The sequence below is a fragment of the Telmatherina bonti genome, assembly GCF_933228915.1.
Source record: "Telmatherina bonti genome assembly, chromosome: 5".
Taxonomy (NCBI): Eukaryota; Metazoa; Chordata; class Actinopteri; order Atheriniformes; family Telmatherinidae; genus Telmatherina; species Telmatherina bonti.
Genome location: NC_136623.1, coordinates 16,746,333 through 16,993,403, shown reverse-complemented (window position 1 = coordinate 16,993,403; position 247,071 = coordinate 16,746,333). Strand labels below are relative to the sequence as shown.

At 39.5% G+C, this 247,071-nt stretch overlaps 7 protein-coding genes across 13 annotated transcripts; 2 read left to right on the top strand and 5 right to left on the bottom strand.

Moving 5' to 3' along the window:
- Window positions 1-6,464: 6,464 nt before the first annotated feature.
- rps19 (ribosomal protein S19) lies at window positions 6,465-11,153 on the bottom strand. The gene is made up of 6 exons (XM_079240138.1): window positions 11,117-11,153; window positions 10,379-10,449; window positions 10,112-10,212; window positions 9,345-9,528; window positions 8,074-8,128; window positions 6,465-6,520 (listed from the first exon to the last, which is right to left on the bottom strand). Exons 2-6 carry the CDS (start codon window positions 10,447-10,449, stop codon window positions 6,491-6,493), a joined length of 441 nt encoding a protein of 146 aa, XP_079096264.1. The 5' UTR covers window positions 11,117-11,153; the 3' UTR covers window positions 6,465-6,490.
- Window positions 11,154-15,577: 4,424 nt separating this feature from the next.
- Window positions 15,578-18,332, top strand: LOC306756109 (adenosine receptor A1; the record flags this gene model as incomplete). Its single annotated transcript, XM_079240771.1, has 2 exons — window positions 15,578-15,945; window positions 17,483-18,332. The coding sequence occupies 2 exons, from the start codon at window positions 15,578-15,580 to the stop codon at window positions 18,330-18,332; spliced, it is 1,218 nt and encodes a 405-aa protein (XP_079096897.1).
- A 2,543-nt stretch (window positions 18,333-20,875) lies between these two features.
- cadm4 (cell adhesion molecule 4) lies at window positions 20,876-183,195 on the bottom strand (the record flags this gene model as incomplete). Of its 3 annotated transcripts, none has more annotated exons than XM_079240802.1 (9): window positions 183,042-183,195; window positions 55,880-56,026; window positions 49,287-49,574; window positions 45,618-45,779; window positions 41,972-42,062; window positions 34,833-35,005; window positions 24,061-24,189; window positions 22,999-23,077; window positions 20,876-22,836 (listed from the first exon to the last, which is right to left on the bottom strand). In XM_079240802.1, the coding sequence occupies exons 1-8, from the start codon at window positions 183,112-183,114 to the stop codon at window positions 23,037-23,039; spliced, it is 1,104 nt and encodes a 367-aa protein (XP_079096928.1). In that variant the 5' UTR covers window positions 183,115-183,195. The 3 variants fall into 3 exon arrangements, with proteins under 3 accessions (XP_079096928.1, XP_079096927.1, XP_079096929.1); XM_079240801.1 differs by lacking the exon at window positions 183,042-183,195 and adding an exon at window positions 63,221-63,488; XM_079240803.1 differs by lacking the exons at window positions 20,876-22,836; window positions 22,999-23,077; window positions 24,061-24,189; window positions 183,042-183,195 and adding an exon at window positions 63,221-63,488 and having other exon boundaries at window positions 34,825-35,005.
- A 3,145-nt stretch (window positions 183,196-186,340) lies between these two features.
- LOC306756022 (uncharacterized protein) lies at window positions 186,341-195,800 on the bottom strand. Its single transcript, XM_079240641.1, has 7 exons — window positions 195,696-195,800; window positions 195,114-195,235; window positions 194,534-194,753; window positions 193,284-193,429; window positions 191,033-191,177; window positions 189,357-189,501; window positions 186,341-187,017 (listed from the first exon to the last, which is right to left on the bottom strand). The coding sequence occupies exons 1-7, from the start codon at window positions 195,745-195,747 to the stop codon at window positions 186,930-186,932; spliced, it is 918 nt and encodes a 305-aa protein (XP_079096767.1). The 5' UTR covers window positions 195,748-195,800; the 3' UTR covers window positions 186,341-186,929.
- Window positions 195,801-199,373: 3,573 nt separating this feature from the next.
- taf12 (TAF12 RNA polymerase II, TATA box binding protein (TBP)-associated factor) lies at window positions 199,374-210,747 on the top strand. 3 transcript variants are annotated; one of them, XM_079241393.1, is made up of 7 exons: window positions 199,374-199,513; window positions 200,318-200,475; window positions 200,674-200,751; window positions 201,025-201,139; window positions 201,589-201,677; window positions 201,853-201,912; window positions 210,642-210,747. In XM_079241393.1, the coding sequence occupies exons 2-6, from the start codon at window positions 200,398-200,400 to the stop codon at window positions 201,886-201,888; spliced, it is 396 nt and encodes a 131-aa protein (XP_079097519.1). In that variant the 5' UTR covers window positions 199,374-199,513; window positions 200,318-200,397; the 3' UTR covers window positions 201,889-201,912; window positions 210,642-210,747. The 3 variants fall into 3 exon arrangements, with proteins under 3 accessions (XP_079097519.1, XP_079097521.1, XP_079097520.1); XM_079241395.1 differs by lacking the exon at window positions 210,642-210,747 and having other exon boundaries at window positions 201,853-202,613; XM_079241394.1 differs by lacking the exon at window positions 210,642-210,747 and having other exon boundaries at window positions 199,386-199,513; window positions 200,289-200,475; window positions 201,853-202,613.
- rab42b (RAB42, member RAS oncogene family) lies at window positions 204,074-205,555 on the bottom strand (the record flags this gene model as incomplete). Its single annotated transcript, XM_079241036.1, has 2 exons — window positions 205,294-205,555; window positions 204,074-204,524 (listed from the first exon to the last, which is right to left on the bottom strand). Exons 1-2 carry the CDS (start codon window positions 205,509-205,511, stop codon window positions 204,074-204,076), a joined length of 669 nt encoding a protein of 222 aa, XP_079097162.1. The 5' UTR covers window positions 205,512-205,555.
- On the bottom strand, window positions 206,360-217,624 carry LOC306756598 (CTP synthase 1-like). 3 transcript variants are annotated; one of them, XM_079241390.1, is made up of 18 exons: window positions 217,498-217,624; window positions 216,442-216,619; window positions 216,152-216,322; window positions 215,843-215,943; window positions 215,025-215,141; window positions 214,798-214,881; window positions 213,962-214,042; window positions 213,079-213,230; window positions 212,780-212,912; window positions 212,537-212,625; window positions 210,726-210,820; window positions 210,237-210,299; window positions 210,055-210,098; window positions 209,875-209,971; window positions 209,726-209,781; window positions 209,492-209,588; window positions 209,240-209,384; window positions 206,360-207,687 (listed from the first exon to the last, which is right to left on the bottom strand). In XM_079241390.1, the coding sequence occupies exons 2-18, from the start codon at window positions 216,605-216,607 to the stop codon at window positions 207,612-207,614; spliced, it is 1,767 nt and encodes a 588-aa protein (XP_079097516.1). In that variant the 5' UTR covers window positions 216,608-216,619; window positions 217,498-217,624; the 3' UTR covers window positions 206,360-207,611. The 3 variants fall into 3 exon arrangements, with proteins under 3 accessions (XP_079097516.1, XP_079097517.1, XP_079097518.1); XM_079241391.1 differs by having other exon boundaries at window positions 217,522-217,621; XM_079241392.1 differs by lacking the exon at window positions 217,498-217,624 and adding an exon at window positions 217,404-217,483.
- Window positions 217,625-247,071: the final 29,447 nt, after the last annotated feature.

Here is a 247,071-nt window from a genome sequence, read left to right as displayed (position 1 = left end):
GGGATAGGCTCCAGCTTTCCCGCGACCCTTAATTGGACGAAGCAGTTAGGATAATGAATAAATGAATGAATGAATGAATGAATGAATGAAACTGGGAGCACCATTTTTCCATCAGGACTCAATGAGGTTAACCTCAGGTTTAGATGCTGCCCAGTTTGCTAAAATCCCAAATTGGGTTCACAATGCAAATGCAGCTTTTAATGTCAGATGCTTCTGCTTTCCAAACAGCAACAAGTTTAAACTCACATCCAAAAGACTGAGTCTAGAACGGCGATGTAAAATTGACATAGCGAGCATCTGCAGCTTGTTTCTTAAGTAAATCTAGAGTAAAGTTTTCCCAGGAAAAGTTAACAAGAACTGAAAGCTTTGAAAGCCAGTCAGCGGCTAACCAGATTTCCACTAATACAATCTCACCTGTCAGTCACACTGCGTCTGCACGCACAGATTTACCCAAGCAATGCCGTTAACTTCCTGTTTGTGTTGTTTTTCCCAAGTTATCAGAAGAAAGAGAGTTGAATATTTAATTAAAGTATATATGTTGTTTAAATATTCATGTGCTTAGAATGTAGTGGAAAAGCTTAAAGATAGAAATCCAGAAACAGATGTGTGTAAGGGAGTAAGCGTGAGAAAAAAGATGCCAGGGAAGATATGATGTTACAGAAGGTAGACTGGTAGTGTTTAATGGGAAACAAAGATACAGAAGAACAAGAAGAAGAAGAAGAGGAAAAAGGGGGAAGAGGAAAAGAGGAGCATTAGGATGAGAACTGGGAAAATATGGGTATGATGGAATATGTTCAGGGTGGAGACAACATCACGCTAAAACAAGGCCACAGTGTGAATGAAACGCATGCAGCAACACAGGAAGCCTGACATCAGTTCTCTAACCTCTACAACCCTAGCTTTATAGCTCGCTTACAGGTACGCACATAAAACCAGCACACCTGGACTGGATGTCATGAATCACTGTTCACCAACACTTAACGGTTATACAGCCAGCCTTGAACATTATGGTGCCGTGTTGCAGGAGATATGCAGTTGTGATCGTGATTTGGGTTGTTAAATTGACTTGGGAAACATCTTAGGAAGTCACAAGACGATCGGTTTTAAGCTGCACGTGCAAGAGCAACATGTAGACTCCGAGTTGCAGCTGTTTGTCCCATGCCCAGATTAGACATTTGGTTTATTCAGCTACATAAAGAAAAAGTTTTGTCTGCAGTAAATGCGCATGAACGATATTTCTGAATTACTAACAAAATGTAGCACATTTTATTAGTAACACACTACTCAGTTATTACAGTGTTGCTGCTACAGCCAAAAATGGGGGGGGGGGGGGGGGGGGGGGGGCAAGGGCCGGCCCCAAGCCCGGACAAATTCAAAGTGTTACGTCAGGAAGGGCATCTGGCATGAAATGTGCCAAAAACTGAGATGATTCGCTGAGAATTGTCCTTCAGAGGGACAAGCCGAAAGGACAAACAGCAGCAACAATTCAATTATTACAGTGCATTCAGTCATTTCTTCCACAGCATGTCAAAATAAGAACCGTTGGGTCATTTAAATAAACCACTTGATGTTCAGTCCAAAAATGCATTAATATGACTTGTAAAACGAACTAAATGATCCTTTGAAGCACTTTCAAAACATGAAGATGTTTGTTGGTAAAGTCTTTCCAGTATTACTGCCCAGCTAAATCTACATATTTGCCAGTAAGTCTTACAAGATCAAACTGGCTGAATGTCACAAAACCTTATTGTTCGAAGCATGCATGGGGAAAACAGCTTACTTAATGCTGCTACTTTTTCAACCACTTTCCTTTAAATTGTCAAATGGTGGCTTGGTGACAATGGCTCTTCATGCTCCTCCCATTAAACATGTATCAACCCACTCTGAATGCACACTACATACATTCTAACTATATGAATACTTTATTTCTTAGTTTTCCAGAAATGAATGTTAAGGCACTCATGAAAACAATTTTCCTCACATGTAAAGCAGAATTAGCTAAAATGCTTTGATCATAAACCTTTTCTAAAAGGTACCGTACCCTCTGAGCACAACAACACTTCCAAGTTACCACAACTCAGTGGCAATGTCATAGCTTTCAGCTGTAATAAAGATATAGCTAGAGAAATATATTAAGGTATTTATGGTGAAAGAAAAGATAAAAGTGACAGAGGATGAAGTGGGACATCGACATCAACACCAAAGCCTGAAAAATGAAGACGTCTAAAACAGTAAATTGAAAGTGAAGGACTCTTTGATAAGAAGAAAATGGCAAAGGAGGATGAAAAACAGCTTAAATAAATTCAAGTGTTCTTCGATGAGATGCTTTCTCCTGTAAGTTTTATTTCCTTTACTTGCTGAACAGTCCACAACTGGATAATGTTTTATTTAGATCATCATCACATTCGGGATATGCCTTTGTAAGGATTCTGTTTCCAATTAGTCACAGAAAATAACCCGTAAAATCTCATAAGTCAGTAATTCAGGTTTATCGCATTTTGACACGATGTGCAGCTGAGCAAAAGACCGTTAAGTGCAAGGTCAGCTCAACAAATCACTGAGGGAAGCAGCCTAAAGAGGACCTCAACCAACTTAAGAATCTGCTAAATCTAAAAAAAAAAAAAATGTTTCTACAGCTAAACGACTTGTCAGGGTTGTGTGTGAGACGTGGGTTTTATTTTAATAATGTGCTTGATAAGGTGTTTGTAATGGTTGTGTTGGCTGAGTTCTTAGAGTTTAGCTGCTTTCTGACACTAGCCTGGCATTTCTTTGGAGATTTGCCATCCGGCTCACAGACACACAGAAAGATAGTGAGAGATAGGGAAATGATTAAGTACAGGGTTACAAACACACACATACACATGACATACTTCCTCCTATCTGAGTCTGTCACTGTGTCAAGCCACTCGGTGTCACACTGTGGTGTCTGGCAGTCTCCCTGTCACTCTTTTGTTCTGTGTTGAAGAAAGCGAGGAGCCCGAGCATCAAAGTATGACTGACTTGAAAGCTCTGATCTGAATGAGCGCATGGGCACATCACAGGAATAATGTGGGCTTTACACATACACACATGCACAAAAGGACACACTGTGTAATTCAGACAGTTCGGCTGGCTTTGTAGACAGCATCTGTTCTACACCCCGTCATCTTCCCTTTGCACCCCGCCCTCTGTGACAGGTGGAGGGGATTCAGACTCGCAAGCTAAGGAGCCAAAGTCACTGACACATGGTTAGTGTTTCGCCTTCACACAAACTCATATACACACACCTGCTGTGGGGCCATGCTACGGTGCCCTGTGGTGCCAGGCAGGCTGAGTTGCATGTTTACACCACCTGCTCTCAGGCCAAACACTGGATGAGGGATTAGAGCTGACAGGACACAGATGAACAGCAACACGTACAGTAGACAGATGTACAGAAAACCTTCAAACTATCCAGTCTTTCTTCTACACACACAATGAAACACCAAACACATCCACCAATCAGTGCTCACGGTGACAAGAGTGTAAAAAGGGTGTAATAGACATTTCTTGCATACGTGCGTTTTCTTAATCCAGACATGTAATACACAGGACAGCAGCTTTCTTCTTTACTTAAACAAGTCTGACCTTCTGGCCTCAGACTAATTTCTATAAACACACCCTTGCAGACAAGAGCTGACCCTCATCGCTCACGATAAAACAGCCCTGCATGAGGCCTCGTGAGTACGTCAGCTGTGGTGTGTCCTTATAATCAATAATACAGCATTAAGGCTCGCTGGCTTAATGGAGAGGGACACACATGGACAGATCAAATCCTGGAAAGCAGAAAAGACATGACTTTCAACATTTAGACAAATGAATAAGGTTTAGATGTTTGTTTTCCATTTATTTTACAAAAACTAAGCTGAAACATGAGATTGTACTTTTGACAAGACAACAATGCCGTTTATAAGAAAAGCATTGTGAATCACAGCAGGAAGTCCCGATTTTATCTTGCCTGAGCCAGTGCCATGCGGGTCAGTTTCCCAAAACTCACTGACATTCCTGGAAAACGTCTGGGGAATGTTATGTCTTTTGGGGGAAACATGCCACAAGGTATGAAGCTGTGGGTTGACAATGTATGTCGACTCTCCTGATAGGGATTCTATTTGGAGACTTTGTTCAGAAGTGGAGACATTTCTTAGCTATCTGTGCTTTCCAGCCCCAAGGAGGTGAGAGGCAGGGCTGCATCCATTTTCAGCGTGATCATGCCAAGCTGCCAAAGAACCAGCAGGCTGAGAAGGTGCTGCCACCCCCACACCCACGAAAGACACAACAAACAGCTTGGATATGCATTTATTAAGGGTGGTAGTTTTTGAACAGTTATTGGCAGTGCTGATAATTAAACTGTACACAATATCACATCTGTGCACAAACAACTTTAGTGTGTCAAGCAAGAATTACTTGGGAAGGACAAAATATGGTGTTACCACTGAATATGCACATTCAGAACAAGCACATACATGCAAACGAAAGGAAATTTTTAGATACCAGACTAGTGGATTCCACACATTGCTCTTTCCCACTCAAAACATGTTGATTCATCTCCCTTTAAATTACAGAGTAGAAGAAAAAGCAGGATCATAAGGGGAGCATGTGGGGGGTGGGATGGTGCAGGAGCAATGATAGGTTCAGGTGTTCAGGAACAGCTGTTCTTCAAATAACAGCAGCAGGGAGTGGGTGGATGGAAGACGGAGATGGGGAGATGGAGGGAATGACAGAGAAGGGGGGGGGAGGGTGTGTTTGTGCATAAAAAAAAACAAAGAAAACGAATAGAGCCTTGCATGATAGATGTGCAAAATAATTAATGGAGACTGTTATGATTGACATGAAAAATAAACAAAAAAACAGACAGCTGCACACCTTCCAACAGGGCAGCACACAATGCATTGTATGCACTGTACACACAGAGCACTTTAGAAACTGGGAAACAGTTCAAGCTCACCGTCGACAGCTATATGACACGCTATCTCACAAACACAGGACTGAGAATAAGCTCTAGCACACAGGCAGCATGGCAGCCTGTGAACAAGAGCTCACATCTGTCAGCAGGCAGTGGCTTATGGCTCCAGTCCCTCCAAAACACATCAACCGAGTTGACAAAAGATTAATTGGTACCATTACTAAGGGGATATAAATGTATACAGCATTAATAGAACCATGCTACTACCTACAAGGTGAGCCATATTGATATTTAAAAAGTCAATGAAAGTAGGGACTATGTTTCACACTGACACCTCTAGTGCTCTGTAGAAAGCTAAAGCTGTCACAGTGAAGTATATTTTAGGTGTATTTCTGTATCAACAACCCAATTTGAAAAAAACAAAAAAAAAAAAAACAAAACCTCATACCGCAGTTTTCATGAAGAAAAAGGTCCCTGTAAAACACCAAAGCCAGCTGTTTTAACACCTCATGAAAACTTGATACTTTTATAACTCCTTTTAACACCTCCCAATGATGTCACCTCAAGCTACACATAGACATGCTTCATATTGTATAGGCTTTGGCACCCTCTGCAGGATTTTAGATGCACAACCAAATCTAGTCTGGCACACTGCCATGTTTACCATCATCCATAACAATGTCCAAATGGTCCACCTACACAGTAACAGACATGACAAAAAGGAATGTTTTTCTCTTAAAAGTTTTTTTTTTTTTTTTTTAAATTAAAAAAACAAGCTTAACATCTTTCACTTAAACCAATCTGACCCCCGCCACTAGCACTCAGTTTAAAATCATTTAAAATTCATGTATAACATCTTCCCAGTTATGTTGTCTCCATGAGGTTACCGTGCATGTCCCGTTTAGTTGCACAGAAATAATCAAATCTAAGAACATTTTGCTTCACACTCTAGGTGGCACTGTGGTCCTGAGCCAATCTGATAAAATTATGACATCACCCATTTTGAAATTTACATAGCTGCTTATAGAAATAGTGGCCAACAACATTTACCTTTTATGGCATCACATTAACACCACCATAGACCTCACCTATGACCAAAGTACCAGGAATGAGAGATTGGGGGAAGGGGAAGGGGGAGGTGTGGTGGGTAACTTTGACAGGACAAAGTTACAAGCCCATCCACCACAGAAGAGCCCCCAGGACACATTTTCTACATGCTGATAAACACTTGATAGTATTTTGCTGAGATTTTGTTGAAAAACTTGACTGTATTATGACAATTTTTACATTACAGGAGACCAGCCAGTATCTCCAATACCTACTAAATGTTTGCTTCATTAAGTTCATACATGGGCAGGGAAACAGCTCAGCAGGTCAATTTTAGTATTTCATACCAAGCTACACAGGCTTAGAAAGTGTGACTTAAACCGGAACAAAGACTTGAACATTTTCTTGCAAACCCCTAATATATTTCGAGATACTGATAGTACTTTCATGATAGTTCATGGGTTTAATTTACTTTTTCACACAAAGACACATGGCATTTGACTTTCTCAAAAATTTTATTTATTAAACAGACTTCTTGTTGGCAGCTGCAACCTGTGAAGAAAAAAAAAAAGTATAATCAAAACAGATCTCCAAACGTCAAGTTATACGCCAATATTTCAAATGAAAATCTGATTTCCCCCACCCGTCGGGGTGATTGTGTATGCCATTATGGCTGCTACAAATGTTCAAAATTTGTAATCTCACTCAAGTGCAATCAAATGAAATTCCATCTGCTACATTTTGTCCTTTTTACATTTTCTTAAAACTTCCTCTTTTACAGTGTTCCAAAAGGGAGTCAGAAGCTCAGGGGAATAATGTCTATCAAAACATAATTTCACAGGGACTTCAGGGTAACACTTCACAAGACAAAGTCATTGGCTACAGATCTGGCCAAGACCATCATGAACACACCGATAATACATGTCAGACCTCCCTTGGGGAGGAAAAGCGAACAGAAACACACAAAGAATTGAGGATGTGGGAGTTGAGCTACACGAACATACATTCTGCCAGTTTTGTGCAGCAGGCGGGGCCCTGCCCAGGTCTGCTCATCTGCATACTGCTCATTAGTATGGGTAAACAAGGAGAAAACTGGTGCCATACGGCAGATTTGCCAAGCATGAAATTCCCTTCTCATGTTTACCCCTTTTACCCTTGGATTATCACAACACTGCTGCATCTCCTGATTTATGACAGGGCCCAACTGTGATTCCTTTTGGGTTTTTTGTTGTTTATTTCCCACCAAGACAACATTTCCAGTTGTGTGCCACATGACGTGTAATTCACTTGGCTGGCAGAAGCGAATTTGCCCTGGGACAAATGCCAAATAGAAAGCTGTGCATGTCAAAGTATCACAGGGGCTGTGTACAGACAAGGTGTCGCTTCAAAGCAAGGGATGACATTTCTGTGGAGATCACAAAAGCTTAATACACCATCCCGAGTTTGTCAGAATGTCACATAAAATAGCGTGTAAAAAACTCACTCAGAGAAAACCTTTGGTTAGTAAGTTTGAGGTTGCTATGACATTGAACAGCTGGGAAGCACGATACCAGAGCTTTTAGTTATAATGACTACAAACTAAACCACAGTGTGCATGTGCAGTTACAAGTACAGATGGCTAGACTTTAATAAGCCTGCTTGTTATTGAACAGTAGAATCAATATCAACCAATACTATCCATATAAGAAATATTTTGTTCAACAAATATTTTTAAATAGGTAGAAACAGTTACTTCCAATTCCTTTACTGATTCTCTCCTCATCCCATTTCAATTTTGTAATTCACCACTCGAGTAACAAACATCCTGAAGTTAACCTCTTCAGACCATACTACATGACAATGCATAAGTGGAAATGTGATTGAGGTTTTTGTGCTATAAAACAAATGTCTATTAAAAAAAAAAAAAAAAAAAAAAAAAAAAAGTACTTTAGTGGATGAGCAATCAATGTACCAACACAATAGTAAAAATCACTTATGGCTTTGAATGGAGGGGGGGAAAAAGCATGCAACAAGTGCATTGTAATAAAACCACTACATAATTTAGATATCTGCTAATTTACAACTTTTCCTATTATCAGTCAGCACAGGATAAATGAATTACTCACCTGGCCAGCAATTCTGTCCAGGTCTCTTGTTCCCTGGGAAGTTAGTCTGCGGCCACTGAAATAAAAAAAGAGTAGTTGTATTTATTTTTATATTTGAAATTTTGATTCACAAATTAGCAGTAAGTGGATGTCACTGATCAATTTTCCATTCATAAATGGAAAAAACACTCAGACATCCCTGTAAAAAGGACACTATGCCCTACTACGTTTCCCTCCAAATAATAAAATTTAATATAAAACATGGACCATAAATTTACTTCAAGTATGAATTAAAGATTTTTATAAAGCATGCAGTTAATGGATGGTTCATATCATGGATCTGGTAAACGGAAGAAAATTAATATACATGGGAAACAAAAAAATAGAATTAAAAATAAAAAATAAAAATAAAAAGGCAGGAGTTGTTACATGTAGGAGTGACTACGACCCCACAATAGGTTACAGCAAACCTACACACAGAAGATCTGTCACATAGAAATTTCAGACAGCCTAAACTCATGAAACAAACATTATGCCATAAACAAAAAAGTGTGCTGGGTTAATATTAAGGTTATTACTTCAAATTAGTAAGCACAAATATAAAAGCCTGGTTTACAATTAGATTTTACACCTGACTTTCCGATTGGAAACAAGTCAAACAGGTCACAGCCAAATTGACAAGATCTGTTGCAAATTGGCTGTCAGATTGTGCTTTGAGATGCTCAAACTTCTGACTTCATAAATCATGTTTGATCATTTGGAACAATCTACAGACAAGAACAACAGTAACTTATGAGCTGCAGTCTATTTACATACAAAAAGCCAAATGAAGCAAACACAGGGAAAGGCTGGATGAAGAATTTACAGGCTGCAAAACAAACTCAGAATTTGGCCAAACCTTGGCAAGAGAAGTCATGCCTCAAATCTTTGCTGTGTGATAATAGAAAACTATGGAAACAAACTATTAAATCACTAGGAACCGGTTTTGTCGTAAACAGTAAAATGTTAATGACCTGCACGCATAACAGTGACTACTGCTGAAGGTCAATCCAAAAAGTTAATATACTTGTACAATTTGTATCCTCCAAAACTTGTAAACTCACAACTGCAACAATTTAGATCAAGCAACAACACAAAAGCTCCAGGTCATTAAATGTATATTTAATGCTGATGTAATGTTTCACTTAATCCATAGAGAACCTCTTTAGTACAATAGTTTAATTTTCAAAATCAATTTCTTACGATACATGAAAAATCTTATCCCAAAAAATAACTGGATAAAAGACACTCACCCATTGGGATCTTTCTCAATCATTTTGAGGAGCTCAAGGGCCTGCAGCACCTTGCGTGCCACATTTTTTGATCCTACACTGTAGTGAGAAGGACACACGCCGTTCCTGTTGCGGCCACCATAGATCTTGGTCATGGAACCAACACCAGCACCACCTCTAAGATACAGGTGGCGGACTGTAGATGCTGTGGGAGCATAGATGGCGTTATGTAGAAATGTCAATCACAAGATGGATCATAATAACATATCAATTCAGTGTGCAAAGAGTGTGTTTGCCAATATCACAAACTGCCAGGTTATGATTTCAAATCATTTCAAGTACCAGTGATCACCAAGACAATACCACAAGCAGTTTCAACACAATTACTTCCATTCCTCCATTAAAATCAGAAAAGGCTGCAGAAATAAAAAAATCAATTTTAATCATTTGCAGAAATGTTCCCATATAATCTGTTGGTTTCTCTTTGCTATGCTATTTATTATGAATTGGTTTGAACTGATGTGTCTGCAAAGTGCTTCAAGATGAGATTGGTGTGAAGTGACGCTGTACAAATTGAACGGAGTTGCTATGAAATGTACATTTTTAACTCATGTATAGAACCTTTAAATACTGCAACATAAAACTGGAAGAGTAGAATATAACCCCAAAACACATACAATCTTTTTTCCTTAAATACAGCACATGACGTGTTTGTGACACACACACACACACACACACACACACACACACACAGAGTAAGAACTTAGAAACACAAATTGTTAATTTACCTGCTCTGATGTAGAACCAGTTCTCATCACTGGGAGCCAGCTCTTTGTGCTTACCCAGCTTTACAAGGTCCACCCAGTCTGGTACCTTCAGCTTTCCCGACCTGGATGCAAGTAAAGCGCATCCGCATCACATATACCACACAGAGACCCCATACATCTGGGTGCAGTGTGCACTACTATATTTTGTAACAAGTATTCGTATAAATTGAAAATATGGGTAATGGAAACTACAAATTTGACAATTTATTAAAAACGGTGAATACTGACTTTTTCAGGAAGGCCGCCAGGGCACGGACAAACTCCTGCTGGTTGACGTCTTTCACTGTGACACCAGGCATCTAAAGCACATAAGACATATCAATCAATCAAATCAAAGATACTTTATTCATCCCCATGGTGAAATTCAAAATATCAGACAGAGACAGGCACAGATCTCGTGTGATTCAACTTCAACTTATGCAAGAATTGAGTGTGAAGACTATTCAAATTAAATCTACTTTAAGTGTATTTAATAAAACAGTGCCTAACTACTATTATTTTAAGAACAAACCTCTGTTTCAACTATACGTGACGAGCTCTCAGTTGGATGTCGCCGGCAAGTTAGCTTAGCATTTGCTTACTTGACAACAAAAGCTCCCAGTAAGCCCTATTTTAACGCTAACTTAGTAATAGCACAATGGGAAAACTTAATCAAACCACAATAACCAGTTGTATGTTGTATCACTTAATGGGATATGCTCTTAAACTATTCTAATGCAGCTCGTCTTCAGCCAGTAGGCCATAACGAGGCTGCATGGGGGCAGCCATTGCTAACTGCTACTCCTTGATAGCAATAAACCGATACATCACTTATATAAATATCTGTCAAAGAATTTCTTACGTCAAGCTTTGCCACATTATCATCCCGTATGTTTTAGTTAATTTTGGTTTCAACTTAGGAGAAAATTTACAAGATATAAGGTAATGTGTTGTTAAAATAACGCGTAGCAGGGAATCGTGCTTTACCTTGCTTCTGGACAGCGAAGAGAAGAGGGTGGGACGGGGTTTCCAACCCGTGTTAAAACGGGCAGTTCTCGTTCCTTCTCACAAAACTAACGCGATATTTTGTTTTCCCCTACCATTGCTGTTATGTTATACACAGGACAGTTTTTCTCTGTCGCTTTGGCACATTTCTCTCAAGAGAATTAGCATTTGCACAGCAGTTTGTGCGTTTTTGAAAACAATTAGTTTACATTGAAGAACCTAGTGGATATACTGCAAAAATGTGTCCCTTGAGTAGTTCATTCCTCAATAAAATGTAAGTTATCCAAATGAATATTTCTGTCACCATGGAGTATTAACAAGGAGCTCAAATGACTAAGTCATGTTTTCATCGTGACAGTCTGATCTGTAGTGATTTTTAATACAAAAAACACGTACAGATTGTTTTAATTTGATTGCTTTTATTTCTTTTTAAAATTGTTTTTAGATGTCTGTAATTTTTTTTTAAGTTGTCCTAATTCATGTTATTTATTCCGTTTTTTTTAACCCTCCACAATGTGGCACTTTGGTCAACATTGTTGTTTTTAAAGTGCCTTATAAATGAAGTTGTATTGTATAAAAAGTCAAATCTCGGAGACACTGAAAATAAAAACCTAAAAAAAACAGCACTACATGTTTGTTTGTTTGAAGGATATTAGAACATGGATGGAGCTAAACTTCCTCTGCATAAATGAGAACAAAAGTGAAGTTTTAATTTTTGGGAAAACGGACCTGCTGGCAGGATGCAGTAGTGCTGTAGGCTCCCAGGACTCTTTTAATCCCCCTTTAAAAAATAAATAAATAAATAAAGAAATCTTGGGGTTTTCTTTGATTTTAATTTTAAATTTGATAAGCAGGTCAGTGCAGTGGTCCAGTCTAGTTTTTATCATTTAAGGCTCATCAGTAAAGTGAAGCCTTATCTTCCGCATGATGTCCTGGAAAGTGTCATTCATGTTTTTATTTTCTCAAGACTGGACTACTGCAACTTACTTTGTTGACAGTTGGTCCAGAACTCAGGTGCCCGCTTGTTAACGGAAAAAGAAGGTGTGAGCACATGACACCTGTACTACATTCTCTTCACTGGCTGCCTGTCTCATTTAGAATAGTTTTTAAAGTTTTAGTTTTGGTTTTTAAATGTCTACATTTTCTGGCTCCTTTTTACCTTTTGGAGCTTCTGCACCATCATCGTCCTGTCAGAGCTCTGGGATCCAAAGACCATGATGTTCTTAGTGGTCCCTATCTCCACTCGTGACTCGTGGAGACAAAGCCCTTTCTATAGCAGGCCCCAAATATGCAATGATCTCCCTCTTTCTGTGAAGTCTGCTACGACTTTAAGTTGTTTTAAGTGTCTTCTAAAATCTCATGTTTTTAAATTGGCTTTTAACTCTGGAGAGCAGGACTCCTAGCCCCCCCCCCCCCCCCCCCCCCTTTTTTTTTTTGTCATATATTGTCTATTTAACTGCTTTTATTCAAGATTTTAATGTTGATTTATTTTATTAACCTGTACCACACTTTGGATACATTGTAGTTTATGAAGGTGCTCTACAAATAAAGTTTTAATTGATTGATTGATTGACTTGCAGCCATTTAAAACAATGGTAAAATTACACATTACTGTTTTTAGTAGTTAGCTAAATACATGACACAGAATACATTTCATTCACATTTTACATCATTCACTCTTTGCCATATTTTTCACGGTGCCTGGCATGATGACTAAAAAAATCTTGATTCTTGATCTTATAATAATTTCTTTAGCTTTATGATATGAAAAAACAAAACTTAAGTTACTTGTATAGAACAAACAAAGTATCAAGTAGAGTTGTGCAAAAAAAAAAAAACATATATATATATATATATATATATATATATATATATATACATATTTGCACACATTTTGAAGTTGATGTACGCTAATTAACTCAGAATGTCAATTTTTTTTATCATGTATCCATGATCCAAGATTCAATTTATTTATATAGATATTACGACTGTAACATCACTATATGTAAGCATTTTACATACTCTATCTATCTATCTATCCATCCAGACAGATGGATTACTCTGTCTGTCTGTCTGAAATATAAACATTTATTCACGTATTGTTTTTATTTCCTTTGTTGAAGCTCAGAAAATAAACTGTATTGTTATTCTTGTGATTCATCATCACTCCAGCATAATTATCACTCATCTCTTCTCAGTTTTAATTTCCACCTACAACCAAACATATTGTGGTCGAACTGTAGCAGGATAAAGTTTCTTTGCTAAATTATTTACTTTAATTCAACAGTGGGTCTCTTTTTTTTGTGGAATGCAGCCCTGTCGATTAAGCTCAGTGTGCCCCTGCCTGGAGCATGGTGCATTTGGCAGACAGTGGAGAATAATTTGTACAAACATATGCTTGGATGACTTTTTTAAGGGATATAGGCTCAGCCCTGCAGTTCAATGAAGCTCATTTGCATGTAAAATAATAAGCTTCCTGTGCACAGAGAACTCAGTTTATAACAAAGTGCTGCAGCTTCAGGCTTTCTGTTTTGGATGCCGTAAAAGCTTGATGTATCAAGCTTTTTTTAATTGTACATACATAAATGAATGAGTAGTTTCAAATCAAAGGAAGAACTTGTATAATGAATGAAAAAAAACTTAAAAAATGGTAACAAAAGTCTTCATACACAGCTTTTATTCTTTAATATTATAACACCACAAGGCTATATACATATGTGCTTTGTACATCACAGAACATTGTTAGACATATGTGTTAATCAGTTACCTTCAGCTTAGACAGTCTCCATCGAAAAGCACAGTAGCTGAAGAAGTGCAGCTTTTTTACTTTTTCTGTCTCATACGACAAACCTGGCAAAATCACAGGATATGTGAGAGAATAAGATTTTTGCTCCTGTATTTGCATAGTTTCCAGCATGGCAGTGGTGGTGTTGCCCTTTGCACATCTCAGATGGAAAGGGCAGCCATGCTCCAACATTGACACAATTGATATGTTTGCAGAGACAAGGAGAGAGGTAGAAAGCAGGGTTGATAAGCAGAGGTTTATGAATCAGGTTTACTCTGTCAGCAGGACCAGACAGTTTGAGTGAAAGGTGAGAAGGAGAGATAGAGATCCAGGAGGGAAATAAAAAAAAGAGACAACCAAGTCATCCAGAAGGTAGATCAGAGCTTTGCATAATCTATCTGTCTCATCACTGAGTCTCACAACAGGTAACCTTCTTTCTTGTCCTCTTTCTTCCTATTTAACTTTAGCATAATATTAATATTGAGGCAGCCACATAGGCCTAACGCTCTAACTGAATGTGAAAAAGTTGAACAGTTTGAACCTATAATTCCAAAGAGATTGATTGATTAATTAATACAATTAATTACACTTGAAAAATCACACAAGGTGGATTAAATTCCATTAATTGCTTCAGTAAATCAATTTTGCGGAGACCTTTCAAGTAATAAGGCAGGAGACAACAGTGTAGAGTGATTATGAAGTGGCATATGGAGGTTATTTCAGCCAGTCATGATTATGTTTTAAGTGACGACTAACACCAAATGTTTCAAAAAGGTCAAACTAATCATGTGGAATGGACAGGTGCCATATTGAGGCTGAAAATCTGCAATTTCAGTGTTCATTCACTCTGCTTAACATGAGACTATTGTTTAAAAATGTACATAAATTAGCTGCCAGTCACTTTTGAATGCATTTGGTTAAAATTACTCATCAGGGAGTGTCAACTGGTGAGATTGAGTGTCGGTGAATTTATACATAAATCTCTAGGCCTATTTGTGTCAGAGTGAGTAAGTGGATGATGCATGATGGGCCTCAGTGAGAGGAGAGGAAAAAACAAAACTAAGAAAAACAGGGAGGAAAACCATGGTGTTAACAGTATGTTGCCACCTGGCTTGGTGCTTGTTGTTCTGTCTTAGCATGGTGCTCACATCCTCATTGGAAAAGTTCTGTCAAGTCTGGTCTGGCTTGACCTTGTCACTCTCCAGGCACGTTTCCAGTTCTCCAATACCTATCAAAATATCTACTCGCCCCTTGCCCGTTTCACTGCCCCCAGCACAAACTTGCATCAGATTCTCGGTCCCTCCTCAGTCGCAGCTTCTCCCACTCATTCTAAATGTTTTCAGAATTCTGACACGCACCCCTTTGCTTATCCTCCAAGTTTCTTTGCCACCAGTTTCTAATTTCTATTCCCTCTGCTCCTTTTCCTATCTTTGTTTGGCCATTCATTTGACAAAGTAAGTGCTGTGGGGCAGTTTTTCTGGGAACAAGGTACCAAAGGCATGTAAAGTGGGGATGAATGAAGCTGTATTTGCATAATTGATATTCTTTTTTTTTTACCCTTGATATTTGCTCCTTCTCCTCATTGTAAGTAATGAATCTTTTGAACTGGATACATATGTGTGAATTATTCTGTTTCTTTTTTTTATGTCCTCTCAGATATGGAGTTCATGTGGCTGTATTCTCTGTGCCAGTGCATTCTATCTGCATCTGTGATTGCAACCAGCGTGAGGATGTGCATTGCTGTCAGACGGGGCAGAGCCGTGGCTGATGCCCAAGAAGGGTCTCAGGGTCCTGTGCTCCAGCCTAGGAGTGTGACGTGCTGTCTTAGGCTGTGTCTGGGCTGGGTGGGTGCTGTTGGAGGGGCAGCTGGAGTCCCTGTAAATGTGTTACTAAACCTGCGAACACCCCAGTGTTTATACACTTGCATAACACTTGTATGTTGCCCCCTGCTGATCAGGCAGTTTACCATGTTCCTGTTAATGTTACTCACACTGGATGCCCATCTACAACATCATTTGGCAGAAAGGTGAGTTTAAAAGAGGCGTTCAGTCAGTTTAAGTGGAGAGTATAATATGAAAGGTAATTTTAAAAAAAAAATTTTTTTATTTGAAACATTATTAATCATTCAAATAGTGACAGATCAGATGTTTCACATGGAAAATCTTTTTCAAAATGATAAACATCAAAAAAGTTCATTTTTGCACCATCTTTAATACTTTTACTGTGTGCAAAAGGGTGATAATGTGGGCAGTGAGAGTCAACCAGTGCTCCCAGACATGCTTTCAGGAACAAACAAGGAAGATCAATATAAAAAGAAAATCATAGCATGTCAAGATGCACCGCTTTATGGAATACTGCTACATCAGAAGAGTGTGTGGTTAGTGCGCCTGTTTTTATGACATGCTGATAATATCTGTTAGATTGTAAGCTAATGCACCTAATACAACACAGTCTTATGGCAATTTGTAACACTGTCACAAATACAGTCGTGACAGTGTTAGAAATGTGCTCCTTGCCTCCCACATGATTTATTCAGCTTTTGTTTGTTTCCATCTTTGCAAAACATGTGCCTAAAATATAATGATCGAAAAATGAAAATGCAGGACTGATTCAGAAACAAGTTCAATAAGTTTAGGGATATAAAATGTAGGCAGTTCACACTGAAAGAATGAACGAATGTTTTGGCTTTTTCAAGCAAGCAGTTAACATAGTTAATCAGATATAACATAAAGACAAAAGAGAAAACAGAATGAAAGGATTATAACATGGCCCTGTGATGGACTGGCGACCTGTCCAGCGGGTACCCTGCCTCTTGCCCAGTGACTGCTGGGATAAGCTCCAGCTTCCCCACAATCCTTACTTGGACCAAGTAGTTAGGAAAATGGATGGATGGAAGGATAACATCACAAAGCCATAAAAGCAATACTAGTTTTAAAAGGAGAAGGAAGAATAAAAAGAAAGTCCTACCCCTTTTCTAAGGTTCTTTGTAATCTATTCAAAATAGACTAAAAGGTAAATAAACTATGATTATAAGTATAACGTATGAGAGGCTATAAAATATGAACTATACATAGTTATCCATATACAAACATATAAGGTTTGTGTAAAATATATCAAGAAATTTATATTTCAAATTTGAAAACCACAAGCATTATCCATATTTAGGTTTACTATGAGAAGTAAGAGTTAGGACAAGAAAAAAAAAAACCATGGCTTGGATTGCTTTAATGAGATCCCTTTAGAGTTGTTGTTCAATATATAAGCTGTCTCAGTCTTCTGGTTTACCAGGCAGATGAGTCTACCCAGCTGAAAATAACACAAAAATGGTGCTGGTATAAATACTATACTTTGCTTGTTAATACAAAAAAAAAAAAAAAAAGATCCTTGATGCTTAAGACAAATACTAGCAAGAAACTGATTTTTCCTGGGCCATTTTTATGACTTTTGGTAGTGATAGATGTATGTGAAATCAGATAGTACAACCACTGAAGTGTTCATTTATCAGCCTCATAGAACCAAAGTGCAGTTAAATATAACAACACAAATGTGTCTTTTCATGGCAGGTACTCATCAGTAGTGACCTGTCAGCGAGCCCTGTGTGTAGTCCTGCTGTGTTGGGTGGGCTCCGTCCTGTGCTCCTTCGCCCAGTTCATAGGCCCAGATGTCCTCAACACATGGAGAAGAAGCGGGACTGCTTCGGACACAACAAATCTTGAAGCAGATGGCAACTGGACAACTTCTTTCCCTCATCTCGTCCCTACTCTACCACCAAAGTACCACTATGACCGCAAGGAGATTGGGGAGTACCTTCCATACGGAGGTTTCTTGTCAAAGTTCTATGTGGAGGACATGCACAACTTCACCTACGCTGAGATCCACAGCAGCCATTGGGGTGTGTGTGCCGCTGACACTATTCTCACTCCTCAGTTCCTAGTTTACGTTCATGGGGTAACAGTATTCATCCTTCCCTTGATTTTGTTACTTGCCATTTACTTTGAGCTGCTATGCATAAAACCAAAAAAGACTTCTTTTAGTCATGGAGACCCTCAAAAACACGACTCCTGTAGGATCCGTACCCTTGGTCTCTCTCTCTCACTTTTAGTTCTGCTTTGCCTACCCCTTTACATTATCCATGCTCTCCTGCTTTTCAACCCTGGTACCCATCTTCCTGGATGGGCCCATGCATTAGCCTTGTTTCTCTTCCAGCTGTATGATCTTGTACCGCAGATTCTTTTCACTCCTCCTCGTAAACAGTTGGGGCACGAACGAACATCCTTCCCTCTTGCTATTCCCAACCTCCAGTCTCATTCCAGAGGAAAATCTGTCCGCATGGCATTACGTGAAGCAGTTCAAGCAGCTCCTTGGTCTTCTGCCAAACATTCCCTGAAAGCCAAAGTGTGCCCAGAGGTCTGAATCTTTTGCAATGTTGTTGGTTTCAATGTAAACATTTGTTCACAAGAGATAGAACAGCTAATCCCAGGACAAAGTTATGCAAATATCTAAACCAAACAACTTGTGGACTGAGTAAAGCCAGAATTATTTTTGTTTATTTATGGCTTTTTAACTAATCAGCAGCATCATGTGCACACCCGATATGAATTAATCGTAAATGAAAAGGCCAGTTAATTATCAGGTCCCACACCAAATGTCAGTGAGACAATTAAGTCTCCAGATGATAACTTCTACCCTGATCACAGATGTCTGTTTTCTTTGACTGCTCTTCCTGTGGGTCCTATTCTAAGCTTGTTCTGAATCTCTGCTAAGCCAACCACCAGTAATGTAGATATATGTGTGACAGCATTTAATTAAACATTCACTAATAACATAGTGGTCCACAGAGAATCTGATATTGTAGGGAAAACATAATCAACCTGGTTATGACACAATATTCATGGTTGTTTTGATTTTACTTGTAACACAATGCTCTCGTGTAATAAAAAGTGTCTTGCTCACATTAATTGGATTGTTCATCTTGTTCCATGTTGGTGTTAAGAAATCACTGATGGAGAAAAAAGGATAAATTCATCTCCTGCACCGAACATCGACATGAAAGTCAACATAACTTTCCTCTTTTCTTTCGAGTTCTTCTCTAGCCAATACATTTTCAGCTCTGTGCACTCTTTGTGTCCATTAATAAATAATTTTCTATACTTTTTTTTAAAACTGAAAAGCACACAGACTAGGCTGGTTTTTTTTCAGTCCCCCTAAACCGTCCGGACTGGAACACATTATTGATAGAGTAATCTGGTAAAGAGAAAGAGGAAGAGCGAGAAGACTTTCCATGCCTTACTGGTGCAGTTACACATTCGATTGTTCTGTCTGACTGCGAGCTCTCCGCTTCCTGATTATGCTGGACTGAGACACAGTCAGTCACTTCAATCAATGCCTCATGCTACACCAACACACCTTTTTGCTACGCTAGGGTGACAGTGCCAAGGCCAAAGGACAGATGCTGCATCCAGGTCGCCTTTACGGATGAATCAAAATGGTCTAATCCACCATGCTGCAACCAGGAAGATGAGGAGTTTTGGATTGGATGGGATATGGTATTTACTGCAACTCATAGAAATGAAATAGAGCATCATAAATGGGTCATAACTGGGAAATTCTCTGATGAGAATCCGTTCCAGGGCATTAATCGGTGAAACTGGCATCAGAAAGATGCAATTCATAGACTTCTTATGGTACATTTACAGTATGTCATAAAGCCTGAGAGGAATATAACCAACAGTTTTCTGGCTTGTTCCAGTTTAATTTGTTTTTCCTTTTCTTTTTTTTTCTTGTGTTTATTGATTTGACAATCAGTCTTTTTGATCACAGAAATGGTTTAATTGTTATCAGGACTAGAACGGAGTTGTATCATTAGTATGCTCAGACTGGCATACCAGAGACAGCAGTCATATTTTCAAACATTTATTGGACAGAATCACTGGGGAGAGACAAGAATTGGGTAAGATGACCTACAAACAAGTCAGCCAGGGTGGAAATCAAACTGGGATGTTTGTTCTGAGGAAGCTGCCCGGCCCCTCTAGTCATTTGAATTTTAATATTACCACAATTCTTCAATTTAGACTAAATAAAAAACAAGAAAGAAAATGAACTTTCTTTTTTTGTTTGTTTTGGGGGTAGAGGCACAAATAAATGATCAAACATGATATACTTTGTGTTTTCAATCCCACAGCAAAGCGAACCAATGAAACGTTTGTTTGTAAGACACTTCAGCTTTGAAGACATTGAAAGGAACAATATTCTCAGTTTTATTACGCATCGACCCCGGTGTGTCTGCTAGCAGGAACTACCAGTGCTACCTTTGCATCATCATAAACTGAAGATACGCCTCGTGTCGACTGAATTGTTTGCTGTCCGGAGTGTCAACTCATGCTAGAAGCGCCTGGCAAGTCCATTACTTTGATTGCTGTTTGACAATCTGTCTTTATGACAGGCGACCATGGAGCTTCACCATCGATGGGACAGAAACACATTGATCCATCACCCTGTGACCTCCAGCAGCTTTCAAATCTAGCCTTGCACACAGATGGACATGTTGAGTGCTCCTCGACAGAATCGGGTATTGATTGCGTGGAAGTTAATGGCAGGCTCATATTTTCTCTGTGCATCTGACTCAACCCTCCTGTCACCCTTTCTTCCCTGCTATCTGTTTTTGTGATTCATTAGCTCAGGCACAGATACCTCCGTTTTGTTTATCCTGAATGAGCTGCCAGTTATAGTCAACTCCGCAGCTTTTATCCTCCCACCTATAATTCCACTATTCCCAACTGATCTAATCATATACTCCCAACTCCTGTTTTCTATTCACAAGATTTGGGGTAAAAAAAACCAAAAAAAAAAAAAACCCACTAACTAATTACACAGCAAACACATCCAAAAACGAGTCAGATACCCAGGCTTATTTTTGGATTCTTTTTTATTTTGTCGTGCTTTTAATCTTTCCCCTATAAAGAAATAGTTAGCTATATATCAACAGTGACACATGGACTCTAAAATAAACAAGAGTGAAAGACAGGAGAAGAGACGACTAGGCACAGGAGACAAAGAGAGAGAAATACTGGGATAGAGAGGAAAGGGAAGAAGAAAAGAGTGACAAAATGACAGCAACTTCTCTACAGTAGAACCAAAACAAACCATGGGAAGTATACATTTCTTTAACATTTACAATTGTAATAATAACAACGGCAATAATAATAATAACAGTAACAACAATCATAATTGTTCAAATAATAATAATTTTTAAAAAAAAAAAATCAATAAGACTGGTTTCTCATAAAGACAAATTAATTTTTTTTTTCTTTTCATAAATTTTTTTTTTTAAAGACCACTGGACAGTAGTTTGTTCGGCTTTGCACCTCTACAGGCTAATATTCTGTGTTAGTATAGTTGTTTCATAATGCGTTTCAATAGTAAACAGTTTTCTTAAAAGTTTAATTTAATTTATGTCACTGTTCTTTTTTTTTTATACAAAGAATTCAGAGATATGTATACTTGTTCTGTCAACGTGTTTAATGTTCATATGAGTGTGTGCATGTAGCTGCATATGTGTGGTAGCATTCAGAAAAAATATCCACCCATTTTGTTCTTCCGCTCACTCCTTTTCCTATCACTCCATTTGCCCTTTACATTAGGACTTTTAAACCTTTTTATCCTCTTAATGACATTCTAAAATAATTAAGCTTCTCTTTAATGCCTCAGCAAGTCATATTCCTTTTTTCTTTCTTCAAGAACGCAGCTCAGCATTAATCCTTTCATTATAAGGAGCCAACAAAGGAGGAGCAATAGAAGGGTTGGGGGGCAGAGAGAGAATAAGAGAGATATAAAATGGGAGAGAAGAGGATGTTAACAGGTGTACAGAGAAGCAAATAATGTGTAGAGAGCAGGTAAGAAGAGGAGGGAAATATCATTCTTTAATGTAGCAGAAAGAGAGTAAGAAGAATCACTTGGAGCTTGTTTTCCTTTCCTGCTAATTGGCAGACCACCCAGCACGGGATGGAAAATAAAGGACGGTTAGCTTCTTCATGAAGTATGGATAGTTCTTGGGACTACAGTTTTACTCAGTGCAGAGTTGCTAGGATATTATATACGAGTTGTGCTCTGGAAAATACTTTGGAAAATTGAAAAAAGAAAAAAGAAAAAAAAAAAAATCAAATTTTAGTTTCAAGCACTCAATAGTTCTTGGACAACTTTCCTTCTGTCTTTTGTTCCCCCTTTCTCCTCTCATCGCGCTGATACTGTCTACTTCAGTTAAAGATTGAGCTTTGTGAAATGGATTCTTCTATTCTTCGGGCAGGGAATTATAGCAGTCATCTGCCTCTAATTCCCCTTTCACTTTAGCGGCTGCACAGGCGGAGTGCCGCTTTTCATTGTGTTGCCCTATTCCCTCTCGATCAAAATAATTATGGCATCATTTAATTTTTTGTCTACATTCACTTCGGCCTGTATCCATTCTCTCACGCTCCCCTCCTCCTTCCCCAGTGTCTTCGACTTACAGTATATGGCACAGTCGTTAATGTCTGGCGTGTCTTAGAAGCTCCGCGTCTCTCAGTCTGTCTCGAGGGTTATGCGAGTGTACATAGAGGGTATGGAGTGGAATGGAGTGGGATGGATTGGCTATGTGCAGTATCTGTATACAGTCGCTTTCAGAAGGCCGCCTGTTATGGCGCATTGTATAGAAGTGTTTGTGTGTGTGTGAGGGTTGTGTGTGTGTGTGTGTGGATACTGTATATAAGTTGGGAGACAGGGAGAGGAAAGGGTAAGGGTACGAGGTCAGATGAGGGATTAGGGAAAGAGAAGGGCTACAGTAGGTACTCCTTCTTGCCCTGGCTGGCTTCATTCCCATTGAGGAAGGCCTCCTGCACCTCGCCATGTTCATCCAACCCGCTGGCCTCATGGGTAAGATAGGAACCTGAATAAAAATAGCCAGAAACAGAGAGAGGAAGGAGAGAGAGAGAGAGAGACAACAAGAGGAAGATTGTAGGGGGAAGGTTAGGTGGCAAAGCGTCATGATCATTGCAGTGGCATGCAGCATTGTCAACTCAATCAGTGCTAATATTATTTTGTTCAATACCTGTGACTGATTAATCCATTAGTTAACTGATTGTTAGGTCAATACCAGGCAAGAATAGGCTCCCTTGTTCGGTAAGAGCCTACCAGCAGAAATTAGATATGGCGGATGGATGCATGAATAGAAGAGTCATAAAAGGAGGTAATAGAAGAGGGAGAATTGCAGATAATAGAGAATAAAAGACGGGGAGGGAAGAGAAATTGGCAGAAAAGGGTGGAGGTAATATTAGGTACGAGAGAACAATGCTGTGTTTGCATCATCTAGAAATCCCAACAAAATCCTTTTAACTGCCCCGGGGGTTCGTATGATTAATGAGGCTGAGTATAGTGCAGGTTACAGAGCGCAAGAACTGCTTAAGTCATCTTCCTGCCTTCAATCCATAGGTGAGTGACATACTCATTCTCCTTACCACAGAGGTGAACTGGCATGCTGACAGTCATGACAGACCAAAGACAAAGCCCTAATGGCCTTGTCTCAACATTGATTGGTTGTTATGGTCCTGTCTCCGTGCTTATTGGCGGTCCAACTATGCTGAATATTGACAGACGGCTTGTCTAGCCATAGGTCGAGTTAACCTGGTTGCAGCTTGCTACAGTATTCCAAGATCAGTTATTGGCAGCTGTAGTGCCTCGTGTGAGCCTGCCAATAAGGGGGCACTTAAAAAGATAAGGGAACGAAGGAGGGCTGCTTTGGAGCCTTTGATACACTAACACATAGTCATAAAACACAGGGACCACACCTCCATTTCCCACCCACCCTTTTTTCTTTGACTCCGCTGGCCAAGATCGTTTATCATGGACAGCGCTGTGCCAGAGAGGAGCATCCTATCTTGTCAGCTTTCTGCTGACAATTTTACACCTTGGTTTAAAAGATTATTTACAAAGAATCTTGGTTGTAACTAGCCTTCAATGAGTTTCTCAGTGCAAATTACATCAGAAAGCGTAGAAATGAGAAACTACGCCTGTGGCAGCCATGGAAAAATGCACTGATTGATTATCTCCTGCTTTTGAAAAAAACATTGTGCGCTATTTGGAATGTGCATTCAAGAGTGTGAATGTGTATTACCTTTCTGCCGGACGGAGCACCAGATGGTGACAATGAGGACACAGATGACAGTGAAAACCAGCAGGGCCAGGACGCCGCCTATCACTGCATAAGGAACTGCACTGTGAGTCTCTACAACTGCACCGGGATCTGTGAAAGACCGAGCCAGACAAATAGGGAAAGTCAGTAGAGTGTGGGGCATATAAAGGGAAATATAGAGATAAAAGAAAAGAGCGGTCCAGACAAAGAAATTGAGACAAAGAAATAGATAGATCAAAAATGAAAGCAGGAGAGATAAAGTGGAGACAAAGAAACCACATTAAGACACCAGCATGGGAGAAGGGACAGGGAGCGAGAAGCGAGAAAAGAGAATTCGATATCTTCCACCCAACTTGCATTATCACCTTTCATCACCCCCCACTGAGGAGATTGCCAGACAGTCTGAATGGGTGAGAAAAAAAAGGTGGAGAAATGAGGAGAGTGAATAAAGAAATAAGGATGTCAGCTTCTGCAAAGACACTCCATCCAAGCACCTGTCAAGAGCACAATGCATTTGGAATGAGGGAAACTTTGAGTGTATTTACACCCTGTGTAGTACATCCTTTGGAAACACTTCAGCTCGAAAACAAGTGTGGAGAGATAAAAAGCCTGAAAAGAGTGAATCAAATTCTCTGACAATTTGTGAATGTAATCGCAGTGACAGTAAAGAGTCAATAAGCCCAACTTATAACAACTATACACATTGCTTTGAAGGAAAACCACAGCCAAAATATCGGAAAGCACTACACTGAAATGTTTTCAACCCATTGTAGACTTCATCACTTGTAATCCCGTGTAGAAAGCAACTCAGGTGGTAGAGCAAGTCATCCAATGACCAGAAGGTTGTTAGTTTAAATCCTAGTCATCTGTCGTGTCCTTGGGCAAAACACTTCACCCTCCTCGCGGGCATCACTAGTGTATGAATGAGCATTAATGTTTCGGTGATGGTTGGATATGCTGTAGGTTAACATCGGTTCCCACGTTTCCATCAGCCTGCCCCCAGGCAGCTGTAGCTACGCATGTAGCTCACCATCACCAAGTATGAATGCAAAGTGGATGAATAATGGAAATGTTAGCGCTTTGGGTGCTGTCTGCAATAAAGCGCAATATAAATCTAATCCGTTATTATTATTCTGTACCTTCTGGGTAGTTATAAGGCATTATCAGTAATATTTATTTCAACATATGTATTTTTATCTGTATCTGCCCATTGTATTGCCTCCATTAGTCTGACAATTTGATTTTCTGTCACTGTTTACAAGGTTTAGGCAACAAAATAGCTTCTCTTATAGGATTATTCCTTCACCCAGAAGACTATCTAACACTCTGGGATTTTCTCTTAACTTAAGTTTAACTTTACTTTTGATGTGTGGTAAGGTTGACGTGTCTTTTTTCACACATCCACTGGAGACTGCCAGCATTATTTGTGTTGCTTTTCAATTATAACCTGATCAGAATAGATGATGACAGCTGAAAAAGCCTCCTTGAAGGTGGAGGGAATCTCTTAGCAATATATAAATGGAAGTGATAACAGTTTACAACATGCATTTAATGGGCTATAAAATTCAGCTGAACGCCAGAAGAAAACTGCACAGTTTGAACTCTGAAATACAGCCTCCTTCATGAATGATCATTTAAACAACAATGCTTGCACGCAAGTACATTTATTGCATGTGTACAATATCAGCAAGTACTGGCTGGCATTATGTCTAAAGACAAATGAAAAAGAAATAGCTTTTTAGGGATGAATGATGGTAACTTGGGCTAAAATATACATGTGCTTTGAGTGAGTATAGCGTCTGAGTTGCTGACAATAACAAAAGCCTTCTGATGAGGCGTTATCGTGCAAAAGCTTGTAAGCCCAATTGCTGGCAAGGACATAAAGTTATTGATGCAGCTCTTGGACCTTGATGGGACAGAATTAAAACATGAATCATTAATACACTGCTTACACAAAGACACAAGTGGAAAAAGCAAGACTGATGGTGGAGGAAGAAGAGCTGGGATTCACAGCTGAAGAAAAGACTGCTCATTCTTTGATATGCGTCTCTTGGAAAATTACCAAACATTGTGACAAACTGATTAAGTGTATTGTTGTGTATTGACAAATGTGTGTATTATCACAATGAATGCATCTACAGTTGCATGGCACATGGGAATCATATGCATTAAGATAAGTTGCTGCAGCAATATTTCACGAGAGAAGAAAAAGTCAGCACTGAAGTGCTTTACCTTTCTCTCACGCCAACCTGTTCTTAATCTTTTGCAGCCTGGAGCTCCACGGGAAATGACTGACAGTATTAAAGATTGTGTTGTTTCTCTGAGGAGCCCCACGGATCATGCATCAACATCGACTAAACATCCACCAAAGTGTTCACACTCCAGCTTGTCTTTCGACTCTTTATGGCACCTCCTCACATGCCCAGCAGGTGAACAACCTCTACTTGCCAGAGATGATGGCAGAGGCAGCATAGGAACAAGAAGGATGCTCCTACTCCCTTTGCCTCATCGCTCCTTTTGAATAACTGAAAAGATAAAGATGCTCAAGGTGTGAAAGGAAAGAGGAGATGACAGTTAGCTCATCTTTGTGTGAGTGCAGGTATGAAAGAAATAAATTCTGCAGATGCAACGAGAGAAAAAACTAACGAGATAGAGAACATGTTAGAAACAAACTTGCATTCACAGGAGTGGAGAAGTACTGAGAACTTTTCTCATACCTGCAGTGTAGCAATCTTCTGGGAAAATGAACAGACAACCACCTGGATCCCTGATCTTTCATTCCGTCTCCCTCTCTTTCTGTATATGTTTGTGTTTATGAGTGTGCATGTGTAGATAAAAATGGTTCTGCAGAATCATCTGAGCCCCCCCAGAGGCCATTGTCAGTCCCTAAGCTCTTCACACAGACTCATTAACAGTACCCACCAAGAACCAAGAAACCCAGCCTAGACCACACACGCACACACACACACACACATACACACACACACACATACACACACACACACAATACATGCTCACCGCTGACTGGGCAATGTGTTAGGTGGGGAGCATCAAACAGCCAGCCAGTGATAAGAAACGATAGAGGTTGTTGCACTCGGTGCATACCCAAGTGTCTGCAGGCACAAATACTCATGGAGATGCAAGGCAAAGAGAGGCTGCAGAGGAGGAAAAAAGGTGTGTGTTTACAAGTGTAAGTGGAGGAGAGGAGTACCTGAGAGCCATTAAAATAAGTCAGGGAGATGAGGACACTAAAGGAGAGCAGGAGAGGATGAGGATGGAGATGGAGGTTAGGGAGGTGATGACCTGCAAGAGCTGAGGCCAAAGCACAGACAGTATAGTGCAGCTTCCTTTCCTTTTTTTTTTTTTTTTTTTTCCTTTTCCTTCCAAACTATTCCATTAATCCAGCCTCAATTATATATTAATCGAACAACATAACATTTTTAATTATCAAGCATTTTTTCCCCCTTAATGGATGCTTTAAAACAGGGATGTCAAACTCCAGTTCTGCATTTCTACATTTTCCTATCTGGAAGCATTAGCATCTGTCTTTGCACATGAGTTATTAAATCTGATGGCACAGGAAGTACACTCTGCTTTCAGTTAATTAAATTTCGGTTTGTTTCTAAATGTGTCGATAATAATAATAAGGTGTTATAATAATAAAAGAAATAAAAGAAATAATTTAATGAAGTTTTTAACCAGTTCTAATCCTGCTTCCACAAAAAAGTGAGATGCTGTGTAAATGTAAGTTCAACTATTCCCATTTATTTAAATGGGGAAAAACTAGAGTGTAAATTTCTAAAATCACCAACTTAATTATGAATTTAAATCAGGGAATGAAAGCAAGGATATCTCACATATGATCCTCTTCTTGCAGGCCATAGCCAAACACTCTCCCGTGAAGCGCAGCAGAGGCAGAATGAAAAAGTGTGTGTGTGTTACCTTTTGGGTCCGGGGCGAAGCTGGGTGACAGGAAGGTTGGAGAGGCATTATGGGAGGTGATTGGTTGGGTGGTAGTAGGAGTGGGAGCGACCATGGTAGTGACTGACACATTATCTACAGACAGACAGGGGGATTGGATGACACACACTGACATAGATGCTATTATCTACAGCATGCAGGGAGATTTAAACACGGACATTGCAGGGTTCATAGTAAAGTTGACACTGCGTATAAAACATGACACACGCTTTATTGGCGATTAACATTAATTGAGTTAATGGATGCTCTTCTGTCACAGCACGGGTGCCCTGAAAGGCAAATCAATTCAGTTGAGTTTTGAGATGTAGCCAAAGATGCAGGCCATGCAAGCTGGGTTAAAAACTGGTGTTTTTTTTTTTTTTTTTTTTTTTTTTTTTAATGTTATCAGCAATTAAGACTTATGCTATTCCACCATTTAATACACATACCTCCAATTACTTCCCTAAGTTGACTGGATTGACTTTCACCCTTTTCAAGCAATAAAGACATATTCTTTTCTTTTTTTTTTTTGGCAGATTGTTCTACCAGTTGAGTGAGCTGAAGAAGAAGTTTACAATAGAAAAAGAAGCTGTAAAGAAGGAACTAATGAGAATTAACGTGGCAGACTGACATTACAATATATAGCAATCGGGATAAATTGGGACTTGTTCTATATCTCTGAGAAATTTTTTTTGTTACGGCTTCAGGAGAGACCCTCTGTGACAGATGCATTTCCCGGTGGAACAGTACCATTCAGGGATTGTCTCATTCAGTGCTCAACAATAGCTTGGATCTTGACATTTTCCCCAAATCAATGGCAAAAACACAATGGCATGTTGAGAGGTGGAAAGATCCAGGTTCATATTGCTGTTAAAGACAAAAATAATGGCTGACAAGAACTAAGAAGGAGATGGAGACGTGGGCATGAATGTGTGTGTATTTGCGGGCGCACATCAGCACTTTCACAGTGAAAAATGCCACTTCATCAAGCAATCTCCAAGAAGCTGCAGCATGCGAGGTAGACTATGTTTTCAAAGTGAGAGGCCACAACACACACACACAATCACCCAGCTCATTTTGAAATACAGGCAAATATAATCTTTTGCGCACATAGACCTCTTCTGAATACACGGTCTTACATGGAAACGCATAATTACCAACACGCACACACACATATGCACACATACGCTGCCCTTTCTGCTCAGGAGTAATTTATTGGTAAGTATTCCTCTGTCTCTCTCCCTTTCTCCCACTGGCCCTGAGATCATCAATCTCTTTTTGCGCTCTTCTTATGTCAGCACTATACTTTCCCCTCCTGCTTTTTTCTTTCTTCAAGGCCAGACTCTGTCTTCTTCTCTCCGAGAGAAATGTACATGATGCATTTTGTGAGAAAGACAAAGGACGAAGAAGAGTGAAAGGCAGAACGGAACAAATAAAGATAATTGGATATGAACAAAAATTACCCAACTGGGCGAATCCTTTATGAGTTCATATTCTAAATGGTGCATGTTTGTGTGTGCATGTGTCATCTGGTCTGAAGATTAATAGCTGAGGTCGCTGCTCTAATTAACTGGATAATGATTCATTTCCAACCCTAAAACTGTTTGTTGTCACTTTTTTCCAACTTTTTCATATCTCTTTTCCACCATCTCCTCCCCTTACTTTTTGCTCCTTCTTCACCAGCCAGACACAAGTCTCTCATTTGCACCCCATGCCTTCACTAGCCATCATTTGGCTGCCTCAGCTGGCTCTCTAGTTTCTTTCCTCTGTGACGATGTTCCCTTGCTGCCTCTCTTCAGCTTAATTAAGAGGAATGCCATACAGCTGTCGCTCTGTTGGCCGATAGCGTCCTTTTTTCCACATCATATTGTTATTCATTAACACTATACGTCTGCCAATCAGGCACGCAGCCCATGTTATTTGTAGGGATGGATGAGGCGGCACTTGCGATAATGACGTTTCTGCTTGTATCTCATTCTTGCAGTAGTGTGCCTGAGGTTACTGCCATCACCATTTTGGATTCTTTCATGTTCAACTGTCCTTATTATATAGGCCTTACCCAAAGCCGTGGTTGTCTCTCCAGTTGTCTATCAGTGTGCTGAATGTTCAGCAGTAGTAGAAGGTCCACTGCTGAGGGCATGAACGCCAAATCTTTTCAACTGAGGAGTCATTCAAAATTTATGTGGACATCAAATTGTCATGTGTGGAACAAAAGAGCTCTGAAAACTGACTGAGTTAGCTCAGACTAGCTTTTTCTACCGGAAGACTCCCACCCTTTTTACATTTTTGCTCCCATTCTAAGTTCTTTGTAAAGCTTTGTTAAAAAGGAGGTCTGTGTTTTTCTTTCATATCATTCTGATGGCAAGGAGACAGACTAATCCTTGGGTCACCTACTGTCCCTCTCTATCTCACTATCCTTTCATCACTCTGTCACTCCCCTTTGTTTCCAACAATTCTATGAGTGAAATGATTAGTCTCTCTGTTCTTCATCCTGGAGTTTTGCAGAAATCCACTCTCATACATTCATGTACTTTGCCATACTATATGTAAAAACGAAAATGATTTTCTTTCTATCTTAGGCTCTCTCCTCAAGTGCTTCTCTCTCCGTCTCCATTTTGCATTTCAATCCTAATGGATTTTATTGGCTTGGTGATTCATCTGAGTGCAGCAGCTTTGTTCAATTACATCAGGGAGCCCTCTGGGTTTCAACCAGACAATCAGCAACATTCTCGCCCCCAGTCACATGCGTGCACATTTGTGTACACACATAGAAAGAAAAAAAAAAATCCAATTTCTACTTGACAATGGTGGCAAAGAGATGAAACCACATCTCTTTTGCATTCGCAGATACTTGTGCAGTGTGTGTGTGTGTGTGTGTGTGTGTGTGTGTGTGTGTGTGTGTGTGTGTGTGTGAATGTGATTCATTCAAAATTATTTCTCACTTTTACATCATAAACACTTTCCAAATTTCGCAGAAAGTTGATTTCTTTGTAATTATTTTTCATGCAATTACATGCTGTTGGATAAGAAGGATCACGCTCTAAATGATAAAAACACGTGCACACACACACCAATTGCGTGGCCAAGTACATAAAACTGAGCTACGGTCTTTGCCGAGGCTCCCATGGGAGTCTTCCACCCCTCTGTTCTCCTTCACTAACATTAGGTTTGTCTCCCTTTACAAAGTCGAAATGCCTTGGGCACCTGCAACAAATCTGCAGCAAGTTTTACCCGAGTTTTTTGCTCCATGTGGAAAAAACCCTGATCGAGAACAGCTCTCTCGCAGAGGGAAGGTTGAGACAAAATGAGAGGGATACATGAGGTTGTTTCTTGAACCTGCGAAAAAATGATTTCTTTTCTGCTGACTCATCCCGCATCTTGCAGCATCCCCTTTCTGCCCGCACTTCCTCCCCCAGTGCACTCTGGGATTCCCTGTGGGAGGGCTGGGAGGCAACCCAACTGACATTTCGTTTATCTGACAAGCTGTAGTACTGAATTTTAACCTGCATTCGACCTCTATCGTCCTCCCTCTCATCCCTTCATCGCACCTTCCCTCCAACCCTTCATGCCTTCCTCTTTCCCTCCCCCTACCCACCCTTCCTCAACTGCTCACTCCTACACGCTTATTCGTTTCTACCCATTTATAGGCCTTCTTCAAGTAAAGATCCCGGCGTGCAGATGGGCTTAGAATAGAGGGCAATGGAAGGCAAGGTGAGAAACACTGTTGGTATTTGAAAATCAAGGAGAAGAAGAGGATGTGGACAGGAGGTGAAAAAGAGGTGAGAACGGTGGGCAGAGCATGAGGGCAGGTAGGATATTGAGGAAAAACATATATAGAGCACAAGTGGAAGGAAAGGCAGAGAGAAAAGCAGAACAGAAGAGGAATGGAATAGTAAAAGAGAACAAGCTCACACAGTGGGAATAAAGAGATGAGGAGAAGCAGAAAAAGACTTCATTGTTTTTCTGTCACAACAGTCATTAGACATAAGCGAATATCCTTGTCAAAAGATGACATATTTGCTATTTTCAAAGAAAGAAATAAGAACATGACACTTAACAATGTGGGTGTTGAAATGAAAAAAAAAAAAAAAAAAAAAAAAAAAAAAAAACCAAAACAAGGAAGCCCACTCGGGGTAAGTGTTGGAGTTATGAATCATGTTAACATATTTTACAGCATGGGATAATATTTGTTTTCCATCCTGACTTACGAGCTGCATTTAATTCTTAGGAGCATGTCACTAACATCTTATTAAATCATCTACGGTGGATTATTTGCACTGGCAGGGATTTTTAGCATAAACTGTATAACATAGTCGTGTAACATTTGCAAAGACAAACGTATGAGCCAGAATGTAAGAAATTCCTCTGACATCTCTCAAGAAAGAATCGTCTTGCCTGATTATCATTCGCCGTGCTCGTGGAATGGGAGTGAGAGACCGTAGCTTTTATTTCTCCCACTTAAAATTACAGCTGCATCAACAACACTGATGTCTTTGGGATTGGGGTGAACTGAAATAATCTGTCCACTAGGTGAGTACATACTTTCTGAAGTACAGCAAAGCACCACTGATACGATGCTCCAGCAGAAGGATTTAGAAGGCTGTTTGCCAGAAATGGGTGGTGCAAAACGGAGGAGCTCGGTTTATATAGATTATGTGGATTTCTGGTCCTTCACTTTAAATGTGGCGTTTCTTTTTTATTTTTCTTTTATTAAAAAATAAATATAACATATAAGTTATTGATAATCAGAGTAACAGAATGGAATAAATAAGAAAAACAACAAAACAAGAGGAAAAAGGGCACAGACATAATGAGGAATGATGACTGTTAAAGAAAAAGGTGAAGGGGAAAGCTGCGGAGGAGGAGGGATGAAAAGGCAGAACATTTTTCCACAGAGGTGGCAACACACATCAAAGCTTGACATGTTTAACCTTCTGGGATGGAGAGAAAAAGAAAGAGAAAGAGGGAGAGAGTGTAAAAGGGGAAGAAAAGAGGGAGATGGTGGGTGAGGATGTCAGCTTTCATCTTGCCACTGTTGCCACCCTTGGTGGCCGTGGAAAACTGTCATTATGAGTGTCACCAGAAGCCTGAACAAAAATGTGCAGCGTGTCAGTGTGGGGATGAAAGGTAATGTGAGTGTGATAGATAGATGAGGGGGGGTGCTAACTAAACGCAGAAGAAATTGTTACGTAACATCTCATATCTCTATTCCGTTCTCCCTTCTCCTTCTGATCTCAAATTCAGGTGCTAAATGCAATGACATGAAGCTGCCACCAGGGGGTGGAGATCAAAAGGGCAAACCTGCTGAGTGACAGTGTTGACATGAAATTAAGCCTTAACACATTGAAATGTGACTCCAGGCTTTAATGATGATCTTGCCTTGCATTTTTAGCCTCACTGTTGCCCTCACCTCAAAAATCCTGTTCACTCTTGTTCGACTGCAAGTTTACTCAGTTGTTCCATGAGGGGATTACACAACATTACTACACATCAAAACCTCGTTTTCAGATGTAACTCCAGCTCAGACAGAAAGTTGGCCAATTTGCCACAGTTCCGGAGAAAAAAAGTGATGTTTTCGTGCAATGTTGAAAGCTTCACTGTCATCCTCTTTGAGCCATGGTGTGCAACCTATCTGGGTCAACCCTCATTAAGAATAGAGCCACCAGCAGTGAATCTAGGTGCAACATCTTGGAAAGCTAGACAACAAAAGCCCTTTATCCATGTCTTCCTCTCCTCTGGTACTTCTGCTCAAACAACAAACAAAGTGTATTCACCTGAATTTTAAATGCAACATATGTTCAACAGCTTTATTGTTGTTATAATTTATTTATTACCAAGAGTTACAATGTAAAAGTTCCAACAGATTCTGCAATAGGAAAGGATTTCTGTCAACGTCTCCTATCTTTGTTTCCTACATGTCCATGTTAACATCTTTTCATCTTTTGAATATGGGGGACTGGAGCCTCTCCTAAAGTCAGTTTGGACAGGTCACCACTTCATCACAGAACTAATGCAAAAACACAACCATGCAAATTCATTAACACCACTTAATCTCAATGTGTTATTCTTATTGTGTCCTGCCTCTCAGGCACACAATAAATTTGCAAAAATTCCCTCTAAGAAGCTCAATTTAACCCTCTTGTTCGAACCCGAAACCTTCCTGCAGTATTAATGGTCATAATCATTCAGTTGCCAAAACATATTTATTGCACTCTAAAATCTAGGTTGTTCTGGATCCCTTACGGAGAGGATTGGGCCCCAGCAGAGATGATAAACTGTATTTCTGTTTCCTTTTCTTTTTATCCTCCATCATAGTTTTATTTATTTATTTTTTGTAAAGGAAGATAAGGCTGGAAAAATAACTAGTATCTGAGGATTATAATTAGTGTATTCTGGCTGTGTGGCAGTCTAATCTTCATTTTGAATCTATATTGCTATTAAATTCATTTAGACAGGAGGATCAGTAAACATGACGTGTTGTGTCTGAATTAGGATAAAAAATAAAGCTATAAATTGAAAAAGAAGAAGAAAAAAAACAAACATAAAAGGTGCATCAGGGTTTAATGGGTCTTCTGCTTGGTGCCAGCGTGGCTCCAAAAAAAACACTGGGGAGATGAAACCATCAATAAAATTTAACAGAGCTCTCAAAATATGTCATCAAACAACAAAATTGATTAAGGTAACAAGTCCAGCAGTGAACACAGAATTCTTCAGGAACGGTTAACAATTGGGTACAAAGTAATAATTGTGGAGAGAAAGAAGCAACGTAGGAAAGTTTTTGCTGGTTTACTCACCATACACCAACAGAGTGTAATGATCGGCAGCTCGTCCAAAGTTGTTCTGGGCTTGGCACAAGTACGTCCCGTTGTGTGATTGGCTGAGACGGGAAATCTGAAAAGTGGGCCCAGAAATCTCTGCCCTCTCAGGTAAGGTGTCATTTATCTTGGACCACTGAATATTTCTGGGCCTGTGAAAGAAAGATAGAGGGAGAATATTATTTGATTATGCTCAAATGAACCCATCAAATCATCTTTGGTTTGTTCAAAACTAATATTTCTTCATCAGTTTCTGACAATAATCTGATGTCAAAATGAGTTTTAGGAGGGAAAATACTGATGCGCTCTGTGCATGAAATCTTTTTTACATACTTGATTCACTTGATCTATCAGATAGTGACACAAATATGGATTAGGATCAAATTTAAAATGCATGAAACTTGAATATACTTCTGATGAATGTAACAAGTTCCTAATGACCTTATTTGGCAGCAATTGAATTTACAGATTGCCTAACAGTTACTGATCCAAGTGATGCTCCAAATCAAACTTGACTTGATTTTTTGCCATTGTCATAGAAAGTTCTGGAGGAGAGTTCATGATTTTTTACAGTCTGCCATGCCTTGGAGTAGTGTTGTGAAGAAAGCGTCCACTCATATGAGGAGAAACCTTATGCATCCAATTACCCAGATATTGGAAAGCGCAGTTTCAGTAACCTTTTGTTTATTGTTCAAGATTGTTTGGAGAGGGCAATAAACTCTCAGTTTTACTGTGAGAACAGTATTAAAGAACTGAGGGCAACGATTTTAAATATTTGTTTTAATATTTAATTTATTATTTATATTTATTTAACTATAATCAATTAAATTATCGAAGACTTATTGTTTTCTTTTTCCCCTTCATTAAACGAGAACATGGCCTGTGTGGATGTTTGCAATATAAAGTGGTTGTTTTCTTAGGGCACTGTCTACAACATTATCTCTTTCAGTTTAATAAAAGAGAGGAAAAATATTTTGATAACAAATATGTTTTAGATGTTAGAAAATTTATGTTTAAATATTCATGCTGTAACGGATTCCCCTTGAAGACAAGTCATGTGAACCCCCCGCTATGTTAAACCTTGGCCTACACATCTGACACCATGTCACGGCTTTAACGCTGAGTTGAGACATCAAGTACTTTTTGAATATGTGGTGTAATGTGTATGTAAGTGCATCAGTATGGAAGTTGGCGACAACTATAAATGCTTTTGTCAGCTTGCATCTCTAACTTCACATGTAAATGCAATTTTTTCACACTTAAATGGAACATTTTGGAAAAAATCTTCCACAGCAATGATTATAAGTGTGGTAAAACAAAACAAAAATGTTCATTTGGAATTAACAGCTAATACTGAGTGTACAATACCTCTAAAAAAGAGCTTCCTGTCAGAGAATACTGACAGAAGATTGACACCTGTCTGATGAGCTAAATAATTTTGAACATGCAAAAGTGACAAAGAATGTTTTGAAGCAAAGTAATGATGTAAAAATAGGCAAGAAAAGGAAGGTAAAGAAGCTCACAAGGGGTAGCTGACATGTGGAGACAGAATAAAAGGGGCTAGGAGAAGGCGCCAATGGCAACGGGGGTCTCAATTCTGCAAAATAATGAGGCGATGGACGGTCAGAGAGCAGCGATGGTGTGAAAGAGTTGGCAGGGGGTAAAGAAGGGCAGATGAGAGAGAAATAGGGTGTCAGGTGTGCAGGGTGGGGAGAAAAAAGACAAAAGCAAGAGGAAAGAGTGTCAGAATATAGAGAGGAAAAAAAGGAAGAGGAGGACATGGTGTGGTGGGAGATGAGGGAAGGAGCAGGCGAACAAAATGAATTGGTCATGAAAGATGGGTAGGCAGAGCAGAGGAGGTGTGAGGATTACAGAGACATCCTGCTGAAGAAATCCGAGTGTGAGCGTGTGTGTGTGTGTTTCTGGCTGGGTGTCATGGCTCATGTCATTCTGGCCAGATTACAATCCTGACTCATCTGGGTTCTAATCCCTTAGGAAGTCTAATTAAACCGCTTTCTTGCATAGTCACTCATATACACACACTCACACCTCTCCAACACACACTAGACATGCGTAACAAAATCTCCTCTTCCTCTCTAGCCAAGTCATACACACACATTACACACTAGTTCCCCACGCTGCAATCCCTTGTAGAGCTAACACACAAAAAGGCAGATAATCAAGCAAAAGGACAAGGCATCGTCCTCGTCTAAAGTCCTAATAACAGCCAGATGAGTGTACTCCTTCACCAAAAAGGAAGTGGCATATAATTGGTCATTAATGCTTAACAAGCGGTTAACAGGGCCATGGAGTGAACGTGAGGGTGACGAGGGTGCTGTGATTTGTGTGTGAGTGTGTGCGGTCCAGCATGAGATGAGGGTCAGAGTCCAACACTGCCTAAAGTCCATCCCTCTCTGTCACCCAAACACACACTCACACACAGCCATACATACACATGGAGTCCCCAGTCAACCATTACAAAGCCTCAGAGAGGGTACAGCCAATACGCTTCTCAGCCAGTTCTAGCAGTGGGGATTTCACTAAAGTCATCACACATATACACACACACACACACACACTCACATGCACACTCTTTGGCTGCCTGAAGCTTGACTGAAGAGCTTCAGTGGACGTGATGCCCACAGACAGACGGACCATCTAGAGGAGGGTTTAAGAGCTTAAGACCCAATACCCTCCTGGAAAGTGCACAAAGGGCTTGCAAATACTGTTGTAAACAATATAAATAAGTAAAATCTATATTTCATAGATAGCTTTTAAACTTGTTTACTACTGCGTGGTGATAGTATCCCACATAGAAAGTCTTTAACACAACCATATATATATACATATATATATTCATTGTCTATTATCTTCTCACACACTTCAAGTAACCGAAGTCCTAAGCTGTTTTCATCTTTGTCTTTCATACAATAAAATATGGATCAGGTGGTTTTCACCCATCTGTCAAACATGAAATGTCAGGTGACAGCACAGCTGCTACCAATCCTTGCTTTTTGATCAAACTTTGAGTCACAGCTTCATTGGCATGTACCACCATATGTCTCCTAGATGATTGCTTGAAGCTTTGCTTGACCTTTTTCTTCTGTCTAGCTTTTAATTCACCAAAGCTTTACCATCTTAACTTGTCTGTCTGAAGAAATATCTACAACAGACATGATAGTGGAAAGATAAAGTTTTTACAGGTATTGACACATTGCAGCTGACCTCACAGACGCGCTTCGTCACTCTCAAACTCTAGTCAGTATATTGATTACCTGTAATAGTATCGTGCTTAAGCGACTTACTCAGGTTGTCGGAGAAGCCCTCCATATGTTGTGCAGTTGAGTGTGACAACAAGCGAGGAAACCCAGGTATTTCTTTCGATCGCTTACCATAAGAAGAATAACGTTGCCAGCGATAGCTCTCAGTGATCCGGAGGGCTAATTGGACGCCGACTGCAAGTAGCTGTCAATTTGTGCAGTGTACATTTCATGTAAAGGAAGGTTTAAATGCAAGTCAGAAGAGTAAGCCTTAGCTCCTGTTAACTGGGTTTGATGTCTTGTACAAATATTTAATAAAATTGAGATTAGAGTGAGAACTGATTCAACACCTTGTATAACAGATGCATTTGATCAGCGTTCAATATGAAGAGCTTTGAGGAATGTATGAAGAGGTCGCAGTTGTTAGCTTAGCTTAGATATTACTCTGCTGCAACAAAGGTATCTTGTTCTTGAGATGCCATATATTTAGGTTACCAAGCCAGCAGCGAAATAGCGATAAGCATCTTTGCTTTTTAAAATGTTGAGGCCTTCTCCTGTGTATGAGAATGAGTTATGCATCAGGTAGATTTAATGTTGGGATAAAAAAAACCCGGTAACTTGTGAGTTGATGTTAGTTGTTGGAAAGCTTCTGCTTGGACTCCTTATGGATTACATTCAAAAACAGCTATTTTTTTTCAGTTTTTGTGGATAAAAATGAGAATTATCTATGAGCCTTACATTACATTAGCCTCACTGAAGCTTGCATTAAGGACACACTCTTGTCAGAGAGGATCAATGTTCGCTATTCACAATGGTGGTAGTCAAGTAGATAGTGTAATGGTGCCACGTTCTTGTGAGGCATCAGTATGAAATCTTTTGTATTTTCCCATATTTCTCATTGAATCAACATTCCACCTATACAGTTTGCTGCAGCTGTACTAAATTAAAGGATGAAGAAATTTAGGTAACAATCTGTTAACCCTTTAAGGTCCTGACGGAGATGCCCTCTACAATTTGATGGAGGTATATTTGCTGTGACTGTGATGAATTTCTTAAAATAATTGTGGACATGAACCTGCCAGAGTCATCTCTACCAATTGGTTTGGGTATTTAAAACCCAAAATAAGTATTTGTTATAACATCACTGCTTCAAATTTCAACCAACTGTTGTAAAATTATTATTATCTTTTAAAATCTCTTTAATCTGTTTGTTCCTGTCCAAAACAAACAAAAAAAAACACAGAGAAACATATTTATCTGGTCTTTTTGTCTGTGTGAACGTTAAGGGGTAAACATAAATATTTCTGTTAGAATAGGTATAATTTTGAGGAAGAGGCTCAGACAGCTCTTCCTCAACTCATACTGAAATCTATGCACCAACTGCAACACTTTGCATTAGTTATAAATCATTTGCAGTTTGGAAAGATCATATTAGAGATGAATACATACAGATAGCAGCAGTGCAACACAAACCTGATCCTTAAGTCTGACCTCTAAAGTTTAACATCTGTAACAGCAACTGCATCATACCAATAACACTGCAATCCATACCACAGCAAAAGTGACCAGCATATCGCCACCCACTGGTTTGAGGACCATTGTCTTGTGGCCTTGTGTTTGTCATTTGGTTCCTGTCATCTTGAGTTTTTGGAGGCAGAATTGATGTGAAAAGATTGGATCTGACATGTTCTGCCTTTAAATGGAATCAGTGATTGGTGTTAAATTAATCCAGCTTTGCTGTCTGAGCTACCCTTACACCAGCTACATATGTTGTGTGCAAAACAGCATGACTTCAATTTTGGCTTCTTGCTAATAACTTAGAGCATGTACATTAGCTTTGAGATGTGTATCTCAGTAGCTGAAGTATAAAATGCCCCACATCTGATGCAGTAACTGCTTACAAATGGACCCTGCTGTTTCAATTTTTTTAATCATATTGACTATAGATTACATACAACTGTAATGATGGGCATTATCAAAATAAAAACAACATGCAGGCAAACACTGAACTGCAACAGAAAGGTTTGCTGTGAGAATACACAGCACAAGCATAGTGTTAAATCAGCCCTACCCTAACAAACCAATCACAGCAGCCCATTTCTAAAAGGTACCAAGTCTAATAACTTAGCAAGCTAATGAGTGGTTCATTTCATTTAGGAAAAGCAGCAGCATAAAGAATATATATATATATATATATATATATATATATATATATATATATATATATATATATATATATATATATATATATATATATATATATATATACACACACACATCATTAATATATATCCATAATTTTTAATACTTGCATAATAAACAGTGTAGTTACACTACAAACTTAATAGTTGCTGAATTATCAATCCCATTGGATGCTTTAAACTTTGTGAAAATGTACATTCTCAGCAAAAACGTGACTGCCTTTAGCACATCTATGGGGTACATGCATGAATCATATTCTGCAACAACACATTCCCTCTGCCTTTGATGCTTCACATTTAGTTGTAAATGTGATGTCATATGAATATACTAGTTTAATGACCAAATGCTTGCAAGTCTCAGCTCTGGACATCGAGGCCAGAGAGGTCTCTAGGAACTACACAGGGGACCCAGCCTGGCAGTGTGCTAACAACCATTTTTATCAACCACTGCTGCATAAATTATTGTAAAAAGAGACAGATGAGGTGGTCTCTCAATGATGCATTTAGAGTACTTTGATTTTGTTGTTTGACTCCATTAATTTTTAATGGAAACTTTGCAGCTCATGTTGAGGTAGGTCAGATAAGTAGGTGCTCCTTGTGGCCCAGAATGGATTTGTGTCTACAACAGATCCTGCATGTGCCCCAGTCTTCCCATGTTCTAGGTGCATTCACAGCCATATTTAGAGCTTTCCGTTACTAGATTCGATCTGGAAAACTACATGCTAATACCGCTAAGTTCTTTTGCGAATATTTTACTGGAACCAGGCTAGACAGTAGACGGCGAGAAAGTTTACCAGAAAGATTAAAGCCATGTAGATCTGTGCACCCACAAGTTGGTTGTTGATTTTGGAATTTAAACTTAATTCTCAGTTTCAGTGTGAGAATTTGCACTTGTGGAACTGTGAATTTGTAAGAGTTACGTCTGAACTTGACAACCTCCCTCCTACATAAAACACCTTTATGCAAACACATTCATCACAACCCATTTTAAGATAATTTTGTCTGGAATCTTTGACAAAATTAGACAAAATGTTCAACTGCATTCAGTTTCATATGTAGAATTCTGCACCAGATGGTGAATGTAATCATTTCAGGTTTTAATGTAAAATACGATAAATTAATAATGAACTAATGAGTTTTGTTCACACAGATTATTTTCTTCAGTTATAGCTCGAACATTTAGATTAAGTGTGATATGTGTACCAATCGCCCTGCGATGGACTGGCGAGCTGTCCAGAGTGTACCCTGCCTTTCGCCCAAAGACTGCTCGGATAGGCTCCAGTTTCCCCGCGACCCTGAATTAGATTAGGCGGTTTGGAAAATGAATGAATGAATGAATGAATGAATGAACATGTACCAATCTCATCTTTCAATAAAAAATGTAATGGAAGCAGTCCGGGATTATTGCTTTATCCACAAATTTAATTGTGGATATTTGCACTATTTTTATGCCTTTTTTAAAAAAAACTGGTTTAAACTGGTAAGATAATGTATTGCTTCATGTTTATGAATATCTTTTGTCGCTTCCTCGTTTTGTCTTTGTTTTTCTTGTGCAGCGTCTTGCCAGGTCGACATTGTAAATGACCATCTGTTATCAACTGACTTATTTGGCTGCTTTTACTGCTTATGTATAAGGCAAGGCATGTTACAGACTTACAGAGGATTCCCAGTGACGGAGCAGGTCAGGCTGAGTGAGTCGCCTTCACGCAAAATGCCTGAAGGAGGAACGATTCGGACTGTGGGAGCAACTGGAGAGAAACAGAGAGAAAGGTGTAGTAAGTGAGACTGTCCATGAGACAACAAGAAAATCCAAAGTTAAAGCAATTATATTCAGAACAGGAAACAATTAAAAATATAGAATATCAAAAACAGAAAAAGCAACAGACAGAAAACAATAATAAAGGCTAAGAGCCAGGGAACAAAAAAGGAGGAGCAGGGGAAAAGTATGAAGGTGGCAGAGGGAAATATATTTAACATGTTTCCAAGGCAACTAGCTGACAATTGCACGGTAGAGACACCTGTTATCATAAGCAGCCGACTGCTCCAGCAGCTGCTGTACTGTAGTTACTTCAGTTAGGGAGCAATGAGAAGCCAAATTTACTCTGAAGGTTGGTCATTATTTCCACTTCTCTGACTGGACCGACCAGCAGAATGCAGATTGTCTGAACTTAAGAATCTTAAACCTTTTTCATATATTAACAAATATTTATATTTGTGCTTATTTTGATCTCCATTAGCTGTTGGCTCACAGATATTCCTCCTGAAATCAATCCAACATGCTTCTCTTAAGGCACATTTTCACACCAGCTTTTCACAACACCTAAATAATGATTAAAAATAACACAAAAACACCCACCCCCACCTGCAACCTGCAGTTTACACTCAATTAACAAGAATGGGCATTAGATCCAGAAAATTAGTTTGTGAGAAGATGCCTTCAAAAGGACTTTAAACCAGCACTTACTGTTTGCTTTAATGATGTCATTTGGCAAAGAGTTTCAGATAACATTGCTCTGTATACTATGGTACTTTCTCCACACTGTGTTTTCACTTCGGGTAGTCTAAATCTGCTGTCTGTGTCATGTCTAGTTTCATAATGATGTTAATCAAAACTAAAGCTTAGCTCTTGGTGAAGCACATTTGGCTATTAGGTTGTTGTTTCTGGTCAAATTAAGCAATGACGCTTTCAATCTTTTACTTTTAGCCAGGACAATACATTATGAATCCAGGTCACACTAGTTCTGAGTGGGCATAGAAGTACACAACAAGCTGCTCTGTTTTGCACAATTTTTATTGCCTTTATACGAGTTGCAGCAACAGCATGGGATCAATTCTCAGAATGGTAATCTAACTGTGACAGTACAAGTGTACATCTGCTGTTATGTTAAAAGGTAACATGTGGGGACATTTTTCAAACCATTGAGAGACCTTTAACAGTCTTGCACACTACTGTGCTAATTTGTTGTTATAGTGAAATCAAAGTTGTTTTGTATTTTGTACTTATTCAACACATATCTTTGACAACCATTCTCAATTTGTGGTTATTTAACCGCATGTGGTTTATATAGACAACAACTATTTTAGTATTGCCAAGATTTAAGATTAATTTGTTATTTGTGACCAACTCAAATACAGACATTCATTTTTCCATTAAAACAATTTTTATGTCTTCCACTGTACTTTGTGATAAACAGTTCAGTCATCTGCACACATTGAGAGTTTTGCCTATTGGCTAATTGTTTGTGTATATAAAAAAACAGGTGTGGTCCTTGGCACCTCCTGTGTGGGAGCATGTGTGGCAATCGTTTTTTCATTGCGGAAGTTTCCACTAAAAAAGACAATTTGTCTCCTGTTTCCAAGATAACTAAAAGGAAAAGTAACTGAAGCTATATCAAAGTATTTTCTTAACAGTAGTTTAAGATCAAAATTTTAGATAAAATCTAATAAAACAGCTGCAACAAAATTGTTATCTAATGTTGTCAACCAGCAATGTTAGGGTAGTTACTAAAAAAAAAACAACAAAAAAACTAATCAGTTACTCATTACTTCTGTATATTGGAATGAGATTACTTTACTAGTTACTGCCTTTGAAAGTTAACATTACTTTACTTTCCCATTTCTGAATTTACCGTGTAGATACATGGAGCATACACCTTACAGACATGTGCTGTCTGCAGGAGGGAATATGCCTCGCTGTAAAATCCACAATCAATAAAGGATAAAAGAAGCAATGATGAGGTTATGCTGCGCTGATACATGCTACTAGAACTCCCTGAGCTAAAATTTTCGTAAGGCTGATGTCCTTGCGGCTCATCAGCTACATGCTCTTGTGTAAATTAGATTTATTAACGCTTTCCTGGAAGAACGCCACCCTCCCTTTCAGATCTAACTCCCAGCTCAGGTCATATTGCAGGTTTTTACTGAGTGCACTGAAGGAAATCATATTTGTTAAGAATTGTCATCTTGTACGTCAGCATTTTCAGATCTCTGATAGCAGAATGATTTCACACAGCAGCTGGTTGATCAGACCGATCAGTGGATATAACGGTTTTCATTTCACTGATTTGTAAAGTCAAATAAAAGAATTTCAGTAGAATAAAAATGCCAATGTGTTATAAACTGTCTTGTTTTATTCTACGAAATCTAGAAGTGGACACACGAGCAGCTGAATTTGTTCAAAAACAATCCTGTTCAAAATTTTGCTCAGAGCAAGTCCAGAGACTAATTGGTCTAGTTTTGGGGCCGCAGAATGCAAATGAACTTCTCAAAGAGAGACACAGAAGCACTTACTAAAGATGAATCAGCACTGACAGTAAATATTTATTTATGCACTTGGAATGTTTGACGATGTAGAATTATGGACATATTGTGGTGTAAGAATCACATTGGCTGCCAAAATATGAGAAGAGAACAAACAGAAACTGGATTTTGGTTTGGCAGTCGCATCGCAGCAACACTGGTGATGAAATATTTCAGAATTGTAAATGCAGCATGAAATGTATCAACAATTCATATCCAGTGCAGACCCTTGGAAGACGTGCCACCATATTGCTTAAGCGATATGGTGGAGGAAATGTCCAGTTGTGTTCCTCATTACATAAAACAAAAAGGCAGAAATATCTGATATGTAATTGATGCAAATTTGATTACTAAGATTTTCAGAGATATTCAAAGACTGAATGTATTTCAAACTTTTCTTTATCAAGGATGTCTGACATAAACTTTGACAGATTTGCGCAAACACTAAGAATTTGGCTTAAAACAGAAATAATGCAAAATGACTTTAAAATGTTTTTTATTCTTATTTTATTGTTGATTAACTCGTTCTTCCCTAAACAGACATATTTACCTAGAACAAACAACCTGGCATGGATTGATCTATCCATAAGATGTATTTGGATTATTGTACAAGTGAATTTTACCAAAGTTTATTGAATTATTTACTTATATATTAAGATAATGTTGCTAATCTCCTTAAATCCTTGCTAAGGGCCAGGGCCCTTCCCTGCTTACAGGCCTATTTATGTCAGCATGCAAGGTTTTGTATTCAATAGGATTTACTGTGAGGCGGTAGTGACATTAGGAAAAGTCTTGAAGCTTTTGTCTACAATGAAACATTATATGAAAAACAAACTGACCCGCTCCCAAACAAAATTACTGTTGGCATAAAAGGAAAACAAAGTAACAAACAGTTTTGAGGTGATGAACTAAGTGACAATAACACAAATGGAATAATGGCTGCTTTAAAAATATTTGGACGTGAATGTGATGCTTATTCCTTTTTAAATTGGGCCGGGACTTACAATACACATCCAGGCGATAATGCCGAATCCTCTTCTGCCCACTGAGCGTGGGGTGGAGCGCCTCACAGTTCAATGCCGCCCCATTGTCTTTCCTTTCTACTGGGATACGGATGGTGCTGGACACACTGTGCGTTTTCCCATTGTCCTGATTGGATACGACACCTGGAGAAAGTTGGAGGGAGTAAACAGAACATGTGAGGTTTGCAGCCAAAATTTAAGACCATTCTTTTTTTTTTGTTTTCTTCTTCCTCCCCCAGCTGAGATTTTACAGCATGGAGACAGAAAGTAAGGCAGCAGGAAAGAAGCTTTTAGCCAGAAGCACAAACGGGAACAGAAAAAGAGTGCTGACAGAGAGGCAGAAGTTAGTGACAGATGAATGAGCTTTTTAGAGCTTCAGACACCTGTGGAGGGAAAGATGAGGAGTGGAGAACAGACAAAAAGAGGGCAAGAGAAGGGAAAGTAATTTGCTTCTACATTTCAGGGCAATTATAAGCAGCAGCATAGTTTGTTTTCAGATAGCAAATCAACTGAGTGTCGTGTGTGTGCAAGAGAAACGCAGAGATGAGGGAGAGTGACGGATAAAAGCGAAAATATGCATAAACCAATTGAGATTTTAACTGGGCCAGACAGGGAGGAGAGTGGGACATCACAGTAAAGGGGTGAGAGAAGAAAAGAAAAGGAGAGAGGGACCCAGAGACAGAGCAAAGGAGGCAGTACGAGTGTGATTGATGTGTATGTGCGTGTGCGTCTATGAAGGGAAGCAGACATGAAAGGGGATGATAACAGTGTCAAGCAAGATGAGAGAGGAAGAACGATGCAAGAAGAAGGGAGGAGGAGAGAAAGAAGGAGGTGGGTGGGAGGTAGAGCTGGGCCAAGTTAACGGAACCTGATGCGGTCGTGTTTTCAGAGTTTGTGCTTGTTTGGGCAGAAATCAGTATTATAGCACACTGACTTTTCAATTATAACCTGCAGGCAAATGAAAGTCGGTGGAATGGAAGCTGGAGAGAGGACGGCAGTGTGTTCTGATGAGCAAGAATAAGGAAACGGTTGGAAGATAGTGTCTTAATTAAAGAGTGCTCCCCATATCTGGCGGGATCTGCTTCTAACCTTTAGTGTCACAGTTCATTTAACTCAGAGACAAAATAGATGGGAGGAGGAGAAAGAAAAGGAGGAAGGAGTGAAGAGATGAGAAGAGAGGCATGAAGGAAAAGATAAGAGAAGACAGGCAAATGTACAACCCATATCCTGCTTTTTTTATGCCTTTTTTTTTTTCTTTTTTACTTTTGAAGCCCTTTGTATCCTGTAACTGTGCTGATGAACATCTCATCTTTATCTGCAGTGAGAATTAAAGGAAAAATAAAAACAAGAAAAAAGGTAAGATGAAAGGTTTAGGAAGGAGGAAAAGGTGAGGACATATAGGAATGACAAAATGATGAGACAGGTATATTCTGATAGTGAAGAAGCGACTAGATAAGATGAAGGAAATACTGAAGGTCAAACAAAAAGAGAAAGTTAATAAATCGAAAAGAAAAAGTTCTTTAACGGTCCTAAAAACCATGCGCTGATGGCAGCCTATCCGACATTATGACGTAATTAATAACAACGCATCTGACAACGAATGTGTTCCGTTGTACTATGGTGTCTACATTCTTCAAAATCTAAAACTGGAAATACAGCAGAATAAAAAAGAAATAACCACAAGCCTCAGTGGGACATGCTTTGAGCAACTTGTCTCTGAAAGTTTTTTTTTTCTTGCTCAATCAACCATAACAAGAATATTGAGGAATTCAGCTAAAAAGAAGCAGCATACATAAGTGGTGATATAACAGAGAGAGAGCAAACATAATTTCTTTGGATCAAACATACTGAGAGCTACAGAAAGACATTTTTTTTTTTTTTTTTTTTTTTTTTTTTTTTTTTTTAGATCAGAGGTGCCCAAGTTCAGTCATCAAGAGCTACTGTCCTGCAACATTTCGATACATTCCTTCTCGAAAACATCTGAGCTAAATGAATGATTCTTCTCCTTTGCAGAGCTGAATGACATGCAGATGAGGGAAATCAGTCATTTGATTCAGGTGTGCAGGAGAAGGGCTGCATCTTAAAGTTGCAGGATAGTAGCTCTCGTGGACTGGACTTTAGCAAGCATCGTGGAGTGGAGTGCCCCTTTAACACTGAGAAACCGAGCCAGATAGGATCTTATAAAAGAGGTCAGATCAAGGTAAAAGAGTAGCGGATGGATCATTGAGTTATCAGAAACACTGAGATGGACAACATAGAATGGAAATAGTGAATCTTTAAGAGTCTGATTCAGCATCAGAGAAAGAAAAGCAGAAAACCTTGAGGGTCTTTAACACCTGAGTTATGGTGGATTATGTTCACTGAAGATGCACTTAGAGCTGAATTTTGAATTCTGAAGTGATAAATATAAAGACAGGGGCGCACTGTAGATATTTGGATCATTACAACAGTTTTTGTTATCTGAACACCTCACAAAGCCTACACTTTAAAGGCAGCTATAAAACTCCAGCTCTTTGCATTTATATTGGAGGAAAACTTACAGGAAGATTAGCAACTTATTTATTAAACAGACAGAAAAATGTGTTCTGGTCTGATATCTGGTCAGACCTGATATCAGCAATAATCCACCTTTCAGCAGAGAGCAGAAAAACATGTTCTGCTCTCCAGGTACTGGGAATCCCACTGTTTAAATCCAGTTATCCAGGCAGCTGCTGCACCATCACAAACGTCTTTGTTTTCTAACATTAGTTTGACAGTTCAGACAGTTAATAAAGTTATGAAGTTCACAAAAATATGCTGCCTCCTCCTGTTCAGGCAAATGCAACAAAAATGATTAGTTGGCACCACATTTAAAAAAAAGTAGAGAAATTCGGATACGGTCAATCTCTAATGAAGTCCCAAGCTGATGGAGCTGCAGTTGGCTTGCTGAGAAGCTGAAAGATGTGTAAAAGACAGCTGCAGTGTAGGCCTGGTAAACCACCACCAAGGAAAAAAAAAACAACAACTATCTATGGTAATGTTCATGAGCTCCACACTCCTTTCAAACACTCAAAAAGGATTCCCAACAAAGTATTAAAGGAGTTCTACTTCTGCAAACCTTCGCTGGGTGTACTTTGGTAACCGGCTCAAACACAAACTGTGGAACTTTACAAATGTTTCTAAACCTGTCAGTGTGTCTGTCTGAGGAACACAACTCGCTGGTGGGCAAACTCTGGAAAAACTTTTTTTTCTGTTCAAACATTTATGCTAGTTGCTGTTCACCTGTCTTCTTGCACCTTTCTTGAAGGACTGTGACCTCAAAAAGTGTTGCTGAATACACTCTACCTGATATGATTCTGTCCATTTACTGCAAAGATCATTGGATCAGAATGGAGTAGGCAGAAGGGACTAATACTGCCCAGATACTACTTTCTCGACCTATCGCCATCCATCCAACCATAATCAGCTGCATTCTTCCACTGATCCACATGCCATCCACCCTGTCAACCCATCAATCAGCAATCCATTTATTCTTTTTTTATGCAGCACTCTGTTCGTGGTATCGCCCCACCATTCCGCTTCACCCGCTTTTATCATCTTATTAACCTCCTCACTTATGTCTCACAACCATCTATCCATCTATCAGTCCATCTGTCAGCCATGTCCTTGTACCTGGTATCTCACGGCCATTACGCATCCAGCGCAGGGTGGCAGCCGGCTTGCTGCGCAGTGACACGCAGGTGAGCTCTGCCTCGCCGCCCTCCACGGCCTCCTGCTTCACCTCCACTGTAGGTGTCTCTGGTGGCACCAAAACGGAGAGCGTAGCCACCTGGTGATGTGTAGAGTCCGTGTAGAGTTGGCAGAAGTAGCCGCCCTCATCCGACACGCTAACATTGGTCAGTGTGATGCGCACGAGCCGTGGCGTGAAGAGCACCATCTGGAAGCGCTCGTCCTTCAGGGCTGGAGTTGAAGAAGACATGTAAACAGGAAGCAAGGGTGATGAAATATGGATGTAGAGTGAATAAAATAGTGTGAAAAGAAAACACAACACAAAGATAAACTACAATTTAAACATCAGACCATAAAAGCTTGTTTAAAGGTTTCACTGACTCGCTTTCATGCATTATATTGCAATTTGTGTTAAGATGACAAGCATGTAGGGGAGCAGGTTGCAAACTCACTTATTCAGCAGGATGCAAATTCTCCACAACAAGGAACTGTTTGATTATTGGCAAAACAGTTCCTTCTGTGCAAACTTGGTTAGATAGACTCTCTTGGTTTTTGTTTGTTTTCATATCATTGCTCAGCCTCACATTTTACCCATGTAAACCAATTTCCATCTCCAAAAGACTGTTTTTTGTAATTGCTTTATTCAATCAGCAATACAAAAGCAACTGTTCTTCCTCTGTATTTTAGGTTGACACATTAAGAAGAGGAAATTGCAAAAGAGTTAAAGTCAGTGTGTCAACCTGCAACAGCCTTCACGTCTGTGATGATGTCATAGCTTTATTACTGGCTTGGATGCCTCAGTCATTAACTAATCATGAACAAAAATGTTTTTAAAAAAAAGTATTAATATATCATTATTATTATTTATTAACTTTTTAGCCACAGACACTAAAGTCTCTTCTGCACTTCAGAGGTCTGGAAACATACTCACATGTTCTATAGTGACTGAAAATCACGACTAAAATTTGGTATGTTTTCGCACCCCTAGTTACAAAGAGATTCTTGCATCATGTCTCTTCTCCGTATGCAAGCTGTGAAGCAATAGAATGTCATGCAATGTTCTGGGCTGAAAAACAAACCTGTGTTTTTGTCCAAAAAATTTAAGGTAGGAAACTACGACTGCTTTAATGTCATGGCAGCAAATGCCCACACATGAAGGGACCCTGATACTTCCATTTACAGTGCAAATTATAAGGACTGAAGCTGCTGTTGGCACTTTCTAACATACCTGTGAGCAGTATAGTTTGGAATTGTAAGTCAGAGTTGTCGGTCTGAATGTTACACTTTGGCTCTGCTGATGCACAAGAACAGCCCAGTCTAGCAAGAGTTTTTTTTTAAATAGCATTGTGCAGTCTTGTTAATTAATTCCTTTTCATATATAGCTCTGAAAATACATAAAGTCCCTGAAAATATTCATAACTTTCTCCAGTCAGTGTTCGGCGAGTACATCAAAAAGCTCAAGAGAAGCATAGGCTGTTTTAATTGAGTGGTGTGACATTTTAAGCTTTGGAATCAGTTATTCCTTGGCCTCGAGACAGCAGGCTCTGTATTAGCGAACGGTTTCTATCTCCCAGTCTGGAACCATAGCAGAGTTTTTACCATCTAATTTGTGGTGTCATTCTCATGAATAGCTTTACTGAAGAAATTGCAAAACATGGGAGAAATAGGGCCTGTGAGCAGCCCAGATGACACGCTACCATTGAATTGATAGAGCTGCTAAATCTAAAGCTTCGTTTGATATAAAAAGTTCACAGCGAGTTTGCAAAGTCTGTCTCAGTGGAGCAGCTCCAGGCTGTACATTGATACAACATAACAGATGTCTTGCTCTCTCATTTCTAGATTGGAGGGACGTTCATTTTCCCGAGCACTGATTAGAGTATCCTAAAGTATCCTAAACTGTGCAAGCAAGCGATGTATTTAAAATTTGCCTGAGTCGGTGAAAGGCGGGCTAAATACAACAACTGACCTCTACTGTTCAATCAAATGCAACATTTCCACCCAATCTTGACCTCAGATCTGCGCACTAAATTGAATAAAGGAAAAAAAAAACGTAACTTTGTCGGGGAGTACACAGCTTTTTTCATTCGGTTACTAAAGAAAGAGTCGAGTTAACAGACAAAAAATAAATTAAAACTCTGATAACAAATAGTAGTGGTAACACTCTGCAGCTGACAGTAGCTTAATGTCCATAGATTCCCATAAATACCTCTGAGGCTCACTCTGTATCGACTTGGCCGTGAAATCTCCGGGACTCTCAAGCTCTGTTGTGTTCTGTCCTTCTCTTGTTTCCTTTGTGGTAGATTTGGCTCGCAGAGAAAAAAGCAAACACTCTCCTCATGTGACACGCAGTCACCTTCCAGCACAACACATATCATAGCAGAGGCACTTTATGGTATAGATATTGTTATTATTGGTGTATGTGCGCCATCCGTACTGATGGGAGTGAATAAAAGAACACACTGATATAACTACATAATATTGTATAATGCATACATAAAAAATATCCACCAGAGAGTGGCCTGAAGGGATGGAGATAGTCCACTCCTGAAACTACACCACCATAATCTCCCATCCTCAACCCCCAAATTTCCCTCCACTTTGCATAGCAGGGAGACCATTGTTAGAGAGCTATTCCCCACAGATATGTTGGGCTTTTTCGTCCCTCTATGCACAAAATGGCAACTAAATGTCAGACTTCTGTTCTAGTCCAAGTTCACCTTTATTGTCCTGTCTCATTTGCATGTTGATGAGAGCTGGCAATATGAGGAGAAATAGTGATATGGACCACTGAGGAGAAAGGATCCATTCGGTTAATTCCACTGCTTTGTTATAGCTGACTGTCCCCCACAGTCTCATAAAACACAAGCCTCGCTGGTTCCTTGCTTGCAAAACATACAGTCGTATTCACTGCACTTGCTGCAACGGCCCCTTTCTGAGCAACTTGAGCAAAATGGGTCGGCAAAGAAAGTTCTTAGTTTGTAGTCTGGATGGCAGATGGGCAATGGGCAAGTGATGGAACAAACAAGAGTGTGGAGAGAGACTGAGAGAGATGTAATTTACACTCCAAGCAAGCGTCTCCAATGAGGCTTTTTGGTGCTTTCAGGAGCCAAATTAGTTAAGGGTAGCCATCTATACTTTATACCATAATAGCCCTAAAATTTGGATAATTTCCTATTGCCGTCTTTCTCTACTGCTTGATCGTTCCTGTCCTTATTCTCTCTGTTGCCGTGTCTCTTGTAACCTTCTGCTCTGTTTCTCATCCAACTCCACTTATATTGTTTGTCATTTTCTCTTCTCTTCCACTCCTGGCTTCATATCCCCCTCTCCCTCTGTGTTCTGATTAGTCTCCTCCGTGCCTTCAGAAGGGTGCAAGTCAATGTCTTGTGGGAGAGCAGACAAGGCAGCTCTGTTTAAATACTTATTGGAACTTACAAAGGCTGATCTGATAGAATTAGGTGGAGAGTTGAAAGTGAGATTTCCAGTCCAAAGCAGCAACCTCAATATTCCCAGTTGGATCCACCTCTTGATAGAGGTGACAGACAAGTGAGGGGAGAAAAGTGTGCAGAACAAAAGCACTAAAGTGCAGGGAAATTACATGTATGGAACGATCATAAGTATTGTATTTTTGTATTATGTTGTAATCTTGACATTCTCTCTATACAAGAATGTAGTAATGTTAGATGAAAGTGTTTCCAGCAGGAGTGAAAGCATGTTATTTGTCATTTCTTGTTTTACCTGTTTGTCTGCAGGGTTTAGAAAAAATTTCAGGGTCAAATATCATCTTCCTTGAGAGCTTGAGCACAAAGACCAAACATCCAGATCACTTTCATTAAAACTGGCCTTGATGGAGAGTGACGCCCTCCCTCGCGAATCTCCTCAGTTCTGTTTAACTCCTGTTCATAAAAGCAAAGGATTTTCACATTCTTCGATTTTGTTTTAGCACAGTCTACTTACAAGCTTGGGATGTAAAAACATTTCAAGAATTCTCCTTGTAGTTTGTTTTCATCATGTTCAGGTTGAACAAAAAAGGCAGCTAGACTGTCAGCAATTTTCAAGTCCTTTCTTGAATCACATGATGTATTTGAGAATATTTGCCTAAAGCAACACACTAGTAAATAAATGTATTTGCTATTTGACATAATAAAAAGGTTTAATGATGTTTTAAACAGTTAGATCAGGTGCTTAACCATAACCCAACTAAAAAGACTAATGCATTTGGTAATATTCAGCTTATCTTGTAGCTACCTGGTGCACCATTAAGTTAAGGTCAATTAAACTGAATTCAAGGGTGCTTGACTGACAAGTAAAAATGTTGCCTGAGAAATTGTAGCCAACTGAAACTGAAATAATAATGCTTGTGATACTTTGGGGGTCAGTAACATTCTGTTATGGCAGTTTGAGTGAAATTAGCTTAGGAAAAATATTTCTCTTCCTAATTTGAGCTTGGAAAATAATCAGCCAATTAAAATGTCAGGAAAAAAAAGCCCCTGCAAACAACTGGCAATCAAACTTTTGAAAGGAAACGAAAGTGAACTTTTTGACCTTTAAAGAAAGAAAGGAATCATTTCTGTGCAAACATGTCCTATTAAAAACCAAAAAGAAAAGGAACCAATGCTAAGGAGTTTTCATACACAGGCAAGCAATTAAATGCAAGAATGAAATGCCACAGTTTATTTACAATATCCAGATAAAGTGCTTCACTGGATTTTAGGTCAGTTTACATTTAGATCATTAGTTTTCCAGCTTTGTATTTCTAGGTAAAGATTTGCATTTGCATTTATTATGAGGTCCATTACAATTTAACATGCTCTAATGTAAAAACAAACAAACAAAAGCAACACCATAATTCTTCTCCCGGTCTCATCAGAAGACCGATGCTTTGATACAAAACGGTTTCATTATCTGTAGTTGTAAAGTGTGAGCGGTAATGCAGCTCTAGGTTGTTGTTTTCTGATGGGGAAAGCTGACATGACATCAGGGAATAGCAGTGCATAATGTCCTGAGAATATGTAACCTGTAATTGTGTAGATCTTCATAACTGTGCAACCATTAATTTTGCAGCATGTAGACTTAACCATTAACACTGATTATGTTTTTAACCATGTGCTTTGTTCTTGCATTAAACCCTCACAGAGAATGCCCGTCCCTTCTGGCTTTCCTTCCTTTAATGCCTCTGTGGCCATGAAAAATGGTATAGAAAGCTGACAACACCATGTAGTAACCCGCAGGAATACACTGGATAAAGACATGCTGACAAGCCCAAACTTAAGTTCTATTTGTAGCAGACTGCAACAAACTGTAACAGGGTTTTCTTGCAATGTTGAGCAGTGTAGCCATGCCATATTCTGTCATGACATGAACTTATAATTCTCCTGTAAATTGCTGGAGCATTCTGAGGTTTTGTGTTCTTTTGCCTGCTACTAAAAGTATGTAGTTCTGGTTAGTCAAAAATGGCTGCTTGCAAGGTAACTGTTGATTTTTTTGTTAATAACTTTGTAATTCCACAGACCTTTAACCTAGACAAAAGATAACACCCCAAACTTAAAGCAAGGTGAAAACCACACAAGGAAAAGAAAAGAAAAGAAAAGAAAGATTAAACAATCTCTTCAATCTCAAATCAAACCTACTGAATCCAAAGTTTATATAAGATGTGAATACTACTTAAGTTTTATTTTTCTTTGCATACTTGTTTATGTATCAATTGCACAAGGAAAAGGATGACCCCATTCAGTCAAGTACATACATACCATACAACAGCTTAAAACCTTCATCTAACAAATTCATTAAGCCGCCATCTTCCTCTGAACCCCAATAGCCTTTGACATCATAGCCTGAAGCCTAAACTAATTTCTTATCGCACAGATGATGAAGTTTATAAATATGTGTTTAACACACAAATGGACATAACGTTATTTTTGCTTCTCAGTCAAGCAGCTACACACTCTTTTTAAAAGCAATGCTTAATGTCCTTGATCACAATTCTTCTGCTCAAAGGTTTCCCAGCAGCATTTACAGAGAATCTACTAAAGGTAGCAACTTGTCCTTGTCTTTAATTAGCAAAAAAACAATATTAATGCCTACCCAAGGTCTAAATAAAATTTGATTTCATTATAATATTGGTTACAATGATCATTTTACATAAACCTTCCCTAAAAAAAAAAAAAAAAAAAAAAACAAGGTTATGCTCTAATGAAGACTGTAATAAGCTCTGATCTCATCAGGGAGGTTAACAGTGGATTATGCAGAGTGCTTCGAACTATGCTTTTAAACCAGTTAGAGCAGTCACACTGTTACAGCAGAGAGTAAACCCATCTCCTGAATTAACCTGGTGTTATCTGGCTTTTTAATGTGAAATCACTTTAAAGGCAAAGCGCTCCTCACTTTTGCCTTGTAACAAGAATAATGTATAATGTGGGTGTTGGCGAGGCATTACTAATGAATCTAAAAATCTCACTTTAAATATCACTGAGGGCAAACGCACCAACACAGATAGATTAAGTTTGCCTGTGGAGACAAACGTGCATGCAGACACACACCTCGCGTGCCGTTGAAAAACAGAGTCTGTCGGCGGGGATTCTGGATGACCACGATTGAGCCATCGTAGTTCTCCAGGCGACAAGAGATCTGAGCCGTGCCTCCCTCCAGGACTGTCACATTCTCTGCCTGCACCGCCTGACAACGGGCTGAAGGAGAGAGAGAAGTGGACGTTAACACAGTGATGCAGAAGTTGGATGATGGAGAGGGAATAAAAAAAAAAAAAAGAGGGAGAGAAGAGGAGAGGAAACAGAGGCATAACACAATAAGATCAATTCACGGCTCTCTAGAGATGTAATCTTTTAAAATAAGGTACTTAAGACATCCTTCATTTACTTGCTATTCATCATATGGACGCAACAAAGAAAGCAAAGAAGAGGACGAAAAGAGAGGAGGAGACAGAGGGATAGAGATAAAAGATTGAAAACCAGAAAGATGACACTGAAGGATTCAACAAGTAAAAGAGGGTCCTTATGAGCGATGCGTTCTTCTAATTATAATAGGGATGATTATAATTACTGCCATTCATCTCTTACCGTGCAGAAACACTCACGTACTATAACAGCCATATTGCCTCTGGCTAGCCCAACAGAACGCATCAACACATGTTTGAATGCATAATGCCTTATTAAATCTTTAAAAGGCTACCGCTCTGTTGTAATTTAGACACACACACATACACATACATATGAACTGAGACAATCACACCTGGACAGATCATGGAGCTGCAACCGCTGACACTACCTAGGTCTGTGTTAATGATTAAAATGCTGCTTTATTGCACGAGTCTGTGACATTTGGAGGTCTGAAACCAAGGTGGAGGCCTTGAATGCACATCACACATTCATAAAGCCATTCATCATCCAGGTGCAAGCTAAAGAAATTGATTACACTCCATTATTCGAATGTAATGGCTCTTATTAGAAAGGCAGGATAATGCATCGGCTTCAGCACTTGCGAGTGAATACACTAACACACAGTCATATTTATGAACACAAGCAAACATATAAGTAGTCACCTGGAAATGAGGACAGAGACAGAATCAGATGTTCCCACTGAGTGACAATTTCAGTTCCAGAAAGTTTCTCACAAACATCTGTTAAACTAACTCGCCCCGGTCCCTAAACACAACATTTTTAGACGAGGGGGCTGAAACATAGCAGGGGGCTTCTTTGATGTTGCTGAAAGCTCAAGAGTCAGTAATGAGGAGACTGATTATGCTCTGATTGTTGCACCCTCCGTGTTTGTGGGTCGGGCTGTTGACATGACTCGGCTGAGTTTCCCCTCCCGCTGTGCGAAACGGACACAGAGGGTCGCCGCTTGAATTCAAATGATTTGGAGAGCAATTAGACACATGGCTCCAGCCAGTGGTGGAATGTGATTGCCTTCAAGAAGATATCAGCTTGCTGGCTTTCCCAAACTAGTATTTACCCATTTGCATCACCCATTTGCATCCTCTCCCTCCCTGGCAAAGTGTTGGCCGCAGGGAGGGTTTAGAGAAAGAACAACATCGATACTGAAGTGCAATGATGAAGCACGCAATGAGAAGAGCCAATAAAGGCGACAGGACTATATATATTTTGCTGCTGAGTCTAACAGTGTCTCTGAGCTCTGTAAAACACCTTCAGAAGGAGGGAAAGGCTATGAAACAAACAGATGGTGGCTGCTAAGGAAGGAGTTGCTGACGTGACTGCTTTGGTCCAAAATGCAAAATGTCTATATCTGCAACTGAGCATGTCCTGACTTTGTGTGTGTGTGTGTTTGTGTGTGCAATAGGTTGGCATATGTGGTGGGTGTGTAAATCCAAAGGTTGGCATATTGCAATTAAGCTACTTTGACATAATCTGATCCTTCCAAGTTCATCCAAATCCAATTCTCTTCTTGATTTTAATCTCTTTTAATTAAATACTCAAAGCTTACGTATTCATCACATCACAGGGAAACAAGGAGACATGGTGGATATTGAACTGAGGACAGAAAGAAACCAAGAGGGAATAAAGACAAAGGAGACTCTAATACTCTGTAGAACTGAGAAAAAAAAAAAGTGACAATTACCACTAATTGAAGTCATTAATGCTCCTATTCTCTGCATCAATATTGTGATTCATATCAAGGGCCATCAGGGTCTGCCACCACCATCCCAATTATTTTTCTAATGACTGTTATTACTCAACACCATAGCAACAAGCCAGAGTGTGCTTTCATTGTTTAAACCTGTGCTAAGTGTAATAGTGCAGCTTTGCATCCAGATGCAGTCAGTGTGAAAAGATCAGTGACCCGTTGGAACTTACAAGACTTCTAGTGGGAGAGCAACTTGTGAAGAGAGAGAAAAAAAAAGAGAGTAAGTTGGTGTCTGGGATGAAGCCGTAAAATACAACTTAGCTGTCCGTTTATACTCCCGCTTCTCCTGACAGCTGTCACCCCTTCAAAGGAAATTAGCTGCTGTGGCATAGCTGTAAAGCTCAAAGAAAAGTGCTGCAGAAAAAAAAAAAAGAAAAGAAAAGCATCAACGGCCGCGTCAGCTGGGGCGACTGACATCCGCCGCCGCCTGCTGAGAGATGCCACCCAGGAACACCTGCTGACTGCTGCCGGGTGATCGGCATGGGTGAAGAGAACAGAGGGATGGAGAGATGTGAGTGAGCGAGGTTTTTCTAACCAGGAAATCATTGCAGGGAGTTAGGAAATGATGGTTGCTAGATATAATAATGCAGCTGGTGGGGGGCCGGACAAAATATACGAGAGATGACGCATATTCCTCCACTTCTGCACATAACGCAGCTGGGTGAAGCACTTAAGTTTGACTGTAGGTTTTATAGGCTGCCATTCACATCAAGGCCATGAGCCTGTGCCTCTGAACACCAGCATATAATCCACAGATAGAATGGGAGGGAGGGAGGGAGCGAATCAACCTCTGTGACAGAGGTATTAATCTCAACCCCATTAAAATCTTTGCCCATAATAAAATACTCCACAAGCGCAGACTCGTATTAAGAGAGAATGCTTCAAGCGATCGATACCACGGTAGTGCACTGACGTCTATGATCAACGGATAAATAAACTCGAGGGGTAGCACAAACAATTACTTCTCTCTCCAACCAAGCGGGGGCAGTATTTCATAGCAGTGAACTGGTGCTTCTCATCATCTATAAGCCCCCCCCTAAAAAAAAGGAGTCTTTATTTATCACAACAATAAACGTTTCAGAGAGGTCATCATGTCAAAATACATAAACAAATAACTAAACAACAGGCGCTCAAATTCATAAGACAAGGCTGCTCACAGGCCTATCCTAATGGTCCCACAAGGGGTTTGAGTTATAAGCCAAAGGTGGCAGGGGAAAGAAGAAGCGAGAGGGGGGGGGGGGGGGGGGGGTGAAGGGAGTTATACTGAGTTAAAAGACGGGGATTTGGGAGGCAGCCAGGTGGACTGCTGGCTCACCCTTAGTCGCGGTAAATTCCAGAAACTGCCTCACTGGTGCAGGGTTAGTAGGCTGAATTACCACCTTGCTGTGCACTTATGGCTCTCTGCTCAAGAGAGGAGAAAAAGTGAGGATTGTACAAAAAACACAAGCCACATAAGAGATGAACTGTCTCCATTTGGCCCAAACAAGCCCTCTTGTATCCTTGAATCAGTGCAGTCACCGTCACCCTATTCATTATCTGTCATTATCTTTCAATTGGAAGGGGGCCAAGAGCTTGTGTTTTCTTTGCATGCCGGCCATGGATTTATAAGGGAATCAATGCCGGAGACTACAATGTCTAACCCCTTATGTTGCTGCTGCTTTAATTAAAACAATAAGATTGGCTCGTAGCTCCAACTCATGTGGGGTCATTTACTGGCAACTTCTCCATCTCTTCACATCTGGATGTACATTTTTATTTTTTCAGCTATCCCAGGGGTGCGCGAGGCGAGCCTTGTTTCTGCAGTATCTATGCAAATGACGTTCGCTATGTTTATGTGTGTGCGTGAGCGTGTACGCGAACACTTGCTCTAGGTTAATCACAGAGTTTGCAGTGCACTGACTCCATGAAATAGCTGACTTTGAGGTTCTTCTTCTCCATAACACCCGGCACACATCTTTCTCCTCAACTCCTCTCCCTTCTTTCTCTTCTCGGTCTAAAATTATCCCTCCATCTCTCTCAGGGAGCCAGAAGTCTGTCAATCAAAGAAAAAATGCAAAGAAAAAATATCTCCCTCTATAAATAATGCATAATCCTTAACAAATCTTGCCGTCATCTCTCTCATTACATTGGTCCGTTTGCTTTCTCCTGTCCTCCTTTTATTTGGCTCTCCTACTCTTAGCACTTCTTTGAGTTTTCCATTTATTTATTTATTTATTTATTTTTTTTTGTGTATCCCTCCCATCAAGCCTCAACACTCTCCTCTCCCACTGCCTTTGTGTCTAATCTCATCCTCACATCTGCCTCTTTCTCTGTTTATTTAAACCCGTGGTCTCTCCATCCATCTCCTCCCTACCTTCTGCCTGATCTAATCCTTGATTTCTCCCACCTTCATCCTCCTCCCATCAAGTTCCTCCTCATCTCCCTTATCTTTTTATTACATCGTTCATCATGCATCTCCCTCATTAGACCCATCCTAGAGGTCTTCTTTCTCCTCTTTTTCTCCTCGGGCCTCGAGAGAATCGTTGCAACTTTTCCCTCTCTCCCTTGCTATACGGCGTCTTCTCACCGCTGTCCCTCGCTCCTTTTTCCTCTCCCGATGTAGTTTTTCCAGCTCTTGCAATCGTTTTCTTTTCAGACCGCAACGTGCTTTCATTCCCCCTCGCCATCGCTCATATTCTTTTGGCTTTTTTTTTTTTTGACTCAGTGGGAATCTTTTCCTGCCTTTCTGCTGGTTCTATCCGCACACTCTCCTTCGCTAAAGTGATTTGTTCTGCAGCTCAAGTCTGCAGCATAATCGTGCTGTTTTATGGTGTGCTGGGAGAGCGGAAGAGAGGAAGCAAGGGAATGATTTGAGGGGGGGGGGGGGGGGGGGGGGGAGTGAATAGGACAAGAAGACAAAACAAATGATTTTGACTAAGAAACTGAATTCTGCCCTTTTTTTCCCCCTCCACCTTCTTTCATCTTCCTCTACTTTGGCTTCGTTTAATTGCCTGTCATACAGCTCAAACTTCTCAGCACTTTCTATCCTTCCTTTGTTTCTTCAGTGAAACCTCCAAACATTTCTTCCACAACCCACCGGCTCGTAGCTAATAAGCCAAATCTGCGTAAAACTGTCCCTTTGCTTCTTTAGAGCTCTCACTAAAAATGCTTACCTTTATTTATTTTATTTTTTTTTTTTAAGATTTAAATTTTGCTTCCCAGTCAAGCAGCCCTCCCATCCTTCCCATTGACATCTGTTGTCTTCTTTTTTTTTTCATCACATACATCTTTTATGTCTTCCACCCTTACCCCTCCTTTGCACACATCTCTCATTTTGACCTTCTCATCTCTCCAGCCCTTCAGCGTATTTCAATCACCTTGTCCCTCTCTCGCTTCATCCTTTCTTCTTCAATCCCCGCTGCACTGTCTCTGCCTGAGCGCTCTCCTCTCTTTTTTCCACCCATCCTTTTACTCGCTGTTACTCTTCACCTCTTTCTCTCGCTTTTTCTTACTCATCTCTTTCACTCCATATCCCCCCCCCCCCCCCCCCCCCCCCCCACACACACACACATTTGCTCACAGCTGGTTAGCTACTGTGTGGTGCTTTATTGCGCGGGTCTGTCATGGCCCCAACAACCCTGCGACAATGGCCACGGCACACACCCCAACAGAGGCTTAAAGGAAATTTACAGGGCTATTACACAACAGCAACCACGCTGGAGATTCACCACAGCCAAAAGCACTGGTCTCAACATCCTTTCAAAATCCACCTCATGGCTGCCTTCCATTTTGCTGTGCACATGACGTGCTTAATGATGATGGGTTTGTGCGTGAAAGAGAAAATGCACGGATGCGTGCAGGCATTTAAAACCAAGAGTGTGTGAACGTGTGCGAGCCTGCATGAAACAGTTTCAAGAGCGTATGAGAAAGAACATAAGTGTGAATATTCAAGGCCAAACAAAACTGCCCTACTGGCATGAATTACATAACCAAGCTGACTGCCAAGCAGCAACTCATTCTATCTCCTTCACTCCCCATTGTCACCCCCATCCAGCATCCCCCTCAACGTCGACACAAAAAAAAAAAAGCAGTGAATTGAGGTTTTGGCACAGAGGAAAAGACACAGCAGTACTGTGCCTGTTTACCAATATGCAGCAAGAAAACAAAAGAGTGAAGAAGAAGAAGAAGAAGAAGAAAAAAAACATCTTTCTGGATTCAATAAAGGCGGGAGGTATTAATAGTAATATGATTCTACTTCTGTCTGCTTTGTGTTCAATCAATCTTATGACTCTTGGTTTCATATCTCAGCCTATACAACTCCCTCTGAGGCCTTGTCACTTGTTTTATCTTTGTACCAATCCCCTCCATCTCTGTCTATTTTTTCAAACACACACACAGAATGCACTGTTCTCCATCTCTGTCTCAGTTTTCTCTCTTTTTTTCTGTCTCAGCTGCTCCCTCCCTCACACACACTCACACATACACACAGAGCAACTGGCCAAACCCTTCCTTCCTTCTGTCAGTCTGTCTCGCTCTCTTAATATATACTGATCTCTTTAACTTCACTTTTCCACCCCGTTCCCTCTCTATTTTACAATCTCCCCATTTGATTCACTATATCTCCTTTTTCTCAAGAGTCTGAATTTCTGTTCATTAGATTCTTGTGAGAATAGCTGAGAAAATCTCAGCGATTCTTTCTTCATTGGTCGGTTTTCACTTGTTGACATTTCCCTTTGAGCCCTACAGTCCATCTAGACATCCCAGCCTTTATGTCCTGAATACAAACATACAAAACCTCCTTGAACACTAAATACTACGGTTTCCATCTCTTCTCCTATTCCTAATTAGCAATCCTGGGTTGATTTGAACTGTTTTAAAATGAAACTCTAGTATCATCATTAGCTATCCCCCCTTTGGTCACTGCAGACAGTCAAGATTCCATATCACTGTTACACAAATTTGCGCTTGCATTTTAGATAAAAGAAACATTACATTTGCAGCATTTAGATGTATATCTGCAGGGGGTTCAATTTAAAAGAACAAAGAGCTTACACTTACTCTAAATCCTGACAATAATTTGAAATAAGTGCACACTGCGTGCTTGTTCCCCTGACTTATTTGGCTTGTAATGGCACCTGACTTTCCCTGCTAGAATCAATACTACACATCTCGTCTAATCAGCGTGTGTGTGTGTGTGTGTGTGTGTATGCACATGTTTGTGACTGCATGTGTGCACGACTTACAAGTGATGCAGAGCAGGACGAGAACCAGGCTGCGCAGGACCAAAGAGAAGGGGGCAGGAAGGAGGCGACAGAGGACAGAGCTTTGGACAGGCCTCATTGTGTACTGAAAAGTTGTGTGTGTGTGTGTAGGCTTGTATGAGTGTGTGCCCGTGCACATTTGATCAATGGCTCTTCTGTGACCCTGGCTCCTCTGCCACAGACAAACTAGTGAACACACACTTGCACTCCTGGTTTGTTCTCAACTGCAATGCTGCAGACACGTGCAGACTTCTCAGCTTAACTACGGCGCTGTCAGACAGAAGTTGTTGTGTAAGGGCAACACTTAAAGAAAGAACTCTTATGTTGTGCACTGTATCACTGGAACTGTTTTTGCTGCAAAGTCACATAAGACTGACTTGTAGCAGGCAATACACAAGTTTGGTCAGAGCTCTGGGTGATAACAGAACAAGTAATTTAGACACTAAATCACAAGGCACACAGTACCTCTGTTGGCAACAGCAGCTTGTGCCACCTTGAAAAAAGTGCTGTATATTGTGGTAAATCCATATAATGTGGGAGCTTTGATGCTATAAAGCTATACAGGAGCTCAGTCCTATTTAATCAAAACAAAAAGATAAGGAGGTTTTTTTTTTTTCACCACACTGATCTGTGCCTTTAAAAAACAAACTTATCATATCCAGACCTGCAATACAGCAGTCTGTACCAATAATGGCTGTTACGCAAGTAACCGAAGGAGAGGCAACTTAATTATCCTCTCACCAACTGTACTCTCAGAGCTAAACCAGTTCTAGGCTGAAGTCCTAACAAAGAGCCACACACTTAGCCATGACAACAAATAGGCTACTTGTCTCTTACAGGTCAAACAACACTGATCCCAGACATGGAAAGCGTGAATGAATCTGTGCTTCAGTCAGAAACTGAGAAAAAAAAAAAAAAAGAAAAAAAAAAAAGAAAGAAATCTTCCAAAGCAAATTCTAGTCTATCTGAAAATGTTTTAACTGTATGACTACTTTCAGAATTGAGCTACATTCACTGCTATGTCCTCAAGGACAGAGGATTCTGGAGCAACAGCCTTTGTCCTCAACATTTTTTTTTTTTTTTATTGAGTAAGTTAAACAAGTCTTTCAACACTTTTACCCAAGAAATCAGACGGCAGAAGTCAATGCTTTCAAACTGAATAGACCTCTGGAAAGACTGAGACTGTATCTTTCTGCAACTCATGTAGAGATAGCTGAGGTCAAATAAAATCTATGAAGCTTGATTGCCTCTCTGTAACGACAGTAAGAGAAAGCGATTGCCTTGTGTAAAATAGCCGGCTTGTAATAGGGTGAGCAAACTGCAGTCAGACACTATAGTTTCAGATATTACATATTTTGTTCTGTCATTTTACCCCACAGGTATCTGCTATTTTTCGCTTGAATGGTAGAACTTTGTCAATACTCCATCATGTAGACTCTGTAGCGTGAATGGACAGTGATTTTTACATGGTAATTATAGACTCCTCAGAATAATCACAGGTTATCACGCAGTATAATCGCACAGAATCTACCTGCCTAACTCTTCCTGTCCAACATGCTCCACTGGGTATAAGCAGCACAAGGGTGCACTCCAGATTAAACACATTCGCACATGCACTGATCTAAAAACCCGCTGTGTTCGAGGTCCAGACAAAGTTCCGTTGATTATCAGGACCCGACGTGTTGTTGGCCTGCTGGAGTGTGTATGTGCATGTGCAGGTGTGTTTGGAGCGTAGAAACAAAGCAAGACGAGCACCACCGCACACCTGACTGAGCACTATCTGATGGAATAAAGTGCAGATGGTGTTTTTATATTACTACACACCGCCTGCTCTCTCGGAGTCCACCCCAGCGAACACAATGAGCTCTAACGGCAATGGGTCTGACACTGCTGGCAAAGCTGAAAGCGGATCATCTCGAGTCTTTTCCACAGCGCTTACTTCATCAGTCAACTGGCTGAAGTTGAGAAAATGACTCTGTGTCGGTGTACACCAGTCTGGCTGGTGTGAGGCCTGGCAGCAGACAGTCTGAGGCGAAAAATTCATTCACTACTTTAAAATGATCTCCTCAATTTGCGTTTCGCTCATCCGTCCTGGCCCCCTCTCTTTGTCCTCTTCTTTCAATCCTCCAGTCCGTAGCAGATTGTTAGTTCCCACATGTTTATCCCTGTTCGGTTTCACTTCATTCCTGTTGATCTACAACAACTCCTATAATCCCGAAGCGTGAACGCTGCCGATCACATCCATCTGTCTGGTTTCTGTCCTCCACTTGTTTATATGAGCCAAGCCTCCCTCCCCTTTACTTAAAAAGTGTGCGCCTGTCAGTGTGGGATCAGTGTCTGCATATTTTGCATCCTATTTTGTGAAGGTTAGAGATGTGTTTCTGTGGATGGATACAGTGACAATAGTTGTCTTTCAGGTCGACAAACAGTGGCAGTGTGTGTGCAAGTGAATGTGCTTGACTGTTCAGTGTTGACTGAAGCAGAGTGTACATTTGGCTGAATGTTTGCCCCTTTCACTATCTACTACCCATTAATTTATCCATGCAGACACACAAAGAGGCATCATAGTGCCTCTTTATGTTAAATGAACAGTTTTATGGCCGTGGGGATGCACACAGCTCTGTACATGTCTGCGTGCTTTGTACTTCAAAGTGATTGTGCATAAAGCAGAAATGAACATGACTGTGACTTTGCTATGAGTTATGCTGATGCGAACCTGGCCCATTAAAAGGTATCTGCTCCATATTTTCATAGCGATGAAACAGAAATCATCGCTAACAGCTAGACAGACCTGTCAGCATATTTTGCATCAACACATCGTACCTAATGCAATTCCTTTGTTCAAGCTCATTTCCATATGTCCTATCATTACTGCTACTGGCAATAAAACTGGCAATACTGGCAATTCAAAGCCAAACGTGGAAGCTAACTACACCAGGCCCTACGTCTATGACTTTCATTATCCTGTAAAATGTGAAAGGCAACACAGTTTTGCTTTTATAATATCACCTCCGCTTGTTCCTAATCTGCTGATCATAAACTATCTGCTCTAATTTGCCACAGGCTGTATTTACAAACATCTTTATCAATCTGAAACATTCTCTTCTCTATCATCAAGTCAAATAAAGTCAAATTAATTTATCAAGTGCTTTTAACAAAATAGGGTCATCACAAAGTGCTTTAATGAGCAACAAAACGCATAATTACAGACGGAAAGAAGAACACATTGCACAACTGGAAAGTGTGTGTGTATTTGTATATCTGCGAAGTCCCTGTGTGAGCAACCCCCCTGATGGGTGTATTTGTTTTTGTCGCAGTGTGCGCGGAAGGAAAGGAAGTAATGGCAAATTGTGTCCCCTATCCCCCTTCCTCTTTTTTACTCTCTCCCTCTCTTTCTCATCCAAATCAAATTTTTAATGGGCTTCATTGGTGCCACCGTGGAATAAGTGTTGCCAAAGCACTTAAGGGGCTTAAGTCAGCGGCGTGCTGAAAATATTAAGCACTCAAACAGCCTTACAAGGATCCCTGCCTGCTTAAGTATGCCGAGGAGGTCGTGCCAGCGTTTAATACCAGTGGTATTAAAGCGCTCAAACAAGAGGGAGAAACAGAAATATAGATACATGCAATGTGTATCACAACTGGGAGTAGATGGAGAGATGAAGGCTGACTGGAAGAATGGGAAGAGTTCGCGAAGGTGGACAAAGGACTGTTAAAGGATGCAGGGTGGAGGGAAATACTTTAAAAGGGAGAGCATGTGAAAGTGACAAGAAGTGGTGAAACAGTTGAAGAGAAAGGAAGGAAATAAAAGAAATAGAAACTAGCAGTATAGGAGAAAAGAGATATGAGGGAATTGGGCCAAGGTGTGGGAGGTAAGGGTTGATGGGATAGCAGTGAACTAGCAGCAGAGGGCTAATGCAGAGATTCTATCGGGAGGCTTATCCAAGATTAAATTTCTCTTTGTCCTTTAGGCGCTTCTTGGGTTAGCGGAAGTGTCGAATTTATTTCTTATGTGTCCCTTGAGGTTGTTGCGGGCAAGTGGGTTCGGAAAATGTGTGTGGATGTGTGTGTGTGTGTGTGTGTTACTATTGTGGCGGTGGGGGGTGTGTTCATGTGTGTCTGTGTAGGCGAGAATCTTAGCGGGTTATTAGCTGGCAAAGTGTGAAGGAGGGCATGTGTTCCTGAAAGGTAATGATAAATCAAATTAACATCTCCCCAAGGCTGTTTCAGCATCAGCGAACATTCAAACATTAGCATGGGTACATTCAGAAAACCATGGAAAAACAGGCGTATATAGATTTTCTGGTGAATTTTTATTCGCAGGGCATTTAATATGGCTTTAAAAATCTTTTTTAAAACCAGAATTTCTGAGGCATCCTTTGAAATTGATCCATCCATCCACCAGCTGCAAAATTACTTGTCTTTAGGGACAGCTGATCACCGATAAGCAAGAAAAATGACCAAAAGAGGACAGAGTGAGAGTGTGTGAAGTAGAAAAATTCTTTAGGTTTAGGTACCAGTACTTTGTTAGGTTAAGGAAAGGGGTGTCCAGCTCTAGTCCTCGAGAGCCATAATCCTACAGGTTTCCCATGTATCCCTGTTCCAACACACCTAACCCAACTTAATCAGTCATTGTGCAGAACCTCATAGGTTGTTGGGTGCATTTAATTTGAAGATTTGTAGGAACAGGGATACATGAAAAACTTGCAGGACAGCGTTCCCCCTAGGACTGACTATGGACACTCCTGGCTTAGGACAAGATTATTGTCTGGCTTTTAGCGCATGCTTATATTGCTTGCTGTATTAAAGACAGTCAGGCCCTGTTCACATCTCTAGGGCTCTCATTAGTTCAGACAAAACACAAAAAAGAAATCTGAAACTGCTTTTTATGACAGCACAAGAGGAATATCAATATTTTTTAAATATATAAATCTACTAATTTGAGCCAGTTCTGAGCAAAAATCCTTCAAGGGATTAGAAGACTCCTTCAACCTGGCACGGACGCTCGGCTCTCCAATTTTTTCTGACTTTGTGTTTGTCTAGTCGACTTGGTATTATTAGTAGGCCTTGAGCCATGCACAGGCTAATCAAACTCAGTTCTGAACTCTAATTAGAAAAGCCACAGCTCCTCAATCTATGGATGCCGCCAGTGACTGCATTTTCTGGATGCACCACTCGGGCTCACCTCATGCTCCTGGGCAGAGGAATCGATGCAGTCCGATCATTCAGGTAGCTTTCAAGTGACACAACCCTTCTGACTTTACACAATTTAGGATTAAAAAGTTTGATTTCCCTTTTCTGCACTGTTTGTTGACAGAGGAGCCTGGCAAACAAATAAAAATCAATATCACTATCTACGCTACAAGCTAATAATAATACAAAACAGATATTAGGAGTGGAATCTTTCATTTACAACTTTGCTTCACCTTTTGCTTTTGTGTATCCTTAGTGAGTTGTAAATTTAAGACCACTTTCTGGCAAATAGCAGACTTGGCAGCATCTTTTATCTGGTTTTATAGTGGAAGAAAAGATCGAAAGGCACTTTGGGAGACAATGTAGCTCTTCACCCCATTATACATTTAGCATACATCTATTGTGCATTAAAAGGAAAGAGTTCAGCTTTTTTTTTTTTCCTCCAGAAGGCAAAAATACTGAGCAAGTATTTTAGCACAAAAAACTCAAGTGATTCTGAAAGTGTGGAACAATATTGATGGCAGTGCTGGTATATTTGACAAAGCCAACTGAAGCTAATTGCTCTAGAAAAAAAAAATGTTCTGCCTTGATTTAATTCATGGCATACAATTATTTTAACCATGCAGGTAAAGGTCATTTCCAAAGCACCATCCATATAACAGGACAAAGAAGAGTCACCTCTTGCTGTAATTCAAAGACTTAATATAGCTAAAGACAACAAATTATTAGTCTTTCATAGTGTTTAACTTTGCATTTTGTATGGTTTTGCAGTGTAATAATTAGTGAAATTACCCAATAGTTTCTGACAGCACTTTGCTGATTGATCAATAACTAATATTAAATATAAAAACAGCATTTTTGTGAAAGTAAGAATGAATAGATTTTAAACAAATCACAATGTCATGCCAGTTTTTCAGTCATAATAAATAAAATGTCCCCAACAGCAACTCCTGGTGAGTTTAAAAAAAAAATAATAATAAAACACAATTCAAAAGGTTACATTTGAATTTTTAATAAAAAGCTTATCAGGGTATTCTAACTGTATTGTGTAGTTATGCACTTGTTAATATAATACCATACTGCTGATCTAGTTTTTGTAACAAATAAATAATAAAGGAAACCGCTATCTTTAACAGACCCTCCACTAAAAATGAAAAACTGCTCACACACTGAATATATGTATGCTCTTGTTTTATAAATCAGTTTCTATATGAAAACAGAAGATTGCATGCTACTTTGTGGTTGTGTGTAAAAGCAGGAAGTCCTTGGGTAAGGTCAGTGTAAGATTGAGGTCAGCAAAGTTCTTGCTCAAGATGGGATGCATTAACACCTCCCCTCCCCATATTTTCCCAAGGATTTTCAGAACTTAAATTGTTTTATATACTAAAAAGAAACAAACACAATAGCTTGCAGCACACAAAATGGGATCTCTAGTGCCCCTGTGTACATTGGATGCTGAATACCAAACCTCCTCCAACTGTGCTATAAAGGAAGTCAGACTTCATTGGCTTTTGCTTTAAAACATAACTGGCAAAATAAACTTGCAGGTATTATAAGGGGAAAGAACATTGTAAATCTGACCAGGGCTTGGAGCATGCCAAGAAATATCCTGTGTCACAACACCATGTTGCCTGGAAACTTCACACACTAATAAAAAAAAGCAATAGAAATAAAGTGAAATGAAACATTGAATAACCAAAGTACACTTGTAAGAAGTTAACAAAGCATTTGCACAGGTTATTGTATGTGAGAAAAAGGTCTCAGAGGAAGTGACAGGTCTTGCGAGTGAGAAAAATATCTGAAGAAAGATACAGCAGGACTCCAGGAATCCGCAGGCTTTCTCATTTGCTCAGATAAAGAGAACTGCTGGATGTAAGGTGTTAGACTTTACAGGCCATCATGGCTGGAAGGTCTTTAACATAGACATGACACTTGCTGCTCTGACCGCTTGCTGTTTTCACAACAGCGCCGATATTAAAAAAAAAAAAAAAAAAAAAAAATCTGCCATTTAAAAAGCAGAATGCATTACAGGCATATTTTATGCATCGCCATGCAAGTCCTCTCTCCGCTGGAATGCAACAGAATGCAAAACTCAGTCATCCCTTCCTTAGTAAGATAAATGCAAACAATGTAACATGCCAAGTCGAGAACGTACTGTCGGAGCTTCCTAACGAGGGTGTCTGCGTGCGCTGTTAGTCACATGCTACACAGCTACCTGCTGGGAGTAACACTCATTATCCATTCGGCATCACACCTCCCAGTGACAGGCTACCACTCTGCTCAGTGTTTTCTCTGCTGCTGTGCACGTGTCAGTCTTTCTTTGTGCTCCTGGTGCATGTGCTAACATTTGTGTGTTACCTTACTGTAATTCTCTTCTGTTCCCTGATGTGCGCACATCTGACAAATAGTTGTCACTGCGCCTGAACATGTATGCTCTGGCTCTTTTCTTCCTCTTTACTTTTCAGTTATGGACATGTGACACGTTACTGATGTTCACATCCGCCTGCCAAGGCCAAAGCTTATGATGTTTCATTTTTGTGCGCTCTGCAGGGGGTGCTAAGTATACTATGGTGTGTGTGTACGTGTAGCTGGAAGCAGGTTGCTGCCGAGGCATAAGGTGAGCGATTAGAACAGAGCAGCTATGGGCCACCTTGCTGGGCGGGGGGGGGAGCTCTGCCAACTGCCTTGCCCATTTCCACAAGTTCCCAAATGCCTAACAATGGGATAATTTCGCCCTTGCATGACATAATAATTCCTTTCACCCAATGCCTCAATGGCACCCTTTATGGCTTTTTATCGCCTCTGTCTTTCCCCCCCTTCATCTCTTTCTGTCTTCCACACTTGGCCGTTTTCTTTCCCGACCCCTCCCTGCTCTTTGTGGTTCTCCCATCAAGCTCTCTCTGCCTCTGTTGCATTTTCTCCAAACCTTTTTTCTCACTTTCCTCTTCTATCACTCTGACCTTACAGTGGCTCTTTCCACCAGAGTCACCCCCGTTACTCTTTCTCCCTTTGTCTCCTTCCCTTCCTCTCTCTGGAGGAAAATCACACACTCATCAGTTTGCCGGCTCTGTTCCTGACGAGCAGGCTCGCAAGGAGAATATTAACGAAGCTCCTCAGCCAATTAACACCTAAAGCACATAACAACCTTTTATGCCAGCAGACGTACTACCGTGCAGGCGAGCCCACACTGACCCAAGTACGGGCTCGCTGCATGGACAAAAGACACACTTCTGCATGAAAACACTTGAAGAGAAATACACAAATTGGTGTTTACACACAATTTAGCATGATTTGAAACGAGCAAGGATCCTAATGGTAACACAAACCCCATACTGGTCTCAAATAGTAGACGGGCTATTGCGTACATGCACACTGTTCGCTGGTGGGTGAGCTGATGACTGTGGATAAAGGAGGAAGACATAGGTCAGACCAAGAGGAAGGTGATGCAAAGAATGTGATGAGCAGCAGTGAGGAGAAAAATAAAAGGAGAAAAAGGAACAAAGGAAATATTGCAAGCATGAACAGATTTATGAACTGTGATGAGAGACATGAAGAAAAGGAAGAGAGGATGAAGACAGAAGGTTAGCGTAGCTTTGCTGCACCTGACATGGCTCAATCTAACTGAACTTGCTCAGTAGTGCACAGATGTACACATATACAAACACTGGACACTGACATATTCATTTGTCTTTCTTTGGACAATACAATGCATAAAACATCATTTTAGAAGGGGGCATTAGCGGTGAACTTTTACACATGCATGCACACACACACACACACACACATTTCTGGACACAAGTAGGGCAGTATCCTCGTATGCATAAAACATGGTGAGAGACAGCAAGAGCAGGGGGCGTGAGAGAGATAGGAAGAACAAGTGCGAATGGACAAAAAGCATATGGTAATGACTCGGATAACGAAAGCCGGCCGCAAGGGGGGGGGGAGTCAGAGCCGGAGTGAGAGTGGGGTGAGGGTGAATGTGATAAAGTCATGGCAAGGAGGGAGAGAGGGGAAACTTTCCTCACGGCCTGCTGCTTTTGGATCAAACAGCGTGCAAATGAAAAATGGAGATGAAATAATTAGACAGGCTGACTAGAAGCGCTCATCTAAATATGTAAATGCACTTAATTTTGCTTTGATTTGCTCCACTGCATCCCTATCACCCCCCCCCCCCCCCCCCTTTCCTCTTTCCATTCTTTCCTTCTCAAGCATTTCCATTCTGCTCTGTTCAGATTTTTCATTTCACTCTCTACCACTAACTTCTACCACTTTGTCTTTCTTGCATCTGTTGTGTCTCAGTATGTTAAAGCTACAGTATGTTAATACACTAAAGGTTTGTGCACTCAATTATTTGCTGCTTTATGGACTTGCAGCAGTGTGAGTAAGAGAACTTGTTTAATTAGCTCATTCACGCTTGTCTGCCTCTGTGATGGAAAGTGCATATTGCTCTCGTCGGCAACATGCATGAATGTTGTGCACAATGTTTGTGGCAAAGCACAAGCTAGGCCTTAAAGCAATGTCTCATACCTTAAAGGTTGCTGTAGACTAGAAATCTAATGTGAGCTTCAAGTCAAATCATAGCAGCTTGGGTTAAAATTACAAGTGAAACACAATGCGCAGCCTTTCAAATGACTCATTATTCTTCATTGTGAATGATGATTATTTTGGACATTGACTTCTTCTAATTGGGGGGAGGGGGGTCTCTTTAGAATGGGCATTATTCAGTGAGTAAAAAAAAAAAAAACTGGAATATGTTTGCAGCCTGGTAAATACAAACTAAGTGAAAAATATGAGGAGCACAGAGGAAGAGGTTGTTTTCTCAGGTAAGAAAATTGTCTCAACATTTTCACTTATGGTAGCAAGTAATTGGTTGTTGCTCCAAATAAATGTGTTTGTTTTTTTTTACAGCTATTGTACATATACGGTTATGTGCATTGCTGATGGTAAAACTAAATCACATTTCTGTTACGAGTCTGACTTTCAGATCTGAAACAATGAGAATTAAAGCATTTGCATTGCATTCAAGCTGCATTCTGTCTTGCAGTGATTGCTTCATTTTGTGTTACACTGCAAAGCATGCTCCTGGCCCTTCCACTGACAAGTGAAAGTTAAAACCTTTTTCTTTTTAAAATACATTTTACTTTAAAGATCAATATATGCATGACGTTTCAAAAGCCAGTGAGTAATGACCATATTGACCAGGATTTAGGCTATAATTTAGCTGGAGTGCTGGTAATAATTCAGAGTAGTACCAAGTAAGAGAATACGATAATAGGCACAGAATGTCAAAATATATGCTGTTTAAATTACAGCAGTCTGGATATAGCACATTGAGAATGGCAGATGAAATAAAGACATAATGATCACTGTTTCTGAGCATAAGCACTGCATAGATTTGGACACATCTGCCGTATTGACAAAAGAGTGTAAGCCAATAAACAGGCAAGCAGGGAAGAGGATGAGAATGAAGCTGCAAACTTTAACAGTGCCTGTTGGAAGCGGCTGGACAATTACCTGCTCTATTCACAGATGGGCTCATTAGGTATCTATCAAGACTTGTTCTATGGTGCTGGCTGTGTGAATTCCACACAACATTGGTCCAAACGATTTAACCCTCTGCAACAACCGCCATGCCATGTCTCCACAGAGTTTAACCTTCATTTTATAAGGAAAGTGCATGTGAAATACAGAGCCGATGCAGAGCCACACATAGTCCATGATGCACAGTGGCATGCAGAGAAAGCACATTTAAATGTTCACTGTTAATGAACTATATTTCTCTGCTGTTAGCCATCTCTGATTCTGGGTGGATGACGACTGGTCATGTTGTGACAGGAAAAGTGGTGCATCTGTTGGAAATCACCATAAGTACGTTCTTAATAATAACGTATCTGAAACAGCACATGTGGGAGATGACAACTCTGAGGCTTCACTTCTTTCAAGGTGAGGAAGCAGAACGTCAATATTTTGGAGAGTTTCTGGATGCGGTCAAAGCCGCAGGGGTTGTAAACGTAGCACTGAAACATCTATGGGAGCGCTATACAGTAAATATCAATGATGACATGTGGGGTTTCTTTTAAAAATGAAGAAGAGCATCTAACATGGATTAAACAGTTTGATGAGATGACTGGGTATTTTTGAAACTACGATATGATAAATACTAAAAACCCACTGATTACATGATGTCATATGAGCTCATATGTGACAAAAAGGTTAAATCTGTGTTTAAATAAACAAGCTCCCACATATAATACGCAGTTCAACTTAAATTCAAGTTCCATCTACATACTTTTTACTTTGACACCACTGTGAAGATGAGGAATGTTTACAAGAGATTAAATCCTTCAGCTCAAAACCCTGTAAGGATGAGCTTCATGTTCACTTAATGTCTGTATTACAGGAGAAAACCTGACACCCAAGTTGAGATTTAATCTGTGCAGCAGACACATCACATTACATTGTATTAGTTCACACATCTATTCTGTTTTAAAGTCAAATAGTCATGGCAACAGCTCACAAATCCTAATTAAATATATAGTGAATGAATTCTTAAAATGACTGGTTTAAGCAACTTGTAAACAAGACTGCCAGCAAAACACTGTGAAATTAAAATCTACCTTCCTCTCATTTCCTCCAAGAATTTTAATAACTCTTTTTTGCAATGCACGTTGGCTGAGCTTGTTATTAAATTACATTTTAGATGGCACAGATAACATTCACTCGTACATATTCGCTGAGGTTCTTATGAAAGGAAGATCTCAGCTTAAACGTGACAAAAATGCACCGAGGGAGCAAGGAAAAATGACAATTTATGTGAGTTTGGGTGTGAATGTGTTCATTTCAGCTTATGAGTCAACACGGATGAAGACAGCTGTCTCTCTTAAAGTCAATCTGTCAGAGTGCCGATGCCAGTGCTCCACCTCTTACATCATGTTGCCGCATCGTCTGTTTCTTCAGCTGAGTTCTCTTTGGTCCAGTTTGTACTAAACACCCTTCACAGGGACGCTCGCTCACTGCTCCTACAAGGTGACCCTGACAGCAGTGCCTCTGATCTCTTTGTTGCTTTTCTCAATCTCCTTTTGGTCCACAATTGTCTTTTTCCTAAAATGTGAATACCATTTCTGGTCCATTATTCCATGAATGCTAGCAATTGAAAAGATAATGATAGTGCTTTGAGGATTTATTTGTATGTCTTAGCTTCTTAATTTGCATTGAGACTTTTGATCCATGAACGTCTTAATAACCTGTTGATTCAAGGGGGGAATTACATTGTCTTGGAAAAAGGGACTGAAGATTTATTTTCCACAATACAAAAGCATAATGTTAGAAAATCTTTCTTATATTGCTGGCTGACTGAATGTTGACTGAAAGTCTCTGTGGATTGTGGGGATTTTGGTGTTTGTATGTGTATTCTGTGGGTTTTAATAATTTTCCACTGCTTCATGTGTCTGCACAGCACTGTGAATTGCTGTAAAGATATTGCATCCACCCACTTAGAAGCCCTTTCAGTGAAGCGATTGCATCAGACAAACAATGATCAATGCAGAAAAATTAGGATCTCATGTGATGATCAAACCAATGGTGGTTTGAGTGTAAGTGGTTGATAAATTGACCACAAAAATAACTGCTGATAGAGGAGGAAAGTGTGTTTTATTAGACCACAAGCCACTTGAGTTGAGGAATATGGAGTTTTTAATGAGCTTTGATTTGATTTGATTTGAGTTCCTGTTGTGCTTTTAGCCGTTGTTTCCCCCCCTATTTCCATGATTCTTGTTTTTTCTGAGAAAAAACTAAGAGTGATTCTCTTTTTGTGCTTAAAGTTTGCTTCCTTTGCCCATCTCAGATAGCTAAAGATGTAAAATATAGCCTTTTTTTTTTTCTTTATCTCCTTCACTGATACTCCGCACACTGCCCACATGCATCTGTCTTCTGCTAAACAGGCAGATGGATTGTTTAAAAGCACCTATCACTCTGCCTCCACACAGCTGACCCTGCTGGCACTGCTTACATTCATCAGGTCTTCTTCTTCGCATGCTCTCTCGCTCCAACTATCCTGGGGGCCCGATTAGTCATTTATAACTGGCCACCAGTGTTTTTACCTACATTAAAAGCTTTAGAATTCCGTAGCACAAGGCTGAGAAAGGAACGGCGGAAAACATAAATACAGATAAAGACACGTCAATGTCACTGTGTGGGAATGATTAACTGGTGCGTCTGTAGTTTAATAAGCAATTTAATAAGTAAGAGGTCTGCCCACGCACAACAACTGACTTTAAAACATGTTTTCCAATCAGCAAATTGTTCCTCAACTGCTTGTCCACTTTGGTTGAAAAAAAAGGAACACTAACGTCGTTCACCTTCTGATTTACAAAAGCTGTCATTCAGGCCTCAACACCACAGAGCTGGAGCCAAAAGGAGCCAAACAGAACGCTATGCAGCCTCTATGTCTCTTGTGCGAGGATAAAAAAAGAAAGAAGATCAATTCATGTAGCTGTTCATTTCCCTCGCTCATTGTGCAGTGGGCTTTTGGACGCTGTTTGCCTTAACAAGCAAATTCTTGTTCAAACCATTTTAATGAGCCGGTGGTACCTTTCAGAACACAGTGAATCCATCTCACCATCACAGACTGGTATGCACATTCCATTATTTACTCATAGACGACTGAAGGTGGAGGGAATGTGCTGCTGATCCTGAGCGGAGGGATCCATCAGCGTATCAATTAATGAGTCTGAATCTTATATACCCCTTGTTTCCTCTGAAAAATCCCAGATCTCACATGTAATTCGGCTTGATGGAAAACGTGACTGGAGGTGACCTGGGGAATTTCAGATTGTTTCAGGAAGAATCGTGAGAAGAATTACATCTCAACTTGTCATGCTAACACTTGTAGCACTGCCGCTATCAGCCGGTGTTTTATCAGTGTGGTCCCAGTGCACCTGTTGATAATTCTAATGAAGAGAATAACACCCCCAGCAGGGGACTAAATTAAACTGCAGGAGTCACAAACAGGTCTAATAAGGCACTTTGTGGGTCCTTCACTTCATTGCATGGATTGTAAGCTGTGTTTGAGATACAGATATAGATGAGAGCCTTCCAGTTTTATTACAAGACCCCAGGAAACCCCCACTGACTTAAAGCATAATGGTGTTAACTCTTCCATATATGCTCGTATGCCAACACACACTACAAACACACAAACTCGCACTACATTTTATGACTGTGTAGCAGCTCCTTTAATTTCCTTTTAGTCTTAAATGAGGACTTTAGCCCATGATTTGGTAATGATAGTAATTGCTGCTGCCTTGCTCTGCCTGCAAGAGGCTATCACACACACAAACACACATCATTTAATTGATACATGTGCAATTGTGTAGTTCAATCAAGGATTTACTGTGAAAGGAGCCACAAGGGTATGTGATGTACTCATGCATGGAAAAACACACACACACACACACACACACACATATATATAAAAAGAGAAAAAAACCTTCAGAACTACACACACACAGACATAGTTACACACTGTCATCCTTTGCAGCTGGTCCTTTCTATTCACCCAGCTGCTCATACTGACATCCATTGCCTAGCAACCACCTATCAGAGAAAATGTTCACCTCCGGACCCAAACAGCCTTCCCCTGAAAGGCAACCAATCAGGTGAGCTGCTCCCCTGGGACAAACTAGTGTGATCAAGAGAAGGGGTCTGGGGTTAGTCAATAAGGCTTCAATGTGCCCAAAACCTTTTTTTTTTTTTGTTTTTGTTTTTTTTTTGTTTTTCTCTGTCAAGCTGTTTTTATGTTCTTTTGACACAGTTATTGGTGTCAAAGCACTCAAACCTCATTCTCTTCAGCTCTCTCACCCTCTCTGTGGGTAGGAGGCACTCCACGCCTCTAAAGCCTAAACCTGTTTTGCACATACAGCACTGGATTTGTTTTATTACTATAGACTCCCCGCATTTGTAATATTTTTTCTTTTAATTAGTATTTTAATAGAGCTAGAATAAAGAACAAATGAAACACAGTTCAACAATGAAAGCTAATGTGATTTCACAGCTTGAAGACATTTATGTTCAGACTCAAATGTATGTTTTGCGAAACAGCTCTTAATGTACTTTCAAACTGAATCTAAAATAGATGCCTTGCATAAGAAGACATCATTGTGAAGATATTTAAGATAATCCCAGTTATTGTAATGCAACATCTTTGGAGGGGGATTATATCCCACCAGAGTATTTCATTTCTTCTAGTCGCTGTCAGGAGATTGACAGTAAGCAGAGTACAATGCAACACAGTGATATGAAGGCACTCAACCTGGGGACTCACAGGCTCAGTGAGATAATAATATAGCAAAACTCTAACAGGACCAAATCAAAGTTTCATTTTAGCTGTGATGGATTTTCTGTCTCTGGTCATTTTCAGTCCGGGCAATGTGTTTTTCATGTGGAACAAAAATGGCTTTCTCTGATGGTGGAAGATGAGTTATTGTGCTTTCAGTTCTTTTGAAACACCACAAGAGGATTCACGGAAGAGGCATGCAAATTTAAACAGTGATATATTTATGTATACAGAAACCCAAAACACATTGAAATTACAAGAAAAAAATCAGACTCCACATGTTCTGTCTCATAAAAACATTGAAACTACACTGGGTTTCCTCTGATCTGCTTTTGGGGAAGAGCTTCAGATCACCTTGAGGTACGGGATTTTATTAGGATCTTTGAAGATGTTGAGCTTATGATTTTTATGGAATATTATTAAAGTAGTGCAACTCAATCTGCAAGTTCACATTGTTGGAATCTTAAAAACCCCTCAGTCTCAAAACCAGATACATCTAAGCTGACCACTGCTTCCAATCAAGCTTTTGATCCAACGGTACAGGTGGGCAAATCTGCTGCAAATCAGCCTAATAATCCTCTGGCAAAGCACCAGTCCTACTCTGCCTGTGCCTAACTCCTTTTTCTGGATCGCTCCCACTCCACACAGCATCTGCTTTGTTCCCGTACTTCCGTGTCTTGCAGGTACTTAGTTTTGTTTTTGTGCTTGTCGTTCCTTGGCCTGGTCAATATTTAGAGGAATTGCAGTTAGAACATGTAGAGAGATTAGATGGGCACAAAAACAAATCCACAAACATGCATGTGGGACTTTTGTCAACATTTTGCTTTCAAGGATGAGAAAGAGGAAATTATTCAAAATTTGACAAAATATGAAAAGAATTATACATGAAGACAGTCATTTAGTATCCAAAAGTGATATGATATTACAGCAATACATTGCATTCATTACCTTAAATGAAATTGGGGATTTGGATTATGGCAAATAAAAAAAGTTAAGATACATTTGACCACTAAGGCGCAAGTTTAACTCACAGCTCAAATAGCGTTTTGTCTTTGGTGCAGACTTGATTTATGACCACAGCTGGCTTTTGTCTTCATTGTGTGGTGGCTCAGCTTAACCTGATGAGTCGGCTGGCTTGTTACACAACCATCTGGGATGATATTATTGCAATGTGTTGGGAAAGGAGAATCGCTTTCAAACTTTGGAGATCATTGAATGAACCATCTGTCTCTCCAGATGAGATAGTTCATCTAGTCAGATCAACACAGAGTTAACCGATATGAATAAAACTCCAGTGCTTTCTTCTGCACTAATTTTTGCAGGAGCCACCATTGTTGACAGTAGCATCCTATATCATCTGTGTTTGCCACTGTACTTGATGTGCCACGGCCACTAACACATAGCTTCGAACCTGATAAGATACTTTTTTTTGTGATCATGGTTTAGTGGACATTTCAAGAATTAGGAAAGTGAAAGTAGGAGGACAAAATAAAGGAGAAAATCACATTTTCTAAACACAAAAGTAAATAATTTAATGCAAGACAGCATAAGTATAGTAACTTTGAATTGACTCATAGCATGTAGAGATGGTAAAAGCATATGTTGGCTCCATTATTACTAAAGGCGTACATGCTAATTGATGTGAAAATGTGAGGATGAATCAGCCAGGCATTAGGCTGTTATGCTGCATTGTCATGTGATGTGTGCCTTTCTGGTGACAGGAAACGCTGAAAACCTCCTGCTTTGTGTCTTTTTCTATCCCTCGCTCTGCCTTTCTCTATCAGTCTATCTGTCCGTGTGCCTCAGCTGCAATCCTTCCATCATTTCTAACGCTCCCTGGTGTGCTGTGCTTTTTCGCCTCATCGCTTCAACAGCACCCCTTCCTCTCTGGCCCCCACTTTCTCAATCCTTCCCTCCGTTGCTCTTGCTGACTTGTGCCCCCACCCCCCCCATGCTCCTGTTCCTCTGCGTGCTACCTCACCCTGACTCCAACCTTTTTCCTTCCCCCTCTTCCTCTCCCCTGTGGCTCTTCGTGTCACCATGCATCATGCTAATTCTTATCAGTTTGTCATGTTCTGTGTCTTGCTGGGTATTTGTAATATGTACACTATCTGTATAGCTTTCTTTCTTTGTGCCGTGTGATTCATCTCCTTCATGTGATGCATTTATCTGGCTCTTATAGCAGGCCACATCTGTCTCTCCATCTCATATGTGCTTATGGATCCGTGGGTATTTAGACTTAATGTACCTGCAAATACATGGATATATCATAGTAATACTTCACTTCTAGCAGGGTTACTTATAAAATTAGGAGTGATTTCAAGAATTCAACAAAACTGTACAATAAAACAAGTGCTGCATAATGATGTTGTGCTGTTGTATCACAACGAGAAGCTTCCTTGTTTTAATTCTACCTCTAGCTTTCTCCCACAGTCCAAAACAGTAAAAGATTATGCATGTTAGACTTATTGGTGATTCTAAACTGACTACAGGGGTGGGTGTTAGCAGACATTGTTTGTATCTGTGTCTCTGTCCCTGTTTTGAATAGGAGCCAGCTTCCTGAAGTGTGTATGGAAAATGACTGAATGGGCTATGAAATCATCATTTGCAACATTTTCCATTTTGTTTTTGGTTTGTTTGGTACTTCAGCAGAGCCAAATGCTGCATAATCAGCTGATATTTTCCTTTCTTTAAATCCTCTGTCCATTTACAGAGAAGGATATTCTGAGTGGGGAACCTGGGCTTCCACAGAGCTGTGGAGAACAGATTCCCCTGGCAGCAAGAAAAACAGCAACTTTCTGGTGCGTGGGAGCGTAAAATTCAACAGAAAAATCTATTTCAATTTATAAGGTGTGTCTCAAAGAGTAAAACTCCAGGGTTTTTCTTTTTCTTTGTTTTTTTTTTTTTTTTTTTGTGGTGTGAAGGGTGTGTAGACTTGCGTGTATTTCCATAACTTGACTGGTGTGGTCCTAATGTCCAGAATGTAATGCAGTGAACGCTGGCGCAGAGTTCAAAGAGAGGACAGGAGAGGGGAGGAGCTACACACACACACACACACACACACACACACCCCAACTCATAGAGGAACCACAACTCAAGGTAATGGCTCTCAGACAATACTGGACAGAAGGCACATACACAGAAAAATTATAGCCACGCAGATGATTTGTAACAGAGTGCTTGGTGCCAATCTACAGTAAAATAAAGCATAAGAGCATACAGTCAAGCACATACAGGAGAAGTTAAATACAAGTAATAAAAAGTTTGTTTTAAAAAAAAGTCAAGATTCTGTGGAGTTTTTGGAGATAACACTCACACACCTACACAAACACACAACCTCGCTGCATAGAGTAGAGAGCAGTTTGATAATGCCACAGTCCTTAGGACAAAATCGTTCCTAAAGGATCAACTCCCGCCTGCTTAAAGTCAGCATATTACAATTTGTGTGTGTGCGTGTGAATGCGTGCGCGTGCACGTCCTCCTTTAAGGCCGTCCATAAAAGCTGCCTACGGTGACGCGACAAGCATCGCTATGACACCAAAACACACCCTGGAGGACTGCAGACACCCCACTGCTGATAGAAGAATGAAAGAGGAATAGCGGGAAGAATGATGAGGGGGGGAAAAAGAAACAAAAAACAGTGAAGGGAGACCAATGAGAGAGACTTCCAGAAAGAGTGCAGCGTTGAGAGGGAGAGACTGAGAGGAGAGGTAATTTGTGATGACAGAATGAGAAAAGAAAAATGAAGAGGCAGATGAGCAGAGAGATAGAGGGAAAGAGAAGGAAGAAAGCAGCGCAGATATGCAACGTGGAAGATAAAAACACAGAAACAACAATAGATGAAAGGTGTCACACAGAGAGATGATAGAGGGAATCTTCATGGGGGGGGGGGGGGATGTACATGAGGTATCAGAGAAGCTGAAGAGAAACTGCCTTTTGAAAGCTATTTGGTCCTGAGTCCTCATTCATTCAGCCCGTATTTAGCTCTGCCCCCCCTCTCTCTGTAAAGTGCTTCTGTAACAATGGATTCATCAAGCAGCCCGTGCTATTTGAATTTAACCCTGGTAGGAGAGATGGGGCTGAAAAAAGGGGTTTGGAAGGGGAAAAAAACGGAGCGCAGGAACAGAAACAGAGACGGAGAGGTGAGACTGTGTGGTGTCAGTTCATTGTGCTGAGAGCCATGCATCATGAATAGATGCTCATGGGAAGGGTGGGATGTCAACTTTCATAGTCACAAAGATGAGTTATTGTTTATTCACAAGGAGAGACAAAGGGAGCCAGAGAGGATAGGGGCGCCTTTGTATGAGTGCGAGCTGGCAATTTTTTGACACTGTAAGCGTTTCATAACAGTTTACGTATGCAGGGGACATAAATACACGGAGAATCGGAATAATTACTTGTGATTTATTAGTATTAAAAATCCTGTTTATATGTCACTCCAGCATGCATATTTATGTTCACCGTGTGTTGACGATTTAAATGCATTTTTCGAGGGCCACACATTTTTAACATACCCAATTCATTCCATAATTGACTGTCTACTCCTCCTCTCTCCTCCCCATCCTTTCCATTATTCCCTACCCTCCCTTCCCTCACTTGTGTCCCTCTGCTGGGATTATTTACCATTTACAGTACTCTGTGGCATCATCTGTCACTTCTGTCGGCGGCTCATCTATCTCAGCCTCTCTCTGATCGTGCTTGTCAAACACTGAGGTCATTGTGAACTGTAAAATAGCAGCAGACAAAAGAATTCTTATCTTTTCCTCCTTCCATTGTTTCCCTCTTCTACTTTTACAGCCTGCATACTCAATCACTAAATTTGAAACTTGGCGCTTAGCAATGAAGCCTGAAACCACTTTTTTTTCCCCCCCTTTCTGCAGCTGAACCCCGCAGGCTAAGATAATAAAACTCAACTAATACGGTGACCAATAAACAATACAGTAAACACTGTGGAGGTGCTGGCCCATATTTACACCCAGAGCCTCTATAAAGTCCAATGTTTTATCCCCCCCTGTGGTCCCATCATTTTATACACTTATGAGAAAGCCAGCATTGTTCCCCGCCTTTTGTTTTGACTTTTCACCGAAGCAATATGCAAATTTATTAAAAAGAACTCGGCTTACATTGAATTTAATCCACATTTTATGCCTCTGCTCATTCACAAAAGTTGCTTCGCATCTGACCATTGTTGTTTACTGTAAATGAGGTCCTTTTGTAAAGAGGTGGCACAAAAAAAAAAAAATGCTCCAGTAATAAAATTTGACAAGACAAATGGGGATAAAATGCAAATGAACTGCTGATTTATGTAGCGGAGTCCCTCTGAGTTGTGGGATATCATAAGATGATAGTGCCCTGGGCATGTTTGCGTGAAAGCCCTTCTTTCCCGACTGGTGGTCAAAGTGTTGTGTATGTGTAAACTTTTTGAATTTCTTTCTGCAATGTCAAAGTACCCTGAGTGTTCTGACATAGCTTCAGAGCAAAAGACACAACCAACACACAGAAAAACCAGAAAAGGAACAAATGCAGACTGGCTCTTTGAAGGCTCACAATGGTTTCTTTCTGCTGAAATCTTCAAAGAGGATGTTTTCCATAATGTCTGAACACCCTGTCATTTAATTTTGTAATATTAAATCTTCATGTCGCTTTATACGACGGCTCTGTTATTTGCTTGTTATTGGCCTATAACCAGCAGCCAACCCAATAAAGCCATTTCATTTCTATGGAGAGTTAAAAGAACAATTAAAAAAATGAGCCAAATTTGGTATTTTTATTTAGTCAAACCTATTACATATGTCAGCAAAAAGAAAAAGAAGGAGATGAATAGAAGAAAACAAAACAACTTTTGGATGAAGGTAAAGCAGAAATACTAAAAACAATAGCATATTATAATATATATATATATATATATATATATATATATATATATATGTATGTGTGTGTGTGTGTGTGTGTGTGTGTGTGTGTGTGTGTGTGTAATCATTTCGCTCAGTATTTCACAGTATATTATGTGATGTGTTGTTGTTCACCTAAAGTCATATTTGCCAAATAATAAGACCATAATACCATGATTATGTCATCACATTACAACGATTATAAAACTAAGAATGTAAAGAAATCTTCTGCTGAATGTAAATGTTCTTACATGTACTACTACAAGGCAACAACTAACTTTAACAACATTACTTGAGTTGTGGTCCATTAATTTGCCAGTCACACCAACATTGGGCCTTGTTACGTCAGCCTGTCATCAGTCTTTGTTGACCCTTGCACACACAGACACTGCATGGCTCTGTGGCACAAACAGAATTCAGAAAACCCCAGAGACAGTCAGTGCATGAAAAGGCTTTCCTGCAAATGGTTCATGTATTCAGTGTGGTTCCCCAGTGGATCTGCCCTATATTGACAGAGCAGAATGGTGAAGGTCCTTGTCAAAGTATGAGACAGAACAGCATGACACAGTTCTCACAGTACCTGAATGACACACTGAACAAAACATCATCACACCCCCACTTTAAGGTGCAATTTCACCCAGCTGTGAAAATAATCCCACTGCAATGCAAAGCTGTAGTAAAAAACTTTCTTAAAGGGAATAAAAAGGATGTATTCTGAAAGACTAAAGAAGCATCTTTCATTTTGATGGTTTGAAAATGAATTTTTATTCATCAACCTTGAAGGTCACATTTTCTGCATGTTTAGCATAAAAGTTTGAAAAGTTTATATTTATTATACAGTCACAAGTGCAACTACGGCTTGAATGACTACAGAATCCATCTTACAAGGATACAAAAGATGATAAACATGGGAGTTATCACCTCCTCGTTAAATACTGATTTAAAAATGAAATCCAACATCTGTCTTAACTCATGGTGTTATTGGATTATAACTGCCCAAAAGGGGCCCATTTTTTAAATTATGTTTTCAGTACCTTTCTTTGCTTTTTTTTGCTGAGGGCCACAATGAATTAAAAATGGGAAGAGAAACCTGTGAAATGGGAGTTTGAAAAGACAGCAGTCGCAAAAGAAAGGTGATGCTGCGCTGATGGGATTTTTATGATGTCCTGCGTTGCTGAAGCGTGGAGCTGTAAGCACAGGGATGAGGGGCCAAGAGAGAGGAGTGTCAGCAAGACCTCTGGAAGGATATGCTCCAGAGTAAGCGCCTGGTGGGTTTGAAGAGCTTAACAGAATGGGGTAAAGGCTGAGTATCTCAAACTGTGCATCAGTGTGTTTCTTCCTCTGCACTACGCTCTTGTTCACACAAAGAGATGTGCTCGGTGAAAAGCTCTCCCCACAATTTTTTCAAAGGCTCCATTTTGGTTTTGATTTCTGATAAGGAAAACCATAGTCTGTGTATGTGCAAAGTTCTGGTAAAAACAAAAGAGAAAAGCGTTTTGATAAGTGATTCACTGTAATCCTGCGCCAACAGATGTTAAGGCTCAATGTATTTTGAGACAGACAAGAGAACAGGTGACTGAACCACTTTTACATGAAAAACAGACTTTTTACAGATTAGAATGAGTTTATTTAAACAGTCTTTTTTTCTGTGTATTTGGAATGAATGTCATGATGCTCCAATAAGCTGACAAAATACAACTATTACTGTCATATCTAGCTTAGCATTAAAACCTTAAGGGCAAAGGATTGATTAATAAGGAGGCTCTGATTAACCAATCTCACCCTCTTGAACTACTTTTGTCATTTCAACCATGGAGAAAAAAAAAGAAAAAAAAACATAAAGTGCAAATTAAAATGTGTGCAAATGAGTCACTCAAATCAAGATAATTTTTCATTTATGAACATTTTTACAGTGATGAATAACTACCCACAATTTCATTCATTGCAGGCTTTCATTTAATGTATTATTACTTTATTTGAAAGAGACTGTACGTTAATGAATGTCTATAGAAACAGGTGTAAACAAGCTGGATCATTAAAACTATCTAGTTTTTTCCCCACAAAGAAAAGCATCCAGGTACAAAATACAAGAAGAGAAACCTGAATACAAGATATTTTAATTTCATGTGTTAAATGATGGAGGCAGCAGTTAGATAAAAGGTAAGAGCGAGTATCGATATGGCATTTTTCTCTGCTTGAATTACACTGGCAGGGAGCTGAAGAGCACTTCTTCTCAGCGTCTCATTTAAAAAAAAAAAAACTAAAAAAAAAAGTGCTCCCCCACACGCAAATGTTAATCACACAGCTGTCAACAAGCCTGCAACTTCTATAGTGACAAAAGCCAAACAGCATCCAGTGTCAGGATGGTCTGCTCACACAAATGGGCTTTCTTAAGAAACAGAGCTAGGGTGAGAATTTTTCTATTTTTATTTAATCTCGGTTCAAGTTACGAGTTTTATTCGGTGTCTGAAAAGGAAGCAACAGTTGGAACATCAGCATGCAGCTGGGTGTCCCTGTGAATGCAGCTTCCGATCTGCCTGTTAGAGCTCATATATCATTTTGGGTTGAGGTTAGAGCTGCGGTTTGGGTTAAGATAAAAAAAAAACAAAAAACAAAAAAAAAAAAAACCTCTTACAAAAGCAGTATTTACTGGCAAGCTAAAGCGCCACATCTTTCCATGTAATTTCAAATTTATCTTACTGTTAATGAGGTTAAGAGTCAGAGCGAGAAAGGAAATGCCTCTCAGTCAAAGCTGCCTGGTGTGTGAAAGCTGACAAACGGTTCGTTTCAGGGTCAGTAAGCAGGGTTAATCAATGAAAGGTTGGGAGGAGTTCAAAGATACAAAGATGACTGTCCTACTCCAATTTCCCATTAAGTCATGTCTCGTGTATCTGCGATATTCTACCTGTATCTGTCTGATCGTGCTCCAGTGTGTGCACTCATCCATGTGTGCATGATGCAGTGTTTGGAGGTGGCTGAGTACACCTCTCGCTGTGTGCAATCTGCGGCGGGTCTACAGTTGTTGTATCACCCCTCCGTTGGCTCATCTCAAATGGCAATTTGTAAAACATGGCCCTCTGTTATCCCTCTACCTCTCTTCACAGCCATTCCCTGCAAGACTGCTCCTCTCCCTCATCTGTCCTCTTCCTCTCCTCTTCGCATCACTCGTTTTACTTCCTTCCCTCACCTTCCCCTCGCTCCCACCCTCTCCTCTCATTTCCATACCTCCTGTGCACTCTGCATCTTCCCTCTCTGCCTGTTTATCTCCCTCTGCTGTTCTGTTTCCCTCCATCTCTCTCATTTGCCTTTCTAGTTCATGTGGATTTTCTTCTCATTCATTACCTCTTTCTGTTTTCTCTTTGTCCAGTGTAGCTGTTGCTGTTTTTTTTTAAAGGGTCCTATTCAGCTTCCAACAATTAATCTATTGGAGAGTTTGTTGCTCTGCATTGGGTGCCATGTTAATATCCAACATGCAGTCACTGTTGAATCTGCACCTTAAACTGAATACTTGATGTCTGTCTGCGCATTCTGGTTCCGCTCCCTAGAGGAAGTGGATGGGAACATTAAAACTTTGTGCTGTTTTGCTGTCACTCAAACTCTGAAACAGATCTGCACACTGGTTGGTTTAGCTGTTGCATGCAATGGCCTTATTAAACGTGCAAGCTCCTTAACTTTGGCCCTGGTCCTTGATTGCATCGCTCTTGTTTGTGAATCAACTGCAGTCCCCCCCATCTTATTTCTGATGTACCTTCCCTAACCTCTTATTTTAAACCCCATGCACTATACTTTCAATACTGCACTCTCTACCATGCACATGCTTGCTTGATTAATATAAACTGTCACAGCACAATGATGTACTGCTGTAAGAAATTTCCAGCCTCATGCATTAAACCTGAGTTGATGAACTATACAGTCATGTGCAAATGTATTGTACTTATATCCCGGTTCTCTCCGCCATTGTCTTTGGTATATGTTTGAATAAAGTCATGAGGACATTAACATATGAGTGACCCCTGTCTGAGTTACTGAACCCCTTTGCTTTGGCAGAGAGATGAAACTATTAACGTTGGATTTTCTCTCACACTGCCATCTCTCACATGTCTAAAAGGGGCTTTACTTTTCCTGTCTGGCTTAATAGCATTTCAACAGTCAGGCGCAAAGATAGGGCATCAAACCTGGGAAGGCAGTGAGCTGAGGGATATGTGTAGAAAGAAAACAATAGCGTTTAATAACATGCATAAATGCAGGAGAGAAAATAAAACCTGAAGGACAAAGAGGAGGAGAGTGATGAACAGATGACACAGAGGGACTTTCTCCTCATTTGTCTGGTCTCATTCTCCACCAATAACCTCAATTGTTTACCTTTGCCTATTATTCACTAAACCTCTATTAAATTTGTCCCAAGATTCTCGAGTATTTTGTTTTACTGGCCAGGTGCAGCTGACCGTCCTCTCCTCCGCTCTGTCCTCAACTCTGAGGTAAACAGTCTCTCTTTCATCTCCATTAACCACCCATCCGCCCCCTTTTTTTTCCACTCTTTCATCCTTTGACCGATCCATCCAGCCACATGCCAGCACACTTTTGTGCGTGTGTGTCTCACTGTGCATTTCCATGACAACGTCAATATAAAAAACATCCCTCCCTCAGAGATTCCACACATTTGCATCTCATTTGCATGTTTCCTGAGCGACCAGCGGCATTTGACTTTGACAGTGGTGGGGAAACTGGCATGACCCTGTCCGTTTCTCTGTCCCCCTTGTTTCTCTCTCGTTTCCCCTCCAACTCTGTCATTGTGCTGTTTAACCTCTCTGCTCAGCCTCCAATGCTCACTTCTTTCCTCCCTTCTTTACTTCCTTCAGCTGATTCCCATAAAAGTGTCAAACAGAATGACATTTCTTTTTTTTTTTTTTTTGCTCATGTTTTGTGAAAACAGATCACTTTCACTTCAGTCAAACAGCTCTTCCGATCATCTCCCATTCTGTTTCTCTCATTTGTAAACATTTTTATTCTTCCATCTTCTCCCCAACCCTTTGTATGACTAAAATCCATCTGAAAGAAGCTGCAACTGTATGTCTTTCACTGCATTCTTGAATGAGAGTCACACTCGTGCCTTATTTGCAATTGACAAAAAGCTTTCCAACTGTTTCCTTGGGAGACAAACACAGCTGCTGCTAAAAAAAAAAAAAGTGTGCAAACACCCATAGCACCGAACAACTCACCCACATGTATCGACAATCTACAACAAGAAACTACTGTACTAGAAAAACAACCCAACCACTCAAGCAGACACATACATGCACATGAGGCCTACAGGCAATGTGCGAAAGAAAGACACACATGTGCACAATTATTGCCATTCACACTCTCTGCACACACCCAAAGTCAGAAAGACATCCTCAAGTAGCTGTGAAATTAAACTTCTTTTTCAGATCTGACACATTGAAAAGTCATTTGAGGGGTTAACCACATACAAAAGCCCAATCTTTCTTTTTCCCCGCCCTCTTATTTTCTTTTGTTCCATCATGAGGATTTCCAATTAAACAAATTTTTCCATAACTGAGATTAGCATCACTAATTTGCTTCATCCACTCCACAACAAATTACATTCTTGCATCAACAGTATGGCAAAGTCACCTCGTATTCCCCGTGCTCTGCCGGAGAAACAGCAAAGTTAAATTGATGCGAGGGTTTGACAGAACCTGGCTGCTGTACGTCATTGTCTGTTCACTGTGGAGAGTTTACAAGCCGAGCTCAAGATGTCTGCTGTAATTGGCTGCTGAAATGTAAAACTCTTCACAGGCTCCATTACCGCAAAGCCAACATGCAGCATGTCAATAGCACAACATTTAGAGTGTCTGTGCTGTACTTACATGGATTGTTCAAGTATGTTTTGCTGCTGTTATGAGATCCAGCTGTGTGTGTGTGTGTGTGTGTGTGTGTGTGTGTGTGTGTGTGTGTGTGTGTGTGTGTGTAAGTCAGTTTCAACCATTATATTACTTATATAAATAAATTACTCAGTCAAAAGCCACAATAAAGAAAAAGGTCACACATTCTAATATTTCATTTGATCGCCTTTAGCTTTGCTTACAGCACACATTTGCTCTGGCGTTGTTTTGATAAGCTTCTGCAATAGATTTACTTCCATCTAGTGTTGCATCAATTTTTCACCAAGATCTTGTATTGATGAGAGGAGAGCCTGACCACTTCACAGGGCCTTCTCCAGCACATCCCAAAGATTCTTGATGGGATTAAAATCTGAACCCTGTGGTGGCAAATGCATGTGTGAAAATGATGTCACATGCTCCTTGAACCACTCTTTGACAATGTGAACGCAGAGAAACCAGATGTGTCATCTAGGAATATGCCTGCACCAGCAGAACAGAAAAAAAGCCATTGGTGGAATAACCTGCTAATTCAGTATATTTAGATGGTCAGATAACCTTATTTTCTGTGCACATAATGCTGCCGAACCTCGACCTGATCAACTGCAGCAACCCCAGATAATAGCACTGCCCCCACAGGTTTGAGGGAATCACTTCATTTGCTGCTCTTCTTACCCAGATGTGCCCATCACTCTGGAGCAGGGTATTGTTTATGTGTAAATCTGCTTATTTTCACTGTTAAACATAGCCCTGAGTTCACTAATCACCATTATTCAGTTTTTTTCTAACCACATTTCTTCTTGGAAGACGATGGCTCCGCCCCATCTAAGTAGATTTGGCATCTCCTTCAGTGTTTTTTCTGTTTGATGAACGGCAACAGTTTGACTCTTCTTAAACCCAGCCGTGGCATGTGTCTTTCCACATGGTTGAATAAGAAATAAGAAGCTACTTATTGCATCAGTTGTTAAGCTACTTCTTGCAAGCTGAAAGATAATCACCAATCCAGTAATTATCCAATAGGAGGCTTGTGTCTATTTATTTAAAAACAACATTTAAATACAACCTTTTCATGGACTGGCAGTGTGTATTTCCAAGGCAGATGAGAGAAAATGTTTGTGTGTGTATCTGTCGCATTCATTAATGTTTGAGACTTTGCGTATGTGCTTTGCTTGCTTTTCGTTGTTTGTGAAAGACAGTGTGTCAGCTGCGTCATAGAGGATAATAAAAAAAAAGGGGAAAAAAAAAACTCACTGACATTTTAAAAGCCCTCCACTGGAGGACAGAGAAACTTTTATGAAAAGAGACTAACTGTCCAACAGGGCTGGCAGTCAGAAAGACTGCAAGAAACACAGAGACAGACAGACAGAGGGGGAGATGGAAGAGGAAGTATTCAAAGAGGGAGACGGAAAGCGAAAAAACACAGTAGGAGGGTAAAGTATTCAGATGACGGGAGAGAGAACAGCATTCAGCGAGTCGCAGGGGGAGGAAGGGCCTGTGCAGTCTCATTGATTTGAAGCAGTATGAGGGGGGAGAGTGAGTACAAAAGGGGGAGGAGTGGGGGGAATAGGAGACAGTGTGGCAACTGTAAGAAAATGGCTTCATAATATAGTTAGTGAGCAGAACAGAAGACACAAAGTCTGACAGACAGATGGGTGAAAAAGGGACATGATGGAAGTCAGAGTGGTGGAGCAGGCTAAGCAGATGGAGGAATCTTCATTTTTTTACATTTGTATGTACTAAACTTTTCACTTCATATGTCCAAATGGCAATTGCTTCAAGATAATCAGTGCTGTTGCCACAACACACACGTCGTCACAAACAAACATGGATGAAAAAAGATTCTTCTTATTTCGCTTTTAGTTTAGCTGCTTTTCAAAAAACAAGAAATTTTACTTTCATAGCTTTAAATTTGATGTTTACATGCTTTGCTGAGGTAAGATCACTAATTGCTTTAATTAAAACAGTGTTGTTCTGCTAATGTTATTTGTGATGTGAGAATTAGCATAATTATGTCAATAAAGACCTTGAATCGATTTGAAACAATGTGAGGCAGCCAAGCCAAGACAAGTGATGGTGGAGGAGACAAAAGCAAGAGAGAAAAAGTCTTCTAGGCTGCGTCCGAATGTCCACCCAATTCCCTAACCCCCCTTCACCTTAAAACAAACTACATGGTGCACTCATTCTGTTGGCGATTCAGACACGAAGCTGACAATTTTCGCCTCGTCACAGATCATAGTGACTGTCACCACAGCAACCACCACGTGGTCGTTCCAAATTTAATCCAAACTCATGTGGAAAAAAATTATTTTATTTTATTATATTGTATTTTATTATTTTTTTGTTGCAAATTTATTCAACAAATAAGGATATAAAATTAATTACCTATAGTTTTTTCTTAACCAGCATTGACGTTCGTGTCACTTGCGCCACTTAGAGCTCCTGCCTGCAATGCATTGTGGTCAGTATTGAACTATCTAGTGACCATTGATGCTCACTCTTTTTCAAGATGTTCTGTGGGTAATTTTGAGTGCACTACTTTTATATCTCATCCGGACACCGGACACCCCTAAAAAATGGCATGAGCAGCATATAGGGCACCCTGTGGGGAGCAGGGTCCACATTCCCCCACAGCCTTAGATTTATGCATATGAAAAGATCATTCACTTACTCATACTATTTTTATTTTTTTAAATCTAGAGTTTTATTTCATTTTTGAGAATAATATAAATGCAAAATGTGTTTTCTTCTCTGTGACTTTTGGTCTAAAACTACTTATGAGCACATGGCCATTTTTAATCCAACTAATGTTCAAAGATTTAAATACAGGATCTTTAAACATTTCCTGAAAGTGCTTTGACTCTGCATCAAACTTCTACTGCAACATTAATGTTCATTTAAACTTCTTTTCCAGCACATTTGAGAAGGAAATATTAAGCTCTTTACTACACTTACAGTTGTGGTTCCTTCTCACATTGGATAAAATAACTAGTAAAATTCAGTAAGCTTTGAAAATTTAACAACTGCTTTCAAGATAACAGATGAAAGCAGTTGTTTTTCAATCTCTACAAAAAGCATTATATCTAGTTGGGGGGGGTCACACTTAACTTGTATGAGCTGTTAACAGCTCCACCAAATAGAGATTTTCCCTCTTAAACTCATGCTATGTTTGATCTCAGTAAATGTTCAAATGATCCTTTTTCTTTATTCTACAATAAATTGAAAGATCAAGATAAAACATCCATCCATCCATTTTCTCAACAGCTTGTTCCATTTAGAGGTTGCGGGGAAGCTGGAGTCTATCCCAGCAACAATCGAACAAGAATGAGGGTACACCCTGGACATGTCGCCAGTCTGTTAGAGGGTCAAGATAAAATCAAAAGTCCTAAAACGCATAAAAAAAAAAAATCTGTGAATATGAAATTGTTTTTTCAGCTTCACTGACAATAATCATATTATTATTCGCCAATTCTTTCAAATCAAATTATTTTGATGCCTCAATATATAAAATGGCAGCAGTGTTTTAAAGTGGAGCTGCTGGAATTGGCAGATTTTTGCACTTTGGCGCTCTTTTACAAAAACAATCAATCTTGCATCCTGTGTCTTCTCTAAGCTCTCTTCAGAGGAGAACTTAGTCTGATGTTGACTCTTGTCTTAGCTCTTGCTTTGTCACTTCTTCTCTTTATTTTGTTCACACACTCCCTCCAATGAGATCCTCTTGAGTATTGTTGCTGAATCAGTCATGGTGTGTGTCCAAGACAGTCAATCTGCTGCTATCCAGTAAATAAAAATGCAGCTCCCATGAGATGCTCCAGAGTGGAGAAAAAAAGAGTGAAGTGTGTTATTCTGGCCCTGGGACACTGTAGGGCAAGGGTCGCCAACTCCAGTCCTCCAGGGACGGAGGTTTTATTTTCATTGTGGAAGTTTTAGTGTTTTCCTGGCACAACACGTAAAAAGCTTTTCCGACAACTCATCGTCTGCACCCGCCAGATAATGAGTCATTAATTTTGCTCAGGTACGTTGTATCAGGAAAACACTAAAAGCTGCCGGATAGCCCTCAAGGACCAGAGCTGATTAACCCTTTCATGTAGGGCAACGACAGGGACAGCATGAAGTTATGATGTCAGAAATGTATGTAATATTGCTTTAAGTTAAAAAAAAAAAAGTTCTAATAATAACAATAATGGTATTAGGTATGTTTGATATTGGCTTTTCTTTTAACCAATCGCCAATAAATCACACTTGTTCATGGTGGTAATCTCTTAATTTCTGATATTAACTGATACCGATATATTTGTGAGTTGTGCAAAACAAACAAAAATATCTGGAAAAATATACATGAAATCTCTTACATTTTGTCATTTTAAATTAGAGGAGACTTAGCTGAAGAGTTTGATATATGATATGTGTATGTTATGTAAAAGTTTAATGTTGATATTGGTATGCCAATAATATTGGACATAATTGTAAACCTTATGTATCTTTCTATGGAAAGACAAACTAGTTTGTCTGTGTTATCCAAACTGAGAAACCCTTAAAGCATCAATTCCTCTTGAACAGTGGAAACCAACAAAGACTTTATTACATCAATAAAGCATCTTGACTCAGTTTGAGCTACGGTGAACCAGACAGCTAAACTGAGGAGGAATGAATTAGAGCAACATTGATAAACATTGTGTTGATTAACTTACTTTGATGCTTCAAATTGATTGTTTCATAAGCATAATCTCTAAGACAATATTTTCTTTTTCCTTGCAAATTAAGATCAGTTAAGAAAAATGTGCAAATAGACTTGCTGACTTGCAAAGTGCTTCTAACAGGATCCAATATTCAGAAGCGAAGCAATCAGACATTCAAACAGAACGGCAGAGCTCTGAAGAGACGAGATAGCTAAGTGGAGAGAGCAACAGAGAGACAGACACACAGATGAACAGATAAGCCCAAAGCACGGTGGCGTAAACAAGCCCATGCCGCAAGCTGTCATGACCTGCAGTGACCCCTGTGACAATGTGACTAATGGCTTGAAACGTACGAGGACCAGGAGAGCAACCAAAGACAGAAACACACAAGGACTCACACGGCCATGGAGCTGTGATCAAGAACTAATTCTGTTCCAAATGAAAACACTAAGAAATCTTTTGGGAAGGGTAAGAAGGAGAAGATTTAAAAAAAAAAGTGTTGCTTTGCTGGAAGTTTGAGGAGCATGCTCCTGTTATCTTGCTGAAAAAGAATGAGCAGAAACATCTTTCACCCCAGTTTAGTAGAAAAAGGAAGAAAAAAAAATCTCCACTAACTTCTTAAATCCTTTTCACCTTCAAACCATTAAGTCTGATTATGCAGATTTGCTGCTTTACTTTAACACAAAAAGGGAATATGCTTTACAGCAAGTAGAAGAAAAAAAAAAAAGCATGTGTTTCCGCGATGCAAAACGAGATGAGGCGCTCAGTGTTTGGCACCGTGGCAGATGGTGGATCAGGGTGTAGTGCTGTACTGAATAACACATAATCCACTTGTATATTGCTAAATCATAACATGACATTATTGTACACTTTCATTGTCATTACAAGATGCTGGGTTGAAGATAAGAGGAAGGCGTGAAAACACAGAGTGGTATGGAACAGAATTAAATGCTATATAACCTCCATCTGCCAGCTGTCTTTTCTTATTGCTATCTCTGTTTTCATCCATAAGCCGATCTTCCCGCATGCTTTCGTGTTACATCTGGGGGCTGTTGGTCATCATAGCTGACACTGGACAGGGGCGAGGCACAATACGGACAAGCTACCAGTCCATAAAGCACTAACAAAAAGGATTAAAACCAGATATATCTACTCTATATATATTTTATTCTTGTGTTCCCAGAGAAGCTGAACAAAAGGAATAGCTTGGTTTATTCTCCCTGTATTTGGACACAAACAAAGATGCCCTCCTTCCTCAAGCAGTTATACACACTTCACCTCCAACTATATTATCTTTGTGATAACTGGGTGGTAAAGATGGACAGTTATTTCATTTATTCTCACTGTTTATTGGAGAAAGAAATTCTGGATTGTATTAGCTGTGGGAGCTGGAGGCATGTTTGCCCTGCTATAAGAAAAGGAGAATGCCTTGCAGCAACTTTCCTTGTGGATGTTTCTACTAACCACACAATACGCTGGGAATTTTGTTTAAAGTTAGAAAGTGCATGAACCTGAAGTATTAAGATAAGGGCTTCTCGGGTGTGAGGACTCACAGATGCTAATCTAACTGTTGACGGTCAGCAAATACCAGCAGCATTTCTGCATCTATGATTTAGAGCAGAGATGATAAGAAATAACTAACATTTTGCTTGTGATTTTAAAGGCAATCTTTATGCTCACAGCATCTTATTAGTATTTATCCTATAGCAGCTATTTAATCCCTTATATCCTGCTCTCTGGTTACAGCGGTACTTATCCGCGTGTCATATGAAAAATATAAAGAAATTTGCAACTAACCAGATTTAATGCTCAATATAAATAATATCATCTGTAAAGTTAAAGGCTCTGTTAAAAGGTCACACTTTCCTATTGACTTTGTGATAAACTTTCTGACCTTTTGCTTTACACTCATTATTACTACGTTATACAGCCTGCTGATGAAAAAATACTGTAGTGTTAAAAATGTGATTTTATCCAAGAAAATTCTTAAAGCATGGTGTCAAAATGAAAGAAATGAGCTCAAATGTGTGGCATTATTGGCTAAAGCTGAGCAAATCTCTAAAGGAAAGCGTTTTGAAGGTCACTAAAAGATTTTTTATTCTAGTTATGGTCTGCAAAGTAAACAAAGTCACGTCTAACTGAGTGACTAATTGGCTTAGCATACAGTATGGCACAGAAATACTTATTGAAATGATGAAAACTGCACTGACTCTATTGGGGTCAACGTCTTTGGGTCAAGCACCAACAGCCACTCAGAAGTGGAATAGCAATCTCACACACTTGAACTCTAATCAGGTCAAGTCTGAGGCTTTCTGAGATTTCTGGTGCCTTGTTTGCTATACAGCATGAAATTGACATCTTGAAGCATGACACCAGGTGTAGTACATATTACTTTATGTAACTTTATGGTTTCTTAGCTTTTGAGTAGGAGTTGTTGGACTTTGTTAAGCTGCCTATAAGGAACAAGTTTCTGCAGTAAATACCAATTCAGATAATGCCTTTTTTTTTTGCTAATTGCTGATGTGTTTTTCCTTATTTCATCCACTAAATAGAACAGCAGCGAAGAGAGACATCGAACAAAAATGTGTGTAAGGTGCAGTCGGCAGCAAGTCAGGATTAAATTTATAGAAAGCTGGGGGAAGGGCTGAGATTAATAGAGTGATTGATTGCTTAGACCTTAGAGAAAAATACTCTCAGTGCCCTATTTTTCATCATACTTTTTTTTTTTCTCTCTATGAGCTTCACCCTTCCAACTCCTGTATCATTTTGCCACCGAGCTTTCTCACTTCTGTCTGTCTTGCATCTGACTATGGCACTGTGTGTCTGCCTGCCTATATTCTTGTCTCACTCTCACTTCTTAAATATCACATGCAGGGTTGCAGTAATAATATATAGTGGACCAGCCCTCACAAATTACATTTAAGCAAAAAAAGAGAAAAGAAAACAGCAAGAAAAAAAGGGGAAAAGAAGCAATTTAATATTGTCAATGATAGCAAGACCATACTTGACAATACTTTGGTTTTATTTTCTATGACTCTCTTTGTACAAATTTCTCACATACTTGACGATCATTCATCCACGTTCTTACTCATTTTTCATTTCTCCTTGGAAACCTGTGTAATTAACATGTCTCTCAAACTTTAACAGAGAACCTCCATTCATGGATCCATGAGCTTTGCATGTTTGACTCACCAGAATGTCTACAAAATAGTTTCTACACAGACAATAAACATGCTGCATAGAAATTCAGTCAATCTGCAAATTGTGCAAACACAGTTGTATGCAGGACAGCAGACCAGATGAATGCTAAATGAAGCATAGGACCTGTCCTGCTTGGACATTGTAGCTTGTGTAACTTCAGCTCTCTGCTGTGAAGACGCCATCTGATGAGACAACATTCTAAAATAATAATGTTGGGTTAAATCATGCGCATTAAATGTCTGTGACTTGTAGATCCATTCCAACTATTTGGATAAAAATATTCTATAGACACAAATAATGCAAAGAAAGTAAAAACTAATCTCATGATCTTAAATGGTTAACTCTTTCCAAGCACTAACATTATAACTGATATATAAAAAAACTTATAACAAAGTCAAACACACACACATACACACACATACACCAACTACACTAACGATGGTATAAATGCACCAATTCTGAACGCCACCTGTAACTTCTCTATATCAACATCTGAGATTTTTTACAGTTTATACTAAACAATAAGCTGTTTCACCATGTCCACATGGAGGCGGGTTTAGGTGAATCTGCTTTATCGTTTGAATGTTTTGTCCACATGGGAGCAGCGCTTTGGGAGCCTGAAAAACTTGGTTTTGAAAGTGGATCCCAAAGTGAATAAAACTGAAAACAACACTGTTTTGTTTCTGTGTGTTAAAAGTCCACATGCATCTTTTCTGAAGCGTCAACATAGCACCATCTCTCCCTTCACAGCTACAACAACGGCAGATTACAGTGTTGTGTTCACAGTGCAAAAGCTACGGAGAAATATTGGCTGTTACCTCCTCATTGTCATTCCACGAAGACGTCACATTTTTAGCTCAACTCTCTGCCATCTTCTTCTCTGTATGTTTGTTTACATTTACAAGTCTATTCACATGTTCCGCGTCTTATTCTCTGTTTTTGTTACAGCATCACTAACAGGTCTGGCATGTACATTACAGTGATTTGGGTGTTGTGTGTGTGAACGTGCATGTTTATGAAATAAAGATCCTATCTATATTTAAACAAACTTTTTAAACTAAAATCGGTTCACTTTCCGAAGTTTCAGTTTATGTTGAAAAACTGTATTTTATCTAAAATTCAACTCGTGTACCACCAGAGACATGTGATATAATCTAGAAGATATCTGAGCTGCATTGTGTATGTGGATAAGACATTTTAGATTTCACCGTTGCACGAATGTTTGTTCATCTTGGAATCCTTTCAGGTTTGGAATGGCTTTTCTTCTTTGTAACTTTCATGGTTCCTCTCTTTGTCATGTAGCTCCCACTCACACTCACTGTCATTTAAACTGTACAGCATTGTTGTTGCCAGTTCAGGATGTTGCACTTACCGCCCACGTCTGCAAAAACACCATTAGTGAAGGTAGCATGGATTGATGTGTGATTACAGACACAGGCACACACACACACACACATCATAAGCCTGCGAGAGGACACTGTTTCCATCACGATAAATAGTCACCTGTCATTCGGTCTTGATGCACTGTGACACCTGCATACGCACAAGCCCATTTCGTAAGACAAGTCCATGTCACAGCATGTTTTCTGAGTCTTGAATCTACCACCAAAGCTCCTCCCACTTCATAACTTCACTTTGTGGTTTTTTTTTCTCACTTGTTTGCAGTCTCTTCCTCTCCCTCCAGGCCACCCTCCACTCTCTTTCCCTTTGTCATCTACCTTTACTCCTGGGAGGCAATTACTGTTTTCCCCTGGTCTAAAACTAATTAGCTTAAAAACTCCCATAAATAAATAATGCATTTGCTGATTGAGTGAGTCTGTGTATGCGCACACAATTTGTGCACATATGTTCTTGCACTTCTGTGTAAACGAGTGGAAAATTAAGTTGAATATATAAAAATGATAATATGGCAGAGATTTCAGCTAGGCTAAAACCCGTCGGCTTCCAACATAAATGACACTGAAGCGAGTGCCGATACGCAAACGTGTTCAACAGACAAGCTTTTACGGCGGCTCAGTATCGATCATAGGAAACTACACGTACACCTCTTCCAGATTAATTTTGATCAAATATGAAAAGGGAGCGCACAGACACATGCACACACAGAGTAGCTTATCTGACAGCTCATTTTAATCTCGTTGTAGGTTTTGTGAAATACAAAGTGATGCAGACTTCTGCTCTGCAATGCTATTTCTGCTTGTCACATTTAATGATCAAATGAAAGAAGTACTCCTCTTTTTTTTCCTGTTTTTTTGCATCCAGATTCAAGAACACTAATACACTTATAAAGGACAGCTTCTACAGAGGAACCACACAAAGCAAGGTGCAGGCTGTTTTGTCTCCCAACAAATTTAGCTGAATTTGAATTATTTTTCATCATGTGATGTGTACATGTGAGCATATTGGTGGATTAATACAAACAAGTCAAATGCATGTTGTTGTAAATATTCCTGCTCCGAGCCACTTCCAAAACTGGCGAGGTGAGAGTTTTATTACCTGGTTCCAGTGTAATAGCTTTAATAAAATCAAACAGTAATATGTTATCATTCAAGGAAATTTCATATATGTTCATGAATGGAGTGTATGTCTGCAAGTAATTACAGTTTACCTCGTGTTTAAGGTGTAGAAAAATAACTACAACAAAAAATTATCAATAAGAAAAAGCATAGAAATATAGATCGGGTAATATCAGATCAGGTATACAGGCGATGGAAACATGATTTCCAAGTTTACAGATTTCTTTGGAAGTTTCAGCTTTTTGCAGCATTCAGCACACACAGGATAAAGCATGGACAATTAAGCGCACATACACCTGTAAAAGACGCACTTGTATAAATGCATGCACGCAGACACACAAAATAATTTTTGGTTCATTGACTCCTCCTGAGGAAGACAGGGTTACTCTGAGTAATAGCACCGTCTCTCTGTAGCCAAAAGGAACATCAACACAAGCATTTACACACAAAACACTTGGCACCCTGATGGAGGAGAGAGCATGTCCCATTTTTAATAACAAAAAAGCTCTAGGGAGCTGTGTGTGTTGATAGCTAAATGACACTTACAGGTTGATGTGCTGTGGATATGGCAGTAAAAAAAATAACAGGCTGCCAGGAGCAAGGGGGAAGGAGGCCAGGCCTACATGGGGAATTCATGCAGCATTGAGGAGCTGATTAAAGTACCTGGCAGAAAAACAGTCAGAGCTGCAACTAGACAGAGTAGATCAGTGCAAGCCAGGAAGTCTGAGTTCTTACAGTAACAATACAAAACCCTGCAGGCACAAATATTTGATCTCAAAGCTTCTGAATCCACTGGAGGACAAAAATAACATTTTAACTTCAAGAGTTATGGAGCAGGTTGAATAATTAACCCACTTTACCAAGTGGAAAATGTTAGGTTAACGACTTAGCTGCGCTATTGTCAAATGTTCAACACCCGCTGAAAAAACAACATAACAATTTCAGACACTTGCTACCCCAAGTGCATAGTATTACATCAATAGAAAACACTTACAGGTAAAAGTGTTGCGAGTGAGTGGGATGCTATCTGCAGGAGGTTCAGTGTAACCAAAGCAAAAGAAAATGGTGTGGCTTTTGTCTGGCTCTCTCTTCAGATGAGAGCTATACAGGCTTTGACATTGAGAAAAAAAATAAATAAGATTTTAGGGAAATGTTGAGGCAAATTTAAACCAATCACTTAATGTAGATGCAAAACTTCCTGTGGGCCAATTACCTGACATTAGTATGGAGCTAAGAGATGAGCTGCAAGATGTTTGACATTTCTAGGTATTTATTAGATAGATATTAAACAACTCACCAATGAGAGGGATAGCCAATTACAATTAGATAGCTAATTTTAAGAGCCCTTCTTAATTTTCTGGACAAATTAACATCCATTTATATTCTTGAACAACAGCATTGCAAGTTTGTGCATCACAGTCTGATATGCATTGCAATAATGCTTTAACAGTACACAGCAAAAATAAATAAAACTGTTTCTATCATGTTCACTAGGGCTGTGACGATATGCTTTGGTCTCGATTTGATTCCGATTTTTTGGGTCCTGATTCAATTAAAATTGCGATTCTCACAATTCCTCGATATTGCTGATTTCAATTTGGAAAAAACAACATAGTAGCCAGAACATCCTTCTGCTGCTATAATGTCCAAGAAGGCAAGAAAAAGATCAATAAAACAAATAAAAATTTTGTATTAAAAAAAAAATCAATTTTAAAATTGTGAAGCAAAAAATCCCGATATCCAATTTTGCGATTCAATTTTCCCACCCCTAATGTTCACAATCTCATCAGAAATTGTGCATTTATGTTTGATCAAGATATCTACAACTTTTTGTCAGTGCTATTTCTGATATTTCTGGTGAAAGGCAGAAAAAAACAATAAAATAAACCAATGTGCATATCGTGCCGTGTTGGGCAGTGCAACACAGAACACAAAGTTTATTGGTGCAATGTGAATGTGTTGCCCAGAGCAAAGTTGTATGTATATATGTACACTATGTGTAAATGTGTTGGAAACACAAAGTGTATGTGTAGTGGCTGTAAAAAAGAGGGGGTGGAGTGACTTTGCTCAGCAGTGGCATTGTGTATTAATCACATGGGCCTGTTAGACGATGGGGTGGGAGTTAGAGGGATGGGGAGTGAAGTGAAGCAGGAAAGAGGGAATACAATGACAGACTATGGAGGTGTACAGTATATGTGTGTGGCTGTGTGTGTGTATGTATGTATGCGTGTGTAGCCCCTAAGCCCCCTTTTCATTCTCTCCCGCTCCCTTTTTCATATACATCTCCATGGAGACTGCCGCCTGGCAACAGCTGGAGGAGAGCCAGTTGCTGCGGCGACACAAACGCCCAACAGTAAGGAGCTGTGATGTCACTGAGTGTCCAGAAAGGGCTGACTGTTGTAGGCAGGCCAGATGATGAGTGTTGTGAGAGTTAAACGCTCGTCCTCTGCTTTATCGTAGCAATCTATCAAGCATCGCTCCTTTTCAGTGACAGATTCTCTCTGTTGTTCATCTTCATTAGAGGTGTTTCTGTGCTGTCTTTGTTCATTTCTCTTTATCTGCCTCACATTCAATGTCTCTCACTCCCTTTTCTCTTTTACTCCCTTCATTTAGCTCACTGTCCTGTTATCTCTCCCTCTAATTTTTCTACTTGTTCAGCACTCCAGCTAGCTTTACCTCTTTTATCAATTGCATGCAACACAAAATACTTTAATGCCATTTTTACTTAAACTTTTCAAGAAATAGAAACACATTGTCAATATGTATGTTAAGCCTGTGCGGTATAGCGGTGCATACCAGCAACCAGTGTTTGTTTTCGTTATGATATTAATTTTTCATATACCGGCTATACCGGCTCAAACAATATCCGGAACGTGTGAAGTGAGAAAGTGTTTCAGCGGGGACCAATTTTACTGCCGGACACAAACACTTCAGCGTGTGAAAAGGAAATTTTTGAACAGAACAGAATACCCGCCTACGAGAGGTCTCAAGCTGAAACAAACGTTGCTAACCCAGAGGAACTAATTCCAAAAAGAGGAGCCACATGGTGGTTTGGAAGTTCTTTGAGTTTAAAAGCACCAACGTGGACCAATCAACGATCTTTTGCTGCCGAGCAAAAGTGGTAGTCAGCGGTGGTAACACAAGCAACTTGCTTCACCAACTTAGCCGAAAACATGGTGTCATTGCTTTGTTTGCAGGAAGTAGGATGGTGCAGATAAGATAAGATAACATCCACAGCTAAACCTGCAAGTCGCGGTCAGACGTTCATTCAAGACACATTTGCTAAAGCGACTGCATATGAAAAAAAAGCAAGCAGTGGGTCACATTCCACCTCATGAAGCATATGGTTCCTATAAATACCGTAGAGAAAGAAGGCTTTAAGACGATAGTGAAAACTGCTTCCCAGTTATGTCCTGCCAGACCGCAGATATTTCTGCAACACCGCCATACCTAACCACCATACCCGCCATGTACTCTGAACACAGGGGAAAATTACAGACCAAGCTGGCTACAGTCCCTGACGGTAATCAAGTGCAGTAATTTTTTTCATAATAGAAGATAATGAGGGTAAGAACACTCTTGTACGAAAAAAGAATATCGTTAAATACCGTAAAACCGATTTGACTTTTATTAAAACCATGATATGAAAACTTTGCCATACTGCTGAGCATTAATGTATCTCCACTCAGATCCCAATGGACAAGACTGCACACTTTTTTCTCAAAAATAAATATTATGGTAACATGTGCAAACACTGCAATCTTTATTTAAAAAGGTAAAATTCCTTTGATTTCTTCTAAAGTTGGGTACTTTTTGAGTGATTATGCTGTAATTTATTAAAAATGTTGGTGACTAAACTGGCCTCAGATCTCCATACGCCTCATTTTAGGCATGCACTGCTAAACGTGCTAAGTTACTCTTATTCATTTCTATTATCAATACTTTCCACATTACACATTTTAAAGGTAAATAATTTGCACGCAATCATGTGAGTCAGTTTAGTTAACAAGGTAAACAAGGATTGTACTGTAGATGTGATGGGATGAAATGTTTTAGTGTATACAGTAAGTTAGAATCACTATTGCTTGTGGATGGTGCTCACAACAAAATGTATGCTTCTCTGTGCATGTGCAGGTGCATGTGCATGTGTCTACTTTACAAAAAGGAACCCAGACTGGTTCTGTGTGCATGTTATGTCTGACATATCCATCAACTTCAGTAATGTGCCACTTAACGTCTTGGTATGTAGCAGTGTTAGTGGTAAGCAACAGTTTTATTTAGCAGCTACTTTAAATAAAGCAACAATAACTTCAAGGATTTCTCGGGTCGAGCGACATTCAGCCAAAGGCAAAAGTAACTGAATCAGCTTCAAACAGAACCTCCTAAATCTTGTATTTCAGACCAGATATTTTAGCTACTCACAACTCTCATTATCAACAACCCGGACTGCAAAGTTGGAGGTTTTTTTTTTCATCACTGCTTTCATCATTGCTGTAAGGCAACAGTGAAACCTATTTATTATTTCAGGGGCCTTTTAAGAGACTCGGATGGACTGTCTTTGTCTTAGTTTGCATCATCCAGCACCACTGTTGGACAGCTGTCTTCCACTCTGCCTCCTGTTCTTATCCAACCTTTTGCTTTATCATGTCACCCAATACTCATTTCCTACCACCCACACTCCCCTCATTCCCTGCAAAAATCAAATTCAGTGCACATAAGCATTCACACACACATACATCGACACACACGAGGCAGAAAGATAAACCCAGCTTGCGGAGGTAAACAATGCAGATAATGGCTGAGCCACTTTGTTTGTGAAACAGGACACACAGGTGGACATCAGTATCTCTGACTCGAACTTTCTTATTAACCCTCACATGTCTCTCACTTAGCTTAACTTCAGCTTGATCCAGATCATGAGTCTGAAATTGATCTGTAACCTGAGCTCATGCAACTATAACATGGACTGAAATATTAATAAACAACTCTCACACAAGCAGTACCCAATCCCATACAGCTCTTTCGTCATGGTTGGCCAGTGACCCCAAGAGAAAATAAGAGCCAGGAAGGGAAGGAGTGAAAGAATTAAAGCTTAAGAAGAGAAACAGGCATGTGATGAGGAAGGCAACAAGGCAAGAGAGAGTGGTCCTGCTTCAGTTAGCACACTAACATGATCTGAAATGCTCTGTGCTGAAAACAGACTTAATTAAAAGGGCTGTGTGGCGCTTATAGCTGAGCTAATGCTAAAAGTAATGAAGAAATGAACGTGAAGGCTAATGCTGGGAGAAGTGTTGAAAACAGTGGAATCTAGTTACTGTGGTGCAAGAAATCAGTGCTAACTGCCTTGACTTCAGTCATTTGCTGTAGAGTAAGTAATAGCTTTTTGCAGCAGGGAAGTTTCTAGGAAAACACACACGCCAGAATAAAGCGTATTGTTGGTGCATATTAATGCATGTACAGATAAACCACAAACAATTATAACAGATTTGCATCTCTGAGCCAAATATTCAAATGGAATGAAGGGATTTAATATTCATCCCTGAAACAGTTTAGTATTTCTGGCAGGGAGGAGAACTCTTTGCAACAGCATTTAGGCTATGAACAAAGTCAACAAAAACAGTAAATCAACTCTGCATTGTCTTTTTTGGTAATTTTAGGACTACTTAGCTTGCTTATTTTGATACTGTGATTTGACCTTATATCCCTGCTCAAGGTGGTATGCAATCATAATCGTGCAGAAATGATACTGAATAAACAAGTAGATGTTGTGCGTCTCGTATAATGACATGCATAACACTGTATATGTTACAGTGCGAGGCTGATTTCTGTGAGTCGTCTCAAAGATTTAGTGCCGACTTTGACTCTTCGGCCTTTTGATACTTCTCTCATCCTATTTTCTTAGCTAGTCTAGTCCTCCACAATCTAATCTGTCTGTTTTTTTCTCTCTGCCACAGGTCTTGTTTTTCCTTCCACTCCATTTGTTCGCTGTCCCTTTTGGTCCGTTCTCCCGTTCGTCTCTCCTCCTTCGCTTTCTCTCTCCTCCTCTGACTGTGTGGTGAATGTAGCTTGACACAAATTAACAGAAAGGATCCCCCACTCCTACATCTCCCCCACCTCATCACCAGCACACACCATTTCAGATTCAGCTCTTGTTCCTAATGGGATAGTTGGACGATTGATTGTTTCCCATCACCGACACTGGTTACATTTAGATAAGAGCACACAATTCAGGTGCAAACATGCATAAATAAGCGTCACACAGGTGCAAATTTGTCATTTGTCATAATATAACAGACACAGAGATTGGCATAAGTTTTCTTTTATTCTCTTTTCTAATTTCCTGCCAATCATCAACATAAAACCTGCTGAACAAACATCTATTTTCATCCATTTGTCTCACAAAACTATTCCCATTCATTCATTCACCTAAAATCCGTTTTAGTTCAGCAAGTTGATTCTTTTACCAATTTCTGCCATTTAATACCAGAGAAAAAGAATCAAAATGGCCCAAAAAAAAATCTATTTTTCCTCTGCTGCAGCTGTGTCTATGAAACTAAAATTAGAAAATGAACAGTTTTTCCAAATAAATATAAATAGAAACTCCTAACCCTTAAACTTTTACAGTTTAAGTGAGTGATCTCAGAAATAAAGTTGTTCTCCTATATGCATTTCTGCCTTTAAACGTAGTCGTAATTGTTTTTGTTTTTTTTGTAAACACAAAAATTTGGGGCCAGCACATCTGAATTTATCCAAATCGTGGAAGATTTCTCGCAGCTTACTTGCTAAATGCAATGTAAAGACTGCCAAATAAATGTGGACATGATTCAGCCCACAGAGAACTTGATGATATTGGGACTGAGAAACAGTCAAACAGAGAAATTGTTGACTGATTCCACACACACACACACATTCTCAAACAGCCCCGCACAAAGCACACACCCACTTGTAACACAGGGCACCCCCACATCGGATTCAAACCCAATTAAAGTATAGTTGACACTTCATTGAAGATACATGGGATGCTTAGAAGCCTTGTGTGTGTGTGTGTGTGTGTGTGTGGGGGGGGGGGGGGGGGGGGGGGGGGGGGGGGGTGTGCAAGAGTGGGGAGTATGTGTGTGTTGCGTATGTGTGTGCACTTAATCTTTTAGCCTGTTAATGTTTGACTTGAGTGAATACACATGGGAGAGCCAGCTTGTGTGTAGGCACGGCTTGAAGAGCTCATTACTGCATTTGTGTGAATCCAACTGTCTCTAAAAGGATGTTTGACTCCTGTCTGGCTGAGATTTTTGCACGTACGTCTGTGGCGTCGTGTGCTTGTTTCATTATTAATTGTGATAAAAGTGATGAATATCTGCCGTCAGATGAGGCTCTGTCTCTCTTTAGGCGTGCATGCGTAGCCGCCATAATTGATTAATTCATCTTTACATGCAGTTTTTATATTCGTAGGCGCTTCCTCTTACCATGCGAGCGCAAACTACTACTCCACTAGCATCAACAGTTGTGTCTGAGTGAGTGTTTGTTGTCACGCTGAACAAAATGATTTTCGACTAAGCAGAAAATGGCACATGGTAACACATGCTCATTAAAGTATTCCACTGACTTCCGTTCATTGCAGGGAGACTAATCAAACTCTAAGCCTGAGTTTTACCTTGCAACATGAACTTAGCACTTAATTTTCACCTCCACCATACCCAATCAGTCCCTAAAAACAGCACATCTTTGCCTTTTTCGGTGATTGTAATATGAGCAATAAGTCCTAAATCTCATGCTTACATACTCTTGTAATTTCAAATGATTTAACGGTACCTCTTTTTATCTTCCCTTTTTAAATTTGTGCTAAAATATGAAGATTTTTTTATTCATGAAGAAAGTACTTTATTTTAATTTGGTTATTGATTTGAATGGGACAGTGCATAGTAGCAAATGTACAATATTGCCCTAAATATACTGTATTTCACCAGATGCTAATTCCCAATTGTAGTCCAAGACATGGTCAAGATCAAGATCTGTGTCAATACAACATTACAAATCTTATATATGATATTTATTTCCTGACCTAACCAAACCTCAGTACACATCTTTATACTTCACCAAATCCAATGCAATGTTGTTTTGACTCATAAGGATGAAGCTTTGGTCTCCATTAGAACTAGGAAGGTTCCCAGGAAGGTTTTTCTTTTTTCTAATCCCAGGACATCTCCCAATTAGGGAAGAAAAAACACCCAATAAATCTTTAACTTTTGTACATTCAAGGACACCTTTATAGACATGCAGTATTCATTCACCTATTCCCAGTCACAACAGCCCAACCAACGGCTCATTGTTGCACACATGGAACAAAGCTGTGGACACATGTCACTCTCAGACGCAAGTCTTTTTAGAAAAAAGCATCTGCTAGATGACTGTAAATAGAATAGAATAGAATAGAATAGAATGCTGGAAACTTAATTGTCAACAAAGAAGTTGACGCACAGACTGAAGAAATTGCAATGAAAAGAGAAAACCGTTGTTACTGCTACATCTATTCATGTTTAACACTTACAGAAAAAGTGTGAAGCCTCAAAAAAGCCACTTAAACTTGCAGAGCTCACATGCGCAAACATTTATAAACTGGTAAACAATTTTCTAATTCAAGACCACCCAACAACCTCTTCGCTGTCTCTTTCCCTTCTATTTTGTCCCTTTTCTTCATCCCTTCTTCCACTCCTCCCCCACGGCAACTCCACTCTCTGACGGTCGTGACAGGAAGACTGACGGCTACACAGTGACAGACAACCCCTTCTGCATATTTCAAAGGCCTCACGCAGACTGGCACAAACACAAACTGAGGGCATCTACTTGCAAACAAAGCAAAGACACGCATTTCCATCATACATCACGTACACAAACAATGTGAATCAACAAAACACCCGACATACAGTTGAAAATGTACAAAATTAATATAAAAACAACACAAGTATATCTGAAAACAGATACATGCATACAACCCCCCCCCCCACACACACAGCACAGATAATCACATAGCGTGTGGCCAGATTTGATCAGGGTGAATGTTGACGATTTGCCCAGTGTGTGTGGGCTGCTTGGAGCGTTACAATCTAACAGATTTCTAAACTGACCAACTTGCTACGCTAAGAGAAACCAAATGTTGACCGTCTGTGTAATTTTGCCGAGCCCCTTCTTGTTTGTGTGTCGGATTGCGAATATCACACGCACAAAGCACAAGACAATCCAATATAGCTGCTGCAGGTACACTTAAAGGTTTTGAAACTTTACACATCTCCATAAGATTTGCAATTTTTACATCAAAAAGTACACATAAGCCCTCAGTGACCTGCTTCTCTGACAGTGTCAATAAGGTCAACATGCCACACAAAAAGCAGTCAATTACGTGATCATTGCACAGCAGATTGATTAGATTTCATTGTTTCCACCGTATTTATTCAGGTGAAGCGAACTGCTTCACCTGAATTTTCAACACCACAACACTCCGCAAAGCATAATATTGCTTTATGTATCACTATTGGCCAGTCATCACTCAAATTGACATAGAAAGAGTCATTTTGTTTTCTGTTCTGCTTGGTGCGGTTGTTGCCGTAAGCAAATGTTACTTTTGGTTTAAATTCAAGGCGTCTATGATGTGTGACACAATAAAGGCATATCAGCCCATCAGAAGGTCTTCACTAAGTGTTAAGTTCTTGTCTTTAACTGCTGAGATTAGAGACGTTTTTAAATGTATTTGTGTAAATCTCTGCTCAAGCATCCTGTGTGGGTATAAATTAAACCTCAACTTGTAATAAAGATCAGCCGCTCCCTTTACCTTCTCATATCTGTCATCTGGACAAACTGTAGAGAGGGCAGAGTTGATGCAACTTTGATTCTAATCACCGCTGCTCGCTACAACTCAGTTCTCTTTGAAGCGTCTGTATCAGCTCATGGCATCAGTAATCTTACAGGAGGAAGTGTATGTGTTTCATCGACAAACCAAATCGGACACGACTAACCTCGGCTCAGTGTGAACCTATGTGATGACATATTGACTTTTTATGCCCCCAAAACTAACTGAAACAATATTGTTGTAACTAAACACACTCACCAAAATATAAATAAATGAAACATTAAAAAGCCTAGCCAAGGACATAAAGCCTTCTGAAACAGCAGCTCTGCTATGTTTTTGATCAGTTGATGAAAAACGCCAAGAAGAAATATGTTTAACAACCAAAATATGTTATGCACTCAGAAAAGCTGCCAGCTAGAACCTCGATCAATAATGATTTTTATGATGCTAAAACTGATATCAGTGGGTGAAAACAAAAATGCATGATCAAAGAGCACTGCACGGCTTCATTGCTGCCTCAGTGATTGAAGCATTTTCTGACAGTAATATGGGCTTAATCTGAGCTCAGAAGAGCGATACCTTGCCTCCACGCCTAATGCATTCAGTGAGATTATAACGTCATCACTGGCCCAAGTTATGTGATATAAGAAACTCATTTACTGTTGTACTCGAGCCTGCCAGTAGTCATTGAGTAGCTAAGTAATTGATGAAGCAGCGCTGGAAGAATCCTCTAGGACACTGACAGCTGCAGTCGTGCCCCGTGGTAAGCAGTATGGAAAGTGAAACTGCATATCTCTCAGCACCACTGCCATTACTGTTGTTGACCTCATCTTTTTTAGTCTTATTTAACAGATTTGAAGGGCAAAAAGAAAGGAAAACAGAAGAAAAACAGAGAAAAAGCAGCTTTTGAGACAATGTAATAAAGCTGCACATGTGGACTTAACATCTTAACAAAGAATGATGTAGTCACACTGAGAGTATTAGGTTTACATATATGTACAGAGGACTAAATCTTTCTGAATTCTTCACAGCAAGTGGATAATGACGGGTGGCACCATAAGTCCAAGATAAGGACAAATTGGCTTGGTCTGCATAATGAGAGGTACAGCAGGTGCTCACACTTTCTCCCAATTCATGCTGAGATTCTCGCTGTGTTTCTACATGGAGCTGTCTCCATGAGCTACTCAGTGTTCCCTATCCTCAGAGGAGCATAATGAGGGTGCAGTAACTCATTCTCACCAGGACACAAACTGACATGAAAGAAGAACATGCAAGCTCATGACCTCCCCCCACTACCCCCACCCATCCCCTGGCTCCCCAATAAAAGATAGAGTAAAGCTGCTGTGCCGTCCATTTTCTGGGCTGACTCCCTACCGACCCTTCCTTTACTCACTGTCCCCGTCTCTCACTCATTTCCACTTTTCTCTCCGCAGCTCTTCCTCAGCCTTTGTATTCCCTCTGCCTCTCGTCTCGTAGGCTACCTCCTATTTTCTATATTCGCTCTCCATCTCAGCCTGTTAACAACTCCCTTGTTACATTTACTTCCATCTCAGCCTGACTTTTTTTCCTTTCTTTTTTTTTTCTTTTTGTATGGTCCAGCGGGACTGCAAACAGTAACCACAGTGCAGTAGGTTGCAATTAATCTTTCAAATAATTCTCTTTCTGTGCAAACAGCGGACACACTTGCTGAGCTGAAGGAAGGGAAAGGGAAGGCACAAAAGTGGTGAGACAGACAACAAAAGAAAATGAGACACAGGAGACAACTTGTATTCCTATTTTTTATAGATGATGAAAAAATAAATTTGCTGTTCATGTCTTGCTGGACACTCATTTGTTTTGTTCTCTTCCCACACAGTAATATTCAAACACTCAGTCGGTGAGGTGGTGCAGCCTCTGGCTGCCAAATGGGTTTCAACACATCACAATCTCAGAAAGGATAATTAATCAGAGAATGATGCAGAAAATATGAAGTCCACATTTCCAGCATACACTAAGCCTTCATTTTTTGGCAGTTATTGTGTTATACAATAGTAGCCAGTCTTTTATGTTGAGCTGCTGGAAAAAGAAATTCAACTTTAAAAAAAATTGATTGATAAAGACTAAACAATTGAGGAAAAACAAGCTGTCCTCTGCTTTACTTCAATTTAGGTGATTTAATTTAATGGCACTGCAAGAACTTATTTTGCATTTTTTTATGGTCAGGCAGCTGTTAGGAAAAACTTTTCTTTTGCTTGTCAGGTGAATTAGTCTTGTTCTTAATTAAAACATCAAATGTTTCTTTTTTCTGTTCTTACACTCTGTTTCCATTCTTTTGATTATGAAATATATGTCTAATCTGTGAAGTCTGTATTTATGCAGTAAGTCAAATCAAATTATCTCCAAATTTCAATACGTGTTACCTACAGAGTTACCAACTCTGTTACCAGTTTAGCTCAACAGCTTTCCACTCACTCACCACCCACCACAAAATCCATTTAGCTGCTGTTCTGGAGTATTCAGTCATGCAAGTCCAACAGTTTATATGACTACATGGAAACTTAGCACAAAAAAATTTCATTTGGGTTTGATTATTTCTCTACATTGATAAGTCAGTTTTCGCCCAAAAGACTACTGAGATAGGCTCCACCTCCCCCGCCACCCTTCAATGGACTAAGTGGCTGGGATAATGCATGAATGAATGAATGATAATATCAGTTCGTGTTGTGTTTAAAATCACTGGAAAGCCTTGTTTGTCATCTTTTCTACAAGATATAACTTGTAAGGCTTGTGTTTCTGCTGCATGACCAACACAACTAAATGTGCTGGTAGTGCCCCCCAAAAATGTGTCAAAATCCCCTCCAACATGCTCCTGTGCTAACCCAAGCGTTGCCAGTGTGTGCCAGTCACAGATCTGGCACATTAAAAAACAGCATGAGATTCAGAAGCCAAGTGGCAATTTCATACCCCCAGATACTGGGAGCTCATGTTTTAAAGTTTCACAAAACCAAACACAAATTGCTTTACTTCTAAACTAAGTTTAGTCTAGGAAAACATTTGCATTTACAACAAAAAAAAAAGACTCATTTAGTCCTCTTTAGTGTGGACAGAACAGCACACGCGCATGAGTTTGCACAGTCATATTGTATTTTTACGTGCATACTTTTGTGGGTTGAGATGTGTCCTTTTGGAACTTAGCGAGAAAATCACTGACAAACTGAGACTTTTCCCAATGTGAAAATAATATTATAATCTAAATAAAATAATAAATGTGTAAACAAACCTGTCAGATTGGTTTTATGGCATGCTGAGCTGAGCTGGGCTAAACTGTGCAGAACCATCTTCCCCGACTTTGCACTGTCTTCTAATTACACTATTTAATTAGTGTTTATCCCCTTAGACATATTGCCTGAGTGTCTTGCATTTTTGTTATACAAGTGAAATATGCCCTTGTAACATTAAGACATTTGCCATGCTTGCCAGCAAAGGAAGAGTAATTAAGACTAATTCCAGTTTATTTCATTTCATTTAAATGGGAGGTAAACACACAGCCAGAGGTTTATCTTGTCAAAGTCTACATGAAATGAAAGAAGGAAAAAAAGAGAATGGAGGGATAGTACTACTTAGAATAGCTAACATATAAAGTTGAAGGATGGATGGAAGTCATGCATGTTTAGTAAAGCTGTTTAAATGTAAAAAGAATAAACAAAGTAAAAAATGAAAAATATATATAGAAGGGAAAAATGGGAGCAGAGAAGAAGGACAGAGGCTATAAACAAAGAAATCAATTATTAGGAAGGGAGCAGGAGAAGACAGGGACAGTAGACAAGAGGACGGAGAGCCGGTGTAGATGAGGAGAGGAGATGAGGCAGATGAAGGATAACAGAGGCAGTGTAAGCTACAGAGATGCAGCAAGAGGTCACACTTCACTCTTATTGTCTGCAGAAGACAATCGTGGCTCACAGTAAGGCTTAATGTGTGATGCTGTCATGTGTACATCTGTGCGAACGTGTATGTGTTTTCTGGTAGCTCTGTTCTCACAACACTGTAAAAGGAAAGCTGAGAAATCACAAAGACAACAGACAAGGACAAGAACAAGATGGTGTTGAGCATCAGCCAGAACTCAGAGAAAGGGAGAGCGTACAGAAAGAGACATCTACATCTTGGGCATCTGATCAAGGCTCTCGCTCAGAGAAACTCACAATGAGCACACCTTGACTGCCAAACTTCATCACATCAAAGTGTAATCTGCTGAAGGCAGAGTCAGACTCACTGTTTGCTCTGAGTACCATAAATGTGGAAAAGCATACAATTCTAACTCAGGAAAGACGTTTGGGGAAGGTAATGAAGAGTTTGTGTTAAGAAAGATGCTTTCCAGAAATTTAGAAATTCTTCAAAACAGTTTTATACACATTGCATTACAGTTCATCTAGTTTCTGAATCAAGTTCAGGTAACACCGGACAAGAGTCAGTGTACACCCCAAATGGATTACCAGTGGATGGATGGAAGTCATGCATGTTAAGTAAAGCTGTTTAAATTTAAGAAGAAAAAACAACAAAGTAAAAAATGAAAAAAAAATATATATAGAAGGGAAAAATGAGAGCAGACAAGAAGGACGGAGGCTATAAACAAAGAAATCAACGATTAGGAAGGCAGCAGGAGAAGACAGAGACAGTAGACAACACTGGGTCAACAGGCACACAAGAGAAGAAAAGGCATGTTCACACAGCTAATTGTGGAGAGCATAACCAATTTACCTAATATCTTAGAGAGGAAAACATGCATGAACAGACAGAACATGCAAACTCCACACAGAAGCTCATGGCTGCCAATGTTTGAACAGATTTATACAAACTGAGCTGACGACGGTCTTCCTTTGCATCTGCATTCTGTTGCTATAATTACAGGAAAAGAAGCTATATTAAAAAATTATTAATTTCCAGCAAGATTTCAACAAATTTAGGGGCCAAGTTATCATTTTTCATCTTTAATACTACGTAAACTGACAGCAGGTGTAGGAGCTCAAGGGAGGCCATTTTTATTTATAGCATTCCAGATCAGTACCCAGCCTCAACCCTGCTGGTGTCTGACTGTAAAGTGGTGCCCCCATGCCCATCGTGATCCCACTCGAGTCCATCCATCTGCTTCATCCACAATCATTCCCATTTTATCCCCCCATAAAGCCTTGAAAAATATTGCTCCAATCTTAATGGTGTAATTCACAAATATTATTCAGTCATGTCGTGCTTTCGTCTACTTTACCATGGCAACATTTCTGCATACTTGGTTCCTTAAATTTCTGAACAATACAGCATGGAAATAGAAAACTGTGTGCGGTGGTCTGATGTCAATCGTTTCATTTTGACAGAGTGAAACCACTTTTAACGCATGATTTTCACTGCTATTGTAATGTATTGTCAGCATGTGTAATAAAGAATCACCTTGAAACGATGAAATCCAGCACAAAAAGGTGGAACATGTGAAGTCAAAACACTTATTATCAGCTTATCTTTAAACTGGTCTTCCAATCAGAGCATGAGACAACAGAAGAGACCAGAGGTGAAAGGGTTGACATAAAAGGGGCACGTGCATGGGTTCTGTAAACAACAGGTAGTTATTTATTGTGATGTAATTGGTGTATAAACATGGTCAGCAGTTAGCTGGATCATGGAATCATACCATGGAAGACATCGTGGTTCTTTAGCCTGCAGTGCCTGATTTGCTGGAATTTGCATCAAAATGACATTTTTTCTTGAAGTCGTAAGTTCGCCGTAACTTCAGTCAAGTTTTACCACACAGGAATTAAATAAATCTAATTTAATACAGTGCACAGTTCCTGTCTTACATGTAGAAATTCAAAATGAATACAGGCTGAATATCCTATAAGGATTTTTTTTTTTTTTTTTTTTTTTTTTTTTTACAAATCAAGACTAGTTCATTTGACATGAATAAGCAGAGAGGCCTAATTCAAGTCTTCCATAAAAAAATACCTTAAAATACATCAGTATTTCTTAATTAAAATTTACAATTACCTGTGTGACTCGCGCACAGGTCTGTGAGGAGACTTGCAGAGCCACAAAGGCTTCAGAAAATATGGAAAAATAATATATCTGCATAAGAGGGTTTCTATCCCCCCCCAGCAGCCAAGCCAGAGACATAAGACTGAGAGTCACTGTCAGCAACAGAATGTGGATTGATTAATTAAAGATCTTTATCTTTCCTTCTACTGTGAGCAATAGAACGAAGAGACTGCTTCAGAAAAGAAGCAATTTGATAAAGGTAAATGGAGATGAAGGGCATGAAGGGCAAAAGCCAACAGAGTATCAGGAGCCAAAAAAAAAAAAAAAAAAAAAGGTGGTTGTTTTCAAAAGTACATATGGAAAACTTGTGGGAAAAAAGGAACAGATTCATAAATGCAACAATAATAGCAGCAGAAGTAAATGAGGCAATATTTGAGGACAAATTAAACCAGAAAAGATGGGATGAAGGCATGGAAGGGGAGTAGGAGAAGGAGTCGGGGCGAGGAGGTCTTATGGTGTGGTATTTTTACCTCTGCAATGATGGAGTGATGAGAGGTGAAGAGAGCGGAGAGTGTAATTAATGGAGGAGACAGAGGAGCGGGGGTGGGTTGAGGGCTTGGGTCCTTCAAAAAAAAAAAAAAAAAAAAAAAGAGGAGCAAATGTACAAATCTTCGATCCATCTTAATGGATATTTAGGTTTTTGCTGCAGGTGGGTTTTGAAATAATCCCACCCTTTTTTTAACAATTACACAAATACAACTCGCCTGGTTGCTCCCATTTACATCACCATGTAGCAAGTGGGTACAAATTATGCTCATTTGCACGGCACTTAAAATGTTCACTGTAATTCTGTTTGCATTAAAGTAAGCTGGTGTTTAGTTTGCAGTCAGGTAAACGGATTCATGGGCACTAACACGGCATATCATAGCTACAATTATCCCCTTCATCACACTGAGGTATAATTTTACAGTTTCGCTTTGCAGAGCGAGTTTTACGTTTTTTCTCTGTACTTTTTTAAGCTTTTATCAGCTCTTTAAATGTCTTTTTAGGTTTTGCACAGCAGCAGTGTGCTAACAAAAGGGGGGGGGGGGGGGGGGGGGGGATGTCTGCACACAACAGACATCCAAGGAGGAAAAACCATGGATACAGACCAGCAACCAGTATATGTGCAGGGTGTTGAGGGTGTGTAACTAGGTGTGTGTATGTGAACATATAAACATATAAACATATGAGGGGTGAGTTGGGTTGAGTTATCATGCAAATGCAACCACGCTCCCTCCAAGGGTCAGGGGGCAGACCAAGAAGGCCCCAAATCCCAGCAAACCAGCAGCCAACGCAGGATGCGGAGCCTGCACACGGCAAGAGCGACCACATGCCCACTAGGGCTGCGACAATATGCTTTTGTGCCGATTCGATTCGATTCCGATTTTTTGGGTGCCGATTCGATTTAAATTGCGATTCTCACAATTCTTCGATATTGTTAATTTTTGTAAATTAAAAGCAAAAAAAAAAAAGAATAAAACTTTTGTTTTTGCTCGTCATTTTTCTTGATTTCAGTTGGGAAAAACAACACAGTAGCCAGATCATCGTTCTGCTGCTATAATGCCCAAGATGACAAGTAAAAAGATCAATAAAAACAATAAAAATGACCAAAATTTTGTGAATTTGAAAAAAAAAAACGATTTTTTTTTAACCAAAACTCGATTTTAAAATTGTGAAGCAAAAAAAAAAAAAAATCCCTATTTTCGATTTTTCGATTTGATTTTCCCACCCCTAATGCCCACCCAGGAAGAGGCAGAAGAAAGCCACCGCCAGGAGCCCCCTCCTCCACCCGAGGGCACAGACTCTGAGGGACATAGGCCAGCAGCCCACCTGCCCTGCCAGGCACCGGCCCTGCATGCATGAGTCAGGGACAGAATCCAGGACCCTGTAAGCCAGACAGCCACCGGGACGGCCCGGCCCAGCACCAAGGAGAGCAGGACCAGTCCAGGCAGCCACCCACCGCAGGCCAGCACCCAGAGACCACAATGCCCTCCAATGGGCCCCAAGCAATCGACAGCCCCATATCTTCCCCAGGTTTGAACCTGGGGGAGGTATGGGGCAAACCTCTGATATAAACACAAGCAGTTACAGTGACAAACCAAAGAGGTAAAAACATGTTGGCTTTGAAGTTTCCGTCACCTCTCTGAGGTTTTTATTTTCTTTCACAACTTCTGCCTAAACACCCAGTTCCAACCTTCACCGCACACTTCCACCACTCCCAGTCAGCACTTCTCAAATGTACTCTAACCAGCACCGGAAACCTACACACACACACACACACACACACACACACACACACACACACACACACACACACACACACACACACACACAACTCTGAGCATCAACACCACAAATATCTCTGTTACTGCCCGCTGACTGTGCGGGCTCAGAAACGCTCACTCAGCAGCTTAAATAAACACAATTGGGGCAACAATCAATGTCAAAACTGATGTTTGACCCCACGGGCTTGAAAGAGCTCACTCATCAGCTCGGAGATTTACAGTAACTGCAAACTGTAACATCTTTCCACAATAATCCAATTTTTTTTGTCTGACTTGCAGCTACTGTATGTTTTCCTATAAAGCTTGAGTTTATGAATATGGAGCAGAGGGGATCCACTCAGTCAGCCCTGAGCTTGTGCTTCTTAATGAATGACTTGGAGAGACGAGTCCAGGGTTGCTACAAGGTACTTAGGATTCAGGTCAACATCACTTGACCCATGTGGGTAGGTTGGCTGAATAGCACAGTAATAAGGCTGGGGGGGGTTGAAAGAGAAGTCATTATATAAAAATGGCAGCCGAAAAGGAGATGTTTAGATACAAACGCTCAGAACTTGCTTGCTTCTCCCTTTCCTGTCGTGCAGCAACTCCTTCCTTTTTTCCCCAAGCCACTCCTCCACTTCAGACATCACTCAGCTCACTCCCATCATTTAATCCCGCTCATCTTTTTCTTTCCACCCCTTTTGTCTCTGCTCTTTGTGTTATCTCGTGTATTTCAGTTCTGTTTGTGCCTTGAAGAGCTCCGTCGCTTACACGCCTTTTCATCTATGTTTTCATCTTTCTGTTCTCATTCTGTAATTCATCCATCTCTGTCTCTTTCTTTCTTATTATACTTCTCTTATTTCATTTTCCCGTCATCACTCTCAATAAGCTTCTTGCCTTGAGCCATTTCTCTCATGTGCAACTGTCCTGCTGACTTCCTCCTCCGTCTGTCCATCGTGCCTCGCTCACTACAATAATGTCCAACACTAAAATCAGCAACGGTGGTTGTGGAAACGAACCTCCTACATTTGGAACCCTACCTTTTTGCTGCAGGGCAGGTGTTCCAAGTGAAGACCAACAAGGCTTTCTTACTGAACTCACACACCGTTTTGTCTTCTTCCTTTTCCACCGTCATGTCCTGACCTCTCAGCGTGTCTCAACAGGGGAAAACAATGCACACATCACACACGATACATTGCTCACAAGCTTTACAGATGGACACACAAATTCCTCACCCAGAGACCAGAGCGAACGCTCAACTTGACAGGCTCAGACGTTGCTCCACCAGCAGACTCAGATTCAGTACTGCTGCCTGTTGTCCTAACATGCTCACTGAGGCGACCAATTTAAAGTAGAAGTCAGCCATCAGCAAGGTCACAGCTGGTGTAGGGCGGTTATAGAGGTGCAACGCATACACACCTCACTGATTTATTATTAGTACCCAGCTAACTTTCCTTTTTTTTTTATCCTTATTTTTTGGGGGGGGAGCTGATCTGCATTTAGGTCTGAAATGATTAAAAGTGGTCTTCCTGCTTGTCTATGAACAATTTAGTTGTCTTAGGATAGAATAAGAATTTGTATCTAGACATATGCGCTTCCAAAATGTTATATTATACTTTTTTTTTTTTTTTTCCAAAACCCGAGGGAGCTCAACGCTCGCTTTCAAACAAGATTGTATGAATTAGAAACTAAATTAATAAAAGAATAAGAAGGCTTTCCTCTCGTTGGAGATTGGCCTGAAACTGCCAGAATTGTTTATTCTGGATGCGTCTTGGGCATTGCCCTCTGCTTTTATCTTGAGTTCATTTGAGGGCACATTCCCACCAACCTTTTTGAATAAAATCTTAGTCCGTTTGCTCGTTTGGGGAACTGGGAATGCACAAATGAATTCTGATTCAGATCAAATAAGTGAAATCAGTCCATTTCAAGCAAATCAAATACTTGGAGCAGACTACAAAATAAAGTGCAGTACAGGGTCAACACACAGCATCATGGGTAAATGCAACCAAAACAAACGTATGTGGGTTGATAGGTGGCTCTGGACAGGAAATATAGCTCATGGTCAGACATGGAAGAACTTGGTTAAAGTTCTGATAAAAACAGGATCAATCTCAAGCCCTCGCTGAGAAGCGTGCATTTTCTACTCTTTTGAAAATCCCTCCTCACTTCAGGCAGCTAATTTTTGCTTTTGTGCATCTGTTTGATGGCTGTAATCAGGTTGCTACAGATAAAATAAGTGAGGCTTGGGGAGAAGAGTTGGGTTGATATCATCTGTTTAGTTACCAGCAGGCACCAAATTAATTCAGTGGAAGGTTGTCCATCGCCTGCATTGTTCAGGCTGCAGGAGATTGATCCCTCAGTTTCGCCAGTGTGTGACAGATGTCATGTGGCATTTGGCACTTTGTCTCATGCCTTCTGGGTCTGCACAGTACTACTGGACTCTGGAACAAGTTATTTCACTGGTACTCTAAAGCTCACAAGATAACCTTCCAACCAGGTGCTGAACTCACCGTGTTCAGCTGGTCACAGCAACCTATCTACATTATAACAGGGATTACACATGACTGATGATTACTGATGCTGGGGATTATTGCTGCACTTAGGTCCATGACAACTGAGTCACTTGGAAAGTTTTCAACTATTTGGGACCCATTTCTTGGCTACCTAGACACAGTGCAAAGTGAGAACCTCTGTTTTTAGGAAAGTCTAAAAACAGTCTGCACATTGTTTTTTAGGTGCATGTCTGAGCCTGTTTGCTGTTCTTATCTTAGAAGAAATTTGATCAACCCCAAGACTGCTCGGATCTGATGCAGCTCCTTATTTACATGTTTTGTACCAGAAACTGAAGTTGTTCTGTTGCATTAACACTGAACAAGTTTTCTTCTTCGTTGTGTGTTTCGTCTTCACCTTCAGAGGTGCAAGCAGCACCTCTGGCAGAGACTGGAACATGTTTTTTCAAAAAGTGTTTGTCATTTGAGCTGTGCAGCATGAAATGCAATGTCTGCCTGGAAAAAAACGGCACCCCTCAGCTAAACCAAGTTCCCAACCAGACCAAGTGCAGACTATCCTTTTTGTCTTTATTTACATTGATGAAAATATTGGTCACGCTGGTCTAACATCATGATAATATAAGATTTTAATTGAGAATTTAAAATATAAATTAAATATTGAATTTCCCTTTGGGGATTAATAAAGTATTTTTTTCATTTCATTTCATAACAAAAACCTCAGTACAGAGCTCAATTTTTTATTTTTACTCATCTTTAAATATTTGTAATACTACTTTAGTCTGGTTTTCAGAATTTGCTTCTGGGATATTATTCATCATCTTTATTCAGTAAAATATACATTTAGGTTGAGGCAAAAGGCTGTTAAAGGATTTATTACACTTACCAATGACTCTATATTTACAATGGCATCCCTGTTTTATTAAGAACAGTGATGAAAATGACATGTAGGACATGTAGCTGTGTGTGCAAGCTGGACTCCTGCTATAAAACACATTGTCTCACACTTGGGGAAATGTTCAGATTTGAACTACATACATCAAAATGATTTCTGTTCCAGGCTCCCAAATGTAACAGTTTGTTAGGATTTCCTTTCTTCACTTCAGGTCGCCCAAGGAATAAAGGAATGAGACAGGAGTAGTGCTGTTTGCAAAAACAGATGCTCAAGAGAGTGTTTAGATGTGAAAAAGCTTCTAAACAGTGAAGTCAAGAGACTGTCATCAGCACTTAGAAACGATATCATCAGCTCATATGTGCCTGCAGACATGCATTTACTCTGAAGAATTGTTATTTTAAAGGTGTTATTTTATACTTTTCTTTGCATCTTTGAATGTATTTTTCTTCTCTGTTGTTGTGGATGCCATTTATGAACTTATTTTAAATTGGGCACAGCATTCCTTTTATACATCTAACTTTGAAAGTGTTTAATTTCCCCATTTTTTCCCTCGCCATGATAATTATGATTTGCTGATAACATCATTTACTTTTTTGATTTTTTTTCTCTATTAAGTATTTAATATTGCCTTCTATTAGTTACTTATGATACATTTATTTTCTTGTTTGTGTTTTTGCATATTATATTTTTTATCCAAAAAACAGATTACAGTCTTTGAGACTTGTCAAAGAAAAGAGATCTTTTTCAAAGAATCAATTTCCGTGGCACAGCAGGTGCAGGAGTGATTTCACGTGTATGATGATTACATCTTGAAAAAGGCCTGCGGGGTCCACATTAGACTTTTTGATAGCTGAGTATAATGTGATGCTGCTGGTAAGCCAAATGAGGAGGGTTTGGGTCTATGAGCTCATCTCAACTCAAGAACTGGGTGGCAAGTCTTTCATGCTGTCCTCTGGGTGTCATTGTTATGCATCCACTTGCGTGGAATCCAAATTACAACAGCATAAAGCCTTGTGAATGCATTGGATTTGTCATGTTCCTGTAGGATGCAGGAACATGGTGCAGGGGAGGAAACCACTGGTGTAATATTGTCTGAGTTTGAAAAACAGAAAGACAGTTTTTGGCAAAACTATGTCTGTATTTGGCATGAGCTCAGATCAAAGGACTGCAATGGTGAAAAACAAAGAAGTACTGATAATACCTGATTCTCTGGTTTCTATTCTGCTTTTCTTCTATGTCATTTTTCTCCCTTAAAATGAAGCTCACAATCAGGCTTTGTGTTTGACAGCTTTTCGGTGTTGTATACAGATTTAAAAAATGTGAGTGTATTTGTTGAAATGTAATGAAAAAATATTTGTTTAATTTTGCAGTGACATGGAAATGCAGTAGATGAACATTTTAAGGTGCACAAGTTCAAAGCAGAACGTTGTGTTTGTGTTCATCAATAAGCTACAATATTAGCTAAATTGTGCAGCTTATGCTACCACTGTCATCAGAATGCCAAATATTGTCTGATGGATTAGGAAAAGCTGGTTACTTCTATAAAAACATGTAACTTATCCAGTTGTTAACCTCTGTATGTTCATTTTTGCAGACATCCAAGTAGACTTGGACAAATATAATGGAAGACAACCCCAACAGACTGCTGTCAAATCTGAATTTTAGCAGCGATGCTGCACTTCAGCACCATACAATTGCACACATTCAACAGCAATCCTGCACACTGTGATGCACGGACTTGAGCTACTTGAAATGGAAGTACTCAAGAAAATACAGACAGCCTTCAGCCTTTTTCACTGCTACATTTCTGGCAATTGAATTGTGCTTTTGTTTTATTGACAGTATGCCAGCATTTAACTGCGACACAAAAGAAATGAGCAAATGAGAGACTAATTTTCAGTGTTTACATTTTCCTACACAAATCAAACTCATGCACGTTTTCAGCCACGCATAAAGAACTGTGAACTTTGGGTATAATTGTTTGAAGCAAATGTTTATGCATGTCAGAGTAGCCAGAAATATTTGTGTTGTAGTCTAAAGGATTCACAGAATTGATATTTCAGGGGAATCATTCATCCTTGTTTTTCCTGTTTTCCTCCATCATCTTTCTTCCAATCCAACCCTTTTACTGTATTTATACTCCCAAATGGTTGTGCAATGTATTGAGCTCTCTCTCTAAACCTCTGTTCCCTCTTTTCTCTCCGTAGTTCTCCCTCCGACTCTTTATGCATGGGTAGAACAAATAAAGATCAGTTGGACTAATGCTGATTTAGGCCCCTTATCACTCTGAGGAAGCTACACTGTTACCCCTCTCATTTAACCGGCACTCTGCTTTACACAAAAGCACACACAAACAGACTTGTAAGAACACACTTAATCGCACACTTTCTTTCTCACAAACACCAAACACACATGTACACACGTCTTGAGCTTTTCATGCATTCTTTTCACACACAAGTGACATTTCAGCCCTTGAAGAGCGTTGCCCACAGGGTATCCAAGGCTCTTGTCAGCTGTGGTGCTCTTTAACAAATGGTCCTTAGAGCCAAGTTTGTCAGCCTGTCTGCTGTCTGTCACCTTTTTTAGGACATCTTGGATCATGTTGTCAAAGAATAAATAAAGAATAAGATCCAAACACATTGTAATTCAGATTAACTGGGAACGACAAAGTGATAATTCTGTTTGAAGTGAGATCATGTTGTGAACTGATGCTCAATATGATATTTATCTTGTTTATTTAACTTGTTTTTCCCAATTGAAAAAACTTAAAATAAGTATCAAGCAAAAGTTTGGATATCCAAGGATATTTAAGTTCTTGTAGCTTTTATCCAAGTGGGGGTTTTTTTTATCCATCATTGCTTCATTTTTTAGGACTAAGTCTTTGTCCACACCTAGATGATCTTGTCAAAGAATGAATAAAGAATAAGGAAAGCAAAAGTGATGCAAACTCAAAAGCTTTAGGAGGACTCAGACTGGACTTATGGACTTAAACTGTGAGTAAATTAAAATCTTAAACTGATGGCAGAAAATCTAAAAAATAATTGATCAGTCTTGATCCTACTCTGTGGTTGCATTTGCAGAGCTATGATTAATGGTATAATACATCCAGCCATGAAGTCTCTATACTTGATCTGGGTCATGTTTATGTGGACAAAACCAACCTAGTTGCCTCTGGGCGAGGGATGAGTCTAGCATGCTCACATGCTTTGCTATGGATTTAGAGTCACCTTTTAACCCAACATACATGTCTTGAACATCCAGCATAATAAATCTAAAGGCGCACAACATGGAAAATTTACACAGTAATTTGAAAGATTTTAAAGGGGAATATTCTGGCTGTAAGGGAAGAGTGTTTACCAGTGTACTGTCATTCCTGTGGAGATAATCTTTATGGCTTCTGATTTTAAAAAAAAAACCAAAACAAAGAACATTTGAAGATAGTATGTTGTGGTCAATGTGTTTGGGAACTGAGTGTAAAACTGATGAAGTTAAAATGGAGCAATTAGATGACCACTGTTTTTCTTTTTTTTTTTTTTTTTTAAAAAGTGCTAAATCTGATTAAAAACACTTAAATAAGGATAACTTTAGATATCAGACGAGGTAGTGCATCAATCATGCTCTAGAGTCTGGGTTTCATCCAGCTGTGTAGAGAAAGCTTCATGGTAAAGAGAAAAAAAACTTAAATAAATACATTCAATGGAAGCAAATACCACAATGTATGCAAGAAAGGCTGCAGATGAGGAGAGGATGGCGTGGCTTATCCAATTAAACAAAGCTCTTGAATAAACCTCAATATCCACAAGATAGTTTGCAAGTTTAGTCACAGCCCCTCCAAGTCACTGAAGCTGCACATCCTGAAAATCTGTCAACAGACATAAAAAGAGTAGTGAGTAAAATATCACTACATAATGTCACAGTAATAAATTCCGTTGGAAAAATATATCTTTTCTGCATACTGTGCATACCACAATTTACCTTTATGACCTTTCACATAGCCCTTCTTGTTCCAAATGCCAAGAAATTGTATTTTCTACATGATACAAGCCCTCACCCCCACACAAACTCACCCACACATGTACATTACATCACAACGAGGCATTAGTACAAGTCCTGTTCTTCAATCAGCCAATTAACCTGGAGCAGAGCTGAACTAAACATTTGGCATTTGCCAATAGGGCAGTAACTTGCAGTCATAATTAGTTTTGAAGGAAACAGAGACACATACACACAGAAGTATATACACACACACACACACACAGAAACACAAACGCACTCACACGTCTCACGGTGCATGCATCCATCACAAATCTCTTAGAGACAATAGTGGATATACTTCAAACATAATCAATTATTTATCATTGTCCGTACATTAGCAATGCATACATGTCAACACACACACATTTACATCTATACCAGTGTAGGTGCCGAGGTAAATGATTGTTGGTTGGAGCAGAAAGTAGACACTATAAATGGTGTGAATCTGAGCAATGCCTCAGGGCATCAGAATACTTCATAAAATGAATAGCCTACACACATTCTTGAATAAAAGCAGGGTTACACACATGCACACACACTCTCAAACTCGAGCAGAAGAATAAGCCCAACATGTTGTGTACAATTGAGACATTTTCTCCTGGAGACAGAGCGCCTCGTTTTTGAAATGTCAAGATAAAATGCCGTGACAGTAGTGGAAGAAAACATGAGAGAATGTTTGAAAGAGAAAAGGGGAAGAAAAAAAGAAAGAGGGGTTGCTGCAAAAGCCCATGTATATTTGATTGAGAAAGGAAATGCAGAGAGATGAAAAAGGAAAATGTGGAAAAGAAAGAAAGGATGATGGATAGTTACAGTAAATTGGGAAGACCGCTTCTGAGGCACGTTGTATGGAAGAGGAAGGGAGGGAAATAGAGTGAAAAAACATAAGAGGTAGAGGGTCTTTGAGAGGAGTACCGCAGCCAGAATGGATTGTTAGCTGGTAAACGACTGTCACTTTCTTTTGAGAGATAAACAGATTTGACATCTCCGCATTCTTCCTTTCTCCTCATGTCCCCTCTTTTCTCTGACTTGACATGGCCTGACAACTCTTCAAAGAAAAGAGAAAAAAATTCTGGTCTTCTGTATCATCTCTAGCTCCTCATCTGTGTTTCTTTTTCTCCTCCATTCCTCTTAGTTATGTGCAACAAACTCTCCCTTCCAGGACAAAAGCAACATATAAGAAGAGGAAATAAGGGAGAGCTGCGTGAATAAAGACTCCATTTCGAACCGACTTGCCTTGTGACAAGATTAGATAGGACAAAAAGGGAGGGGGCAATAAAAATCAAATGAAAGAAATTTCTTTCCTGACAACTTGAAGTGGTAGAAAAGGACGGAGAGTAGAAAAGGAGCCAGCGAAACAGAGAGTGTAAACGACACAAAGAGGAAGATCAAAGAAGAAGCAGAAGAGGGAAGCACGGAGGGTTTGGGAAGGGAAAGATCAGCAGAAAGACAAAGAACTGAGAATTTAAAGGAAGGCATGAGTTGTGATCAGCTGTCACTCGGGATCTGTGGGCTGAACATGTGTGCAACGCTGCTTGTTCATGTGTTGCATGGCAATAAAAAAGGGGAATAAAAGTTCTTAAAAATCAAAACAAACAGAAAAAAAGGAAAAATGCATCCATGCTCAGCATCATCAGGCTGAAAAATATTAGATTGTTTTGAGCTAATGCTAAATGGGGCAAGTACATGAAAAAAGAAAAAAGAAAACAGAAGGAGGCTTCATTTTAATTCACAATTAAATGGAAAAAGATAAAAGAACAAAGGGAAGGTGATACAAAGAAAGCAAAGGCGATAGATGGAACAACAGCCACCTTTCAAACAAAGGAAAAAAGAAAAAAAGTGGAATAAAATGGTTGGAATAAATTAGAGCTGTTTGGTTTTCCGTGTTTTTTTTCCCGCTGTGATGAAGGAAGTTGTTCCACTGTGATAGTGAGGCCTCTGGAGGAAAGATGGGAAAAACTAAACAATGTGAAAATTAGGCCACGAAAACACTCCCACAGATGCACACACACAAACGAATAAGTACAAACATATGCATGTGTACACTTCCACTCTTTATAACACCTTCACAGGGTTTGTGAGAAACACAAAGTGCAGCCCTACCTGTTGCCATGTCTCTCCATTCCCAACAAGCACACACACACACACACACACACACACACACACACACTCAAACATAGGCTGTTTGCGTAGGCAGTGGTAGGGAAAAATGAAAGGCAAGCGTATGTCAAATAAAATACATTTGTAATCATTTGAGCCATTTGAATTTGTTCTGTTATTAAGTAAACAGGAACAAGGCATAGTTTAAAATATTCATGTTGGACCCTGAATTCATTAAGCCGTTCGGAGGTGTGGTCCCCTAGGGTCCTCTTTCAGATCTGGGACAGCATCAGGGTTACAATAACATACATATATAAATATAGATATACAGTAGATACTATTACACTGGTGAAGAGGGAGAAAGTGAAGCAAGAGGAAGCAAGACTGAGTGGAAGGAGAACCCAAACTGTTCACACTAAGAGGGCTTTTTATAGATTTTGGGAGAGGGGGTGGATAGAAGGAGGATGGAGGAAAAGTGGAGAGGAAGCCCGGAGAAAGGGAAATTCTGACAGAGAAGAGTGATGGATTAAAAGAGAAAAAGAAGCCAAGGGGGGCGAGAAAAAGGGGGATTAAATGATGACAAGAAACAAAGTTGGTTGAAAGGGAGGAAGAGGCACAGAAAGCAGAATACGACGAAGAGCCAGTCAAAATCAAAGTAGCAGGTACAGGCGGTGAAATGGGAAGAAAGACAGCCGAAGAGCGAAGTAATTCATAGCGAGATCAAAGGAGTTATGGATAACAGATAGAAAACAGAGGTGGGGATGCTATGCTGCGGCTTAATCTGTGGAGAATAGTGAAGGATTTACATATACATCCCATGTTATTAAGGCCCACCGTGTGCCAGGAGGGAAAGGCAGATAACGGACAAGATGGAGAGATTATTAGAAGAAGCAGAGGGGTTATAAACAAAAAGAAAAAGAAGTGCCAGAGAAAACAAAATTGATGAAAAAAAAAATGAAAGGCTGCAAAACACACGGGAGTGATGAGCGAAATTAAACAAGAGGGGCAAACGGAGGGAAGAAACTAAGAGAAGACAAGATAAAGTGAGGCAAAAACAGAGCAGGAAATTAATAGCATGTAACAGGACTGTGGCGGGAGAAAAAGGAAGGGGGGAGACGAGAAAACGATTGAGGAAATGGAGAGCATGGGCAATGGTGTAATGACTTTAATGAAAGCGCTGAAATCCCCAATGGACACTTTAGATATGACTCCTGGGAACTGACAATGAAAAAAAAGAAGAAAAAAAAAAGAGACAGAAGGAACAGCGGGGGAAAGAAGAAGGAAGAAAGAGAGGGTGAGGTGGAGAGATGGTCCTGTGAATAACAGCGTAGAAGAAAAAAGCTTTAAACACACAAGAAGCTATTTGGTTTCGTCTAAATGGGAAAAAAAAACAAGAATGGCGGAAGTACAAAGTGCACACACTCAATATGTGTTTAGGAGAATGTGTGTATGTGGATGGGACTGGTGAATACAACAAAACACATTATAGAATTTTAATACTTTGAAAGCTCTGGGGTGGTTTGGCATTGTGTCTTACAAATAAATCTTCCATCACCTCGAGCCTTTATAGGAATACGGTGGATATTCTATTTTGCCTGTGCTTTCATTTCTGAAAAGGACAAAAGCCTTTTTGTGTCCATGTGTGCATTTGTGTGGCTTTTGTTGATGGAATGGCACATGAAAACATCTTGTCATTTTGTTTCTAATAAGGACAGCTTGCTATTGATTGGATAATTCCCTAAATCAGTATAATCACATAATTTTGCCTAAAGCTGTTTCAAGTCTGAAACAGAACACCAGTTCACATAAAGCCGTTTAAACTTCTACCAGCCCGTATTTTACACCACACTGGGATGGCATTGTTAGGCTCATGATGGTCTGTTTTCTAACCAGTTATTTAATGCAAAAGAGCCAAAAGAGTCATCCTCTTTATTCTATAATGAATGCATTCATCCACAATGAAACACTCCAGTAAGAAATGTGGGAGTGCTGAGATAGGAATGTCCAGCAAAAAAAAAAACGAGGCGCCAGCAGCAGAACTCTGGAAAGGTCACTACTTTAACAAAGCACCTCCAGATTTATTTCTTTTCTAATTCTTTTGCCTCAAGCAATGCTGCTTTTGCTTAAAAAAAGGTATTTCCAAATACCCATAAACAGACATTAGATGTATAAAATCTATGAAATTGCCCTTTAAAAAAATGAACCCCTCACATTTTAATGGACTACTCTGTATCAATCTAATGGCGTTTGTGTCTGAATGAGCACCCCCATAGCCAGGTTTTCAATGGAAAAACAGCAACATAACAACTGTGAGATTGGTTATGTTTTTTGGAAAACTTTCTACACAGCAAAGTGACTCGGGCAATTTGCCATGCCAGCCGGTTTTCAGAAATATTTGGCATAATTGGCCTCTAAAAAAGAAATACAGTGGTGTTCATAAATGTACATTATGTGGCACAGCAGCTGAACTAAATTAACTGGAAATAACTAAGCTGAATGTTGTTTTCTGCATTTCGGAACATCCCTCTCTAACACACACATCAGACAATAACAAGGGCTTCTCAGTGGAGACACTGACAGGAAGACGAACATTATTTCTGAACTGACAACAAAGCACGGCCCTCACGTCAAATTTTACAGTTAAGAGGCCATTATCATTACTTTGTCAGACTACCTGCATGAAAGACACACCTTGTAAGAAAAAAAAACCGTCAGTTCTTATAAACTGGATGTCTGTATGCTTTCTACAACAGAAGAAAGCTTGAAAGGCTAACATTTGTTACAACCACATCACTTGTTTCTTTGTGAAAATTTAGCCTGAGGAGCACCAGATGCTCACAAAGCTGTCTGACAAGTCCTCCGTAGAAGTCATCTGGAAAAGGGCAGGAAAATAAAATGCTATTTACCAAAGTTACTACCTAAATTTAACCAATCAGATTAACCTAGTAATGAGACGTTAGCGATGGCTGTTACTAAATTAGTTCCCTGAACTCGGACATGATGACAAGAGGATTTTTCTTGTGGATGTGATCACACAAAGCTCAGAGGAATCCAGTTCTTTCCAAGGTAACTGAAAACCCCGACCTATAATGCATTAAAATTTCAGTCACAGTTTAATTAGCTATTATGCAGCCATATTTCAAAACATCCATTTCCATCAATTTGCTTTAATTAAAATTTTAGGTTTTTAACTGCTACATAAAAAATCCTTCAGTGTAATAAAGTAGAGGCTGAAAATTTTTACTAAATTAAACTGCTATTGGTATTTCTGGACTCAGACAGGTTCTCATAATTATAGAGGCCCCAGCAAACACGCTCACACACACACACCTGTGAGCTTGAGCGTAGACCCCAGTGCAACAAAATAGCATGGATTAAAACTTTGTACAGGTATGCCTCTCCATCTTTTCCTCCCTTTCCGCCTGAGGGAATGAGACAGACCGAGGTAGACAGAGAAAGGCTGGAGGTGAGACCGGGGTTAATTTAGTTCTTTAAACAGGACAACCAATTGGATTACAGGCCCTGCAGAGCAGGCAGCCACTCTAGGAATTAAAAAGGACACACCTCAAAAACATGGACACCCCGAATTAGTCTCCCACCCTCTCACACTGCAATTACTATGCAGATCATGGAGCCAAGCGTTTGCAGTGGCGCGTAGGGAGGCCAAACTGGGTTTGCTTTGTTTAGTCAAACCCCTCCACCTTAAGCAAATACCAAGTGATTTGTTTTTAAAGTGGAAAGAATTGAGCCTCCCAAAGAGAACAAGGGTGAGCACAAAAGATGAAGGTTGAGAGAATCAACCCCCATCACTCCTAGACACACACACACACACACACACACACACACACACACACAAAATCAGAAAAACACGTCACGACAACATGAAAGAAGGGTGGACGGGATGGAGGGGGTGATTGATTTTCATGCAGCTCTAAAGCGGATCCCTCTGGGGGCTTGGATAACGAGAGAGAAAGGGGAAGGAGAAAAAGAAAACGGAGGAAATTTAGAAACAGCTAACATAGAACAAGATACTTTGCCCTGCTCTGGTTACCAGCATGTTTTTTTTCTTTTTTTCTTTTTTTTTTAACCCATTCAGTCCATCTTTATTCCACTTTTCTTGTCTTTTTCTTTTTATTTACTAAAGGATATTGTTATTTAAACTGCAAAGCAAATGGAAACTGAGCTTTTCTGAGAACAAGAGGAGAGTGAAAGAGGATAAAGAACTAATAAGAGAGATGGATAAAATTATGAATGACGGACGGGAAATAAGAGAAGGAGCACAGAGAAAGAGAAGAGGGGAATAGAGTGCAGTGAAAAGTTGGTGGATCAGAGTTTGAAAATCACCAGGGAGATTGGAAAAAGAGTGTGTATTTGTGTGTCAGTGATTGGCTGCCTATCACTTTGTCAGCATGGGTGATGGACTTTTCATAGGTGTGTGTGTGTGTGTGTGTGTGTGTGTGTGTGTGTGTGTGTGTGTGTGCGAAAGAAGACAGGTGGAGAGAGGAAGGGGATCGTTGGGTTGAGTCAGAGAAGGATAAAAGGCTTTGCAGCCATGAGTGTCATACTAATAAAACCCAGTTGAATACTGAGGTTCAAGAACGACAGAAAGGGAGGACGGATGGTAAAAGAAGAAAAAATAGAATAAAGGCGACTGAGAGAGATTAAGGGAAAGGTACGAGAGTTTAAAAAAAAAAAAGTCATCGCTCAGCTTGACACGCTCGCAAAGCTACAGACGCTTCCAAAGTAAACGAAAGAAAAGGTCTCTTTACAAAGGACATGAGACAGAGGACTGCAAAGCAACAACAGAGGTGAAAGAAATGAGCAACAGAGAAACGTAGTAGAGAGAAAAGGCGGACGTAGGTGGCTGTGGGGAAGGGAGGAGGAGGATAAAAGTAGGAGGAGTGTGGGGGTGACGGAAGCAAAGGAGAAACGGGAGCAAGGCAGAAGAATGTTTGTTGATATCCCATTTTCCACAGCGGAGATGAAAGAAAGACGGGATTAGAAAAGAGTGGGCAGAGAAGACGAATGAGCCGGAGATATCGAAAAAGAGTGGGGGGAGAAACAGAAAAAAAGAAACCAAAAAAAGGACGACAAGCAAAAGGAAGGTTTAGAATAAAAATGTAAGAAAAAAGCCCAGAGAAGCAGAGGAGAGTATGACTCCACTAATCTGCAGAGTGGGTAATGTTTGTGACGTGGGAGAGTCATCATTACTGCCATCTAAAAATAACATTGGCATAGGGCAGCAGTGGCCTGAGAAATGGGGCGAGAGCAGAGAAAGAGGTAATTACAGCAGGCCTATTAGCAAGCACACTGGCCTCATTAAATATTCACACAGGAGACTGGGACCGAGGAATAATGTTTCTGGACAAATGCCAGACATACTGCCTGCCAGACAGCCCTGAAAACTATTTGGACATGCAGATAATAGAAGAAAGCCGCCTATTCATCCATTAGTTCATCCATCCACTCACATGAAAAGGTACAGAAACAGGAAAACATATCTCCAAACTCATGTAAAAACACTCTTTCTCAAATGACACTAATCAAAGCCTGCTTTCTTATAACACAGAATCATTAAAATGGCTTACATTAGCAACGTAAACAGTAAGAGCCAGGGGAATTGTTAAGGAACATTAAAAGCAATCAGGCTCAGTAATTACGATTAAATAGATGTTTACTGTACTACCAGTCCTTTCCTCTGTTACTCATCCCAGATAAAGAAGCTGAACAGGGACAGTTCAGGTCTCTAAACTTCTGAGGACATTATCACTTTGACGACTGAGGACATTTTTGACTCTTTCAACGTATTGTGATCCAAGTAGCTATGGAGACTATTAGCCAAGCAAGTGGACAGATAGCCAGACAGTCTAATAAACAGCATGGAGGCACATGGCTCAGAGCCTGCTACAACAGCTTCATGTACTAATCTACCAACTTACTGAGTTGGGACTGTTCTGGTATACATGCATGTAACAAGCGTGCAACTTAACTTGCACATGCAAACAGGTCCATGCACGTGCTAAAGGCACATAAGCTAATGGATAAAAACAGAAGAAATGTCATCATCACACACGTGTATAATAAAAACACATTTAAAAGAAAAAAAGACATAAATCAACACAGCATTTCACTCACACTCAAGACGGTTGAGGCAAACATATTCAATCACCCAGTGTGTCTTTAAACCCTTACTAACTCAGTGACATTAATCCAGGCTGACATTTTGACATAAATTCAGAGAAGTATAAATAAACATACATCCACAACACATCTCAAATCTAACACAACACCTCTGGCGCTGATTCAAGCAGTCTGTCTGACACAGAAACACACATTACATCCTCTCCTCAGATCCACAAGTACCACGTATGCACGCCGAGCCCTGCAAATATGCACACAGAGATTGCAAATAAGCAAATGTACAATGTCAAGATGTGCTATCTCACGGTCGGCCTGCATGCGTTTATGCATAATGACATGACATTTCACACGAACTTGCCCATACCACTGCAGAGGCTAATCCACAATTTTGTCAATGAATGAATGACATGGCAAAGAAGCCATAGACGACTCAGCAACCTGAGCTCTCAGCATCACTTTTTTACACAGCCGTTTAGTCTGGTTATGCAAGGTAGCATTACATATTAAAGTTCCTCAAACAGACACCAAATGTTCTCTGCTTGTCTAATCAATGTCACCATAGTAACCAAGAAAAAGCAGGAGCAGATGAATGAAGAAGGAAGAGGAAGCGTGTGAACATTCTCAGAGGATGTATTTCAACTGAAACCATAATGTTTTCTTAAATCTTACCAAGCACTTTAACGACTGATTCATTATGGTGGTTAAGTTAAACATTGGTAATCAGGAATGATCCCAAGCAAAATGCAACCCAGTCTCCTGGATGAAAGCTGTGTGTCCAATGTAAACATAACTTTTGTGTTGTAACAAGTGACAGGCCCGTCTGGAATATTCTGAAATGTCAGGAAGACCTGTTCATCTGACTACAATAACTCACATTTACTACGGGAGGGATTTGGTGTGCAAATATTTCGCCTAGTAAATAGTTGATAGTAGCAGTCAGCATCTATTCCAGTTGATTAGTTGATGTACATGTCTTCTTTCTAGTGCCCAATATTTGCTTCAATTTTATGTTAAAGTGTTAAACAAGTGCACACTTTCTTTTCAATGAACCAAAACATAAATGCATGTACATATCTCAGTTTAGCCATCCATCATGTATACTTGCTCATTCCAATGAAGGGTCATGAGGGATGGAGCTGGAGCCTATCCCAGCTGCTGTTAGGCGACAAATGAGGCACACCCTGGACTGGTCAGCAGTCATCTGACTTTGGTGATGGAGTATGAATGGTAGCACCATGATAAATCACTGTAGATATAACACCATGTTGAATTACTGAGGATATTTCGCCAATCAATTGTCATCCATAGCCGTCAACTACAGCCAGTTGGGACAGAAACAGATGGAAACAGATTTACAGGAGACAATGACGAGTAAACAGATACAGGAAGTCAATAACAAAGAGAGTCCCTCATACTAAATTAGCCGCAGTCACACCTTGGCACACACTCACAGCCAGCTTCCCCAAACTAACAAGCACAAACATGACCTAGCCTTGTCCCCGAGAAAAAAATCACACTGGTAAGCTGGCATACAGCGAAACAGCTCTGTGCCAAACATGCACTCCCACACACAGCGTACCTGCAACACACTGATGTGCACATGCAAATAGGGGGGAGCGGGGAAATGGAGAACACTGGATGCGGATTAGCAATCACTGACAACAGGCAAGAGAAGAGATTTTAGGACTGCCATCTGGCCTTTATTGCCACATATGCACCATTCATACCCATGCCAGCATTAATAGCATTCACGTAGCATACTCGGTTTAATGTGTCGCTACTTTTTTTGTTGATTTTTTTTTCAAGCCTCAAACTCTATCTCTAATCTGTAAATGCTTCACTGAAGTTTTCCCTATATTAACATGTCCATATGCAAATATTAAAGCTGCTTTGCTTTGATCAATTTATACATCATGCAAAATTAAATCCAACTTAACTTTGGTGCCACAGAAGAACTCCCAGCACCTGACAATGCAGATCTAAGGGTTTATTTACAGACATCTGCAACACAACAAATCCCTTTTGTTCACTCAAGGGGTTTTAGAGTTTGACAGAGTATTGTGTTAACAGGAAACATATGTGGTAAAAGCAGAGGGAATACCAGAGTGATGGTACAAAACCAAATGCTTAAAAAAAAAAAAAAAAAAAAAAAAAAAAAAAAAAGGCTTTGTCTGTTATTATTGTTGGGTTGGGTTGATAACAACTTCCAGGACTGTTTTGAGACATTGGAATGAGACTTAATCTTCTGACTGCAAAGACCCGGAGAATGCAGATGAGACTGCAGCTCATAAGTAAATCATTGTTAGATTAAAATGCAACATAAGATATGGAACGATCCCCTGGGATGTAAGCTGAACTCACAGAGAGAGTGATGGACACCAAACTTCTTACTTATATAGATGGCCTGTTATTGTTTATTCATTTTGTATTACATTCTTTGTTTTTCTATGATACATAATTTGAGATGTCTGCTAAGTCCTGGGGGGATAAGAGATGTTGTTTATGGGAAGCCAACTATTTGTTCTTTTTTTTAATGATGTTTTTATTTGGGTTCATTTCCAACTTAAATAAGGAACATATAATGTTGCAGCAATATTTATTTAGAGATCATCATCAGGGTTCCTCGGCTTCCCTTAGAGAGGATAAAAAGCTTGGTCATCCAGGAACGGCTTAAGCTTCTGCTCCAGTTTGAGATGGTTCGCGGATCTGGTAAGGATGCCTCCCTAGTGAGGTGATTTGGGAATGTCTTGCTGGGAGGAAGCTTTAAGGAATACCCAGGAAATGGTAAAGGGATATCTCTTGGCTGGCCTGGGAACACCTCGGGATCGCCTCTGGATGAGTCGGAAGAACTGGCCAGGAAGAGGGAAGTCTGAGCTTTCCTGCTTGGGCTGCTGCCTCTATGACCCAAACTTGAATAAAAGGTAGAAAATAGAGCCAAACAAAAAGAGTAAATAGGAAGGAATGGTCCCTAATTACATCAGTAAAAATGAATTTATTGCATAGTTTCATTTGAATCCCCCCTCCCTTTATTTTACAAAAGTATTAAAAAAAAACAAAAAACAACAATAATTGTTTCAAGTTGTGTGATTTGAAATGCAAGTCAGATGGGAGATTTAGATGATACTTGCATGTTGAAAGCAAATAAAAACATGACCTCAAGTGCAGGAGTGCCTTTAAACATTGCAAAAGAGTAAAAAAAAAAGACAACAAAAAACATTGTCATTATAATTATAAATGAACAAAAGGTGTGAAATCACACTTCAAAACACACACATTGAAGAAAAATCCACTCGTGCAGAAGGGTCGAGGCGCACTTCTCTCTGTGCTACAATCCACAGTGTTCTCCATCCAAGACAAAGGCCGACAGTAAAACCACAGTCTCACAAACTGATTGCACAAATCTCCTTACATAAGAGTTCTACATGGATAAATGTTTGTGTGCCACTTCAAACTGTGAATGTCACTTCCTTGCTTGAGTCTGTGCATCAACATTGTTTATTTCACGGTATTATTTTTGTTGTGTGTTGCAACTCACACACACACATCTGTTTATTAAATTTGTGAATACCCGCTCATAAACTGCAATGCAATGTCTCAAATGTAGATATGAAAAATGGCCCAGGCTGAGGTGCTCAAACTGTATGGTGGCAAAGGTCAATCAGGCATGTTTGGAAAAGGTTGATCAGCAAACAACAAAAGAAATCCTAAATGAAATTCCACTCTTTCTACTTCTTGAAACCCCAGTGAGAGAGAAAGACAGAGGGACAAAAAATGCAGCTCGTTCTTTCAGTCTACAGAACAACACTCCGGCTTGTTACCCCAGTTGCTGCAGATGCACGCAATGGCTGAGTGATAGCTTGAAAGGACAATGTAATTGGGTTTGGGAAGAGTCTTCCCCTAAGGAATGGCTCCATGTTTGTCTGCGATATTTGTGACACAGAAAAAGTTGCTTGTTGAAAAAAAAACATACTACATTACAAAAGAGAAAAACAGCCCATTGTGTGAAGCATGAAAATCAGCAGTGTGGTCGATAGCCAATGAGCAGATGGTCGCGATATCTAGTAAGAGATTACAACTAAGATAGGAATTTCTCAACATTAAGGAGATGACATGTTTGTATCTGGGATTTTGAGACTTTCTGTTATGTGTTATTAAAGCTTACAAGAAAGCAAGGAATAAAATCTGTTATTTGAGAAAGGATAAGTAAACAAGACTTCTCATAAAGCCAGACTTTTTCTACAATCGGCATTGGAGGGAGTCTGCCTGCACTGAGCACATAAAAGCATCCCTGAAAGAAATGCTGTAAAAAGAGATATCTTTTTTTATAGAACTTAACAACCACTCCGTCAAAGACCTTCAATTTGAGCCTTAAACTGGTCAAAAAACTCATAAATACAACAAAACATTTAGCTTTTTACCAAGTTTGGAACTTTGTATCGGTTGTGGGTGTTTATTGGCTCCACCTTGTCACAACATATAACACAAACAAAGCTTCACCTTCTTTTTCTTGAGGAAGTTGCACCGGGTGCTTCAAAAAAAAAAAAAAAAGGGTACAGATCACATTTTCTTTACAGAAACAAAAGTTGACCATCTTTTAGGGAGGTTCTGTACAAAAAGAGACTAAATTGAATAATCATATACCTAACCCTAAGCTCGCTCTCAGTCCCACCGTGCGGAACTGACTTCTGCTTTGTGATCACTAGTCTAATTATCTCAGAAAGTCATGCTTATCAGAAACAGCGGTCCAACACAGCCTGAAAGATACCGTGTAATGCCATTGCTTTGCAGTTAGATTCTCATTGGGAAGTTTTGGTGAACTAAATTGTAACCCTCAGAACATGGGAGGGAAAAATGTTACAAAGAGAATAGGAAATTATTTTATCAGTTCTTTTATAGGGTATACTTGCTCTAGTTTTTAAAAACAATAGTAATTGAAAATGACATGGTCTTGTTCTGAAGGGAGGTCTGCTGGCAGGACGGATCTCTGGTACCTTCAGACTTGACACATCCTTACACTAACCACAGTCTGTTTTTTGTTTTTTTTTCATTGTGTTTGTGCAACTTTCTGTCCTGGACAGTCATTCCAGCAGCTCCAGAGTTATCCCCAGCACAGAATCCGCTTTCTTTATCAGTTTGATAAGTCTCTTGAAGTTTCAGTTCTGTCCTTTCTTGTAAATGGCTTCTGTGTTGCATTTTCAGTGGAGTCTGTCAGCTGAAGTCCAAGGTGCTACTTGTTTTCCTTCTCCACCTCCACTTCAACTCCCAGGATGTAACCAGTGTTTTGTTTACACTGGTTTTACATAACAGAGCCATCTGAATTGTATTAAAAACAAAAAAAAAACATCATCCTCAAAGTGCTGCTTGATTTGTCCAAATAAGACAAGCATGTACGATGGTGTCTTTGAACCTCGAGCTCATAATGATAAGCAAGGCCTGAAAGGTGTTCACTGCCCCAACTTCTTACATCACTTTGATGGTGTTTTTTGGTACTGGAACAAAGCTGGATGATCGACAGCACAATAACTTTTTCCGACTCAGGTTGGAGTTGAAAAGGTGTTAAAAAAATCCAACATAGCTGTTTTGAGAAGGTTTTCAGAATCCTGCACCTACAGCCTTCTTCCAGTTCAATTTCTCCAGTTGTTCCTTCGCCTGACTGCAGGAGACAGACAGGCTAGAGGCAGAGGAGTTTTCAGTATGTTCTGATGTGGAAGGACATGAGGCCGTGGTGAGCTGCAGAGGGACAGAGTGGAGCTGACAGGAAAGCTGTGGGCTCATAGGCTCATAGTATGGTCTGTTGGGCTGGAGGCAAGAGGTGAACTGAATCTGTTGAAGAACATGTTCAGCTCATTAGCTCTGTCCATTAGTCTGATCCCCCCTTTAACTTGAAGGCAGTGATATTTTTCATCCCTGACCACCTCTTAGAGCATCTTCAGCTTAATTTCAACAGATCTTAATTGTCTGGGTGATGATTGGTTGCTGCTGAATGATCTGCTTGTAGGTGGAGGTAAGTAGAACCAGATTATAGTCTGATCTTCCTAAAGGAGGCAGGACAGAGGAAACTATGCAGCATTTGCATAAGATAAGTCCAGTGTCTTGTTTTCTGTGGTGGAGCAGCTGACAAACTGTTGGAATGTCGGTAAAGAGGCAGAGAGGGAGATGCTAAAGTCATCAGATATCACAATAAATGTATTAGGATACTGGGATATTAGGGAGCTGATGACATCACAGTCTGCATCTGCAGCGGTACCAGGTAAGATGTACACCACCACCAGAATAACACAAGTAAATTCTATGGGTAAATAATATGAACAAAAGTTCACAGCTAACAGTTTAATGTCCCTTTTGCATATCTTTAAAGTGACATGTCCAAGATGGCACCAACAGTGGTTAGAAAGAACTGCAGATCCATTTTCCTTTAGCTTTTCTCTGAGTGCCTTGTTGTGATCAGTGAGTTAAAGCAGTATAAGCACACAGTAGCGTCCAGGATGTGTGCAACTATGTCTCAGTAAAGCAAATAACACTGCTTTCCCTGCGTTCTTTTTCACACTTTGTTACCTTGAGCATGTCCATTTTGTTAGCTAGCAATCACATTACCCATCAGAAGAAACAGTTTGAATCACCTCTGTTTTTCTCACTCCTTTGCTCCTCTTTGTTTCTGTCTCATATCATTTGGGATTTGTCGAGTTATGTCACTGATCATCTGGGTTTTGGACAGCTTGTTCAGTTGATTCTGTAGGTAAACAACTCTTCCATTGCATTGAACCTCATCACAACAAGTCTCGATAGGGTCCAGAGTACATGGAAATCAAGTGAACAGCACAGCCTCTGAACCAGGATGAAAGCAATCTTGGAAAAATTAACTTGGTAATGACTGTCTTGGAAAAAAAGCAGACTGTAATTAAATAATTATAATTAAAACGATAAAGGTCAGACCTACTATGGTTTGCTGCCATCATACAGCGCATTCTATAGTGGATTGATACCCAGTGTCTGCCGCTTCTCCCTTCCCCAGTTTTCTACTCACCTCACCTGCATCATCAACATCCTAATCAGCATGCCTGCATCCCCTTACCAGATCATGCTCAGCTGTATTTTGTCACTCTCAGATCCATTACACAGCAACCAAGTCTTGCTTTATCACGTCTGTCTTTGAAGTCCTCTCCATTAATTTGCCTTATGTTTAATAAAGAAATAAGTCCTTCAAAAGAACTGTTCTTCAGTAAGATTTTATAATGTGACATCCTAGGGATTGTCAGTTAAGGCACCAGACTTCAAGAAGCACCTGGTGTTTACTTTGCTGCCTGCTGCCTACGGTGCACTCATACACTACACCAAAAGTAATGTACAGGAGTTGTATACTGCTTCATTTTCCATGGACCATTATGCATTGCAGCCTGGGGCCAGTCATATAGAGTTGGCACAGCATGCTAATTACAGCTGCAATAAGTACTTTATGTAATCAATTAGATTGACTAAGTAATTTAATCGATTTGTGGCATATGTCAATAAATGATTTACATTAACCTCAAATCATGGTGACTACAGAAAATAACAGTTTGTTTTCTCTCTTGAGCAGAACAGAATGCTCCAAAAAGTAGGATTTTTTTTTTTCAAATGGAGCCATAATAAAATAGCACTCTTTCCAAAACAGGAATGTTCAAAACAGAAAACTTCTGTTTTCTACCACATTTGTAAGTTTTATGTAGTTTTTTTATGCATGTGAAGACAGATGAGGATTTCAAATTTCATCTACAGTTATGGCCCTTTAATGACAATTAAACCAAGATAAGCATGAAACAATATTCTGTTCAACAAGAATGCTCCAATATTGTCTTCTGTGATAAGTCCAGTGTTCATGTTGTCCGACACCATGCTTTTTCCCACTAAAGCCCAAGCTCATTCTGCCTCGTTGTGTGGATGTGGCACAGAGGGTTTGTTATGAAGCTGTTTAGAATATATAAAAGTAATTCCAACTCATGGAAAACTATAATATAAGTAAAACTGTGTTCCTGAGATTGTGGATGATTACTCTCAATATCTACAGTGTAGGATGTTTAAGGTGTATGGTGGCCATGTGCAATTTAGCTGTTTTTCTACTGCAGCACAGGATTTTAAAAATTATTGATAAATGAAGTATGGAAGTCTTTGAAAAAAAAAAAAACCATATGTGAGCAATAAAGTCATGTTGGCTTTTAAAAGCAGTTCCAACAATTGTTTTCTTTGACATATTTATCTGATTTTCTTGAGCAAATCTAGTTATTAGTGTATGATTATTTTAATACGGTCAGCTAAAGTCTATGTTGTTGTCTAGCCATACAAATAAGAAAAACTTAATAGCTTAAATTTTAAAAAGAAAGAAATTCCATATATAATATCTGGTAATTAGTTATAACACACCGCTTCATTCCAAGTAGTGTCTGATATACAATATGCATATTCTCTACAGTGAGTCATGCTTATTGTGAACACCTCATACAGAGTTACCGAGGGGAAAAGTAGACCATATGGCTGCTATGAAAAGTCTGGCATACCATATGAACAGTCAATCGAGATAATTCAGTAGTATAATTCTGAGTCAGACTAGTAAATGGAAAAACTGGCAAGTGTGTACTTGTAACAGACAAACAAGGACTCTCATGTTTCATAACAAGTCAGTTAAACACTACAGAGCAATGTTCCAACTTTTCCTGTGAAACGGTCTTTTACATTCATTCAGTTGCATTCAGGCTCACGGGGGAAAAACCCGGTACAAATACACTTCTCTGTTACGCAACACCAAGCAGCTCCTCTGGAGCAGCTGAGGAAGGACAACTTTGCTTTGGATTTTCAGAGGGTGAGAACAGGTTTTTCACCTGTTTCTCACCTGAGATTTCCTTAAAGCTCACAGATGGGCATATTACTATATAGTGTGAGATCCTGTAAGTAAAATCCAACTTCCAATCAATTAATCATCTTCAAATGAATGGTTTACCATTTCAAATCCTAAATCACTTGTTGGTTTAACCTGTTGAATACTTTTTATTGACATAAGAGTGAGAACTCTGCATAACTTTCAATTTAAAATGCTCAAGTTGAACTGAAAAAAACTCCATCGATTCAGTTATCTCTTGCACATTAGATAAAGGGTTAACGGCAGTCCACACTAGCATAATGGCAAAATCCTATATTTATCATCTTGTTACACACAATGCATGGTTGTTGCCTTTTAAACTTATTTTGATAAAGCTGTGGGGTGTTGCAGTGGCCAGAGGTGTAGGAGGAAGGAGGAAACCATGCAGGAGTAAAAAAAAAAAAAAAAAAAAAAAAACTGAGAAAAATGGAGAGTGTGAGAAGCCTCCAGATATAGAGAGAAGTGGTTGTGTTTGCACAAGATAAGGCCAAGGAGCTAAATCACATAGTGAGCGAGGTGGTATGCTATTAAGCAGGACAAATATGCCTATTCAAACAGCAACTTTCACAACCCAAATGAAAATACATCAGGGCAAGAGACGGAGGCAGGGCGGAAGAGATGGGGGGGAGTAACAAGGAGGAAAAGACAGGGAAGAGTAAAGGGGGCAATGGATGGGAAGGAGCCAGAGATGGATGATGCCCAACAAAGGCAGAGCAAAGAGATAAAAACAGGGAAGGTGCCATTTCATTTGTCTAATTATATTTATCTATTGCTTGCTCACAAACAAACAAAAGAGACAAATGGTGCAGACTGAATAAACTCAAGCTGAATAGGTACCAAAAAAAAAAAAAAGAAGCACCCTGACACAAAACTGTTAACACACATTTTAACCAAAGGCATTCGGCAACAACAAGAAACAAATACAAGGGAAAGAAAAAAAATGGAGAGTAAGAGCAAAAAATATGGGAAGTGAGAAAAGTGTTGAAGAAATGAGAAAAGCTAAGTGTGAAGAAGATAGTAGGGCTAAGGGCACAAGCCAGATTGACACTGAAAAATTAATGCGCAATTGCAAAGAAGGATGCGAGCAAGCCTAAGATGGAGAGGGAATGTATGAGTGACACAAGGACGTAGGTAGAGAATATTGGCCAGATTTAAGGCTCTGGTCCGTGTGCACTCCCTCAACCACACACCTGGAAGTTCTCCCACATGTTTTCTCTCATTTCCTCTTTCATGTCTGACTGGTTTTTTTTCTCCTTTTCTATTCCCATTTCTCACATCCCCTCCCGACTTCTCTATTCCTCCCTTTCTCTGTGCAAGCATGTAGTGATTTGGCTATTAGTCTTCTGTATGTCTCACACAAACACTCATGCACATGGAGACACACACACACACACACACTCTCCAATGACTCTTCATCTTTGTAGATCTGATTGTGTCAATTTGTCTCAGTGTCACGCCACTTTCCAATTTGCCATCTGCTTGACAGGATCTTATTGATTGGCCCACACACTTGTCATTCTTCCAGTCTCTCACCCTCCTGTCCAATCTCCACATCTCCATTTGAGAATAGTTTCTACATACACCTTCCTTACACCTCCATATGCCCCTGCTTCCATTCTTTCATTATCACACCTCCTTTAACACGTATATATCTCCATCTCTCCACCCCTCTAAACTCCATTCCCACATCCCACTTCACTTTTTTCCTCTCATTTCACTCTCTGGCCTTTATAGCGCACACAAATCAGAGCTATGCACTTTTATGCTGTGATCAGTAACCCAAATGGAAATGCAGGCATAATAGTGATTACCTGTCATAGACTGGCTTTGCTTATAACGGCACAAGAGCATCTATTGCCGACTTGAAACGGCGAGCTAACAGTCTTAACAGCCTCTGTAATTCTGTTCTGCAAAGGATTCCAGTCGTAGAGTTGCTCTCTTGTGCAGCTTTAAATGCCCACAGAAACTTTTGAAGTCGGTTTTAACTTCTAAAGAAGAGCTTGTAGAAGAATAATCAACCAAAGGGAAAAGAAAAGTGGTCGTTGAACTTTTTGTCCTGTTTATCTCTACTATCCTCAGTGCAGTTAACCAAGCGTCTCTTCCAGTCAGAGAGATGCTGTTCTTCCAGATAGTTTTTTTTTTTTTTTTTTTTTTTGGGTGTGTTTCTACATAACTGTGTGTTTGATTCAAGGTCTCCTGGGAAAACAGCAATTTTGGACTTCCCATCAAATACCCCACTGACAGACAATCTTGTCAGTGTGAAGCAACCAATCCATCAATGTAAATTCAGTCTGTTCATTCATAGGAAAAGCTTCCCATTTCAATTGTTTTTTTCGGAAACTGACTGATAAGTGCTGGTGAGTTTCCAGATTAGTTCTATTTGAAACTGTGTGCTCAAAAAATCTTTAGGATGTATGCACTGCAAGTCCATCCTGTGGATAGACTTGTGTAAATCGCATGCTGTCATTCCATTTTCTTCACACAAACAAGTTACAAACAGACAAAGCTGTTTTTGTGCAAACATGCAAGAAAAGTAAGGGAGAATGTGATGCTACAGTGGTTAGACTGCTTCCAGTTTTAGTCCCTTTAGTATCTAAGGTGTGGAACAACTGTCATCTGTATTATTGATGAATTTCTTTCTTCCAAAGATCTATTCATTCATGAATAATGGATGAAAATGAAAAACCCTATTCTTTACATAAAGAAGAAATGTAACGCAGAAACTGAGCCAAGCAATAAACTGTTTCCATCCTTTTCTCTTCCCAGGAAAATGCAACTGATCACAGTAGTTTTTCTTTTTGGTTTGGATTTTGTCCTTATTTACCCTCTTTGACCTATTTCAGTTTTTGTCAGTTGGGTTTTTTTTTTTTTTTGGGGTCCATTACTTTTTGAGTGTGTTGTTTTTATAAGCCCATTACCTTTTATTATTTTCTTTTTCCCATAACGTTACCTTCGCAATCCGTTTGTCATTTTCAACCCCATGCTTAGTCATATTTATTTGCTGAAATAAATCATACCTTGCAGAAGCGTTTTCTTGGAATAGTGGGTTTTACAAGCCAAAAAAAAAAAAAAAAAAAAAAAAGTCTCTTGCCAGGTGTGCAAGCCCACATTCTGTGACAGGCTGTAGCTGCTATAAGCCACCCTGTAACCACACACAATGGAGATTTGCAGGAGGTGACATGTCATGATGATCAATCAGAGCTTGGTAAGATGTGCAGGGTATAACTGGTAGGCCCACATAATGCTGTCAAGACAGTCCTGTCAGATGAGGCTCTGTCTACAGTCTGAGGGCTGAAAACTGAAGAATCTTCGGACCGAACGCTTCCACATGGACAAATAAGTGTGCCAGTAGAGCAGCAGTACATCACTCAATCTGACAAACTGCTTTCATTCACCCATATATGCAAAGGTTCTTCCCATAGGTTCAAGAACTAATGTGATGTACAGTTCTGGTTGGAAATTTAGAAATGATCATCACAAATGCCACAGTAATATCAGTGCTAAAGTTGGTTTTGTGGGTTTAAAAGAGGCTCAAAATGATAAAGATACCCATCTTCATTTACAGTGCTGAAAGTTTAAAATCTTTTCATGTCACCACCTCCCCTTAATGAACATAAATGCAATGTATTGGTTCAACAGAGAAGCATTTAGTCTTTTGACCAAGAAAGTTCAGGGATTTCAGTTCAGATCTGAGAAAGAGGAAAATAAATTTCTACAAGTGGAAATCTGTTGTGGCCATTGGAGCTACCAACAGCACTATGTGATGGAGCAAATCCCAGGAGCCCAGTGAGAATGAAATTCAGCCAAATGATGTTCTGATGAGTCAGAGCCCGTGAGATCTGAAACGGGAGCGCTGGAGAGATTAATGCTTACATTGCGGTTTTGTTTCCAATTCATAAAAATAATTTCCTTTGCAAAGGAAAGGCAGGGAAAACCATATTACGGGTCACTTTTGATATTAATATCACCCAGGTGATATCCTCTGTATGCATAGAATGGGGCTAGACGTGCTGATAAGTCTGTGCAAACCTAAATCCAGATTTTTTGCACAGGTGCACAAAAGCAGAACATAAATATTGTCATCAGGTTTGTTATCTGTGCATTATAGGCAGATGTTAGATCCCACCTGGCTGCATGCACTTACAAAGCAAGTTGGAAACGTCAGCCTAATCAGTTTCTAATTTGAAAAGACATGGAGTTGAAGCATACAAACTATAAGAGACAGTTAATATTTGGTAAAACCAACATTTTGATAGTAGTAAGTCTTACTATGAGTGATACAGGTTGGGAAATCCAGAATGTGAGCTCAACTTTGATTTGTTGTTTTTCTTTTTAAAAGCTGAACTGTAGTTTCATTTTATGTGCTCTGAAAGCCTTGTTGGAAAGGTTTATCCAGGCGTGGCAAAATTCGGTCCTCAAGGTTCACTGTCCTGCAGGATTTTTTTTTATATCCCCATTCCAACACACCTGACTTTCTTTGAATCCCAGTGAAGTTCTTCACATTGACAGGTTAGTTTGAGTTTGGTGTGTTGGGACAGGGATATATGGAAAACTTGCAGGATTGTGGTAATTGAGGACCAGAGCTGGGCACTTCTAGTTTATCCCTCAGCAACTTATATTTCCTGGCTATAATGTGGCAGCAGGTATATTCTGGAAATTACAGTTAATGGGCAGAACTGTGGACTTGATCTTTGACCAGTTGATAGAGTAATCTGAGATTAACAAGAATTCATTACCAAATAAGATGGTCTGTGATAAAAGGGTTTGTGAGTCCTTTAGGTATAGCAACACATTATCAGCATAAATAATTATCTTAAGCTCTGCATTTTTTTTTCCTTGGATGCCTTAAATATCTTTATTTTGCCTGATAGGGGCTGCTAGAGGTTAAATTGGAATCTCTCAAGTGTGGTATTATACTGTATTAATAAAGATCTAACATTCTCTGCTTGTAAATCTTCTCTCTGTATAACTGCAGGGGTTATGCTGTAATTTTAAAGGTGGAATGACAAAATGAAAATGTACGTCTGCAGGTGTTTGAAGGGGCTATTGTTCAATCCAAATTTCTCATTTACTTTTTGTGCTAGTGAAATGTCTGGTTTTTCAGAACCGCCATTTCTGAGTAAAAATGTGGATTTTGTAGCTTGAAAGGATAACTTGGGAATTCACAATATTGAAAACTCTTTCTCTGCTTCATTCTTTTAAACTTTACAGTTAGTCTTGGTTATCCATCTTTGCAATAATTTGTTAGCTAAACTAGATGACTTGATTTGAGTGTAGAGATAGTTACACTTCCTTTTGGAGCGTTGTCCAAAAAAAAAAAAAAAAAGAGAGAGAACTGGAAACAGTGGCGTTCAGGTCAGTAAGTGGGAGGGTGTGTGTGAAGAAGAGCAAGCGCTTGAGAGATGGATGGGAATAAAAGATTAACTTTATAATAAATCACACTTGTTCCCTACCATTAATCAGCTCTTCTCCATTCCTCAAGCGCCTCATTTCACAGGCTTCATTTTGTGCCTTGTGGTTCTCACAGATCAAGCCTTCCTCAGAATATTTCCTGGCCTGCTATATTTCATCACATCTCATAAAAGTGAGAAAAAAAACCTAAGAATAATCAGACATGCAATGAATTGTTTCTCCTTCTGCTGCCACATCAGATCAGCTATAGAACAAGAACTTCAAATCAAGTTTATCCCACATAATATGGATATAAACACTGGACAATCAAAGCCATTTAGCTCCAGTGCAGCTCACTGCAGACACTACACCTGAAATAGCGGACTTTGAACTCCTCTTTTTTTCCAGTAGTTGCTATTTATATATCACATTTGCATGAGTGTCTAGTAGTAGCGTCATTCTATGCATAACGAATAGGCTACCTTATTATCACCTCTAAAAGCAGCTATCCTGCAGAAAAAAGTGAGGCTCAACAGGCAATCTAAAGTGTCAAGAAAGCTGAATTATAAACTAAGAAATAACTCCCACCTTCAATCTACAAAGCACAGAAAATTCACTTTAAGTTTTTTTTTTTTCCTACATATCAATATTAAAAATCTAAAAATCTATAATGCCATATCTACTGTGAGAATCTAGGGAGGCTGCTGTTGTCAAATCAGCTGCTCCTTGTTCCTCACAAGACAAACAGGACTTGGCACGGATAAAATTGGCTTTGAGCTGTTTGGGGCAGATTCCATCTCCCCGTTAGTGGAGGGAATGTTGCCCATGGCAAGGCAGGTGATCAATATTATCAAGGTGTATCTTCCAATGAAATCAATCACATCTGACGGCTTGCCAATACAAAGGCAGAAATGAAATGTGCCCGTCGCCTGGTGGGGAAGTAGTGATAATCACAGTGGTCACTGTGACTGTCCCAGTTGCTATTCAGGTCACCTCTTTTTGTCAATATATACCGGATGAATAGCACACATTAAAAACTACTTGAAATTCTCATCAACAGGGCCGCTTGGTGGCGTTGCAGTTAGCATCGTGGTCTCACACCAAGAAGGTCGCTGGCTTGTACTTTGGTTGGGGAGGGTTTTAAAAAATGGCCTTTCTGTGTGGACTTTGAATGTTCTCTTGTGTGTGGGTGGGTTTTCTCAAGGGTACTCCAGTTTCCAAAGACATGTATGCTAGCTAGGTTAATTGGTTAGCGGGAGCATCAGTGGCTGTTTGTCTGTCTGTGTTAGCGCTTTATGGACTAGCAACCTGTCCAGGGTGTAACCTGCCTCTTGCCCACTATATGCTGGGATAGGCTTAAGCTTACCCTCGACCCTGAATTGCAATAAGCAGCACAGAAAATTTAATTACTTTCCCTTTTTTTTTAAAATAACATTTGCGCTAATACTGACCTTGTTTTTCATTTTTTAAAGATAACACTGCAGTTTTCTATTCAGAGAATGACATTTTAAACCAAACTATGGAAAGCATTTTTATCTATTTTTCCTCTCAGGTCAAAATGTATTTCCTATATTTTTTATGTGGTGAACAGAATGATAATTTAAGCTTGCAATGCTGTACTCGCACCCTGAAAAGGAACACCTAAAGCTTCTGATTGCTGAATGTAATCAAGCACAAGTTTCCGTCCTTACCGAGCAAATGCCGCACTTGTGAGTTTCTGATGAAACAACAGGCTTTCTAATTTGGCATTTAATGTGCCAGCTGGTGGCAAATGAGTCTCAAAGCTCTGGATGGCAGTTCCACCAGCATGACCACCCACTCTGAAAGCATGACCATCCTTGATGTACTCAGCCAAAGGGATTGCCATTGACCTGCTTTGTGTGTAGGGTGGCCAAGATTGACTGGCTCATGATGGGAGCTTTGTTTGATGACAGCGGCACTACTAAATGGGTGCGGCTCCAAATTATGTCTTAACCACCTCTTTTTATCACTACCCAGTCATCCTTATCCCACTCACCTCACTTCCCACAGAGTTTTACATTGTTGAGAAAAAGAGCACAATAAACCGAGAGCCGGGCATGCCGGAGTCGTAAGTTCAGACATGTATGCGTTTGAAAGCATTCAGGTGTGCATTTGTGTCATCCGGGCTTTCACTCATCACTAAGCTCAGCTCTCCGGGCTCTGCTGGAGACTTAGGTTGTCTCAGAGGACACTGATTGGCTCAGCGGGGGACGATGAGCTAGAGGAAGATGAGTTGGAAATGAACTAAACCTGACCTGCCTAACAGTCACTTTCCCACATACACACCACTCCCATCTTTTCCCACATACAGTACACAACACTGCCACATAAACACACAAGCAGATAAAAGCTTCTTGGCTACACTTTAATACAACATTTCATTTACACTTAAATGAAATGCAGAGAGCCATTTCATCAGGACATGTTTCCCACTGCTTGACACCATGTGATGGCTCATCGCTCTCATGTTTGTTTTCCCTCGGGCCTTGTGCGTCTGTACGTGTGATGTTCTAACATTTTTTCTCCTTAATTTTCTACATCCCACTGTGTGCATGCACAAGAGGTTCATATTTCTGTGTGATTCTGGTTTCATGTCTGTTTGTTAAGAGACATTTTATCTTCACATGTCTCACCGTCTAGATTTCTATTTTTATGCCTTTGTGTACGGCTACAGATAGCAGACAGCTTTGATGTTTACAAATGCACAAGTGTTATTGATGTGGAAAACAATTTCTACCGAAGTTTATTGTCCTGTACTTTGCCGTGTGTGTGTCATTTTAAGTTTGGAAAAATTGCACCTTTCGACTTTGCTAATACAAATGCAAGGACGTTTAAGCAATTAAGTCGATTTTCTCATTTCTACAAAAAGTTTACTTCTCAGGTAATGAAATACCGACTATAGAGCAGCTACACAGGCTTGACTTCACTTTGCTGCTTTATTCTAGTGTCATTCAAACCCATCCATCCTGTTTGGGTGGACGTGTCAATCACAAAAAGTAAGTGATGATTCATGCCAACCACTGAATGACCCAACAGTTTGATTCAGGCCCATGTTTATGCTTTTTGCTAATGTCTGTTATTACAGTCACCCTGCCATCCAGCAACATCAATTATGACAATAAGACGTACCCTCTGTCAACATTCCACACACATTACAGATTGTTGACACATCAGGTTTCACCGTATTGTAACTGCAGCAGGAGGTGCACAGCTCTCTGCTCAAAGAGGAAATAATGCCACAAAGTGATGCTCATGTGGATCATTTAAATGAGATCAGGGATCAATGCTGCTGATTTCGTCACATCCACAAGATTATTTTTCATTATATTAAAAAAGGATGACACAGTCACAAAAAAGGAAACCAGATAAAGTAAACCCACTGAGTAGGTGTTCGCCTTTTGAGAAATTTGCCGTCATCGTTTACAATAAAAAGACGGTTTATGCTGTAAAGAAACACAAACAGGAGATTATAGCAAACTGAGAGTTAATTAAATTAACTTTTATGCATTATTTTCCTTTCCTGCTATCACTGCTGAACATAAACCAAACTTCTGAATTAGTTTCCCATTCAGTTTCAGTGTCGATGAGATGAAAGAAAAATCTATTTGAAAAAGTGATCAGTCTGACGCTCGCCCCGATGAGTGGGAAAGATAAAGCCCGCTGTGTCCTCTGACACCATCAATCCCAATGACCACCAGCTCCACATAGCCTGTCATTCTTTTAACACTCCAAACTGAGAGGAAGAGAAATGATAGAGTCCAGACAAAGGCAAAAAGTCAGCTGAGGTGAAACGTTCCAAGACAAGTTGAGAGTAAAAGTGAAAAGATGTAACAGCAGATCAATTTAAACCAGCATAAGAAGTCACGAGTAAGGGCGAAAAAGAGGAAGAGAGCAACGGTGTAGAGGAAGAGTTGAAAAATGATGAGTGAAAAGAATGATGCTCATCCTGCAAGCTTAGAAAGGCAGAAGAGAGACGCCGTCAGGCACCGAAGGAGAGAGCAATTAGATTTATCTGCTCATTAACAGCAGGGATAATTGACTACAAGAGTCTGCAGCGATACACTAGGAGACAGGGAGAGAAGGAGAGAAAATGAGCCAGGGAGAGAAATGAGAGCAGGTGGAAGGAGAAAAGACAGGAGGCAGGCAGGGAGGGATCAGGAAGAAAAGGGAACCAGGCAGGGGGAATAAACAAGGGAAAAGTGAAAAATGGAAAGAATGGGGAGAAAGGTGAAAGAAGGATGGAAGTGGGAGAAAGTCATCCCACAGAGATCACTGAAAAAAAAAAGGGATTAGTGAGAGGGGAGAGGGGGTAGGAGGGAAGGCAGGAGGAGTAAATGAGGATAAATGTACAGAATGCTGTTTGTGTGGAGTGTGCGCACGCTCCTGTGTGTCTACACATCTACTACTTGTGTTCTTGGGCACAAAGACAAGTTCTCACACACCCCACTTTGTGTGTTTTGTTTCAGCCAGAACTGGTTTAACGGCATGTGCACTAACTGCGGAAAACTGAATTCAGCGTGAACTTTGCATGCAGATCTACAAACATGCGAACATTAATAGCAAATCAGGGCTAAAGCCCAATCATTGCCCACCTGCGATCCATTTCAAGCATTAGCTGCAATCAAATCCTGAGATATTTCTTAGAAATGGCACAGTTCCCTGCAGAGTCACACGTGCATCATTAGTGCCTCCTGTTTGGCAATCGCTCGCTCATACCCATTTGTTTTAGTCACTGAAGTTTAAAGCAATACAATGATGATGGATAACGCCTTCATCACTCAGACCTAAATGTGTTCAAATGTCTTTCTTAAACATTAGTAGGCTGACGGATTGAAATATCTCTGCTTTCATTTTGAATACCTGGCAACTCTTCATTACAGTATTTCAGTTACGCAACCTCCTCTGAAAAATACAATCAGATATCAGCCACTCATTCTTTCTCAGCAGGTGTTGCTTTGAGACCTTATGATCCCCGCATTGATTACAACTACTGATATATTTTAGGAGGTGGCAAAGGTTAGGACATGGAGTTTGTTTACAAAGCGCAGGCTTCAGACACCGGGATGAAATTATGTTATTTCCTTTTACTCCATTTTAAAAATAGTTAGGAAATGGTAAATCAAGCAAACGTCTTTGCAATATTTCACACAAGGTTCAGACTGAAATATCACAGTTAAATGGACTGACATTTATGGCCTGCAGATGATTATTCCTCCTGACAAATCCTTATGCAATGATTCACTTTTAATCACTTTAAATTTTCTCCATACTTAAGGTAAACACCTGCAGAATGAAATTGACTTTTCCATCAGCTCTGGTAAACTTTATCAGTGGTAATTACAATCAAAACATACTAAATCAACCTTGTGAACTTAAACCTGCTACACATCAGCATGTTAATATTGTAATTATTCCATTAGCATACAGATCAAAGCCTGTCACAGCACTGACATCTTCATTACAGCTGTAAGGAGCTTACTGTACATGTTTTCTAATGCTATTCAGTGGCTAATGAAAACATTATTCTCTTTATTTGACCAAGTGCTATAAAAAGGCTTACCTTGACAACAAAAACATAATATGCACACACCTAGCCGACAGGAGAAGTAAAACAAACACATGACAGCTGATAAATTAATTTGTGCTGATCAAAGATGTGCTTTACTAAATGTTAGAATTCCTTCGCAGCATTTTGGCTAATGCTGGTTCATCTGCAGGTGTTGTGAAGAAAAGCTGAGTTTTCTAAGCATTTGCTTTTTTTTTTTTTTTATCCGTTTGTGTTTTTCTCTGAACTTGAATGCACCCTCCAAATTCTACGGCAGCATACAACCACCCATGTTTTTACTTAAAGCTCTGAGGGATTTGGGGTTTAAAAGACAAAAGCTTTGAACATTTGACTCTGAAGAAGCAGCCTGACTCGGAGCCAGACACACAAGTGTTTCTGGGATGGCTAGACACGAGCCCACGTGTGATGTAGCATTAATGCAACATTACTCGTTTGATCCAACAGAGGTGGACTGAGCCCACACAGGAGAAGGTGTGTGACAGAGAGAAAAAGGCAAAAAAAAATGAAGAGAATGAGATAGAAAAGAAACCTTTGTCACCTCCTTCATCTTTTTACTGCTGATGAGTCAATGAATCTCCGAGCCCGGCAGCCATTGCACTCAGTTGCATCACGAATTCCGCAAAGATGAGAAAGTAAAGCACACGTGGGAAGGTGAGAAGAGGCAAAGAAAACTCTTGACTCTTCGCCACTCCTCATTGCCCCCTCTGCTGCTCTGTGCTTTACTCACCCTATCTTTCTTTTACTCCCTCTCATTCCCGAGGCACTCAATTGAATTCCTCCTCAGTACACCATCCACATGTTCATGTTAAAGAAAATAATGCAGTGCTGCATCTTAGCAAAGCAGAGAAAATGTGTTGTAAAAGCAGTTGTAGGATTTACTCCACTCATGCAACTATGTATGCTGATAATCAAATGTTTTATATTGAGTTTTAATCACAATATTTTTTAAGTTAATCAAATGTATTTACATGATATTCATGTTGGAGCAATTTACAGACCTCAAACATTAAAGTTTTTTGTGTTTCTTTATACCTCCGCCCAGGAGGTTATGTTTTTACCTGCCGTTTATCCATGTCTGTTTGTGGTCAAGATAACTCAAAAAGTTAGGGATGGAGTTTGTTTGAAACTTGTTAAATGAAGAACTGATTTAATTTTGGTGGTGATCCAGATCACCGTATGGATCCAGGAACTTTTTAAAGGTCATGGCGGATGTTTGCGCTCTCCAAGTGCTTTTTTTTAGTTTATTAATGCTTCTAAAATTAATTAATGCTATTTAAATATAAAATACTTAAAGTAATAAAGGCCAAAATTATTTTCAATTCAAACTAAAGGCATTTCCAATAACTACATGAATAAGACTACTTCTTTCCCAGTGATTTACATGGCGGTAGCCTAATGTGGGACTTGCCATCTCAGAAACAGTGCAGAAATTATATTTAATTCAGTTGGTTGTGATGATGGTCAGACATACAAACTATCTCTAAATTTATCAAAAACAGTCAACATACAAGCCAACTGAATTCTCTGATTTCTAAGGAAAGGAGCTTCAGTGAATTCTGTTTAATTTCTTTGAACACAGGAAACGCTGGGGCGTCCTATCAAAGAGAGGAGATAAAATTCCTTCTGGTTACATCTATCACATCAGCTTGGTTATTTTTATCCAGTTGTACTTACTGTCATTTGTTCAATTTCCTGTGTTTATAGGAATTTCTCTGACCAGTTTTCCTCAACTCCATGCTGTTTTTCAACAAGAGCTTACAAAAAGACAACAGCGGGCATTTTTCTAACATATTTTAATACTTTTTTGGCCACTATTTCACAATATCCACAATATCCAATGTTTATTTTCCTTTTCTTTTCCTTCTTCATTTAGTCTGTTCTCACACATAGAGAACATTTCAATGACCAGATTGTGAAAGGGTTACCCTAGGAAAGCTACTTTTAGTGTGCAGTGAGGGGCTCATTTTCTACGTTATAGAAATAAAAGTGTAATTTACAGAAAATGAATCAAATACTCTTTACCTACACTACACAATCAAAAAGATATCAGACACAGAAGAATGCAGACCATCCTGCAAACTCTGACTTTTGTAAATGACTAATCATATCATTTAGATGCAATCAGATTTATTCTGGAAGACAAGTTGAGGGATGTCAAAAACCTGTCCTACAGGACCTCTTCTAACAGAGAAACCGAGACTATCCTATGCACTCCTAGGGAAGGTTAAAGGAGCATGTGGAATGGCAGGACAGGGGAGGAGAGTCGGTGCTGTCACTTATGTACTTTTTATGACTGTGTGTATTTATTTCTCTTTTTTTCTGATTTGTTTTTATATATAAAACGGTCTTTTAAAGAAACATAATGTTGTGGAGGAAGGCATCGTGTTCAGCAATGTTTCTAAATAAATATGAAAACAAGAAATAATCATAACATTCTGATTATATTTGATTAATAAATGTAGTTGAGACATTTGTGCAACACTTTCAAGGTATGTTGCTTCTCTCTTTACATTGTTTTTATTATCCAATTTAGATTGTCTATTTAGGTTTAAGGGGGGAAAAACACACAAAATAAGATAGAGGCTCTGAACATACAGGGCTACCGAAGTTTATAATAGAACTCAATTTCTTTGCTCATCCTCTACTGAATGAATAAATCTACACATTTTGCCTGGGGTGAGGCTTGTCACCCTGGCAACTAAGCAGGCTGATCTGACAGAAAGACATAACAAGAACACAAACACTTTGGATGCTTCAGTCAAAAGCAAACAAGCTCATAACTTTCTGTGGTAACTTCACATAAATTAGTTGGAACAACAGTAAGAGCTCCCAGCACATCATAAAATGTTTGAAAGTTACATTTTGTATCACGCATTTCTCTTAGACCATTATAATGTCTTAGATGTACATGTTGTGAAGCGAAGCTCTCCTTATCAAAAAAAAAAAAAAAAAAAAGGTCATTGTGTGTCTCAGCCACTTTGTGTCTTTGCTGTTGAATGAATGAACTTGCATTTTAGAACATGAGAGTCTCACCCACACACCAAGCGATGTTTTAGATCATCCTGTACAACATAATTTTTCTAATTTTTTGGTACCATACAATAATTTTCTTTTTAAAATTATACAACAATTTATGATGTTGGATTTCAAATAACAAAGCAGTGTGTTTCTTTTTAATGTTACATAGCACCTAATCCACTTTTTAAGTGTCCAAAGTTTTACAAATCGACTTACTTTAGTTGGAATTTCTGTGGAGTTTTTTGTCATTTTAACTTCATGTGACAGCTACACACTGCGAAGACCACTCGCATTTTCAAACCTCACTGCATACTAATTTTCCATACATGATTAAAATCCTGAGACAAAAAAATCAGGACAGATACCAGCTGAGCTTCTGACATGTGACAAAGTGAATAAAGGCAGTTTGACTGAGTGGAGAGGCTATAAATATTCCTAAAAAACAGATCTCAGATACTGTCTTGACCTTAATAAAATATACAAAGAGTACTGGATCCAGGTGAAACCACATAATGATGATAGATTCCATGTGTTCAGCTGCATCTCTTGCAGTGGACATGAAGTTGTCAGCATTACATGAGTGTTTCCATCATCACCATCCTGAAAGAGTGTAAAAAAAAAAAACATTCATGTCCACTTTTCAGGTGGCCAAAGCGACACATTTTCCATGCATTCTCTGCCTCCTGGTTAGAGTGTCTTTACCTGCCTCTGCACGTCTTTTTATTTGCACGAACTGGCGTGACATGACAAATGACGTGCAGTGGTCTAAATGAGTTTTATAACATCAGACAGATTAGTTTTTCATTGAAAGAACAAATTATAAACCTGTTCTAGAGGAAATATAACCTGGACTGACCAGGCTTCAGAGTTTTCATTGCATCTCTCTCAGGTGTATACGAAGCAGGTCATATCCTAAGTAGTCCCTTGTGATTGATTAGTTTGTGAGTGTATGTTTTTGAATTTTCTAGATCTTCCTGTTTAAATTGTGCGGGGACCCCCATTTTTATTTGTTAGTGCTGTACATTTTTTCAACAAAAGAATTATTTCTTTTTTACTCTGCCATCATTTTTGGTCTACAAAACAAAAACAATGTGGCAGTTCTCCATCGCTGCATGAACTCTGAACATTCGCTGGAATTTTAAATATGAAATTGCAAATAAAATCACAATATTTGTCAGAAACATCAGAATTACACGAAAATGTTCAGGTTTAGTAGCTACTACAAGCAGACTTGTATCCATTAAGGTGTGAAAACAGCAGCTTTATGGATAAATCTTTTCCTATATTCTAAGAACCCTCCCACTAAAAAGGATGAAGCCCAAACCAATTATAATCAGGCCTTTCCGAGATGGGAGCATCTGAGGTCAACGAGGGGCTTCAAGGTCAACTGCAGTTAGGGTTTCATTTGTTTTGAAATTATATGCAGCTGCTCTAAAGCAACAGACATTGGTTTTCTTTTGCAAGTTTATTATAATTTAATTCACTTCATTAACGCCACAAAGAAATGCCTCTGGTTACATCTTTGTCAGTCCATAGCAATTACCCAGAACTGGACAGGAGTCCATCAATCATACTTTGCAGAGCTGTTTGATGTACCGAGTTTCAAACTTTTATATTTTAAGGATTTACAGCTGGCAGTTTTATATTAATGTGGCCATTATTAGTGCAGCCCAAAAAAAAAAAAAAAAAAAACCCATCTCCTACTTTGTGGTCCCTCTCTTCCATTCTGCTTTTGATGCCGCATTTTCTGCCTTTTTCCACTTCGTCCAAGACTGCTGCAATTTCAGGGTCTTACAAAGAAGTGTGATTGTGAAAGTGCAGGCAGGGCTGAGCTTCCAACAGCTGGCCTGCTCTCATCTTATAAAGACTGAGAAACTGTCAAACATTACAACTCTCCATCCAAACATGGGCACACACTACGTGTGTGCATGCGCAAACACAAACATGCACACTCTAGCTATACCTCCATGCCTGGCAGGAAGAGGAAATGGCTTTTCTCCATTTGGAGAGCCACAAACAAGAGGTGCTGCCAGCCTATTTCAGATAGCAGTTCTCTTAAAGACCCCCTCTGTCTATGAATATGGAGATGAGGATTTAGGAAAGCAAGTGGAAGAAGGGGGGGGAAATTTGAGGGAGGGAAAGATCAGAGTGAAAATAGGAAGAGATTTTATGTCTCTAAGGGGTTTTCCTCCTTGCCCTGTGGCCCTTGGCTGGATTTATGCACTGGATTTAGAGGACTATCAGTCTGTGTGCCTGTGTGTGTGTGTGTTGCGAATAAGAAGGTCTATGTAGACACAGAGCCTGAGGCGACAGGTCAGGGAGTAATCACACACAAACATGCACTCGGTAAAGACACACTGACACACAAATACTCCTAATCAGCTCCTTTTTCCCCTCTCATCCATTTTCTCTTTTATACAATCCGCACTATCTTCTCCACTCCGTTAAACACATCTGCAATCACACACCCTCATACAGCGCACATTCACCTATGAATCAACCGAGTGCACTTCTCCACCTGGCTCCTTCTCATCCCTCTGTTCATCTTTTCCCTTCATTCACTGCGGAGACACTATTCGTTGCACCTTAGATAAGCCTATATGGCTTTCCTTCCTTACCGCATTCATTTATATGCAGCTCTCCAGCAAAACAAACAGTCGTACACATACAGCAGATTGCATCTCAGTATCACCATCCAGCAGCCATTACACACCACATGAATTATGGATTGTTGTGGAGGGAGGAGGTCAGGCAGGGACCACAAAGGCCAATCCCCTGGATCTTGTAAGATTATTGACAACAGCAAACGTAAGAGTTCGCCCTCATCATAATTACGGTTGGTTACACGGTGTTAACAACATATGAGGACTGACCTGTGACCTGCGCAACATTAAATTACATACAAATGAACTGAATGGCATCAGTGGTGTCAACATAAGTGCCCAAAGCACTGTCATGATCGCAACTCAAACTTATCATTACTATAACTATGCAAAAAGCATAACATAGATTTGGCTTGTTGTTAAACATAAGACAGCACAGTTATTTCACCCTTACAGTAATTATTGCATCATTGGAGTGTTTTCATCAGTACCGTATAAAATAATTAATGCATTAATCCAGGATTAATCTGATGGTGGAACATCTTCACTCCTATCATGGTGTTAAAGAACAGATTTCTAAGTTTCCAACTACTATGATAAAACTTTTAAGGTCACATAATAGTGATTATAATTGAGGTAAATATGGGGGTGGGAAAGTTCAGCCATTTTTCTGCTGAGTTTTACTCAAAAGTCGGTTCCATTGTTAATCCAAAATAAATCAATAAAAACTCATTTTCAAATGCTGAAGTTAAACAAATGACCTTGTTATCTTCCAAAATTCTAGTGCTCTTGATGTAAAATTCTCTCTGGAGCACCCTGGTAGCTAAGGGTTTAAAGTGTCGACCATTACGTTTAACATCCCTGATATAAATCCAAACAAGGAGTTTTTCTTGCGTTTCTTTTCCCCACATTTCTCGTCTTATGTCAGCTTTCTAATAAAGATGTGAAACAACTCCAAATGGTCCCTTTGTGTTACAATTTCTGCACTGCAGCCTCAAGAGGAAAAAACTGTCGAGGGAAACACAAAGAGCAAATTTTGTGCTAAAAAAATGCAACTTAATTAACTACTTTATCTGTCCAACACAGACTGCTAAGGACTCATTAGATTCATCTGGCATTCGGCATCTATTTTAGCACAGAAATAGGACGGTGAACTGTCTTCCTTCTCTATAATCAAGTTAGTAATGGATTCACTAAGAGTCGGCATGCAAAGAACCAATAGTTTCATCAACCATAAATTCATGTGCATTAACGCTTTAAAAAATGACTGTTTTAAAGCTTTGGGATAAATTTAAATCAAACAAGTTTCCTAAAAAAATGCATAGGGAAAAACTGATCATATTTCTGTGAATTGCTACTAATAAATTAATGTATTACTAAATTTGAAGCAAACCAAAGCACCAGAATGATATATTATCATTTTATATACCTGCACACCATGGCAAAGTATAATCTAGATGGCCTACAAACATGCAAGCATGGCCACCTAATCAAACAGCATTTTCAGCATAGTCCTTATTATCATACTGGAATACATTACAGGAAAATGTATCTTTGTGATCCTTGTTCCAGGAAATGTGATACCAGCATTTTTGCTTAGTTTCAGTTCTCACCTTGCAAGTCAGCAAGATTCTGGCCAGATTCATGAGATCATACATACTACAGAATCCTTCATTCCAGGCTCCGCTCGTCAGAACATGGTTCTTTCATTTTATTCATCGAAATTCACTTGTGCTAGTCAGGACTGGCATATGCTTTATCCAATCATCTGGTAAGTACTTTTGGAAATTACTTTCCAAAAGATTCCCTCAGAGGTCTTCCAATGTGGTTCTATGTGACAAACCATCTGGTTTGCTGGGTTATTAAGTTCATGTCCTGTGTTAGGCAGCTGTTTCGTTTTTCTTTTGTTTTGTTCTCAGTCCCTGTAAAGTTTAGTTTGAGAGTACTTTGTTCAGTTAAAAACATATGTGTCTGTATATGTCTGGCTAAAAATGGAGCTCCTAGAAAGCATCAATATGCAACTATTTGGTTGTGACACTGGAATCCTTTTGGTTTAAACGGCAAGGTTTCCAAAATTTTTAATTGCCCGTATTTATTTTAGTTCTGTCTGACTGAATATGGGCTGCAGATAAATTAAGTCACTAAAGTTATTTAAATTTAAATAGATGGAAAATAGTGATACCATTTAGTGGAGAAAAACCTTCTCAATTGATTTGAACTATAAAAGCATCACACGAATGATTCTTTCGCAGTTTGTCTTTTAAAGTTTGCCATGAACACAAAGGACTCACTGGCCTCTTTGGTACATCATTGTCATTATTATAATTATTATTATGTGGAACAGTTGAAAACATGTTTGAAATGCAGCTTAGAATAATTAGCAGAGTCAACAGCATCGAGGCTCCAACTTTCTCCAGATGTCCAGAGACGAGCAGTTCATGTGTATTTGTAACTCTAAATGAGCTAATGTGACTGTATGACTACCGTATGTGCTTCTAATTTCTCACCTAATGCATGCCGGGAATGGCTCCAGCCCCTCTGTGACCCTGCACAGGATAAGAGGGTATAGAAATTGGATGGATGGATAATTAGAGAAACAGACAGCACTAGAAGCCATGACACTGTCATCCCATTTATCATCATGCCCATTACTGTAATCATGATTCCAACCATTATAATCATAATCACCATGACACCTGTTTCTTCATCACCACCATCATCATCATCATCATCATCATCATCATCATCCGCCCACAAGGATGGTAACTTACCCTAAGCACAATCATCTTCTCAGATCTGGTTGACGTCATTGCCGTGGCCGCATGCAGCTTCCACTGTCCTCAGTGGTTTCATACACCTTGTCAGGTCTCATTTTTTAACAATGGCACCATATAATGAGACCCATAACCATTACTGTTCAAAGGTCTCCTGTTCCAATCCTTTACTTTACCAAATGACTTTCCTTGCCCCGACTCTCAAGCCATCTCTGTTTCCTATTCCCCTGTTCTAATTACACACTGTTTGTTTGGCCTTCTGGCTGCCCCCTAATGCAGGGGGGAGGCGTCATTAAAATGATTTACGAATGTAATCTGCCCCACCCAAAGCCAGCCACCCCCCACCCACCCCCCCTTTGCTCATTTCTTGCCAAGTCCCCGCCCCCTGGCGCCCCTACGACATGACTCAGCCTAATATCACTAGCTGGATTAAAATCAGTTTCAATCCCCTCAACTCGCAGCCTTCCGTCTTTCATGCTTTGCTTCTTACCGCCCTTTCCACCTCTGCAACTTCAGCGATACACCGCCTTCATCATGGTCAACTTCTCAAAGTTTAAAACTGTTTTGATGAGTTGACATTCTGTCTCTTTCCATCTTCTCAGCCTTGCCTCGCCTCTCTTCCTTTCCTTCAGATTCACAGACAAACATTATATCCCTCTGTAATTATACTACGCCAAAAAACTGTAATCATTTCGGATGCCTGCGTTTCCTTCCACTTACTCTGCTTCATACTTTAACTCAGGAAGGGAGGCAGATGCTTTCTTCCTATTCTTAATTTGTCATCATGGCCCTGATGACTGTTGCTTTCTCAAACTTTTTCCTTGTCCTATTTGACCTCCTGGGACAGGTGCCAGAAAGCATACTTCTGCCCTTTAAGAAAAAAAAAGTATAAACCCTATACAACAAGCAAACACAAACAGCAGGATTAAAATCAGATTCAATTAATCCCTCATTCCCACTGCCACCTACTCAGCAAGGTTCCTTTCTTGTACTTTCCACATCACTAACTTGCTCATTTTACCCATCAACCACAATCTTCTTGGGTTAAAATGGCTTTTTGAATGTGCGTGTGTGTGTGTGTGTGTGTGTGTGTGTGTGTGTGTGTGTGTGTGTGTGTGTGTGTGTGTGTGTGGAAGCAGGTTAAAAAAAAGAAGAAAAAAAAAGAAATTCTGCAACACTTATGGTATCTCTCTTACCTGATTTTCCCACACCCCCGCTCTCTGCTTTTAATTAACGCTCTTTATTTCATAGCTCTCCCTGCTAATCTCTCCATCGGAGGCCGAGAGCACTGGAGGCTGAGTTGTAACTCCCATCGCGGGCTCGTTTGTACAAAATCGAAAATGGCAATAAACACAAGTCAAGGTTTGCACACACTGATAATAACTGATAATATTTAAAAGGTACAAACACACACATGTCTTCTCAAATGAAATGTTCTCAAATGAAAGGTTCATATTAATACATGGGCAAGAAATATCTTAACTGATTTATAGTAAGAAACATACACTCTCTCACTTTATCTTGTTCACTTCGGGTGCTGCAGAAGGCTAAGGATTTATCAACCGTTTTAGATGATAAGCAATAAGTCTGCATTTAAAATAAATTAAAATGGGTCATTTCCACACAGCTGAGGTTCATCTTTAAGGAGTGACAGCTTTATATTTTTTTGAAGTAAAAACACTGTAAGGTTGTCTTTCTCTGTATCTGTTGTCTTTATAACAATAAATATGCCAACATATTCCTAAGAATATTTTGTATCCTCGAACACATAATGCAGAGCCAATTCTCACATTTGCAAAGCTGAAACAGCTTTTCCATTGTTGCTTAAAGACTTGTGGCACCCCACCAATTTTATGCATGAAAGTCAGCATACTCGTCATAGTTGTGCTACTCGAGCTGTGGAACCATTTGTATAAGGTCTTCTGTGGCTGTGGAGAAGCTTTGTCGACTCCAGGAAAATTGCCCCTGATGATGCCATTGCGACGTCATCAGGGTTATCGCCGCAAACAGACAGCTTCTGTCACAAACGGGAAGTAAAAGGCTTTATCTCTGTTTCTCCTGCTTTGATCTTTTTGGGTTCTTAAGTTTTTAAATATTACGGGACTAAAACAGAATTGGAGGAGTTCCAAGTTTATGAGGAAAAATACTAAAGTGATATAGAATAGTTCCACCCCCCCCCCCCCCCCCCACCACCACCACCACCAACCTGCATGTTGATATCGTATTTACAGATTCTTCTGTGTTTTCACATCTTTGCTCAGATCCAACATGTCAACTCTTCCAAAAGATGGGAACAGTTTAGTGTTAGACTCAACACTTTAGGATGGTAGTCCACAGTGTAATGAGTGGCATCACTGTGGATCTTTCCATCTTTTAAATTAACCCTATAATCAGTACTCTTGTAAAGACTTAACAATTGCTTTGTCAACTGTTCAAAGTCATGGGACTTTGGATGATAATAAAATGTCACACAAATAATTAAACTTAACTACTAGATTGTGTTTTCCCCATTAATTTTATGTCAATAAGAGTGTTTTTTTGTGCCTTTGACTGCCATATCTTTTAGAGGAGGCAATTTACAGAAAAAAAAAAAAAAAGGAAGAACAAACAGTGGGAAATGGAACAATGGCAATGGAAATGTGACATTTCTGTTCATTTGATCCATTTGTTTATTGGTGTGTGAATGATTCCGATTATCTTAAATAACTGCAATCGTTATAGTTGAGAGAAGGATTATTGTCAGAGCGTCTCATCTATTCATTCAAGTTTCAGCCCCCGATTACACTATACTTCCAAAAATCTTCCTGAGTGTTCTGTGCACAGTGTGAAAATGCAATATGGCAAAGAGAATGATAACATCAAAGAGGGAGTTTGGGCTTTAGGCGACATTTTATTTGGAGCTCTAATCTTTCCAGAACATCATGCTGTCTGTATTAACGGATCTTCAACACAGCTGCACATAGTAATACATTAAGCAATTAACAACAATCGTCCAACAGGAGGACTCTTTGCTGAGAAGACGTGTAGTTCATTCACCAAAATTATTCTGCAGTGTTGGAATAACATGCACGAGATCATGCGATGAGATGACACACTGCTAAGGCATTTATGAGTGGGCAATACATGGATGTAATTACAAAAATGTCTGCTGTAGAGTTGTCAAGAGGATTGTGACATGTCTGTAAAAGAACAGAACAAGTCAGTTCTGCACCTAATTAAGGTTGAATGGGGACTTGTTGACAGCCATCACTAAATAATTGTGTGAGCATGAATTACGTGAGTGCCTTTCCAATAAACTTCACACTGACCTTAGATGAATAAGACAAAAAGAGCGTTCACACAGGGGTAAGCAGATGAAGCAAATAGTGATGTTATCTAGTCAGTTGTGACAGCAATGTTTCAAACCTGAACAAACCCACTGCACATGTTGGAACCCAAAGATGTGGCTTGAAATATTTCTATTATGATAATATTTGTGTCTGCCAGTATCATGTTGTTTGATCATTGTATCCTCCATCGCTACTCTGCAGTGAGGTGTCAAGTTTTATTGTTTCAGTTAGCAGACTAGTCTCCGATAAAAGCCAATAGAGCTTTATTGATAATGTAATAAACATGTACTGGGTACAAATCATTACACATGCGAGAAAGCCAATGATAATGTCAACTATTTGCATTTTAAAAAATTTATTATATTATTTTAAATTTTCTGTCATTTTTCTTTCATCTATGTCCTCCTCAAACACTACACTGCATGTCAGTCTAGGTGCCAATGTCTAACCAAGTGACATCCATCCATTTTCTTAACCACTTAGTCCAATTCAGGGTCACAGGAAACTGGAACCTATCCCAACAATCATCGGGCAAGAGGCGGGGTACACCCTGGACAGGTCGCCAGTCCATCACAGGGCACCCAACCTGTAATTGTATGCCGTCCCAACATATGTGCATATGTGCCCACATATGCGTGACTGATCTATGAGTCAAAATGGACATACTGTCCCATTGGATTTAATGGGAAAGTGTTTCCAAACCCAGTGCATTCCCATTAGGCATGACATCAGGTAGCTGACTTTGCACAGCCGGCTGGGGGTACCTCTATCAGTGTGAAATGGAGGGCTCACCGGTGCCTTCCTTAATGGGAAGACCCATTCTGATGTGCTGGCACACTGTGTGGGCAAAGTGGGGCTCTGAATCAGCTTCGTCAACAACCTACACTCAGTCCACTACTCAGTCTGGCCCACTGGGACCCTGCCTGGACTTGATAATGTGAGGCCACCATATGCCCCACATTTTTTGCCAGTTAACTGGGCTCACAGTGGACACTCCACTGCAGAGAGTTTTCCTTTTTATTTTGTTTGGTTATTTTCTGTTTTAGTTTGTTATGTTTGTCTCCCCTCCCCAGTGGCTGCACATTCTACTGCATCTTAATTCTATTGTAGCTTAGTTTAAGTTAGTTAGTTATTTTTAATTATTTAAGTTATCCCTAATAAGAAAACTCCACATGACTGGGTGGCCAAAGCAACATGGAGAGAAGCGCTGAGCACTCTGTGGCAAAGTGAAGCCTGTTAAGTCTGTTTTTTTGTGCAAGTCTAAAAGAATGTTTTTACTCAAATATTACAATGATCCCCATATTTGTTAAGAAAAAAACTTGTTTAACCTTTTTTAGGTCTGCAAAGCACTTCATAAAGCTTTTCTCATACACTAAAATAGTCATTTAGCCCTCCTAATTATGCATTCAATATCTATTATTATTTTTCCCTTTATTGCACAGTATTAGTTCATTAAATCGTGTCAATATGTCAGCAATAGTCCCATGGAATATCTATTGACTTAGTCTAGGAAAAATGTTTCCAATACAGCACATAATGTTGCATTCACTTAAATTCACAGCTCTGAAGGTGTTTATAGTGTAAGGATCCAGTACTTCAGTTTGTGTGTGACTGTGATATATAGGAACAGAACAGATAAAACCAAATGGAAAGTTAAGGACGACAGCCTGGTAAGAAGTGCATGCAGATGATGTTCTGCAGTGTACATCTCTGAAATGGCTGAATTACACCACTGTGCTCTGTTTACACAGGGAAGATACATCACATAACAAATCTCACCTGCGAATCCAGACAATGTTAAATATAAACATAGGGCATCGTCATGGTGTCTCTGCAACTTCAGTGGCATTTACACTCATCCATGAATAGCTCTGTATCTGCAATGTGCAGCTGTTAAGCACAGTTGATTTCCTGCACCTCGGCTCAATGACAATGAAAGAAAAAACAAAAAACATGTTCTATCACAGAGGCTATGATGCATTATTGAGTGGTAAGCAGCGGTGCAAAGAAAATCAGTGCTACCTACCAGTGAGTGAACACATCAAGTGTATAATAACACACATTATCTGTCCATTGTTGCACCTCTCCACACACTATTCTGAAAGAAAGTATCCAATCAGCCCTTTTTGTGATGTAATGAATAAATTTCCCATAAAAAGAAGCTTTTGTAAGAAAAGAAGAGATAAAGGAAGATCAAGAACTTATGTGGGTAAATGAGGATAAACATTCACAACCCAACAGCACACATGGGTGATTTCAGAGTGAGCAGACTGAGAAGTTCAGGCAAAGTCCTTTTTTTTCCCCAGAAACTGTAATCTTCTTTGTTTCCCTGTTAAAAATTGATAATTAAAAGGAAAAAAAAAAGTTTTGTCAGACTTTGGTTTGCACTTGTGCTTGACAAATCTGCATTCACTTTGCTGGTTGCTGTGTGTCCCTGTTTTCTGCTCCATTAAATAATCCTCATTAAAGGGCAACAGCAACTAATAACAATGTCTGAGCTGCAGCAAGCTTGTCCCTGCACCCTGTCCCCTTCTTCCCTTATTTAATTTCCCTTTAAGGCTGCTTATTGATTCCAGCCCTCCCATTCTGTAACTCTTTTTATTAATAACACAACGCAATACCAAGAGTGTCACAACCTCAAGCTTTGCACAAGCAATTAATAATATTAATGTGACGATGCTGGATGTGTAATGTATTTCAGATGCACTTTACAGTGCAGGTCTCTTCTTTAGTGTATTACTAATCTCAGTAGACACATTCTGTATTTTCATGCCTTATCCCTGCTTCCCTTAGCTTTACCTCTCAACTCTCTCCCAACTGAAACTTGTGAAAGAATGTGCAACATGAGAGGCATAAAGACACAAGAAGAGGTTTGAGCCATATGTACAAGAGTAGGATTTGATACTAAAACTGAGCAAAAGAGATTATGATGTAGAGAAAGAGAGGCCATGAAGAGCATGAAAAAAAGACAGAGAGAAGAGCTGGGCGGTAAAATGGAGTAGGAACTGCCAAAAGGCAAGCTTTGGTGGTAAATTCAGAGGCAGACAAGGTGGAGACAGCCCGAGACAGAGGAGGAGGCAGGGAGAGGTACGGATGTGCCGAGAGGAACAGAAATGAATAAAATATGGAAGGAAACAGATAGGATCGAAAGGTAGCTAAGGTGAAAGAGAGCAGCTGGAGCTATTAGATTCTCCAGAGGCAGTCGTCGCTACCCTCCTTCCATCTTTGCTGTGGTTATAAAGTCTGGCATTGTGCGACGCTTCTAATGCAAAGTTCTCACTCATATCTGCACTTGTGTAAAGTTCATGGCAGCCTAGTAAATATGCACAGAACTCCATCTGTCGCCTTGGATCTCTGCATGTGCGTGCCACAAGGTGAGAAAACTTTTCAGAGCTGCATTGGTATTGAACGTGTGGGAGGGTGTATGGTAGAACATTACCAGCTACAAATGTACGTGAGTCTGTCAGATTCGCAGAGAGCCACAGATTGTGCTCTCTCAGGATCACACAGACACATTTTGAATATTTATCCAGAATACATTGTGGACAAATTATCATATCCACAGGATTTAAATATTTAAAGAGGCCATCTTCATTCTTTGACACTTGTGTTTGTTTTTTTTTTGTTTTTTTTTGTTTTTGTTTTTGTTTTGTTTTTTTAAGGAAAAAAATGTATTTCAGCCAAAGAGGCAGGTTACAGTTGTGCTGCAATAGAATTTGTCATATGTCTGGCTGTTTCATTTATTTTAGATTCTGCAAGCCACTGAGAATCCATTGTCAGACAGGGAACATGCCTGAGGCTATAAAATGCCACAAACACCAACATGCTTGTGTCCTAGCTGAGATACATTTGCAACTCTGGACAAGTGATTGGAGGGTAATTCTAACTTGTTTCTAACTTTTAATATCATCTGCTATTATTTTTGTTGAAAAGCAGGATTTGACTAAATCTAAGATTCAAGTAACAAATAAATAAGCAAAACAAAAAATTTCAACCAAAAGCAGCTGTTCTGCCATAATCCCTCAAACGATTTTGACATGTATATTAGAAGCAATGTGTGCAGCACTTCTAACCAGCTGAATGCTGAGCAAATAACCTTACCCTGCTGGTGCCTGCCTCATTTGAAGTTCCCTTGGCTGAGAAGATGCAGTTGAGTGCAACACTTCAAAACATATTAAAAAAGGTAGCTGTGTGGAGCCTATGAGAGCTACACATTGAGTGTGTGTGACAGGTAATTGCAGCCAAGCTCTACCAATTATATACTTATGCAGCCTTAATTTGCTGGGTTCACACACCTTCAAGTTCACTAAAGAGCTTATTATAAAATAAAAGCAAAAAGAGAAAGTGTTGCATGGATTTGCTCTGACCTCTACAAACACTGCCCTAACCACAGTGCTGCTCAATGGTGTAAACATCTTTCTGCACACAGTACACTGAAACTATTCCATCAGCCACAAATAATGGACACAATTATAAAGAAAAAAAAAAAGAAAAAAATATATCGACCTGGATAAAAGCAGCTGTTCATGGCACTGCCCATCTCAAAGTCTAAAACATCATTTAGAAAACTGAAGCTTCAATGAGGGGAGGAATCCATCGCCGCTGTTTATCAAGACTTATTAACGCTATACTGTGGTAAGCTGTCACCTGTGCGCTGTATAGTCATCCTCTGCTGTTTTAATAATGGAAGTAACAGCAGTTACATCAGGAGAGCTGTTTATCTCAGCTTCACACAGAACCCACACACACACACAAAGAGAAAAAGGACAACAGATGCATTCTGGGCAAAAGATGCATTATTTTGTGTGATTATTATGTTGTTGTTCCTCTTGTGTGGGTGGGTTGGCCAAATCATGTAGCTGAGCTACAGTGCCAGTGATGATCAGGATTGTGTTTGCGTGTGTTTGTATATAGAAAACATAACCTATGTGTGTGTGTGTGTGTATGTGAAGGATAAAATGAAGCTAGACTGGTATCTCCCGCTTCCTCCCTCCCTCCATCCATTCCAGCACTCTGTCCTTTTACTGGCAGGTCCATGTAAGTCAGTAACAGCCAGGTAATTTTCAGGAGTGTTGGATAGCAGCGCTTTGCATCCCCCACCCCTCCTTTTTTTACCCCACCTCTATCCATCCACTACTCCTGACCATGCCCATCACTTTACAGCTGGATGAGCAAAGCGGCAGCGGCTACCTACCTGGCCCTGTGATTGACTGCACTACTGCAGAGCGTGCATCACTGTATCTGTGCCATGTTTATTGCTTCTTTCACCTTCGCCGTAATTGAGTCCCTTCCCCATGCCAAATATGCACCATAAGAAGGGCGAGTGTGTATTTGTGTGTGCGTGAGTGAGTAAGAGAGAGAGCGAGAGAGAGAGCAGGGAGTTGACTGACAGGCTACATAACTCAATTCAGCAATTCTGAGGAAACCTGAAAGCAGTCTTCCTGTGTGTTTGTGTGCAAGACTCTGTTTATGTATGTGTGAGTTTACACAAACCTCTGAGCAGCTATTTGACAGGAAGCGTTAGTGTCATACTGGATGAGTGAAAGTTGTAGGCAATGGAATTTTCCAGATGAGATGCTGGGTAAGGATAGTATCCAGATATGTTTTTGTGGAGGGGAAAAAAAAATTTCAAAAAAACCTATCCAAACTATTTAAACCATTTATTTTTAATTCTACATATTTAAATATGCACACAGTTATTTGTGTTTGACATAACCAAACAACCAGGACCATAATGCATGTATAAGTGCCTTCATGAGTGACCAGAATACTACTTTGCTATTCCCATAAACATGCATGCACAGCAACATGCATAGCAGCATGCACAACTGAACAAGCAAGTAAGGGGAGGTGAATTGTGATATATAATGGCACATAAGCCTCAGGAAGAGCGATGAAAAAAAGAAGAGAAGGAAAGAGAAGAATAATAATGTGTGTGTTGTGTCAGCGATCAAGAGATTTGTTGTAGATGAGAGAATTAAATACTTACGAAGAAGCTGTATTGTTTTGTGGTTGCAAATGTTATGGGACAAAAAAAGTTAAACGCTTTAGGAGATTTCTTCTTTTTTTTTTTTAAGTTGAGGCATGAGGGCTGGAAGAGATAGGTTTTATTATTAACAGTCCTGGGAGGAAGAAGGGTGGGTGGAAGATGACTGAGGGGGACTGTGTGGTGTCTGAGGGGCATCTACACTGAAAGTAAGCCAGAGTGTTTCAGCACACAATAAAATGCAGAAATCAGCAGGCCCAGAGCAAAAGATTGTTAAAGAAGGTACATGTGGAAGGAGAGTATACATCAGGAAAAGCAACTGACTATAACTGCACAACACAAACTAACAAAAACAGGAGGTGGAAGCCCATTCAGGAAAATGGGAGAAATAGCATGAGAGGGAGGGAGAGCGCTAAGTTGATGTTGGAAATGAATTGAAGCATAGTTTGTAAATGGAAGAGGAGAGAGGGGGGAAATAAAGAATCAGAGGAGGGGAACAAACCATTTTGTCTATGCAAATGAGAATGGGAAAAGCAGAAACACAAGCATTCAAGCTGGCCACCTGGGTCCAGTCAATCCTCTGTCTCTTCTTCTCTTTCTACCCCTTCATCGCACTTTCTATCCATCCACACCTGGCCCTGCCATCACTGTAGCCTGCAGCGACAGTATGAGATGTAGACAGGAGAAAGAGGAGGCAGGGCTGGGGTGCAAGCAACAGGGAGGAAGGAGAGACTGCCAAAATATCAATCAGCAAGAGATCCTGGCAATGAAAAGTCCCTTCTCTCCTTTACCAAAACCTGTCTTCCCAGCTATCAGAGTCTCCATCTCACTGAAAACTATGAGAAACTGTTGGCACAGATGGATGTGGACACATGCACCTGGAAATCAAAACTGGAGGGGTGTGCTTAACCATGCATATTCACATTTAAACACCAACAAGGTGAGACAAAACAGACAGGCAAACAGGGAGCGGTCGAAAACGCTTTTGTATGATCACAGCGAGCTCAAACAAAAGAACACCAAGTCACTGCTTAGGCCCCTTGAACAGGCTGCACTCTGCAGGAGAGTTGGGAATGAAGGAACTGGGAAAAAGGACGAATAGAAACACACACACACACACACACACACACACACAAGACAGACAGGAAGTTGATGAAAATGTAAAAAAAAAAAAAAAAGAACAGCAGCAATCACCAGTGATAAACTGGTTTTACTTTATATCAAAGGGGGAAGAAAGGTGTGCGACACGTAAAGAAGTAAAACGACAGCCCATGTGCATTTGTTAATCTTTATATGGTAAGAAGGAAATGGACAGAAGTGTCTCGCTGTTTGCCTATGAGATCCTAGAGAAAGCTCATTAAAACAAAACCTGGGAGGAAACATGATACTGACTTCTGCAACAAAGAAGTTTGACGGCTTTAAAATATCTCTCCAGTCTTCTGACTGCATTGCAATGTTTGCATTCCTGCATTGAGCCTAAGTGCCTTAGCCAACCAGTCTGTCTGCCATGCTGCTAATTTAAACACATTTCTGTAATGCCGCCAGTGATTTATACATCAGTCATCATTTGGGATCAACCTTCTTTTTAATTACCAATGGCTTATGTTTGTTTTTCATTTTTCCCCATAAGCTCATAAATCCCTTTCCTCACTGCACCTTAAATCCATCTCCATGGTGAAAAGCATCAGTTGAAATTGCATATACAAGTAGGGCTGTCAAAATACTATATTTGTAAGCCAACTATAGGATGCACAATTGACAGAAAAGATGGTAGATACTTAGCAAAATTGCAACCAACTACACTGATGTATACTTTTACTCAAGTTATCAAATAAAACTGATTAAATCTGAATTTATGATGACATCTTGGTTTCTCCCTCACGACTAGCTAAATTTGCACTCGGAAAACTGTGAAACTTCAGAATGCAGTTGTTAAAAGTTGTTTTGTACAAATAATTGATTCAGTAACACGACTGAGTTTTTCAGTCTTGACAAAAATGAATTTTGCCTTCTAGTGATTTTTGCAGACTAAAGTAACCTTCGTCCCTCAGAGTTTTGAGTATTCGCTTTGAAATGAGGCCAGCAGCACATATCTGAAAACTTCTACTTCATAATGACCAAAGATAATCACAAATTCATGAAATATAAGTTTAAATCTGTTCTGTCTTATGAAATATTGATCTCAGAATCATATTGTATTCTGTAACATTGAAATGTGTATTTACTATTACACTGTAAAACCTTTATTTAACCAGATAAGTCAATTAACAACCAATCCTCCTCTACATCATTTAAAGGTTAAGAAGGGAGAAAAAAAAAAAACAGTCTTTAAAAGTAACTGTAAATCCATGTCTTGGTTTCTTTTGGATCAGCACAAAAAGTGGACTCTTGCTGACTGAAACAGCGGGTGGAGCTGCTCTGATGAAAAGGGGAGAGATGGTAGCCATCATGGCCTTTGGGAAGAGAGAAAATAATCAAGAAAGAAAGCGCATTCCCCTACAGCTTTCTTTTATTAGTTTCTCTAGCAATAAAGTATGTTACTGTATATGCAGTCAGGAGGCGACGGTCTCGTGCTGTGCGTACTCTGTTGCTGTCCAGACTGAAGGATCTATATAAGAGACACAAAAACCACTTGCTGTCCACAGATACAGAGTTGACAAAAGCTGAAAAAATGACTTTGGTACCATTTACAGAGCCCCACTGGCTTCTGCAAGCTGCTTCACAGCTCAATTCACTAGTATAGCCAAGCGGGAGGCAGTTGCTATGAAGCACCGTTTCTCTGCAACTGCGCCCAGCGCCCAAGGCCTCTGTCAAACTCACTCAGTATCACACACTGTTCGGCTGTTCCACTCCTCTGCAGCAACGGCCAAAAAGGAGAGTCGTGGTCCTTCTGTGGTCACTGATAACATTATTCTCCAAACAGATGGACACAGTGATAGGAACACATCTGTGGATGTGAGTCAAGTACCACTTCAATCTGCCGGTGATGGTTTGTGGAAGGTGAGGTGAGTGGGAGCGTACCTGTTAACGGCCATAAGGTGAATCAGCAGTCGTGCACTTGAATGCCCCCTCAGCCGCTCAGTAGAAAATGAATCCGTCGAGAGAATCAGCTAAAGCTTTCCTCAAGGTCATTGCTGCTTGGCCACTTTTTAAGCGGCCTTGCCAACTGTAACAATGTGTACAAAAACAATTGCAGCACCAATCCAATTTGGCCAAGCTCCTTTCCTTTTCTCTTTCCCTGCACTGCAGGCGGCTTATTGCCTCACTTTTGTTTGGCCCTTTTGAAAACAGAGCAGTAATTGATGACCTTATGAATCTCAAAGAGCCCAGCAACTCTTTCTCTAACACTTTAAGCATGAAGCTTGTTACATACTCCACAAGAAGTGAGAACTTCTTTCTTGTTCTCGAGGCACCAAGAAGAAAATGACGTCATTTTGTTCTCGCGGACACGATTGAAGACAGTTCTCGACACATCGGGCTAGCAGAATTTTTTTCTTGCAGGGCTTCGAGAAGTATCGTGTGATTGGTCTGACAATTGAGGTGGGCGTCGTTAACACAGAAAAAGCATGAGGTGGAGTTGCTGCTTCCACGTTTTTGCTGTTGCAGGTAAAACGGATTGTTTTAATAATAATTTTAAAAAAAAACCTGATCAAGGTGGTGAGAAAGTACGAATGTTTTTATATTTACAAGTTGCTCGTTAAATATGAAACTAGAAAAGCACTCGGAGAGCGGAAACCTCCGCCAAGCACAATATTAAAAAATTCTTTTAAAACATTCCTGGATCCAAACGGTGATCCGGATCACCACCAAAGTTTAATCAGTTCTTCATTTTCCCGTTTCCAACAACTCTGTCCGTCTCCGTCTGTAACTTTTTGAGTTATCTTGAGCACAAAGACGCCGAGAAAAACATAACCACCTTGGCGGAGGTAACAATCGGGTTCATCGCAGATAAAAGCAGACATCGTCCTCCGCAGTGACCCCTCCCCGCTGCAGACATGCTTCTCGTGGAGTATGTATGGACCTGACGAAAAAGAATTTTTTTCTTGTTCTTGCAGCCTCAAGAAAAAGAACTCGGTTCTTGCTTCTCGTGGAGTATGTAACAAGCTGGACCGCAAGCCTCAAGCATCTTCAGTTTGGTCTTTTTCTTTCTTCTGTCTTCATCCATCTCCCTCACATAACCTGCATGCTCTTAGTGGTTGGGGGAGGGCAGCCAACTTTTTCCTGGGATGGTTTTCATGTGCTCCTAATAATTGCCTTTAATTAATGGTTGTTTACAACTCGCTAATGAAGTGGATCGAAGCTTGCTACTTTTGATGTTGAGGCCCTTGTCTTGGACTTAAGTACAAGATGAGGGGAAGAATTGACAGAGACAAGCAGGAGAGAGAGTGCAAGGATGCATCGGGGAAGTCCAGTGGAGGCTTCAGTGGACTTTTTTTTTTTTTTTTTTTTTTTTTTATTACTTGTGTCAACAATCGCTTGGCCTTTGTCAAAATGGAGCTGGCAGTCTGAGTTTAATCCACTGTCTGCTGCTTTCACCTTGTCTGATTCAGCTATGTCGCAGTTTTTTTTTTAGCACTCAGAATGCGTTTGTTTCATTTGAACAAAAAATAATCCATTCTAATATTTTTCTTAATTCAGTTTTTTATGCAACAGTTTCAGAAATGTTATCAGAATGTAGTAAACACTAATATGATCAAGGTTTCATGTTTCAGTATAAAGTACCAGAAATGTCACAACTGAAGTGTGTGTACCTGACGCATCTGCACCAGCACTCAGCACTTTATCTATGCCAGACATGGTAATAGCTGGAATGAATTTGCCCCTCATGAGAGAGGCATTTTGAGTTTTCTAAGATAGAAAACTCATCTGAGACCTCTTCAGCATTGTTGTGTCCATGCTATGAAAATCTCCATCTGATTTCCCAGAAGATAGTGCACTGCTTTGACTGGCAATTTTCAGCATCCGACAATCTCATCAAAGCAAACCTATTAATGGTGATGATATGAAGAAGGATTCTAAATGGCAGACAGATGAATAGCCCGGTGCGTGTGTGGGTGTTTAATTCTGAGAGCTGATGGCGGCAAGTAGCGATGCTGATTGTGGGAGGACTGGCCATGAGCGGCTGTGGGATGCATTTTCAATACTTGTTTGCCTGAGTCTGTGTGCGTATATGTGTGTGTGTGTGTGTGTGTCTGTGTGGTTGTGTGTGGGTCTGACAGTGCATGAGCATACTGTGACCTCATCGATCATGGTATCTTGTCCCTCAGCTGTGGTCACCTACACAGTGCTTGCCCTCTCTCCATCTTTATCTTTCTTTATAACCATCCATCTCTCTGTCTCCGCTTTCCCTCCTCCTCCTCATCCTCATCCTCACACCCATCTTCCTCTCACACAAGCAACCAGCATTTTTCTGCATTGGAACCACCTCCATAATGTCAATCTTCTCCCTTTTCTCACCTTTTCTGCTCTCATAAATCAGTCATTCAGCACCACTGGAGTAGCCTTCTTTCTCCTTGTCTTTTTTTTTTTATTCTTTTTTTAAAGGCCCTTCCATTTTCAAGCTGAAATCTTGCAATCATTCACTCGTTTGTTGGACTCCTTTCTGCCTGACTTTCTCCTCTGCTCCACTGGTCTGTGACACATGCCCCTGGTGCTTTCCCTCCCCTCCTTGCCATTTTCCTTCATTCTTTTATACAGTCTGCCGTCAACCTCCTCTCCCACTCCCCCATGGTTCTTTCACTCTCCCTCTGTGACCCCATCAGTTCCTCAGTGCCCCAGCTAAGCCTGGTCACTCTTCATCAGCCAGCCTCTGTTGGACACACAGACCTCCCAAGGGTAAAAGGGAAATGGGGTCTTGCTGGCAGCCTCCATGCCCAGCCTGACAGTTTCACCAAGGTTTAAGTGCGTCTCTGATCCTCCTTACCCCTGAATGAGCGCCTCATTAACAACCATCCTTTCGTCCTCTTGTCTCAACATTAAGTCTTCCAGATGGGACACGCATTAGCCTCCAAACTGGCAAAGCACACAGCTTCCAGCTCTTCAATTTTAGATACTTGCCCTTTTCAGCTCAATCAGCCTCTCTAGTCCAATCACGGCTGGTGAGGGTTCTGCTGCACCGCCTGAGTGGGGATAATCACCTTGGTTACTGGTGCTACCGGAGGCCGCTGTCTAACCATGTTAGCTCCGTGCCCTGAGGGAGCCGACGAGACAGGTGTCACAGCAGCAAGGACGGTATTCAACAAGCCCAGGGCCAAACAGGAGGTATAAATGTTCACTCTTAGTCATGGAAACTGTGTCACCAACAGCGAGGAATGCTCACCCCATGGCGTTAGCTTTTTCCAAGTTTCTTTAGACTTAGGATACTCCCTCGCCAACTGCAATTCAGCATTGGCTGGCTTTGACAGAAGTACACCTTGTACCCTTGTAGAGGAAATACATAGCAACTTCTGCCTTTGTGCGTAGAGCCAAGGAGCCACGCCAAGGCGATTGCTGTTTACTGATTTCACAGTACCACAGCAAAGACAGACAGTGAGAGGGGTCAGCAGCTGGAGAAAAGCTGCTGGCTCAGGGGACATCAGGTCACAGTATGGAAAGCTGCACTTCAGGGCGCTGTTTTGCTTTTGCACAAAGCCAATAAGATCAGATGGACTTAAGAGCACGGAATTGATTGGCAGGCTTCGGATGCCAGCAAATGGAAGAGATGTCCTTGGCATCCCACTCAGCATTAAAAAACTTGAGCAGCAAAGTTGGTGAAACGCCAGTTGTTCTCAGAGAGCGACACGTAAGGACGACATAGATCACCATTATGATAATCACAAGAGGCACTATCTGGGGAATAGTAATGGGAAGGAGATGAGGTGACAGCCATAAAGAGTGTTTCTACATTAGCGCTGGCCTGATTAGATTGACAGAAAGTTTCACTAATGGACAATTAAACCAATGCTCAAATGAGCTATAAGGGTTCAATTACCAATTGATGTCTTCACGTGACCCTTTAAATCATTGTATCTTTGATTTCAATTTGTGTGAACCCCACCACAGGACTAAAGCACAAACTGAAACTGGATATGAAACAGGATATGAAAATTGATAGAGAAGCCCAATCACATGTTGTTGCAGGAGACTCTAAATGACTTGCCATGTCTCATTTCCCTCTTTGAATTAAAGAAAATGAAATTAAATGAAATGCTAAAGTATTTTTTTTTTTCCTGGGCCTGGTTTGAGGAGCTGAAGAAGATTATTGAGATGTTTGAAAACACATATGTATGGATGGTACTGATGACTGGGGGAGGCAGATCAGAAAAAATAATTACTGTAAAATACATCACCTGCAGAAAGTACGCTGGCTAAAAAATAAAATAAAATTCAGCCACTGAGTAATGGACCCATAAAGGCCCAAAGGAGAATAAAAACAGCCAACGATAAGCTCCGTAACTCTTTCAGTTGTGACTTTCGCCAGGAGCAACACAATTTGTTTATGGAGCTTATGCTGAGGCAATTGCTCAACTGAGATAACGGGCCACCCTGTCAGGACCCTTTAAGACTGCATCAGTTGATCAAACAGGGTTGTGCACAACAGCAGCAAGCAGCATATCGCTCTAGCGCTAAAAAGAAAGGCTCATTTCTGTTTCTTTTCTGTCGACGGGCATGCCAGCGCTGTCTGCCAAGTTCAGGTTGTCCAATTATTTAGACTTACAAAAGACAGCAAATCACAGAAAAAAAAGAAATAACATTGTATGACTGAAATCTCATTGTGCTCTTGGACCAAATTAACAACATGAACCAGCAGATGGCATGGCAGAGAGCAAGGAAGAAAGGTCCTGTTCTTTTCAATTAAATTGTTGTTAAGTTTATTTCATTTAGGGGGTGAATTATCATCCAAGGTTAGTATCAAAGTAGAAAAACCTTTGCTTAAAAATTTTTTTCAGGATATTAAAGAACAAAGAAAGACACTGAAATAGCAAGACCAGTGCAACATGCGTGGATGTAAAAAGGCAATCGTAACCCTCGTGTGATGCAAACTGTGCTTGACAAGCATAAAAAAAACTGAAACTGGGCGCTGAAAACTCTTGCATAAGCAAAACTCTTCTCTTCAAAAGAAAGTCTAATGTGTACATATGTTCTGCACTCATGTGTGTGTGCATATAGGTACCTGATTTTAGCTGTGCACTTACAGCATCCCTTGATGTTTGTGTTTACATGCCAAGTCTCCGTTCTGTGACTCACAGCGACATTGATTTATGCATGCTTCTCCGTGTTTGTGTGCGTGTGTGTGCTTGCACACGTATACCAGCTATAATTGGTATTCAAATCTCCTCCCACAAGTGCGTCCAACTGCTGCCATTTTTCAACCAGCAGAGCCAAAGCCAAGGTCCAAACAGGATGATGGGGAACAAGCTCAAACGGATGGCTCTCATTGCACACATTCAAATAAACAAATGGAGGTGATTTAAGGCACACAGCGATAAGGCAGGTGGTAATGGAGGCATAGGAGAGGACCGGGGATGAAGTGAAAGAATGGAAGTGATGGAGAGAAGCGATTAAGGTTGGCCAAGCAGCAGAGGTGGAGTTAACCACATTTGTTACTGTACGTGCAGAGGAAGTTTGGCCAACAGCTGCTGCAGATCAGTCACCTCCACAAAGCCATGCACTCTGTGCACAAACATACAGCTCTGACTGTGTGTGTTTGTGTGCGCATGTGTCCCTCAGGCCTGCCTGTCAGACACACTGTGAAGTCTGTCTGCCTTTCTTCTCCCACTATTCCTCTTTTCTGCCTTTCTTGCTCTCTCTTTCTCTCATCCTTCAATCTCTCCCTCGTTCTGCACAGGAGGGCAAAGTCTTCGAGCTTTACTCTCTTAGCATAACTCTATCTGACCACCCATGCAATCAATCTGTGCATTTACTAGAACAATCCAACCCCATCCCCTTTTCTCTTGTGTTGCCTTTTTAATTTCCTTGAAAATTGTGAAGAAAAATTACCAAAATCTGAAGGCATACAAAGCAATGTGTTCATGTTGTTTCGAAATATCTCTACACTTCCGTCTCTCCCTCATTCCTCTATCCACCTTGTGCCTTTAACACCCCTAACCTCCCCCAGCCTCCTGTCTCTCTAGGCCCCTGTCAGAGGCTAGATTAATGACAATGATCAGTGAGCAACCCCCAGCTGAGGGTGCCTGCAGCTGAGCCAAAACCCTGCGCTGCAAGCAGCACAACAACATCAAGCACATCCACTTGCAACACACACTGAACTGAAATTCATAAATGGATGCCCAGACAAACATGCAAACCTCATGCAGTGTATTCCATTTAGACTAACATACTAACGCCTACAACTCATGCATATAAATCAGCCTGCCACTGTTCCTGGAGCAGACATACAAATAGATAAATGACAAAAAAAAAAAAAAAAAAATCTCTCCCTGGAAGAAATAAACCCATCGCAACTGCAAGGCTGGTGGCTGGTATCTGCACAGCCATGACAACGGCAAAGGAGCAACACACTTCTCCCTATATATACACAGGACACATCATCACAACAGCCTGGTGCAGGTCTGACTGTGACAATGCCTGACCTAGCTCTTAACCCTTTCACTGCCTCCGGATATAGTGTAAAGAGCCCCACAGAGCACAACAGCAATGCAAGCCAGTGCATATCGCTCCTGCTCAGTCAGGATCTCTGACACTGAAGGTGGCATTTAACAGGCTTTTGTTTTGAGTTTGTATTTCCATTCACATCCAAGCAGATGGCACATGCTGAAGTTGCTCTGAGTCATGATGCAGCCTTATCCAAATTCCCCTTTTTGCAGCATCTGCACTTGTCAGAGGGGCTGTGAGTGACCATGAGCTCTACTGTGCCTATGAGGAAACAGTGCAGGACTTTCCCAAGCTGATGTGCTTCAAGGTGGGGGGGACAAAAGCGACAAAGGCTCTGCAGGAAGCGATATAAAGCTTTGCAATAGATTGTTAAATCTTATTGTGTCTGATAAGGAGATGTCTCAAAGGTCTTTCCCCCCAACACTGCTGCAGAATATAAAGGATGAAAACACTTCCCCGCGTCCTGGTCTTGTGTCGGACACGTCTAATCCACTGCGGGCATTTGTTATGCGCTCTCATGTGGTTGTCAAGTGTTCAATAGGAGCTCTCTGCACGCATGGCTGTACGCACAGGAGACTTATGTCATAGGCTCCAGTACACAGCAGCTACGATGCTCGATCGGTCCGGAGAAAATAGCCTCATCAAAATGCCGTGACGCACGCGGGTCAACAGACCATGTGAAGATCCGTTCACAAAACATTTTCAGCGGGGCAAAAGAAAAAGAAAAAGAGGAATGACAACCCAGACTTTCACTTTTGCTCTGATCTTTAGGTGTTTTTGAGGGGATTTTCCACTAAAAAGATATCAGAAGTGGGACAGAATAAACAATGACTCACACCACAATCCTGGCGTGCGCGAGCAGATTAGCTTCTAATTATCTCATGCTAAATATTAACAGGGGAGGGAAAAAAAAATCAACCGAAATAAGTGCACGTGCTTTTTTTTTTCTTCCTCATTCACGCTGCCTCGTCTCATGAACCAAAACAATCTCAGCGCGTTCATTTTCCGTCTTCTCGGGTTAGAGGACTTGGACAAACTTGATCCCAGAGCCCCCCCCCCCTCCTCCTCTCTCTTAAACACATCGCCACGGCTCTCCCCCATTCACCTGACACTCATTCACTCTTACCGGTGTTGACCAAGCAGGCGACTGTGATGATGATGAGAGGGAAGCAGTAGTTCCACAAGGGCGCCAGAGCCATCGCTGATATTCCTCTCTAGTCTTCTTTAGTATTCCTCTTCCTCGGAGAAATCAGTGTCATGAACCCGCAGGTTCACTCGCCCGACAGAACCCTCAGCGACTGTGTGTACCTAAGTGTGTCTGTATGTGTGTGTGCGTGAGTGTGTGTGTGTGTGTGTGTGTGTGTGTGTGAATGCGCGCGCCACACCGTGCGTGAGCGAGTGTGTGTATCTTGTCAGGCGCTGAGAAGCGTAACAGCAGGTCTGTGCATAGCAGTGCTTTAGTCTCATACACACCCACTTTCTCTCCTTTCTGTATGGCAGAGTATAATAGCTTGGCCGGTTTTTCTTGGTTGTTTTACATTGTAAATAGATTTAAAGCTTGCCAGCAGGGCGGGCCTGAACCTTCCTGACCAATAGCAGAGAGGAGGAGAGGGACGGCTGCAAGGGGTTGGGCTTTGAAAAAAAAAAAAAAAAAAAAAAGAATTAGGAGAATTAGGGAGGGAATTCAGGACAGGCTTCATCCTTAATTGAAAACAATTCGCTCTAAATATGATTGATAACCAGTTTTAATTTTCCGACATAAACAACCAATTTATTTCAAATTTCGTGCTGCGGACAGAGAAAGATGAGGGGCACAATGATTTCATTTTATATTAACAGACAGCAGTGTTACAGTTATTTGTGCTCTGAAGTTGATTGGGGGAGAGGGGAACATTATTTAGATTGACTCATTTCATTCTTATGTACCACAGTGAGAAACATGAATTGGGCTTTCTATTGGGTTGATTTAACATTAAAAAAAGAAAATTACTGGAACTCTAAAGGAAACACAATTTAAAAAATTTTAAAAAAAGATTTTCTGCTCTAAGTTTATTCATTTGCAGAAGCTTTGCGTCCAAAAGTGAAACAAAAACAAAAAACTTGCGCCAAGGGCAAGACTTATTTATGCTCAGAGATCCTGTTTTTGTTTTTTTCAACTTTCATTCTTTGCCCACATTTTGCTCATAACTGTGTTTTCCAGTCAGAGGACCATGGTCTGTTCTGAACATAGTTTCTCTTGCCATATCCCTTCACCCCCCCTCCCCCGATCAAGTATGTCATGGACCTGTAGCCTCCCAGGCTTGAGCCATGTCTTCTCAACTGTAACTTTGGCGCCTCCCTCAGATATGCATGGGAATTACACCGTCTGTTCGGTCTCTCATCCGTCACAAATCCAGAGGATATTTCTGTTTCACTTACAAAAGTTACAACACTTAGTAGAGTATCAAAGTACCAGATTGACATTAATATTAATGTAAATACCTTTGACTTTCTAGAAAGTTGTTCTGAACTCTCATATCGACCTCCACTGATGGATGGGAGAACATAAAGTCTTAGCTTCAGGCTCTTCCCACTCAATGAACCTAGTTTTTTTTTTTATACTTTTTTTTTTTTGGCAAGAATAATATCTGTCCTGCTTATGCCCCATTCCCACCCAATCCAATTTTTCCCTGTCAGTCCTGCAAGTGTTTATTCCCGGGTTGGCAGGGAGTCGGTGGCAGTGGCTCTCCCCCACCAGATGGGGTATTGTCAGGAAGTAATGAGGGGGAAACACCTGCTTCTCCAGCTAACTCCACTCCTTCATTTTCAGCCATTTGACACAACATATGCAGGATGCACATACAAAACCAAGTGACCGTGACAAGAACAGCAGTAGACGATAACATACAGTAACAAAATGCCCGGCACTGCAAGGCTATACAGTTAGGTGTCATGTTTGGTATAACTTACCTCTACATGAAGGTTTTTTGCTCTGAGTGCTGCCAAGAAGTTTGTGTGCCAAACCAAGTGTTGACATTAGTGAGGAGCTGTCTGACTTTAATGACATAGATCAGCATCCTTGTCTCATTAGGGACTCACCTGAGCTGGATAAGACATTTTGGGCTGTTTGGTATTCTCTCCATAGGCAGCACATCCACCTAAGTTGTCCGATGGTTTAGCCGTGAGGCACAGTCAAAGTGAAAATGTTGTAAATTACACTTCTTCTTCCTCTCATGCAGAACCTTACACCTCAGGGTCAGCATCTCTGTGTGAAATTCCAGATACATAACATTGTTTTTTTGTGGCCATCCAGCTGAAGCCTCAGGACCAAAGACAACTATGGAACACACTTCACTCATGACTGACTCAAAAAAGCCAAAACAGGATGGTGCTCATTGGCATTTAATATCCAGAAGGGCATGAGCATATATGTAGAATGTATTTTAGACTTCTTGTATTTCTTTCCAACTCTACAAACTTTAGCTTGGGAGACTCGTACCAAACCAGAAAATAAAATCAATATATATATATATATATATATATATATATATATATATATATATATATATATATATATATATATATATATATATATATATATAATTTTCTGGTTTGGTACGAGTCTCCCAAGCTAAAGTTTGTAGAGTTGGAAAGAAATACAAGAAGTCTAAAATACATTCTACAAAGGATGGCTGCAGCAGCTGTACAGGGGGCTTGAATAATCAGTTTAATAACATTATCAGGGCTGTGCTCTGTGGCGCATGCACCAGTTAATGGAGTGTCATTGTTAAACTGCCGCTTTGCCCGTTATTAACAGCGGCCTACGGTCAACCACACACCGATAATAAAACCACATAAAATCCAACATAACTTCAACAGACAGCTGTAATGAAATTCTCGGCATCGTGAGCACGGTTGTGGTAATAAGCGATGGTGGTGCGGCACGGCATTTAGGGTTACAAGGCAACAGAGGAGAAAACTAAAAAGATGAAGACGTTGCATATGATGGTTATTTTTTTAGATGGGGTGAGAGGGTACGAGCTGACAATATCTAGTGTTAAAGCAGAACGAGCTATAACTAACCTGTTTTATTGATGACTGGGCGAAGTTTTAAGGTTACCAGTGTTTGAGGAAAATGTGTCAATCCAAATGTAAGGATCTGCAGCCAAACTGAGTGTAAAAATAAAAAGAAAAGTTTGTGTTTATTGGCAGGTAGAAAATAGAGACAAGATGGCAGAAGTTTAAGTAAAGATCATTCCCTCTGAGGAAGGTCTTTCAGACTGAAGAGGGAGGTTAGTAAACAAGCCGATGCAAACTAGGGATGGCATTGGATCAAGAGGATGCACGGTCAAGCAAGCGCACGTCTGGCTTTCAGCACATTGTCAATACACTCCAACCTCTTTTGTATCTTTAAAATGGAAGAGAAAAATCAATGATACACTGGAGGAAAGTGAATAATAATTTATAAAAGCCATTTCATTCCACAGAAACCCAAAGTGCAGTGTTACAGTGCAATGTACTTCCATGCAGCCACCAGTGATAAAATTCTAATAATTTTCTTAGATACATAAAGTTGCATCAGCTTTGGGGAAAAAAAGAGAAAAATACACAAACAAGGTATAAAATCTCTCCTATCACCCATATAGTTCATTTATAATATTGACTGAGCAATTACATTGGAAACTGGAAGAAAATAATTGCATGTCGAGTCTTTACAGATTTGACAAGTACACAAGCCTCTTCATCATAATTTTGCAAAGAATGCAGCCCACCGTTTTTCTATGCTGTAGAGTAAATGAAAAGAAAATTGCCAACCTTTTTGTCCAAGACGCGTAACTGCAGCCTACACCCACAAGCAAAGTTGCGTTGGCATCTCTAAAGCAATCATTTGCCCTTCAGTAATTTTTCCCCACACTCAGCTTGTTACTGATTTCGATTTTTCTCTCTACACAGTCTTCCAATATCCCCATTTGACTCCCTCTTTTCTTTCCTTGCTTCTGCCTCCCGTATCTCCCTCATTTGCTTGTCTATTCAGTCACACCAGGGGTTGTTTGTCTCCATAGGTGGAGGGAAGCGACTCCACACTTGTTTTGTAGATGGGTTTTTTCTGAGAGTGGTCATCGCTGGAAAGAGGAAGAGAGGGAAAGACAGAGGAAAATGAAAATCATTTTATCGATCTCACAGTAGGCACTCTAAAAGTATAAGTGAGGAAATTATAGACTAGAGCTGAGAACTGGAGGCACACCTGGCTGCAGATATGAAAGTCCATTATCCTTTCTTTTGCTGTTTCTATTTCCTTGCACACACACACACTCACACACACATACTTGTACACTCATGCAACACAGAATAGCAAAAGAATTTATTTTCAAAACCGCAACATTTATCTGTCCATATCGCAAAGGAATTGATGGAAATAGATGTTGCTGCACGGGGTCATGGTGCACATAAATATGCTCTGTTCTATATTCTGCATGTAGGATTTCAATTCATTTCCGAATTTGTATTTTAGTTTTTCTCTCAAAGATTTTGCTAATGTTGTTTCTCCTGTTTAGATCACTGATAGCAATCTCCGGGTGGTTTGATAATTAGCTTCATAGGTGAAACTACTCAAGGATTTAGTTCCAAATTATTATAAAAGAAAAAAGTTTCCATACAGAATTGAGGGGGGAAAAAAGAGGCTCTTTCTGTGCAATGGCCATGTGAAGAAAAATTAAAAAAAAAAACATTGGACATTTCTCCATCAGGCAAATGCATCATATAAAAGAAAGCAGCTAATAAAAATCCACTGATGAGCTGCAAGCAGTTCTTTGATGCTGCCGGTATCTATGGAATCCCAAGAACCTCTCCAGCTGTATGTTAGCCGCCCTTAATCAATGTTCACAAAAAGAAATGTTTGCAGTATGCTCAGAAATACATGAAGACTCATTTTCATATGCTTTCTTTTACCGGTTGAATGCCACGTTACACTAGATGGTTCAGAAGGATGGAGTTCTAGATCATTAGAGGATGACAACCATGTCCCAGCAAGGCTGTGAAGTCAGTCAGGTGGTGAGTGATGTTTTGGGCTGGAAGAACGGAGAGTGAGATGGTAGGCCCCTTTAGGATGCCCGGGGGTGTCAAAATAGCCTCTGCCAACTACACGAAATTTTTAACCCACCAGTTCCTGCTGTGAAATAAGAAGAACTAAGCCTTCTGCAGTAAAATCATTTTCATGCAAGACAATCTGCAATCACACGCTGCAGAAAGTATCACTAAATCTTTGGCTGCTAGGGGTGTAAAGGGAGAAAGCCTATTATTTAGCCATCATAATCCTTAGATATCAACTCTAATGAGCTCCTGTAAAGGAGGATTTAAGAGGCTGGGCAGCAGTATGCATCCAAACAGTACATTTTTGAGGCAATTCTAGCATTTTTAAATGAGATACAGGCAGAAACAATGCATGGACTTACAAGTTCAATAGAAGATGACATCGTTGTTAAGATAACATTAAAGAAGGGTTCCTATGTTAACACGAAACGTGATCTCTGAAAATGTTTCTTTGATTTGTTTTTTGCTAAGTAACAAAAAAATCATGACAGGTGAACATTTTGGTTCTTTACCATTTTGAAACTGTCATTGGAACATAATGTATATACTCACACGATTTCTGATACTTCTACTAATTTCATTTGCCATTGCCTTTTTATATACCTCACATCATTTCAGAATCTAACTTGCTTCTAAAAGCTCACACTTTTTCTTTTTTTTTTTACAAGCAGGAGGAGTATGGAAATATCAGGGAGCTGAGGGAGCATTACATAAATCAAGGATGAGGTCAAAGAGGGTTAGACCTGCAGAGACAGATTTTAATATTCAGTCTGGATAATGCCTTTTCATACAAAGGCATTAGTCTCCACACATGGACAGACTGTTTGCGTCGACATTCATCCAGTGAAGCATAAACAAAAGTGAATACTGGTAAATACCAAATGCACACTCTGTAAGTGAAATGGCCTTGCTTCTATCATATGAGACAGAATGAAATATTATAGTAATGGACAAATCCGTAAAATAAAGTCAAACTGCGGGCGGCGAGGCGGGGAGCGAGTTAGGGAAAACAGGAAGGTGAATGTGGATAAACAAACACATACATTCACCTGCATTCGGTGGGATATTATCCATCAGGTTTGGAACATGATTTAAGATGTCATTAACCAGAGTGAATTCAAAGCGGTTGGCCAGTGAGAGGGCTCAGGAAAAGTTAGCAGGGAAGTCTTTGTGGTGAACAGCAGCTGAACGAATTCTCTCATCGCAAGCTTTTTATTTATATCATTAGGATCTTCACCATTCCTCCAGCAAGCTAATCCGACTGTATTCATCTGAGATGAATAGCGTTCCTGTTATTAAACAGCCTAAAAGCAAATGCATGCAAAGTAACTTATGATTAGAAATGATCAGACACAAACTTGTTGATTCTTACATGGGGCCTTTGCTGGTCCTGATCCGCTTGGCCCTGCGGCACAGGAACACACTCACGGAGAGGATGAACACAAACAAAACCACAGCTGCTGCTGAGGTCATCAAGCAGAGATGGCCATTAGTTGTCTCATACCAGGGGGCATCCTCTGTGGGACAGACATGAAGGGAAACGTGCATCACACAGAATCCTAAATCAGCTGAGCTTACCGCCTCCAGGCAAAGCATCTTCAGGCAACCTCATGTTTGTTTGTATGAAAAAGAGTGTCTGGAGTTCAGACAAGCCATAGTTCTTTTCACAACACTGACCTTCAAGAAGTATGCCTACTAGAATTTTAACAACCTAATTTTTATCCCTTTCATGTGCATGAATTTCCAGTTTGCACATTATGTCGGAAAAAGGGGGATTTTGTGAGCCTGGTCTTTAGAGCCATGGCCAAAGCAAACACTAAAAAAAGAAATAAAGTTAAGAGTATTTGAAGCAGAGGCATGCACATGCTTTGTTTCTTCATGAATACAGTATGTTAAGAGGATTCCTGGGCAGCTGGAGTCACTCAGGTTTACACAGGGAATGTTTGCTTAGGGTTTGTGCAGCATGTGTAGTGGCAACTTCAAAGTAGTGGTAGAGGTATGCCGAGTTTTCTCACCATGCCCTCAAGGGAGAGCAAGTATTGTGTCAGTATCTAGAAATTATTACATTTTTAATTAATACATGTGCTTCGGAGAAAATGCAGTGGAGCACAGTGACCAATGAGTCAATTATAGCACTAATAAGGAAGCCATACTGTAATAAATCGGATGCACTGCTGCCGTCCTGCAGGTTGCATGATTTCATTTGTTAAAATCACAAAGCTTATGAATCATATTCACTGTGAATGCTGAAAAAAAAAAAACTGCAGTAAATTAAAAGCCTAATCATCTCACAGGTCAGTGATAAAGATGATGAAGACAGACGAAGTGCTTCTGATTGGATTAGCTATAGTATTGTAATGAAATTATTGCCTAGCTTTAACCTAATCATGTTTCATGAGAAATCATACAATTTGTCAGTCATATATATTCACACAGTCTCTGTAGACGAAATGCCAGCACAAATACATATGAAAAAGTTATTATGTGCTATTTTTTTTTCTTATAATCTTAAAGATTCTCGTTTGTGCATGGAAATCTGAAAACAATTTAATTTAATTTAATTTAAAGGTCATCTGTATTCAGTGCTTTTTTTTAAACCCTGTGCTTATCTTTTCCAATAATAACTATAATATGTATTCAGCCATTTGAATTTTTAGACATCATTTCATTTTTCACCTTTTCTGCATGAAATGTTTTATTTTTGTTATTTTGACAGCAAACCTCAGTACTTTTCTATTTCCCCAGAAATTTTGCAAACTTGTAGCTGATAACTTGCACGTATGCACCTCATGGTGTATGCCTGACCTTTAAAGTGACATTTGAGTGGCTGACAGAAAAGGAAATAAAAAACAGGGGATTTTTGTTGTTGTTGTTGTTGTTGTGGTTGTTTAGGGAGGGTGTGGTTGTTGTTGTTTTGAGGTGTTCTGTCTTTAGCACGGGGGAAGTTTAAGATGACAAAAGCACTAACAATTTTATTCAGAAACAGGATGTGGTGCTTGTTAGGTACAAAAAAACAATAGGCCTAATTCAGATGAAGCTTTGTCCTACTAGGCAGCACGGTGATGCGGAGGGTACGCTTCTTGTTGAGGAACTCCACAGAAGGATGCTGGACCACGCAGGTGTACTCTCCATCATCCAGTAGACTTGTCTTTCTCAGTGTCAGAGTGGAGGAGGGCAAGACCCAATCACTACCCTGAGAGTGAGAGAGATGTATGAGAAGGGTTAGAGAAGGGAAACTAAATGTTTTATTGGTCAGGTTGTTTGCAGCCCTGCAGGAACGTACAAGTGCATCCAAATTAAGATGGATGGAGAGAAGATGATAGTTGTGGACAAAGGAGAGACATGGAGGTGTAGAATTACAGGAGCATTACATGAACCATGTTAAAACTTAAGAGAAAATAAAAGAGGTTAAAGTGGAACAGAAAGTAGTTATTTTGGGAGATTCGTTCAAGGAGGTCCAATGGTAGAAAGTGAATTAGAGCAAGCAAAGAACAAACAGAAAGACTGGTGGCTTAAAGGAGACAAGGATGCATAGATACACAGTGGTGTGTGACCCTGGGAAAGCAGTCCCGTAAGGCCCATTTAAAATGTATTTACCTGTGCATCAGTCCCAATAAATGAACACACATCGACACAAGTCAATAACCCAGATAACACCATCATCCGCAAAGACACACTGTTAACACAACACATAATGAGATGGCAGGGGAGCAGGATGAATTGTTGACACAGAAATAGCAGCATTATTATGAGATACAGCCCAACATGGGAGGAAACGAATAATAGACCAAACACAAGGATTGGAAAAAAACAAACCAAAAAAAAATGAATGTTGAGGAGTTGGTAAAAAAAAAAGAAAACAACACAACAGGGGAAAAAAATGACACCATGCAAATGATTTGGCTCTTGGGAGCTGCAGTTCCTGCCAAGAAAGTCCATTTCAATTTGAATGGATCTGAATTAAGAGGATTTCCCATAAAGGCCAGGTCTGGCCAAAGCAGCATTTTGTATGCAAATCCACTGGCTCCCAAGCACTGGGCCATTTCTGCCTCTGTCCTGCTGTCATTACCAAGGGCCAAAGCGCTCACGGGCGCCTGTCTGTCAAATTGGGCCACTCTGATGCCACTTTCTGCCTCACATGCACTCCTGTCAAACACAGTGAGCTTCTTACACACACACACACACACACACACACATAAACACAAGAAATCAACTCTAACCACTAATACTGAAATATGAACAATATTCTTTTCATTTTCTTTTCAGAGTTCATGTTATTTAAACAAATAAAGCACAAGTGAATCATGAGCACTGGCCTCTCCAGTCACACGGATAATTATTACTAATCATTAAAAGTGACAGCACTGCCTGGTTGACAAATAGAGACAGAAACCTAAAGCTCTGCATACAATCATGTGGAGGACAAACACTATTAGCGCCATGACAAGTCCACTGAATTGGATTTGGACTTGTAAGCCCATTTAAAGCCAGGATTAGCAGTGACCCTTTAACAAGCATATTAACCCAGAGCCATCTTATCAAGAAGAAAAACAAAAAAGGGGAAAACTCAGTAAGCTGATCTGCTTTTTTTCCCCAAGATTTCTTCATTATTACATCTGTGGTTATTAGCCATCGTGAGGACTTGAACACCTTGAAAGTGCAATATCATTTTCTCACCACAAGGGCACAGTGCATCACACGAATAATCAAATGTGTCGTGTTCTGCATTCTAGCTCTCACTCTGGCATTTAGAACCAAGACGTCTTAATTTCCCTTCAGCAATAGTTTCTTGGATCAGTGAAGAGCCTAGTTGAATTATTCAATGCCAGTTAACCAAACACACACAAAACAAAAAAGAAGAATGGAAAGAAAAAAATCATTAGAAATCTATCTGCATAATTGTTTTCAGGTTGACTGGTTCTTGTCTAGACCTCATTAAACTATTAATCCTCTGTAAGTGGGCATGCTGCAATCCCCAGCAAGAGGTGAGCCTAAGCCAACCGGTCATTTAAACACAGAGTGCTCCTATTGCAGAGGAGATGGAGGGATTACAGGCAAGGCAAAGTAAAGAGGAAGGCAGGGAGAAAAAACAAAAGTGTTAGAGGCAGGAGAGACAACTAGAAGAATGTTTGAACAAAGCCAAGAGACCAACACAGATCTGGTGAGCCTGGGAGGAGACGGGGGAGGGAACAAAATAAATTAAAGAGGTCACATCACGAGAGACTAAAAGAGAGAAGGACGAGTTTCCAAAAGCATAATGAGGACGCTGCCTCTGAGCACATAGCTGAGGTGTTCTCACCTCTTTCTGCCAGAAGTAGTTTGGCTCTTCTGACGAGCTGGCAGAGCACTTCACAACCACGTCTTCTCCGAGTCGCACCTTCAGCTCCTTCGGGACATCCATGTAGCTTCTGTAGCCGTCCATAGACAGTGACGGTTGTCCCAGATCTAAAGCGCAGCGCAGATGAGAAAGCATGATCGGGCATTAATGAGGCGACTAATTTAATGCATGCTGAGGTAACCTCTTCAAGCATTTGAAACGTGCCTAAACATATGTTTGCAGGTGTAGCGCCTGGTAAACACTCAGATCTTTTAAATATACTTGAGCATACGGGCTTAAGTATGAAAGCCTTGAATTGTTACAAACTGTACCAAGCAATCAATAGTAATGATGATAGGCTTCATCTTATCGAAGTCTTTAGAGAGGCAGTGTTGTGAGTAATGGCTCGTTTTCTCTTCCATCTTAATAGATGGCTGACATCCATCTAGCTTCTGGCTTCTCTCTCCCTCTGCCTCCTGCCGTCCTTTAGTTCATTCTAATCTTTTCCTCTTATTGATTCCTCCCATGAGGCCGAGGAGCCTATCAACCAGCATTGCGGTCGATATGGTGGCCACTGAGAAGAGAGAGGACACTGAAAATCTGACCGGCTATGGTATTGATGACAATTCATGCCACTACTCCAGACTGAAAGTGTAGCTTCAAACTGAAATGTATGGAGCACAGACAGTCGCAGTGTTTGTGTTGGATCTGTATTGGGTTTTTTTTTGTTTTTGTCTTTGCTTTTTCTGCTCTTCTCTGCAGCAGCATTCCATTGCTATGTCTAGTTATTGATAATTAATGTGTTTTTCTATCCATCACTGTGAAGAAAAGCTCTGTCTACAGTGTCTGGAAGATTGTCTTTATCTCCTGCTAGTTGCAAATATGAGGAAATTAGTTCCAGACACTTTCTGTTTAGGCTACAAATCACATCTATTCACCTGCGGACATTCAGGGGTTTTTTTTTTTTTTTAGGCTCCTTCCTGTGCGACACATATCAGTACAACCAGTTTGCCAAATTTCCTTACTAAAAGCAAAATGCAGAACTACAGGAATGTTTTTCTATTACATGTTTGTCTCACTAGTTCTCAGATCCTTTTTAACTCCCACGCAGAACACTGAAAACTCTGACAATTAAATATTTGTCAAACCAAAAATAAAGGATCTTATTGTCCTACAGATTTGATGAAGACAGCTCTGACGCAGTGCCCTCTCACACCAACTCAAGAACTCACAATGCACTTTGAAGGTCAGTGGTTGAGAGGAGTTGTCAGGTGCAGTCACATTGTCAGCATCTGACACACAGCGGATGGGCACCCCAGAGAACCTTGATGAGTAGTGAATGAACAGATAGGCTTTCTCTTCGTCGTACTCAACATGTGGCATGTAAGCACCGAAAAAGCAGCGACGTCCCCACCAAGATTTGTCCGAAAATTGACGCCAAACCTGTGAATACTGATAGAAAGAAAGAAAGAATTTTATTCAACTGTAACAGGATATTAATGTTGCATAATGCAAACGGGTTACATTAAAAGGTCTTAAATATCTTGTTTTTAATTCACCACTGTGCAAAAAAGAAAAATCTAACATTTCTAATATTTGCATAGAGGACAGGTAAGTGAGGACAGGTATTGCAAATTCATTTCCGTATCAATGTCATGACATGTAGCTGTGTTTACCAAACTTCAAAAGTTGATGTGTATAATCAAGAGCTATCAAATCCATAAACACACAGGCAATATATAACAGAAAATTCAGTCTGTGTAATAACCACTGTCCTCTCATACCTACCACCTAATAATTCCCAGGACTCACCTGAGAGAAGAACTCAAAGTGGACCTGGCTGATGTTGAGGTCAGAGTTTGCGTACAGGCATTCCAGGGTGACTGGCTGTCCGTCCAGAACTGGCTCAGTCGGCCCGTTAATGATCAAAGTTGCTGTATGTGGGCAGACATTACAGATGCAGGTTATTGATCACAACACGAAAGGACAGGGGAGCTCTGGAGCTGAAGGTCTGGGCCAAACCTCTTCTTTTTACTAACATTTTACTAACATTGGCAGTTTGTTTTTCACTTCAATCTTTCACATTGAAGATTTCACACTAATGTTAAATTATGGCCTCATAAAAGACTGCATTTTTCTTGTCTAATCGTCAGTCTCTTGGTGGTTCTACCAACGTTTGGTGTTTATGTCTGAGTTGTGTAACCACCAGGGAAAACCAGTCAGAGTGACAGAAGAGAAAAACAAAGCATTTCCTCAAGAGAACACATCAACACAGACACACAAGCAGAGAAGCCAGACTCTCAAGATTAAACCAATATCTTCATTTTACAGACAAGAAAATATTTTCAAGTTCTTTGATTAAACTGCAAAACAGAAAAAATAAAATAAATTTACCAGAATTGCCGTGAATCAGGGCGACCAATGTTATAAGCAGAAGTCCTTTCATGGTTCTGGTCAGAATAAGTCGGTATTTAAAGCAACTTCAGAGTTCCTACGCAGCTTCTAATGTGAAATGAAAGTTTCCGGTGTTTATGTATTACAGAGTGTAGGTGTGGCTTTCATTTTTCCTTTCAGGAAGTCTGTTTAAAGTAGTTTGAAATTGAAGTCGCAGAATCCGTTTATTTAATTTTAAGAACCGAAAATAAATAAAGCTGAATAGGCTAAGTTTTAATAAACATATCATGTTTTTGCTGATGTGTACTGAAGTAGGCTTATGGACCAAGCTGCTGCAGTTCCTCCAATCATCACTCCTCTTCTCTCGGCGTGTCATTTGTATCTAAACGGTCACGCAGATCTTACCTTTGCCCGTATGAGCGTTTTGTGTGACAAACTACTATTTTCCTCCGTGTTGGACGAAATATGAAGCCACACGTGGCTTGTTTTGGTGTTTATGGCAAGCCGTTTTGACGTTTATTAGAAGCGCGCTCCTCTGTTGTCCTTTAGACATTAGATTCTATCAAATGTACATTTTTACTATTCAGAATTTTATTCAATAAATAGGCAGTCCTCAGTCACATTTTTGCTTGTAGAAAGTGAATTTCAATATAGCTATCTATTAAAATGGTACTAGTAAGCACCAAAGTTTAGGTAGGCGAAACATTAAAAACATTAATAAATTTTTATTTGTACATTTTTAAAATTAGCTTAACTGGAATTGTATTTCAGAGATCTTTCATTCAGTTATTCCTTGTCAAAATGAACATTTGAGAAATATGAAACATTCCCATTTATCTGTAGTCCAGATATGCTAAATGAAATTCTTCTGATGTAAAATAAAAATTCTGGATATGTGAAATACACTAGAATTTATACTAGGATACTTTGGAATTTCAAGTATGAAATTGTTTCAAAGGTGTAATTTTCATTTCAGATATCAAAAATAAAGACAAAAGCAAAACATTCCAGATATCAACAAGATCATTTCTAATATCAAAAGAATATTTTGATTTATAAAAATTTCATTAGCCTTTGGCTTTATCAGAACATCTGCTTTCAGCACACTATTTGGTGCAGTTTCGTGGAAGACTAACAAATCCAGAGTAGTGTCTGTTACAAGGCAACTTTTTCTATGTCATTCTGATAGACAAGGTAAGTTAGCACATTGTACATTTGTCACTGAGCTTTTAGTGGATATAAATAAGTCAAAATCTCATAATTATCCATTATCTAAATAGATATGATCAGACATTAGTTATTCAGTTACTAATATGTGTAAGACTGCAGTGAATGTACTGAGCACCAGAGCAGACAACATCAACAGTGTGTTCGATTTGTACTTGGAAGTCGGATTTTCCAAGTTGCCTGTTGGAAATAAAACATGAATCCCCCCTGAAATTGGAAATCTGAAAGTCAGACCAGACCCACCTTTCCTGAGTATACTTTTTAAACATGGATACCCAACAAATGGTGAATGAAACATACAATTATACCTGAATGTACTTGTTTAACTACATAAATTATAGTTAAAGGGAGTGCAATGTGCAATGTCAACAAAGAAATTGAGTTAAAACAAACTGCTTGCATGTCCAAAATGCGAAATGAAAGAATTGAATTTTGTCTCTCTGCTCCCACTTCCAACTTTCGAATCAATGCCCGTCCTTTTTTTCATTTTTTTTGGAGCTCACCCAAGCTTAATGTTTGGTTTGTGCTTTTTCTCGGCATGAGAGGTAACACTGAACAATCAAACACCCATTTTACTTGACCTATCATGGATTCACTTCTAAGCAGATGTTCTGACTGAGTCTTCTTTGCTTGCTTCATGCAATGTCGCCTGTGGCCACAAACGCTAACTGTTGTCTCTCCAGCACTGCAGTGAAGCATGGTGATAAATCGGGGGACAAGCCTGCGGCAAGTGATTGCTGGGGGGACATGGTGACATGGTGACATGGTGGAAGACCCGATGTGGCTTTTCCCCCTCTGTTTGGCCAGCTCCTTGATTCTCAGGGGTTACAGGCTATGATGTGGAAGATGAGGAGGACGTTGATTTGGACCCCTTAGTGATGATAATGATGATGACAATGAAGTTCTCCCATCCTCCCTCCTGCACCAGCATTGTGTTTGAGCAGCTTTACCAGCCCTCTTTGGCCACCTGCAAGGTCAATCTGGTATGAGGTGTGTTAACGGGCAGCAGCCCAACTGGTCATTGACTGACCCACATTGCAACATGATGATGGAGAATAGAGGGATGGAAAAATTCTGCCATTGCACCAAGCTCCAACTAAACACCTTATTAATAATCTGATCACTCTTCTGCCAGCTTATCAGGTGGAGCTATTTCAGGAGATGAACCACCTTTTAGATAAGGATACACCAAATTCAGCTGTGTGGGAGGAGATCTCTGTGTTACACACCACATACTCTGGGTGTGGAGAGGTGAAGTATAAGGCTGTGGCCCCATCATGGGCCTGGCTATAGCAGGGGATTGGTTGTTGTGGCTCAGTCTCTCAAGACCAAGACAAGCAGGTTCTTCATAACCTGGCTGATGGTAAGGGAGCAGACCCACCATCCTGCATGGCTGATTTCTCTACACATGAAAAGCTCTTGGATGAGTTATGTTAAAAGAATTTCACTGATCTGGACAAAATTCCATGTTCATCTACAGGTTTACCAAATTCATTAAATCAAAAGACATTTTCCAGAGGAGCGCAACAGTGCAGTTGTCTGTTTATGTTAAAGACCAACGTTGTTACCAAATGCTGGTAGATGAAGAATGACTACAGATTTTTAATTTTTTGGATATTATAATACAGTCTTAAGCAGACCAGATCGTAAGTGTTGCATGTCACCTTACTAAGTATAGCTGAAGGTTACTATGACTTGACTTGGACTAGAGCCATAAGACATCTTTGATTTGGATGTGCAAAAAAGGACTTGTGGACATTTCTGTTGTGGACACACACACACACACACACACACACACACACACACACACACACACACACACACACACACACACACACATACAAACCCCTACTTGATTTGTTATTTGTTGCATGATCCAGTGACAAGGTGGTTATAACACACAGTCTGTTGAAAAATTGTTGCATTTTAGCAAGAAAAATGTTAAAATCAATGAGCTTAATGTTATAAGAAAACATGATCCAGTGATTAAAACACCATTGGCCTTTTTTTTTTTTTTTTTTTTTTAGTCTAACACTCATATCTTTTTTGTTGAACTAAATATTTATTAGGTATGTCAAATTCAACAACCAACGAGTAAAGCATTCTTACCCTTTCAGTATTTAATGATAAATTATCTTTAAAAATTGTTAAAATAACCTAAACATTTCCCCTGTATCTAATACAAGATAGCTGCCATTTTTTGTTCCTATCTATTTTCCTCTCATGTCTATATATGTGTCTTTTTTTCACATCGGTATGTTTGAAAGAATTGTTTACCCTGACTTGCTGTCATTCATGTTAATATATGTCTTTAAATTTAGCTGCAGGAGGCAAGGTAGGGACCATAGTCTCTACCATCGACATGTCTGTGGTAGAAACCATAGACATGTCTGTTGTAGAGACCATAGACGTGTCTATGGTAGAGACTACATTATGCCACCGGAAATATACCAAAGGTTGAGCGGAAGTACCGAAAAGGAGATTCGGCGCTGTGGAAGGAGATAAAGGGTGCCTTTTTTGTTTTATATCACACAGAAAATATTTCGCTGAGGATTTAGCCAGACATGGACAGATAGTGTACATTTAACTGGGTGAGTTCTTAAATTAATGTGCAATCTTACTGTACAACGTGAATTACGCCGCGCTACGAGATTAGCTGCTAACGTTAGCCTAAGAAGCTAACGTCGAAGCTTGATAATTGCTATTGTTTATAATAATTACAGATTTGTTAGTGTTGCTATATTACTTGTTTTATTTTTTATTTTCAGTATACTCGGCTACTAATTTTTCACATGCTTAGTTATTTAATTTCACCAGTTCGATCATATTTTTTTAATGCGATTCCCAGTTGAGCTAAAGCATTGTTTGACAGTTAAGTCTTCTAAATATGTTTAGCAAAAGAGCCTATGAATAACTGCTAATGTTTACAAACTTTTTCTGCTCAAAATTACAGCGACAATCTCCACAGCTGAGTTACTTTTTTTGTTACCAGTTCTTTGGACCTAGCTAATTGTTATTCTACGCCACTGCTAATAATAAGAATAGAATAGATCAGAATAGAATATTTCTTTATTGTCCACCCAAGTGGAAACCTACACCCACCTTAATAGTACTACATAAGTGCAAAATAATAATAATAATAATAATAATAATAATATTAATATTATTATTAATAATAATAATAATAATAATAATAATAATAATATGATCATAATAACAATAATACAATTCATCTAAAACTCTGAAAGAGAAATTTAAGCATAAAACATTGATTAAAATGTATTTGTCAAACTTCAACCTGCTCTATGAAAGATGTAACTTTTTTTTTTAAATTTAATCTAAACTCAAGATTTATTTATCCATCAGGTCTTTGTCCCTCTCCTACTGTCATTCAGGAGTGTTTGTCAGAAGGGCCACCATTGTGTTGCTTCCAGAGAAACTACAAAATCGATCATCTTTTCCTGTGGCCACCAGAATGGCTAACAGCAACCCAATAATAGTGAAGGGTCTGCCGTCGGGTCCTGCAGGCAGAAGCAGTCCTGAAGGAACTCAGGTGAACTGATTTTGTATGGGGTTTTTTTTTCTTCTTTTTTGTTAGTTTGTTTTGGAATTGCAGGGTTTGGTCATGTATTTTGTTATCAACTAATATTTTTTGTCTGGAAGTTAATTATGAATAGTTGTTTTGTGAGAACAATGATGCATTGAACAAGTATCTCATAAGCAATTTCTAACTGATGGGTTTTCTTTAAAGGTGCTCAGTAAGAAGAAGTTGCAGGACCTGGTGAGGGAGATAGACCCAAATGAGCAGCTGGATGAAGATGTGGAGGAGGTCTGTCTGTGGTTTGAAAACATCATTTTCAATGCTGTAGCAAGATTATTTTCAAAATGCAGAGTCAACATAAACAGCTGTGAAATAAATACCAAAAGCATGTTGTCGGTGTGTGAGATGGTAGATGTAGCTACTGCTGTGTCCATCATTTGGATATTTTCAAGTAAAAGACTGTGTGCACGTTAAAGGGTGCAAGCATAAATTTTAACCTTTTAAGCAAAGTTGTTTAACTGAATGCTGTTAATGGTGTTGAAATTTTCCATCTCTTCACAGATGCTACTTCAAATTGCAGATGACTTTATAGAGAGTGTAGTGACAGCAGCCTGTCAACTGGCACGTCATCGCAAATCCAATACTTTGGAGGTTAAGGATGTTCAGTTGCATCTAGGTAGGTTTATAATGGCTTTTGGGAGAGTTTTGATACACACACAGTGTGTGTATGTGTGTATGTATATATATATATATATATATATATATATATATATATATATATATATATATATATATATATATATATATATATATATATATATATATATATATATATATATATATATAAAATATATTTATTTATTACTAATAACTGTGATGTATATCTGAAACAGTCTCTACTTTTCTCATCAAATTTTTGCCCTTTCTAACTGCTCCTTTTTCCAATTATAAGTTTAGTCACAGTAACTTTGATTTCAATGTCTCACCACTATTTGAATATAAACACATTTTATTTTATATATATATTTCAAAGCTGTCAGCTCTTACAGTAAATGCCACTACATCTTTAGAGTATTCAAAGTCCTGTGTGATTAATGCCTGGGTTCTGCTGGTATTTTCCCTCAGAGCGCCAGTGGAATATGTGGATTCCTGGTTATGGTTCAGATGAGATCCGGCCGTTTAAGAAGGCTTGCACCACAGAGGCTCACAAACAGGTGAGCAATAGAAAGTTTAGCTTCTGTCGGAGAGAAGGATAAGTTAAGGATCTGTGTATACACAGTTGGCACAGGTAGAAAAAGAAACCTGACCAAATATTAGTAAATCACATTTGTTTAATAATTGTCATGGGCATGTACTGGACTTAATGGCTGGCTTCCGCTTCTGTTTCAGAGAATGGCACTGATCCGCAAGACGACCAAAAAGTAGCTCAGAAACGATTTTCTTTTTATTGTAAGTTCTGTTTTTCTTCTGTTTTTTTTTTTTTTTTGTTTGTTTTGTTTGTTTTGTGACTGAAGCAAAAAAATTTGAAGCTTTTGGATTTTTTTTCTTTGATTTTGCTGAAGATTGGTTTGTTTTTGACATGAGATACCATTAAATACTAATTTCTTTCTAACGTTTGAGTGTTTTTGCCAGAATTGTTGCACAGAAATGGTGTTTGAACGTTTTATTCTGTTTTGTTGTTGCAAAGCTAAGTCTGGCAGAGAACTCCATTGCAACTTTTGCCAATAAACATTTACTGGCATATTTAATTTGGACCATAAACATTTGTATCTGGTTAAAGCTGTGGATGAAAGTGACTTCAGCCTACTAAAAAAATGGCATGTTGTGCATGGAAACCCATCTTTTTTACCCACTTAATGCTGCAAATACATCAAAACTTTCCACTATTTCCACACATGTATGTGCTGTTATATAGCCCTTAGTATGACAGTCATATCTATAGAAGACATTTTATTTTAGCCGTAGTAGTAAACTTATTTTTCTCTTTTGGCTACTTTGACAAACTTAATGAAACTATAGGCAAAAGAAAGTTTACAGCTGAATTTTTAACCATAGCCTTTGTTTTTTTTCCTATTCAGTAAAAATGTTTGGAAGTGTTACTTGTAAATAGTTGTATTGACATTAGTGGGGAATTTGTTTAAATTAAACTATCAAAAAACAAATATGTTTGTGGTTCCATGAATTTTTAATATCTACTTGATACTCAGGTGTAGAACACCATACTGGTGTAAAAATGCTCATTTTTTACAGACCTGGTTGAGGTAGAACTTTAATTATTTCCAGGAGTTGAGTTGCTTGCTGCAAGAGAACCAAGCCCACAGGCTAAAATGCAGAAGCAGCAATACGCTGCCTGTTCTGTCGTCTTGTAAAATAAATTCTTTTCAGAAGGCTGGTAATGAGTTGGATGAACCATACGAGCTTTGGAAACCATTCAAGAAATGTTAAAAATAGGACACAGAGGCCTCAAGAGTTTATTTAAGTTAAACAACAGCACCTGAAAACAACTTGCTCAATCCAGAGGATGCTTTGCAATCATTAATGTAACAAAAACCCTTTTCTACACACACACACACTATGGACAAAAAGATGTGTTCACCTAATATGTTCAGTACCTTTGCTGCAAACAGAACAAGAAACGGACAAGAATCATTGATTTTTTTTTTGTTGGTCTGAAATTGGTCCTGAGAAACAGTGCTGAATGTAATCGTAGCACTCTGGCTCCCACCACGTGGAAATACACCTAAGATTTATATCTTTTGTCCCTTTGAAGAAAATACATAGTGTGTCCCTAATAAAATGCAAGTGTCCCACTTGCTGACCTCAGATATCCTGTAGTTCCTCTCAAGCTGGGAAAGCACTTTTCTAGTCAAAGCTAAAGGTTTTAAATGAGAAAAATCAATAGTAAAAATGTTATAATATCCGTCTTAAGATGGAATGCATTTGCTACAGAGTCCCTTTTTTTAAAAAATTTTTTAGCACCTATTAGACTGATTAGGCAAAAGCAAAGACCACTGCATATCACCTTTACATCCTCTGCTCCCTCTGAAATGAGGCAAGTAATGACCTCATCAGTCCATTAGTGTGATAGACTGAGGGCAAACCGCATCAGAAAAAAGGAAAAATAAAAATTAAGCTATGACTGTTACAAATGAAAAAATCTTTAGCGTGTGCTTTTAAAAGTCGGCCTCAGTTGCAGATTTGCAAGGCTTGACCTCCCAGCACCTTTCAGCTAGAAACTGAAGCTAAGAATGTTAGTTTTTATTTACTTATCAGTGAAGTGATTAGACTTTACACCGAGCCTCTGCAGTGCGCTGAACAAAAATCAATGAAATAGGCAAAATACTTTGCTTGGAAACACAAATGTCAGAATGTTTACTCTCAACAAGTCAAAAATGTCATTTGCACGAGTGTTTAATTATTAAAACTAAATGGTAATCTTTAGTTTTTAGGATTCATCTTGCTTTATTAAAAAGTTAAGACTATATTCATACCAACAAGGCTGCAAAAATGCTGTCAATTTCATTCCCCATGGTTAGACATTAAATAAACTATCAGTGTAAATCCAACTTCCTAGTGGTAACTTGTCCTGTAGTAATGTTGAGTTCTTTGTTTACACACAGCACTTCTTGTTATCCTTTGGTGCTGTGCTGGGTTGAGACATGCTGGCTCTTTGTTTCTGCAGTGCTTGTGGGGCAGCACACTTCACACCATCCCAGCCCTCTTGCAGCTCCACCTCCCCGCTTACCAGACCCTGGTAAACCCTTCGAGTGAGGAGCTCAAAGGACTCCTTCACATTTTGCCCGGTCTTTGCAGAGGCCTCCACGTAGGGCACCCCTAGCTGTCCGGCCAGTTTCTCAGCCTCTTCTCGGCTCACCGCCCTCTCCCCAAAAGCATCTCGGTCACTCTTCTGACCCACCAGGACGAACAGAACTTTATGTGGCTGCACTCGCTCACACACTTCAGCGTGCCACTCCTTAATACGGGTAAAGGAGGCTCGGTTGGTCATGTCAAACACCAGCAGGCCTCCAACTGAGTTGCGGTAATAAGAACGGGTCACCGACCTGAGGGAAGAGGAAGAAAGCTTTTAATTTCACTGCATGAAAACCTCCCAAAATCCAAACATCAGAGTGCAGAGTTCAAACTTTGCCTACAGCTAACTTCCTGCTCCATTGAACAGCAGCACTGTATGAGTGGAATTGTTTCAGATAAGCAGCATGATAAAAAATCTATAGCTTTGTAAAGAAAAAACAAAAGTAATCTCTATGTTTAATCATCATGCAAACCCCCCATGAGTCACTGACTGTTCTTTGGGAAGATTTGGGAAGCGTTCCTCCCACCGATGCAAACTACTTTATTAAAATATGCCTTATTGAAAACAAAAATCGATTCAGCCGAGGTTTTAGCTGACTTGTAGCATTACAGAGGCACCGTGCAGAACTGAGGAAAATACAAACAGGCATATTTTGCGGTGTTACAGTCATCCAGCTGGACAACTGACATGATAAATTTAGAGGCAGAAATCTACTCCTGTTCCCTTCATTAAAAATGCAGAGCATGCAAAAGAACTGCACATGCTGCATTTCAGCACACATTGCACGCTGATCCTGCGAGGGTGCATACTCAGTCACAACTGAAAGCAAACACTGATGAACAGCTATGTGGTGAATGGGACCAGGAGTAGTTTATTTGGACAGCATACAGGAGCGTTTGTGTTTTTCCCATCATAAACGGTGTCTTCGTGATGCGTTTCACTTGCTCATGAAAGGAGGCGCAGACCTGCAACTCAACACCTGTCAATCAAACAAAGCAAACATTTCCAAATATCCTCACCTGAATCTCTCCTGCCCAGCTGTGTCCCAGAACTGCAGCTTAACACGGACCCCCGGCTCCACCTCCAGGAAGTGAACATAAAAATCTACACCTACTGTCTGGTTTATGGACTCCAGGAACAAGTCTTCAGTGTAGCGCTTTAGCAGAGAGGACTTTCCCACAGTGGAATCCCCCAGCATGATTATTCTGAACTGGTACTGCCACAAAGTCAGGTCCATTGTTGCTGGCAATGAGAAAGGAGAGATTTAGACAGACACCAACACCTTGTATAAAATGTGAAAGGGCAAAACAATTATAATCAATCTAAGGAAATATAAAAGATGGATAGGAAGAGAAGAGTCCTACAAGATACGAGCTCCCCCACATCAACTGGTTCCTTACCTCTGATGATCCAGATGTTGAGAAACAACTCGGCAGCCACTCCTTAATAATTTCACAAGGAGAGTTTGTGTTCACCGCCATCTCAAACTCTCGGACATGTGATGAGAAGTGACTTTTTCTACCTTCATGACAGTTCATGTAATAAAAACAGGTATGAAGAAAAATGTGTCCAACAGAGTTGATCCCTGTATCGCAACAGTTCTTATTTAAGTTGATCTTATTGCTACTGTAAGCATGTGCAGGGTGTGTGGACTCCTACAGTTTGCCTGTTGATACTTGACAAAAGGGAGGAGCAAACACACAAGGAAACAGGGAGGGCTGCTGTGGAATGGGAGGGCCACATGTGGAACGGAAGCTTATAGGGAAGTAGTGGCATATCAAAGGAGAATGTGCAGCTTCCTGTTGTTAGTGTACCCACATACATCACCATTAACAAACATATAAAGTCATATTCAATGACATCTCTTGACCCCTAATTTATGGCATATTTTCTTTTTTTTTTATCACTTTATGATCTTGACTTTGGCGTGAACTTTGCGACCTTAAAGGGGAAGTTAATAACAATGGAGCTGTAGATTTCCTGGGAAAACTCAGGAGATTTGTTGTTGCAACAATCCAACTTCATATATATTTAGTTATGACATATATTTAGTTATTTTCTGTAAGTTCCACCAAGAAATTGAAATACAACTCATTTATTATAAATAGATCCATAAACAGCATCACATGCATTTCAACTTCTTACATTTAAAAAAATCAAATCATATTTATACATTTGGTTAACATACAGATAAAACACTGCCATTTTATTTTACTCCCCAAACTGACCAAGCCTGAACATTACAAGTGTAACGCCTATAATCTGCAGTTCGGTGCTGCTGGTGTTTAGACATGAAACTGAGGACTTGGTTTTACGTTTAAAATCTCCATTTTCAAACACTGCATTACATTTGTTCACATCTTCCAGCTGCTGACTGTTGGGTCACTTTTAGTCAGCTGGATTGTCAGATGATTGTGTATCAGCATAACTCATTTAGGAAGCTCTGGGTCAGAAATGGCGGTAAAAGGCAACAACGTTCAACAATATAGGCAAAATGCCAGAAGCATAAAAGCCATGCACCCTGAACTGATTAGTTTAGCTTGAGATCATGAAAACAGAACTCCAGAAATCAGTGTAAACAATATAAACAAAAACCCAGTGTCTATGTATTAAACTAATGTCCAAATTATTCTAAACAGAACATTTCAGATTTGAACCCATTAAACATTGTTTTAATTTAATCTTAGACTGATTTCAATGAAATACAAATCAAGATACAATACATGTAAAACTGCCATTAAAACAAGATAAAACAAGCAAGACAGTAAGCTTTTCCAAAAGGTAAAAGGCATTTTAAAAATGTCAAACCATCATGATTACCATGCTTGGCAACAACTGCCTGACCTCATGTTTCTTAACAGTGTTTTCATGCACTGGGCTGAAATAAAATACAAAGAAAAAAGAAACCGAACATTTTTGTCAATCTTACAGATTCAATGATATTCTGAACCAAGAATAGAACAGACTTGCATCTTCTCACAATTTTGTCTACACATCTTGATCTTGCTGAAACTCCATGTAAAGCTCCAGAGTAAACATCAGCCAGTACAAAGCACATACAATGTTGTCCGCTTCATAATTTACCTGTGTCTATTTGAAGATCCACTTTTGTTTCACATCTAAATCCTTTTCCGCAATATCATCAATCTTTTTTCTTTACTGCAGCATTTTAAAAACACTGACACATTTTAACATCTTATGCCTAAAGTATAAATGAAGTATTTTATGCATCAATGTAAAACTGTCACACAGAAGTGCTGCTTTTGCAGCATCATTTCAGGCCACACCAGATTTGTCTGGGGGTTTCATTTATCCTGCCTTAGCAGAACAATTCCAGCTAAAAACTGGGAAACTTCAGTTCTGTGATGTCCACGTCAGGAGAGCTGCTACCACTGAGATCGCTGTAGGTGTCACTGGAACAAGAGACAAATGCATTAAATGAGGACTGAAGCAGTTCCACGAAACATAGTAATTATGTAACTATGATGATACGGTGTGAATGTTATTCAACTTTAATATTCATGGATATTTATAACAATATTGTTCATTATCTGCTGAAATCAAATGATTAAAGTAAAAGTGTTTTATTTGACAATGTTGGGATATGTTACATGTTTCTGTGTATGTTGCAGAGCTACTCTAAGCATGCATTCACATCAAGATACTCCACTAGATTTGGTACGATTGGGACTCAGCTCAGTTGTAGAGGGGTGTATCCATTCAGACAGAAATTGCATTCACGTTGCACTTTGGTCAAACAAGTCAAACCTTTACAATAATATATCTCCATTCCCACCAAAGGTGGCGCTGCACTAGTATTTAGCAAAAAAGAGGACAAGACCCGCATGAAGAAGAAAACTCCATTGTGTGCGAAACATGAAGCACAAAACTATGGCGTATTGTTTTTTTTTTTTTTTTTTAATTTTGTCTTATGCAAGTATACTGTAGAAATACACAGCAACAATGACTGCAGTATGAACAACAGACGAGGCAGAGCACTCTTAACGCGATCACTATGAATTTACCCACAATGCAACACTATGTCAAATACGGGAAGTTACTTTTTTTTTTTTTGCATTTGAGACCTGCATTTGTAGGCCGAACAAGTCTGCTTCTTTGGTCCAAATTAAAATTCATTTGGCGAAGTTCGTTTGGTAAAGTAATTTTTTAGCAGAACACAGCATCCAGACAACCATTCTGCTTGCTTAAATACTAGACAAGACAAAAAACCAAAAACAACAAACTTGTTTGGCACATTACCAGCTTCCCACACGAAGCAAACTTTCCAAGCAGATTCAAATAAAAAAAGGCTGCAGGACCTGAAAAGCTATTAGATCCATTTAATTTGATTCAGGTGTGTTGAAGCAGAATTACAAGATAAATCTGCTGGACTGCAGACCTCGTAGGACCCAGTTAGAGACCTCTGCTCTATAACATCATGAGAATATGTAGTATAATGCACAGACTGTCTAAATGAAGGATGCTGCCCTGAGCTCTCCGGCACTTCATGTTTATGTAGATAGATATGTTTAGGTGCTGCACCCAGAGGTCATCAGTGGAGTTGTTTTTTAATTTGAAATTCTTATTTATAAAATGTCAACTTCTCTCCCCGATTACTACAGCTTGTTGCATTCTCCATGAGAAAGAACATATTAAACTTCAAAAATACTATCTTTCATCTTATCAAGTTTGTTCATTTCTAGCGGCAAAAACACCAAGAGCGTGACATCAAACTGTAAGGCATCAAAATACTTCAAACAAATATGCTACACACTTTAACTATATAAACACTAATCAGAGAATGCTGCAGCCAAAGCAGGTGGATAACAACAACTGTCTAGGTTGTAGAAAATCAAGCATTATTCTCAGAAAAATAAAAGAAGAAGAAGAATCCTGGACTGCAGGAGTCAGCATCATGTGATTGACATTAAAATAACTTTTTTTTTGTGTGATAACTCGGTTTACCGTGGAGAAAGGCGACAGCCTTTTGTCAGGAAGCTCTGGAGTTTTCCTGCAGCAGCCAGCAGGAGACCGAAGTATGGAGGAGAAGGTTTAATGGGTCTGGAGGTGAACTCTGGATGGTACTGAACTCCAACAAAGTAACAATGGTCTGAAACAAACAAGCGAAATAAGACCTTGTTCATTGCCTTACACACAATGGTAAGACATAGGTGTAAAGGCAGCATGTGGATGCTTGTTTTTGTAAAAATCACTCACCATCCATTTCAATGACCTCCATTCTCTCTCCTTCCACATCCTGACCAACAAACTGAAGTCGGTTCTTTTCAAAGTGGTGCTTCAGCTCTGGATTCACCTTTCATGACATGAGATTCAAGATTTTACGGCAATGTTGTTGAGAAAAGGCAAAAAACGTGCCATTTTAACAGCGCTGCGATGCACACCAAATGTAAAAATATCTGACAAAAAGCTTAAAGACCCTTTAGCTGTTACCTCGAATCTGTGTCTGTGTCTCTCTTCAACATATTCCACATCTCCATACAGCTTTCCTGCAACCATAAAGTAAGTGTCATTAGCAACACAACTGTTTGATAGAAAGGAGAAAAAAAAGCCACCTGTGGGTAAAAAAAAAAAGAACATACTCAGTACACTTGTGCTGGATTTAAAAATGGTTCGCCTCTTCCCCAACCTCATAGTCCCTCCCATTTGCCCTGGGTTGTGCTCTGGCATGTCAATCACCTGCAAAGATTAAACAGGATGTTAACCCACCCTGCTGATATTATAGAACATGAGCACAGTGGAGAAGGGGGGAGATAACCTACCACAGGGTGTTTTGTTTCTGGATTAAATTCTGTGGAGTTTGCATCTGAAAATGATAAGTGAAAGTGATTGAAGCTCAACTCAACTTTCCAGTAGATAGTTTTTTTTTTTAGAAAACACAAATAAACAACAGGGATCAAATATTCTTGTGCAATGCCCCCAGCAGAACTGTACAATTACCCACCTTCCCATCCCAGAACGTTGCGGGCAAACTCGCACACTGCCAGCTGCATGCCCAAACACACCCCTGCACAAAGAACAGACCAGCAGGATTGTTGAATAATGAGAAAGGACTCAGATTGAACAATACCTCTATGGTGCAAACAACTTTCATTACTAACACAGTTACAGCTGCATATAGTTATTACAATGTCTATTAAAAACAAAAAGGAAAATAAGTTTCCTCTGGATTTTGTTTTTTTCATCTCAGATACATTAATGAACTCAAGCGTCTTTCTGATCCGACATATTTTTTAAAACACAAAATAGATTGTTTAAATTATAAAAAAGTTTGTAAAAAAAAAATATAAACATCATAGATCTGAATGTGATTTTTCTAATACTTCAGTTTTGTTTTGTTTTTTTGCAGGAATTCTGATACAAGGTCGCAAACAACTAATACTCTGCAAGCTAACAATAAGAAACAAAAGAATTCTCTCTCTCTCTCACCTACCCAAGAATGGCTTGTTCTGTTTCCTTGCCCAGTTTATAGCCAGAATCTTGCCTTCTGTTCCTCTCACGCCAAAACCTCCAGGTACGAGCACACCACTGTAAAAAGAAAGCATGACTGTCAAGCCCGAGTTAAATTACAATCTGATTAATTTCATGTACACAGCTCGAAGTATTTATAGACCCATCTCTAGTAAAAGCCAGGAGTTCTGAATAAAAAACAAAGTAAAAAAAGAAAAAAAGGTGCCAGTTAGCCTTTCAGCTACTGTTACCAAGCATGAGATTTAATGATCTGCTTTGAAGGCTAACATTTGGAAGTTTAAAGCCAAAATAAAATATAGTAGTAATACTATAAACATGCTACAGTGCCTCATGTGTTTCCAGCTCAGGTGAAGGGAGGAAAAGCCACCGTTGTTATGCTGGTTTGACAAACATTGTTAGAATAGCATACCTACTTTATCAAAGCAGAATACCAATTTATGCTTTTGCAATATTTAACATTTTATTTTGCAATTGTTATTTTAAAGTTAATCATTGCATGCTCAATCTCACAGATTGGGAGAAAGCACTGGATGCTAATAAGATAATGCTACAATACACATTTAAACATTACAATCGCATTTGAAAAAAGGTTAACAGAAAAAAAAATGTATTTTAAGTTCAATTTTATACACTCTGGTTTTTAAGTGCATGTCTCTTATAACTATAGTCATATAGGACTATAGTTGGAAGTCATCAAATTTTGACTTATTTCATCTGCTTGTCTTTGAAATCTATTTTGTAATATCATTAAGCAATGTGTAATTAACATGCAATAAAATACAGAAGATTACTGCTTCTGGCTTCATAGTTGACTTTATGCCAACAATACTTCTGAGTAGTCAGTGGTGCTGAACTGACAGGTCATTTGCAGTTTTCTGTGCAAGACATATTCATAAACCAAGAGCATGCTATTCTGACAACATATGCCAAACAGACAAAAGAGCTGTTTTTGGATAAGTGCTGGATTTATTCATGATTTGGCAGAAATAAAAGATAGAGGAGATAAGTTTTGTTTGGTTACATAAATGAATTAATAGAGAATGGATTTAAAAGTATGTACTTCCACTGAATGAGATAAAACCCTGAAAGGATAAAAATAGAAGCACTGAACATAATCAAATTAATAATTAAATCCAAGCACCCTGAACAGTAATTGAATCGAATAGTTAGGTAGGTCACTATATTTTTTCCAAGGAGAGACTGAGCATGAAAGCTTGTTTGTCTCTCTAGGTTGTCTCTGTGATGAACTGGTGACCTGTCCAGGGTGAACGCTGCTTCTCGCCTGCAAATTGCTTGCATGAACTCAATCTACCCCATGACCCTGAATAGGATTAAGGAATTTAGCAAATGAATGATTTCATGTTGAGAATATGTTAAATCAGTCGTCACACATCTAACAAATCCTTATTTTTTGTTTAACAATATTTCCCAACTACCACAGTTTGCTAGTTTCTTACGGGTTGTTAAACTTGCTATAGCTTTATTTTTTTTTAAATGTTTTGGGACACTTAATATATGGTAAGTAGTAATAGCTTAAAATCTTACAGCTGCATTTTAAATATATTCCGCAGAGCTCCAGGGATAATCTTCTGCAGCGAGAAGCTCAAGCAAGTAACAGTTCCCAGTTAGTGATTATGTCTAAACAACTACACGACTTTGAAACAGTACTGTGCTTTACTGCCATCATGTGGAATGAATAAATGATAAAATTCTTTCTGTCAAAAGTATTTTCTGGATCATCCAACCTAATTTTTTGCATGCTTTTCCACTTACTGAGAGCTGCAGAGTTTTTGCCATGCCTCATGATATTTAACTGGTTCATCTTGCAGAGTTGTGTTCTCCAAATCTGCAGAGTCAATGTACTGTAAAAACAGATTGTACAATTTAGAAAACATCAACATCATGCCAACTGCAAAACAAATATAGAAATACACTTTTCAGGTTAGTTTAAATAAGTTCACAAAAATAGGTTTTCTTTCTGTGAAAAAAAAAAAAAAAAATCAAATATTTCCATACCTTGACCTCTAGCTTGTGATTAATGGCGAGAGCTGAGTGCTCTAAAGCCTTAATAACTGATGTGTAGGAGTCAGACAGTTTTGTGTATTTTCCCACTAGAGCTATGGAAACATGCTCTAAGAGACGGTCAGACCTGAAAAGACATGGAAATGGCATACTATGATGGCTAGAACTATAATGACTATGTTGCGGTTTCAAGCTATTCCCAGGAGTTACATGGTAAGTAAATATAATTTTATAAGCAATATGATTCACTGATCAATTTTAAAGAGATGAACAGATTGACTAATGGTCCTCACCTGTCAGACATCTCCTTCCACTTTGGGAGCATCTTTCGCTGTCTCATCTCAACAGGCAGGTTCAGTCGCCGACGAAGGTAGTTCACAACACCCTGGTCTTCCAGCAGCAGGGGGACTCTATAAATTGAAGAGACGTCATGGACGCAGATCACCTAAAAAAGACGGGAGTCATACTTTACATCGTTTTCCTAAAATACACAGTGCAGCCATTATTTTTACATTTTAATTTGAATCTATAATCTGCAATATAATAAAATGTCTAGTTTTAAAAATCAGTGTTATATTAAACACTTTTAATGAGGATTTTATTTTTCAAACAGTTATGATTTGATTTTCTTACTATGTGATGAGTTTTCATGTTCAACGCATTTAAAAAGAAATGTATTGCCAACCTTCTTTAGTTCAGCACAAGTTAAAATAAGACATTCAGGCTATTAACAGATTGAGGACGACGACAGATATTCAGTGAAACTGCAGTTGTTCAAACTTGCAGTTTATTTATATTATATATCCTATCCGACCGCAATTCTAGTCCATTATTGGATAAAAGGAAAAACAAAAAATACTGCAGCTGGTAGTGGTGACCATACAAGTTTTATAGCGAGAAATTAAATCATAGGATTTTGGTAGATTCAGTCAGTTCGGCGTTCCAAATAACTAATTAGGCATCTGTCTTGATTCTGTCTCTACTCTTGAGTCCTCTCCATTGACTAAAAACTGTCCCTTTCTCTCCTTCTTTCCCTAGCTTCCCTCGATTTCCTCTTGGGTTTCTTCCCTGAATCAATGTGTGTTAATATCCAGTTGGGTAATCAACATTTTCATAGAAAAAAACTCATAACGGATTTATTGTCCAGTCTTGGAAAGGATTATGGCAAAATTTCACCTGTGTGGGCTCCACATGACAAAACATGGAGATCTTCTCCTTGACAGATGTGTCCAGGGGTGACGTGCATCGACACATGATCTATATGAAGAAAAAGAAAAAGGCAAATTATACTTTTTCAGTTATACAAAATAATACCATGTCACAGACCTACGGGTAAAATTTGAACTGATTTCATTTGGTTGTCTTTTAAATCAATTCTGTATCCATTAGCTCATGGCATCCTAATACATAATCCTATACAATAAATACCAACTTTCCTACAGGTAAAAGAAAACAAGTAATCTGGTCTATGTATATCTTAGGTGCAGGAGGAAATTAAGTTGGCAGTCTGATGAGCTTATATGATGGAAAATCCCTAATTAACTGCTGAAATTTGTGATTGGATTTTTAGGAAGTAATTTTATAAGACAAATAAGTGTCTTTTTACTTGTTTCATTATTTTAATGAAGGCTACACTTGGTTATTGTTCCTATTTTGTATTTATTGTTGATTTTTTTTATGTGCAGCACTTTGAAGATGTTCTGTTTTGAAAAGTGCTTTATCAATAAAGTGGACTGAATTGGATTGAAATAACAGCAATTACCCCTAATGACTCCTGTTAATTTAGTTTCTGTAGAACAGCAATTTCTTTGGTGGGACATTTGCCCTCAGTTGTTTGAATGAGTTATGGGCTCCGTAACAAAGCAAACACATCAAAGCATGGGATGAAAAGTTCATCTATATCTGTGGGAAAAACTGGGCCTTAAGAGGAAGGTAAGGTCATCCTATGACCTTGTAGCCAAATTACCTATTACTAGAAGCAATGTTTAAAAATAAGCTGTAATCTGACTCACCAAATCTGGAGACAAACCCAGGCCCCTGAGCTCTCGGACGCTGTTCTGGGTTGGTTTGGTTTTCTGTTCTCCTGTTGTATTCGGCTGAGAACAAAATAGAAATGGGAGTAAACTGAATGTCTGTCCCAAAACAGTATGGTGGAAACAGTGAATTGTCAATTCTGCTGCAGAACCTGTTTTAAAAGAAAAGAAAGGAAAACTGCTTTATATGCACCAGTTGACTTTACCTGTGGTACCAAGCTGACATGAATGTTGCAGAAGTTCTCCCTTTTCACCTTGAACTGGAACTGTCTGAAGGCCTCAATGAAAGGCATGCTCTCAATGTCACCGACTGTACCTCCAAGCTGTTGACACAAAACAGCAGCTTAGGTAACAGAACTACAGCCAAAAGCTCTGAACACCTTGGATATTCCTACAGACTTAGAAAGAACAGAAAAATCTGAGCAGCACTGGAACTATTATACTGTCAAGAGCTGTTTTTGGAATATGCTGGATGAAGACAACTGCTGGAAAGAGGACAATAATTCAACATGAAGACAAGACATTTTTCAGCTGAATTTTTAAGGACAAAACATTTTTACAGAACTGGAAAACAAGCACTTGATTTGTTACAAAGATTTAATATTCTTTTTTTTTTATACTAAATTAAATCTACTACACTTCTTTTCTTAAGCTAAAACAACCAATGTGAAAGATCATTTCCTTCCCTTAACAAATTGTTGGGGTTTTTTTTTTCCATTTGATTGAATTTCGGTTTCTCACATTCACTTTTGTTTCCTCGCTTCACTAACATACTCATTTGTGCAGGAACACTGCCTTTTTCTGGAAGCTGCAGGTACTTTCTGATGCTTGGCTTTAGGGCTCACTGAAAAGTTTCATTTTCAAGTCTCCAAAACAACATCCTGCTAACAAATCATTTAAGTGCCCTGCAGGTCTACTGAATTAATAATTCAGCTTGTAAAACTATGGTTGGTACCCACTCAGACCAGAGGGAAAATGAATCTAGTCCAACAGTAAGATACCTTACCTGCTGCTGAAAACTTACTTCTATAACACATACTTGAGGCTCCACACCATCATCATCTACTGAAATTCTAGCCTGCTTCATCACCCATTCCTGGATGGCATCTGTGATGTGGGGAACCACTGAGAAAACATTAAAAGTAGAATATAAGAATCACAATAGATCTGGAAATAAAAAAAATGAATTAATTAAACTTGTGGACATTTTAATTTGAACTTAAAATAACTCAGTCCTCAGAAACAAAGATATAAAAATCTATTTAATCCTGCATGTTTTTCCATGTTTACCCTTGACGACAAACGGTGAGAAACACTAACAGCTATGACTAACCTTGCACAGTCTTGCCCAGGTAGTCTCCTCTCCTCTCCTTGTTGATCACAGACTGATAGATCTTTCCAGTGGTGAGGTTATTGTCTCGAGTAAGGCGGATGTCCAAGAATCGTTCATAGTTACCCAAATCTAGATCCACTTCTCCACCATCATCAAGAACAAACACTTCGCCTGGATATGACAGAGTTAGTGTTCAGCAAATACAAAAACTACTTCACCACCTGTAGTTCAACAGTCTGAGCCCATATTAATCAAACCAGTATATGATCCCACTGCAATCCATCACTCACCATGTTCATAAGGGGAAAAGGTCCCTGCGTCAATATTGATGTATGGGTCGATTTTGATGGCTGTGACATGTAGGCCACAAGATTTGAGGATTGTTCCAACACTGCTGGCAATTATGCCTTTGCCAATACCGGAAATAACACCACCAGTAACCAGGATGTACTTCATGGTGGCACAGGGCTAAACACACAAAGAAAATTCAAGATAGAAAAATATTTATTTTCTGAACAATACACATTTCATTTCATTAGCTTGAGGGCAACTCAACCTGCTCGACCACTTAAGCAAACGTATTTATCTACACTGACATGTAGATTTAAAATATAATTTGTAAATACACAGATATTTAATTATGCCCGATTTCGTATTTAAACAAATCTTTTCAATGCAGCATTGACAAAAACTATTGAGGATAACATATCGCAAGTCATCTGAGTTTTGGACCATCTTAACTTACATTTACTCAAACTGTTCAATAGTACAATAATAGTAACCCTTAAAAACTAATTTGTTTTATCTATAGACAAGCAAATAAACTTAAAACGACAACTTGCCGCTACAGACTGCAAAATAACTGGAATTGTACTGGTTTAAAATAACTGGGATTGTACTGGTTTAAAAGAAATGGCGGGAAATAAACCCGTGGCGCCATAACCGGGTAAACAGCAAGGACAAGACTACTGTCATCTGTCAAGTTGTTTGGGTTGATGTTCTTATAACAGGTTATTTTTAACTATTGATATCCTCAAAATTTCAGTGCTGGAGCCTTGACAACTCCATGGTGCGACCTTAACTTAGCCAGCACTACTTTCAACTAAACAATAGGCAGCTGTAACATTTCCATGCATTACATGATTTAGGTTGTATTTGAAACGAATGTCAATCGAATAAAAGTCACCAGGTGTAATACCAATGCAATAAATTAAAGAAATCCAGTTAAACCGGCTAGCTTGTTATGACCTACCCATGAAAACGCAATGTTTTTCTTTTCAACAAATAAAGCTATTAACAACTGTAGAGGACCCCGAGATATTAAAAAACACACACTTATATCCTACCTAAGAGTTATTGTATCAGTGAACCTCGATAGGGGACGTTTATGTAATTTGTTTCCCTCTCCTCACGAAAATTCAGCCCCACGTTGCTGCTCCAACACAAACACGTGTAGCAGAAGCTGACCGATCCACTTCTGTAAGGTACAGCTTCCTTCCGCTTGCTGATAGGCAGATATATTTGTCCCTCATTTTGACTTCTCAGGCTCAAAGAGCCTAAATTCCACCAATCATGTGGCTACGTTGAGAGTCGACTTTGGAGAAATCCTCCCTGATTAGCAAAGCTCAGGGAGAAATATGTACGACTGTTGTGTAATCTTTTAGAAAAATGACGTATTAGTACGCTGGGTTAGTTTATTGAACTTAGTTCACTAACTGAATGGTCCATTTATCATGCTGTGCTGTTTTGTACATTATGTTTCCCTCTTTTATATGACCAATTATGTAAAAGGTAAAATTAGGTTCCCCACAAGTTATAACATCTCGGGCTGTAGTGACAAAAAAAAAAAAAAAAAAAAAAAAAAAAAAACCAAACAAAAAAAACAAACAAAAAAACATGGAGATATTGTGATTAAATTACATTAAATTCAATTATCAGTAAAATGTGAATACCACATCTACTCACAGTTATTTGTACTTGTCACCACTAGATGGCACATGCGTTACATGTCGCTCTACTCAGCCTACATTCAGGACAAATGTAGCTTTTAAAATGCATAACATCATTTTGTTCTAGCACTCAAGCCATTACAAAAAAGAAAAAAAAAGAAAATAAAAGAAAATAATTTAAAAAAATAAATAAAAGAAAAAATGCAGTATTGGTGTCTCATAGATATTAAAGTTTTGCTTTATGTATTCACTGTTGTGCTGCTCCAGTTTTGCTTCGGGTAATGAGAGTGGTTATTCTAATTCATTTCAGTCCATGATCTTGATCTAATTAAAGACCTCATCCCTGCCACCTCATTTTCATAAGCTGTTCCCTTCAATTACATCTGACATGTGAGCACAGACACACATTAACCTCCTGCATGACGAGGTACTGTGCCTCTCTCATTTCTCTGTAATCTTAAAATACAAAACAAGGCCATTCAAGGGTAATACCACCTCTTTGGATGTTTGCAAAACACATCAGGAGAAGACAGGTCACTCATCAAATACAATATGTCCCTGTTTCCTCAGACACAAATGAACAGACCTAAAGCAGTTCCATGTTTTGCAATGTGTTGCAAAGTCAGCTGCGACAGCCCATCCTTCTTTTTTGATGATTATCTAGCAAGCCCCTGTTAACATCTTAAAAGAGCAATAGTTAGGAGGGTTTGTCTATTTAAGCCATAATAAAACTCTTAAAAAATATTCACTTCACTACTATATAAACTGATATGATAGCTTGGCTGCATAAGTTTAACATAATACAAAGTACTGGTAACAGATTTATGATAATAACAATTTTAGGGTTTTTAGTCAAATGTTTAAACACACTTTCCCTTTTAATCCAATGGGAAAGTGTGTCCAAACTTTTGACTAGTAGTGTATATAAATGAATTTGAGCCTCCTGAGTCCAGTCACAAATCCAGTCATAAGTGTGGAACTGGACTCAGTTCGACAGTAAACTAAAATACAATCATCAGAACTCTTGTCAGAGTTGAACAACTATTATCAGAATATTTCATTAAAATGCCAGAAAAATAAATGACAAAAATTACAAAAACAGTTACTGCTTTTGTAATTGGATATTTTCCATAGTTTTCTTATGTATCATGATCAGTTGTCCAACTGACAAAATAATTAGTAAATGAATTGATAATGAAGACAATACTAGTGATAATGTAAAGACTTTTCTGTTTATGTAAAAAAAAATGTAAATGATGACAATGTTAATATTAATCTTGTTAATTTTTCTAGTCCTAATATAGTCAGAGATTTAAAAAGGAAAAAGCTAGCTTTTCTTGCAGCTAATTTGTAAATAGACGTAAAATATTTTTTAAAAATCTCTTGATTTCTGAGCATTAAAATAGTTTTAACAAACATATACTACACCCAACAAATGCTTCTTTTCACTCCACACCTGTCTGTGACTGTATTATTACCTCTTGTGTGTCTCTCTTGTGGTCATCTTTCTCGTTATGTCATCTTTCCTGATATATGATGGTAACTTTGGTTCTGAAGCAGTATGTTTCTGATCAAGAAAGATGAGCCGCCATCTTAGCTCCACCCTCTGAAGCTAGATAGCTTTAGGGTCAAATGTCACATAACAGCCTTACTCTCCCAGACCTCTGGTCTGAGGACGGCCATCTCTCAGCTCCAGGGTCCCCCTTACTTCATTCACATTATTTATAAATGGGAGTGGTGCATTTTCCCTGGCCTCTTGTCGTTTTGGAGTGTGTAAAGCAGGTTGATTTAGGAAGGGAACACAGAAGGCTCTCAAGGCTACATACAGTACACAACCACTCACTCAGAGGGAAAGTGAGCTCTTGGGCAATTAGTGTCATTATGGCTGCTCATGTGCTTGGCGGGCTGGAGAAACAGTGGCTACGGTGGCAAAGGGTTAGGCATGTGGGTAGCATGGATAATCAATGCTGCACTGCAGCAAAACACATACTTAACCATTTTAACCAGGTGTAAGGAAGGAAACACAATGTTTTAATGATGAAAACTTGGAACTACAATCATTAAAGCCGTAACTATTTATTTAAATTTACATAATTTCTTGCTTGATAATTTTTTTCCAATATTATTGCTCAAAACAATATTTCAGTCAATAGAACTATATTGAGAACAATCTCTCAAATGTTCTGATGAGATTTATGAAAGGACTAAATGTCCACAACAGGAAAAAACAGTGTTTTATTTAATTTTTTTCTTTTTTTTTTTTTTTGAGTGACCAAAATATTAAATTACATTTACTACTTAGCATTTATTTCTTCCTTTAAATGGAGCTAATGTCAACTTCTGGAGTGAGGTCACAGCTCAACCACACCTCTAACCACCTGGCGAGTCTTCTTTAACTCATGTTACTTCCTCAGCTTCCAGTTTGTCTCGCTTTCATGACCCACCCTATCCCATCCTCTCAACATGTCCTATTCTGTCTTCCCATCACTTCTGTTTGCTGTTTCTTTGTTGACCCTTCCATTTTCCCACTGGCCTCTCCATCCCTCCTCCCCATGAGTTTACTCTGGTGCCTTCATACCTTTCCCATTCTTCACTCATTCCTTTTCTCCTGATATGTTTCTCTCCTTCCTCTCAGGTACCTCCTGGGAGGGGGGTTGGATACGTTGGTCTCCTGAAGATCAGAGACAGTAAACACATCCTGTGTCTCCCTGGCTGGTTCACTACTTTGCTGCCCTAAATGTCTATTCTACATCCTTCTGTTTTCAGTCTCTTCAAATGACTTTAACCCTTTATGGGGCAAGTGACTGTTTTTGATCACTTAGTTTTCTTTCATATTCAGCGTGAAACAATTTTTTTTTGTCAATGTAATAACAGAATGGAGGTCTTGGTACATACCAGAAGGACAACTTTAGGTTAAAATGTCTAATTCCAAGGTAGTTCATTGAGTGCCCTATAAAGAGTTAAGCATACACAGCTGTGGTGTGATCCTTGCTTGTGAATCAATCATTAACATAAAAAAATAAATAGTCAACTGGGACATCAGTGTTTCAGGTGTTAAAGCAGGTCGTCCAGTGACACGTGGGTTGGCAGTTCAAATTCCACTTCTCCAGTGTTGCTTGTGTTGGGATCACTGGTGTATGTTTTAGTTTGTTGAGTGTGTTGGCTACCATCGTTCTGTCAGTCTACTCCAGGGCAGCTGTGGCTAGACATGCATCATCTTCAAGAATGAACGTGGAGGGGGTGAATAATGGATCAATACATAAGCACTTTGAGTGCTGCAGCAATATAATGCTGATCCATTAACTTTAAAATGTTAAAATAAAAATGACTATGTATGGCTGGGTGTTTTTTCTAAACAATAATTTTTAAAAACTGAAAAAGAAGAATAAAGGATCGGACCTCCAGAGTTTGGGATATAATGTTAAAAAGGTGTCATATACCTTTTTCATGTAATCCAACTCATTTGAATATTTGCAAATTAGAGTACATATCATTTTTCTTTTATGATTAAAAATGAATTTATTACTTGATTGTCATAAAACAATAAATATGCTTATATTTATTTACACTGCAGCTGTTACTACATGAATTCCATTTAGCTTATCTTGATTACATAAAAATACAAGACCGTCAGACTTGTCAGTTTTGTTGTTTATAGCTAAAACTTTTGTTTAATTTGGCTACTGAAAGAAAACTGCTTGGGCAAAGATAAAAAACAATAACGGAATAAATGTATCCTTTTTATTACAGGACCATCATGTAGCTGTATTAAGATTCTGGAGTTGACTGAGATAACTGGAAGAATGTCAGATTCAACACTATTTTGAATATTGCAATACCACTGAAAATCAAACCATGCAGAATGTTTTCACTTCTGAGAGTTTTAGGCAAATAAATTACTAACAACATTGTATTCCTATATGTCTTCCATGCTACATGATTATGATAGCATATTATGTGTCATGACACCATGATGCTGTTGATACTGTTAGAGATGATGATGCTGTATTCTAATATTTTAGTAGGTTAATTCAGGTTCTAGACCATTTTATTTCATTGTACTTATATTAATATGCTATATTGTATTTAATTATATTCTGTTTAAGAAGTATAAAAATGTATCATTTTAAATTGTTGTCAAATTATTTAATCATTGTAAATATACTTCTTTTTTCTTTGTATCTTTATTTGATATACTTAATACATTAACGTTTCTTCCAAATGTGGATGATCATGACTTTTTTTTTTTCATATTTCAAAATATCCTTCAAATAAAGTAATGCACAATGTACATTGGCGGGATTTTCCTTTAGAATTAAAAATCTGTATCAGTCTGAAAATATTTGGTATCACCTCACAACCACCAAACTTTACTTATCTTTAAAAGTAAATGTAAGCCTATCAAATGTGACATGGGATTGTGTGGGAGAATGATAGCCTTTTTAATAATTAGCTAAACACCTTAGTATCTGTGCACCTAGTGGCTTCTATACAGCTTTAGCTGTAGTTAACTGTTTTTTTATAGCATTATTTTAGTTATACTGTGAATTATCACATGCACTACACATCAAGCAGTAACTCATATCAGGTATCAATAACAAAAATCTCAGTGTTAAAAAGTGTTAAAATGTATTATTCAAGGAATATCACAAGGGGGAAATTGAGAGAGGAGATAGAGAGAATCTATAGGTCCTCTATTTACACGCATGCGCACACACACACACACACACACACACACACACACACACACACACACACACACACACACACACACACACACACACACACACACACACACACACACACACACACACACACACGAATTACAGTAACACCACATGTGACAAGGTCAACTTTGGTTGTAAACACGAGGCCAGAGGCAAACAATAGGCTCTCTAAGAAATCCAGCTCATGTGCCACAGGGGAAACCCATAGTGAGTTTGTTGTCATTGTCTTAAACCCATTTAATGCTCTGTTTATGCAATGTGCATACGTGTGTGTGTGTGTGTGTGTGTGTGCACCTCTGTGGGAGTGGCCCATCTACCATTCCCTCAGCTAAGCCACAAGTTATTGAGAAAACAAATGTCAGTTGAAGGGCGTTGTCTGTGGTGACTGCCCTGAGAGTTACGGTTTCCTCCTTTTCTTGGAGCAAATCTAATTTGATTATCAGCACCAGTGAAGAGAAGGAATAAGAGAGAGTTTATTGGATAATGTGGTACCAAGGATGACAATAAAGAGATGAGAGAGAGTGAAACAAGAAGTAAAAGAAATAAGAATTGAATGGTTTTTGAAAGTCAAGAGGAGAGAGCGAGACAGACACTCTATCAAAGCAAAGGAGAGACTCCTCCCAAGGGGGATAAAAGTCTGGATCAGTGCCTGGTGTGCTACTGCACTGTCATCTGTTTTTACATGTATGTGGGCCAGCATGTCCCATGATCTTCTTTTATAATCCCAACCCAATTTCTAGCATGTGGCAAAGTGCTATCCTCCGTCAATCACCTCTTTTCCCACTCACACTGACCATCCACTTCTACCCCCCTTCTTGCCTTCCCATCCTTCATCATCCCATTCTTTGTAAGCATTTCGTCTCCCATTCCCCCCTGAGACTTGTTCTTCTACTTCTATCTCTCTATGCTCTGTTCAAGCTGAAGTAAAGCTAAATGCAGAGCCTGTCCCACGTCCATGAAAAAAAGACAACAATGTTTTGGTTTTTTTCCTCCCCACTGCCGCAGACCCCCCTCCAGGAGAGGTCTGTCTGCCTAGGAGGAGAGTAGGAAATGAAGTGGACTGATTAATTTAGAAAGCATGCCCTCTTCTTTTTTCTCTGCTAAGACCCCCCATCAGGAGGACATGCCTGCTCAGTAGATGGATAGAGAGGAAATCATGGGAACTCATTCATCAAGCCATATATTCCATTATTAATAGTGTGTGTAACGTGCAAACAAGCCTGAGTACTTAAGGTTGTGGCCTTTGACCAGTTCTGCTATTATATGTTCTTTTAAGAGCTTTTGGATGCTTGAATAGTGGGAAGATCAATATGTCAAAGGCCAGACCAAACACTGATTGATTATTTAGTTAGCACCGAATTAAATAATAGTTACTCAGATTCCTCTGGATGGTAATTAATGGGTCTGATAGCAAATCATACATAAGATAAGGGTGAGATGCTCCCAGATGCTGGGCAACAATATAAATTAACACATCTCGAGCTCGTGTCATTCTAGGTGAGTCAGATGCTAGGCTGGGATGAACAAGCTGTCCCTTTTATCACTAACTCAATTATTCAGTTATTTCAAACTGTTTGTGCACCGAAGACCATTCAGCTTGCTTACACAATTTAGCTGTGACAGCTTCTTTTACCGAGAAGATGTGTGACCAGCTGCTGATATCTCTGATGCAATGAGGTACAAAACAGCTTGTGACCATGCAGCTTGACACCATTTAGATGAATACCTCTCTCATATTACCCGACCCAGGGCATATTTACTGAAACTGTTCTGGAATGTTGTCTTGGCTGCAAATAATTTTCACATTACCAAAATGTATTGGATTAAAGGTAATTTTTGTTTGTCGGGATAAAGTCTGGATGCAGGACATCATGCTAAAAAAAAAAGGTGGAGAAAAAAAAGCCTACAAAACCACACTAGGTGTATTCAAACCGCAATTGATTTAGATTGACAGAAATATGTGGAATATTGAATAGTGGGCCTTGAAACTTTTACAATCAATGAACTAATAAATCTCACTAGCACTTATTTGCATTGGGTTCATGTTTAAACTTCTTGAAAGTTCTCCTAATAATCCAATGTTCCCAATTACAGACATTTTATAATGCAGACAATAACCCAGTATCACTCAAATAGCTGTCTCCATTCCTGTTCCATACCTCATGTGGGTTTGCAGCGCCTACAAAGAAGCTACAGTGTTAAACAAAGAAGTGTTCTATTTTGGTATCCTTATCAATAGAGGATCTGTCTCTGTCAGTATTTCAGCCCCCTGCTTGGTCTGTGAGAAGTCCTCATGAAGGAGTGCAGGGACAATGGATGACTTGATTGGAGGACGTATCACTTTGGATCACATGTATGGGAGAATGTAGGAACATGACCCAGCCATAACCAATGTGGCCAGGCTCGATAATAAGCTTGGATGTAACGCCAACTTGCCTCAGAGGCCAAAGGTTCATAACCCATCCATCATGAGATTGCTTTGGAGAACTGTAGAAGACTTGAATGTGCCTCTAGATGTCTTTGGTTGACAACCCATAAAATGGAAAAAAAAAAAGCTGCTGTCCCTTGCAGATCTTTCTCCATACCACAGTACATAACCACGTATAGCTTTTACAAGTTACAGTACCTTGAAAAAACAAGAATATTTTACTCTTTTCCATCCCGTGTACTCAGGACTAGACTCTTTACAGGGTAAACAGGATCTTAACTAGTCACTGCTTGCTTATCTCTTAGTCAATGTTTATCAAGAAATACCCAGTCTTCATGCAGAGGCAAGGGTTAAATCTGCTGAGAAATAATCCACTTAAGACTGTTGACTGAGGCGTTGTGGTAGCCCAGCAGGTGCTGGTGAGTTTCCTTCGGACTCATGATTTTTCCAGAATACCTCTCTCTCTCTCACTTCCCCCTCTGCTGTTTTACACTTATCCTCTTTGTAGACCATCTACTGAAGCATGGCTGCCATAAAAATAATCATTAAGAAAAGATTATCTCCCTTTTACCTTTCTCTCGGCCTCCCTCCATCTCTCATTGAGTTTGGAACGCACCAGTGCAGTCACCCCCACAGAGAATAACACTCACATTGGGTAATTTTGTCTTACATAAGGGAGAATATTGCACACAACAAGACATGTAAAAACAACATCAGGCAAGGCCAGAGGGAGAGAATGCAATCCTCAGCTATTTGTAATGGAGAACGGGGAGGGGCAGCGGGGTGGAAGATGGATGTGATTTCACATTAATTGTGTGGGTTCACACAAGCGTGCGTCTGGTTGTAATTGTGTATGTGCGCGTCGGCAAGGGGTGGGAGGTGTTAGAGGAATTTCAGAGCACTATGCTGATTTTACAAGCACAGCAGGGTTAGCATGTGTGCTGTTTTGCACATACAAGTCAGCATGAATGCATCTGAGAGTACGTGTAGGAGTGCATTTTTGGGTAATGTGATTTTGTGTGTGTGTGTGGGTGTGTGGGTGTGTGTGTGTGTCTCCCTCAGTACTTGGCTGGGGGTAGTGAGTGGAATCTTCGGTGTGATGTTGAATTTCCAGAGTCTGAACCAGTTCCAGAATTAGGCTGGTGAGTTTTTTCTTAGAGTTAACAACCGTGCAACAATGTTTTAGTTTCTATGAAAAAAAAAAAAAGCCTTGCAAAGAGGCTAATTTAGCTTTTGAATAAAAAAAAAAGATACCCCTTTGAAAATTGAATCAAAATATATCATGTTAATGTTCTGACCAAACCACATGATATAATCACCAGTTTATGCTGCTGTTTTTGCCTCCATTACAGAAATTAGTTTTATTGTGTTTAAAAGCAACATGTTGTGGTGTTAAAAAACACACATCTACACTTTCACAATAATCAACACTGTGAGCCCCAAATGTGATTACAGCAGTAAATATTCTGGATCATTTAGGATAACTGAGGAGAGAGTGTGCATCAGGTGGAGTTTCACACACTTTTTTACTGCTCATTTACCCTTTGATATTGTAAATACTGTACATCCAAATAGGTGGGGTGTTGTTGTTATCAAAACAGCAAAGTAATCAATCATTTGTAGACTACTGTTGATGACACAGCTTTCACAAATCCTGTGTTTTACTTACACAACTGTCCAGAGTACTTCCAACTAGAACCCAAGTCGAGAACTCATCCTTCAATCAGAGCATTTGCAAACAGTAAAAAATACTGAAAAAGGTGACACCAGTTGGCAGTTAACATATGATTAAATTGCATTTCAGATGAACACGCATAAGTTAGTTTTATTGGATCAGCACAATGAATTCATGAAACTAATGTAAAAAGTAGCTGTTACCAGCCTATTTATTATTTCACACTTTTGTCAGACAAGTTCAAATCACAAAAGAAAAACAAGTCAGATCTTTGGGAAATATGTTACATTTACCCTTAAAAATCTATTTTGACTCATGGTAATTAACAGTAACCCAAATAGCTACATCAAGTTGACTCTACATTTTTACATTTAGTTCAGTCAACAAAATTCTTTGGCTCGCAATTAAATGATTTGATTTTACCCTATAATTTAATTATGTTCACCTAACAAGTCATGTTTTTTCAGACTAGATTTGGTTGCAGTCCCTGATGTGCAAAAGTTCTCAACTAGCCAAATGATTTCAAAGCTTGAGCTTTACTGACCCAAAGCAAGCTTGCCAAATATTAAGCAGCTGATTAGCTAAATGTGACTGAATCCTGACTCAACAGAAGCTTATGCAGCTAGCACTAACCATGAAGTAGTTTTATTATCTTGCTGGACTGCGATTCAGTTTTTCTACATGGGTGTTTACTCTGTGCAAGGTAATATGAATGTTGAGAGAAGTTGTTGATGGACTTATAAATAAATATTAAACCTTAGTTGTTTTTCACCAAACAACTTCTGTCAAAACAGTTTTCAAGGTAGAATTGCTATAAAAATGCAATATACTTTGAGTCAGGCAAGGCAAATGGATATTTAAAAGTGCTTGAAACGCAGAAATGTTGCGTGAATCCTTAAACAATTTCTAAAACTAGCCTTAGAGTTCATGTTAAAATGTTCCCCATTTTTTCTCTTTTACAACTGTCTGGTATAATTTTGAGTTCATTCTTGTATACAAAAACAAAAAACAAGCTGTCATGCGAATATGACATAATTATCGCAAGATTTCACAGGTGGTACAGAGCTCTTGTCCTTAAATACTTTTGCTGAGAAAACCAGGGCCACCCTTCTCTTCCAGTATTATTACTAAACACAAGAACAATGGACGGCTGCTATGGTTGATCGGCCTTCCAAACCCTCATCATTCATTTGTTCCTGAGCCTCTGTCTTCTAAGGCTTGTTATGAATTCGCATTGTTAAAGATGAAATAGATGCAACCGGACAAGCGGTTAGCAACCACATATCAAGTCTGGACTGTGTTTGCATCCACATAACATCAACTCAGATGGCATGTCCAAATTTAATTGTTTTGGCCTGAAAACGTTGGAAAAAAGCATGCAATAGTTCAAGTCTTCATCTGGCTCTCTTGATAGTGCCTTTTTTCCCTTTTTCAGCATTTTCAGCTGCATGTCATGACCTTCTGCAAGTGGTCAAAACTTCTCTTATCAGGCTGAAATAAATAGACCAATGCTGAAATAAAATAAATAAATTTGATCAAATTTGGTTTGAATCCTACTTTGTGTCACTTTGTATAGATCTATTCAAACAAAGATGATATCTGGCATTTCAAGACTATTTCTGGCACTGTTTTGTTCAGCATCAATATGCTCTCACAAGCTCAAGCTGGTTCCATACGCCACAAGAAGCTTGAACTTTGGTTTTGCTGTCGAGGCTGCAGGAACAAAATATATATATTTATATTTTTAAAAAAAATAAAAAAAAGGTTGGCTTTGTTCTGATCAATTCATACTTCAGGAGAAACTCAGTCTGCAGTGGGTTGGGGATTACTGCAGGGGGATGTCTATGTTTCTCTGTGCAATATAAAATTGACCAGGTTATTCAATTTTTAATGTGAAACTTTGTCCATGGAAGAGTAGGGTTGTGCAAGCAGTAGGATCTGTGTCTTTAAATGCCACATTTGATACAAATTTTTTATACTTTTCTACCACCTCGATCTACTGTTAAGGAAGAAATCTATTCAACATTTTCCAAAAAATGATTAGTTTCTTTTTTGGCACTGAGGTGCATAAACAGTTTTGGGTTTTGAACACAGACCATTTATGAAGGATGTTCATGACATCTATCAAACGTTGTCTAACCTGGAGCTAAGGGGATCTAACAGGCTAACAGAAGTAGGTGGGAAAAAATCTAAATCACGCTATTAGCCAACTGAAAACTGTAGCTGTGCCACAGTCTGCCTTTTTTTTTCAACGGGATATTGGGTACCCGTCAATCAGAAGGACACGCGCCTAATTATGATGAATTTTGAGATGAAATTGGATAAAGGTATAGGTTGGTTTTTGGTCACCTCACCCTCAAAGATGTCATGAATGTAAACCTGACCTATTAAACCTAAAATGGTTTCTGTATCAGGCTGAAAACATGTTTATTTCTGTTGTAAAGTTGGCCTTTTTAACATGGGAGTCTATGGGGATTTACCAAACACTGTATATTGAAAGATGAACCGAGCATCCGTGATGTCACCCAGAGGTTTCTAAAGAGCTTAATAGAAGCTTGGTGGGCAGTTCCTACCATTGTCATCTTGATGTTGTCATGCGTGCCGTCTCGCTCGGAAAATACAAATATGGGCAAAGAGGTAGAGCTGAGAGAGGGGCTGTGAGCGTGGGGGTGGATGACTGACATTGAGCGAACTCTGAGCTGCCTGTAGCTAAGAGCTAACTGAGCTAACCAGGAGCTAACCAGCTAACAGAGGTAAGCAGGCTAAAGCTAAGTTACGTTGTTAACCGTCTGAGAACTACGGTTCTTCTTCTTACTTGAAGCGGGAGATTGGGTTCCTTTCTGTCTATCTAAACCCTAAAATGCCAAATTTTGAGATTAAATTACTTTTAAATGGGGAAGTTGGAAAAAAATATACTTCCCCCACAGTTGTCATTAAAGTAAACCTGACCTATTAAACCAAAAATGGATTTTTGAACCAACATGTTTAATTCTGCTGTGAAGTTGGCCTTTTTAACATGGGGGAAAAAAAACAAACCCAAAAACATGGGAGTCTGTGGGGGTTTGCTCTGTTTTGAAGCCAGCCCCTAGCGGATGAAGGGGGAACTGCAGTTTTATGCACTTATTTTATTTTTTTATTAATTTATTTTATGGAATGCCCCTTGAGATGTACCATCTCGTTTTTGAGGGTGTCCAAAAACATAAAACGTATAACAATACATTATAACCAACAATCGCACAGATTAAACTCAAAACAATATTTAAGAAACAAACAAAAAAAAAAGACAAACTTGCTCGCTCTTACACCTCTCCACACTCCTGCCAATGTACAGATGTAAAACACAGAAATTACACAACTAGGGATATTAAAACTCTGCATTGGCTTCACCTTTACCTGCCAGAGTTTGCCTTTTGGGATTTATTAGGTTTTGGAGCCCCTAGTGGATGAGGAGTAAACTGCAATTTTTTGCTCTTTAACATAGGCTTCACTTTAAACCACTGGTGGTTGCCGCCTTGGTTTGAACATATACTGTATATAGATGATATAAGATGTTCAATAGCTTTGCATCCCTTGAATCACGCAATAGCAATACTTTTAAATGTACTTTTAAGTACATTTCAGAGCCTGTACTTTTTACTTTTACTTGGGTAGATATTTGGATCAGTACTTTGCTTCGACTCAAGTAGTTTTTTAACATAGGTTTTTGACTTCTATGTTAGTAAGAAATTTGGGTATTTTTCCCATTTCTGAATAGTACTAATAAAGCTAAACTATCTGTTTATTGGCGATATTATACATTTGATTATATAGCTATACATTATGTAGATTGAATGCTGTCATAATAACCCTTATGCTCTTCACACAGGTGAAAAAAACTGGCAAGGTTTGATTTGAATATTACAATGCGAGTGCAGCTCCGATCAATTGACTAATTATTTTATACTGTAAATTAGGTGCTGTATTGTTCATTACAGTTAGGTACAGGTTACTGGAATCACTTGCAGAATATCTTCATTTATGCAGAAAACACCTGATGTTATTTATACTTTATACATTTCAAAATATTTTTATCAGTAAAAGTATCAGTGTCTACAACACGCTCAAATCCAAGGACCACATTTATCTCAAATGACAACATTGTTTTGAAGGTTTGTACGTTTTGCTGGCAAAGAAACCATCAAATCAGGATGTGACCTTTTCATTATTCTTTTATCAGTCAACATGCATCTGTTAGCTCGACGAAAGAAAATACCATTTTATAAAAGAAAAGCAATTCAGGAGGAAAGAGCAAAACAAAGTTAATTTCTGCTTTGGTTTGAACTTAAGAACCAGACTAAAAGTGTTTATTGAACACCTCTGGTCAGTGTAACAATCACCTTTGCTCCATTAGTATAAACATGAATTGGAGGCGTCCAAACCCTTCAGCATTAGTAACAACAGATCTTCCTTTGAGGTTCTCTCCAATCTCCTTTGTTTGCCTCTTGACACACTTTCACTAAGTATCCTCACGATCAGACATGAATAGATTCTTCTTTCCTAAACACACCATGGTACCTGCTAAACTGACTGTAATTTATGATTCTTTGTAGCTCCATACTTTTGCCTCAGAAATGATGACATGCACTGAGATGAGGAGTCACAATGCATAACACAGACATTTTCCTGGAATTTTAATGGCAGACTTTTATATATCCACCCACATTAGAAGGAAAGCATTTTAGTTGAAACAAGAAGAGATGGTCCTTCAAATGCCATGTGGGTGGGGTTTGACATGTGGCTTGTTACTTTGTTATGTGTAATTCAGTAGATTTGGTCCATGCATTATCCTACTATAAATCCAGGAAAACAAATTGCAAGCTCGGTTTATGGCTTTTAAAAAACTAGAAGTAACTAATTCAAATGTGCTCAGTTTATGCTAACGATTGAATGTCCATAAATATTCAATATGCTTAAATTAGGTAGGCCCTCATGTTCGGATTTCAAGCAGCAGTCTTACTGTCTTTGGATCACATGTATTTATCTGAACATTGAGTAATATACCATGAGTTCTCGCATAATGTTGATTTAAACTGGATGTTCAATGAGATAATGGCAGCAAAGTTTCAGTCATGCTCAAAGAGACATTATGGAACCACATTAAAAATAATTATTTCTACCCTTCCCATCTCAAAACTCTCCATCTTCTCTTTTCACATAATTTGCCCTCATTTCACCCAGTGTTTTCTTCTTTCTTCAAACCAAAGATGGATCAAAGTACCCAGGCCGGCATGTACAGTCTACAGCACTGACCTGAATTCCCCTCATTTTTTCTTTGCTTCTTCAGCTTCACTGTTCTTCTGTCACTGCTAACCCACCCTTCAATATCCTCTTTCCCTCTCTGTCTGTCCCTCCAGCTGCTCTTCTCCTTTAGGTGAACTCGACACATTCTGCAAGATGGCTTTGATACTTTTTTTCAACCTGCTTTGGGTCTAATCACTGTATTCACAGCCCTTCACCTGTTTATCAGTATCTCACTTTGTGAAAACACTTGTGTGCAGGATGGGTGTTTCCAAGGTTACCGCAGCCGCATTAAATAACTGTGACAGCTGTGGCTGGGGGAATCTAGTCAAGCAAAACTATATTGCCATAGACACAGAGTTTGAGTAAACAACATTGATTCCCCATGGTCTTAAAAACAAACAAATTGGTGTTATGATTTCATGCAGTAATATGCGGTGGCCTGATTGCACAAACCGTGTTGATTCAAGTGATATGCAAAACCAAAAATGGCAAGTTTTCTGAAAAGTCAGCCAGTGGCAGCAATGCCAGTTCTTTAGGAAGAATCCCAAAACACAGTCACAGCTAATATCGTGTTACAGATCTGTGATTACGGTACATCAATGCACTGGGAGGTTAGAGTTAGTGGAGAATGTCTAGATTGTAATCTCCACAGTAGTGTGTCTTTGGCCATCTGTGCTGCAGTGTTACTATGTGTGGATAGTGGTCTGCGTGACGTCTGTTCTGTGCCCATGTGTCTGGTGTTGCATTCATCTTTCAGTCACCCAAAAGCAGATGTCACCAGGACGATGGGGAGCGGCAGATTGCCGTGGCGACTGAACGGTGGCAGGTTGAAGGTGTCTCCGCCCTGCAGTGCTTAGCAGATGGAAGCTAAGGTCATTATCTGCTGTTCCGTTCATCTCCTTACCCCCCCCACACTCCCGAACGCCTCTTCTCACTCTCTTACTGTGCCAACATACTGCAAAGCTGCATCAGATCAGGTACGGTCTGACTGCCTTTGACTGCAAATAAACAGTTAGTTCTTCATGTCATGCAAACACACAATTGCTACGTTTACATGGGAGTTTTTAAATTCCTGTTTAATTCTGAATAAAAGTTCATTCCGCTTTAAATTGATGAAAAATGACCATGTAAACACTTAATTCCTAATAAAAATTTCTCTTCGAAATTAAACTTAATTCCGATGTAAGCAGCTGGTTTATTCAAATTTTACTTCCAAACTATTTAATTTCTCTGTCATGTAAACCTTAATTATGCTCTAAGTTAATTACAGTCGTTCTGCGTATGGTCGTTACCTTGTCCTGTCCCGATGACGCACGTTGTTTTACCTCCGGTGTACGGTGGTCTATCTTTCTTCTTCTCAGTTGTTGCAAAAACTCAAGTAGTATACTGGTGTTGAGCTGGTACTTCAACTTTATAATAAAAATAGCAGCAAAACTGGAGCTTATTGTGTAGTTTTTACAAGTTATGACTAGAAGCAGGAAGCAAACTTTGTTTATTTCAGGTATACGTCATACGTCACGTGGACCCTCTGTCCAATCAGAACCCTTCCCAACCCACTGCTCTAAAGTAGAATTAAGTAAGGACGTGTTTCATGTAAACCTTCATTCGGAATGATTATTTTCATGTAAACTCGTAAAAGAATACATAAATTCCAAATTATTTAATTCCGAATGATTAATTCAGAATTAAAAAACATCATGTAACCATAGCCGAGGTAACTTCAGTTGTCTGTTTTGCTAAGGATCTGAGAATTGTAATAAATGCCTCTTAGAAATTCCCTGATCAAAGTGTTTGACATTATGCACAGAGCTACATCAACTGGCCTTAATATTGCCTCCTCGCTTCATTATAAAAGAGCAAAACAAAATAAACAGGACATGTAAACCAAAACAACTATAAGCAGAAAGGAGTGCAACCTGGTAAGTGGTGGAGTCCTTAACCACAGTAGGCAGCCAGTTTGCAGGCCAGCTAGAATTCCTCTTAAATATGCTACACATGCAGTATTGAGGACATGACATGAGGACAGATTTACATGCTTTGTCTTGTATTTTTTGTATGTACACCAGAAAATTAGCGAGTTAATTGTGTAACATTTTGGATGCTAGCCCTTCTTTAGACATACAGTGGTATGAAGACTCTTCTCCATATCTACATCTATCATTGGTGATTGTATATGCAAAGTGTCCTCATGCTTTTTCATCTTTGGCTGCCTTTTCGGTCCAGCACCCAGCATTGTTCATCTGGGATATGCGTGTTTCTTTCACTTGTTTTGTCTTTTTTTGTATGCTATGCTTCAGACATTACCCTGCAACACTGGCTCTCCCTGACCACTGCAGCATGGAATGGCTGTCTCTTGTGCTAGGAGTGTCAGCAATTATGCCTCAAACTGCCACAGGCTACAGTATATTGAGCAAATATCACTTCCTGTGTGCCTAGTGCTCCTGCTGCTCAGCAGCTTTGTTGCCTTTCTCTCTTTCAAATATGAGACAGACATGCTCCAGATGTGTAATGCTGTACATTATTAGGGCCATGGAGTATTTTGTTTGTGTTAGCAGAATAATGCTTGCTGCCTTGGCGCCTGTCCAAATGTGCCAAGTTACTCTTGTTTGTTTGCTCTCAAGCTTAGTAGCACTGGAACTATTTAACTGCATATGGGCTGCATGCCTCTTTTACATGCGAGTAAATTAGACGTGTTGTTGTTTAATAGCCTGTGCACACATGTGGCACACAGACTTGCAGAGCACCAGCTAACTGGGGGTTTTGCAGTCTGGCTACAAGCTTCACTTTTTAAAGCTCCTGAAATTATCAAAGATTATGATTCAGTTGTATTGAACACAAAAGCACCACAGCAGCAACTCTTGTCAATAGGAGTGGTCCCACCAGGTGCGCCGCACTGCTCTTCTCAAGCATCCCAAAAGTGCTGTCACTCTTTGCTTTGCTAAATTATGCTGCTGTTCTATTTTTGCCACTTGCTCCTTTAAAACCACATCAATTTAGAGCACAGTGGATCATTTGAGCAGGAAGTCAGTCAATGAAAAAACAAAGTGGATGTGGTTGATTTTACAAGTAAAAGACTACATGTCCGGACGCTGGATTACATTTTACAGTGAAACATCAATGTTTCCTTACTGCCTTTGGCACCGGTGAGCTAAGCCATCTGGAGACAGAAGGTCACTTAATGCTTCACACTGTGGACAACAAGGTATTTATCTTGGAAGTGGAAAGCTGTACTGTTTTGTATTGTTTAGTCACCACACATCAATACTTTAAAGAAATAAAGACCAGGCACGTGAGACACGGGTCAGACTGGCCAAATAAGTTCTTTGTTGGTTTATTTTTTACTTTAAAGTCTACAAGTACACCAACTACCACATAATGACACAATCCTCATGTGATCTCGAGTGTACTGACGATTCTGATGTGTTGCTCTGAAACCCTCCGGTTGGAACAGGGTGCCAGGTGGAAGGTTTGGCAGAGCTTGGCAGATGCTTCCAGGTTTAGTAAACCCTAGGATTCGTCCTGAGTCAACCTGATCTCACAGAAATACATGAAATAACCATGAGATCTCAAGACTTAATTGTGTTTTTGGTACGAAATTGTTCAGTAATACGTGCCGGGAGCACGGCAATCAGGACAACGTTAAGTCAGAGGTGGATCTTTGTTGTGGTGTCTGCACAACAATGTTTAAACTATCAAAGATTAAACGTGACAACAGGCTATTTGGTTATTTAAATGACATGATTGAGAGAATATTATTTCTTTATCAATTCACCTCCAAAATAGATTAGGAAAAAGTAGGACAATAAACAATATATTTTTATTACCCGTTCATACTATGGACAACATTTCATGTATTTACCAGCAGCATGGGAGATCAGTGTGCAGTCCGTGTTGATGATTTTAGTCAGGAATGTTTTACCAGCATCAAAAGGATAACATGCATTCACATGACAAAGGTTATGAGGAAAAAGTTACAGTTTTTTGGTAAACTAGTCAAGTTTTTCATTCTAATAACATACTTATATGTGTGCATGTGTGTCAATTCAAAGCTAATATCTATCCACTCATCCATTTTTTTCCACATAGCTGGGGTTAAATGCTGGAAATGGCAGCCAAACAGGAATGCAAAGACTTTACTTTTCCCCTACCACATCTTCCAGGTCATTTTTAGAACTAAAAAAAGTAATTGGTTACTCGCTAATTCTGTAAATTGCAATGACATCACTAATTACTGCATTTGAAAAGTAGCATCACTACTTATTACTTTGACATTTCTGAATTTACCATATTAGAGTACTGGGAAGGCACTTGCTGTCTGTACAAAGATATATGCCTCGCTGTTAAATCCATAATATAAAGGAAACTATGATGATCATGCTGTGCTGAAACATGTTACCGGAACTCCCTGAGTTATGAAAACTTTCATAAGGCTGAAGTCCTCTGCAGCTTATTAACTACGTGTTCTCATGTAAATTAAAGCGACTGACGCTTTCCTGGAAGAATCGCAGCCCCTTTAAATCTAACTTCCAGCTGAAGTCTCTGTTGTAGGTTTTACTGAATAATTGTTTTTAAATATTATCTTGAATGGCATCTGCATTTTCATATCTCTAGATTTCACACAGAGCTGGTCAGAGTGATCAGCTAATATAACAAACAGAGGAGTTTCCTTCCACTGATTTGTGAAGTCAAAAAATTTTTTCCAGTAGAATTAAAAAGCCCAATGAGTTCTAAACTGTATTTTTTTATGAAGTCTCAAAGTGGCTGCAACACAAAACTGGGAAAAAACAAAACAAGAAAACCTGCGGCAGGTGAGGTAAAGACTGCTGTTGCACCAGAGACCCGGTATGAGCTGGTAGTTACTTCGAAGTAGTTGTGTTAGGAGGTAAACAATGTAGACTGGCTGTATAAATGTTGAAACTTGTTTTAATGAAAATTCATGCAGTTTTAAGAAAAGTCAGGGATCAGCGAGGCTTCACAATTTCATTTGAGAAAGTTATTGAACATGCTAATTTTAGAACGGTCAAAATGATATTCTGGTTATTTTTATGTCAAATGCATCTAATGTTCATGAAATGAAGAAATATCCTAAAGACAAATTCATCATTACAGATTTCAGATTTAAATATGGTACTGGGAGGGGGGACTGCAGAAGAAACTGAAAATCCTTAGCTCTACTTGAAAGACACCTGTCCCCTGTGCATTGACTGCATTATATACAAATATTTTTATACATAAAAATATTGTATATACATCTTTATTTCACTCTTCTTCCTCCCTTCCCATCACCAGTTACCTCGCTCCAATCGATCCCTATGCCATGTTCCAATGCAAAGACACACATGCACATACACACATGAAAGCACAACTTGAAGAGATCACAACTTTACACACAGGCAATCACGGTAAAGCAGTAAAGTGAGTTCCTGAAGTATAGTAAAGTTACTGATAGTTACTTTACTTTGTTTCCCCAAAAGTAATATTACTAAAAATCTGTTACTTTCATTGTCCGAACCGCTTAAGCCGATGAAGGGTCATGGGGAAGCTGGAGCCTATCCCAGCAGTCATTTGGGCGAAAGGCAGGGTACACCCTGGACAGCTAGCCAGTCCATCACAGGGTCACACAGAGAGACAAACAACCACACATGCTCACACTTACTCCGATGGGCAATTTTGAGTAACCAATTAACCTAACATGCATGTCTATGGATGGTGGGAGGAAGCCGGAGTACCTTGAGAGAACCCATGGGGAGACCATGCAAACTCCACACAGAAAGACCACCATTCGAGGATCGAACCAGTGACCTTCTTGCTTGCTGTGAGGCCACAGTGCTAACCACCATGCCACCGTGCAGCCCATGTTATTCTGCAGATTAAAACAATTCTAATGATGTATTGAGTTTAGTGAATCCAAAGTTTTTGTTTGAGACCTTAAAGGCTAATGTTAGTATCCTAATGGCCTTCGTGTTTACATGTGTCCTGTGGCTTTTCACATAGTATCACCCAAACATGACACTGTTAGGGTGGACAGTGCTTGATGCCCAGACGGAAGCTCAGTCATTAACATATTTTGCGGCACACTTTAATCTGTGAGGTGCCCCCCCCCAAGCCCTCTAGTCCCTCCAGTGCTACAAAACAAGGAACTATTTTTGGGCCGAACAGCATTTTTGTGAGCAATCGAGATGCTTTGGAGCTCCCTGTGGTCCATTTACATGTCAAAACCTCTCCAGGCTCAAAATGTAAAGAACCCAATTTAGAATGACAAAGCTTGGCCAGAGACAGCTGATCCACAAAGGAGGCCTGGTTAAGTTCTTCCTCCCAGTCACCAGCTGCTCCACTGACGCATAGTCTCTCTATTCAGCAAAGAGACAGGGGAGTGCTGCCACGCGCACTTGCGTGTACGCTATTGACAACCTGAGAATGTTTTGTTATTCTCATAAGTCTCCCAGCTTTTGTCTGAATGAGACATCTCTATATTAAGAATGACTTGGTTTTATGCAGATATGTTCTTGTGTTTATAGCCTGAGCCATAATCTTGCTTTAAAAGTGCTTCTCCTGGTTTTTAGGTCAGTATTTTTTTGCGAAAACAGGCCACAGAAATGCATTCTTCTTTTGTTGTGTCTTTGAGGTGTTGCTAACATAATACCTATCATTCAGACCTCTTCTTTCAAGCATTTCAATGAATCTTTTTAATTTATTGATTTAATCTTTTTACTTTAGTCAAAGAGTAGAAAATCAGATGAGCTCTCACTGATTTATACCACCACCCTGTGTGTGTCTACGTGTGTGCGTGTGTAGCATCTGTTACATAGAAGAGCCCTCTATTTGTGAGTGTGCATGACACAAAGTGGTTTAGGGATTTGTCTCCTCCCTCCCTGAATTGTGAACTGGAATGACAGGATACTGGCTGGAACTTGTAGGTCACACCCTGCATGTTCTGTTTGGAACTATGCTCGTCATCCAAAGGGAAACACTTCACTGTTTATGTGCATATTCCCACTCCCCACCTCATGCACCTGACCTCCAAGAACCACATGGGAAAAGCCACATGCCTGAGAAGCTTCAACAGCCATGACAGAGACTGAAAACTGCAGAATCAGGCCCAGTTTTACTAGTTCCTGTTGCTGCAAGGAGGAGATTACATAAAAAGAGTTAAACCAGTTTAAAGGGGGACATGTTTCATTAACGTCACTTGTGCCAGATCTATATTTGGAGCCTGAGCCCACAGAAACAGACAGGGATAAAATTAGCCTTTAATAGCCCAGTTTGGGAGCTTTATCCCATTCCCTTACCCTGCGACAAGTATTGTGACAGACAGAGCACACTCTGCAGAGATCAGCTCATCTCACCCAATCACAGTGCTCCCTGGGGCAGGGCAGGAAGGAGGAGAGTGTGGGAAAAGGAAAGGGGTGGAGGGATAGATGTGGGAAGTGTAGCTAAAGAACTGAATATCCTATAAGACAATTTGATGATCTTCTGCAAGCTCCTTTTGATGCTAGAATAAAAAGAAAAGGGTTCACACATCTAGCCATTGTCAATACCTTCCAGTTCTGGGTTACAGAAGGGCCAGAGCACATCCCAGAGGCTATCGTGCAAGGAGCAAGCACAGCTAAACTGTAAATGTATTTATTTGTTTTTCTAGGGGTTTTTTTGGGTTAATTTTTGTGAAACATGGTTCTGGATCTGTGTATTTTCTGTGCATAAACATGCAGACTAAAGTGCAACAGCAAGGTTGCTGTCACTCGAAAGTTCAGATGTGGATTCAAGAGCACAAGATACATCACAATAAAAATATGCTGGAGATGTGAGTATATATGTGTGTGGGGAAAGTTGATTGCAGAAACCTGATCTTTTCTATCAGGTGCCTGTTGCCCCAAGAGAAAAAGCAAAAAAACAAGAGGTGCAGCTGTCTCTAACAATGGACCTTCCCCTCACCAGCCAGATCTCAAAAGACCTCATTCAGTCCCCAGGCACTCACATGACTGCTTCCAGGGAGACCAGCCAGGACATGTTACATTCACAGCAGACATGTCCGTGTCTGTTAAGGACAAGCTTCACTGTTTATAACGTGTGTATCAAGCTGTAATCAATTTTATGGTTTGCTGAAGTGGAAATTATTGGCTCATTTGTGCTCAATGCTAAAGATAGATATAGAGCATTTTGTCTCTCTTCTGTGTGATTTATGTATAATTTGTTCTGTTGTCTGGTCCTCAAGGCCTACTGTCCTGCAGACATTTGATGTTTCCCTGCTTCAACATACCTGGCTCAAATCAATGGCTCAATAGCAGACGTGTGCAGAACTTGCCAGAGATCTATTTATTTTGAATCAGGTGTGCTGTAGCATGAAAACCTCTAATGCCTGCATGATAATAGGCCTTGAGGACCAGGGTTGGAATAACTGCCTAAACAGATCTATATCCTAAAGATGCAAATAGTTTATTACCACCAGAAACTGTAAGGACAGTACTGAGAAGTATAGCTGACATGGTGAAAGGAGCAAACAAGATGAAGATTAAGCTGCAGTGTATTTAATGACCGCAGAGAACACCTCTGCTACTGTTCTGCCTTCATTAATTTCTCTTTCTGGGAAGTAACACTATCATGACCTTCTCTATCATCACCATGTTTACCATTAACATAACCTGATGATAAAACTCTGAGATGAACTCCTCTGCTTTCTGGTGAATGTGTTACCGAACAACCATACTGACACAAAAGATGCATGGAAAAATGACAGAAATGGAAGTACCTATTTCCATAAGTAAGGCGAGCATAAATGGACCATAAGGGTGAATGAACAACGGGATGTTTAGAGCAAACTAAACCAAATGAAGGAGTAAATGGAAATGATAATGAGCAGGGATAATAAAGTGGAGATACATATACCAGATAGAAAGCAATGACCCTTCAATCCAGAACACTAGAAAGCCAACTATTACACATGCACTGAAACATAACAGATGGCATCGTATTGCCTTTACAAGAAAAGGAAGCTGACAATCATCAGGAGCACCAATATGAAACGATGAAAAAAATGTATCAAACTAAAACCACAGTAGTACAAAAGTCACACACACACAACAAGCAACTAACCAAAAATAGCAGTAGGTATATAAACCCAAAGGACAACACAGTGACTTTGTCAGCATAAAGAATTTCAAAGAAGAGTGTGATCATACAAATGGGACTGTGCAAAGGTCAGAGGCAAGACCAGGGGACTCCCAAGACCAGAGCAATCAGTCATCCCAGTGCACCCCAGCCACCACTCCAAGAACACAACCAGGCATCTGCTCAGAAGGTGGCAGAGGAAAGCCGACCAGAGGCCCCTACTGCCACAAGGCACAGGTTTGGCAGCTCTTTAAGGGCACATTCACATCAGCCTTTTTGGTTCAAATCTGAGTCTGTTTGCTCAGAAAGCTCGCTTCATATAAGGGAGCTGCGAATGCAACAAATTCTGATTCAGACCAAAGAAGCAGACCCGGTCTGCCTACAAACGCTGGTCTCAGCCTGTTTCAACCAGACCAAATACAGGAAGTGGACAACAAAATAAAAAGTCACGTCCTGCATTTGACATAGCATTGCATTGTGGGTAAATATATAGCGATTGCATTAAGAATCCTCTGCCTCGTCTGTTGTTCATACTGTGGTCATTGTATTTCTGCAGTATACTTGCATAGGACAACATAAAAAAAAAAAAAAAAACCAAAACAGTGATAGCTTCCTGCTCCATGTATAGCTTGCAAGGAGAGGCAACAGTTTTCCCCTTCATGCGGGTCTTGTCCACTCTTTTGCTAGATACTACTGCAGCGCCACCTTTGGTGGGAATGGGGATATATTATTGTAATGTTTTGGCACATTTGACCAAAGTGCAGCTTGAACATGATCTCAGTGTGCATGGCTACAACTGAGCTGAGTTCCCAATTGGACAGAGTCTAGCGTACTATCCTGATTTGAATGCACCCTGCTTGCTAATTGCTTAAAAGTATCAATTAGTGGTTTGGTCACACAATCTCAAATCATGAATTTTAAGTGTTCACACATAGCAGTTAATAACCTTATCAAACTCAAATTTGTCCCAGATCTGGGCCATGTCTTTGAAAATCAGGTTTACAATTTGCCAGTCTGACCTTGACTTTATTTAGTATTAAAAGTGAAACCAGAGATTGAGCTTGTAATTATTTTCAAACTGACTTCCTGGGTTCTACGACTTTCACTGCTTTTCTGTTGAAATGTTCAGCTGTGTGGTCCTTGTAAAAATGAGTCAATAACACTTTGTCATATACCCACTTTCCCTAAAATGGACCTATCTCTGCTGACCTAGTTAATGAATAACTTCATCCAACATTTCTCAGAAAGTGCTCCCAAGACTGTGCCTTGAAGTTGGGAGTCGAACCGTTTCCAGATGACATTTTGAAGCTTGTCCCTGTTCAGTGCAGTTTTGTACGCAGAGACCAGTGTAAAAATTCAAATGTTTTCAAGCAATATTTCTCGTCTTTGACATGTGGTCTTGCCATGTTTTGTGACAAACATACTTTTGTGGGAAACTGTTGAGGGATCATGCATTTGACTCTCATGCATTTACACCAACCAGCAGTTGGTCTCATCTTTAGTTAAGCTCTAAAGCAGATTATCTCAACCATTCAGAATTGCTTGATATGAAAGTGGAGCTGTAGATAAATTGTGCATGCATATTTTTTCAGATGGGTTTGTGCGATACATATGCTACCCCTAAATGAGTAGTGTTTAGTCTCATATGAATATTGCAAGATCACAGCTGTCTTCAGGAAGTAAGATTCAGTCCAATGTTGACTCTTGTCTTATGTCTTGCCCTGTCCTTTTATCTCTTTCTTTTCCTTGCTTCCTCTGATAATGTCTTGTTGTTTATCTTTGATGAATCAGCCACTGTGTGTGTACTAAACAGGCAGTGTGTTGATGTCCAGTTGTTGGTATTTGATGTAGTGCAAAAGCAAAACTCATTTTTAATGTGTGCTGTAAAGCTGGAAAGTGTGGTTTCTCAGCATCAGGGTGGACCTGGGCAATAATGGCTGCAGGAATGTACATAATAAATATGATGAAAAATATCAGTGAGCCATCAAGAACAAGACAAACACATATTAAAGTTAAAAAGTTGCATGACGCCAATTCACCAAAGTTAGCAATAAAACATGTTTGTCTCATAACCTAAGAGATAAATGTAACAGTGTATTATAAATAGACACACGGTACGTGGATCAGCAGTGTGGCAAATAACCTGCTTTACATAAACTGGATTGAAGTGGATTTGACTGGATAGACTTCATTTTCCCTGAGGGGCAAATTAGTTTGCTACCAGAAGTCAACACAACCAATACAGGTCAAAGAGTAAATAAATATTTATCTATAAAACACTTAATAGATTCAATAAGCATACAATAGAATCATAATAATCTAAGTAATGCTCTACTTTTTGTGTATTTGTGTCCTATAGAAAATACAGAGGCTCTTCTCAGGTCATGCCAGCAAAGCCATGTTTAGGTACCATCTCAAGCATTGTCTTCATTCCAGCTTTATTTATCCCTACAGACATCCTCATTTATATTAAATTGGGGAAGGGAAGCATAACCTAAACATCATGAAACAAATTCATGATTGCTTTCTGTTTCTCTTGGATGGCTCATGCACCTGTTTGCTAGGTAAACCGGTGCATGAGCCACTGTTGAATTGTTAGCATTGTTAGAATTGAACCATTGTTATGTTTAAGACTATGTCATATTTACACAGAATAAGAGTTATTTTAGTTACAAGTATTGACAAATGACATGAAACTGTTTGATAAAAGGTGTGTAAACTTCAGCCCTAACTTGTTATGGGAAACGCTCCTGTTATTTGCAAGTTATTCATGATCACATGTCTGCTCCCCATGTTCATAAAATTTGTCTTTTATGATCTCCCACTGTGGATGTCACTTTATGTTCTGCATGCTGTTGATTGTTAACAGCGATGAGAAGGGTGTGCACACGTGCACAGAGTTTGAGTAAATACATTTAGTAGACAAATGTGTGGGTGTGACAAAAAGAAGACAATATTGCATGTGATGATCTTTTGTGTAGGTGACGGTCTCCGGAATATTCCATGTCTTTATTCCATGCAGCACAAACACAGTCGGCTCTCCACAGGGAGAAAAGCACCAGTCATTCAGTTGCAGAGCTTAAACGAAGGCTTCCCCTCCCCCAACACTGAGATGATCCTAACACACACGTGGACATGGGCATGCAATGCAAGCCACACATATGCTGAAAGGCATATAGGAGCATGCTCACACACCCACCCACACAAACACACATCATGCAGAGGGTTGGCTTCTTTCTCCTTTACACGCTCAGTTGTCCTTCGTGCCCTCCCTGTGTTTATTTGCAACAACCCCAGTGCTGATACTATCTCATTCTATCTCAATTACATCAGCCAACTCCCTAGCCTCCTCAGCAAGAACTAGCTTTCCTCTTCCATTAGACTAGTACGTGTACACTCTGTAGAATCTTCCAGCATACACTTAGAGTTGAATCAGTGATATATGATTAGAATAGCTTTAAAAAAAAACCAAAAAAAAAAAACCAAAACAGTGACTTTCAGTTGTGTTAATAAGCTTCAGTCTGAAGGTTCACTACTCACTCAGTAACATTAAAAACACTATGGATTTAAGACAAAGGAGTAGAATAATAACATGCTCCATGGAAAATGATTAAGCGGTTGCATTCAGTTGCATCATAACTCTGGGTTATTTCAAATAATGAGCCATATTGGTCACACATTATAAACCCAAAGATTTGCACAGCAAAGCATAATGTAATTTGACAAACAGCAGGGGAAAAATGCAAAATTGCTTGTGAAATATAATTTATCACTTGTGCCTTCACGTTCATGGTTATGTGCTGATCCTATAATTACATGTTTCCCATTTCTCGGTCGCAGAAACAATTTCTTGAGGCTGGAAAGAAGCCTGATTGTGCCTGACCTGCTGAGGTATATCATCTTCTTTGATAGGAAAACTGATAAGATATTTGGGTCATAGTGTGCCACAGATCACTTTTAAAGATTAGATTTCTACATCTCTGTGGCAAGTAACCTTTTTCCAGGATGTCTGTCACTTTTACAAATCACACTTGTTTCACTGTTGCAAACGTAATTGTTGCATCCTTTGAAATCCTTGATTTCTAACCCTGCTGTGTAGGATTTCATCTTAATTACTTTGTGACGTATCAGACAAATAGCTTGATGATCCAGACTCATTCCATCCCTGCTGCCTTTTATCATGATGATTCTTTTGCCACATCTCTGGTCAAGCACTGCAATTGTTTAAATAGCACATAATCAGTTGCCTTTTACAGCTAATCAATAAAGGATCTTCAATAAATGTGTCATTCTAATGTTAACAGAGATTATGATTAAAGGTACTCTTGGTTTGCTTTTAAGTACTAACTCTTTGACTGTGCACAAATCATTTCACCAGTTTTCACTGAAAGAGGTATTTTTAAAATGGGCTCTGATTGCACATAATACAGGACATACAGCACTTTCACTTAAAGGTTTGCTGTTAAGTCGAGCTATTTGTGTATTTTCACTATTTCTTCTATGTGTTGAGGTATGAATCTGTGTTGGGTCTATATCTGTTGCAAATTATGAATTTACACACAGAGGAAAAATGAAAGTGTGTTATTTAACCTCCGTAATCTAGTGGCCATCCACTTCCTGCGACAGACAATAACAGGAAGTGGCTAACAAGGTCCCAGACTTGCATCCCCAGCTCTGAATATGCACACAATTCCTTCCACAACATTTTTTTTTCAATTGCCAACAACTGCAAGGTCACAACAACAGGATGCGCCTACAAAGTTTTATCTTGTACCCTGAATCAGGATAGTAACTGTCAATGAGGGGAAAAGGTGAGGTCTCTCCATTGGTTAATCCATGTATTTGACCAAACTGTACAACACTTGCAGAGGAGCATTAGGTTTGCCCTGGTAGAGGTCTAATAAATACATATTTGCTACATATCACTAACCACAAAAGTAGAACACATTGGATGCTGTTGGACATTGTTAGTTTGGCAGGTATTTGCTCATCAACTTAGTAGTATTAGTATTTATGATGATCACTGAAAATATTAGCAGTTGTTAAAGTATTAAATGTAGTGACTGAAAGGTGAAGCCAGATTAAGAATCTGAGGATGCCCAAAATGAGGGGTATTTATAGATTTAGTGATTGAGGAATTAATGCATTTAGTGGAGTCAGCCTGTAACAATCCATGGAACAATCAACAGTATTGGTGTGTTCAAATGGGATCGTAGCCTAAAGGATTGTGGAAAAGCACAGTTATAAATGTAGTTACACCTTAGTGGGACCATTGTTCGTTGCAGAAGAAATATAGGTGGAGGCAAGACCTTGCCAGACATATGATAAAAAGTAAGGTCTTGGTTTTTTGCATTTTTGAGAAGAGATTATGTGAAATATTGAGTCTTTTCACATATTTGTCAGCCAATAATTCAGGTCAATAAAGTTCTGGGAGCTTGAGGTTTTCTACTCAGCTGTTCCCAGGACTACACTCACCTGAATGTCTGATGTTTCTTCAGGTATCTGATGGAGCTTTTTCCCCAGCATGAGAAACATAGCCCCCAGTGCTCTCATGACCACAGGTACTACTGTTGCCTTCATCTTCTGAATTTGTTAAGTCCTTTGCATTTTTTCAGTTTCTTATGTTTCCTCATACATATATATGTATGTATGTGCAAGATAAAAATGCAAGGATATACATCCTTGTGCACCCAAAGATATCAATATCATCTGTGACATTGTCATTTAGTTTTTTTTCAATTATTGTCATATTATTT

What these genes read in the sequence shown, in the direction of transcription:
- LOC306756022 (XM_079240641.1), bottom strand. Translation starts at nt 195,747, where the DNA reads ATGAAAGGACTTCTGCTTATAACATTGGTCGCCCTGATTCACGGCAAT. An exon ending in ACTTTGAGTTCTTCTCTCAG is followed by an intron (nt 194,754 to 195,113) that starts GTGAGTCCTGGG and finishes TCTTTCTATCAG; the next exon opens with TATTCACAGGTTTGGCGTCA. An exon ending in ACTGACCTTCAAAGTGCATT is followed by an intron (nt 193,430 to 194,533) that starts GTGAGTTCTTGA and finishes GCTGCGCTTTAG; the next exon opens with ATCTGGGACAACCGTCACTG.
- LOC306756598 (XM_079241390.1), bottom strand. Translation starts at nt 216,607, where the DNA reads ATGAAGTACATCCTGGTTACTGGTGGTGTTATTTCCGGTATTGGCAAA. An exon ending in TGGAAGGAGATGTCTGACAG is followed by an intron (nt 212,913 to 213,078) that starts GTGAGGACCATT and finishes ATGTCTTTTCAG; the next exon opens with GTCTGACCGTCTCTTAGAGC. An exon ending in CAACGTTCTGGGATGGGAAG is followed by an intron (nt 210,099 to 210,236) that starts GTGGGTAATTGT and finishes TATCATTTTCAG; the next exon opens with ATGCAAACTCCACAGAATTT.
- rps19 (XM_079240138.1), bottom strand. Translation starts at nt 10,449, where the DNA reads ATGCCTGGTGTCACAGTGAAAGACGTCAACCAGCAGGAGTTTGTCCGT. An exon ending in ATTGAGAAAGATCCCAATGG is followed by an intron (nt 8,129 to 9,344) that starts GTGAGTGTCTTT and finishes TTTTTATTTCAG; the next exon opens with TGGCCGCAGACTAACTTCCC. An exon ending in TGGACAGAATTGCTGGCCAG is followed by an intron (nt 6,521 to 8,073) that starts GTGAGTAATTCA and finishes TTTTCTTCACAG; the next exon opens with GTTGCAGCTGCCAACAAGAA.
- taf12 (XM_079241393.1), top strand. Translation starts at nt 200,398, where the DNA reads ATGGCTAACAGCAACCCAATAATAGTGAAGGGTCTGCCGTCGGGTCCT. An exon ending in GCAGTCCTGAAGGAACTCAG is followed by an intron (nt 200,476 to 200,673) that starts GTGAACTGATTT and finishes TTTTCTTTAAAG; the next exon opens with GTGCTCAGTAAGAAGAAGTT. An exon ending in TGGATGAAGATGTGGAGGAG is followed by an intron (nt 200,752 to 201,024) that starts GTCTGTCTGTGG and finishes ATCTCTTCACAG; the next exon opens with ATGCTACTTCAAATTGCAGA.